The sequence below is a fragment of the Sturnira hondurensis genome, unplaced genomic scaffold (genome assembly GCF_014824575.4).
Source record: "Sturnira hondurensis isolate 20B ecotype Veracruz unplaced genomic scaffold, ASM1482457v3 Scaffold0004136, whole genome shotgun sequence".
Classification (NCBI taxonomy): domain Eukaryota; kingdom Metazoa; phylum Chordata; class Mammalia; order Chiroptera; family Phyllostomidae; genus Sturnira; species Sturnira hondurensis.
In genome coordinates, this window is record NW_028076767.1 from 7057487 (window position 1) to 7345844 (window position 288358).

At 40.8% G+C, this 288358-nt stretch overlaps 1 protein-coding gene and 1 non-coding gene across 2 annotated transcripts; both read left to right on the plus strand.

Annotated features, from left to right (window-relative positions):
• The first annotated feature begins 3943 nt into the window (after positions 1-3943).
• LOC118986017 (U6 spliceosomal RNA) lies at positions 3944-4049 on the plus strand. Its single transcript, XR_005066257.1, has one exon. It is a non-coding gene; the product is annotated as a U6 spliceosomal RNA (small nuclear RNA).
• Positions 4050-41478: 37429 nt separating this feature from the next.
• SATB2 (SATB homeobox 2) lies at positions 41479-217765 on the plus strand. Its single transcript, XM_037043686.1, has 11 exons — positions 41479-41887; positions 43120-43347; positions 64499-64675; positions 112481-112607; positions 113767-113890; positions 124151-124253; positions 143930-144402; positions 162843-163055; positions 167089-167244; positions 182805-183002; positions 215092-217765. The coding sequence occupies exons 2-11, from the start codon at positions 43179-43181 to the stop codon at positions 215551-215553; spliced, it is 2202 nt and encodes a 733-aa protein (XP_036899581.1). The 5' UTR covers positions 41479-41887; positions 43120-43178; the 3' UTR covers positions 215554-217765.
• Positions 217766-288358: the final 70593 nt, after the last annotated feature.

Here is a 288358-nt window from a genome sequence, read left to right on the forward strand (position 1 = left end):
CCAGAACTTGTGACTAAGAGAATGATAGATATGTTAGACAGTGAAATCTAACCTGGATAAAAAAAAGTACATGAAATGCAGAAATTGATTTTTAAAAATAATGAGATTAAGACACCCACCAGAATGGCTAAATTAGCAATTCCCAAATGTCGGTGAAGACATGGAACAAGTGAACTCTCAAATGCTACTGATGGAACTAAGAATTGGCTAACAGTATCTACTAAATCTCATCATATATAAATCCGATGATCCAGCTGTTCCACTCCTTGGTATTCAAATGCATCTGTCCAAAAAGACTTCAGCAGGAGTGTTCATATCAGCCTTATCCATTATAATAAAACACCGAGAGCAATCTAAGGTCCATCAATATTAGAATAAATATATTGTGATGTTCACACATGAAAATATTATATTGTCTCTTTAAAAGTGAGTTAATCTCCTAAGCATACTACAGTAGGAAAGAAGCAGACGCAAAAGAGGGCATGCTGCATAATTTCATTTGTAGGAAGGCCGACACAGATAAAGCTAATCAGAGGAAAATGAAAACAGTCGTTGCCATTGATTAAAGGCCAGTGATGGGCTGGTAGAGACTCTAAGGGCTTCTAGGAGTGAAACTGTTCTTTCTTTAAAGAATTTTTATTTGTCGGTGTTAGAGAGAGGGGGGAGGAGAGAAAGAGGATATTTGCCATTCGACTTATTCTTCTGTGTAGAAATATGTATAACCTTAAAAAGTTTATAGTGGTAGTGTCTACATATGCTTTTTATGTGCCTTTATGTGCCCTGACCAAGGATCAAACCTGCAACCGTGGCATATTGGGAGGACACTCTAACCAGCTGAGCACCTACCTGGCCAGGCCCGGAAAATGTTCTGTTTCTCCATCTGGGACGTGATTACACAAGTGTAATAAAAGTGTGTTCATTGTGTGTGTTCACTGTGTGAAAAGGAATCAGGCTTTACATTGATGATTTTTTATTGTGAAATATGTTTTACTTAAGTTTTTTAAAAGGTAGAAAATCAACAGAGATTAATTATTGTTTTAGAATAAATTCTAGCTTAAGTACAATTTCCAGTGCCACAGACAGACACCTCCACTGTCCAAAGCTGACTTTCTCATACACTTCTCAGCTCAAGGGCTGGTAGTCCAGGCATGACCTCTTTTATATTTCACTTATGTTACTTTTATTCTCTTTATTCTCCATCTTTCTCCCTCCCAGGTACTCATCCTCGTGTATTTACTATATATTCTTTTAATTCACTGTCGATTCTTCTGTGTAGAAATATGTATAACCTTAAAAAGTTTATAGTGGTAGTGTCTACATATGCTTTTAACATGTAGACAAATACATATTGTGTGTATATATATCCATGTATATAAACAGCACTGTGCTAATTGTACTCATTTTGCTTCTTATATATTAGCCTTAAATACTGTGATTGAGAGGTATATTCATGCTATATGAAAATACAGCTAATTTACTATCATTGCTGTCTGGTGTTCTGCTGTGTGCATGCTCTTCACTCATTCTTCAGGCTAATGATGAATGTGTGGGTCGTCTCCTGCTCCTTGCTACTGCACACTGTACAGGTCTCCTTACAGATCTGTGTGAGAGTTAGTTAAAAACATTTCACAGGCTTTTCATCTTTAGCCTAAGTTTTTTTTCCAGGAAAATTTAATTACATTCCCCTCAGGTTTTATAATTAAAATTTTTTTCTCACAGTTTGATAAGCAAAAAATTCTCAGTACAATCTTTTTTATTTTATTACATTTACTAGGGTGACATTAGTTAATAACATAGTTTTCCGGTGTACATTTTGGTGATACATGAATTGTATATTGTATTATGTGCCCACCATCACCATATGTTTGGCCCTCTTTAGCCTTTACTGCCCTCCACCACCCTGGCCTCTGGTCACCACCGCACTATTGTCTGTGTCTGAGTTTCAGTTTTATCTTCTACATATGGGTGAAATCATATTGGTCTAAGATTTTTCTGACTGAGTTATTTCATTTAGGCTAATATTCTCAAGGTTCATCCATGTTGGTGTGAATGGTAGTATTTCATTTTTTATGGCTGAGTAGTATTCCAATGTGTATATGTATCGTATCTTCTCCATCCAATCATCTGTTGAGGGACATTTTAGTTGTTTCCATGTCTTGGCCACCAGTAATAATGCTGCAATGAACATAGTGCTGCACATATCTTTGCAAATAAATGTTTCCAAATTTTTCAGGTAGATACCCAGAAGAGCAATTGCTGGGTCACATGGCCACTCTATTCTTAATTTTCTGAGAAACTTCCATATGTTTTTCCATAGTGGTTACATCAGTTTATATTCCCATCAGCAGTGAATGAGGGTTTCTTTTTTCTCCAGAACCTTTTCAACATTTATTATTACTTGTCTTATTGATAATAGCCATACAAACAGCTATGAGGTGGTATCTCATTATAGTGTTGATTTGCATATCCCTAATAGCTAATGGAGTTGAGCATCTTTTTATATATCTGTTGACCATTGTGTGTCTTCTTGGGAGAAATGTCTGTTGAGATCCTCTGCCCATTCTTTAATTGGATCGCTTATTTGTTTGGTGTTGAGTTGTATGAGTTTTTTTGATATTTTGGATATTAACAGTAAAATTGTCACTTTTAACAGATGACATGATTCTTTATGTAGAAAGCCATAAAGACCCCACCAAAAAACTATTTGAAACAATAAACAGATCAACATAGTTAAACTATCCATATTATTCAAAGCAATATACTGATATATATAATGCAATTCCCATCAAAATCCCAATGACATTTAAGAAAAAAATCATCAAATTTGTATGGAACCACAAAAGACCCTGAATAGCCAAAACAACCATGAGAAAAAAAGAGAATGAAGCTAGAGGTATCACACGGCCTGTCTTCAAATTATACTACAGAGCTATGATAATCAAAACAGCATGGTACTGGCAGAAAAACAGACAGACAGACCAATGGAACAGAACTGAGAGGCCAAAAATAAAACCACATGTATATGGGCAAGTAATTTTAACAAAGGAGCCAAAAACACACAATGAAGAAAAGAAAGTCTCTTCGATAAATGGTGCTGAGAGAATCAGAGAGCCACAAGCAAAAGAATAAAACTAAACTATAGTTTGTCTCCATGTACAAAAATTAATTCAAAATGGATCAAAGACTTAAATAAAATATCTGAAACAAATTACATACAAGAAAACATTGGTACTAAACTTAGGGACCCTAATCTTAGAGAAGATTTTATGAATTTGCCCCCAAAGACAAGGGAAGTAAAGGCAAAAATAAATGAATAGGACTATTTCAAACTAAAAAGCTCTACACAGCAAAAGAAACTGTCAACAAAACAAAAAGTGAACCAACCAAATAGGAGAAAATATTTGCAAACAACAGCTCCAATGAGGAGTTAATATCAATATAGTCTAAATTTACATTTTAAAATAATTAGTAAGTTTCAACTTTTTAATATGTTGCTTGTTCATTTGTATTCTTTTTAGTCAACCTCTTATTCATGCCTCTAATTCATTTTTATGGTACTTTTAATTTATTTTTTCCTCTTAACAAATTCATATATTAGCAAAATTTACCTGTGGTCATATATTGCCGATCTTTTTCTCATTTTCTCACTAGTTTTTTAAACTGGCTTATATGGTGCTGCTGGTGGAGATAGGGGTAGTTTATTTGTCTGTTGTTTGGTTTAGGCCTTATGTCTGTCTTTCTATGATTTTCGTCTTGAGGCAATGCGCAAGAAGAGGTCAAAGATCTTCTAAGTATATGAACATGAAGAGGTAGAAGTATGGGAGAGGGAAAGTGGGGTCAAGAGGAACATTGATTCTAACCAGGCACACCAAGGGAGAAAGGAACCAACCAAGTGATGTTTGGTGTCGGAGCCTGTGGGGAACACTTAAAATAAACTAAAATAGTTCTCACTTATGCAGCATATACACTAAAACTGGAATGATGCCGAAGAGATTAGCATGGCCATGTGCAAGGGTGACATGCAAATTCATGAAACATTCCATATTTTTGGAAATAAAAAAGTACTTGAACCACAGTAACAATTCAAAAAATGGCAACACTTGTTATGACAAGAAAGAAAAGATAAACCAAAATATATCCAGGACCACTGGGCTGATATCTTCTAAAACGTGTCACATGGTAAAGAAAGCAATGGTTGTTCTCTGGTCAGCATAATTGGTGAGAAAAATAGTCACCTTTTTTTAGATACTTTATTTATTTATTTATTTATTTATTTATTTATGATGCTTTTACTTTTTATTTTTTTTTAAAAGATTTTATTCATTTATCTCTAGAGGGGAAGGGAAGGAGAGAGGAAGAGAAACATCAGTGTGTGGTTGCCTTTCATGTGTCCCCCGCTGGGAACTGGCCTGCAACCCAGGCATGTGCCTTGATTGGGAATCGAACCACGATCTTTTGGTTCACAGGCCCGCACTCCATCCACTGAGCTACACCAGCCAGGGCTAGATACTTTATTTAGAAATTTAAATCCAAAATAGATATCCAAAACCATAGAGTAAGATAAAAAGTATAGGTAAAGAAATTGTGGAAAAGGGAAAATTAGAGTTGGATGAATAAGATGAAAAACCAGGGATAACATTATTATACAAAGTGATATCTAAAAGTTCAGTACAAGTTGTGAAACATTGAGCTACCTAGTAACAAAATCAAAAAGAGTAAAACCCTTTTATGAAAGTTGTTCATGGAAATTACAATCATTCCAGATACTGACTTCTGAGAGGAATTTCTCCACTGAGTAACCCATAAGAGAATATAAAGAGAACAGTACCCCATAACATAGTTGGTAAGTCCCTCAAAAATATGTAAATGGTGAATAATGTATGCCCTCCATGTAGGCCGCCCAGGAAAGTACATGATATTTTGATACCCACTGATTCTCATACAGAGAGACTGAATGTATCTCCCCTTTTGATTAGCAAATGCTATTAGATAAGGGAAGACAGATGTTATGAATGTTCATATGTGGTTCAAAATCCATGAGGCCATTTTTGGTTGTTCTGAGTTCCTGTAGCCAAACATTTGATGTTGTAGGGAAGGCTTGGATACAAATCTTGTAGCAAAAGAGGACTTTCGCACTAAACTCTGCAGTTCCTCGCTGTCTTTTTATTCCTACCCGACACAAACCATCCTTTTTATAACTCTGCAGGGTACTTAATGAACAACATTTTATTGTGATGAGGATTTGAACTACACAGTTGATTTGCTACCCACCCAACTACTTTTCCTTCTATAAAGACTGGTTTTGTGTGTGTTTTCAAATAGGTCGATTGAGCAATAAGGGTGATGAGGAGGGTAGCTTAGAGGCATAGACTTAACAGGAACAAAAGGGAGGAGGCAGCCCGTTTTTATGTCTCTTATTTTCATCCGGGTGTTCTCACAGACACAGAAGTGGAGCACAGACACACTTCATGGAACACAGTCAGCCTGGGCAAAGACCGTCCTGTATTTGGAATTCGCTTTGGAAGCAGAACAGAGGTGTGTTTTTCATTATGCCACATTGGGTTTTTGCATTGGAGAGTATAATTACCAAACCCAGCCCTCAAACCACTGCAAAAACATCACATGCTTCTTACACACATTTTTTTCCTTCAAACTAGCACTCAAGTGCCCACTGAGGGCCCTGCCCACAGTAGGGTTAGTTTAAAATTCTTTTCAAACACAGTTGTAACATGGCTCTCATCCACCAAACAAGTATTATCAGCAGTTAAATCACAGGATTATTCTTACATTACAGATAAGTAGGTACATTTAATCTATGATAGTTATTACATTAAGACCCTGGGTCAGGCTCTCCCCGTATATAAACTGCTCTCCAGGAGCCAGGCTGTCAGTAACTCAGAGATACAGGCCAGTATCTCTTTCAAGCTTATATTGAACCCATGCTATGCACTTGAAGCTTAGAAGGTTGTTTGGAGTTTAACTTCTATTTAATTTCAAGTTTAGAATCAGTGCTCAGGAGAAATGAAAGAAAGAGGCAGACGGTTTCTGCTCCTTCTGTGGCTGAGAGCTCATCTGGGGTCAGTGAAAATTCTAAACCTGGGCTCTCTTATACTCCCCTTCCTCCCACTGTGTGTTGCAAACCCATAATTCTCCCCGTTCATCTGTGCAGGCTGGGGATGGCAGTTCCTGGGGTTTCCTGAGCAGAAGCACTTGCTGCTTGAGTTGATTCTAGCAACCTGGAAGATTTAATGCAGCGGTTTGAAGAACCTCAGGCAAGAGGACTAGTAGTGGAGGGGAGTCATTTATCACTGGGTTAGTGGGCAGTATGTACCCCTAATAATAATGCAAGATGATTTTTAGGTGACACATTAACAAATATTTACCATTTTCATAGGTAAGTGCTTACAAAAATAATGACTTTCACTTAAATAACATGTGCACTGACCTTGTAACATAGATATGAACTCATTTAATCCTCATAACTCAAGGAAGAGAGTAGGTACTATTATTGTCCCCTGTTACAAATGAGGAAACTAAGGCACAGAGAGATCAGTCCCTGGCTGTTTAGGAGGTTACAGAGAAAACCTGGACCTGAACCTATATAGTAGGCCCCATGTACAGGTGGGAGATATGTTCCAATACCCCCCTGGATGCCCGAAACCAATAATACCAAACCCTATATATGCCATGTTTTTCTATACATACCTGCCTATGGTAAGAATTAATTTATAAATTAGGTACATAAGGAATTAACAATAACAGTAATAAAACAGAACAATGATAACAATATGCTGTAATAACAGTTATGTGAACATGGCTCCCCCTCAATCTCCAAATATTGTATTGCACTGCACTCACCCTTCCTGTGACGATGCCAGGTGACAGAATGGCTGTGGGAGGAGACGAAGTGAGGCGAGTGACGAAGGCGTTGTGACACAGTGACACTACTGGCCTTCTGATGGTGCTGAAGTAACAAGCACTTCATGGCTTTTCTTTGGCATGTCCCAGTGTCACCACTCTTAAGCTCTGGGGCCCTTAGTAAATACAAGGAGGGTGATTTGGACAGAAGCACTGTGATACCACAACGGTTGACCTGATAACCTAGACGGCTGCTCCGGCACTAATGTGGGGAGCATCACAGCGTGGATACGCTGGGCAAAGGGATGATTCACATCCCGGTCAGATGGAGCAGGAGAAGGCAGGATCTCATCGTGCTCCTCAGAACAGCATGCCATTCAAAACTTATGAATTGTTTATTTCTGGATTTTTTTCATGTACTATTTTTAGACAGAAACAAAACCTCAAATAAGGGGGGACCACAATGTGGTCTAGTTCTAGCGTCCATGCAATGGCCCTCTCTCAAAATGATGTTCACTGAGAGCATCAAACCCTGGTGTTCTAGAACATCCATTATGAGTAGTGAATTACCTTCTCGCCTGTGCGCTTAATGTAATTCTAACTATGTACCTCCTTGGGCACATAGCCTGCATCCTAGTGACTTCAGAAAAGTTGTTGCTCAAAATTTTTTTTGCTTAATTCTTACATATAACCCCTATTCAAGAGGGCCATTTGGTTATACTCTATAATGTCTACTGGAGAAATATGTAACTATATTGTCATGGACTGTACATCTGTGCCCCTCCCCCTTCATGTGTTGAAGCCTAATCCCTAGTGGGATGGTATTTGGAGATGGGGCTTTGGGAGATAATTAGTTTGGTTGAGGTCATAGGGGTGAAGCCCTCATGGTGGTGTCAGTGCTTTTGCAGGGGAAGGAAGAGCCCAGAGCTCTTGCTCTCACCCTCTGTCATGTGAGGACACAGGGAGAACACAGCCTTCTCTGAACCAGAGCCTGGCCCTCCCCAGACCCCTCCTCTGCTGGTGCTGTGATCTTGGACTCTTTAGCCTTCTTAGCTGTGAGAAATAAACGTTTGTCGTTTAAGTCACCCAGTCTAACCATGGCACCCCAAACTGGTGATGACGATGATCTATTATTGTATAAAAGATTGCTACAAAACTTAGTAGCTAAAAAATCAACATTTATTGTCTTATAATGTGTGCTGGTCAGGAATTTGGGAGGAGCTTAGATGGGCAGATTTAGCTCAGGATTTCATAAGCTTGCAGTTCAGATGTGGACGGAAGCTGCAGTCTTCTGACGTCTTCACTGGGGCTCTTCGTGCAAGATGACTTGCCCACGTGACCCTCGAGAGGAGGCCTCACGTCTGCTCTGTGGAGTTACTTGGTTGCTCTCTCTCGTTATGTCAGCTACGTTTTTCCAGGGTTTGTGCTCTAAGAGAGAAAACAAAGAGGAAGTTACCATATTCAGTTTGTTAAGAGTGATTTGGTAACTCCAACCTACATGCAAAGAAATTAGCCTACCTTTGGGTGGTGTGGAAAAGGAGGTGTGTCAACAATGTGTGGACATTTTTAAAAACCCACACTAGCACATCCAAATCTATGGTTTCAGGGGTATTATTTTCCAGGTAATATTGAAGCAGGTATTAATGTTAGATCTGAATTATATATTTTTTTAGATTTTATTTATTTATCTTTAGAGGGGAAGGGAAGGAGAGAGGGAGAGAAATATCAATGTATGGTTGCCTCTCGTGTGTCCCTTCCTGGGAACTGACCTGCAACCCAGGCATGTGGCCCTGACTGGGAATTGAACCACAGTTGTTTAGTTCTCAGGCCCACATTCAATCCACTGAGATGCACCAGCCAGGGCCTGAATTGTTTTTTAAATGGTACATAAATAATAACACAGGCAATGTGCTCAAATAGTGATAATTGTGAGGATGGTATATTCATCTCCATCACTTGGTGCACTCTCTTTGTTGTGTTAATTTAACCTTTCTAAAAGGTATGCACTGGTTTTTCAGTGTCTTTAATTTTCATTTCCCTAGTAACTAATGATGATGAGCATCTTTTCATGTGCTTATTTGTCATGAGAAAATGTCTCTGCAAATATTGCCCATTTACTTACTGGGTTATTTACTTTGTATGGTTGAGCATTAGGAATTCTTTATATATGCTGGGCACAGATTTTCTTTCAGATAATGTGATTTGCACATAACTATATTTCAGTTTGGGAGTTGTCCTTTCCTTCTCTTGTGTAGAGTATGAAGTAAGGACCTACGTGTGTGTTTTACATGTGGATATTCAATTGTCTCTGCACAATGTAAAGACTTTCCTTTAACCATTCCGTTGTTGTGGCACTTTGTTTGGTAGATTGGTGAGCTGGAGGAGCTGGGAGCTGGCTGAGTTTCTCTCTCCCTCTCCCTCCTCACCCCTTTCACATGCGTAGCACAGGCTTCTTCACGGCATGTTGATCTCCAGGTGGCTGAACTTCTTACATAGCATTCCCAAAGGCTGTGGTGGAAGCTCCAGGTGTTCTTATAATCTAATCTCAGAAGTCCTGGAACACCAGTTTATCCGTACTATCGACCAAGGAAGTCACTAGGGCCGATTCAGATTCAGGGGGAGGGAACTAGACTCTGCTTGCCGGTGGGAGGAAGACTGAAAAAATCCGTAACCATCTTTTATCTGACTAAAGCCCCTTTTATCAAAATAATTTGAATTTTTTAAGTTTAAATTTCATACTTACTATATTTACTTTTTATTAGGAATTTATCACCCCTTTTTATTTTTTAAAAAAGATTTTATTTATTTTTAGACAGCAGGAAAGGGAGGGAGGGAGAAAGAGGGGGAGAAAATGGTTGCCTCTTGGGGGCCCCTCTCCAGGGATCTGGCCTGCCACCCAGCTATGTGCCCTGACTGGGAATCAAACCGGTGATGCTTTGGTTCACAGTACCTTCTCTTTTTAAATTGTGCTAGTATATTCATTTTAAAATGTGCTACTTGTCATTTATTTAGGTAGTATCCCAATTATCAAGTTCCATAGATTTCGAGTGGTTTGTACCAACTATATCTTCTTTGCAAACTTTGTTGTTTTGAGTCCAGGATTAAGAGAACTCACCGTCTTCAGGAGTGTATATCGCATATATTCTGCTGATTACAGCAAAACCACCTGTGAATGCCTGTGCGTCACTAAGGGTGTTCACTGAGGGTTTCAGAACTCTGCTGAGCCCCAGCAGTTCTTAAGATGGCCCAGTGTCTTATTTTACCCTTTGATCCCAGTGAAGAAGTACATTGTTATATCAACAACACTTCCTTTTCAAATAGGAGCTGCCACAAATAAAACTGATCTCGTGTGATGAAAATGGAGGTTGACTTCAAGATGAAATCGGGGAAGTGTTTCTTCAGATTATGGTTGTTTCTATTTTAGTAATTTGGCACATTGTTACATATGAGGCATGACGGAGAATCCCTTGTAAGGTGAGCTGAAGACGTGAAAGGCATTTCAGCTGGCACAGTGCCCAGAGGAATGTGTGTGCCCGCATGTGGATATGGGGGTGGGGAGGCCGATCTGTCACTCAGAGATTCTGCTGAATTCTTTCCATTCTGACTTGCATCCTCACCACCCTTTCCTTAGGTCCTTTTCAAAACACAAGAACGCTGTAAAGAAACCAAATACCATTTATAACTGAAGCTAAAATATTGACTTTTCTTGTGGCCACATTTTCTGTGGAAATAAACACACACACACACACACACACACACACAGCTTAACACTCAGAATGTGAGCATCACCCCTGAAGGGTGAGTCCTAGAACCAAATTTTTGACTTAAAACTCCGTATCAAGATAAGAGCATTCATAAAAACCCTATGTAAGACTGACTAAATTAGCAATGCTATTGAGATGAAAGTCATGAGATCTTACAGTGGCAGACCAGATATTTTAAAAGATTTTATGTATTTTTTTTAGAGAGAGAGGAAGGGAAGGATAAAAAGAGGGAGAAAGAAACATCTTTGTGTGGTTGCCTTTTGTGTGCCCCACCCCCACCTGGGGACCTGGCCCGAAACCCAGGCATGTGCCCTAACCAGAAATTGAGCCATTGACCCTCTGGTTCACAGACTGGCACTCAGTCCACTGAGCCACACCCACCAGGCCACAGACCAGATTTAGACAGAAACTTCTTGACAGCCTGCTGCCTATTAAGCACCATATGAGAAAGGTGTATGAAAAAAATAAGATAATTTATTTCCTATCACTCAATTGATTGGACCAAAAACCTAAACTCCCTTTGGCTTCACTTTTTTCCAAGATCTCAGCAACTGCTGCAGAATCTTCCATCCGGAGTGTATCCGGTCCAGACCCTCTTTACAGCCTCCTGTCCAGGTCATCACCATCTCACCCATGGGCCGTAGCAGGAGTCTTCTCATTGTTCTCCCTTCTTCTACCCTACCCTCTCCCCACACTTCATATTCTCCACATAATAGCCAAGGTGAACATTTTAGAAATTAAATCAAATCACTCTATCAACATTCAAAATAAAATCTAAACTCCTTACCGTGGCTTCAAGACGCCTGCCTTTCTCTCCCTCCTCCTCTCTAAGCTTTGCTCTTTGCCAACGTCAGCCCCACCGACCCACTCACTCTACTGTGAACACACCTAGGTTGTGTCCAGCTCAGGTCCCTCGCACCAGCTGCTTCTTCTGCTTAGAATCCTCCTCCCTTTGCCTCAACACCTGCCCCCACACGTTCCCTTGATTCGGGTCTCTGCTCAAATGTCACGTCTTCTCAGAGACTCTCCTTGACCTAAAACGTTATAGCTAAAATAGCAGAGACTTCCATTCCTCACTACATCTTTTTACCCTAATATTTTTGTCTTTCTAGCCCTTTGTAGTACCCAACATATGTTCAGTATTTATCTTTGTTTTTGTTTTCCTTCCCCTCTGAAATGAAACTCCTAGAGCTTTGTCCACTTTAACTGCTATAATTCCAATGACCAGAACAGGGCCTGCCACATAGAAAATAATAAATATTTGTCGAATGAATGAATGGGTGAACAAATGAATGAGTGAAAATCTATCCTGGAAGAACTCTGATTCGTACTGGTAGGCAAGCTGGGAAACAGCACTGGCCATACAACGTGGCTGTGCTGTGAGAGATGCATGTACACGGTGTTCCAGGAGCCCAGAGGATGAAGTCACTCGCTCTGCTTACGGAGGGAAGGGGCGGAGTGTTTTCAATTGGTTCTTGAAGAATGAGTAAGAGTTCGCCAGAAGACAGAGAAGCCCACAGAAGACATTTCAAGCAGAAGGAATAGTGGATGCGAAGGCCCGGCTCTGAAATCATAGGGTCGGGTAGAGGCTAGTCGTTTCATAGAGCCCGGAAAGCAGGAAATACAGGCCTGCTGCAGAGGAAGGAGAGAGGACCGTGGCGGAGAGGACTGCATCTGCTGGGAGCCAAAGATGACTTTCCACGGAACTTGGAAGAACCATTGGCTGTGAAGAAGGTAAAATCATCTCTACGTTGACTGTAGCTGTGGGGTGGATAGCTTGAGGCAGGATGGCTTTGCTATTCTGCTGGCGAGGAGAACAACATTATTGCGGGAAGAATGGAGCAAAGAGGGCGGCTGGGAGGTGCATTTTGTGAGAGAATTGAGAGCGCTCGGTGACCTAGATGTGAGGGACAATAGAAAGGGGGAAACAGAATTTGAAACTTGAGTGACTTGATGACATTTATCTTGCTAAGGAATACAGAAGAAAACCCAAGTTCAAGGAGTAAGGAAGAGGAGTAACTGTTGTGTGTGTCTGCCCACTGTCCTTCCTCTTCGAGCCCAAGTAGCCATTTCCAACCTTCTGGCCGGCAGTTGATGGGGAAGCCCACTTGCCCCTGTTACACAGCAAACAGCACAGGTCTGGGCTCACACCCACTCCTTCCTTCCACCCTCTGAGCCTGGGCTATTAGGCCACACGTGTGTGCCTGCCTCCCTCTTCCCTGGAGACACAAACCTCTCCCGGGTGGCTCTTTATCTCAAAAATAGATTCCTAAAAACTCTGCCACACCAGACATGCTTAGACATGCTAAGTCCAAGGAAAACAAGACTTAAGCTCAAGCCTGGATGCACCCAAACTACATGAATAATATTATCGGATTTCCGTCATTATTTGTGTATAATTTTTTAATTGTATAACTAATACATGAATATTTTTCCATGATAAAAAATGCAAACAATACAGAAGTTAATGATGAGTTGAGAGGTTCTTTTCATGCCCCTCCTTGAAAAATGAAAAAGGTTCACTCTCCCTCTTAAGACTAAGATGTTATCTCTTTTCAGTACTTATTCTACATGCACACACACACACAGATACACTGATAGAAAAAGCATATGGTTTTATGTGTTATCTTTGGGCTCAGATTATTTTGAAATCTTTTTCACTTAAAAATCTGTCTTCAAAGGTTTTTACATCAGTATATACAGATCTATTTCTTTCTTCTCAAATAACTGAGTAGTATTCCATGGCATAGATGTATATTTGCCTCTTAATCATTTCCCTTCTGATGGGTACCTGAGTTACTTCCAAGTTTTCAAGGTTACTAACAGTGCTACAGTGAATATCTTTCCATACTTTCTTTTGGGTATGTTCGAAAATGTTTCTCTATGATGGATTCCTGCAGGGAGAATTGGTGGAGAACTAGGCACTCCATTTCAGTGTTGCTACAAGCTGCCACTTTTTCTGTTCTATGTTATTAGATGCTTTCAGCTGTTGGTACTGAAACAAGAGCATTTCCTGAAACTACAACATCAGTTATACTTGACCACCCACACTAAGGCTGACGCCAACCAGGGTCCAGCCTGGCAGCCATTCCGGTCAGTGTGCTGTGTCCCAGAAGACTGGGAACACTTGGCCAGAGACACAATTCCTTGGGCTGATTAGCTTTTTCGGGGCCTGCCAAAACGCTTGGACATCAGGGGGAAAAAATGTTTCCTTCAATATCTACAAAGAAAACTGGGCCATTGAAGTTAACACTGATTTATTAAATAATTATAAAACGTAGCACATGTTGACTTCATGGATATTAGATTAGTATTTATAAGTATTTTGTTATTGGACATCTCAAAATTCTGAATTCTTTCCCCGATCTGCTGTACTCCTAGGTTGAGGGAGCAGCGTCAGCCTCTTGCCTTGTCTTCACCACATTCAGGGAAGAGGTTCACTCAGAAAATAATTTCAGGGCCTCCTTCCTTCATTCCCTGGTTTGTTCCTCTTCAGGAAGGAGGCCGGCTTAACTGGGACAGCAGTTGGGGGAGAAAGCACCTTTCCCCAAGAGGGGTCAGTATTCAGGAAGAAACGGCAGCTGTCAGATGGCAAACACTTTTCTTCAGTTCCCTGGGGGAAGAGAGCAAGGGCAGGTAGGCCCGCAGGGAGCCCTCTGTGGGTGTGAGTGAGGGGCAGGCAGTGTCTCTGCGTCACAGACTCTGTTATGGGAGCCTCCTCTGACCTCAGCTTTTATTGTGGCTATCAAGCTCTTTTTCAATTTGTTCATTCTCCTCTAGTGCTTATTCCTAATATGGCAATGACATAGCACCCCACTATTTATCAGAGTAGAAGTGTCATAGTTCAGCAGCACTGCGGGTTAAACAGCCCTTGCCAGTCAGCCAGGGTCCTAATCAAAATCAGTATTTCTACAGGAAAATGCATGCGGGTTTCCAGCAGTGGAATGTCAGTGGAATTACGCTTTTGGAGTGTAATGTGTTCCCGACTGAGCCCTGTTCCCAGGGACTGTAGATGAGCTGACCAGACGTTTCTGTTTTTCAAAGTTCCCTGAGAAATGGCCGAGGCCGGGGGGGGGGGGGGGGGGTCTGGANGGGGGGGGGGGGTTCGTTCCACGTTCCTCTGTAATGAGCTCTGAAGCACTGTGTGGGATAGTTTATGAATTGACCTGGCTATTTTATATTATTGTTTAAGCTGATGACTTTGTGGTTTCCAAAATGATCCATGGAGCTTGGCAGCTTGTGAGGACTGAAAGCTCTCGAGGTTCATTTCTAACAATATAAGCATCTCCTTTGGCCACTTGGCTACAAAACCCAGTGGGTTGTCCTGCATGGAGATTGTTGGGTCTTTTTTCCTACTGTCTCTTCCTTACAGCCTAGCCTGGAGCTCTGCCTGTGGCCTTTAAAGATGAAGTAAGCAGACTAAGCTCTGTTAAAATTCTAGTGATTGCCCACCCTTCCTCCATGGAAATTATCAGATCATTAAAATTCTCTGTAGTGTTCTGACTGATTTTGCTCAGTGGGTTGGGCATTGTTCTGCAAAACCAAAATATCCCGGTTTGGATCCCACAGCCAGGTCCCCAGTTGGGAGAGTGCAAGAGGCAACTGATCGAAGTTTCTCTTGCACATTGATGTTTCTCTCCCTCTCTTTCTCCCTCCTTTCCCTTCTCTCTAAAAATAAATAAATAAATAATCATTAAAAATAAAATGAAAATGAAAATCTCTGTAGCTCTATTGAGGATCTGGTGACCTCAGCTGGCACCTGGTGAGACATCAAGGCTGAACTGTGGCCTTCACCAGGGAGTCCCTTCCTCCCAGCCCCCAGGTGGACATGGGGGTCCAGCAGTGGATTTCCCATGCCTCCCAAATGTTTACTTATCTGAAATAAAGCTGCGCAGGAAAATGAAAACATCAAATGTGTTTCGCTTAGTGTTGAAATTGTATAAACTCACCCAGTTGAGACATTGGCCAGACGGCGATGAGGAAGAGATGCTTCTATTTTCAGAGTTTTCACTGTCTGGCAGGATTGTTGGTAGGCACTGAACACATGCCTGTTGAATTAAATTGAGAGCTGAGAAACACTGAAGGTGATTGTGTTCACAAACTCACGGTCCTTAACTCGCCAGGACACTCGGTCTTGGCCACAGCCCTGAATAGGCCCATTCCTACTCAGAAGGAGGTAGGTAGCCACCCACACCTTTTGTTCTGAGGAGCCCTGCAAGGGTGGCCTTGCTCCCAGCACATCTGCCACTCTCTCCGCACAACTTGACCCAAAATTTTCACCTTAATAACACTTTGGGGGGAGGCAAGCCACTGTTCCCGTTCAAATACGTAGGTGAATGGGGAGAGAGAGAGGAACCTGCGTGGTTCAGGTGTGCATGTATAGGTGTGTGTAAGAGTGATTTGGAGTGATTATTAAGGGAAAGGGAGAGTAGACAGGCTGATGACTCTAATTCCCTCTTAACATCATTAAACCACAGACCTTCTCTGTCAGGATATCTCACTAGTCCTTTGGAAGCTCTGGACACTTGGCTTTGAGGATAGAAAATGAAATGGCACTGGACTGCATGCGTCGTTGCTACACTGGCCGGTCCGGTAGCCACCAGCCACATGTGGCTCTTGAGCCCTTGGGGTTTGTCTCGTCCAAATTGAGATATGATGTAAACAGAAAATACACACCAGTTTTCAAAGACTTCATATGAAAAAATATGTATAATATCTCCTTAGTAATTTTTATATTAATTACATGTTGAAATGAAAATATGTTGACATATTGAGCTAAGTAAAATCTATTATTAAGTTAATATTACCTATTGCTTTTAATTTTTAAAAGGTGTCTACTACAAAACTTTAAATTACCTATATGTAATATACCCCTCTAGTGGCTAGGCCAGACCCCACCCTAAAGGGGGCTGAATTCCAGGACCTCGGCAGGGGCGCCCAAAGAATGAGACTGCAAAGGCAGAAATGTCTGTAGGAGGAAAGGGTGGCCTCAGAGCAGGAATAGTAACAAAAGCCGGCCCTCTGTGTCCAGTGGTCAGCCTGGCTAAGCACACGGGGACCCCATCCTCCCTTCCCATTTTGGGCATGTTGAGTCAGTTGGTTGATTTCCCCCCTGTTGACTCCTGTGGCAGGAAAATGAAATAGGTTTGAGATGGGGACCCCTCTCGGTCTAACTAGATTTGGCCTGGGATTAGCCTCTGGGTCATCCTTGTACCTTCTGGTCCCAGGTTCTACATGTAGCATCTACATTGCAGGTTACTGAGATGTTTGTAGGAGCTCAATACCCTACTCAGGCTTGGAAGGCTAATCATTCTATGGGTTTTGTTGGTTTAAAATTTTCAGGTAATGCATTTTATTTGTGAGAACTTGCTTTATTGGTTTCCTAAAGTGACTTTGTGGGTCGGTGCATAGTCACTGATACCAGACGAGGAAGAACTAGATTTTGTGTAGTAGTCCACAGTTTTCAATGTCCTTTTCAGCAAATTATCACGTTTTATTGTCACAACATCTTGTGAGGCAGGCAAGGCATGTATAGATTTTTAGCCATATGTCATAGCTAAGAAACAACAACAACAAAAATTTGCCTTGACCAACATTTGAGAGCTGTTAAGTGACGGAATTAGGGATGAATTATGGACGATCTGATTGGAAACCTTGGCATCTGGTCTTCAGTGGCTTCTGCTGGTGTATAGAGGGTCACAGAGGTGGGCCAGAGGGTGAGTGGTCCACAGCTTCCTGAATTCAAGGAATCCTGTGCCTTTCAAAATAAGGAGAGTAATTCACCAGGCCCTGATGTCAAGATTTGGAAAACTGCCATTTGGGGATCCAGGGATGAAGCCTAATTGGAGCACTGCCTTCCACTCTGCTGGAATGCCTTTGAAGTTGGTGCCTGTTTAATTCCCTCAGGTGACCTCCCCGGGAGTTCTGGGAAAGACCCAGCCAGTTCCTCCTTGAGAGAGGCTCTGAGCTGCAGGCAGAGCCCAGCAGAGGGTGCTGATAGCTCACTACTTCGGGGTGGGACGGAGCACAGCTGTCAGCTCCCACAAAGCAGGACTGCCAGAGGAGGAAGCAACCTAAGGAAACGACGGTTTTATGAGCTTTCCTATCAGTAGAGTGACAATGATGATGACGTCAACAATGCTGACTACATAAGTAGGAGCTAGGGTTCACCCAGTGGGCATGGCATGATTTGGAAATGTTAGAGGGTCTGAAACAAGTCCCCGTGTCCACCAGGGGTTTGAGTTAAGGCAGTGAGTAGTGAGGTGGCAGCCAATCACAAGGAAAAAATGGGAAGCAGGGAAGTTAGGGAATCAGAGGGCTGGAGAAACAGTAGCAATAATCTCTGGGTCAATGGCGCAGATTATTTTGTTAGGTTTGACTGCACTTCTGTGGTTTATTTACAGATCACCATGATCACTGACTGACGTGGTGCACATTAAAAAAAAAATAAGCTCAACTACTTGTCTAGATCCCAGCAAATCATTGAGGAGCCAAACTTAGAACTATAGTCATTGAACAGAATAATGGAATTCAAGGGGGCCCATGCAATGGTCCTATCCAATGCTTTCATTTCACAGTTAAGGAAAAGGAAGCCCAGAGATGGAAAATTCCTTGTGAAATGTCACATAGCTAGTAAAGGCCTAGGCCAAGACCTAGAGCTAGTGAGGCATCAACATCACAGTCACAAATACAGGCTATGGAATTGGATCTGGCTTCAAATCTGAGCTCTGACAATTAATATGTTTTGTGACTCTGGGCAACTTATCTAACTTTTCTGGTCTTAGTTTTCTCATCTGTACAAGAAGAGTTTTAAAAAGTATCTGCCTCAAGGGTGTTAAGCGGGAAGATAAGTATGAAGCATTTACATAATACCTGCTCACTGTAAGCATTCAACAAATGGTAACTGATATTATTAGAATTCAGCTACTCTGACGTCCTGGACAGGTCATTCTTTATATTACGCAGCCTCCTGCAGTCCTTCCTCCTCAGCCCCTCCGCGTGTGCAGTTCCCAGGGTATTAGTTCTGCTGTGACATCTTCATGGCAGATTGTGTGAATAATACAAGGAAGTTATTTGCCTTCACAGTTTCCCTACATGTAAAATAGGATGAAGCTAGTTGGACTACAGAACAGCTGATGTAAGAAAAGGACACGTAAGTAGAGTGGCTTCTGCAGGAGAGTAGCTCGTTGCTCTTTCATGTAACAGTGTAGAAGTGACCGTTAAGACAATGGTCTGCCGTCCTTAACATTCGAATCTCTTTTCTAGGTTCAAACTGTCTTTTCTAGTTCTTGTATATTTCTCATGCGGACAAATGAGGCCAGGCATTGCATACCTAATCCTTTTTAATTGCGTACCTAATGAAAACCAGAAGTAGCACCCACAGTTTCTCTCATTTAATTGGCCAACATTTGGTCACATGTTCACACCTAGCTGCAAGGAGAAATGCAGGCTCTGGCTGGGCAGTCATGTGCCGGGGAAAAGAAGGGGAACAATGTTAGATGAAAACCTAAAATTTGTCACAAGCTCCTTACTCTTATAACTGTAGGTGTTGCTGTTAATATAAGTGCTGGTACTTCTGAAGATCTGTCCACCCTACATTTCACAGAAAAGAAAAAATGATTTAATTGCCTGGGAAAGTACCTTCTCTTAAAACAGTCTGGTTCTTGACTTGTGACTCAAAAGTAATCTGGAGGCACAGAGGTTCTTGGTGGTTTCGCAAAGAGTGATAAAGGATCACAAATGCAAAACAGAGCTGGAAAATGAGTGGGAAATGCATGAGCAACTGAGAAAAGTTGTTTGCTGATGGGAAGGAGAGATCACACAGGGAAGTGCTGAGGTGCATTATGACACATGGAAGCTGCTTTGACCTTTGGGGAGTTACATTCCCATCCCTGCAGGAGATGCTCCGCCCCCTCAGCACAGGGTCGACCCCAACCCCCCCCCCACACACACACACACCGGCTCAGTGTAAAGAAGGCTCCACAAGGTCAATCTAAGGGTCTGGATCCATGAAAAATACTTCAAAAAGCTGGGAAACAGTTTCTTTCTCGTGCAGATAGTAATCCTAGAACTTGAGTATCCTCTTAGCCTACTTTGGGGCTGCCTAACTGGGGTGAGGCCAGTGTGTGAGTTGCTAGGTGATCTGGACTCTGGAAGAGAATGATCGGAATGGGCAAATCCGGGCAAGCATTCCAGCGGCCGAGCCCTGGGGCTGCAACTCTGATAGGCTGGGGGCTCTCTGAGCCATTCCAGTTATCAGAAGAACGCCTGCTGTGGGTCTGCTCTAGAAGGTCGCAGATCAACCTTTCCTCCTCATTCCCAGGCTACTGCTCTAGGCGTGGCCCCGGATTCTGTGATAGGCTGATCCTGCTCCCTTCTAACCTGTCCCCTCAACACCCACCTTTTGTCCTCAAAGCCACCCTGCCGATTGTGGCCGATTGTGGCCGTGATAATCTTCCAAAATCCCCTTCAGTAGGAGCTGTCTTTACCTCAGAGTTTGATAAGTGGAGTTATTAGAGTGGTTTTCTTTTCCTTTTTCTTCCTTTCTTATTGTTTTATTTTGTTGTTGTTGTTGGGGCTGGGGTTTTTATTACAGGGACTTTTAAATTCCTCTACAATAAGCATGTATGGCTTTTGTAATAGTAAAAAGACTTATCTTTAAATGCATCAAAAGTTGGGAAGAGGACAGTTGGGACCTACTGTGGCTCTCATTTCTTCTCCATCAAGTCTGTATCCTTTGGAGCAATATTTGGGGCTTCCATAAATAATTCTAGTCTAGCTACCAAACATGCTGTCCCTGAATTCTTCAATCTAAGCTGTCCTGCTTTCCTCATGGACCCAGAGCCTGCTCCTGTGGGACCCCGTCCTCCAGCCTGAGCCGTCTTTCCAGGTCTAGTTCAACTTTCACCTTCTTGGACTATTTTATTTCTCAAATGTATACGTCACTTCTGTACCATTTAATATCTGCCTGTGCTACACCCCTTGGAAAATTGATGATGTTGTTTTAGTTGTTGCCAAGTATTTTTCCTGAAGAAACTCTTATCTCCTAAGTGAATTCCAAGTTCTTGGTGGATGAGGACGATCTCTTAAAAATTCCTCACTGTTTCTTATACCATCTGGCACAGTTCTAAACTTGTAACAGGTAATCCATTAATCATTATATTTTTAGAACTTTATTCACATCTTAGCTGAATGATTTAACATGTGTCAGATCACTGTTCACCTTTCCTACAAAATATTTGAAGAAGGGTTGTATAGGGTCAGGAATCATTAATACAAAGGAATTAAAAGATAATGGGGGTGGGGTGGGATTGGGGTTTCAGTAACAAGCTGGCCATGTGGCCTTGGAAAACAGGCCAATCTTTGCCCTGACTTGCTAGCCGGTCACTTTCTGTGTGATTCTGTTGGCTATTCTGACCAGTGCCCTGGTGAGACCACCTCATGGCCCTCCCAGACTGTGTGCTTCCTTATCTACACCAGGTTCCCTCCCCCACCCATGTGTTCATCCATCTCAATTCCATCAGCGTCAGAGGTAACTCTTTTTCCAAGAAGCAGGCCCCAAATGTCATCAGCGAGATAGTGATCACCCATCTTCTAAGCCTGGATTTCTAAATAGGCTAGTCCTCTGCAATTACCACTCCAAAACAAGAACTTGTATCATTGTACACTGGGCTATGAAATCTGTATGTTTGCCTGTGTGTTTTTTCGTCACCCCAGTGGTCAAGCAGGGTGTAGTCCTATTAAAGCTGATCTTAGATTGTAGGTTCCTAGAGAGGGCACTTGACATATTTTTAATGTGCTTGGGGCAGTTCTTGGTCTGAAAACATGCTTCCGAATGATTGCTAAATTGTGCCCTTAAACAAGGTCACATGCAAAAAAACTCATCTCTTACTCCACACTGTTAGACTGATGACAGAACCAGATAGAAAGTCTGAGTAGCTCTGGTCTGCTAGTTAAACCCAGCTCCTAATTAGCAGTTGCAATTATTTAACCTCTCTAAACTCACCTTTGCAAGTGAAATATGCATGATAATACCACCTATCTCACAGAATTGTTTTAAGGATTAAATGTGATAATGCATGCAAAGGGCATTGTAACATTCATATCTATTATCTGGTAGTTTTCATTATTCTTGAGATAGAAGGTAGCTGAGCAATAGAATGTATAAACCAATAGCTTCTCAGTATATTTGTTGAATTGAAATGGTTCTGTGACCTGTGTTTTGAGGTCCAGTAAGTCAGCAGAAGCCTGAGCTTTTAGCCAACCCAGTTTGGTGGCTACTATCCAGGTCCGTCCCTTTTTTCTTCTCCTTCTCCCTTCCTCAGGACTGAAAATACCTACAGGAGCAATACAAACAAATGGCTGTTTTGCAGGAGAGGAGGCAAAGAGTGAGAGTTGATACCTCAGGCTGCATAGTTCTGCTTTAGTTTATACTAAACCACCCCACCCCAAAGAACCAGAAAATTTTCATCTTGGAACAAGGGTTCTCCCAGCTGGTTAGTGGTGTCTTCCCTGTCTTCCCTTAAGCTGCAGTAGAGATTTGATTGGTACAAAGAAATCAGCTTGTGTTTGGTTTGTGGGAGTGAACATGCTCTAGAAGGTCATTGAAATTCTGTTGTAGGAACATTTTGAAACTGATGTAAATATCTAAGCAGAGCATACAAAAGACAAAATGTTGAATCAAAGAGAGAACCAGACAGCCTCTGGGGGTTTCCCTTCTGGCATTCTCTTCCTGGGCTTCACAATTCTGCATTTTAATACTTACATTCCCAGTCAAGGGCAATGGTAGGCCAGGTGTATGATGAGCCTGCCAAGTCACCTGAAAGCTTACTTGGCTTAGTGTGTGAACTTTAAGAAATCCTTAGGAAAAGACACAAAACCGCAGGAGAGAGGAAGTGGGTCTTTGGTGGTAACTCCTCCAATCTGCTCTGCTTTTGCTAAATATTCCTGTGAGTCTTCAAGTAGAGTCCCGGTTTTGCAAACTGGTCTTCCAGGTAAGTGGGGAGAATGGCTTGTGATGGCTGCTCCTGAATGCTCTGCTTTTTCACTGCCCTCTTCTGGGGCTGCTGACGCTCTCAGTGTAGCTAAAAGAACACAGTCCAGAGAAAGATCCAGCTGCGATGAGAACAACATAGGAATTTATAAACTGGATGGAGAATATTGCCCAAACCAGCAAGGCATAGTCATTTTCTTTCATAAAATCCAATGATTGTAATAGAGAGAAAAGTAGCAATATTTTATATATTTTTTCAACACCAAACAAAACAATATTGGTTCCTGGGCAAGTTTAATGTGGAAGGGTAAGAAAGCTATTTCTGGGAATGAGCCTATGGTTTTCTCAATATTTGTTAGCAAGAACCAAAGACAAGAGGATAGTCTTTGAGTCTCTTTTCATGTACACTGAGCCAGTATGCTGTTCTGGGCCTGCATGAGAAAAAGATCTACTAGCCTGAGAGCACAGCCTTCTGTGGGCGAGTCTGAAAGGACCTCCTGGCAGAAGGATCGATAACCTCTGTCCATCTCGCCCAGCTAAGGAGCCTCTGGTGCAGGGGAGAAAGAGTGCAACAGATTCAGGAAAAGGGTCTGAAGAGTTGCTTAATGCAATTCAAAAGAAATTCCATTTGTGATGATGGGATATAAGATTCTTGGCATTATTTTGTCTAAAAAATGAATCTAAGGGAACAATATGATTCAACCTTTAACTGCTTATTCACATTCAGTGATTTGCATACTGAGTTGAAAGAACCCATTCCTCTTTTTAATTTTTTTAAATTAATTTATTGTTGTTCGATTAAAGTTGTCTGCATTTTCTTCTCACCCCAGCCAATCCCACCTCCCTCCCTTGCTTCCACCCTCCCCCTTGGTATTGTCCATGTGTCCTTTATAGTAGTTCCTGAAAACCCTTCTCCCCACTGTCCCCTCCGCTTCCCTCTGGCTGTTGTTAGATTGTTCTTAATTTCTATGTCTCTGGTCATATTTTGTTTGCTTTTTTCTTTTGTTGATTCTGTTCCAGGTAAAGGTGGGATCATATGGTATTTGTCCCTCACCACCTGGCTTATTTTCACTCAGCACAATGCTCTCCAGTTCTATACATGTTGTTGCAAAGGGTAGGAGATCCTTCTTTCTCTCTGCTGCGTAGAATTCCATTGTGTAAATGTACCACAGTCTATTTATTTTAATTTTTTAATTTATTATTTTTTTAAATATATTTTATTGATTATGCCATTACAGTTGTCCCATCTCCCCCCTTCATTCCTCTCCACCCTTCACACCCCCTCCCTCACCATTCCTCCCCCTTTAGTTTATGTTCATATGTTACAAGTTCTTTAGATTCTATATTTCCCATACTATTCTTGCCCTCCCCCCTGTCTATTTTCTACCTACTGTCTAGTACCATAGTTTATTGATCCATTCATTTACTGATGAGCACTTAGGTTGCTTCCAGCACTTGGCTTTTGTAAATTGTGCTGCTATGAACATTGGGGTGCATAGGTTCAAGAAAGAACCCATTTTCAAAGTTTTTATTATGTTCCAGGAACTGTTTTGAGCAATTCATACACAATATTGAATCCTCACAATTTTAATGAGTAGTTGTGGACATTATGCCCATTTGACAAACTTAAAACGTGAGGCCCAGACAGGTCGGTTAGCCTCCCTAGGTGGCAAAGGCAGGATGTAATTACCCCGTAGGATTAAAATGCTGAAGCACAAAGCTTTATTTCCTCCTCGATATTTACAGAAATTTAAAGAATTTCTAATAGTCATTAAAGAAGATGGATACTATAAAATTTAAATACATTTAATCTTTTAAAAAAAGAGTTTCTTTCCTGTACCAGCTCCAAACACACACTGGCATGATCTCCTTAAAAATGATCACAGGCCTCCTTTCCCCTTTCCTCTCCCTCATACTTCCCCGTGTAATTCCTTCTCCACCAGTAGCATTCCCTAGGGTGAGGGGAGAGGCGCTCGCAATTTTCAGATCCTTATTCATGGGCATCCCCATCCAGTTCCTCTGGGAGAAGAGAATGCCTAGACTCCAGCCCCAAGAGGGGGCCCATGACTGGGGTGAAATGAAACACATATTCTGGAAGCACATCCCTCGCCTGGCACATGGGAGAGAGAAGCTCTCTTCGCCATATCTTTCTGCCCACTCCTGCAGACACAAGGCCGAGAAAAGGTGGCTCGCCTCAGGGAGTAGGAATTTCCTAGATCATGGTGCTAACCCAGAAGATTGAGCTAAATGAATAGAAATCTCTGGAAGGTACAAAATGTTCAACCCTTTCTGGAACAGCGGGCGGGAACAATGGGAAACATAGCTAATATGCAGTTGTGCTGAGAATGCATTATAGTAAATCTCCCCTGTTATTCAATGCAGCTAACCTATATGGAGTGCCTGCCGAGGGAGAGGCAGCCTGAGGTTTGTTTTTATTCATGTATTTTCAGCTTTGCTGTAGATATATTGTGTGTGGTCATTTCTAGGCAGATATTACATTGTAGAGTTTCACCAGGCGGTTTAAATTGGCATTTTTAACAGGACTCGGATTAAAAGTTTTACAAAAAAGAAGAAGAAGAAGAAGGTTCAGTGAGCTTGGCTTTGAAATCATCTCCTACAAAACCAAGGACAATCAGCAGCCTTGTTTTCTTTATTGCCATGACTCTGCTGTGAACCATCACAGGTTCAGGCCACAAGACACTTAGACCTCCCAGGTGGGCAGTCGCTCCAGCGTGAGGACCACAGAGACTCCTTGTGAGATCCTCAGCAGGTGCCAGCCCTCAGTAACACTACCCAGCTTTTAGGGCTGTAGAGCAGGACTTGTGGGTTTTGCATGTGAACGCAAACGTGTCTATTCTGTTTCCTTCCCTCTGAACTCCCTCTTTTCCTCCAGCTCCCATGGTATGCAGGCTTGCTGAAAACTGAGTGTTTTTTGACTCCTGAAAGGTTACAGTTAGAAAGGCAAATAAAATGACAGGGTAGGGGGAAGGCAGGTTGATTAGTTGAGTGGCCTCAATGTCATTCCATTATGACTTTCTGTAAGTGATGCTTCTGAATCGTCAATTTTATCAGCCAAGTATAATTTTTGCAAGTGTATGATAGAATAAGTATTGCATATCTCAGCTGACCTATGCTTTCTCTTCTTCTCCCCAATTCCTAAAGGACTTGAAGAAGGGAAATCAATAAATCAATTGATACCTTGTCCAATACCCATTTCAGGGACAGCACAGCTCCATTTGCTAGAGATTGGACGTTAGTTACGGAAACAGACTGAGACATTTCCATTTGATGATGAATCTCTTTGCCTTTGTGAGCCAGACGTGAAGAGGAACAGTGCAGTGTCCTTGTCCACAGTGTTGGTGTTCACCTAATCAAAAAACAAGAAGGGCATAAAAATAGAGAGAATGATAAAATACCATTTGTATCTCAGGGATTATTACAAAATCAGTGGGGAGGATTTTCTTACCCCTTAATCTTTCATTCAAAAAATGTCCCTTACTGTGGCTAAATCAACTTGTTAAAAATCAGAGTTTTATTGTTTTCAAATCTAATTTTTTAAATGTTTATATTCTTGCACCTTGGTCCTTAAAAATAAGCCCACATTTAACACTTAAAAGTCTATAAACATACATTTACATACATTAAGTTAGGCCTTATTTTTGGAGAAAAACCATACAACATGGGAGAATGCCTTCATAATACCACAACCCCGTGTATGTTCTGTTTGTTTTGTGCATTCGTTCATTTATATATTTGTACGTATCCAATGTTGGACTCTTTTTGCTTAGTTTTCCCTCCAAATCCTTCCTTGCCGCACTGTAATTTCATTTCCAAAATTTAGCCACCCTCAAGGCAACCGTAATACTCTTTTCACACAGACCTTGAAGATTTTATTACATTATTACTAAAGGAGTATGCCTTATAGAGAACTCTAAAATATGTGGGAACATAGTAAGAATGGCAAGGATAATGACAACAGTAAAATGTATTTCTAATGCCCTGTGCTCCAAATTGCACTGGCCTGGGGGCCAGAGGGAGAGAGTACCAGCCCCAGCTCAGGTTCAGGGGCTTCCTCAGCTGGAGTGGGGTTCTCCACCTCTGTTCAGGTGGGGCTCCTCACCAGTGCATTACCACTGCTCCACTAGCTGGTCTTCCAGTTTCCTTCCAAGAGTGAAATTCATGGCTTTTGTTATTCTCCCTGAAGAGACTTTGATGACTTGGCTTTAGGGGAGCTCTGATGAGTTGTGGGTTCCTGAAAGGGGTTTTGTGTGACAACCAGAAGGCTTTGATCTGTTGGCCTTGACCAGGCATCTCTGGTCTGGCAGTGCAAGTGCGTAGCCGCACCGGGCACAGTGGGGTGGTCTGTGAGTTTCCCTTAACCCGGGGTTAAGGTTGTTCTCTAAATATTGGTCATATCTTAAAATGAAAGTCTCTGAATCCTTACTTAAGCACATGGAGTCAGGAAGGAAGAAGATCTCTTGGTCACGTCACTGCAGCAAGACCAGGAGGTCTTCCGTGAGCTCCTGTTTTGTGCTGGGACCACCTAAAGCTCCTGGAAATACGTGACTGGTTAACACAGAAAGAAGAGGTTAGAGCACCTACATTTTTTAAAGGCTCAAAATTTGTGGAATAGTAATTTATCTATGTATATATCACTATATATGTACACATTGCTACATACCCACCTATATTTTGTTCTGTTCCCCGCCCCCTCCTGTTGGATGTGAGCAAAGGAGGTCATCTCCTCACCTTACTCATTTCTTTATACTTCAACCTAAAGAATATACTTCTGTCTTGCCTATCGTCTTTGCTCTGAAGCCACCGGGAGTTAGGAGCGGATTTGGCTCTATGTACCCTTCTCCGCTGGCAGGGAACACCTGGAGGGCAGGTGAGAAGGCCGCCCGCGCTACAGGTTCCAGGTTGACGACGACAGGAGGGCCGACCTAAGGCCTAGACCCGGGCTGGCCTGACGCCGGTGGCTGCTCCCCCTACCGGGAGAGCGGAGCAGCGCCAGCGGCTGGGTCCCGGGTGGCACAGCCGCCTCTCCGCTGCCGGTTCTTTTGTGGCTGCGCCGGTGGGGTCCGTGAGCTGCGGCTGCCTAGGTTGGCCAGCGCAGGGCGGAAGCTCAAGGCCCCGGTAACAAGCATTTTCCTGCATAAACAATTAGCTGGGAATAAACATCTGAACCCGTGGCTGGATAAACTGACTGTCCGCGGGGCGCCTCTAACAGGAGCAGGGAAGGGGGGGTGCTTTGGGGGGTAAGAGGGTGGAGGAAAAGATGAGAGGCTCGGAAAGCAGAGGTTGGGTGGGTTGCGTGCAGGGAGGTGCCCCAACACGCACTCCCTGAGTTCCGAGGCGCTTAAGTTACCAACAAAGTCAGGGCCGATCCCTGGAGAGGTAACCGGGCAGCCCCACCACAACGCTGCCTGTTTCCTGGCCTGGGATCCACTCACGCTGCAGGTAGTTAGGACCGCCCGTTGCAGGCCAGATGCCCTCGGAGACCCGGACGCGGAGAGCGAGCGCCTCTGTGGCGCGCAGCCGCTTCGCGTCCGTCACTCCTGATACAACTGGTAGCTAACTGGGGCCTTCCAGTGCCTCCAGTCCAGGTGAACAGAGGAGTCCCAGTGACGGCTCTCGTCTTCAGGACTTATCTCCTGGGACTCGGGTCGAGTAGCGCCCCACAGGCAAGGCCGGCTGGGGTGAAAGACTCGGGGGAATTCATTTCAAAGTGGGAGGATGCTTCCACGTGCTTGGGGACGCCAGTTTGGACACCCTGTGTAGGAGCTCCGGCGAGGGTGCATTTCTAGTGCACTGGTTTGGGCGATGCACACTCCACTGGGCCGGAACGGCCGTCAATTTTGCCAAAGTGGGAGGTGCCCTTGGTACCCGCGGTCGAAGTTGTTGGGTAGGGAACAGATTATTGAAGAGCGATCACCTGAGAAGCTAAATTCGCAGTTTTTCACCCAATCTTTGGGACGCTTGATGTAGGACACGCCGCTGGAATACAGCAGTCATACATCTATCTAAGATACGGATATTAAAAAGTGATAGGAAATAAAGAGGTGAAGGTTTGATCCTCTCCAGGGCACCTTGCCCTTGCCTCCTTCTCTGCAGGCCAAGGGCCGTCCTAGAGGGGTAAGCGCAGGGGGTTTCTTCAGACTTTGCGGGTCCCTCTGAGGTCGTGACCCACCCACTCTTAGCCCAACCCAGGCAGAAATTCTCCAGCCAAACTCAGCCTGTGTCCCCCATACGCCACCTTGGGATCAAAGGCCAAGAAGAGTCCTAATCTAAGGGCCTGGGAGGGTGTCCGAAGCCCGACTCAAAACACAGACCAAACTCCAAGAAGTACAGGGAAGAGAAGCCGGTGCTCCGGGCTTTGCCGGCTGCTTGCTGGGAAGTCTTGGGCAGGGGTTGTGGCTTGTGAGTGCAGTCCTGTCGGCTGCCTTTTCTGGTGGGGCTCTGGTGGGTGAAGGGCGCCGCGGGTGACTGTAACGGCCTTCTGGAGCCCACCGCGCTTTCTTGCCCACACGGCCTGATCCCGGGCAAGGCGCGCCGATGTCCTCTCAGCAGCAAACCCTGCGTTCGCAGCCTGGGTGACCTGGACTGGGGGCATTAGGAGGGAGCTGAGAGTCAGGAGGAAGGAATCTGTTTCTCCCTTTCTCTTTTCAGAATAAGCCAGTTATTTGGCGGCTGGACTGAGACACAGACTTTCTAAACTCCCCCGTTCTGTCCCCCCGCAATTTTTCTTGGAGGTGTTGCAATACCGCCTCCCCCACATTTCTCTAACCTGAACCCTCCCACTGTCCCGGAAAATGGAAGTGAAAATATGTGTGAAAAGCAGCTCAGCCCAGTGTCTGTATAGCAGAGCTGCAAGCCAAGTGCGCAGGGAGGAGGCTTCGCTGGGGGCTTCACTACAGGTTTGGTGTTGCTAAAGTTGCTGATACACCCGTTACAAAGGGGCTCGGCTTGTTGGCGACCGAGATGACTTGTGAGGCGCGTGGTGGAGTTCCGGGGAGGAGGCGTCCCAGTTGCCTGCACCTCGTAGTGCCGGGTTCTGGCCTCCCAGTGCCTGGGTCCGAGGTCCCTGGGCTCAGCCGGGGGCCAGGATCAGTCTCCTAATGCTGCAGAAAAATCAGAGAAGTAAATCTCCGTCCTTTACCCTCCCTGCCTTCACCACTACTTTTTGTGGACGGGCTGTGTAATACGCAGCTCGAAGCTGCGATCCGGGGCTGGCGTTGCCCTCCTGGACTTGGGAACCGTCTTGGGGGCGGAGGAGGGTCAAACGGACATCCGCTTCTTTTGAAAGGACGCGGTTTACTTCCCTAAGACGGTGCGAAAGGCTTGGAGCAGAGGGCTCTCTGGGATGGCTCTTCGAGCAGGTAATTCTGCGGTGGAGTCCAGAGCTGGTGACTGACACTCAGTGATGGCAACCAGGCCGAGCCGCGAGCGCCCTTTCCGGTTACCAAAATTATTAACCTCCGGGCTTGCTTCTAGCGGGATCCACACTCCTGCAGGTTGCCCCTCGCAGGGATTAGGGGGTGGTCCTTTCAGAGGAGGACCCTAGGGTTGCCTCCTGGGCCCTTCCTTACTTCCTCGGGGCCTTTCTTCGGAGCAGGGCTGGGGGAGGAAGGGGCAGCATGCAGAACCGGTCCCTTTTTGTCGCCAAGCTCGCCCAGTTGGGTTCACTAGGCCGGTCCCCCGGGTCACCTCCCCCAACAACCACTTGTCTGAAACTTACCAGATTTCAACCTTTAGGCAGGAAAAAAAGTGTTTCATATACAAACCGATCAGGGTATTTGCAGATAATTGCGAATGTCAAATACTCGGGCGTGATGACAAAGTGCAGAGATTGCCAGGGCCCGAGCTCCGCCTGAGAGGCGGGGGCTGCTGGCGGGGCTCCTGGGCCACCTCAAGCCTGCTCAGAGGAGGGGAGGGCAGTCGGCTACAGCTGCACACAGCCCATTCAACGCAGAAGGCCCCTCCGCTGTGGAGCTGATTCATGGATTCATTCACTGCGTCCGCATTCAAGCCCCGCGCGGGAAGATGGTGGGAAGGTAAATGCAGCACCAGGCCGGCTCCCCCAACACCCACACGCAGGCACAGACATCCCAGGCAATCTGTGAACGCGAGGAGGGTGACCGGGCCTCAGCTAGAAGCCATGACTCAATGCACTGCCAGGCGGTATTTCCAGAGCTAACACCGCACTGTCACCGGCTGCTGCCTGACGCATATGGGAGGGGCGAGTCACAGGCCTGGGGGCCGACGGCTGCGCCCTGCTAGTGCTGGGATCTATCCTCCACCGAAATATAAAAACACATTTTTTAAAACAAAGCAAAAAAAAAAAAGCTTGTTGGAAACTCGATTGGCCAACCCAATCCACCTACCCCTCTTGCAGGAAGTCCTTTTTTAGGGGGCAGGGGTGCCCAGGAACCGAAGCATGCCAGAGAGGCAACCGCTTCAAGGCCTCGGCAACAGCAAAGGTGGCTGTCCACTCCCAGGAGCTTTCAGGAAAACTCCTCTGAGACACCCCCTCCCCAAACTGCAGGCATGCTCAGAATGTTTCAAAAGCCTCAGTTTCTTTAAAATATATATAAATTTAAAAAATAAGGTTACTTTTGCTGAATTCCAAATCTACTGAAAACCAAGGAGACCACTGTAGATAGTATGATGAAGTTAGTATCAGGTCTGCAGCTTCCCAGAGGTCAGAACCATGGAGGGGGAGGGGGAGGATGGAAGCCTGGATGCTGGCCCCCCGGTGTTGGAGGTGGAGAGCGGAGGGAAATAGTAGAGGTGCACATACCGCATAGCAACTATTGTGACAACGTGGCCCAGGTCTCTGAGTCCTGGATCCCAAGACAACATCTGGGGAGGGAAGAGTGTGAGAGACCTTGACACTGTCTCCCCTTTTCTTTTTGAGGGCTAAAGACATGAAGGGGCTGCTTCCCAAGGAGGGGAGGAGAGTAGGTAGGGAGGGGAGGTAAAAGTGGACAAGTGCCTTGAGGGGGTACAGCTAGGCTGCAGACAGAGGGAAGTCCAGGAGAGCATTTGGAATGCCTGTCGATATTCCTGCCCCCCACTCTCAGTGCCCCTGCCCCTTCGTTGAGTGGCTGATGTCAGCATATTCCTGGAAGCCCTTAAAGTGTTACACTCCAATTGTCTGAGTTTTCCAATGATGACAAATTAGGAAAACACTCCGGCTGCAGTCCAACACCTAAGTCTGAGTTGGGGGGAGGGCACGTTACTGGAAGCATAACTGGGGAGAAGGAAAGACTTGCCTCTCCTACTTTCTCTGCCTTGAAAATTACCGGGTTTGGGTGAGGGTGGGCAAGGAAGTGTGGCCTGGAACTTTGGAGTGTTTCGGAAGCTGAGAAGTAGGATCTTAATGCCAGGCTCCTTAGCTAAGGGCAACCAGGAACGCTCTGGGTGTTCAGCCTTTCACACCCTTACCTGGAAGGCCTGAGTCTTGCCAGAAGAGTGCCTGGGGTCACCAAGGGACAGGCAGGGTGAAAAGCTCTGCAGGGCACTTGCCAATCAGGTTCAGGCTGGTGCAGAAGGACCACAACGTCTGTCCCCAGCCTGACTGGCCAACGGGGGCCCCACAAGTGTAAGATGTGATTCTATTTGACTTTCCAAATCAAAATGCATTCATTGGGAGCCCAAAGAGTTCAAGGCACAAAACTGTCTTAATTAAATGTGCTATAAACAGATAAATCTCGTCTCCTCTTGCACACGGAGCTCCAGGAGATCGCAAAAGGGCTTGCAGAAGCCAGGCTTGGGGGGCTGCTGCCTTTTTTCTTGTTTAAGTATTGTGAATGAGGCAAAGAAAGAAAAAGAATACAAGTGAAGTTTTCACAACCTCAGAAAACAGCTTCTCTGAAACCAAAACTTGAAACAGCAGGGAGTGCTTTAAAGCTGGGGGACAACCTGAGTTCACAGGGGAGCTCCCTCAGGGACCCACAGCCGGGGCGGGACCTTCAGGGTAGGTCAGAGAGGGAAAGGGTGGCCTTGGGTTGTCTGGGGAGGCCGAGGTGCATGTCGCAGCGACTCCGCGTAGTCCTCATGCCGGCACTTTCCTCCCCACCCTTTTGATTTCTCCCTGCCACTGTATTCAAATTGCTGGCGTTTGGAAAAAGTCTGAGAGCACCCGTTCTCAACATGGCCAGTTTAGGGGACAAGGGGTTGCCACCATGAGTGCCCCAGCACGTGGTCACTGCAGTAGGGCTCTGGGAGCTCGGTGACAGCAAGAATGAGGAGGGAGGATGGGAGGAGGAGGCCAGAGGGGAGCAGGTGGGAAGGAAGGTAGGTTGTAACCCTCTGAGAGAGCAGGAAAAGGGCAGGATACACTTACAGCCCAGGGGTCCTCCCCTTTGCAGGCAAACACCGACACTCTGTGGATCTGGTGAAGGGAGAGGAGGGTAATGAGCCGGCGGGTGCCTCGGAGAGCTGGGGAAGTGGCGGCGCTGAGAAAGCCGGGCGGGGGGGTGGGGTGGGTGCGGGGTGCGTAGAACGCGGTTCTCCGCCGGGACCGTGCAAAGGGTTGGGTCTACCTCCGAGTAACTCTGGGCCTGCGGAAGTCACCTGGCAAAAGGCAACCCTCGGCTGACTTTGGGACTCTCAGTCTAAACCTCGTCAATTTTCTAACTAAAAGTGCAAACAAGACGTTCTCCATATATATCCACACTGAAATGATGAGGGTACAGGTTTGGGTGTGATCCTTCCGTACGGGAATTTCCGTACTGCCCTCCTTCCCACCCCTTTGGTTTGCAAAATTAAATTCTCACCACTTTTCATTGCCTAGCTTCTGACCCCCAACAATAATCTGATTTTGAAATATTCTTCGTTTCGTTAGGCCGATAATGGCAAATACTAATTATGCTGTAATTTGGTATTTTAGAATATTTTAGCATGATGCTTTTCTTAAAAAACCCTTTAAAAGATCTGTTTTCTTTCATACAACAGATATGAAAAAATGTATCTCTCTATGACTGGAGAGAAAACATGCTTAGATTCCTTTCAGATTTCTAAGATTTTGTGTAGGCTCCAGCTCTGCGGACACTAACGAATGAGCTATTTGCAGTCATTATTCATGAAAGGTCTTTTATATTTTTAAATTGAGGCATAGTTCTTAGATGGAAAATTTTTCAACGAAAAACATGCTTTCAAAGGGATTAGAAAATAAAAGCAAAATTTTAGAATGCATTACAGTGTAGAGGTCTCTACTGAAAACAACAGATATCGCTACAGTCCAGGAGTGGAAGTCAAAATATAGTGAAAGTTAATGAAAATGAAAACTATTAGAAAGGCACTGCAAATGTCTTTGTCACATTCTGAAAAGAAAAATCTTCTGACGCCCCCCACCCTTTAGATTATACTTGTATAGTGATGCTTGAATGGTTGTCAACGTTTTTCTCCTCCGATAGAACGACAGTTCACCTTCCAAAACTCACTACGGAGCAACAACAACGATTGTTCTGCAGCCGAAGGACTTTTGAAACAAACTTCTTTCACACACTCACACTTGCACGCCACACACAAACGCACACAGAATAGCTGGTTTTTAAAAACGTTGCTTCTGAATGAGAGAGAGAGGAGGGAGGGAGGGAGGGAGAGAGAGAGAGAGAGAAGATGGAGCAAGAGAGAGGCTGGGAAACTCGAGCTTAGGTAACCAACAAACCCAATTACTCCGCTTTATTGATACTAAAAGAAAAAGTTGCCCTCGTAAAATTTCTTTGAGCTTATTAGTTATCTAAATCAGCCCCAGGGCTGGACGAGCGACGCCGAAGGCACCCTCTGTCGGCTCCTGGAAGTGAGCAGACGGCGTCCGCTCGGTCCTGGGCACCCGGGGCAGAGGCAGGAGCAGCGAGCGAAGGTGAGCCACTTGGCAGGGGTGCCGGGCCTGGCCCTCTTGGAAAAAGCTCTGCGTGACCTATGGGTACTAGAATTTAGAAACGAACAGGTCACCACCAATGACAAAGGTGTGGGTGAGCAGGCCCGGCGGGCGCGGAGCGCCAGCACTCGGCGGGCGGGCCACGCGGCTCGCTCCCAGGGGTGCCGCAAACCTGGGGCCCTGGGGATTGCGGCTACGGGCCGGCCGGAGGGGGGCCGCTCCGACGTCCAGGGCTCGCTCCTGTTCTCTGTGGGGCCGGGAGCTGTGTAATTGGTTGGACCTCAGGTGAATTTACACCTTTCTGGGTCGTCCCTTTCAATAGGTGCCAGTCCCACACGCGCGCGTGCCCTTGTGAACAGTTAAATTTATTTAGGATAAGCCCCCACCCTACCCTACTCCTGTCCTCTAAGCCCGACGTGGGGGCTCTCGGGCCCTGACGGAGCGCGGGACAGCGAGAGGTGATGCCTGCCCAGCTGAGCGCGGCCGCAGGGCCCTGAGGGCAGGCAGCACGGGGTGGGGCAGAACTGGGCCCCGGGACACTGCTGTCACAGCCACCCGGGCCTTCGCCCGAGGGGCAAGCCCTGACGGACTAAGAGGGTGTGGTGGGGCTTCTTGAGACAGAGGGAACTCCGACACTCTCCTGGAGAGGGAGTCGCCAGCCTGGGAAGCCCTGCAGGTCCCCCGCCTCTCCGGACGGGTCTGGACGGCCGAGCACACCGGCAGCCTGCTCGTCCTCCGCCCCAGTAAGTGCCTCCGGTTCCGCGGCAGGCTTTCCCACTCCCTCGGGCGCGGTTCGAGACCCGCGCCGGCCGAGAGCCGCAGGGAGGCTGAGGCACGGGCCACCTGGGGCCCGGCTTTCTGGGCTGCCAGCCCCGTCTAGGGTGGGGCGGCTCAGGTTTAGTCCAGGCTGGCCTGTCCGGGGTTCGGGGTGCGGCCGGGGCGCCGCGGCCCGGGGTTTCCAGGTGTGCTTTTCACTGCAAGGCGTTGGGGCAAACTTAGGGTGCCGACGTTGTGCCGGTCCCCAGCATTTTGTGTTGGATGGTCGGGTTGTGGCCCGAGCCAGGGACTTGCTCGCCCCCGCCGAATCTTTGCCCCGAGGTCTGGGGGCTACGGAAGGACGGGCTCCGGGACGCCGCGGGCCGAGCGGCAGCCGCCGGCTGGGGCGGCAGCCCACGCGGTGGCGCTGTCGGGAGAGCTCGCTCTGCTCCGGCCTGGGACCCCGGCCGTGACCCGGGCTCCGGGGTGACCGGGCCGTGACCGCAGGGGGCTCTTCACTACCCCCTTGGGCCCGGGGATTGGAGACGGGACCGACTCCCGTCCACCTTGCTCGGTGCTTCCCGACTCCTGCTCCAACCCGGTCGCCCCGCGTTGGGGGGCGGGGAGGCAGCAGCCGCTCCTTGGGCGTTTTGTTTTCTTCCCCCTTCGCCTTGTTACTCCGGCCGTTTAAAGTCGATTTCTATTTTTAAAAAACTACATAGGCAGGGCAGTCATTCTCTCGCTGCACTGTTGCTGGAGGGGATCCGACTATTAAGCTCTTGACTCTCGAAAAGACGGAAGGGACTCGGAGTCCCGGGGGCGCTGTTCTGTGTCGCGGGAGCTGCACCGGGAGCCCTCAGGCACTGCGCCTCCCCGGGCCTCCGCGCCCGCGGCCCCAGCGCACCCACACCTCGGACCCAGGGGCTCCCCTAGCCCCGAAACCTGTCCCTCTCGGAGCTCTCTCTCGTCGCCTTCACCTGGGACTCCGAGGCTCACCGGGCCTTCGCACGTCCCTCCCACCCTCTGTGCCTGCATTATCTGTTCCACTGACCCCCTGGGTCCTCTGGCCTCCGAGGTGCTGGGCTCGCCGTCCAGTTGTTCACTGCCCCTCCCCAATCAGTCCTCTTTCTAGGACTTATCTCTGTCCAGCCCGAGTGGCTCATTCATTCCCTCGAGGGGAGCGGGACCTCCGCCGCCCCTACCTTAGGCTGCCCAACAGCTTCCTCCCCGCTCCGCCCCCGCCCAGGCCCCCTGAGCCGCTGGAGAAGCCAGGAGTAATTTATCTTGGCCTGGCGCAGGGTGGGATTTGTCCAGCTCTGATGCCAACGAGGAAAGCGTTCGGATAACGAAGTAAGTGTCCCCCGCCCCCCTGTGCCCCTGGTCAGCCCCAGACACGCAGGAGCAATCTGGGAAAGGGCTCCAGCCCACCCTGGTCGGACTGGCCTTCTAAGCTCGTTCTCCTCAGGTCAGTTTGGCCCCGAGCCTAGCCTCGTCCGCTTGGCGCATCCAATTGCCAATCCAGGCCCCACGCAGTTAAGTGGTCCGCGAAAATGTGGGTCGCCCAACTCTCTCCGGACAGTTCGTGGCGGAAATTGGCGTCAGAGCTGGTGTGGGGTTCACGTGAAAGAAATGGATTCCCTGCTGCCCTCCTCTTGCCCCCCAGCAGAGCACGCCCAGAGCGGGTGGGGGGGGGGCGAGGGGGAGAGTGTGGCAGAGGCAGGCTGGGCACATAAGAACCGTCGAGGTGTTTCGATGTTGGTGGTTCCCCCAGTGTCCTCGCTGCCTGTGTGCGGGAGTGGAAGGGAAACGCGGCACAACTTCCCAGTGTTCTCTAGAGGCTGCTCACGGCCAGGAGGGACTCCTTCCCCGCTGACCAGACTGGAAATCTGGGCAGCCTCCAGAGGCCCAGGCGGCCGGGCCCAGAGCAGGAGTTCCAGGGGCTCGGCTGGGCCTAGGCACCCCGCGCGGGCCTTGGGGGAGGCAGGCTGGCCCGAATCATGGGCTACCCTGCAAAAACCTCGCCGTCCGGAGCCAGAATACGAGAAATGTTGTCATTAAAAGTGCAGGCCGTAGAAGAAAGGAGAAGGCCTGAAAAGAGCAAGTGAGAAAGGGGGAGAACGTGGAAATAGGAAACACCATGCACATAAGCCCAGCGTATAAAGATCCGTTGATTTTTAAAATAACAAATCTCAGTGCGATTATGAAAGACAGGCGACCTTTGACTGAAATACATATGAAAAAATTTGGGGATGGGGGAAGGGGGACAAGTTTGAGTAGATTCCCGACAAAAGCGTCAGTGAGAAGCAAGCTGAGAGAGAAAAGTGTCCCCCAGTGTGATGCTGACGCTTGCGGTGCTGCGGCAAACTACCAGAGAACGCACGAAAATGCATTCTGGGTCAGATTATTTTCCAAAAAGGAGCTAACACCAGTTCTTTTCTTGAGTATGATTCTGTTTTTAAAATGTTTGGAAATAAAATACATGAGGAATATGAAACGAAACCAAACAAAACTTTTGAATCATCATAATTTATTTACTTTTAAAAAGTAGAAAATCCCAGTGAAAGGTAAAAATTTTCTTACTGTCAAAATTAAACATGCTGGAAGTAATTGTCTACTTCGGTTGGAAATAAGGCCAATACAAAAATTGTGCAGTAAAAGCTTATGGAATTGGAAACATAAAAGCCTTTATTATGGACAAAACAAGGGGGGAAAAAACCCACATCGGGCAAATACCACAAAACTTAGGATTCTCCTTTTTAAAGTCGAAAGAAATTTGTAAAATGTGTTACTAAGTATAAATCTACATTCAAAACACATTTCTGGTAATAATTCATAAAATTCAAAATTTCCCTCTATGTTAAATGTAACTTTAAATACTTTGAGCTCTTTTGCCCAAACCGATAGGTTTGTTTAGCATTAGAAACGGACAAAAGGAAATTCCAATAAAGAAAATCAATGGCTTTAAAAGGGTGCGGAATCTGAAAACAAACTAGCCTCAAGGCACATTTAATTGTGCTTAATTGTACACTTTATTTAAATGGCCCTTCTTAGGGGTTTAGTAATTTAGAATCGATAGTTTCCTTCAAAACATTCTAAAACATTTACACTTTATAAAATATTAACCGATTCACAGCAGGGCCGTGTTGGCGACCAGCGTAAAGCCGAAGTCCAGCGATCGTGCTGCGGACACGCGTCCGCGAGGCGGGCGACGCCGCGATCCTTCGCCAACGTGAACGGTCTTCCAACCCGGGTGTTTATAAAATAGCTCATTAACGACTTAAGAATGAAGCGCTCCAACCATTCCTATCATCAGATATAATAATAGTGACGAATCAGACATGCAAGCTACTGGCTAAACCATTTGCATATTTTTCCCCCAGAAGTACTGAAGACCCAGGATCACCAATTCTTCTAAGATCCTGGCCATTGATCCGGAGGGAGGAGGATTCTGCAGTTCAATAGCAAGGTAAGGAAATAAGTAGCCTTATTATCGCTGTCGAGCCGTTATTACTAGGAAAGGCGCCTTTCCTCGTTCCGAAAACGGGCCCCAACGCTGACAGTGGCGGTCGGTTTCTACAACACCCCCTTCCCATTCCGACGGGATAGTGCATATAAAGAAGAAAGTTTGTCGATCAAACTTACAGTTTGTTTCTTTGCAGCCCAAACAGACAAACAAACAAAAAAAGAAAACCCTTTCAGCTACCAGCACAAGTTGATTACTCGAACCACCTTTTTCCTCGGACTTGAACTGTGCACTTTCTCTGACCGGGTCGTTTGGGGAGGTGGTGGGTGCGGTGCAATGGGGTTCGAGGAATGAAAATTCGGGAGAAGGAAACGCTGCCTGAAACTCCCGGGCACCCCGAAGAAGGTTTACTGTCCCGCCGTCTTCCTTTCCCGGCTGGGCTCTGATCGCCTCCGGACCATCCTCGGGCTCCTTCGGAACTCGGTGGGCGGCGTCTGGGTGTGGGGCTCTCCGGGTCCGCGCGTGGAGGCTCAGGACCCGGGCAGGTTTCGCTTCTAGGACCCATTCTGCTCCAGAGCCACCCCCCTCCTCCTCCGCCCGGCCGCCCAGGTTCCTATATTTTAGGTGATGGCCGCGCGCACGCCGCCCACCAGGTGGGTGCGGCGAGTGGACCTCGGCCTGGCCAGGGGCACACGCTGGGCTGACGCGACTTCCCGCGGCGGGTGCACCCGCTCGGAATTTCCAGAGTTGCCTCCCGAGAAGAGCGTTTCCCCCAACCGAATTTAGTTTGGCCCTCTGGCGCCGCCGTACAGTCAGTGCCTCTTAAGGGGGACCGGCGGCTCAGGCAGCGAGGTAGTGGGGTGTCTTTGGGGTCCCAGGGGTAAGGAAGGCGAGCCAAGGTGAGCGAGAGGGACAGGAGGTGCGGCCAGCTGAGGGGGCATCACCGTCCTCTCAGGGCAGGCGGGGACGCGTCCACATTTTCCTGCCTCAGACAGGGACCTGGAATGTCAGCGGGCGCACCAGGCGTTTCGCTGGGGCCGCGGCTCTAGTCCACGTGCTTTTCTTTAAGGAGGTCGTGCGCCCAAGCGAGACTTAAGGGACAAAAGCGCGGCCGGAGCCTGGCCTGCTTGGCTAAAGCCCGTGCCACCTTAAATGAGCACCGCGGCCGGAGTCAGGCTGCGTCCGACCGCCGCCGCGGGAGTCGGCAAAAGTTTGTAGCTCAGTTACGCCTTCGCGGGACCTGCCGGAGACGCCCCGCGCGGCCTCCCCCCGGGACGGAGAGGCTGGGTCCTCGCCGCACAGCTCTGCTCGCTCTCGAAGCCCAGGGCCCGAGTCGCTTGGGCTCCCAGGAGTCCCAGCCCCGCTGCCGGAGGACAGGCAGTCTCACCGCCCTCGCCGCCACCTCGGCACGGCCTCCGGGCGACTCGGGCTGCAAGGCTCGAAATGTCGCCGGCGCTGCGAGCGCTCCAGGGACTCCATCCAGGGATGCTCACTGCCTCGCGCCCCCCACACAGCTCGCTCTCCTGCACTACCCACAGCCCGGCTGGCAGTGCCGGGGCTCCTGCCGTGAGGGGCACTCGGGCTATTGTTCTGGACCCGCGACCGTGCCGGCTCTGAGGGAGAAGCGGCCTTCCCCGTGCGAGCGGCGGTGCGGCGGGCCCGGACGGCCGGCTCCGCGCGGAGAGGGAGCTCCCAGGCACCGGGAAAAGTTGCTCGGAGGGGCGGAGGCGGGGGGTGGTGGGCGGAGGCGGGGGGTGGGGGCGGCGGTAGCCCTCCTATCTCCAGAGTCGAAAGTGCTCGGCGCAGTTAGCAGAACCCGGAGCCGAGGCAGTCGAGGCCGCCCCCTGCTCGAGGGTCTGAGCCTCCTCGGGGAGACCAGGCCCCCAGCGCCCGCCTCGCCGCCGCCGCCGCCTCCGCGCCGGGACGCGCGCGCCTAGGGGCCGGGCTAGGCGGCCGCACCCTGGACCCGCCGCGGGGAGGAGGAGCAGACCCCGGGCCCCGGCGCGCGCTCGAACCCGGGAGCACCCACCGCTCGCCAGGCACTCGGCGCTCTGTCCTCGGTCCTCCACAGCCCCGCGCGCGCGGTCCGCCACACCGCCTTCCCATCGCCGACTCTGCTCTTCCTCCGCCTCCTCCCTCTTCCCTGCCTCCCACTCGCCTCTTGCCTGTCCCTCTGCTTCCTCCGCAGCCCCGCTGCTGTTGGGTCGCCGGGCTCACAGGGATTGATTGATTGATGTTTAATTTCCTGCCAGGCGGGGCCCCCCTCCCCCGGCAACCTCCCCAGCCCTCTTCCCCGCCCCCCGCGCTCCACCACTGCGGTGGACCAGTCTGGCTTGGGTTTAGATCTTTCCCCCCCAACCGCCATCCCGAAATAATCCAGAGACTTCCCCTGCCCCCACCCCAAATTATTATTTTGAAGGCGCTAGATCTGGGGACGGAAAGGGGGAGGGGGAGAAATCGGAAACCGAGGACAACCCAAAAGGACTCACTTTGCCTGATGACTCAACGCAACTAATAATCATCTCCCTCTCAGTGTGTCTCTCTCTGCGGCTTGTCAGTGAGTCTGGCTCCGGCTGCTGGCGGCGGCGGCCTAGAGGGGAGAGGCTGGAGGTGACAGCTTGGGCGGCCGCCGCGTTTTCTCCCGCGCGCGGTCCGGGGTCCCTGCGCCTTCTCGGCTGTCGGTGGCACCGGCTCCGCGGCTCCGGCCGCGCCTCCTGGCGAGGTAGCCGCGTAGCGAAGCGGCAGCCCCAGCCCGCCTCCGCTGCCTCCCGGTCCTCAGCCCTTTCTCTCCAGAACGGGTCTCCTTCCCGAAGGTGTGAAGGGCTTTTTCTGCCTCCTCTCTTCTCTCCTCCTCCGCCGTCCCCTCCCCCGCTCGCTCGGGTGCCCCTTTGGAGGAGCCCTCCTTTCCCTCTCTCCCTCCTCCCCCTCCTCCCACCCCCACCCCCCCAGTCATCATCATCATAACAACCATCTCCGCACTAGAAGACACCCTGACCCAGGACCGAAAACGTTAGGACCTGGGGAAGAGGAAAGGGAAAGGAGTAAAGAGAAAGGACGACTAGGAGAGCACTGCAAGGCGAAGCACCAGAAACTTTCCACCCTGGATTCGCTACTTTTGCTCCATGGACAGAGCCCCAGCCAGCCAAGTTACAGACAGACCGTGAGCAGTAAGTACGCGGGGCGAGGGCTCCGGCGCTGCGCTCGGGAGTCCGGGGAAGCCCCGGTCCGGCCGGTTCCCTCCCTGCGGCTCTCGCCCGCCGAGACGGCGCAGCCCCGGCGGTGCGGGCAGAATCTCTGCCCGCAGCCCCCCGGCCGCGTCTCCGCGCCTCAGGAGTCTCTCCTCTCACCTCCCCTCTGCCACCCCCACCCTGCCCTCCCGAGCCGCGGCGCAGCGGCTTCTCCCCTCGGAGGGGGTCCCCAGTGCAGTGGGTCGCGCCGAGCTCCCGCTTCCCTGGGTGTCCGCGGCGGTGCGGGCGCCGTTCCATCAGGTGTCTGTCCCTCCGCCGCCGCCCCCTGAAATCCAGGGGTGCGGGCATCTGCGGGCTCCACGAGGAGAGCGCTGCCAGCCAGGCGACCCGGAGGAAAAGTTTTTGGAGAGATTTAAAAAATTGGGGTTGATGAAGGCTACTTCTGCAAATAATAATTTAAATGCTTTTAAAAACTTGAATGTCTTATACTGAAGAGCTTTAAAAAATAACTTAACATCGAATGAAGATGAAGTTCCAAAAATCATAACAGTTGTAGTCCCTGCCCTTGTGATGAAGGTTATTCTAGAGGTTATTCTGATGAATACCTCCAAATGTTTCTGGATGCTTATTACTCTGGAATTAGGGTCGATTTTATGCAAAGGATGTTTGTGCCCCAAGACGGGCTCGGTAAAGGTAAAACGCGGGGATACTAGGGGTCCTTCTGCCAGGCCTTTGGTTCCTGCCCGGCCGTGAACTGCTCATTCATCATGTGGCTTATCTGGTTTCACACGGACTCCCGTACAGCCCCCACTCCCTCCTTGAGTCGATGAGGTGTCTTTCTATGAAGTTCACTCCTTCCACCACCCCGGCCCCCAGGCGGTGAAGCTGTCGCACCCGGGAACGGTCCATGCCAGCCCTGTTTCAGTGCCCACTGCCGGGCGCGCGCGGGCCCCGACGTTGTCACGAGGGCTCATTCCCGGGGAACAGCCCCTGGGTCCAGTCCCAGCTCTCCGGGGCCCCGGGCGTCCTGCGGGCTGCCCAGTACAGGGCTGGGACCCATCGCCCGGCCCGGGCCCTCTGGCAGCGTGGGAGGAAGTTTGTGTGGCTGTGGGGCGTCGCTCTGCCACTGGCCTGAACGTCTATCACGTGTGTGAGCGGTTTTCCCTCTTTTTTTCTTCCCTCCCCTTTCCCTCCCCCCGCCCCCTCCCTAGGTCCCTGCGCGTTTTATTGCGACCTGCCGGTGGGAACTTTGTCTCCGAGTCGGAGCAGCATGGAGCGGCGGAGCGAGAGCCCGTGTCTGCGGGACAGCCCCGACCGGCGCAGCGGCAGCCCCGACGTCAAGGGGCCTCCCCCGGTGAAGGTGGCCCGGCTGGAGCAGAACGGCAGCCCCATGGGAGCCCGCGGGAGGCCCAACGGCGCCGTGGCCAAGGCCGTGGGAGGTAACAGCTCCGAGCACGGAGGCGCGCGCAGTCCGCGGCCCGGTGATAATGGCCTGGGTGTCAGGGTTCAGGTTGATTAGGCTCGGTCGCGGTGTAGGATTACAGGAAGTGAGTTCCGGGTTGCCAAATAATGCCCCCGTCGCCTCTCTTCTGCAACTGGTAGCTTCATCTGAAGTTAAAACAAGAAAGTGGTTTACCCAGAGGGTGGCATTTTTTGGGCACTTTGCCACTGTGTGCTGAGGTGTTGGCAGGTTTATGTCACAGCCAGCTAACTGTTTCTAGATTTTCCTAGAGAGCCTTTTACTGATTTAACTCTTTTCCCTTGCCTCAGCGTATCTGTTGTAGGGATGTAGTTCAGGTGCATTCGCTTTTGTGGACTAGTCTTCAGTGCTCCCTCTAGTACAGGAGTAAGAGGGGTGTTACCTCGTAGTTAGGTTAGTGCTTTGAGACAAACGTGTAACAACTGGGAATGTTTCCTGCCACATTTCAAGTGTATCATGAATGTATCAGGCCCTCACGCTTTAATGCTAGTGTTTCCTATAAAATTTAAGGTTATATGCATTTGTAACTTTGTTAGGAATTATAGCACAACAGGTAAAAATAGCATGGTAACCTTATTGGCTACGTGCTGTTTTCCTTTCCAAGAATTCAATATTGTTCAAAGATAATCTTTTGTAGTTTTTACTACTTAAACAACTACTTTTAAAACGCGGTTAGGAAAAGTAATTTTATAAAAATGAAGATATGCAAGAAATGCAAATATTTTTTCAGTCATTTTGAGGTTTATATGCCATTTGCTAGTTGTCATTTTTAAAGAAATAAAATGCATAATGCTATACAGTATGTAGTTTTATTGTTTGGGATAAATCACTAGTTTAACTTTTTTGCTTCTAGAGTTTTGTTTTTGTCCTAAATTTTTTCAGCAGTAGCCTATTTAATGTAATTCTTTACATTAACCTGCCTGTAATGATACAAAACCCTGGTAAAATTTAATTGATAAGCTCCTATCCGAATGTTCTAAATTGTCATAGTATGTATTTTGAAGTAAATACTTAGCATGTTCCTCCCTATTAAAGAGTTACATGCAGTCATTTTATAAGTAACACATTTTTATTTTTGCTTATTTTGCTATTACTGTCTTCGTGGTAGACATTCAGGATGATTTGCTTTAGCTCCTTCTAGTAATCATCTCCCTTGAGAAGCACTAGCTGTCACAATTTTTAAAGCTTTAGAAAATTATTTGGCTATAGATTATGAAAATCTTTTATTTTAGGGGATTGAAGACATATTTTAATGAAGCAAAAGAAAACTTGATAGTTCCGTGACCCACTTTTTAAAAGTAGTATTTGTTAAGGTGCTGTCTTGAGACCGGAGCGATAACTTTAGACTTTTTGTACCCTCTTCTAATCCATGCACGTAAGATAAAAGAATAGACAGTGAATGTGGTGGAAGTAAATGTGAGATGACATGTGTGATAATGTTTGATTAAAAAACTTTTAGAAATCCTTGGGGAGGTATGTTCTCAGTGTGGCCTTAAGGCATAAAGAAAAAAACTTAGACTTGAAATTTTGATTCCTTTTTTAAGACCCAATAAAATTCACTAAATTGAGAGAAATTTCGAAATGTTTTAGAATGTAATTAAAAACTGTGCTTCCCAAAACAAGTTTTATTTATTTATATTATATGGAACTGTGGAAAAAAAAACTACCTAATTTTGTGCACCAGGGCTATCTGTAGTATAAGAGTAGCTGCTTTTCATATTTTCTAAGACCATAATTCACATTTGACCACTTATTTTAAATTTGATAGAAACTAAAATTATTAAGTCTGTGTGATGAATAACAGATTTGTTTCAAAAAACCACTTTTGTCACTCTTTCTGAGATTTAACTTCATTTATTAATAGCAAAGTTCTTACTACCTGCTTTCCAAACTGAAAATACAGGTGACATTATTTTGTCTTGACAGTTACCATTCATAATATTTAATAATAAAGTGGTTAAAATAGTTTATATGTAGTGGATTTTTAAAGATTTTTTCAAAATATTTTATCCTATATAGCATAATAGGTTGGAAATATTGTAACTTGGAAAGCTTTAAAATGTAATGTGAAATTTAGAACATAAAATTTTGATAATACAAAGTTTTCTTGTTGAATGTTAATGATTACATTGGGGACTTAAGTTTAGGTACAGTAGTTTGTAAATGTACATTGAAAAGTTAATAAGTTCATCTTCTTACAACTTTTAATCACACAATTTTGAGAAAAGCAAATCTTTTAAAAATGCACATTCTAAATTGAAATGTGTTTAAAGTATATTTCTAGTTAGCAGTTCCTCATACTTGAAAAACTTTTTTGGGGAGAATGAATAGGTTATATTTCTATCACACCACTTTCTTTTGTTTTAAGTTTATGAAGAATTTAATAAGCAGAGACAACTAGAAAAATTGTGTAGTGCTGCATCTTCTGCGACCATTTTCAGATACACTACAGTCTTGTCGATGTTGATAATGACTATAATAATATGTTTTAAAAACTAGAGCTAAAAACTTGGGAGGATGTATTTGTTAATCTTTAGTGATTTCTGGGGGAGGTCCCCCTAAAAATAGCAGAAATCATTAAGTGAATTGGTTGCTAAATGGCAATTTATCTTACTGCTTATGGTAAACAGTGAGTGGAATAAATGTTTGTGAATGCATTGGTTGCAACAGTAATTTTTTTCTGTTATTGTACTTTTTTAGGGAGAGTTTGCATTATTGCAAACTCTGGATTTAGCTAGTTGAGGCGGTGTATACACTATCACAGTCTTCAGGGCTCTGTTTTAATAGGGGACTTAAAAGTCAGTGCATTGTTTACAATGGGGTTAGCTTTAGAAGACTGGAAGGAAGAGGTCACCTTTGCTTTGTCTTTCCAACACATTTTAGGATGTTTTTGCTCTTATCTAAGCAGTGTTTTAAAGCATGTATGTAATAAAATATAAGTGCTCAGATGTGTATGATAGTCAGCTTTTATAGAAGGTCCTCAGTCAAAAAAAAAGAGGCTAATATCTCTTTAAAAAACATATGAAGGCTGGGAGAGAGTTTAGAGCAAGCAAGAGCACCGTGGTGTTGACAGCTTTATATCCCTGCTGGGTAACATTCACTTACTAGAATTGGCGTCCCCTGTCAGCTAGTAATTCACTCCATAAGGATTTTGAAAAAGGATGATTAATGGTGGGGAAATTTATATTTGTGAAATTGGTGATTAAAACTTACAGATCTATTTGAAGATTTGGAAAGAGAAAAGATTATTCAGGATGACGAAAATAAGAATCAGATGATCCTTTTTACCACCATTAGCATGAGTGTCTGAAATGTTCTGCTGTATGTAATGCTTCAGCCACACAACCTGTAGCATAAAATCAAAGAGATGCCAATCAAGTTTTCAGAGGAAGCAAGGCGTTCTGCTTCCCTCCTGGCCTGCGGAAAGTCAGTGGCCAGTTGTGCTTTAACAGCAGTGAATTATTGTGCTCCATTCATTGTTAACAAAAGCAGTTTCATTTTTTAATGTTTGGTTTAACGAAGAACTTTCAGACAGCTTTATTTAAACCGAATGATCAGTGCTTGAGTCTCTCAAATGGCATATTTGCTGATAGGAGGCATTACACGCAGAAATCTTTGGGATATTTTTCATTTTCTTGTGAATTCTGAGGATTTTATTGGTGTTAAGTGTTCTAGAGTTTAGGGGAAAATGTTTAAATGCTTATAGATATTTGTTTCATAGGGGGAGGAATTAAAATTAGTTGTAAGAATTAGTTTTTCAAATAATACATTTTGTGACAGAATCATCCGTTGAGGTCGTCTTATGACTAGTTGACTGGAAGTGGACCCATTCTTGTTGCTCTCAGGCAACCCTTCCAAGGATATAACTGGCTTGTTGCAAGGGGGAAATTTTATTATTCAACACACACTGATGCGTTCACACAGGAAAACAAATGTGTTGGTGATTGTCGGGCAGGGCTTCATGTAGAGCTGAGTGTCGTCTACAGCAGCCATGAGTCTCACTGTCTACATGTGGAGTGCTTCCTTTTCTATTCAGGGTAAAAGACACACAGTTCAGGTTGGGTGTAAAGTCAGCATGTTAGCAGCTGTACAGAGACATTTTCCTTTTTGAAAGGAGTGCAGGTCCATATGAGTATAGGTATGGGCGTGTTGAAATGTATTAATAAATACTCAGAAATTTAGAAACATATTATCAACGTGGGAAAAATGGAGAAAACATTAAATTCATTTTATCCAAGAATAAACACCATTATGCTCATAGGGAAGACTCATATAATTACCCCAAAAGAGAAAAGATTGTATTTCCCTCTTCTACCCCACTTTTTTTAAAAAAAGAGTTTAAGATCTTTTAAATAGAATGAACTTAGGCTTTGGGGTCATCCAACAACCTAGCATGTCCTCTGTAGTTTTGCTGAGGTAGAAAAATATCCCTTCTCTAAAGTGTTTTTAGTCCTTGGCCTGTTATTAAAATAAAGATACACTTGGTCAAAAAATATATGCAATGCAACATACACATTAAATAGAACATAGGGTATCCACCCCTCAAAGTCCTGAGCATAATTTGATGTTTCAAGTAATTTTGGAAGCCTTATGTTCCATCAGCAGAAACCCACTGACCATTCTATGTTCAAGATCATCTGCAGAGAAATGTGTGTATGTGTGTGCGTGTGGGAACTACACAGATGTCTCTCAAGGCGTTCTGTTTCTTAACCCCTGTAGAGAACAAGCCGTATCTTCCTTTCGGGGGATTGTGACTAGCAGAATCCTTCTCTGGGGTCTTAGGTGTCCTGTGTTAAGTCTTCTTTCCTTTTTTGAATGTATCTGTAAGGAGAGAAACAGACTTACCATTATTTATTAGATAACTAAGACTACGAATGAGTTATTTTAAGAATGTAGAAATTTTGTTCCAGGGAAGACACAGTAATTATGTGGTATAACTGGCAAGGTATATTTGGTAAGCAGATCATTTAAAACTTTCTTTTTTTTTAAAAGAATTTAGTGTAGAAAGAGTTTATATGCATGTATCAAAAAACAACCATTAAGTTAATAGGGCTAGATGAATCCCAAATTGTATTATTTTCTTTTGTCTTTTTAGAGATTTTAGGTTTCTGTTGAGATGATAATGACCCATTACCTCATCATTAAAGAAGTTTCTTAAAGTTATTGTGACTAATAACCTCATATTCAGTGCATAAAATATGTACATAGTTTGTTATATTTCAGGAAGCCAAACTTTATTCTATACAGCATGTAAATAACTAAAAAGTCCTTTATATTCTTTTATGTAATAAGTAGTCTGTTTTTAACCTGTATAACTAATGTGTGACAGCATAGTAGTTTTTTACTATCTCTCTTACATGAAGGCTGAGATACAATGGCATTTTTGGAACATATTTAAAGATGAAGCATTTGACAAAAGTTGTATGTGTAACAGTTTGTCAGTGAAAAGTGACAAGTGGGAAATGACAAATGAAATGTTGGCATCATCACTCTTTATTTTGATAAAAATGTCTCAATTTGCAGTGATATAATACTGTTTCATATTATTTCATGAGTTGTGCGAGATGCATAAGGGAAATTTAGGTTTTTGTGAACGGAAAATTAGCAGCCCAAACTCTCTTTTCAGAAGCTTTGGCAGCAAGTTCCCTCTCCCCCAACTCCCAAGAATAAGAACAGCAGTGAAATGCTGGATCCAACCCATACATTTTAACTCATTATTTTTTGAGGAAGAAAGGAAGGAAGGAAGGAAGGAAGAAAGGGAGGGAGGGAAGGAGGGAGGGAAGGAGGAAGGAAGGAAGGAAGGAAGGAAGGAAGGAAGGAAGGAAGGAAGGAAGGAAAGGAGGAAGGGAGGGAGGGGCAGGGGAGGAGAAGGGAAGTGTGAGGGAAGGAGGAGAGAAAACTGACCACGGTTTCAAGTAGCAGATCTTTGTGCTCAGCTGGAGAAATAGAAAGTTTGTCTTTTAGTTTTCATTCTTTTCTTTATAGGAATTTTAAAGTGAGTGGTGTCCCTCTGCTGACTTCGATTACAAGGAGCCTTTCTCGCTATTGGTCACCAATGCTCTCTGGCATTAATTTAGGGGCCAGTGAGGAGAGCTGTGCGTTCCTTTCACCTTAAAGTGCAACAGAGATTTGAAAATGTCTATGTGTTAAAAATGGGTTTTTATATACAAAGGATTCATCATCCTACTACTTAGGGGTAATACGATAGATATTTCAAAGTCCAAGTAGACGGCCCTGGGTGGACCTGAGGTATAAGTTAAAACAAAAGCTAGTTGAGGACTTACAGATTTCCAAAAAAAAGTGCAGATGTGGCCTGTGTAGTGTGTTATTTTCCATTTCCAAAGTTACGCTGCTTCTTTTATTGTCAGTGACCAACCAAACATTTATTTTCTTCTTTTTCATGAAGCGAGCCCTGCAAGATGTTCATGCCGCACAGCGCTTATGTGGAAGATGTTCCACAGGGGAGTTTCAGAATCAGAAACTCTGTATAATTTCTTTTTGTTTTCAATTAACAGAATTGTTTTGCTTCTTAGTAGCGAGGGACTTAAAATTTGTGATAAAATCAGTATAATTAAGTGGCAGTGAAAAGCTGCATCAGAAATTATCTTCTACAACTTGTGTCTTTTGCTTCTCATTTGTAGTTTTACTTATTCCAGAGTTTGAAAAATCTAGGGACAAATGACTTTAAATGGAGTAAATGTGCCTTAGATATATTATTATGGCAATTGGGTTTATAGTATATATTTTTTTCCATTTTAAGTGATGTGGAGAACATAATACATACTAGCTTGACAAATGCTTAAAATGAAGACAAAAGCATTCATGGAAATTTCAAGAATTTGAACCTTGAAATAAAGTTATCTACAAATTATGCCAGTCTTATATTGTAGTAAGAATAATCTTTATTTGTGGTTATGACACCTTAGGATAATGAGACTCTGGGGGAAGTACTATATTTCAATTAGAGTTGCTACTGGTATTATTACTATTTGCTCATGTGTAAGGTAAATTTGTTTCTGCTCTTAGCTTGTGACATTACCATTGGAATGGAGCTCTGTCTTACTATGGTGGGCTCTTAGGCTGCCGCACAACGTAATGACAAAGATCAAACAGTTAAGGGAATACACTGCCAGCTACTATGTATGAAAAGGGATACATTTCACACCTGACTGTTTGGTGTCCACTGTGTCTGCTCACTGATGGCTACACAGTTACTGAAATGTGCACAGCAACTTAGTGATGTTCTTTGTTTTGTTGAAGATTTGCACAGATGTGAAAAAAATTAATAGAGACTGTAGTCAGAGCAAATGTTTCCCAAAGCACTAAGGTCTGACAGAGGTGATTTATACTTTTTATAGAAACAATTTTGAATTTCATCACATTAAATGCAGATATCTTTTTCTTTCTTTTAAAAAATGTCTTTGACTTGTTTTATATTTGGCTGGAAAGTAAGTGTATCAGTTTTTTTTAATAACTGAATAAGATTGGTTTTCGAATTTCCTTATTATCCTCTATATTAAAATTGTATATGCTTATTGCATTGATGTTCCAATTATTTATTCATGTAAGGAAAGGCAAAAATTGATAGCTTAATAGGAAAATGCATTCATATCAAAACTCTTCAAATAGCAGTGTTTTTAAAACACTTTTTTTGTTGGTTAACAGAACAAGAACTTTTCTTTGTCATAATCCAAAGATGCTAAGAGAGCGGCATGATAAATGTCTCTTTAAGTGTCACTGTAAAAGAAAATGACTTGCCTTCTGAGGCAGTGGAGAGTTTATGTTGTTTTGGACCCATTTCCCAAGCAGGGATCGAAAACAGATTACAATAACAATTATATAGTCAGAAGATGCAATATCCATTTCTGTTTTAATTGAGTGAAAGAATAATAAAAACATCATTAAGAAAGATGAGGTGGACCTGTCACACAGTGTAAAATTTTTAGTCTTGAAGAAGATGCAGAAAAGCTAAAGTGCTTTTCACTTACTTTGTTTTGTTTATTAGCTAAAGTCTGTTTTGGGGAAGGACCATTGGTTCTTGCTGCTCCCTGGGAAATTCAGAGAGCAGCCCTTGGGAGGTAGTTGCTTGAGAGACATTAAAAATACTCATTGATTTTGTCTTCATATACAGTTTAAGAAGATTACAATTTTCTTGTATTCTACCTGAGGCGTGACTACTTCCTTTTGTTTTTTTTTGTTTTTTTTTAAAGCCTGTGTAAATGGAAGTCAGAAGTAATGAATGTTCCTCTTGTTGTAGAGCCCCGCCAAGTCAAGGGTTAGGTGTGGTCCCTGGGCTTGCTGTTTTTCCTTCTCTGGATGTCACAAGGAGGCTAGGGGAGAGAGAGAGTTGAAGGTGAATAATGAGCACCCTTATTTCTTCTCGGCACACACAGGGTTGTAGGGGACCCCTCATTTTTGCATGCACATATCACCTGACATTCACTCAGGTGATGAAGACTGTCTCCTGAGATGCATAGGCTCTGGCCTCCATCCGCCATCGCTGGAACCATTAAATCGGTAATCCTTCACGTTGCTGAGGCTCCAGCCCGCATTCCCCAGAGTGGTGCTTTTAGCAACTTGGAGGCAGCCAGCCGGCAGCAGCCCAAATCAGTGGCTAGTGTTCTTTCACTCGAGGCTATATTTCTTACTCTATTCACAGAAGCTGTGAGCTCCTGGAAACTTGGGTGATGACAGTGGAGTTAGCCCAGACAGTGGAGTTCACCTCTGTTCATTGTGGGGTTACTAAAACGGCAAATAATGCTGGCTCTCGGAGCAGCAGGAGTCCAAGGTTTGAGTCTGTTGGCAGAGTTACTGGAGAATAGTTCTATCATCTGTAGCTAAGAGTTGTCTTGGGGTCGATATTCAGAAACCTTTCTGAGGGTGGCAGAATGAAAGGAATGAGGTGGGCAGCAAACTCTTCACAGCGGAGGCCTCACAGTCCCAAACCATCCCAAGCATAATCTGCTTCAGGGTGGAATTTATATCAAACAGCTCAAAAGACTTAAAAAAATTAGTTTGGAGAGTCCAGTTAATAGCGCTTTCATTAAAATACTTTTGTTAGCAAAGGGTTTTCAGTTTTAACATTTATATAACCTAACAGTGTTGACGAATGCCACGAGCTTTAAAGGTCTTTTAGTGGTTCTGTTTTCTCTGGACTTTATAATTTAAACCTAAACATTAATTCTGGGTGGAACTTGGCATAATGTCTTCTTGCCTTGGAGGAAATTTTTGTTGTACAATAAAAAAGCATTTTTTAAAATACAGTCACCTTCTCCATGTCTCCCCTCCTTCACGTAAATAGCAGTTAAATAGTCCAGGTTTTAAAAGGGCTTATTTAATTTTAAAAAAAGGAGTGACTATTTTAGCTGAAATTAACAATTTTCCATTAGTTCACATTGCAACCTAGTGCTTTTGATATTAACAGGAGTGATCCGTGAGGCTGATAATGCAATGAAATTATTTTTCCTCTCTCTCTGACTGTCATATACTAAAGTCATGTGGTAAATTTTTAATAAAATTATATTTGATGACTCTTGAAACTTATAAATCAGTTACTTGTCTTTTATATTAGAAGCTGAGAAGTATAATTTTTTTTACATTATCTGAAATTATAACATTGACTAGAAGGGAAAAAGTTGCAATCTTACCTATAAGTAATAAAGTGACAGTGTTTCCCAGTATTATTTTAGAAAACATGCTTAAACTAGTATTCTTAAAATTATCTTTTCTATATATGAGTAGTATGCTTCAAGTTAAATTTTTATAGGAATCTGATTATAAGGTTATTGTGAAATTAAGAAAAAAGTGAAGAAACCAGGCAATGGTAAATTGTCATCGTTTGATAACCAGTAATCAAAGGGTGTTGAGGTATATGATGTAAAGTTAACTGCCAGTGAAGGTATATGATGGAAAACTGTCTGTGTAGGATGGGGCGAAGCTGGGGCGCTCCCAAAACTTTGCTTAGTTTTCAGCTTCCCAGGCTCTGTCCAGACAAGACTTTGTCCTGTAGATCGGGCAGATGTGGCTTTAGAAGACCAAACACCCTTTATTGTTACTGAGGGTGTATAAGAGGAGCAAATTGTTCTCCGAAAGGGAAGTTATTACATATTTAAGACCCAAGTAAATGCATTTTACAAGGGTAAATAAGGTGATCCTAATTTTTTTTCCCTTTTCAAATGAATCTCCAGGTAACATTCAGGGAAACTAACTCTATTTACAGGCCGATTCATATAGTAAGTTTGAGCCTCAAGCACATTTTTACAGCTAACTTATAAATTTCCCCAAACTGGAGCTTGCCACTGAAAGCCTGCCAGTGCTGTCACAAATGGTCATTAGTTCCCAAGAGAGTTTAAGGAGAAAAGAGCTGTAAGAAAATGCTGTGACTTTAGTAAGAACCATTTTGTTGTACGTGTGTTTCTCTGCCACCATGGCAAAACTGTCTGGGGACCCACCTGCACGTTCAGGATTGGTACCGTACATTCTCCTGTGGAAATGCATAGAATTCCAATTAGCACAGGGTCAAAGTACAAATGTCCCCCTTTTCACACTGTTCCAAGGGGTTAGTGGAAAACAAGCTGCAAAGTAATTCCCTTGGCCCCCCAATAAAAAGATTTATAGCAAAATAATTCTCAGCTTCATAATGGGACTGTTGTAGGTTTGTGTTTGATATTTATAAGACTGAAATACAGTCCATGTACCCAAGCTAAGCATTTATTGAAAACAAGTTAACTGCCAAGAGCTTATATTATGTCAAACATAATTATATGGAAGATTGATGTATAGCTTGAAAGCAGGTTTGAGGGAGACAGTTCTTTCTAACCAAGGAAAGCTTCTGAGATACAGCTCCTTTCTTGCTTTACTGCGACTCAATGAAGTTGACTTGCTTACAGCCAGCCTCTCGTGTATGTAATAAACATAGGCTTGCTCTCTGAAAACATACCTGTTTGTCAGTCCTACTTCTGTTTCCAAAATAAAGAAATGAACTTACGTGTGTGGAAGCTGTGAGGTATCCTTTCTTTTATCATCTTTATCTAGATCTGGGCTGAGATGGTGCTGAGATAAAACAGCCTCTTTCACCCCAGGCAGACTGGTAGTCCTCCCTGGCCACACCACACCTCAAGTTCACACCCGAACCTATGTCATACTCCAAAAGGAACCCCTTTCTCCTTCAATGCGGAGTTCGAAAAAGAGTCTTTGAGCTGTCTTTCTGTCATTTTGTGTTGAGCTGGTGTGAATAGACCTATTTTGAAACCGTTGCCTTTGATGGGAGGAGGAGAAATGACACTGTTATGCTTTATTTTGTGACTTAGAGATTAGTATAAAATTAAAGAATTTATGAATCCAGGGACTCTGAGGGGAGTGAAATCTTTTTGAAATTGAGATGTTTTATATCTGGGATTACCCCCAATTTAAAATGGTATGGTAATTTTCCAGTTTTTTTCCTTCACTTTAGGGATGATAGAAACTTACTATTATTATTATTTAGTCTTATTACTTTTTTTCCAGGAGACAAGGGTTTTGGTGACACTTCTTAAAGTCAGTTTAAAGTGGAATAGCACTCCGCCTTTGACTGGGTGGTATCCTTTGGATAATGTTAAGGATGAATAGAAGATTTTCACTGAATTTATATGCAGTGGCTGAAGTGGTCTCTTAGGTTTTTTTAATACTAAATTTAGTATTTTCTTGTAGAAATTATGTAAATTACAAAGTGGATGTCTAAAAATAAAAAAATACACTAGTTTTCTCTGTTCTGTTTTTCATCTTTAAGTAACTGCTATAAATTACACAAATACACATATACTTAAAATATCTTGTCTGAAGAGTAGCCCATTGGTGGGGGCCTGAGTCCCCAGTCTGTGGGCTGGGTTTTATTAACTTCGTCTCAGTCACAATAATAATGTCCTATGTATTGCAGTCCAGAGATCACAGTGTGCCCCCTCAGGGGACTGCAGGACACACACTATGATTTGGACTTCCTTGCTCTCTCCTTCTGTCCTTTTCTCTTTCTCCTCCCACCGTTAGCCCTTTCAAGACCTTGGTTGCTGTTACATCTCAGTGGAGGCATTTGTTGGGTCCATGAAGGAGAGCGGCTTTCAGGGGTAGGGAAGGGGGACTGATGGCTGCTGACCAAGCCTGGCTTTGTGAAATCTGCATTCATCTCACAGGGACGGTTTTTACATATCTCCTGAATGTTTATAAATGTTTCGCTGTTTGAACCTTAAATATAGACAGTAAGGTTTCCTTTTGTACGGGAAAATGCCTTTTGTTTTCCACTATAAAAACTTTACCTTTTCAGGGTTTTATTTGATAAAAAAATCTTTCCACTCTAGTATGATTTCCTTTGGGACTTTGCACCAGTGTTTGATCTCAATTTTTAATAATTTTGGTGAGTTAAACTCCCCAAAGAAAACATGCTTGCACTATGAAATATTCCCAATAGAAATCTGGGTAGTCTTGTCTTATTGGGAGCCGAGTGCTTGATTCCTTTATTAATTCCTTGCTAGAGAACCTCGGTACAATCAACCTTTCTTTAACACTGCACCCAAAAAATTAATCAAGGGCTTTCAAAATGTAGTTGTTAAAGTAGATAAAATAACATTTAGGTGGAACTCAAAACCTGAGATGATGAAGCAGACGTTTGTATAAAGACAATTTTATTGACTCCTTTTTGGCTTATGGGACTCGGAGTTGTAAATTGCTTTTCCAGAGAGCATAATGAGAAGGAGGGGAGTGGCAAATGCATCTTCACTTAAATATTGTTTTACAAAATTATCCTCTGAGAAACCTCCAGAATAAAAAATTATGTAACGGAGGACAGAAATTCTGACATTAATGAATTATAGTGTAGGTCATTTAACATGCCATTGAGTCTCAACACTTATCAGTATAGTCATTTGTTAACCCCCTGTGTAAAGAACTTCAGGAATTTAGTATTGAACTGTTTTTGTAATACACAAACTTGCATGTTCCACTTTTTTCCTAAATAATTTTTTAAAAGATGTGGGAGCAGTAGACATTTTGTCTCTCTTTGGTTATGCATTTAGGGAAGATGTTGAAGTCCTTCAAGGTCGGACTTGGCCAAGACTGCAGATAAGACCCTTCTTCCCCCGGCCACCCCCCTTTCCAGGGTGTGTATAGGCACAGGGCATAGGGTTGTGAGCCACTGGAGTTGTGCACCAATCAACTGCTGTACCCTCCTGGGGGTGAGGTGACAGTTTCTGTCAACAGTGGTTGTGCACAGCCCTGTGGTCTGATGTGTTTCCCCCGGGGAACGTGAAGCCAGCTCCTGAATCCACCGATGCAGATCATTTCTTGGAAAGATTTTCTTATCTTCTGAAGCTGAATGTAATGCAGAAGGGCCAAAGTGATGTGGACGAGCTCAGCCACTGGGGAGTCATGGGAAAAAAACAGATCTGACGCTACCTATTAATGGTGGTTATTAATGTCTAACTGGAATTAGCATTTTGGTAAACTGAGCCAGCATTTATTTTGGGCCTGCTAAAGTCAGGCTCTGAGGCGGAAAGGCTAGTGCGGGACTGAAGGCGGCTTATCTAGTCCAGCCTGTGTTGGAGGAGGAAAGGTGGCCCTCTCATCCACTAACTGGGCATTTCTGATGTCAGGGAATTTAGCTCCTCGGGTTCAGCTTGCTGTGGCTGGGTTCCCAGGGGTAGCTCAGGCACACACTGTGCCTCCCGTGTGCCTGGGAAATCCTGCTTTGCAAATTGCCAGGCCAGCTTGATCCTGCCACCACGTTTCTGTAACTGAAGAGTATCCAGGGACCTGGAGTCGCTCCTTCAGCCTTCAGAGCTGACTTCAGGTTGAATTGGGATCTCTCAGTTTGGGGACAGGCCTGGAATCACAGTCCAGGAGTACCAGATCTCTCCTCCTAGATGCTTCTATTTCAGTTGGAGCCTTTGGGATTGTAAGTGAGAAGAGGACCAGAGTTCACCAGCCCTATCTTGGGTCTCTTTTTCTTCTTATCTTCCCAAGTTTAGATCTACCTCAGGGTTCTGCAAAGTAGATTCTGGTTTTACTAGAGGGAACTATGAGAGTAGAATATTGCTCAATAAGCTTACCTGCTTCACACCTCACCTCCCCACAGGGATAGAGGCATCAAGGAGCTTTATTATTGAAACTTTAGTTGGAGGTCTAATCTTGAGATACAAGCAAATGGGTCATGGTCATGGCTGAACACGAAATTGAATTTCTGCACATGTGTCTCCGTTTATTCCTTAGAGTGACTATTAAGCAAATTTTGCTTTCTCCATAATTTAGTATTGACTGTATTTCTCCTCCTCTGCATGACCCAGGTCTTCAGCTGCCTCACCTGTATCTGGGCTCCTCTTCCCTCCTCAGTAAGAGTTAAAAACAAAACCCCAACAAAAAACAAATGTATTAATCCTTCAGAGAACCTGTAGGTCAGAAACAAAGGATACAGAGGAACTTGGGAAAGTGCAGCAGTTTAGGGGAGCCCAGAGGAGCTCTGGCCTACCTGTGGGTGTTCCCTCCCCCCTCCAGTTTTTGCTCTCCTAGTTCCAAGACTGGTTATGAAGTGTCTTTATTTCATTACCTGAAATTCTTTCCATTAGAAGTTAATGTGGAATACAATGTGTTTCTTTTCCAATGAAAATGTATCTAAGGAGATTAAGGCACTATTACAGGGCTGGACGTCAAGGTTTATCACTTTTTTTATCTCTTTGGAATTTTTGAGTTCAGCACCTGCGGGGATGAATGGGTGGGGGAGTGGAGGGGTGGAATGTGGACCCTCTGGCTGCCCTAGCTACCCAGGTTGCGTGTTTGGAAGAGGACAGCAAGGGCGGAGAAGAGGAGAGAGTAGGATGGATGCATATGATCTGTTTTGAAATTTTGCCTGTGGCTTCAGGGAGGAGGTGAGGGACACTGACCATATTTTTTCTTTCTGTTTTTGGTTGCAATTCTTGGTGCTCTGCCGCTTTTATTGTTGCTGGGTTGGAAGAAGTGCCTAGAGGCAAGTTATTTCTCTTGTCTGTGTGAATGTGATTGAGTGTGTGTATAAGGGGTGGGGAGAGAGAGAGAGAATGAATATGAGGTTATATAGCAACTAAGCGGTTCTTTTGTTTTGTTTTGTTTTGTTTTTTTAGTAAATTTGCAGTAAGAAATGGTAGTTGCTAGCCCTCCCTCCTTTCTCTCCCAGTCCTCTGAAAGACCCTGCACCATACACTCAGTTTGCTTGGTAGCATTTGTTTCTGTTTCAGGTAGCTGTGATTTATTGATTGTGGGTGGTTGCTGAGTGTGGTGTCTCACTCCAGGTTCAGTTTTATACAAAGAACAGAGATGAGAAGCTCTGCCTGCTCTGAAGCTTTTGTGATCTTCAGTTAGTCCCAGGACCTTCTTAGGTGACAAATCCACTGGCAACCACGGGGGAAGGGAGAGGGCCTTGTGCTTGCCTTCCTTCTTCAAACAGGTGGTTCCTGGCATGAGTCCTTTGAAAGACAGGAGAAGGGCTGGTCTCCTCCCATCTCACACTGGCTCCTGTCATTCAGGGGGCAGGTCCAAGAGGGAGGGTGGACCCAGGATTCAGAAGGGCTGGGCGGGAGGCTGGAAACCATGCTCACCCACATGAGATTTGAGCCTGTCTTTGTGAGGAAATGAAGATTAAGGCCTGTGTTTGCTTCCTTCTAACAGCACAGTGCCTCACATGTGGCGGGCCCTAAAAAGGTGAATTTACTTATAAGTAATGCAGGTCACTGACTGGACGTAGCAAGTGGTGAAGGGTCCTTTCCTAAAGGCCAGGCCTTCTGATTTCTTTGGGTGTGAGTTTGGGAGTATTATTTTTGACCCCCAAGAAAGCAGAATGCTTGAGTTGGCTAACCTGAAGTCTCTTCTTTTGCCTTGGTTTTTTTTGGGGGGGGGTATGTTATTTATTTTCTCATAGTTTTAGTTTCCTCTTTTATTAAAGGGGAAGTTGAATAACGCTCTTACAAGGTAAATGTGGGGGATAATAAAGGTACGATGATATGTTAGAGTGCTTGATGGCAAGGTGCCATGCCATTGACAAGTCCTTTTGTGTCCAAACTTTTGTGGAAGGCATGGAATCCTGTCACTGAGACACCCTGCTGCTGGCCATTCTTTTATCATTGGGGATAGACACCCATAGCCGTAAAGAATACTTGTTCCTTAGGTGCCTTTCATGACACTGTGGTGGTATTTCCAGAAAGCTGTAATTGTTCTTTAAAATGAAGGAAGGGGGAAAAAGCCCTTCCCCTATTAAAGAAGTCAGATTAATATGGTTAGGAATAGCCTACAATCTGCTTGATGATGTAGAGAAGGTATCATGCTAGATTTCGGAGTTTCCCCAACAGTATACCTGTCCTCAAGATCCGGAACACAGAGGGGACACAACTGTCCCAGTGATCAGTTTCTGACGAATTTATCCTGTGTCAGAAACACCATTGTGCATGTTGGTGTTTGGCAGACTGCTTAGAGCAGCCCTGTCTGATAGAGAATGTGAGTCTCGTGTACAATGTAAAGTATTCTAGTAGCTGCACTTGAAAACAGTTGTAGAAACAAGTGAAAATAATGTAATGTTTTCTTTAACTCAGTGTGTTCTGAATATTATTTCTACATCAGTTAGTTTTAAGAAACATTCATGGTGTATTTATTTCTTTTTTGGTATTAAATCATTGAAACTGAGTGTGTATTTTACACTTACGGAATATCTCAATTCAGAACTAGCCATATTTCCAGTGTTCAGTTGCCACATGCAGTTAGTGGCTGGATGGGCAGTAGTTAGTTGTATTGGATGGGCAGTTTTAAAGCATGGTGCTTCCAATAACACTTTCACTGTTACTCTATGGGGCATGTTGAATATTTTAGGCAATTATTGTTTGTATCTTATATAATCAAGCCACTCTGATTATTAGTAATATTTTCATTATGAAGAAATGCCTTTTACTAAGTAGCATGAGCATTGATTATGGGACCTGGAAAAAAATTATTGGTCTCTTTTTTCTTCTATAAAATGGTATTCATACTGATTCTGGAAAAAGGAAAACAAAGAGGTTCCATCGTTCAAAGGCTCTCTGTCAGACAGCTTACCTGTGTTACACTGTTGATCCTCACCACACACAGCTCTGTGATGTCGATATTATTACCTGCATTTTGCCTAGGAGGAATGTGAGCCTCAGGGAGGTCAGATAAGGTGTCTAAGGTCCTTCCCTCTGGACAGGAGTGGCAGTGCCAGGATCTGATTCAGGAGGTGCCGACTCCTGAGCAGAACTAGTTGCCCGCACTTTACCTATCACCTACCCTGCTGTCTCCGTCCTTGGCTGTGGTGGTGAAGACCAGGCTAACGCTTTGTAATTACGTGCACTGCAGAAATAATTTCATAATGAAAAGGATGACTTGAGCAGAATGACTGATGACAGCTGGGTAAGCGTGTCATGCTTCTCCTGCCTCTGTGACAGCAGAGCTCACCACATATCCTGCTGTCAGAACAACCTGTAGTTTTTGCACATGGCGCTGCCCATCCGCCAGATCAAACTACCTGCTCACCGCCTGCCCCTGTAAAAGGCTTAGTGAGGCTTACGATGCAAAGTTCAAAGTTCCCTACTTGGTCATTCGGAAATGGGTCTGTGCTTCAATCAAAGAAAAATAATGCCATAAGCTCTGGATATAGGGCTAGAGCAAGAGCAAGAGTTTCTTTTTTCTTTTTTCTTTTTTTCCTAAATTTTGTTGTAAATACCTTTTAGGTTTACATTGCTTCCCTTTATTTGAACTTACCTTTTAATTTTTCCCATTCTTAATTTATTTCTTGCAGTCCTTTCCAAACACTCTCCCTGTATTTTTACCCATTGTCACTTTTTTCTTTTTTCTTTTTTTTCTCTCTGTGTCTGAAGAGAGTCAGAGGACCAAATGGATAAATATCTTTTTTTGGCATATATTTCTACTCATCCTTTTATTGTTTTCTTCCCAAGGATTTACTCCTTGCAGAGGCTTTCAGAACCTGTACATTAATTTTCCTTTTCTCCACACTTGGCCTCAGTTGTACTGGTTTTCATTTATTTTTGTCATTATCACTAGTTATTGAATCTATTTTTCTTGTCTTCCCTTTCTTTTGTAAAAGTAGCATTTCATTGTAGAAATTCATAATCGTTTAGATCAGTGAAATTCTAGTAAGAAGTTTTATTTTTATAGGGATTAAATAGAACCTGTTTATGATCTTCTTTGATGTACATACAGGCTTTTAGAACAGACCTATTATAGTCTTCTGGTTAATATTGTTTTATTTTATAAATTACCTCAAAGTCCTTGTGTTTTTCTTTCTGAAAACATAGGTAATGCATATGAGGGATGAGTGTTTGCTTTTTGGCTGTAAGGAGTTACGGTTGTCATGTCAGATAACAATTGCTTCCTTCAATCACTGAACTGAAATGTTTAGGAAAGATTTCCATCATTGATACTTTCAAAGTATAAGGTCCTACATGGAGTAGACCCTTGTGCTTTAATGTTTTATTTCATATCAGATTCATTGAACTGTGAATATTATTTTAAAGAATTAATAGGGCCTTACGTTTTTTCAGTTGACCATACACTTGAGGAGGATTTATGGTTCCTAAGTAATGGAGGTGTGATAGTGCATGGAGCAACTGGACTCATTTGAGGGTCTTATCTGTAACTCCCAGATGTGCGACACTCAGGTGTTGACATTAGGAACTGCACGTGGATTCTCGGCATCGAAACTTATGTACACACAGATATTAGCGGTAAAGTAGCTTATGGTACCACTGACTACATGGCCCTGTGTGTGCATATATTTAAATCATTAAAAATAGATATCCACCTGCTTCCTCAGACAAAGACTGTATACCAGCATGGAAGAGTTGAAAGGTCTAAATGGGGGCTGTTCCCTGCTGGTAAGGACTCCCAGGAATGGGTCCTATAAATTGTCATTGTGCTTGCTCAGGAAGATTTTACACCGGCTGTGGCTGCAGAGTGCAGGGGCCACAGCAGACTTGGTGTACTTGTATCCCTGGTGCCACCGGGATACCTGACACACAGTAGGTGCTCAGGGAATAAAAATGGGATAAATGGATGACCCCAGAGATACTTTGGAGGACATAGGATTTTTATTATTCATTACATGTCTTACTTACATTGGGGAATAAACTGAACATAAATAAGCATTTGATCTGCTTCTCAGTATTGGTCACAATTAAAAATTGTTTTTGTAAGGCACCATGTGGCCAGGATTAATTCTATTCTTTGTCTAAAACAGTCTGCTCCATCCTTATTTCCTATTTTCCATAAATCTATACCATAGACAGTATATTTGCTATAAACAATCATGCTGCTTTGTTGTTCTTAGGAATGAACACTGAGTCAATGGCTGTCCCCGGAATGATATGGTGTGACTTGTTAGACTGTTGTGCAGGCTTAATAATAATTACCATGGTCTTTAATGATAACAATTCTTAATGAGTATTATTATTGCTAATAATGATTATATTTAATAATTATACCCAATATTTATCATCTTTAATAATAATAATTAGCACATGGGAACCAGTCGTACCATTGTATTATCTTCAGAACAAAAATCTTAATCTGTGACCTGGGAGTTGGCAGGGTGTCTGCTCCCACCCCCTTCTCTCCAGACCAGAGTAAGTCAGGAGGCTTCTAGGGTCCGGGTAGCAGGGAGGGGCTTCTAGAAAAACTCCTATGCATTCTCTAAGTCATTTTACACAGAGGTGTCATATTCATTGTGAAGCGCCTTCACAGTGACCAATGAACCCTCCATCTCCCCCATGCCTCTGCTTGCCCGTCCATCCATCATAAGTTTTGATTTTTCTTGCACAAAGAGAAGACCCTCAGGAGATTGTTGTTCCACAACCCACTAATTTGTGTGGCATGCATAGGACAGAGTCCATGTTTGTTATATGTATGTTGGTAAAACTTTGATCTTCTTATGCTTTGGTTATGCTTAGATTTAAATGTCTGTATGACTTTTTTTAAAAAATAAAAAAACAGTTTATAAAAATCTTTGGCAAATTAAACATTTTTTAGCTTTTCACACTTTGATACAAAGCAGAGAAATATTTCAGTGACAACAGATTTCAACAGATTTTCAACTAGACTAATTTGCTTTATTCTTTAGGGTAGTTTACTTCTTTTCTCTGGAAACACAAGAAGAGATAATCCCTTTCTAGTCAGACATTAATGAGTGTTAATGTATAAACTAATAATTTTTAAAAAGACAAAGCTTTGTATTTTGATGTATATTTTGACGTAAGTTAAACATCAGTTAGGACTTTCATGAACAGGGTATTTCCAGGCTAATTGATAACCTATTTATCAGGATTTAGAAAAATAACAGGTACAGGAGAAACTTCTTTTAAATGCCTATTGACTTTTTTTGTACAGATTTGCATAATAGCATAGGCCCTGAAGTCAAATGGGCCACCCTAGTAGGTAATTTATAACATTTCCAGACAAAAGCAGATCTGATCTGAAAATGTGAGTTCTGATTAAGAGTTAGTGATAAAACCATAGACATGAATGAAGGGTGTGAGTGTCTAGAAGATCACTTTGACCTCACCTGTGTGCCACCTCTGAACTCGAGGTCTCTCAGTCAGGACACCTTTGATGGGTACACTGTACTTTTTAATGACTAGAATCTGAGGGCTCTTGTCATGGCCCGGGGCAGTTCTGTTGCAGTCTGGTAGTAATAATGGAGGGAGTTGGATGATGTAAAGAACAGTGTACTTGCTGTCCAAGTTGACACGAATATGTTTAAGGGGATCTAAATAGAAGTGGAGAAACTTTAAGGCTCATTTTTGGTCCCTCATGCCATTGATTGTGATTCTGTGGAAGAGCATAACTTCAAAGGAAGTGTATGTATGTGTGGGGACAGAAAATGAAGAGAGTAGATTTGGGCTTTTTGATAAAAAAAAATGGAGGAAAAGAACCCCACAGCTTTCCCATTAGGCCCATCTGACTAAGAGGCTTGTTTAATCTAAACCGCTGTCGATCACATATCAGTGACTTTTATAACTGTCTCTTCCCTTCCCATCATGGTGACTGAGATTTGCTTTGTAATGTTTGTGTTTTGCTCTTGAATCTTGTCCCTCCAGGTTTGATGATACCCGTCTTTTGTGTGGTGGAGCAGTTGGATGGCTCTCTGGAATATGACAACAGAGAAGAACATGCTGAGTTTGTCCTGGTTCGAAAAGACGTGCTTTTTAGCCAGCTGGTGGAGACGGCGCTCCTGGCCCTGGGGTACTCCCACAGCTCCGCGGCTCAGGCACAAGGTATTAATGCCTCTCTCCTCTCCTCCTCATGCCTTTTGTCTGTCATGATTTGGGGACGAATGTGTTCCCCGAAATAATTCCCCACACAGGGGTTGGAGGAAAATGGTCAAATTTAGCATCTTTTCCAAACAGTGAATCGCAGGCCGAATGTTTTTTGCAGAGTCATGCTTTCAGGTTGCTGTAGGAAGTATTTGACCAGCATCTCTAGAGTGACCAAAGTCACCTTTTATTTCATAGTGGTCACCACAGGGCTTTTTGTTTGTTTGTTTGTTTTGCATGGATAACTATTATTTTCTCCTAAGTTTCCATATTGGTATTTTTTGACCCCGTGCTGAGATGTTTGACTCCTAACTTATCAAACTTTAATACGGATTTATGAGCATTCAGTTTTTAAAATGTATTTACATCAGCATTTGCACTTTACAATCAGCTTTTCATTAAATAGAAAAAAAAATGGATGCATCTTACCATACTTTTGTGTCTTTGAAAACTGCTCTGTAGCCTATTCATTTTTAACAAATCTCACTTTCTTTGTGATTAATTCCTCTTACCTATTTAATAAAATATTAAAATTGCATCATTATTTCAGCGTTTACTGTACAGCACGGGGAAGCCCATTGTGAGCTTGTTGTCCCTGCATTCTGAAGCATAGCCCATTGTTCTTTCTGCCAAAGAATTGACGAAGCAAATAACAACAAAAATGCCCCCAAACCTTGAGAGATGGAACATTTTTTGACCCAATGGAATGATTATTCTTGTTTTTCAGCTGAATCGATTGAGTTGTATAGTTTATAATAATAGTGTATGAGTAGACTATTTTGTTTTGTTTTATATATTCATTTCCTATGTCTGTTCCTATAAATTACCACCTTAACATTTGTGTATGTACCAAGGACCTTTGCTACTTTTTAAACGAGTTCTTTATGTAAGTCCTAAGAACTATTAGTCAGAGAGTCTATTTATTTAGATAAGGATACTCTGAGAGATCAGGTTATTTATGCAAAGTTACAAATATGGTGACCAAAGACATAGGATTTAAACCAGGATTTGATTCTGGTTCTGTAAGCAGATCATTACTTTTTTAAAAAATGCTGTAATTAAGTATTTAAATTATATCTTAGTTCTACAAAGATAGCAACCCATCAGAAAATGGGGGGTCCAGAATATTTTCCCAGCCCAGGTAGCGCCCCAAAGATTACTGTGAGTACAAGTGTATTCTGGAGCGCTTGGCCTATCTGGTGCCGCAGTACAGCTGAATTGTGGAGTCTGCTGCTTTGAAAGCAGTGTAATAAAGGATGATTCATTTTCTTTCTCTGAGGACTTTCCTTCTTGTGAGAGGGATTTAAGATCTGATCTTGAGCAAATTGCATACTGGCACCATTGCTTTTCTTTCATGCTATCTGCCTAAATGAAATAAAAGAACACCCCCTTTCCCCCATAAACTTTTCATGCCATTTTAGGGATATTTTTCTCTGAATGTAAAGGTCATTGTATCCCACTGCTTGCATCCTGGTGTGCCAGCTTCCTGTTTGACAGGGCTATCCATCTCAGTTAGCACGGCTGCTCAACGCGCCGTGAGCTCACATGTGGAGCACAGAGCACTAAGTGGCCAAGATTTGATTCTTGGCACAGGCTCAGGGAAGGGGCGCTCAGGAAATTTGCACTAGGGAGCCACACTGTTCCATTCAGTGATATGAACCGAGAGTTCTGCACACCCAGGTGAGATGCACTAGCAAGAAATATTATCTACAGTGGAGGATTAAACAGCGGAAAAGTCAAAAGCAAGTATTTGCTTTCCCAAAGTTTTTGAAAACCATGGTTAAAAAATACTATTACACTTTTAAGCAAGTTGAATCAACATTCTGAAGGAAGTCTAGATCACAGATCTAGTTTATTTTGTAGGTAAGCAAAAGTTTTATCACTAGGTTCTATACTGTCATCTCACAGAGGGAAATAAAAGTCACAGTTTGTTTATTTTGTTTTGAAGTAGGCTACCAATCTCTGATTTGGGTAAATAGAGAAACTTAAAACTGTTTACTTTAAAATGAAAATATTAGATCTTTCTTGTCATTTAGATCATCAGATGTGTACAGTTTGCTGCAGGTTTGTTACAGAACAAACAGGATGCATGATAAGACAGGTGGTGGTCTGTGTGCTGGACAAACAGCCGAGTAGAGAACAGCTAGAAAAGGCAGTAGAACATTCATATGGGCAGGGCCTGAGGCTTCATGTCTCTCATTTTCTGTTTTGTTTTGCGCTGGTTTTGTTCATTGGGGTTTAGGGAACTTTCCGAAGGTAAGGGAGGCCGTGGCGAATCCATTTGCAGTATAGATACTGAATCTACCTGAGCCTCTTGTTCCTGTGCTGGAAAAGTTGGGCAAAGCCAAGCTGCAAGGATAGCGGATTGTTTGAGCCTATTAAAAATTGAGGCTCTTGAAACATGATTTTTCATTTTGACCAGAAAAGAGTTTCAAATAATTGAACTGGAATAGTATTCAGATTGTGTTTAAAAAAGATGTTCACAGTGTCATTATTTTGGAGTGATACATACACTCCTTGGACTTCCTGGACCCATGTTCTTGTGAGTGTGGGAGAGTCAGTTTCTTTTCTGAGAGGGCATTCTCTCCAGGTGAGCTGAAGAGGTTAATAAAGGACATTTGCTTCTAAAGGGTGATAGAAGTTCCACTACCGTGGAATTCATGGATTTCCAACTCCTACCCCTACCCTTTTTTAATAGTAACCTTCTTTATTTCAAACCAGATATTGGGACCCAAGAGAGATAAAAGCACGAGATACTATAATAAAAATCCTGGGCACTATGCTTCTAACTTACCCAAGCCCTGCATTTCCCAGCATACATACCATTAACTCTGTGATTCTCAAGGATGTAAGATGCAAGAGTCATCTGACCTGCTGTTTGGCATATGCAAAAAGCTGAAAGACGGAAGGCTCATTGCTTTTTCCAGAATAGGTAGGCTAAGGTCTAATGAACAGCAATTACATTTTACATTATACAGTAGACTATGAGTCCATGTTGCTGAATCAAAAGTCTTCTAGTCTCTTAAAAGAGGCATGCAGAAACTCCCTTCCCAACTTAAAGTCATCATTTCCTTTATTCTTACTCTTTTTTCAATTTTTCAGTTCTGCTCAGTAAGGATTTTTGTAACAGCCATGGATCTCTCTACATTGTTCAGAGAGTTTTTTATCCTACCAAGTTAAGTAGCTATTAGTACTTTCCAGTGTGGATGGAAGATGCATTTACTATAATGTTATGTGAATCAAGCAGAGTGCCCTATACAGTCTTAGTTATATAAAATTTCACATGTGTGCATAGAAAAAAGACAGGAAATAGGTCAACAGGGTGTGGGGAGATTAAGTGGGATTTTCTCCTCTTTCTAATCAGTAAACAACATATAAGTATGAAATTCTACTTCTGTGAATTCTCTTTAAAAGCAGGAAGTTATCTTTACCTTATTCCCCAAGTTTGGTGATCAGTTTACTTTGTTCCTAATTAATTTGTAAATGTGAAAATTTACACATGGTACAGAGGCATTTCTGTTGCTTTTTCAGTTTAAGATTTTAAAAAAAGAGTCAAGAGGTCATTAATAAGCTCCATTGATATAAAATCAAGGGATTTCTTAGATTCTTATTAATAGTACTAGGTAACATTAAGCAATTACTGTCTGTCAGGCACTATTCTAAAGATTTACGATTACTAAGTCACTTAATTCTCACAACAGCTCTTTGAAGTAAATGGTGTGTCTCCCATTCCACAGATGAGGAAACTGAGGCAAATACAGAGGGGAAGTAGCTTTCCCAGTGGTGTAGGGCTAGTGGGTAGAAGAGCTGAGTCCAGTGATGCACTTCCAGAGCCAGAGTCCTTGGCCAACCTGACCATGGAGAGCTTACAGCTGGGGAATAGTAGGTTCTTATTTAATGCTTGTGCTTCTCATTTAGAGAGAAGCCCTGAAAGGCAGCAATTTTTGTATATGTGCTGCTGAAGTAAGCACAAGTTAGGACTTTTTGGGTGGGGTGCTTTTGAAATCAATAATTATATTTATTTGGTAATGATAAATTATACATAAAGATACTTTTTCAAGGTTAAGTGAGACAGACCTCATTAAAAACAAATAAGTAAACAAGCAAACAAAACAAACTTAATAATTATTATCTGTTGAAGATCAAGTAATTCAAATATACAATTATACAATTCTTGCTTACAAGGCCAGAATGACTACTGATATGAAAATAAAGGATATTGCTTAGTAATTCTGATCTTCAATGTAATTAATTCAACACTATTAAGTGCCTACCATGTGCCAGTCACTATTCTAGGTTCTGTGGATAAAAAACTGAAAAAAAAAATCTTGCATTCATGAAGCTTACATTTGGTAGTTCAGTTACCTGTCAAAAGTTTAGTGTATAGATTATTAGTTGATTTTTGTCCCTTTATGCTCAAAATATCTAATACTTAGGTTCAAAGAAGAGAAATACACATAAAATTTGTTTATAATTTTGGTGCTAATTTATAATTAAATGTTCATTTTATTCCTGAAAAAATACTTTGGAATTCCTTGCTCTCTTGTTAGTTTTTAAAAGTAGATGGCAAGATAGGAATGATGGATTAAAAATTCTAGAAAACTCTTGCCCTGGTTGGTGTGGCCCAGTGGATTGAGTGTCAGTGTGCAAACAACCAAAAGGTCCCTGTTGGATTCGCAGTCAGGGCACACGCCTGGGTTGCAGGCCAGGCCCCCAGTTGGGGGCCTGCGAGAGAGGCAAGCACACATGCATGTTTCTCTCCTTCTTTTTCTCCCTTCCTTCCTCTAACTCTAAAAATGATAAAGTCTTTAAAAGTTCTAGAAAATTTTTGCTTTTTTCCTCATTAAATGAAAGCTGTTTACTCGCCACTTCTGTCCTTTGTTGTCTCCATTTTAAAAAGTCCTTTTGTTGGCTTGGGTTTTTATTGGTGAAACTCTTCAGCTCTTAGAAAACCATTTCTTTAAATCATCCCTTCATAATGGTGATTTTGAAAAAATTAATTCAGCAGTATGAAGTGCCCACCGTGTACCAGCCACTCGTGTAGGTTCAGGTGATGATGAACCGAAGGACAAAATCTTGCTGTCATGGAACTTAGATGGCACTTACAGGCATTCAGTACATGTGGGAAGAATGAATAAATGAACTTAGTATTATTTATTACCCTGAAGAAATAGTGTATGCCTTCCTAGAGAGTACCAGTTTACTTTCTTTAATAATTAGGTTTGGACTTGTGAACAGGAGCTACTTTGTTTCCTTATAACAGTGGTACATAGCACAGTGTGCAGCTTACAAGAATTCACTAAATGTTTGTTGATTGAATGAAAAGTTTGGTAGACCTTACTTTGTTGATTGGGAGGTCGGCCACATTCATGAATTAACTGTTTTTATCAGAACAGACATGTAATTTGACTCCTTATTGATCAGCTATTATCATTTCCAGATCATTCCATGTCATCATTCCATACTCGATGTTTTGGCTGTGCTTACAGTGGCAGAACACTCCAATAAGAACTTTTAGAATCATAAAAGGTAGTTATTTGGAAGGTACTCAGAGGACTGCTGGGACCTGAATTCTTTTGGTCAGAACTTAGAGATATTTTGTCAGTGTTTATCTTGACCTTATCTGTTTGAATGCATTTTATAGAGGGAGAATAATTTCTAGTTCATGGAATCAAGGATAAGAATAAGTAGAATAAGATTTAAAACCAAAGTAGTGAGGATATTTATATAAAAAGGAATGGCTTAATTTTTTATAATTTATTTTTAATTATTTTACATATGATAAAAGTATTATAAACTTTCCAATGGACTAGCTTTTTATTGGAAAGTTCTTCCATTTTATTGGAAGAACTTTACATAGAAACTACTTTAAAATTTTTTTTTATTAATTTATTTTTAGAGAGAGGGGAAGGGAGGAAGAGAGGGAGAGAAACGTCAATGTGTGATTGCCTCTCACATGCCCCCAACTGGGGACCTGGCCCGCAACCCAGGCATGTGCCCTGACTGGGAATCGAACCAGGGACACTTTGGTCCTCAGGCCAACACTCAACCCACTGAGCCACACCAGCCAGGGCAGAAACTGCTTTTAAAATAAGTTTTATCACTAAAAATGAGTGTACTTTCATTTTAAATTGTTTAGCACTTGAAATGCTCTGTTCTTAAATTAAATCTGTAAAATGTTTTATTATGGAAACAAGCAACATATACAAAGTAGAGAGACTAGTGTATTACATGCTCAGGAACACATCACTTAAAATGAACAATTCATGGTCAATCTTATTTCATCGTTGCCTCCACCCATTTCTCACCTCTCCCCCACTGGATTATTTTAAAGCTCATTCTAGACCTCATATTTTATCTACAAATATTTTACTAAGTCTCTCTTAAAGATAAGCTTATTTTAAAAACATAACCACAATACTAATATGGTTTTTTAAAGGTAATTCCTTAAAATCATGAAATATCTAGTCAAGACTCAAATTTTCCTATTGTTTTATAATTTTTTTAGCATTTTCTTATTCAAATCAGGAGCCATACAGATTTATGTATTGTACTTGGTTGATGCACTAAGTCTTTGAATCTATGTGTTTCCCATGTTCTTAAATTTAAAAAAATTCTTAAACATATGTTTGCTGCAAATTAATGTATAACTATTTTTTGTTTTGCTAAACTTAATGTCAATTCTAACTCTATAAGTACTGCAAATACTATGGTTTCAAATAAGCAATTAGTAAGCTCAATCATAACCTTGGAAACAAATTTAAAAAAATCACACTTTTTCTTCAGGGAGGACGGTTAAAAGACATATGTTGTCTGGAGCTGAGTTTTTCATGCTTTGAAAGTTGACATTCTCCTTATTGAAAGTGTTTAAAATGACCCCTTGCCTTGTCTTGCTTCTTTGGTTTCTTTCCTTGGCTCTTTCTTTTTTTTTTCCCCCTACTTTTCCTTCTTTAATTAAACGCTCATGTTTGGGATGCTCTTGGCAGTTTTTTCTTTATAAGGGCAATGTTGAAAAAAGGCGCATATTTAGAAATTTTAGGCCTTGGAGCTAACTTTTAACAAACAAGCTGCTATTACAAAAAATTCCGTGGCTCTCAAAAAAGAGCTAAAAAAGCTACCCAAAATTGCTGTTAACTGTATTTCAACCCTCATTAGAGCCGGACGGGCCAAAGCGTGAAAGGCTGGCTGGGCCAACACAAATCTCTAACAAGCTCCCTATACTTTTCCCTCCTTGGCTTCATAAAATTAAATTGTCATATGCGTGTGTGAACGCATATATTTGTGCATTTGCACACAGGAAAACCTGAAACACTGCTTCTGCCAAACTAAAAATAATGCTCATCTTACTTCCTTGTCCATTATATGCTTATGGAAATACCTAATACAAATGTTTACAGTTCTGTATTTCTTATATTTGTTTATATTGTCATAAATGTGTGTTATTCTGAACCCATACGTAAATATGTAATCATGGCTCGCATGAAAGTCAGCTGGTGGAGTTTTTGTCTCTAGCTTTGTAGAGCGTGAAGACCCTATTTGATGTGGTTTGCCGGATGTCTAGGAGTTGAGTAGGAAGCATTTGATAAAAACCTCTGAGGGCAGTGAAAAAAATATGATTTCACTTTACCTGGCCTTGTGATTTCTATCTGCCCATTAAAAAATCACATAATTAGAAATAATTCGATAAAAAATTTTAGCTCATCATTTCTTCCATGATGAGAGAAGTATTTAGTCATGTTCTCAGTTAGCTGTTCTGTTTGGGGCAATTGGCCATGGTGGTAATTAGCTTTGGTGTTTTTTTTTTTTTAAACTGCTTAAAATCCTTCTCAGAATTTAGGTATTCATGCCAATGACTTGCAGGAGGCTGGTCATTTATGTTCTGTGTTTTGTCATTCATGTAAAATGATTTGGGTTAAATAGATTGCTCACAGTGATATACAACTTTTATTTAATATTTAAAGTATGTCCCATTAAAAATATATAGCTTTGAGGAGTTATGAGGAGGTAACCTACAATCTAAATTTGGTGATACTCTGATAAAATTTATACTGCGATTAATTTTTTATCCCATTCTCTAGAGTATAGCTGCCTCTCATTACTGTATGGACTTGAAATGCAAGGCAGAGTCATATGCTGCAGACCCAGGCTTTTGTGTTTAAGAAGATGGAGCACAGATTCCATTCAGAGAACTCATTTGGTGAAAGCACATTCGTTAACACACTTATAAATGCGACAATAGAGAGTGCTGTTACCTTTCTGGTAGATTCTTTTTTTTTTTAAGATTTTAAAAATTTATCTTTTGGAGAGAGGGGAAGGGAGGGAGAAAGAGAAGGAGAGAAACATTGATATGTGAAAGATAATGGATCTGTGGCCTCTTTCAGGTCCCCAGCTGGGACCTGGCTGGCAACCCAGGCGTGTGCCCCGACAGGGAATCGAACCGGTGGTCTTTCGGTGTACAGGCTGGCACTTAATCCACTGAGCCACACCAGCCAGGACTCTGGTAGATTCTTTGTATTTAAAGCACTCCACTGATGCAGCTCTCAGTCTCGCTGCTATGTCATCATATTCCAACTCCTAAATAAAGTCTATTTTGACATTTGTAATAGACAGTAAAAAAAATTCTTGGCCATAGGACATTTTGCTATTAAACTACTTTTAAAAACCTCCTTGCTTACTTAAAAAAATATGGATAAGAGCTCTGTCATCTAGATCTTATAACTTGAGTTACTTCTTTGCAAAATTGTGAAATTTCAGAATTTTTGTTCTTTCGCTTTTTGTTTTACTGTACATTTTACATTTGTACTTTGTCTAACTATTCTCAGATACAATATTATTGTAACTTAAAATCCCAATGGGATGTCAGTGCCATAGTATTTCATTCATCTGCATCATCTCAGTAAGTGGGGAGTTTATCACTTATTTAGGTAACTTGGCACATGAGTGGTACCCTGAAATGTCAGGAATCTCTTTTGTCTTGTGACACAGGACAAGCTCAGTGCTGACTATGGGAGGCAGCTGTGAAAGCATTCAGCTGGCCATTTGGTCACCCGTGGGCACTTTGTTTTCTGAGGTGACAGATAGATTACGTGCGATTGTGATGAGCATCTGAACCAGTGCTTTTGAAATGCATTGTGTATGTGTGCGCGGGTGTATGTTTGATGGAAGCTTTGAGAACTATAGCCATAGTCAAGGCTGACGAGGGCATACCATTTGCTTGCTCAAAAGCAGTAGATGGCTACATTATTTGTGCACCAATGAGAAAAAAAACACAAAGGTTTTCCTCTGTCTGTTCCTTTTAGATTTGAAGAAATAAATATCTATCACCCAGGACAGAACAGCAATCTGCCTACTGTTTTACAAGCTAGTTACTCAGGTCGGAAAAGATTGCTGCAGGCTATATGCAAATACACAGTGCTCAAGGTTCATCATAGCTCCCAGCTCCTGCTAGGCAGAGAAATACATCAGACATATTCTTTCTGTCAATTTTGTAAATCAAAGAGTGAGAAGCTGGAAAGCTGATAAGCCCAGTCAGGCCCCTGCCCTCAATGATTTGGCTCTATAAGGCCTAGTAATCTCAGAGATAAAAGTTGGGCCCTCCGTCCTGGGAGGAGTTCAGAGGGCAGTCCGTTCTAGATCAAAAACTGACCAGTTTTACCAACTTCAAATGGCGTTTTTTTCTTTTTTGTGTTTTTTTAAATTATGCTTCAGAGCCACAGTAATAAAGAACAATTCTAAATGTCATGTGTTGTTATTATGAACACACTGGTTCTTTGGGATGCTGGGGAGGATTCCTTAAAAGGGGCCCCGCTGGAGGTACTCTGCAGTGGGAGGTACGTCAACATTTTTCGGGAACAAAGCACTTTATTTAGCCTTTTGAGCAACAGTGGAAGAGTTGTGGTTGAGTTTTATTGTTCCCATTTTATGGGGAGAAAATCGACACAGAAAATTTTGAAGTTGCTTCTTAATTTTCTGATTTTCTCACACAAAATCACTTTACTTACTGAACAAGTATTTATTGAGTGCCTAGTATGTGTCAGACATTGTTGTTCTTGATGTTGTGGAAACAGCGAGCAATCAAAGGTATGATGCCACTGCCCTCAGGATATTTACATTCCAGCAGGGGACATAGAAAATAAGCCGTAAATATATAATAAAATGTTAGGTAGGATCTGACATTATATTATGCATATGTTGGGCCTGTTCTCCCCATCTTGTCTAAATTTGGGAGTTTAGGCTTTGATATAGTAGCTGCTTAGCAAGACCCAAATTGAAGGTTTTGAACGGGTTTCAAGGATGAAAAATACATGATGTAGGCACTTAAAAGAGTAAGCCTGAGTTTTCTGAAAAATTTACCTATGCAGTTTAACTCATATTTGGAATGGGGCAAATGCAAGATTGTCAGAATTAGCTTATATTAAGCCATGGTTTAGATTTTGTAAAAGACACTGAAAAATTTTTATGTAACAGACATGCTATGAATATATTTAACAAAATTAATATTATTAATAATATTAAGCGTTAATATTTATTAGTGCTTTTTTATTGTATAGAAGGTACTGTTCTAGGTCTTAACATTCAATCCTCATATTATTGTCCACCTCTTACCAATGACTAGATCAAGACTCAGAGAGGTAAATAGCATTTTGATACCAAAAAACTGGCTCCAGAGAATGTGTGTTTACCCAACATCCCATTTAGTGGCATTATATTTGTAAGTCTTTCAATTTAGGCCTTTCAGACTGGTAGTAAGTATATTTTTTAGGCATAAACCAAAGATTGACATTTTGGAATTGTTAACATATATATATATATATATATATATATATATATATATATATATATTTAAATTGAGTGGGAAGCTTGTTTTGAGTTTAAATAACAAAATTGAACTTGCTGTTTGGGGATGGTTTTTTATGAGTATGAGAATTTATTTTGTTGGATCCCATTTTCAATATCTGAGCTCCTTATAAACTTATAAATTAAAAAAATCTTTTTCTAATAAAAGACTAATGCTTGTCAGTAATAGAAAACTAAACAATACAGAAAAAGTGGAAAGACCACAAAACCCTCCCATGGACCAACCACCTAGGTATAACTGCAAGTAACATCATAAAGTGTTCTTCCTTAGAATTCCAGGTGTTCTTTTACACTGTCGAGGTCCTATGTGTGCAGTATTTTGGTTTTCCGCATAACATTATAGTGTACGATTTACACATTATTTAACATCACTTATAATCCTAACTAATAGGGGAGCTTTGGGTTTTCAGATCAAATGTGAAGCATTAGTTTTGTACCTTGAAAGCTGTAGAGTGAGAGCAGTGCATCGGGGAGGTAAGGACACAGGCTGCCCTTGCGTGTGCTGCAGAGTGACTTACTCCAGCATTTGTGTGAAAATGTATTTCTTGCATTTGATTCACTGCAGGTGAAGGGCCAGTTATTTATTTATCTATTTTAGATTTGGCGTTGACTTTCTTTTTTCTCTGCCTTATGGTTAAGAGTTAAGTTTTTTAATGTGGGAGAAGAGTAAGAAGACATTGTGTCATTCAGGAAATTTTAGTTAATTGATTTCATATTTTGTTTTTATAATAGTTTTGTTCTTACCCACATTTTGGTCTTTCTCCTTTTTGGGAAACACACACGCAGCATTGTGTGGGTTAGTTTCTGAGTGCTTACTAGTTTCACAATGACAGTCCCATGTTAGAGATGTCCCCGGAATTAATGACTGATGACAGTTTGTCTGTGTTTTAGCCTCTGGTTTTTGCCGTGTGCAATGTGATGGAGATTTTATGAAAGACTCTTGGGGGAAAACTGTTAGGGAAGGTTTTCCTGTTTTTAAATTGACTGAGGACAGCCCAACATTGGGCAGGGAATTTGCCAAACAAATCGTGAAAGCGCCCTGCTGGAAGGAGTAATGGATTGCAGTCCCTTCCGCGGGTGTGCTCCTGACCTAGGCTCCTCCGGGCATGGAAAGAGGAGCGTCTGTCTCTCTGTCTCACTGCTGCATTTTAGAGTTCTCAGATGGTCCACGGCTCAGCGGGTGTGAGGGGGACCTAGTTAGAACCCAGATGTATCTGGGTGCTACCCCGCACCCTTTCCAGCAGTGTCCTTCGCACCATTCCTGGAGTTGCCCTCTGTGATTCCTGGAGTCACCCTTTGTGATTCCTGGAGTCACCCTTTGTGATTCCTGGAGTGGTTCAGCTCGCCCCGAGGCCTGTCCTCTGAGGCAGGGATCATCCTTTTCCTATGTGATTATATTGGTGGTCCTTAGATTGAGAGAAGTATTTGCTTTCAGTAAATATTTAGGTGGGTTTTATAACAGCCATAGCAAGGTTTGGTCAGGATTTATATACAACTCAGGTTATCTAATAAATATACTCACGTAACCAAAAATATTAATTTATTATGAAAGAGGGGTTTAAACACTGGTTTAAAACCAGTGTTTTATAAAGTATACGTATCAGAGATATCTCACATCACACATTAAGTTACAGTTTGCTATGATGATTGTTTTTTGTTTGTAGCTCCCAGTGCATGTTCCTGTAAAATGCACCCATTTGCAGTTTAAACTGAAGCAATCAGTATCAATAGTTGCCTTTCTGTCTTACTAAGGGGAAATGGCCTATTGTGACTAATGACATTATGAATTTGTTAGTCTCTATGCAGATATTAATTTAACCAGGTAAATTATAAAGAATAGACTCAACTCTGTTGTAAATTAGGGGGATTAAGAACACTTGCACACAGTCTAGGGTACATGCTTGGGTTGCAGGCAGGTTCCTTGCAGGCCAACTCCCAGCAGGGGACGCATGAAAGGCAACCATACATTGATGTTTCTCTCCCTCTCCTTCCCCTCTAAAGATAAATAAATAAATAAATGAATAAAATCTTTAAAAAAAAACCAAAAACACTTGTACAAATGGCATACTGCCCCAGGGGACTGTGGTGTTGCTTAGCCCTTAATAAGGGATCTTGGTTGCATTGCCTTGAAGTTTACTAAAATTACCGATTTATCAACATATCAAGGACCCATCAATAGGAAATTTCCCCCTTATCTCCCATGGGAATGCCTCAGTATTGGTCAGTGAGATAAAGTCTTGTTATGTTCATGAATTTTTAGTCCTAAAAAAAAGTGGTGTATTTATCCTTGCCAATTATAATGCTGGTGACCACAAAGCTTTCTCTGTGCCAGGCACTGTTCTAACTGTGTTGCATATGTTAGCTGATTTGTTGCTCACAAACTGCGTGTGGCATAGGTACAATTATCTTCATTTTACAGCTGAGGAAACTGAGGCACAGAGAGGTTAAATGAGTTACCCTAGGACACACAGCAAGTAAGTGATGAAGCCAGGATTCAAATGTTCAAACCCAGTTATTCTGCTTTTCGAAGCAGTGGCTTACCTTTACTCTCTATGGCATGATTAGGCATTATTGTGAGAGTGGGTTATTATTAAGAATATAAATAAAAGCCTCTACAAGACCTTACCTAATGTAACAAGACCAGCTCATTAAAATGCCATATTTTTCCAGGTGGAGGTGGGCAAAGAGGAAGAAAATGGGGACATCTGTAACAGTATCAATAATAAAATAAAGTTTAAAAAACCCTACAATGCTACATATTTACCCCTCTTTTCCTTTTATTTATTTATTTTCTTCTCGTAGTAGATTGCGGGAAGAGAACTTCAAAGCCATTAAGAGTGCATTCTACTTAATCTGAAATATTTTGATGCTTCTGGAAAAGTGAGATGATTTAATTTCATATATAATTGCATGAGGAAATATAAATTATGTTTTCTAAAATACCTATGACACTAAACCACAAAACGAACAGATAAAATTGATTTGTTCTCTGACAAATCAAGATATATGGCCCTGTTTTCATTACAAGCGCGTTCACGGGGATGGAGCCGAGCGTGCCACAACTCGATGTGAACCACTCCCAGGCGGCTCCGCTTCCACATGGCCATCTGAGGTGATTTACAGCTCGTACTAAATTTTTTTTTAAACACACTGTCACGCAAGACCCAGGTTGAACTTCTAAAGTTGTGGAATACAGATATATCTTTCCAATAGAACTTTTTTAACATGCACTTACTCTTCAGAAATAAGTTGTTTTATACTGTGGGGAGCATGGAGCATTTTTCAGAGCACTGGGTAAGGGGTAGTGTTTAGAAAATTCTCTCTTAAGTGCATTTAATAGTTTCCTGGAAGGTATGTGTTGACTTCTTCTGGAGGGTAATTTATTCATGGTAAGACTGAGCAAGAATTTTTTTTTCTTCCCACTGGACTAAAAACAGTGCGTTGGAGGTCTCTGTGGTGGTGGAAGGCTAAAACTCAAAATTTGGATGTTATGACTTTAAGCACTTCTCAAAGGACCTGTGTCCCCAAGCTGCCACAGTCATTTGCTTGTCCTGCATTTTAAAAAGGCTTTGAAAGGTGGAACCAAAATAGCTCTGTTTGGAGTGCTAGGGATTCTGGGAAATGTAAGAGCGTTGTCTTCTGTGTGAGAGAAGATTGATAATGGGTGAATTGCCAGTGGTGTAGGTTTTGCTGTACACTGATAGATTTTTCGCTCAAGTTTGCCGTAATCACTTACCTGGTTCCCTTTGTGATCCATGACAGCTGGTTTGTGATGGGTGGGTAGGAACAGGAGTAAAGACCAGTTTTTTTCGTTTTTATTTTTGGGGGTCACATTGAAAAACAGAACTTTCTAAGGCAGAGATCTTGGTTTGTCTTGCCTCAGATTTTAGCCTGATAAATCCAGACACACAGGAGGGGTTATTCTATATGATGGCTACTTGTATTTGATGCTTTATGTAATGTCTTCTCCTATGGTACATTTTCTATTATCTATATCAAAAAGTTGGTTGAAAATGGTTATCTAATTTAAATGGTAGAATTTATTAAAAAACTAAATCAAACAACAAATAGTATTGTATAACATTGTGAGAATGTAGAAGTAAAGCAGGCTAAGATTTGAAAGTAAGAGTCATTGATAAAGTTTCACAGTTGTACATTAGTTGTTTTTTTTTTAGTTAATTAACTATAATAGCATAATAAAATAAGTGGTTAAGAGCATGTTGCTTTGCTAGTTTCTTTTCCCTAAGGCACTGTTGGGAAATGCTCGCGGTGAACAATTGAGTATCGAGGCATAACTCACCTGTCAGATCAGCTGAGAGCTGTCTAACACAGTATAAGGGGCTGGAGGCTCCAACTCTGTGTCTTCTAGAATCTTCTTTCCATTGAGGACAGGGCAGTAGATAATGGTTAGGTGTAGTGGACTTAGGAGTCTGGCTGCTGGACTTTTCATCTTGGTGCTATTACTTCCCAGCCCTGTGATGTTCTGCCTCCATTTTCTCATTATATCATAGGGGTAACAATAATCCCTCCTTCCCAGGACTGTTAGAAATACTCAATGAAACAAGCCATGTGAAGTGTATTGAAAGGTAAGGGCTGAGTACAGGGTAGTTACTATTATAATTACTATTGTTATTATGTTACCATGCTGAGGCCAAATTTATGTTAATTACTTTTGTTTTCTGTAGCTTTCAATTAAAAAGCTCTTCATTCTGAAATACTGGATGAGAATTACCAGTATTGTTTCCTTAATCTCTTTAATATATTATGGTATAAGAAGAATAGATCCTTTGAATTTCATGCATTTTTAACAACAAAATCCTATTCCATGGCAAACAAAATTTTCTTTTTGTGGACACAACATAGCCTGTTCCCAATGAAATTTTCCTCCAAAATTATCTAGTTGAAATTGTGTATTCAATTTCACAATTTTTTTCATAAAAAATTCAATGCCTTTATTAATGACAAGTGAAAATTTAAATATTCACCAATGGCTTTGTAATCAAAAGAAAAGCTACTTTTTTAGTCAACAGACAGATATTTTGCATCTGTTCAGTCCTCTCCTACAGAGTTCTAAATGTCATGTTACCTTAGTACAAACACAACTTGACTACAGTGAAGGCATGTTATTGGGCACAACTCTTTTCACAGTTGTGTGGAAGCACAGGCCAATTTCCCTCCCATTCCCCCTTTCATTCCCCCCTGTGAGAAAGTTGCTTAAAGCCTTTCTTTTCTTCTGACTTGATTCCACTTGTGGAACTGCCTCAAAGCTCATCGGGGACTGTGTGGGGTGGAAGGAATGTAAATGTTTTCCCTTGGGGGACACATAGTCGGCCGGTGTTTGTATCCTGGAAGATTTGAATATAACGAGTCACCTTTGAATCATGACTCTTTCTTCTAATTCTTCTTCCTGGAGCATCTTGTAGGAGATACAGCTTCATGGCTGAATCTTGTTACTTTGGTGCACTTTGACCTGGGCTAAATGATCATGGCCTAAAAAAAAAAGAAAGAAAATAGTGAGATTTGCGGACCAAAGAACTTTATAGATAAGGACATTAGATCATGTTATGTTACCTTCAGTTACATTATTGCAGAATGCAGTTAGCTTATCAATAGGGTAATGAGAAATGAAATTGTGGTGAACTCCAAAGTAGCAGTTTTAATTTATTCTGTTTTATTGACTTCTTTTCCCTCACCTTGCAGCCTTTTCCAGTCTCACCATTTCTCTCCCTTCTCTTAGTATTTAAAATATTTCTGTCTCCCCACTCCTGGCTTTTTTTTTCTGAGCAATATTCTGTTCTTAAAAAAAGAAAATTAAGCATGAATTACCTGTGGGAAAACATAGCATTTGAAGACCTCATTCCTGCCAGCTGGTACCTGTGTGGTCCCACTGTGTTTTTGTGTGTGTATTTTAATATTAGAATTACCAACGGAAAGCTAATAATACTCTAAGAAAAGTATAATTACGAAGGTAAATCTGTATCAAAAATTGCATGGTGTACCTCAAAGTCAAATGTAATTATTAGTGGATAGTCTCCTGTTTGATAATTATCCATTCATAGATTTATACATAAAGTAGTGTTTTTAAAATTGTGTATTTTAAAAATTTATTTATTTCCCCACAAAGTTGTAATCCACTATATCATAGGGAAAGTAACCCAGTTTGGTATCACAGAATGACTACACCTATATGGAAATAACTGAAATGCACTAAAATAGAAATATAATGTTTCTTCAGCCAAATATTGTAATGTGACTCCTGCCAAGTGTTGGTGCCCACTCCCTTCCGGATCTAGTCGTCCTATTTTTAACTTTCCCAAGTACTCACCCTTGCCTAGGCCTGCGCACACAACAGCTACCTCTTTGCACTGTGGCTCTTTGTGTAGCAGTGGGGGCAATGGTGATGGGACAGGCTGGCAGGTCGGCCTGGTAGGGCTGGGAGCAGGAAGTGGTGCTGGGCCTGGTGGCAGCCCCCAGAGGCCTTAGAGGGTCAGATGGCGCATCACGTCCAGAAGCACTGGGGCGGCTCAGTGCAGGGTCACCCCAGAGCACAGTGCCAGTGCCGCAGGCTTAGCCTCTGAGGACGGGGGTTTGCATGGCACTGCTGACCTATGTGGGGAGGCATCAGACAGGGGATGGGCCACTGGGCGCCCAGCAAACACGTTGCATCGGTGGGGGGATGAGAGATTAATTCATTGAATCAAATTTCTTGTGAATGAAGTATTCAGCTTCCCATCAAATTAAATAACTAATTTGTTAACTTTTACTTATTTTTTTAACCAGCACACATCATTAGTAGTAAATGCTTGTTAAAGCAATATTAATGGTAATATACTAATAAGTTACAGTAACTAATAAGTTAAAACAATACCGGGTAGCACTTTCAAGGATTCCTATGGCTAATGATTGCAGCTTTTCTCAGGGATTTATAATAATATTGACGATTAGGCTTCATTTCTATTAATTACATATGTAACAGTTACTTGGCTGTAGCTTATTTTAAACGATTATTTGTTTGGGACCTTGGCCATGGGCTATTGACAAAGTTAGAACTGTTCTGTCACTGAAATAGCATTTTCCTTCAGGACTGGGAGTCACAGGGCCTGTACTTGTCCTAAACCTATTCTGTGAAGGACAGCATGCGTGTTTCTCATTTCAAGCCCCGTATTTTAATATGCAAATTTTATGGCTCTCATGCTTATTTGAGTTATTTTGTTTTTTAGATTGTATTCAAATTATACAACCTCTCATCCTGTATATCCCCCCCACCCCTCATCATTCCAAATTTCTGCAATCTGAACCGAATGTGAATGCTTCCTCAGTTTTACTGTGGGGTAGCCCTCTGCTGAATCAGGAGGCTGCCCCTCTGCCCTAGTCACTGCTTCCCTGCCGCAGCAGCCTGCTCCCTTAGCCCTTCTTGCCCATGAGCCAGGGATCGTTCCTGGAGGGACGGGTGTGTGCTGACCCATCACAGCAAGGCCCTGCTCCTGCGGGAGTCCTGCTGTTTTACTTGTGATCCACTGGGAGAGGAGTGACCAGCCACAGGCTTTCCTTAAGCAGAAGCCACATGGTGTTCCAATGGAAAGGATTTTTGTAGACTCTGGCTTGTGACAGGCAGGAGAGGCTGGCACAGGAGTCTTGAGTGAGCGCTTTGACACACTGAGTAACAGCCCATTATCACTTGTGCTGGTGTCAAAACAATACAGCAGTTACAACTGCAGCTCAGCTTACTCCTGCTGTCACACATGCTCCCTCGTAAGTCATTAGAGTATTGGCATGGACTCTTTCTGGGATCAGCAGAGATGCATCAGGAGAGGGGGCAGTGTTTATTAATCATCTGCTGTGTGTCAGGCACTGTGCCATGGGTGGGGGCGAGGCTTCCACACGGAACAGCAAGGTCCTGCTGCCGCCTCTTGCCTAGGAGGAGAGTGGCTGTTGTGAAGAGCACGTAGGGGAGGGGCAGACAGAATTGCTTTGAAATTTTAAAAGAGGAAGAAATCTCGTCAGGTTGTAGGAAGCCAGTTAGACCAATGAGGGAGGTGATGTACACGAGTGGCCTCAGTAAGACTGCTGTAGGACTCTGGTGGGCTGAGATAAGGTGAGAGGGATGCAGGGTATGGTCAGGAGGCATCAAGTTGAGGAATCCATTGTAAAGAGCTGAATGTCAGGCTAAAGAGTTAGTATTTTATTTAGTGGCCTCCTATTTGAGACCTCCACTGAAAGGTTTTGAGTCTGGGGCATGATATTTTGAGAAAATGTCAGTGCATAGTCAGTCGTTAGTTTAGGGATTAATCAGTTAAGATTGCAAGGGACTACTTATAGCAGAAACTCAACCACAGCGGTTTAACCGAACAGCAGTTTTATTTGTCTCATGTAGGTGATGGCTCTGAGCTAATGCAGTATCTGCTGATGCCTCCAGGGATGTGAGCTCTGGCTGTCTTCCTGACTCTCTTATGGTTGCAAAGTGGCTGCTGTACCTCTGGCCCTCTAGTTCAGATTCCGGGCAGGAAGGGGGTGGAGAAAGAGGGCAAGAGGCCAAATACCTTTTCTCATAAACTCGGTCTTTATTATTCTGGAAGGGACATCTTCCCCCAAGACTTTGTTATTTATCTCAGTATCAGGTCTGAGGAGCCTGGGAAATCAAGTTTTTTATTTGACACAGTGCTGCTCAGGAAAAAAAAATGGGTTTCTTTAGGAAGAAAGAGGGCAGAGTGAATATTGGGTAGTTAAGTAGCAGTGTTGGCCACAGCTTGTTTGTGAATCTATCATGGGAAATCAGGACAGAGAGAACAGAGGGGCAGAAAGCTAACCTCGCCAGCAAGGACTTATGATTAGATTCAGAGAGAACAACTGAAGAGTTCAGTTTCAGTTTTAGGTTTGTTTAATGAAAGAACAGGGGAGAATGAGCTAGAAAAACTAGGCTTTAAATTTGTCATCATTGTTAACCATGCATGCATTTGAAGAAGTCACTTCTGTGAACCTCAGTTTTCTTATCTACAAAATTGAGGACCTCAAAACACATGAGCCAACATCTGTGATGCTAAGAAATGGTTGCCTGTGTGCTTTTGAATACTGTTTTCAGGTTAAACACTAAGTCATAAAAAATAAACAGATTATGAGAAGATATGAATTTTATTTAAAATATTTTCTAATTTGAGAAACTAAAGAGCTAGTGAAAGTATTTCATGTATTAATTTTTAAATGTTTTATAAAACAACACTAATATTCCTTGGCACTGGTGTTTTCCGTTTTCATCCTCACTTGCATTTGGTTACTGTACAGGACGTAGGAGATAACAGATTCACTCTGGGGCTCCTGCTCCAACACGGTTATTTATAATGTGACAGTTTGTTACAGTCTTTTCCTGATAAATAGCTCAGTTACGTTCTCCGTGTATTTTACAGTCCCATCCCCAGCAGCTTGTACCATACAAAGTGAAGATATAGTTTCTATTTTTCATCTATAACTTGTCTCCATGATGGGAGATGTTGCCCCCTTTGCCCTATCTCCAATTTTTTTCCTCAAACTACCATCATAAGGCACATTTAACTAGTTCACCTGTGGTTACAGTGTTTTAAGTGTGGAAGGATATACAAAGAAATACAAACTTTGGCTTCTCCCCTGGGAGGACCTCTTACCTAGCTGGGAAGAGAAGATGAAAACAGAGCATACCGAGAATAGCACAAAGGACAGAACAGCAGTGTTGAACCAGGCTCTCCTTCCTGGGTGCCGCCCATGTGAGTGGGGGCGTGCGCCTATGGGAGGGGGCCTTTTGCCTGTCCAAGGCTGTCTTATCTCCATGCTCACTCAAGTGCTGATTCACCTTTCTGGGGACCTTGCTTCATCATTTGCCCCCAGAGTTCTTGTATCTTCTATTTTTCCTTTTCCATGGGCTCTTTCTTTTAGGTCTACAGAAATGCTTTGCCAAGACTGCCCCAAATTAAAACAGAAATTTGCACAATTTACTCCATGGTCCAGGCCACCACCGTGGTTTATTTTTTCTTGTTTAAATGTATTCAAAGTTTGCATCACTCAGTCCTTACAATCTAGCTCCCATCTGTCTCAAATCGTTTTTTCTGTCTGAGATCAACAGTGTCACCAGTGTTTTTGTAGTGACGATGTCAGGGCCTCCACGACAGGGCTCAAGTCTTCCTTTGCAACCCCTCTACACGGCACTGCTTGCATGCTCTGCACTCCTTCCAAGGGGAGGTTTTCATTGTTCCTCAGATGCACTATAATCTTTCATGGGTTTCTGTCCTTACACATTTTCTGAAGTGCTTGCCCCCTCTCTGGTTTTCAAACAGTAAACACGCAGTTACACAGTTGGAGTTATTCTTGGAGAACCACTCTGTCCACCCAGCCCACTGCCGATTCACCAAGCAGTCTTGGTTTGTTGTTGTTGCAGTTCTTTTCCCCTTTCTGTGCTCCTATGGTATTAATCTTTGTAACGACACTTAACACAATACACCATAGTCTGTCTGTTTACTTATCTTTCCCCTGGTCTGTGAGTTATTCCAGTCTAAGGACCTTGTCCTGTTGTGCCCACTGCTTGCCATATTGTCTGTGTAACCACTCTCGGGTTGGAAGAAGGGTGGCAAAAACAACTGTCATGGTGAAAGCCCTGGCTTCGGGGTCACAGTGCAGGAGCTCCTATACTGACTCTACCACTTCGTTGCTTTGTGACATTGAATAGGGGCGTCTGCCTCCCTGAACCTCAGTTTATTTGTCTGCCCATAAAATCGTACCTGCCCCCATGATGTGGCAAGGGTAACGTGGCTTCCAGGTTACCTTCTTCCATAGTGCCTAGAACATGACAGGTGTTCACATTCAAAACTGTTCTGTTTACACATATAGTAAGATGATAGAACACTATTCATTCTTCTTTTACTTCTTGTTTGAATATAAAAGTAAGGAAAATTAAAGGGGGTTGTGTCATGCATAAATACCTGGGTAATAAATTCTACTCAGTAGGGATGGAGTGAAGTTTTCAGTGAGACCGAGGTGACAAGACTGAGGTGGGGAGAGAAAAGCTTTTTTTGTGAACAGCGATGTGGAAGGAAGTCTTTTCCAAGATGACCAGGAAGCTCCATTAGAGGATGGAAAGTTAATGCATGTGGCAGAGTAGAGCAAGTAATGCAGTGTGATTTGAATTTGGCATACAGTAATATGGCCCAAGTGAGATCTTTGTCCTAAGAAGAAAGAAACTTCCCAAGATCAATAAATTCCATTTTTTAGCAATTGCTATTTGGGCTTCTTTAATTAGAAAAAAAGTCTCCAGGCACCTAAGATCACTAATAGAGCTTTAGAAGTAAGAGGCAAAAGGACTTTTATGGCTTTAAAAAAAAGTTTTTATTTTTGTATTTGCAAAGGTGAATGTAAATGTTTTACCAGACCATAAGTATATGTTTTGATCTACTTTAACACTTATTAACTGCTTAGTTATAGTAGGAAAATTCATCACAAGTTTTAACACTTGCTTTTATGATAGCCTTATGATGTCATTCCTGTGTAGTATGTTGCATTAAAAAAAAAGAGTGACCACCCTGAGCAGTTGGTTTAAATAATGGAGCATTCATTCTTCTTGAACTACAGCCTAAAATATTCCCTAGTTAAAGTTACAGCAACCTGTGCTGGATGGTCAGGTTTTTAGAGTTGTAATCTGTCTGCTTTCAAGATTGGAGACTGGTAGAGATGGTAATTACCTGCATTCTTTGTCCAATATGGGGGGAAGAAGCTAAATTTGTAGCTTGGTAAATACTGAGTCTTGGTAAGTGAGGCATTAATATGGTCTTACTCTGATTGTCAGGTTATCTGCACTGAGCAATGGATGATCAGTAATCGCAGTTTAAGTCAAATGCCATTGAGATGAGACTACTTCTCTCAAGGAACAATGACTCGTTTTACAATGAGGCCACAAAATTCAGCACAGTTGATCCCAGCTGCCTCAGATATCATTAAACTAATCTCAGAGCCTAGGATTACATTTGGCTGACCAAGAGTCCTTTCGGGTCAGAGTTCAAGGAGTCGTGGTTTATTTTGAAACCTGCTCTTGATATATATATATATTACACAAAAGTTTTATTCTATAGTGTTTTAAAAATCACTCAAATAGCCTTAACTGCAAAAATAACACACACGGAGAAAGGCAGTTTGATCATCTCTGTAGTAGTCTGTTTGCACAGGTTATTAATGACTCTGGCCTGTGGAGTGTGTACAACCCGCCCCCCCCCCCAAAAAAAAAAGAGGCAGTAAAAGGAGAGGTGGCAATGATGGGGAGAGAGGGAGCATGCTGACAAACTTCCTCCTGCCCTAATTCTTTGCACACTTGTAATTAAATCCAGACTTAGCAGTTGTATCATTACATTGTGAAGATGAGCTAGAGACTCTTTTGAAGTTGAATTTCTTAACATTACCCCCTGCGGTAGAAAGGGCATTCTCACTGTGACCAATCTTTAAAGACAAAACAATGCTAAACAGCATGCATATTTTAAGCAAAATTCCTCCTTAAAAGCTTGACATTTGTTGCAGGTGATGTTATGACACCATGGTATAGAAAAATCTAGTCTTGGTTTTTAAAGCAAGGTTTTGAAAATGTAAAGTAGGCACAGTTGTAGGGCACAGATTAATTTAGCCACGATAAATGTGTTAATTCACCATCTTGTCCATGGAAAAAGCTATTCCTCAGGGAAACGGTGTCACCCGTGCAAAGTCTCAGAGCCAGATACTGCTCTGTGAAATGCTGAAAGTTTGCAAATGATCTAAATTCAGCTTTCAAACTCTTATTTTAATTAATGCCTTTTGTATATCAATAAACTAATGTAAATTCACTCCCCTCTAGTACAGTGTAGATCACAATTAAATAACAGCTGAGCAGTGTATGGGCCTGGCTGTTAAAAAATAAAAACTGGAATGGACTCTTGGAATTATAGTTGAGTCATAAAACATAGAGATCATCTCTTTCTGTTCTCCACCATGTTCACGACTTCTTCGGTGTTATGTAGACTGCACTTGGCTTCTTCCAGGGATGGGGAACTCACTTCCTTGTGTGGCTATAGATGTCTGTCACCAATTGGCCTGGCTTTGTCATTCCTGAGGGTTGTAAAGGAATGAGTCTCAAACAAAGTGTACTTGGTAGGGCAGTCAGGTATTTGGAAAATAAGGGCCATGTGCACTTGGAGACTTTTTTGTAGACTGACCAACCACAGAAGTCTGTTCATCTAATTATTTTCATGTGATTTTCACTCTCTATAAATGCATTAATTATTTTTATCAGACATTCACAATACTGGCTTGTATTATGTCATATTATTATAATCAAGTTTTTTCTTTGTTTTTCCCATATGAATTTAGAGATGGTAATGTATATGTATATACATATTTATATATTTATATATTTATATCACTATCACATATTACTTGTACCCATTTTTAATGCCTTGGAATGTGAATTCCTGGGCCAGGAGATTTACACTCATTTATAGCAGCCTGGTATTCTTTTATTGCTTTATTTTCTGTGTTATCTTTGAGGGCTTTCTTCACCATTGTTGTAGCATTTTCAGTTTGAAGCTGCTTTTCTTTAGTAGATGAAATGGAGATAGGTGAGCACTTGGGTAGCTGTGCTGTTCAACTTATTGTCTTTTTAACATGCTGTCATCTCTCTTAAACAGTTGTCCTTTTTCTAGATCATCATTTGGTCCCCGACTTCACGTAAAAGCTTTGTTAAAATTAGCAGAGTTCAGTGTCTCATGGCTGTCTGAGCTGTTAACCACTTTGTAAAATAAGATTCTTAGAGATTCCTGCAATTTCTGTGCCCTACTTTCCACAATTTTTATGAAAGTTTACAAATTTATGCTCATGGGAGAACTTGGTAAGCGGCCACGCAGAAGACTTTCAGTATAGTGTTCAGCTCCTGGCTTCATTTCCCACTAGGCCGTCTGACCACAGGAGAATTAATGTCTCCATGCTTCATCTACAAATTTGGTTAAGAGCTCTCCTTCCTTTAGAACTGTTTTAAATATTAAGTGAGATACTATTTCAATGTCTGAAATGTGGCATTGTGCTCAGTGAATGTTAATCTTATTATTACTATCTCTCATGAAGACGCTGCTCACATCCTTTCACATTTTTGTGACCATACAACTGTTTTCACAGCCTCACAACTCTTTTAAATCATCTCCTCCAAAACAACTTTACTCATAGAATCACACCCATATTTTCTTTCATCTTTTTGATGTCTAGTTTTCTAAAGTATAGAGTACCTATCTCTTCTAAAAATGCCATTGCTTAACTATTGTAAGCTTCAGGAAAAGCAGGCTTTTGTACCTTTAAGACTCATACGGCTTCAGATATCTCAACTCTATTCTTCCAATTCAGCCTAGCATAGTTCACCTTTATAAAGGTGTTCATTATGTCTTCCATGGTGAGCAGCATAAGCCAGATGACTTAGGTGACTGACTACAGCTTGCAAGATGCTAAGCTCTCAGGGGGCTCTGTGGAAACCTCTGTTCTTTAGGAGGGTAGATTGTCTGCTGAGGGTGTTGACATTCCCCCAGGTTTTCTCACCAAGAACTGCACATTGTGAAAACTAAACATATTATTAGCATATAGAGCTTGGGATTTAATGGGCTTAGGAAAAAATAAGTGAGAATTGTGGAAACATGATCATGAAAACAAAGGATTTCACTGTGTTTACATTTTAACTCCGCACCTCATCATTAGGTGTGTTAATTGTACAGACTCTGCCTGTTTTTTATATGCCGCACACAGAAGATAAGTGATAGTACTAACCATGGACTGAGCAGTGTTCATCCAGTGAATCATGCCTAAGTTTTTGGAATTCCTAAGTAAGAATGGATTTGAGAGAGTTTGGCCCTGAGAGCTTTTTTTTTCTTCCTTTTTTTCCTTTTTAAGAATAGCTAGAAATAAGCATGTGGAGTTTGATTCTTTACCATGAATAATTGTACTAAAATATTTCTAGGACATGTTCTAAGTTTGCAGTTGTATGTGTGAACATTCAGAGAAGACTTTTGAGGAAATTCCTTTTCTTCTCCCTGAAAAACATGATAATGGTAGAAGGAATAACCCCCCAAATGTGGCTCCCCCCATAATTTGTATTTCCCCTCTGGCCTTTCTACAGTTCCCACAGGGGGACGCATCCTGTTCTAGGAAGCCCCCTCCCCAGAGTCCTGCTTGGTTGTGGGGTGCTTACGAAGTGCAGATTCCTGGGCTCATCCAACCTAGTACCTCGGGTCCTTTGCCAGCAGCTTCCATAATCCGCATTTTCATACGTTCTTTGTGGGTGAGGGTCTCCTGGCCCCAAGTTTTGAGAACCACTGCTCCAGTCCAATTGTCATTGGCTTCTGTTACGCCAGATGAAACCAGCATTAGGCAGCGTTTCTTCTGAAGTGCTTTGTTGTTGAAGAACAGGCTGCTGGCGGGCCAGAACAGATTGTCACCATGTAAATGGGGAGTCAAGGGACATAATTTTATGGGCTGACACCTATCTCTCAGCCAAAGACATTTCAGGTTACTTGTGTGCCTGCACTGGTAAAGGAATATAGTCTCATTTGAACTGGGACAACCCTAGTTCTGGGTACATTCTGTGGTATTATATTTGCCAACTCACATTCAGCCCATGCATTTATAATTACTCAACTGTTTCCATGCATTGAGTCATTGCAGAAAAGCCGCTTCTTTGTAGAACCTCATTAAGATTTCAGCTGCTAACAGATTTTATTTTACAGTTCCAGCTTTCATGATATTAAGATATGGAGATTTGGGCTTCTGGGAGGGGTTATTTACAAGTTTCAAGCCCTGAGCTCTGGGAGCATCCATTTATTTTAAAAGCATAACCAAAAAGGAAAAAAAAACAAGTGATTAGGTCAGTATTCTAATTGATGAAGTATAATAATAATTTGGAGGCAAAAATGAGGAATGCCAAATGACTTTTCTTTTAAAAATTGTTTAGAATTTGCATGATTTTATTTAAGATGCTATTTAATTTAAAGTGGTGTTTTTTTCCTTTTTAAGTATTATTTATTTAGAAAGCCTAAACTGACTCATACAGCAGTGAAGCAATATTCACAGTGTTCATATTTTTAAAATGAATATACCTTCTTTAATGCTAAGTATACATGGTAAATGAATAATCTCTGGCTTAAACGACATATTTTTCTTTTGTGGTTACACCCAGAATTATACTGAACCATTTTATATCCTCTATTGCTCTTTCCTATGGTAGTTTGAAACTTTCTTTTAAATAATGTGCACTATTTTAATTAAGGTAAGTAATCATTAACTGAGAGTTATTGGTTATGTCAATTAGGGCTGCCACTTATATTTTGTCTTCTATCTGTTAACATAATAATCATTCCTCAGGCAGCCCATGAAGGGAGGAAGTGAGCTAAACCGGAGCAAGCAGGTCCATCACAGGAACCAGGAATGCTTGCATTTGAGATGGCTGTTTTCTTCGTTTGGAAGTTCTTACCCCTTTTTGTGATGGTGCTGCCATTGCTTCCATAGAGTGGCATTAGCTACTTACCCAGTTTGGCAGTTCTCTTTGGTATTTTGGGAGTCAAAGTCCCATGTCCAGCTCAGCTTCTCACACAGGGTTCACAGGGGGTTCTTTCCCTCGCTTTGCCTGCCCTGACGTCTGCAGGGGGATCATTTACTATTTGCTGATTTGTCCTGGGTGCCCTTACCTGCTCTTTCTGCAGCCAGGTGATACGGAACCCTTGGTGACAGAGCTTTTCTTCTGATTCCTGGTGTCTCCCTGTGGTTTGGTACCCTGCCATCCCAGGGGAACTAAGTAGGCTGAATAAAATGGTGAAGAATAGGAGATTTCTGCTAACTGATCAGATTGCTTTAATTGGTGTTCCTATCCAGCCACTTTGAATAGCAAGGCTTTCTTAGTTCACTTCCTTTCAGGCAACATTGTAACTGTTTTTGTTTCTCTCTAAAGGTTTCCAAATTGAAGGGTTTCTCATCTGAAAAATAGTCAAGAATTTACAAAAGAATAGAGACTTCTGAATGCAAATAGCTTCCTTTTTGTGTGTAGGTTACTTTGCTTAATAATTTGCAATGAAAGCACAGGAATTTTACAGTAATAAATGTGCCCATGGCAGAAAATTTGAAAATACAAAGCAATGTGAAGGATAAAGTAAAGTTCCCCTTTGGCAACACCTGTGATCCAAGGTATTTCTTATCTTAAAAATTTTGCTGGTGAAGTCTTTCCCACACCCCTCATAATCTCCTTTTCCTTCCTTCCTCATAGGCAATGAACTATATCTCTATATAACATTTTTAAAACTTAATATAACAAATATTTTAAGGCATTAATTTTTAATGACTTCCTAATGGTTGATAGTATGAGTAAACTATAATTTATTTAACGATCTTATTTGTTTTAGACATTGATGTTGTTTAGAGTTCCTTTTACAGGTAACTCTAATAAATATCTTTATATTTGGATGTCATGCCATGTTCATGGTTAATTGGGGTTATGGCCAATAATTTCAGAAATTCTGAATGATATATATTTCCAATTGACTAATTCAAGATTAATTTTTACTGATGTCTGATATTACATTGTCAAAATTCAGATTTTAAATTTGACTTATAGTTTTCTTTTTACTACAATTAACCTGGGATTAGAATATACCTGTTTCATTAGAATTTGGGCTGGTAAAGACCTTTATCGTCCTGATTAAGGGCCAAACTGAGGAATTTATAAAGCATGCCTGAGATTACAGGACTGCTATACCTGAGTATTCTAAAATATAGCAGTCATTTAAAGCCCATAGCACTGATAACCTTTAAATGTTTGTTTGTTTGTTTGTTTATTTATTTTTAGAGTGAGGGGAAGAAAGGGAGAAATAGAGGGAGAGAAAGGTTGATTAGTTGCCACTAGTATGTGCCCTGTCCAGGGACCAAACCCAACCTAGGCCTGTGCCCTGACTGGGAATAGAACCAGTGGCCTTTCCCTTTGCTGGACAACGCCCACCCCACTGGGCCATACTGGTCAGGGCTCTTTAAATGTTTTAATATAAAATATGCGGCCCTGGCTGGTGTAGCTCAGTGGATTGAGCACAGGCCTGCGAACCAGACGATCGCAGTTCGATTCCCAGTCAGGGCACATGCCTGGGTTGCAGGCTGGTTCCCTGCAGACCAACTCCCAGCAGGGGACACAGGAAAGGCAACCATACATTGATGTTTCTCTCCCTTTCTCCTTCCCCTCTAAAGATAAATAAATAAAAAATAAAAAAAATAATATAAAATATGCCATGCTTACACAAAAATACAAACAATGTATATAAACAGAAACAAAAATAAGGTCCTTGTATTTATCACTCTGCTTAGAAAACAGAACATTCCCAGCACCTTTGAAACTTCTTTACGTTTTCCTCATGTTTCTTTTTTTGAGGGGAGAGTCCAAGAGCTCAGCGATGCCGCATGGAGGAAGGTTTGGAAGTGTCTCATATTTTCCATTTCTACTGCTTCCTCCTTGTCCAGGCTGCTGTCCCTTCTTACCTGACTCATGGCAGTAGTCTCCTCACCAGCTTCTCTGCTTTTCACTTCTGATCCACTTTAACTGAGACCCCTGTAGCTCAAGTGGTGGCTTAAATACAGAAATTGAATAATGCCATTCCCCTGCCTAAAACCCTTCCCTAGTTTTCTGCTTAATTCAGAGTAAAATCCAAGTACTCGCAGTGACCTGCAAACTCTAATCTGTCTAGGCCTCCATCCTAATCACTTAGTCCCCCCATTTCTGCTTTTAGCCACCCTGGCCTTTTCATATTTCTCAGTCTTGGCCAAACCTTTCCTGCTTCGTGACCAGCATTCTTTCCCTCAGTTTTGCTCATCAAGGCATCCCCTGGGCCATTTTCCTTGACTATCTGATTATTTTTTTCTTCTAGCATCCTATCATTTTCATGCCTAGCATTTGTTAAATTTTTATTTAGGTCTTTCCTTGTGGGTTAGACCTGGCAGGCTCTAAGTTTCAGGGTTATAGGCACCATGCTTATCTGGTTCATCACCCAGTACTTCTGGTACGTGGGAAAACACTCCAGGATATAAAAACAAATGAATGAGTGAAAAATGCATTTGGAAGAGAATATTAGTATTATACAGCTTTTTATATTCAAAAGCGATATATGGTATTCTGGGTCCAACAAAATACAGGTGATATAGTTCGTTGAATCAGGCCTCATCTCCCCCTTTCATCTACATATCTGTTATTTTTTATTTTATCTGACCAGTTTATTAAATGTGACCAATTTAGGTTAAATAGACCATCAGAGACCATTATTTATTTTATCTCAAGTGCTTATCTCAGGTATTTAAAATAGAAAGGTTTAGGCAACAAAACACTGCGGAAGGGCTCTGGGTAGAGTGGAAAGAATGTGGTCTTTGGAGTCATAAAGTCCTGAGTTTAAAGACCAGCTGCTGTGCTCCTTAGCTGCGTAATCTCAGGAAGCTACCTCACCTCTTTGTCCCCTGGCGCTCTTATCGGCTCAGTGTGATAAAATTTATCTCATTGGTTTGCTGTGAAGATCAAAGGAGATAATATATATTAAATCTTAACACTATGCTTGCCACAAACTGGGCACTTAAATTATATTATTATCATCATTATTAGAAACTACCTGCCTATAGTAAGTTGCGTAAGCTTTTTTCTGCTACTGTTTCTTAATCTGTAAAATGAGGATAATTTTTATTTATAGGAATAATTTGAGGATTACATTACATAATGTAATTTATATATATTAAAAATGATTACATAGCTTTATAATACACAATCGATTTGCACATAATTATTATACATGACATAATAATGTATAAGTGTATTGATACAGGACATCTACAGCAACTCTACCTGGCTCATAGTCGACCTTCAATCAATAAATAAAGGGTGGTTAATAAAAATAACAGCATGAAAGAGTTGGGATCAAGCTACTTGGTGGCAATTTGGAGTCTTCAAATTCCATTGCTCCATTCAGTCCTTGTTAATTGAGTGCCTGTTTTATGCCAGGTGCTCGGCTCAGTGCTGGAGCTCCGAGGATGGCTAAGATGAACGTCTACTGAGTAGCCTACGTTTTAATGAGAAATGGGGGTCTCACATGAACTGTGCAGTTATTTACTCATGAATAAATGCAGTTGCAGCGAGATTCATTTGGTTGAAGGAAGTAGAAAAGGTGCTATTTTCTCCGGCGGTATCATTCGAGTTGGACCTCAAAGGCTAAGCTGGGGTTCTCCAGAGGGTAAGAGGTACTGTGATGTGGAGGGAAAACATGAACCTTGAAGTCAGGCAAACCTGGTGTTCAGTCCCTGTCATTTAATATCTTTGTGGCTGTAGGCGAGTTATCTAGCCTAATCTAAAACGGAGACACTCATATCTATGTCGTAGGGTTTTCATGAAAATTAAAACAATGAGAGAGTAACCAGCTCACAGAATGAACTTACAAATACAGTATTTTGCAATCACCTGCAATTTTGTCCTCTTCTTTGTATATAGGAAATTACAAAATAACTAACATCCATTCCCAAGAATCCATAGTTCTATAACTTTACCTGGTCAAACATACTTTTTTTTTAGTTGGTTAAATCTTATCTATATCTTTGTCTTTAAAAGTTCAAAGATTCATCTGCACTTCAAATGCAGTTTGTTGGAACACATACTCAGCTCTTTAGGAGTTTCTCTCTTAGCCACCGTGGAGAAAATGATGTTCTGCTTTTTTCAAGTACTAAACAAAAAATTGGTTTTTTGAAATGCTTTGTCATTGTGTTTATTACTCTTTATAACATTGACAACAATAGCAGCTTAATTTGGTTAGCAATTTAGAATTGCCAGAGAACTGGAATTCATAGTACCTCATTTAATGCTCTCAGCAAGCTTTGAGATGGAGTTTCTTAAGGGCTGGGCTCCTGGGGAGGCCCTAGGAGCTGGGTGGCTTGCTCTCCTGATTCTAATCCAGTACTTTCCACTGTGTAGCATAGGTGCCTTTCTGTTTCACCCTCTTCACATACTGTTGTTCCTTCCAAAGTTGCCAGCATTCATCTTTAAAAAAAATTTTTTTTAGTGTAGGCTACAATAGTCTTCGTTTAGTTTCTATGTGGTCCATATTATGCAACAGTCTCTTATGACCTAGGTTCTGTATCTGTGGGAAAGCTTGTGCCTGCCTTTTTTGATATTGATAGATTTGGTATTTCTGAGTCATTTTGTAATGCTCTGTAGTAGCTTGTCATTGCCCTGTGAAGCAACTTTAAGATGCTCTTAAATTCTCTCTCAAAACCACGAGGCATTCCCTATTTCTTGACCATGGTTTCACCATCTTGCTGAGGTAGGGAATGGACTTAAGATATAGCTTGTTTGAGCTAAAGCCATTTTATTTGTAACATCCTTGTGCTCTCTAGCACCCTGCTAAGTGTCTTCTGTTTTTCTAAAGCAACAGAAACCAATTTTTTTTCATCATGGCTCTCTTGAGACTGTGTCTACATTAACTCCATTAAAAATATCTGATATACTTACCTCACTGTGTTTATTCTTCTTTTCCACATTTTGTGTATCTTACTCTACTCACCATTTATTTTTGCTGAGTTATTTCTCAGATTCACCCAGGCTTGAATTGAATGATTTAGATTATGAATTCCTAGGAGAGAAAGAGCACTGTAACTTTAAATCCTTCCATGAGCTGCAGAAATCAGTGTTGAGATTATAAGGGTGACACTTGATCTAACGTTTTTCTCTATTAGACAGATCATGGGTTTACAAGTAATTATTAGTCTTGGAATCTGCTAGTTGCAGCCTGTTTTCCAAATTCCGTATATATTTTCATTTATCATATCTTCACAAAATAGAAACACACTAAGTTCATATTAAACTGATTTGAAACCATACCATAAAGGATTGTGAAGATCTACTAAAAGATATAAAGGGTTTTATCATTTGTGATCGCTGCCTACTTTTCCTAGCACCTTTTATTCTGTTACCTTTGTTTCAGTAAACAGTCATTCAGGAAGATGGTTAGGACAAAAAGAATGAAAATAAAGGCATGAAGGAAATTGTATGCACTACCATCTCCTGTCTCTCCCTCTGAGATTTTCTGTATGCTCTGCTTCAGAAACCAGTTTAAAAATAAAAAAGATGAGGGCGGCTGCAATCTGCTCCATTTTATGCAGATTAGGTGTGGCCCTCAGGCACCTGCCAAATTGCTAGTATGGCCTTCCTTTGGGCCTGATTAGTGTGAACCCAGATCTTCTTTTCCATTAAAACAGGAATGTATTTGCTGGGAATAAGTTAACAACAGAGGTGATATTTTCACTAATAACCATAGGTCAGGTCACACTTGGGCAGTTTCTCGGTGTGGATGAGACAGACTGGCCCAGGCATTTATGATTTCCTCTGCCCTCACTTCGCTTCTCCCTGAGGATTTTGGGGTTTCCAGAGATTAGTGGGACTGTGACTTCCCTTTGTGTTCTGGTGACTTTGAAAGGTCATTTTCCTCTGCATTCCACATGCAAATGTTATTGTCATTTTTGTAAAACACATCTGTAGGCCTTACATTTGCAAAAGCAAATACCTTAAATTGTCCAGAATGAATGTTTGAATAAGGATACCCACTCTGGGCAATTTTATTGCAACAGTTATTTTGAATGCCCTGGGGTAAAGCATTAATTATCCTCCAAAAAGGTAATAGAGACAGCAAATACGGAAATCTCAAGCATCTCTTATGACTTTATTACAGTAGGTTTTAAGGAAATATTTTGATACTAATAATTGCATTTCTTGAGCAAAGAATAAAAAGTTTGTATGAACCCAGCAGGAACTGGATGTTCAGGAATTGAGTCCCTATCTCCAGGTTTGAGTGCATAGAGTTACAATCTAAACCCAGCCCATATTGAAAATTGCTGGATATTTAAAATGAGCAATAGCTCATGTGAAGTCACTTAAATTATTAACCTAAAATTAACCCAAGTTATTTCTTGCCTACAGAGGAGCAAGAAATGTATTAAACAGTTGACATAGTCTACGTCACCATGAATAGACCAGAGAGAGAAGTTCCATAATTACTCGTTTACGTGGGTTTACTTCACACGGAGTGGCTTATGATGAATACAAGATTTGTGTTTTAGGGCCTCGATTATTATGTGTACCACCCAACCTAATATTTTGTGCCGTTAAATAATCAGGTAGGTGGCAGGGGCAAGAGAAAAAAAGCTCTTGCTTGTTATTTATTTTACTTGGCAAAATACAAACGAAATGCTAAAACTACATCTCACACAGATGTGATTGGGGAGGAAATTTGCAATCATTTTTGGACTCATGATTCTTAAGACATAATCATGGTTCAGTGTTTATTATTCAGGTGTGATTTTTTGGCTTCTATTAAGTGTCAGTCATTAGGCTAGCACACTAAGATGAATGGGATCGTTCCTGACCAATTACAACTGGTTTTGAGATGTTTTAAGTGTTGTAAGAACTGCAAATTGATACGTAAATATCCATGGATATTTTACCTTAAATAAGTTTAACTTACTGTGAATCACACTAAAAAGTATTACATCAGAACTTAAAAACTGGTAACTTGTTCTTTGTTTCTGGTGTGAATTAATTTTATTGTGATATTAGATAATTTGGTTAACCACTTTCTTCTCGTGTAGCAACCTAGCAGTAGCGTGGGAAGTGTGAAAAAAAACCCGGTGTCTTGATGGATCGTTACAAAGTGAATATGTCATACCCCACTGAGCTACTCTAAATGTTTATAAGAGGAAAATTGGGGCCTGTTAAGGTGCATGCAGCTCAGCATTCTATAAAAGATCCGACCTGAAGAAAATCTGTCTTCTTGCAGTGAATATGTTCTGTGCTCCTCTCATGTATTATAGAATACATATAACAAAGAAAATAACAAAAAGTGAGATAAAGTGATCTTTTGAAAAAAAATTGACTTAGACCAAATACATTTTTAAGGAAGAAGAGATTTGTCTCTTCTTCCTTTTATGGGTGGGAATTTAATGGTGGCTTGGTATTAGAATCAAAACGAAATACCACTCAAGTTATTTCAATAATAGTTGAATTTTTTAAAAAAGCACCTGATACCATAGCCCTTGGGATTCCTTTTCAGTCATTTTTCTAGTGGAACACAATAGAAATTTATAGTATTGGTGCTTATCTAATTCCTGTCTTCTCACCTTCCTTACCAGTTTTTATTTTTGGAGCCCTGAATAAAAGTAAGTCTTGTTTACATTTCCAGGGTCTCACATGTTGGTGATTTCTGGGGAATTTCTTAGTACTTACAAGTAGATACTTTTGAGATTTCGGTACCTTGATCTTAATTTTCAGGACCATACTTCCTGAACGAATTAGATTTATTTACTTATTCAGGTGATGCTAAGGCCATTATTTGGCTATATACAAAAATATCTTTAAGGAGAGGAAATTACTTATTTGTGAGGGCATATAAACAATGTATTTCTTCTGCTTGATGTGATAGTGATGCAAAATTGACCTGAGGGTATTTTACTTCTTTTAAGAATTGTGTTATTGTGTTTTATTAACATGGAAGAATCCCCAGGCAAGTCACTCTTAGCTAATAGCTTTGATGTGAAGAATAATGAACATAATTGCATTTATTCAGGTAGTTGTCCACGTAGTCATTTGTGGGCAGCCGCTCTACCTGTCTTAGTAAGGGGTGCAGTCGGCAGAATGATACTCAGTTAATAAAATCCCAATTGAGCTGTGTTTCCTTTTGTGGTCCATAATGAAAGCCATTGTTGTTTTGCTCACCAACTGTCAGACCTTCAATTATCCTGAATTTAGAAGTTGTTTACTATACTTTGAAAGTTTAAAAATGAGCTCTCCTTGAGAAGCAAAACCTGGGTTCTTGCCCTTTTTTTGTAGAAAAGTAGAATTTTAATGAAAGAAAAATCAATCTACCAATTCAGTATTGAGTTTATTTTCAGTTTTGAAGGCTTCAGTGTTTTTATAATGACAGTAATCAAAACCTCCATTACTAGGCCCCAAAGTATTTGGGCAGTGTTTTGATTTAGAATGTCAGAGCTGCAAGGGGGAGATGATCGGTGCATGTCTGGGAGTGCTGGGGATTCCATGAGAAGGTTTGGTGTGAGGGTTTGGTCTCTTCAGGCCTTTCTTAGAGCTTTCAACAGTTGTCTAGAACAGGGGCGTCAAACTCATTTTCACGGGGGGCACATCAGCCTCGTGGTTGCCTTCAAAGGGCCGAATGTGATTTTAGGAGTGTATAAATGTAACTACTCCTTAACTAGGGGCAAGGAGCTCAGTGCTGCCATTGGGTAGAAACAAGGTGTCAGTCTGGATAAAACAAGGTGGAGGGCCACATTCGGCCCATGGGCCTTGTGTTTGCCACCTGTGCTCTAGACTATCTCTTGTGCTGGTCTTCCTGAATGTCCGGGTACCAAGAGTATGGGAGCTCAGTTTTCTTGTTGGGGGTAAACAGGATGCTGGGGACCGAGTTTAGGTAGGGAGCACCAAGTGAACCTGCAAAGTGAGGTAGTGCTGCTCATGGGCTGTGACAGAGTGGTCCTCTGTCTCCCTTCCTCTCCCTCCCTCCCTCCTTTTATCTTTGTTTACTTTGTCCCTCTCTTTCCTCCATCTCTTTTACTCCCTTCCTCCCTCCATCCCTCCCTCCTGCCTCCTTCCACTTCTGTGCCTATGCTATCTGCCAGGCCCAGTGCTATTGTGGAACTTTCAGTCTAGTGAGGACAGACACTGTAAGTGTTCACCAATGCAGAGGGTCTCTGATGCAGAGAACAAGTGATGAAACGCAGTTCAGAACAAGTGATGAAACGCAGTTCTTGACACTGCCTCTCCGATTTCAGCCACTGCTAAAGATGATGAAGTGGAGGCTTGGAGAGATGAAGATGATTGCCCCAGTTACCGAGGCAGAAAAACGTTTTGACTACATCAGACAATTTGCCATGTTAGCCAGTGACATTTTAGAAGATTCAAATTTTGCTTCAGTAAAAGAAACTTTCCCTTAAAAAACATTCTAAAAATGTTATGCTTACCTTTTTTAGGTTAACTTACAATTCATGGATGCCAGCATGTGTTTATACAGCACTATAATTTTCAGTGCAGTTTAGTTTATGTATTTTATTATAATTACCATTATGTGAATCAGACGGGAGGTTTTTTTTGGTGGTGCTGGTTTTATTCTGTTTTTGCTTTTATATTTCTTTACTTAAAATTTGTATTTTTCAATTACAGTTGACATTCAGTATTATTTTGTCTAGTTTCAGGTGTGCATCCTTGTGGTTGGACAGTCAGCTACTTTACAAGTGGTCCCCCTGATATATTAAGTCCTCACCTGGTATCACATTTAGTTATTACATTATCGGCTATATTTCCTATGCTGTATTTTATGTCCCTGTAATTGTTTTGCGACTACCGATTTTTTGTTCTTAATCCGTTTGCCATTTTCACCCTGTCCTCCAGTACCCCCTCCCCTCCGGCAACTGTTTTCTGGATATGCGAGCCTGTTTCTATTTTGTTTGTTTGCTTTGCTCTTCAGATTCCACATGTATGTGAGATCATATGGTATTTGTCTTTTTCTGTCTGATTTATTTCACTTAGCATAATGCTTTCTAGGTTCGTCCATACTCTTGTTAAGATTTCACTCTTTTTTATGGCTGAGTAATATTCTGTTGCACTTATGTCCCAACTCTTTTTTATCTACTCGTCTACAGACGGGCACTTGGGCTGCTCCATATCTTAGCCATTGCACATAAGGCTGCGATGGCCGTTGCTTTTGCTTTTAAACCTCCATTTTGTAGAAGAGAAAATGAGGGTCCAGAGAGGTTAAGTGAGTGGCCCAGAGGCCCATAGCTGTGGCATCCGAGACAAGCCCTAGAAATCCTCCCCAGTTTGCTGCTGCTGCAAAGTGGCTTTCTTGTGCTGTGATCGACACACACCCACTGTGCTGTAGACGTTCTCGTGCTCGCGGCCTGGAGCAAGGTTTACAAACTGGGTAAACTGACAGGACTCCTGTCCTCTGGCCGGTTATAGTCTAAACAAGGTGGAGAGTTTCTGAAGTTTGTGCGTATACAGGAAGCCGTTTTTCTGGCCTTTACCTATTCAACTTGTGTCAGGTCCTGCAAACTTAAAAAGAAATACAACTCAGTGACAGTGGAATTCCACCCCATTTTCCTTCTCACATGCTCTAATTTCCTCATTTCTTTTTACTTATCCCACTTGACAGTAAGGAGGATATCAGCTGGTAAGTTGGGAAAAAAGCAATCTGGGAATCTCTTAGTCTTCTGCCCTTCTTTTGAGGAAACTGAGTGGACTGATCTTCAGGTCCTCATTTGTGTGGGGCAGCCTGGAGGGCCTTCTCGTACCTGCCTCATCCTCATCATGTCCTAGCATCTTTCCTTTGAGCTTATGTTTCAGAAGCTGGGGTGGCAGGGCGGGGGCAGAGCATGGCTACAGATGAATAGGGAGGAGCTTTGAACTCATTTGCCTCATGTGACCCCTCCCAATGGCACAGTCCTTACTAAACTGGAAATTCCTGGGGCTGGGGAGAAAAAGGATCCATTTATGACCATCAGACGAGATCCTCTAGATCATCTGTAACTACTCAGACACCAAGGACAACTAGATATCTTTTCAGGGATAATTGCGAAGTCTGTATCACAGTTGAGTTGCCCACTGACTTTATGGCATTTTCTTGAATAGCTGACTATTTTAGGGGCTCAAATGGACCATTGTCATTATTTATCAGCAATTATGTAGTGACTACAGATCTACCTTAGATTCAATTCAAGAAGCATTTCCCTAATGACAAGACTGTTCCTATATATGGAGTCCTTGGCATTTTAATTATAACCATTAAAATGCTAGTGCCATATTTAAAAGTTTGGTTTGCTGACTTTAAACATAACATTTCCAAAAAATGGAAATCAAAAATCTGTCAGAATTTTTTTTGAATGTAAAGTATCTTAAACTTGCAAGCCATGCACATCATTAGATTTAATAGGAGAGTAGATATGAAGATGTACTCAAAGTAAAAATTATTAAAGTGTTCTTAAAGGAACTAAAAAACTCAAATGAAATACACAAAACAAAAACTCTCTAAACTGAAAGCAGTTACCATTTTGTAATAGTTACAGCCATATTTGCTTCCATGTCTTGTAGTTTCCTAACAAATTACTGTGAAATCAGGTTAGTAGAAACACGAATAAAAATGTACAACATAAATGAGCATACTTTTTTTGCCCTCATATTTTATGGCAACGTTTTCTTTGATAATCAACATGCCATTATAATATTGCCCTTAAGATCACATATTGTGTAACCTTAAATTATAGGAAACAGAATATGCCTGGAGGACAATTCTGGGATATGTAATTGGGAGCATGCAGTTGATAGAGTTTCCGAGGGTGTTGAGCCCAGTGATGAAGCACCTGGAGAGCTAGGTCCCCAGGAAAGCTTGTTGCAACATTCCAGCTCCCATCTGAAAAAAATACATGTAATTAATTAGGATGGGAACTATGCAGCAACTATATTTTTAGATCTTCAGTGGATACTACTTAGCCCAGAGGATGCAGAAACACTGCTAAATATAAGTTATGAATAGCATCTGCTACAATGCAGTGGAGTCTGTTTAAAAGAGTGTACTTTCCCCCTGTGTTTTTGATTATTGAAGATATTTTAGGGGGACCAACTCTAGAGGGAAATCTCTTACGCAAATGTATTTCTGAATAGAAAGGAGGAAAAAACAAGGAGTTTGTGTTACCTGCCAAAATTAATCCTTTAATTCCAAACTCTTTTAGATAATGATTCAACTATGAAAACTAAGAACAATAGTAAAATATATACCATATGAAGTGGTTTTTAACCTGTGACAGGAGCTTAGAACTGATCCTAAATAATATCTTGTTAACACTTTTCTTTCTCATTTGTTTTATTCCCCTGTGTAATGATTTTAAATGGTACTCTGATGAAATAAATAACTAAATGCCACCATATTTTTTTCATATCCTGACCAATATTTTGACTGTTTTTCAGAAGAATTGGAATTTTGAAAATTAAATAAAGGTTTCTAAAATACCAACTTAAGAAAGTTTTATTTAATTTGTGGAATAATTTTGTTCTTTCTTTTCTCTCTTTTTTTCAATAAGGTCTTTATTAATTTAGTCTAGTTACTTGGTGCTTATATTAAATAATCTAATAAAAGTTGGATTATAACATAACATTTCCCAAATGTGAAGTAGCATCTATTACATGCGACAAAATCTTTGTGCTGCAAAATGTAAAAAACCACGTCTAGAATTTCAAGGCACCAAATTGTACTGTATATATTTTTTAAGTAGAACATTTCTGTAAGGGTGTAGTCAGCTCAAGAAAAGATTGACAGATAGCTGTATGTCACAATAGTTTATTCAGAAAGTGCTCTAACTTCATATTTCATATTTTAACACTAATAATTTTCTGACGATAATTTCCCCTGAGAGATACAGATGTGATTGAAAACTAAAAGGCAGTTTTCTTCAAGAGCAACAATCGACCTTTCTTGTGTCTTGCTGACACCCAGATGGATGCAGATAGAGGGGCCGGGATGGGATGTCGTAATACAGCTTCACATTGTGTGTGCTGATTTTTAGATAACGGGTATGACAGTATAGCCCCAATAGTTATTCTGAATTAGTGAATTATTTATTTTTGTATGGTGTTTTCTTTTGTATTTCCATAAAGACAAGATTAAGTGTATTGTAGGTTTCCAGACAAGTATGTTGTGAGGTTTCATTAATTTGTGTAAGTGATAATGGCATTTGAATAATGTAAAATGCCGGAAGAGTGCTGCTTAATTTCCCATTTACTTTCACCCCGTGTAAGACATTTGGAATATAGACAGTCCCCAAAATCAAAGCAGAAGGAGAAGAGTTACAGTCAGTTATGTTGGGGTGCTCTTAAGGTATGCATTAAAAAGGAGATATCTACACTTCAGAATCTCTTCTGTTTTGCCCTTTTCTTTCTTTTCTTATTGAAAAGTCTTTCCCTCCACAGGTTTAACAATAGTAAGTACAATTTATGCCTTTATGCTGCTACAGTTTGATGGTATATCTTAGTCGGCCATAGGTTAGAGACAGGCTGAGTTATTATATACTGCTGGGTAGTGATTTCCCATGAACTGATTTATGGATAAATAATTCTATGTTATTATTATATAGGACAGACATTTTAAAATTTCTTTAACAAAGCATAGCTGAACAACGAAACATTATATGCCCGAGCACAGGGACACGGCCACTCTGAGGGGAGTAAACAGATGCAATCGCTGTCAGGGGTCCTTCTTTGTTTACAAGGGGCCTCATCGGCAGTTGGTGTCCTGTGGAAATAATACTACGGACCAGAAGCCCCAAGGCTTAGTTACTCTGAGGCTGTTTTTTATTTTTTATTGATACTTTTTTGCTGAGATCTTTTCCAGGAAGTTATGAGATATATAAACCCTAGACTTTGGATATTAAAGCTAATGTCTCACTCCCCTCTCTGCCCAGGTGGAGTTTTCACTGTGCTCTGAAAATTATTGTTAAAATGTACCTGGGATAAAAGAAAATTATTCACTGAATTGCATTAAAAGAATACTGCTGATATCGTGGTGGGTTCCTATATCTGTCTCACAGATTGGTTGGCGGGTTTTATTCTATACTATACCCATCTATCTATATGCCACTGCAAATTGTGGGGATTATTTTTGCGAACTTTACAAGATATCTGTTGCAGGTCTTCATGAAGTGAATGTCTCTCATATTTGAAGTACAGGGGATAGAAGCTGTCATTTGGTTTATTTCAAGAGTGGTTCAGCCACATATTTAGCTATAACAAGCTTCTCAACTGGGTCGTGAGCTCCGTAATTACAGGGGTGGTATGCATTGGGTTACCTGTGAATCTTTGTGAGTTATACTAAAGACACAAAGAAAAATTTGTTGAATGAATAAAAATGATTACTGCTTAATACGAACCCTTCTCATGTTCTATTGATTATGTTGTGTGATGACCACATTTTATTTTTTTTCAGAAGTGATCAACTTTCTAAAAAAGTTAAATCAAATATTGATGGACTATAATGTGTATTATTACCACTCTTATTTTTACAGAGGTAGAGGTAAATAATACTATTGATATGAACTATACCTCTACTGAGAAAAGTATTTGATTTCTCTGAGATAAGTTACAAACTGATAAAACTAGCAAAACCATATGAACACAAAATCTACTGATACTTCTTTTTTTGAAATGTCAACACTTTAACAGAATACTGCACTGAGAGAGTAAAAACTGGTTTCCATTATTGCATCTTTTTAATTTTAGACAAAGATTGCTTTCATTCCCAACCTAATTTTATGTCACTAATGGGAAATTTACCTACAATTGCATTTTGTTATGTGGTCTAACGGCATTACACCAAGAGTGGATTGGTTCTCTGTACTTTAGTGAACAGATTTGTCTGGATACGAACAATTTTATTTGTATTGTGCTCAATTCAATCATGTGAACATTTGTATGAATTTCAACCCCCAAATAAAGGCCCATAATTTGTGACTCAAAGACCTTGAAACTGCATCTGTAATAGTCTTCAATGCCAGGCATTTTCTAAATGTTTGCAGATGACAAATTCCTTGGAAGTAGGAAAGATCATATTGGAAACAATGTTTATTTCTGAAATGGCACTGTTGTGGGAGACAGTTTTTACCAGAGAACTTCCAAGTATAGGTGGCTTTTCTGGGCCTGTCACCTTTTTGCTCATTGGTCTCCTTTGTCCCTTTGCAAAACATTCAATGGCAGCACTGATATGTGACTGTGGACAAGCCATGGCCCAGCCTTCCAAGGGTCCATTGTGTGTTTGGGCATCAGCGTGTGAATGGGCTGAACAGAAAAGTGATCATTGGTCCCGCAGTCAGAAAACTTGTCAGATGAAGCCCAGGGTCTAGTCCTCACTCTACCCTGCTAGTGTCCTTGAGAAACGACCCTTCTCTGATCTTCAGCTCGCTTCCAGGTAGAATGCTGACCCGTTGCTGTTCTCATGGCAAAGAATTAATGGCTTAAAAAAACACTTTGCAAAATGTAAAGTAACATAAAGAATATTGTTATAAAGTAAGTCCCTTATAAGACACACAAACCAACCAAAAATATATTGTGCAGCTGTGTAGAGAATAGATTGTCTTTGGCTGGGTTGATCAAGGTTAGAATTATTCTTGAGGCAGAATTAGAAGAATGCATATGATTTCTAGAAGTGAATATTGGGGAATTGATACTCCAGACAGAATGAAGATGTGATATTTATTCAGAGGAGAAATGGGAATTGATATCAACTGAGCATTTACTATGTACCTGGCTGGGCTTGGGCAGGGGTGTGTGTGTGCTTCTATGTGAGTGCAGTACTATCTAATTTAATCATACTTCACTTTTCCCATTTTCCAGAATAAGGTTACAAAACCTACTGATAGAGCGTGAGCACTGGGAGTAATATGTGTATTTATAGTTAGGCCATTGCTACTGCGAGTTTCCCAGTGGGCACAGAGCCAGCTATTCTTTCTTCTCTGTCCTTCATTGCACTGGAGTGTCCAGTGGGGTTGGTGTCCCTCTTTAGAGGGAGCAAGGAAGAGGCTTTTATGGTTGTAATTAGACACACCTATCTATGTAACTGTGGCTCTTTTTTCTTCCCTCAAAAATGCTTCCCTCTTAATCCACCTATGTTCCAGTTTAGGCTCATTTCCTTACACTGCATCTACATTCAAAAGCTTTCAAGGGTCTATTTCCATCTGACATTTACTGAGCACTCATTGTGTGCCAACCCCTGTGCTTAAATTCTAATTCTCTTTTAAAGCCTCATGATAACCCTAAAGGGTAGACATTGCTATTATTCCCACTTTACAGATGTGGGAAACTGAGACTCATTGAAACTAAACAACCTGTTCAGAGTCTCACAGCTGAAAGGAGACAAGATGGGACCTAAACTCACCTCTGACTCCAGGCTGTGCTCTGACCTCTGACCTATACTGTGTGCTACTGAGTCAGGCATTCAAGGCCTTCCAGACATGGAAGCACTCTTTTCCAGTCTGTTCCTCTAACGTGTCTCACACATGAACCAGCATGGTTGAGAAGAGCAAGAGTATGGTAATGGAAGGGAATCTGGGCTCTGACCCTTCAAGGAGACCCCACCCTTCTGAACGTCCATTTCCTCATGGAAAAAGTGTTGAAACTAGATATCAAGGGGAGGTCTGATGGAGAAATTGGAGGTGCATGTTCAGTACACTTGGTGGTGCAAAACATGAGAGACTCGGGAAAGAGATTGTGGTAGTGTTATCATTAAAGTAGGGGAGCTCTAAATCACTGGTAAAAGGAAAGGAGGTCTCACAGAGTACAGATGGAAGAAATGGAAAGGGTTGGGGGACTGGAAGGAGAGGTATAATTGATGTACAGCGGCCCTCTGTGATTTATAACAATGAGGGCCTTTTATAGGCATATAACTGAATTAAAGATGGAAAGATACCTGGCTGGTGTAGCTCAGTGGATTGAGCGTGGGCCTGCAAACCACACAATCAAGGTTTGATTCCCAGTCAGGGCACATACCTGGGTTGCAGGCCAGTTCCCAGCAGGGGACTCACAAGAGGCAACCATACATTGATATTTCTCTCCTTCTCTCCTTCCCTTCCTCTCTAAAGATAAATAAATAAAATCTTTAAAAAAGATTGAAAGATAATTAAATCTAAAAAATCCTTCATTCAATATGTTTTGAAATAAATGGACTATATATTTCTTTTAGGAAGTATTAAAAACATCTAAATAATTACTGTAAAGTGTTGTTGAAGTTACATCCAGGTTCTGTACTAAAAAAGGTTTTACAGTTAATTTGCACTTTATTCCCATGTGGTCAGTATTCTTATTGCTCCATTTTACAGATGAGAGGGGTTGAGGGATGGAGAAATTAAGTGACTTGCTAAGTCTACATAGCTAGTAGGTGGGAGAGCCAGGATGTGAATAGAGGCAGTGTGACTTGGAAGCTTGTGTTCTTACTCACTGTATGTGGTACACTGCTTTCCAGTTGGATTTCCTCAGTTAACTCTTGCTTCCTAGCCCACGTCATATTTTTGTCTATTTTGTATCGGAGAAGGAGGACTGTATCTTAGGAATGAATTTTCAGAGGGTTAATGCATTACTTCAAGACCCTTTTGGGAGGAATTTCTTATTACAGAGAGTTATTTCTAGTCTCTGCTTTGGCTGGAGGAGAGCAGCCTTCTAGACATAGCGGTCCTTGCACCTGTAGGCCCTGGCACATAGTTGAGCAAAGAACATGACTTCGACGACTGTGCAGATTAATCAATAGGATGCAAAAAAGAAAAAGCAGGTGCCATTTCCCATTGCCTGAAAATAGCATCCGTCAACAGCTCTCTTCCAAGAGGTAGAAACCAACTTGTAGCAGCTGCTTTTGGTAGAGGTATTAAGTGTTGTGAAGACACCTGTGTGTGTCTAATTCCAGCCCAAACAAGTCTCCTTCTGGCTCATCAATGTGGGGAGAGATTTACCTAAATGGAAGTTACTATTTCTAGTAGAGTGATTTGTCTATCATTTCCTGTAGAGAGATTCTCCCCCTTTACCTTTTTTGAGGGTACAGTTCATATGCAATAAAATGTACGCATATGGTTTGGTTTTATGAAATTTGACAATTTTTATACCATTGCAGCTACCAACCCAAACAAGAAAATTCCCTTATGTCCGTATCTAGTCAGTCATCCCCACCGTCGGTCCAGAGGCAACACCTTTCTGAGTTCTAGCTCCATGGACTAATCTTGCCTGTATGTGCATTTTATATAAGTGAAATCATACAGCGGTGTTCTGTTGTTTCTGGCTGCACTCTGGTATATCCTCACAGTGGAGCCCTACTCGGCAGTAAAAAGGAGTGAATAATGGCACACGTGACGGCAGAGGTGGGTCTGCTCTAGGCTTGTGCATTGAAGTTTGCAGGATTTATTTGCTTCACACTATCTTTGTATTCGTAGTAACCAGAATGACCTGTGAAATCGGCTTCTTCGACTTGCCCTTAGTAGTGTACGATTGTCACTTTCATTTTTATTTTCTTCTAATCTCTGATAATGAAATATCATGTCTTTAGAGCGTGATACTCAATTTATACTCAGTTGATGGGCTATTATGATAATGATTTTTAAAGGAATTTAAAATTGTGGAATGATTTTTTAACAAGGATGTATGTTAGACATGTTACATGGTATCTTTTTAGTAGTTTCAAGTATCAGAAGAAGTAAAGGAAGCAATAAGCAGACACCCCCCGCCCCCACCCGTGGGTGGCTGTCCAGTGGGCCGGGCTGTTCATTTCATGACGACTACATGCTGTGTGCTGCGCACTTTTCATTGTCATGAGAGTGAATGTTAGGAAAACTATCCCCACAAGAAAACAGCTTTTCTTGGCAAGTGAAATATGACTTTGGGAGCCAGAACTGGAGACATACGGTACTATGAATGAGAGCTGTGTTACTTTATTGGATCCGAGTCCAGGCACTATTTATACTGCAGCATATTCAGCACCAGATTGTTAAATCTTAATACTGAAACAGTGCATCATTTTAATATTTTTGTTCTGTTTATTCCCTGTTTTCAAGCATTATGTCAGGCATTGCGCATTCATTTATTTCATCTTGGACAGGACATGGCCTGACCAGAGAGTTCATTTCCTATTATTGAAATTTTACCCCAAAGCTATAAAGTATCATTTTGTGAAGCTTTTAAAAGTTCACTTGGATATATAGGTGTCTTTTCTTTTTGATGATAAAAAATATTTTTTGAAAGAACAATGCAGTTGTACTTACCTTTATTTTTATCAAAATCAAAATAAAAATGCTGTTCTTATTTTCTTCTGTCACTAACACATGCTCTGTGTGTGTGTGTGTGTGTGTGTGACAATTTCTGACATCCTGGTGGGGACCATTTGATTTTTTTATAGCCTACAAATAAAACTTTTGTTACTCTGTTGTTTGTGAAGAACATTTCTCTTTACTTTTTCTTCATTTGAGTTATGTATGCCCAGATCAGATGGCTCCACCTTAAGCTTAGATCAGCATTTCCACAACGTGTTGCAGAAGCTGTCTCATGAGTCTCCCTGTGACAACGGTATTCCTGAAATCACTGCTCACTGTAGCCTACGTTTGACCAGGATTTTTATTCTTTCTCCATTGTGATGTGTTTACCATATGCCACAGGAACCCCACAGGGAGGGTACCATTGTCTCTCTAAAAAGAGCTTAGGAATTTAAAAAAAGGAAGTTGAAGGCATCTTTGTTATTTCTGATCTGTGGTCAATCCTGGTGCCATCGGAAAACAGCCCCTCTGTCTGGTGAAAAGCGGACCCGGGAGTGAACTCTGGACTGCTTTCTCCACTCCCAAGGCTGTTCACACTGGGGACCACACCACCAGCGGGATGCGACCGTGTGTGTGTGCTGAGCCCACACACAGGAATTGTCTGGTACAATTCAAAACCCAATCTTATATTTACTTAAGGCTTGCTTTTTTTTTTGTCTATGAAATCAGCAATCTGGTATATTTAGCATCAGTCTTAAGTTAGAGTGTGAAGCAAGACTTTGGGGGAAGGAAGTATCCTTATGCTTTTCTAAGTAATTTAAGAAACAGCAAAACATAAAATAACTGATTGTCTGTGATTGAACCCCATCCCTTTCTTCTCATCTTCCTGTATAGTTGACTCACTCAATTGTCAGCCAGAAAGAAATAGGTTATTGCACTAGGTTGTAAAATTTCTCTGAGTGGGCCTTGAATGTTGACTATTGAATGACCTTCTTAACATTGAACAAACAATGGGAAGGTTTAATAAATAGCAGATATGTGTTTATTATGTTTTTCTTCCCTGTGCAGGAATAATCAAGCTGGGGAGGTGGAACCCTCTTCCCCTCAGTTATGTGACAGATGCACCCGATGCGACAGTGGCCGACATGCTGCAAGATGTCTATCACGTTGTGACGTTGAAAATCCAATTACAGAGGTGGGTGTCTCTGAACATCTGCCCTTCCTTACTCTCAGAGCGGCTCCGTCGATCATAAAGTCACTGCAGAGATCAGCGCGTCTTGTCTTTGTTAATTTCTAGACACTGGGTGAAATGAAAAGAAGGAGAGAGCCGGGGGAAGGAGGGGCACTTCACCAGGCATCTTTATAGTCCACATTCCAACTGTTTTATGTTTTGTTTTCAGAAGCAGTGAAGTGGTAACCGAGGGGAAGCTTGATAAATCATTAAAAATCTGCAGCCAAAGGGGAACTTTTCACAGCCCCTACTTTAACGGGCCCCCTGGTTAAATGCTTAGCACATAGTATTTGAAGAATAAACACCTCTGCTGTTTCAGGTTTCTGTTGTGAGGGATAAGTGTTCTGCCCATGTAGCAGATTTACTAAGGAGGTGCTGGCACAGGACATCTTGTCCTCTCTCTCTGATGGCCTGCAGAGTTTCTGGGCATTGTTTCTGCCCCTTTTCTCCTCCAGATATGGCATCCAGAACAAATTATGCCTCTTAAAGAATCTAGAGGTTCTCTGCAGAGGCTTGTATTATAAAATGCCTGCAGGTCACATGATACAAATATTGTCCTTTAGTGTAAAGGTTTTGAATTGGCCTCTTTTGGAGAATTTGTATTTTAATAGGAACACAAAATTTTCACACTTGTCTAGGAATGCTTTGGTGTCTTCTCTTAAACGTTATTTTCTGGTTAGGAAAGTAACATCTCAGAGTTTTTCTGTGAGAGTGAAGTTTGGGCCTTTAAACTTTAAATCTGGTGGAACATTTCTTTACATTAACCTCAGGAATGTCCAAGAATAAATTTGTATTCTGGAAGTTTAGAATCACACTCCGTGCCATTTCTCTCAGCAGATCAGAGAAGCGTTATTTTAAAAAATTAGCATTGCTTCATATCCAAAGTGACTGTTTTTCTCAGACTAGTGTGATAACCCACTTACAGTGACTGGTGAGCTTGATCAAGGTCTTAGGGGAGCAGTTTTTTGCGCCCCTTCCCTCCTGTGGGACGCACATCAGCTCCTGTTCTTCAGCAGTTCTTCTAATGCTGACCTAGGACCCAGGAGGGACCGCTGCACCCATACCCTTCTGCAGTCAGGGCCTTAATGAAGGTTTGCATGTTCATTCTTGTTCTGGTTTCCAGTTGTTCGAAGTTGGAAGACTTGCCTGCGGAGCAGTGGAACCACGCCACAGTCCGCAATGCCTTAAAGGAGCTGCTCAAAGAGATGAACCAGAGCACATTAGCCAAAGAATGCCCTCTCTCCCAGGTCAGTATCTCTGGGAGGGGTTCTGGGAAACGCAGAAAGCCACTGGTGAACTATGTAGTAGGAGGGGCATGCCTACTTAGAGAGCTGTATTTTATTGATAGAGTCACACTACATTTTAGGTGGAAAAAATATGGAAATTATGGTGCTTTTTATTGTAACACAGGAAAGTATCAGTTACTGAAAGCTTTGATGTAATGGGAGTGTATTAAAACATTTTACAGTCTTAAACCTTTTACTTACATTATAGGAGGTGGGTATCAATGTCTCCATTTTATAGATCAAGAAATCTAGGGAGAAGCACTTTACCTGCCTAAGCTTACTCAGCTGGTTAACTGACAGGCATAGACCTCAAACCAGGCCTCATAAACCCAAGTTCAGGCTCCAGATCATTGCATTACTTGGTCAGTGGAATGAGTCAGCCATGCCAAACCCATTTTTATTTATTTATATGTATTTATTGAGCCTTCTCCGGGTCTAGCAGAGACAGAGAGATGATCTTCGCATCATATACCTTTGTAGAGTTTTCATAGTGAGTTCACCAGGCGAAAATGCATTGGGAGAAAAAGCAATACTCCATTTTTAGTGAACTGATCCCAGACAGGTTATGTGCTTGGTCTTGTGCTCACAGCTTTCACCAGGCCATTTCAATAGGCATAGGTGCTAGGGCTTGTTGCTAGAATTTTGATTCATTCCAATGTGATTGCTCATGAAGTTATAACAAATAAATAGTCTCAATCATTTTGGTCATATCCAGGAACTGGATAAAGAACAATTTAAGAAAAAAGCTTCAATTATTTGTCCTGAATTTCACAATTAGTCACGATTAATTGTCTCTTGGATTTACATGGAAGTCAAAATGGGAAGTGGGCAAGCTCCTGACTTACCATCACCAGTTCAAAATTTTTTCCAAGGCTTTGAAGGCTTGTGGAAATTGGGTCCAAAGTGATCTATCATGATGATCAGATTTGATTTGAACTATAAAATGTGACTAGAGAGAGGGCGTGAGAGGAAAGAACCCAGTCAGATGCTGGGAGCCCTGCACTCTGAGGTCAGTAATTCTATGTCAGAGGGGTGGTCCTGGCCAAGACCTCCGCTCTCAGAGCCTCATTAAACTCATCTGTAGTCTGGACATGGTTGTGTCTACATATTTTACATAATTTACAGGTTTGTCTTGAGGTTCAAATGAGATCATCTTTACATCTACCGTATAAAACTTTCCCCATTTTCTGTCCTCGTTGCTTGTCCACCTAGTTGTCCAACCTAAAAGTTTCTTCTCTGTCAATCTCGTGTTTGACCCTATGGATTCCACTGTCTCCACATGCAAAAGTTTCCTCCTTTATGCCATTGCCTTATTTAGATTTCATCACCTCTCATCTGAAATATTTTAAGTTGTCGTACGTCATGACTTTTCTCCTGCCACCTGCTTCGCTAGCACTAGTAGATGCCATTTCCTCACTTGTAATCCTCTGGTCACTCCACCTGCCAGTCTGTAGGAAGTTCAAGAACCATCACGATGACGCTGTCCAGCCTGATTTCCCACTGGAGTCATCTTCCTCCCTGCACCCACTCTGTGCTCCACACACGTGGAATTAATTACTTGGAACATTTTCCGTTTTTTCAGACCTCACCAAAATATTCTGGAGGTGGGAAAAACTTAACCTAAACTTGTAATACCCTCAGTATTATAAGTTTAACAGAGCAGCTTCTTGTGTTATTTTAAAAATTTATGCAAAGTTTATATTCTGCTCAATATACCTGTGTTCTTGATATTTAAAAAAAAAACTACTGTAAATACCACTTTTCCTGTCAAATTATTAACCTCCTTCTGAGCTTGTGAAACTGGCCCTTTAGGGAGATATACTGTGTCAGTGTCTGGCTTTGGTAGGCCTGGCACACAATGCTGATGACCCTGGAGTCCTTCAGGTGGGCACTTGCTGGCCTTTGCATGTGTTTTCTCCAGCATGCATGGCTCTCTTCTACTTGATGAAATTGTCTTTCAAATTCCAGCTGGAAAGTCACTGCTGGTGAAGTGCGCTGACCTCCTGGTTGAAGTAGCTGCTTCTTCTACTCTTACTAGCCTTGTGTACACACCTCTGTCACAGCACTTATCACAGCCTGTTGTCAGTGTTATTTGCCTGTTCCCATCACTCGACGGGTTGCCCACAATAGCAGAAGCCAACTCTTGTTTATCTTTATGTTCTCAACATTCAACCAAGGTATATCTTGCTTTGATGCAGGACTTCTCAACCTTGGCCTTATTAACCTCCTGGGCTGGATAAGCCTTTGTGCTGGCGGGTGGGGGGGGGCTGTTCTGTGTATTGTAGATGTCCAGCAGCATCCCTAGCTTCCACCCAGTAGTGTGACTCCAGTAGCATGCCACCACCCCCCTCCCTCCTGTTGTGACAACAAAAATGTCTCTAGACATTGCCAGATGGCCTATGAGGGGAGAAAAATCAGTCTCAGTTGAGAACCACAAGTCTAATGTGTTCAAAATGTTAAATACAAAAATGCTATAGAAAGTATTGTGAAATGTGAAATTTTATTAATTTTAGTGTTCTTGGAAGCTCTAAAATGTTTTGAACTGGATACAGTGATTATAATAATTTGGAGGTGATGCCCAGCTCATTTTTAGTCAAACATGGGCTCAGTTCTGTTGTTTGGGTTTGGGGGAAATTTGATTTGGGCTTACTCATATGCTGTGTGATTATAGAACATCTGTCTTGTTGGGGTAGTCTTCAGCCAACATGGGCATATAATGTGGACCCCATTATTAATCCTGGTTATTACCCCCAAACATCCAGATTATTCTTCTAAATTGCATAGCTCAATTGCATTTCAGTGTGGAGATAAGCTTGCTTATTTCATTGATGGGTGTAATAGAAGAGGTACATACAATTTTGAAGTTTAACCTACATAGTGTGAAAAAGAATGCATTTTTGTTCTAAGAAGATGAAACAGTAATTCAACAGTGCATCCCACCAGCATTGCATGAGTCCCAGTTAAGAGTCACGCACTTCACAGTGGGCTGAAGATATAGTGGTAAAGACGGGAGAGTAAGTGTTCGACACAGGAAGCAGAGAGTGAAGCACCCAATACTACTTGCCTCAGAGGAGGAAGGTAGGTTATTGGGCTATTTAAAATAGACTCAACTCATGAGTACAGTTACCTGTTTTGAAATAATTCTTCCTTACTGCCTCCAGACCAAGCCATGTTAGATATTTACTCACTCAAATTTGGCAGTTGCATAAATGAATGATTCAGTGGCTCGTATTTACTTTCTTGAGCATCCTGGTGGTCTGCAATTCAAAAGAGCACCGCAGATAGCGAAAGAGGAAAAGCCCATAGAAGAGCAACGATTATAGCCTGAGGTGTGTGTGTTTAAAGGAAGGGAAGCCGTGATTTAGCTATTCTCTGTCTGGCCATAGGCTTGGAAAATATAGGTTGTGCTTTTGTGTCCATGCATTTGTTTTTTATTTCATTTTTCAAATGTGTTTGAGCACTGACATCCTCTTCCTTTTCCTCTGATGGTCCCCTGAGTCACCACTTCCAGCTGCTTTTCTTCAGCCACAAGGTCAGCACCATGTAACCTTATTTATCATTGCTTAGGCACAGGTCTCCCTTATTAAATGGTCTTACCTCACTGTTCCAATTTGAAAACGTTATGAACACATCTTTCTGTGGCTTATTTATTCTTCACTGAGGAAGAGTTCAGTGCTATAACCCTAGTCGTCAGGGTGTTGATCCGTTAAAATAAGTAGAGCTAACAGTACCTGTCTTGTCGACCTCATAGGTTATTATGATGATCAAATGGAATGACTAAAAAGACCATCTTGTTAACTGAAAATTGCGAAGAACAAATAATTTGCAAATGAATGCACCTTCCAATGTCCTTCTGCTCTCCCGCAGCGGGCTCTCTGTGACTCTAGATATGCTGTAAATAAATTTTTGTGGTAAAATATACATAGCACGAAGTTTATCTTTTAAACCATTTTTAAGTTTACAATTCACTGTCATTCATTACATTCACAGTGTGTGAATCGGTTTCCACACTTTTCATCATCACGAACAGAAAGTATGTAACCATTAACTTATAATTCCCCACCCCGCTCTCCTCCACAGCCACATGTAACCTCTATTCTGTTTTCTGTCTCCGAGAATTTACTTACTCTGGTACCTCATAAAAGTAAAATAATAGCATATTTGCCCTTTTGTATTGGCTTATTTTACTTAGCATGCAGGTATGTTTTCAAAGCTCTGTCCCATGCACTGAGTTGAGGTTTTACTGTCAAATATTGTATATTGTTGTGTGTAATGTGCATCCATGGTTTTGGCCCAAACATTCAGGAAAAAATTTTTTGTTTTATTTTTTATTCAATTATTTATTTATGTATATACTTTTTTGTTTTATAAAGGAATTTTAGCACTTATTTTTAACATGCATATTATTATTGCTTTCTATAGTTATACTTTTAACTCATAAGCATACATAAAAGAATTAAACACATTTATTCAGGTATGGAATTAATACTACTCATGTATAATGTACATCCTTATTTTTCCCTTAAAAGTTTGGGTAAAAAAGTACGCATTATACATGGCAAAATATGGTATTTGAGGAACAAAATGACTGAGTTATTGAACTGTGAAAAAGTTACTAGATTTCTGGTATGATAGTGAAATAATAGCTATAGTCTTTTTTTTTTTAAAGAAATAGGCTGTAAGGTAATTATTTCTGTCATTCCAAGCAGGCCTTGTTCATTTGGGGATCATTAAAGGTCTGACTTAAATGCACTACATGCCAAAATGATTGGGCAGTGAAATCAGGCAGCCAGTTGGGTTGGTAGAAGAAAACAAATTGTTTGTGTCTCCTCTACAGACAAGTGGATGACAACTGCTGGACCAGTCTTGTGTTAACCAGTTGCCAATTGTCTGTTTAATTTAATCTTAAATTTGCGTATGAAGTGAGGATGTGCCCTGTCTCTTACTAACCCGTTGCCAACTGTTCCTTCAAGTTATTTTCGTTCAAGGTTGTTTCAGTTCGAGGCCCAACCATATGAACTCCTGTCAAAGGGGCTCCGAGTGACAGCTTGAAAAGAATCCCTCACTGGGTGATGGCAACGGCCACATGAAACAATCACATGGAGGGGACAGAGCCGGCATTTGCTGACCCCGCAGCTCGTGTTAGCACTTTTCCACGAGCCATGGCTCTGAATCCTCACGGCCCTCGAAGGCCTCACAGAGGAGGTTTCACCATTAGATACGCAGGCCACAGCCGTTCAGCAGCTGTTTAGGGGGAGGCTCTCGGATGGAGTCCTTTCATACTGCAAAGCCCAGAAAAGGGTTTCTTTCAACCAGAATGGGAAAAGTTTTTGATTCTGATTGTATAGCTCAGAAATGGGGACAGAAAGGAACAGTGGAAGGTTGCCAAATGACATTAAATGGATTTTTCATGACAAAGTAATTCTCCCTGTCAGTTTTTATTTCTTTACCATACTTAATTGAAGTATGGTTATAATCTCATGTTGTGTGTTATTTAGCATATCACAGAACGGAGCAAAGATGCTGGAAATGAGCAAACAAATGTGTGTATTATTCATTGCCTGTGTTGTGCTTTACCCTTCATGTTAACGTGGGAAAAGAGGCCAGGAGGCGCCAGTGCTCCCTCCTCTGACACTCTTCTCACTCAGGACTTTTCACTGACAGAATATCTAACCACTCACTTTGGTTTTATAAGGTTCTTTTTCTTATAGCAGCTGCAGGTATGTACCTGTAGGGTAGCTACTCTCAGTATGAAATTCCTGTTCACAAATCTCACTGAGGCAATGGGAAGGCAGTAAAAATACCTGATTATTTTACCTTTCTTTTGGGGGAAGAAAAGCGGCTACTCAGCCCTCTCTGAGTAAACCATACAAATCATCCCTCCCAACTCACGTTTATTGTTTTGCTTTTCCTATTAAGTTTTAAATCACCTTTAGACATCTTAGTTTGCTCTGCTCTGATTCTAAGCTTGCTTAACTCATAGGAGGGGCCCGAACACCATTGCTTTATTTTTTGTCACCTTGTTTAGGAATTGGTGGCAGCCTCCACTGTTGAGCTTGTGCTAGCAGGTAGGGGTGATGGTGAAGATGTTCCTCCTTCTGTTAGTTTCCCTTCTGAAGACACCACGACATCACGGGGCCAAATTTGTGCCTCCTTGTAGTGCTTTCCGTTGTCTGACTTTGGACTGGATACTTCGTTCTGAGCTTTGGGGCCTCGGTTCGAAAATGGGAGCCATACTCACTAGTCACAGGTGACATCTAGTCTCCGGACTAGTAAAACACATGTGAGTTTAAAATTTGTCTGAGGGACCTAAAAGAAATTTCAGTTTTAGATAAAGCAATCTATGTAGCTCTAATAAGGACTAATACAATATTATAATATCCTCTTACAGTTTGGCTTAGAGAAAATCCAAATGAGCTAGTTAACTTTGGAGTAACTAATTTTGGTATATCTTGATGTCTCCAATACCTTGTTTAAAAAAAACAACAACTTGCAGATACAAGTGGCAAATGATGTGGCAGAGAGGCCATAGATGAGGAAACTTGGATTTTACGCCTCCATCTACAGTCTTCATATTTAAAATCTTATGACTAATGACAAAGAAGTCTGAAACTTCTGAAACACGCCTGTCGTGGGAAGACATGTTAAGCCTTCCCATTTATTTTAGTACATAATATTTTTTTCATAAAGTAACCGTGTCTGTATCCCTGTCCACGGGGTATCTATGGCTGTGACTGGGTGTTGTGAGGAGGCTGCCTTCATCCCTGCCCTGCGAGTGTGTTCCCCGTTCTTGCTCATCGCCTGTCCCCGCGCAGATCAGAATGAGCTTAGTAAGGGCAGTGCTGCTTTACTAGAGTCCTCGGCAAACGTGGTCCCCTTGTTTAAGCATTACAAATGACAGTACACGTATCTTTGGGGTTGTTCGTATCAACATTGCTTTATATGGACATGGAAGTTCAGGATTTGGTTGCATTCTGGATTGAAAAAGATCCTATTCATTTATCAGAAAGGTGTGGGGACCCTAAAAGTCCATTCGTGTGGTTGCTCTAGAATGATTGGAAAACATAAAAGAACAACATGAACTACAAAATTATACACATATTTTAAAAAATGGTAAATGGAAATTAGATCTTTCTTGGCAGGGTAGTAGGTGGGAGAGGTTTTCATCATTATTCATCCCATTTTGTAGCAACAGTATCTAATCAGATCTCACATGCTGTTGGTGGTAAGCTACAGCCCAATTTTCCGTGATACTAAAGTATCAAAAATGGGGTGGGAGAGTGGGTGCAGTGGTAAGTACAGCCTCTCTGCACCCTGGGCCTCTGGAGAACATTATTCCCTATAGAGGAGAGGTCAGCAGGTGCCGGGGCCGTGTTAGCCCTTGTCAGTTTTATTTATAATGAATTAAGTTTTGATTTTTAAAAAATAAATCGGCATTTACATTAAGATGACCTTGCAGCATGTGTCCGGAATGTTCTAGAGAGGCCTGGTAATTCAGACGCAGGCTATGAGAATGTAATAGCCTAATTTAGAATTAGGGAAAGTTCATGTTTGAAACTAAAATAATGAGACATAACCTAGCCTTTCATCTGAAATATTCCCAAGATGTATCTCTTCTGTTTTCAAAGCTCCCTCATGTTGAATTATAAAATCTGTATCGCTAAAACTGTTTTGAGTGTCAACTGTGTGTAAAGACCTGCAGAGAATTAATAGGAATAAAATTTGCCACAAATTCGAAGAGATCTTTTAGTGACTATTCAAATTATCTGGGAAGCTCTCTTTATTTGTTTTTCATAGTTCCTTGGCTCAGTTCATAGCTTAACCCTGTTTATTTGTGTTCTGTGATCAGTAAAGATAGAAAGTAATTTATAATTATCTGGGGGAAAGACTAAATCTGACTGCATCTCTGTGTAGCTGACTCCTTTTTAAATGAGTATGAACGTGACTCTAGTATAGGATCTGGTGACAGAGCCCGTAGAAGCTCAGATATTCCTTCCCTTGCTACCTAGATTGACAGTGGCCTTGTGCAGTGTAAATGAAGGTGCGCCTGGAACAATAACCAAGTAGTAAGACCAGGGAGTGAGGGAAATGTGGATTATCTGGGGCCAGAATAATATGGTTCCTGGCCTGGTCTTAAGGGCCAGGGAGACTTGAGGTACAGCTGCAGGCAGCGCTTGAGACACTTTGCATTTTAGACTTTCTGGTCTGCAGTTGGAAACAGAACAGACACATCTGAAAGGCATTATTTGGATGACGAATGCAGGAGCTTCTGATCTTACCTTTTGCAGTTGATGTTAAATCACTTTGCAGTAGAAGGTTTAGCTCTGACTCCTCCCTCGGCTGCATAGCCTGTGCCTTTCCAGAGGATAACATTCATACAATCAACATAGAAGAAAGTGCATTTGCCATTATTCACATACCCCAGCATGGCTGTTGCATCTATTACTAGGCTGCTTTCATGTTAAATTTTTCATTATTATGACATTTCAGTTTGGCATTTTAAAATTTCTTCTCTGCCCCTTTTCATCTGTTATGTTTCAGTGACTCAGATATCCCACATCAGAATTGTGTTAGACATGAGGGAGGAAAAAATGGAAACAACTCTACTCACTGTCCCCAAGGGTGTCACAGATTAGGACAGAGAGGACAGCTCTGCCAGAGAGGGCACTAGTCTGGCTAGTCAGGAGACTTCTTTACTCCTTTGTCAATAGTACATGAAGCAGAACCCTGCCTCTGGAAGAGCAGGATCCTGCTGATCCTCCAGTGCGGCAGGCTAGGCTCCCAAAGTTCTGTGAGACAGTCGGGTGGTACGTGCTCTGTGCGTTCCTAGGGCTGTGCTCAGATCCTTAGATTAAAAGGATTCTCCTGATTATCTCCCCTCAGAGAACAGAATTGTCATTTAGAGATCACTAACTGGTGGGGGGATAGCCATCTGCTATGTACAAAGGGCCGAAGAGGTCTCTGTGAATTGAATTAGGAGCCTCCTCCCCCACCAGGACTGCGTACTGATTGAGAAAGAGGGAGACTGTGGGCTTACAGAGGGAATTGTTTCAAATGGGTGGCTGTGCAGGACTGTTTGCTGGCATTTGAACTTCCTGGTAAATAATTTGCAATTACCTTGGTTTATTGTTATCCTTTTAATCTCAACTATTTTGTAGAAATGCCATTAGAAGTGCTAAGATTTTGCTCGATTGCTCCGTATCTAGGTAGGGTACGTTTTCTTATTTTTTTTTTTAAGAAAGGTGAATTTCAAGGCAGGATGTAAAACCCAATGTAGGTCGTTTGGATCTCTTGAATTGTTTATGTCCATTTGTTTTCAGACAGAATTTGCAACAATAAAATTTATTTACACAACACACACGTGGACTACCATAGTCATTCAGGTTTAAGTTAACATCTGCCACAAATGTCGGTCCAAACACACCATATTGACTGCAAACATATCTCGGTAGAAAATTTAATTCAAGGTGTGTGATTATAATTTTAATTTTCCATTTGTAAATCAGGTGATGCTCCCCTCTTTCCTTTTCCCCAGAATCACAAACAAGTCAGCTAAGGGGTATAGCTGAGGGGGAAGAGGAGGATGAAGGGCAAGAAGGAATCAAGTAACTTGAAGCACTCAAAGTTTCAGCTTTGATTCATTTTTGGTTGAAACACAGTATAAGTGTTATGTTTGGTTCCTCCTGCTCTAAAATAGCACTGTTAATTTTTTCATTTGGTGAATTTTCACACAAGTGCTAATCACACGTTTCTATAAATTATATTAATTTAACTGATTTCCCTAAATGTTGTTCTGCAGTGTGTAGCACGGATGTTCTCTGATTCTTGGCTCTCTAAGCTTGTTGCAGTTGGAAACAGAGCAGACACATCTGAGAGGCATTATTTGGGTGACGGAGGCTGGAGCTCGCAGTCTCACCTTTCGCTCAGGCTCCTAAATCACCACTGTCTTTCCCCCTTTGTCTACAGTGTGGGTCCTGCCTCCTCCATCTTTGACGTTGTCCCTGGGTTGGCGTTTTGGAGAGAGCACAGTCATCACACAAGTATACATTAAAGGGAGAGTAAATGTAGACAATCCTATTTAATGTTCAATCATTTGGTTTACAGGAGGGTGAGTCCTTCAATTTAAAAGGCAAAGGAGATTGCTGTGGGCTATCATGTGTTCTTTCTTGTCCCTAAAAAGGAGTACTCATATTTATGAAAAATAACTTTTTTTGTTTACAGAGTATGATTTCATCCATTGTAAATAGCACATATTATGCCAACGTGTCAGCAACCAAGTGCCAGGAGTTTGGGCGATGGTATAAGAAGTACAAGAAGATTAAAGGTAAACTTTTTATATTTAAAACCTGTTTTTGATTTCTTAGGCCAATGAATTGCTGATGCTCTGGAATTTATATTAACATTAGGTATAATTTTTAAATAAAGTTTTATATAATTTTTATAAAGATGAGACTCTTAATATTTCCATCGAGATCCAAACTGGCTTCCTTAAAACTAGGATTGTATTAGAACTAAAAGTAAAATTCTTAGTGTAATATATGAAGTTTATGTTTTCACAGGACATCTTTGTGAAGGTCAAGATCTTTCAAAATATTTTGAAATGGTTTATTTCCAATAGGCATGTTTATTTAAAAATCTAATCAATAAATTATTTCTACTAATATATTAATGGAAGTTTAAAAGCAGTCATTCTAGGTTAGATCAACACTTAAGTGTAAATTACGCATCAGAAGCACTGCTGTGGTACCAGGAACCCTTTGGTCGGGAAGGAGTTCTGACGTTGTGTTTATTTGGAGACATCCTAGAGCAGCAGTTGAAGCCAAGGGCCTCTGCCCTCAGGCAGACTTGTGTTCAGCCTTGGTCTTTTATTTGCTAGCTGTGTGAGCAGCGGGAACAAGTTATTCACTTCACCAAGACTCAGTCTCCTCATCTGAAAAGTGAAAAAATAAAAGCAGCGAAGTCGCTGGCTACTGTGAAGACTAAATCAATTACTATCAGCACAAAGCAATCTCTTAACTAAGGGCTATCGTACTATAACCCTAATGAATAGTTAGTAGTTGTGCTAGTAGTAATGCTTTATACAGGGCCCAGCGCCAATAACACCCCCTTTTTGTTACAGAATCTTTTATTACAAAATCATAAGCGTGTAACATAACAATATTACACTCAAGCACACCATGTAACATTTTAGGTGAAACATTCAAATTAAACCTATAAATGATTATACCCACATTATTACCCTACCAACCACACTCAAGCAGGCATTACTTCTGCCTGACCCTATATATGAAATTATGTCTGGTCCTGAATATACAATTCCCTTATATAATAAATGTCATGCTATTTAGACCATCCATCCCTTTAAATGTATTTGTGATGTATTGCTTTTGCAAATATGTCAATGTTGGAAAAATCATGTTGCTCTCACCCCAGTTCAGATGTTGTTTTATTCAAACGTGACCGGCACCCGAGGTGATTTGGGGAATTTGGGGCAACATAATAGGTTGATGTTTGAGGGTCTTCCAGTCCAAATTTTGCACGATTTTGTCATCATCCATCACGTTTTATTATAGGTTCTCATAGCCTTGCTGTCAATTCACTGCCCCCATCTGGGGCTAAATGACATTTATGGTGGGTAGGTAAAAGTAAAGGATGGATTTATTTGTTTTACTACCTGCAGGTTTCCTCTCGGGAGACAGAGTGTGGAAGTAATGCTTGTTGGTTGTTGAGGATTTAGGAGCTTGTTTACAAGGTTACCTTTTGAGGAAATGAGCTTCACATGCAGTGTTGGCACACTTCTGATTACAAAGGAGTGAGAGCATTTTATGCTAAATACACAATTTATAAGGAGAGTCGTGATGTTGAACTACCCAGGAGAAATTAAATTTACTAAAAGTTGAGTTAAGATCTATTTCTTTATAACATATTCTAAAATTCTTAGGACCCTTTAGATTCTGGTCTGAGCACTTAAGACTGTTATTAGTATTAACTCTTATACAGGATACAGTTTATAGTGCCTTCACATTATAAGACATGATTATGTAGTTCAGAAGGATTTCTTTTCTCTAAGTGTTATCTCCAAGTTTTCCTTTTAAAATAAGATTGTTAACGTGCTTGAACATACCCTCTTTGGCTAAAAATCAAAGAATCATGCAGCTTCAAGGTCATTTGTTAAATCCCATTCACTTGCTGTTTAAGAGAAAGGAAGAGAGTGTCCTCTTTTAATAGTCTGGAGTATAATTCCAGATTTAGAAAGACTGGAAACCCTTCACTCTAGTGTTTTCTGAATTGCCACTACAGAATGTGTGTGTGTGTGCATGTTCACACACATATTAACACTTACAATTTCCACTTTTCTCCTTTCTTTCTTAGAAATCCAATTCTTCAAGTTGTTTTTTTCCCTCAGGATAGTAAATGCACAGTTAAATCTTCAAGTGCCGTGAAAGCCGACTAAGACCTTGATTTCATCAGGAGGTCAAGGATCCACACACCTGAAGAGGCTGCCAGACACTGTGTACACATGCTATTCAAAGAGACGAAGCTAGTCATTCTTGTTGAAAAGTGTGTGTGTGCGTGTGTGTGTGTCAGTGGGAAGAGAAAAGGGAAGGTTAAGGTATGTGTGAAGTAAACACAAGCTGCCGTAAAACAGTTCAAGTGGTGTTGATTCATCAGCCAAGGGAGTGGGAGGAAAAACAAAGAATTCATGGCAGGTATAATGGTGCACAGAAAATAAACACCCAGAGAAGAGTGTTTTATTAACTTTCGACCCCTAGAGAAAAGGAAGTGTTGGACCTACACAGGCACGTTTCATTTGATAGAAGCTTTATGCTATGACTAGATGTTGCTGCGGGAGTTTCTATCTAGTAGAATCCATTTCTCACGAGAAAGAAATGATTCTGTTTGTAAGATTTGTTTGTGTCCATACGTTTTCAGACTGGGAAAAAAAGGGGGAAATTAGTAGTAGCAAAACCAGAATTCAACCTTAGGGCTTTTTCCTGAGAGCTCAGGAGCCAGAGGTCCATGTCCCTCCTCCGGGTTTTCCTCCCTCAATCCCTCCCACCTCCCTTTCAGCCCGAAGTTACCTGTTTACATGTACTATGGCTGACAGTCAGTGGAGAAGAAAATCTCTAACTAACTTACTGATGTTCCAAACTAAATGCAGGCTACATTGTTAAATATGTTTCCTATTATCTGCTAATGTCTGTTTTAATAAAACAGTGGGAACTAAATAGTTGCTTCTTAATCAAAACCATGATTCCCTAAACATAAGCTGTGTGATTCTGTTACAAATTGCTGCATATAGATCTTCTAGGTCAAAATTTTTTCTCTTCTCATAGAAATAAATAAACAGTAAAATAATTATATACTTTGAAAGATCAAAGTAAATATGACTAAAACCTGGCAAAAATAAAAGTCTACTGGAAGGATTAAAAAAAAAGATCATATTGCAAATTCTATAGTTAATGCTTAAATAAATATGAGAAAAATGAACGATCAATAATTTGATATCATTAAAAACAGATGTAAAAACTGTATACAAGTGGAATTGTCTAAATTTTGAAGTAAACATTTTAATGTGCATTTTTTGAATTTGTTGTTCTTAAAGCTAAACTATTTACACTTTTCTTTAAAAAGTCCTAGGTTGGTTTGGCTTAGCATGTTAACTTTATTTTCCCCAGATCACAGAAAAGCACATTCTGTTTATCTTTTTTCTTTAATTTCAAAGACAATCACAGTTCACACAGACATATTTGAGTTAACATTAGTGTTAATTCAGGGTAGACAGGGAGACAGAATTTGTGTGCTCTGTTTTGGAGGTCCAGAACCAGGAACCTGCATCCCATGAGTTTTTGATATTGAAGCAAATGAAGTGAGTGGATGAAGTAGTGGGTTGCTTCAGACAGCATGGTTTTTTTTATCACTGTTCATCCGATATTATAATTTCTTCTGGCCTACATTTTGTGATGTAGAGCTCATAAACTCCAAAGTATAAGAAAAAAATGTACATTTTGTGTGAAAGCAAAAAAAAAAAACCTCCAACCCAACAATATTAATAGCTGTTTAATGTATAGCAGTTTTAGTCTTGGATACAAAATAATCCACAAGGGCCTGAAAATGTTTGTGCCATTACAACACTCTTTTGAAGAATTTTTGGGATTATGTAGGATTTACCTTGTCCATTTTTCTTTCATGAGTTCTGTACATTTTGATATAGCAGTTATTTTTTTAACATAATTCTTCTTTTGCATGAATTATTTTTAGACAACAGCTTTCCACACCATTTTTATGAAGGTAAGGAGAGTTATGCACGCCATACTAACAGGAATTATACTCTTATGGCAACCTACTTTTGCACGGGATTTTGTAAGAATATGATAGTGCTTTAACAAAAAGGGCTCATATGTTTTAAATATTTCTTAATTAAAAATTAATAAATTAAAAGAAAATAATTTTATATCTAAAGTGTTTCTCATCTGGCAAAATGAACTTCTGTCTTGGTCAGGTCAATCACAAGTATTTAATATGTCCCAAGAATTAAGGGGTTGTTGAAGGTTCACATAAATACTAGTGGATATTATGAAATTATTTGTGTCATAAAATAATACCACTAGAAAGAATGGGCCTAACTAAACCTCATAGTTTTGACCCCAAAGCAAAATTATTCCCATCACTTTCTTTTTCTCAATCATTGCTCAAGAACCCCCTGATTGCTAGTTGTCTTAATTTTATTTGTTTATTTGAGCTTATTTTGCACAATATTAAAAAGCTGGGAGAAATGAGGATTTTTAAAATCAGTGTTACTTCCCCAAGCCTGGTTTATTCTAGTAATCAGTATTTTATCTGACCCTGTCTGATCTAGTCTTGCAAGATCAAACGTCCAGGCCAGCAAGCAGACAGTAAACAAAGCCCGTGAAGGGTTTCAGTAAACACAAAGATTAGATGTTGAATGAAAATTAAACTCCTTGAACTAGTCCTCTGTACTAAAGTGGTTAAGTGGGTTGTGATTAAAAGAAATAAGTAATTATGATCATTATAGCTGAAATGATATAATGTTACCACATTTAAAGCACCTCTTGTACCCCAAAATGATTGTGTCATTTACGAAGTGGTGCCTCGGAGTTGAATAGAGAAATCAGTGTCCTCTGACCTGGTTCCATGAGGCAGCCCTTGCTTTGCCGTGGTGCTATCGGTGGTCAGGACAATGCCTTTAATCAACTGCCGCTACTTCTGCCTCTGCTGTTGTGTAGCTCTGATGAGGTAAAAGTAACTTACTTTTGTCTACCTGATTCTTCTGAGTTACGAAAGCAATTTGCTCTCAGCTTTGGATCTAAGTCAAGGTGTTTGGCAAGGAAGTTTGTCTGTCCCCTCTTCATATTGTACCTTGCTTAAAGGAATGCCATCATCAAATCCTTGAACTTTATACAAATATTGGATTCCTGGAAATACAAAGATCATTTTCACAACCAACTGCTTTTTATCTTCCTGGTTTTCCAGTATTGGGAAGAACCTTGTACATATTCACTGTGACAGTCTCTGATGAATACTGGTGCTCGTTCATCCATCGCCTCACCCTACCTGGCCTTCCGATTAGAAGCTAACAAGTAGCGCCAGCAAGTGGAAGAACGGTGCTTGGAGAACTCCTTGAACCCTAAGCTCAGACGTGGGCTAATTCCTTACTTGGATGTTTTTAAAAATTTGACTCTATTGTTTTAAACATTTTATTTATTTATTTTTAGAGAGAGTGGAAGGGAGTGAGAAAGAGGGAGAGAGAAAGAGAGGGAGAGAACCATCAGTGTGTGAGAGATACAGCCCTCCGTTGCCTCTTGTATGCCGCCTAACCAGGGGACTGAGCACGAGACCCAGGCATGTGCCCTGACCGGGGATTGAACAGGCAGCCTTTCACTTTGCAGGATGACACCCAACCCACTGAGCCACAGTGGTTACAGCCCTATTTGTATCTTAAGAAGCCAATTCCAGCTGTACCGGTAGCTGCTTCTCTAGTGTGAAAATGTTCATTCATAAGTGTTTAAAGAAGTAAAAACAGTTGTTTGTCAACAATGTAGTTTGTAGATTAAAAGAAACAAACTTGCTATCTGCTCATTTATACATGTCAAATACATGTATACATATGTTAAATACACGTATATGTATAAATACATGTTGTTTAAAAGGGATAGAAAAGGGAAAAGGATCTGCTTTTCTAACTCCCTTTTCTTCCCCATCTGTCCATCCATCCATCCATCCATCCATCTATCCATCCATCTATCTATCTACCCATTTATCTATCCATCCATCTGATATACTTCCTATTTGAAAGAAGTATAAGACACAGGTCCTGGTTTCAAAAAGTCTATAGTCTATGTAAAATAACTTATAATATAACACACATTTTGCCATTTAAACATAAATTTGAGCATCTGCTTTATATACCTGGCAGTAAATTTTCCTTGCAAGAAAATTAGTCACAATTAAATAACTAATTTTAATTAAATGTTTAGTGAGTGCCTCTACTACAGGCTGCATTCAGTGTTAGAAGCAGTGAGATGCATTCAGTAACACATAAGATGTGGTTCTTAACTCTACTTGTGTTGCCCTCAGCCTAGCAGGGGATGCAGCCCTGTAAGTATGTCTGGCAAGTAGATGGTATTGCTATAAGCTGGTGGAATGGTAGCACAGAGAAAGGTTCACAAATTTTACTTGTTCAGTGTCAAGTTTGTAGGCAAGGCAGCAATCTGAGGAGAAATAACACATGGGGAGGCAGGTGGGCGGGAGAAGGGGCAGTATGTACACACTGGAGGAAGTAGGAGAAATAAAATTCACTGCAGTAACATGTAGAAGTAAAGACACTGAGGGAGATGAGACGTGGCTTTCGGTGGAAGTAGTGAGAAAGAGTGAAGTGACCAGTCAATATGTATGTGGGAAAGAGAAAGAGAAATCAGAGTAGAATCCAGGCGCTTTGAGCTTAAGTGACTCTTGGTTTTGACAGAAATAGGACAATGTATATTTAGAGTAAGTTGCTGATAACTTCAGTGATAATTGGTGAACTACGTGGAGATATTCCTCAGGCTGTTCAGAATGTGGAGCCAGCTGGCCAAAAGATGGGACTAGAGAATAGATTTTGGAGCCAGTTATTTGGATATGATAGTTAAAATGATACCAAAGGAGCCTTTCAAAAGGGGAGAGTGAGACCAGGAGGGAATTAGAAGCTTCGAGAGGAAAAGGAGCATGATTTAAGAAGACATGATTAGGAAGGAAGTGGAGCTTCTGGAAATGGAAGCCAAGAGAAAATGGGTTACCAGTGGAGAAATGGTGGTGGTGGTGCCAGGAAGCGGACAAGGAGAAGAGGTAATTGGGAGTTCTTAGTATTGGCAAAAAAGAGACTATAATGACTTGGAGGGAGCTATTTGCCAGGAGTGCGAGAACAAAAGTAACGTACGCATCCAAGAAGGGAAGGAGGCAAAGAAATGATAGCAGATATTGGCTTAGGAAATGATATAAAGCAGCTAGCTGCAGCACTAGGGTTAAGTAGAACACGCACTTTCCCCCTCCCCCTTTGTACCCCAATACTCAGGAGAGGGAGGATGGATTCAGTGGGAGCTAGGACCTCTGATGATGAGGAGGGATGATTAGTTAGAGTTCATGATCTAGGAGGGGATGGGGTCTGAGGCACAAATGATACTTTGCCTTTGAAAGTAAAAGAACCTGGAGGAAAGGAGATGGATAAGGAGCCAGATTTTGAAGATGGAGTGAGGGGTAAAGAAAGAGGTAGCTTGTGCCATATGGTGGGGTTTGGTGCGTAGGCGATATGATGACCTGGCAGGGAAAGAGAGAATGGCTGGGATTGGGCCTTGGTAGAGGAGAACACCTGAAGCAGTGCTGGATCAATGGCGTTTGGGAAACAATGAGAGAGAAGTAGGGTGGTGAACTGATGTGACATAGTTACGGATTTATAGTGGTGCAAGTCTCCTTTATTCTTAGCATTTAATCCCAGTGTGCTTTAGATTTCTCATGGTTTCATACTTCCATTTGTCCTGCCCAGAAACAAGATTAAAAACTCAAAAACAAAGATAGATCTGGAGGTGACTGACACAGAATGTACAGAATTGTGAAATGAGAGGTTTTTGTCCGTAGACTAGGAAATGTCTAGCTTATTTAAAATCCAGTATGATTGTGGTGATGTCCTCTAGTTTGGGGTGAATCAAATGGTTAAAATCAAAGAATTCTCTTAGTTTCCTGATTAATTATTTAATTTGCTTAATTAAGTAAAAATTTATATTTATTTTTTCAGATGATTTATTAAGTTAAAAGCTGAAAAGCACTGACATTTGCAAGGTGCTTGAAGCTCTTAAATACAAGTGCTGTGCAAGATGCCAGCACTAACATGACAATTGCCTATGATAGACAGTTTAGCTAGCCGTTTGCCCGACTGAGGGTAGGCCTTCATTTAATTTTTGCAAGAAGGTGAGATTATCTGAGCTGGGAGTCTTAAACTCCCCAGGGAATAGACCTGACTCATACGGAATACCAGGCAGGCTGTGCGTTCTAACAATGGGCCTTTCAGGCTGTCAGCTTTCTAAGTTCCATGCTCCATAGTAGTTTTGATTCCGGAGTAAGCCTCTAACAGACCCACTGTTCCATGGAGGAACATCTGGTGACTCATTTGTTGTGTGAGTTCCTCAGCGCTGTGTGAGTATAGGACCTTGAACATTGTAGGTACTTAGTGAATAATAATAGAATTAAATGATATAGGTGAACTTATTTGCACATATATGAACTTAGAACAGTTTTATTTTTGCACATATTATATTGTGACTAATCTTATTTACTATCTGATTTCTCAATTGGGAGAAAAAAGAAAATACTAGGTTGTTTAAATCATTTTACAAATGTCCTTAGCAAATTAGTAATTGTTTAGAATCATTCTCTTTTTCTACTAATTAGTTATTGAGCTAAAGATTTAGCAATAGTCAGTTCCACTGAAAGACATAGTAACACCTTTATTGAGTAAAAATTAGGGACCATTTGTGTCTAAGAAAAATATCCCTTTGAGGTTTTTCCCTCTAGTTTATTATTTTCCTTAAGAAATGATCTGAGAAATTTAAGTTCTATAAAATTACAGAAAAAAAGAATGAATCATGAGTTGATTGTTTCCTTGATTAGTTTTTCTTCAATAGGTTGAACCAAAGAATTGATACACACAGAGAATGCCAAATGTCAAAAAGTAGAACACTCTTGAACAATAATGCTGAGTTTCTAAAGTGTTTTCTCTATCATGTGTGAATTCACCTTTGAAATGATAGTTTCAGATTGAAATAAAGAATAAAATAAAGATGATATTAGATATAAGTAGCTTTAACTTATACAGAAAGTTATGGGAATACTTGAAATGATCAGTGATTATTCAAACTATGATAAAGCATTGTATGAAACCAAAAGGGACAATAGCGTTCTGATGCAGCACCAGTAATGGTGGACAATGCTCACTTTTTCCATGGAACATAATGGGGTTCTATGAGCTTTTATTGCCCCCAAACAGAGGTGTCCAGATTCAAGTCGCTTTATGGTAGACATATATGTTTTTGTGGATCTTAATATGGTGGAAAAAGGAAGTTGATAATAAGGGGAACATACACCTAAGACCAGTCATTCAGTATTATCACAGTGCTGGCTGGTGCCTTTCACTTACGGGGCTGGAAGCATTTTCCTTCCAAACCTTGTTTTATTAGGAGTTAACAAGTTGGCTCTGAATATCTTGCTTGAGGCAGAGACTTTGCAATCAAGTTCTCAACCTAGAGACAGATTCTCTTTAACAAATGTAGAGGAAAAAATCTTTAGGTTTTGTAGTCCTAAAAGACTTAACTTTTTTCTTTTTGCTTTTGCCCTTCAGCCCTTTCAGAAGCCTAATATTTTCTTTAATTATATTTAGTGAACTCTTCTGGCAATAGTTTTTCCCCCCAATGGTGTAGGATTTATATGTGTTATATGTGGGATATTAGCTTTAGCTCTTAAAATCACATCTGTCTTTGTGTTAACAGAAAATGGTTTTTATATAACAAATTGACTATACCCACACTTATGGAAGAGGGGAGAGTAAATCAGGAGCATTTTCTGTGTTTGGGCATATTCACTATTGGCAGGTGGGATGCTACTCCGGGTTTTCAGGGGAATTAGTGTTTTATTTACATTTAAAGAGAATCTAACTCTTAAGTACTTCAGGTGAATAGTAGGGTTGTTTAACATTAATGTTGTAGTCCAGTTCAGAGAGAGGAGTCAACAAAATGTCAGGTAGAACCACATGAAATCATCATTTTTTCAGGTCAAAATTGTTGCGCATCACCAATTTCATGCACTTCGATCATATGTGAATTTATTGTGATTGCCTAAGATTCTCAGGTTATTACCATTTTATGTGAGTGTAAATGCACACTTTATTTCTTGTTGGTTACCTAGTTCAAAGAAGCACTTCATATTTACAGAGTTTATAAAGAATACTTGCTGAAGTTCCACGTTGTGTGTGATTCATGTCTTTCATTGGTAAGGTGGGAATCCATGTTGATGACACTCATTCTGGGACACAGCTTTTTTGGCCACAAGAAAAACAGAAGAAAGGGAAATTCCTGAAAAGACATGTGATCAATGTGAATTTGTACTGACTGGAATGAATTGGTAATATACGACGAGATAGGAATCAAAAGGAGCTATGTTTCATTATCAGATAGAAAAGCAATTTAAACCAGAGGTAGATGCTACATCTACATATTCTAAACAGTTAAATTGTTTGAAACAAATCTAGGTGAGTTTTTTTCTTAAAGCTAATATTTTTCTTTTTTTTTTTAAAGATTTTATTTATTTATTTATCTTTAGAGGGGAAGGAGAGAGGGAGAGAAACATCAATGTATGGTTGCCTTTTGTGTGTCCCCTGCTGGGAGTTGGCCTGCAGGGAACCTACCTGCAACCCAGGCATGTGCCCTGACAGGGAATCGAACCGTGATCCTCTAGTTTGCGGGCCCGCGCTCAATCCACTGAGCTACACCAGCCAGGGCCAAAGCTAATATTTTTCAATACTGTATCTCTCAGGGCTGACATCATTCCTTGCACATAATAGTTGGTTAATAAATATTTATCATCTAAATTAAAACAATAAATAAATATGCATGACCTTATTTTATTGATTAGCTAATTTAATTTTTGAGGAATCAGCGATTTCATCACTTTTTTGACCAGCTTTTTCAGTCTGTCACCTCAGGAAGGTCTACAAGGTGTTAGTGGAGGCATGAGGCTGAGTAGAATGCAGGATTTATCTTTGGGAAGCTGATTAGTCCTGACTCAAACTCTAAAATTAATAATAGGTTTAGGTTAAGAGAATGCAAGACATAGGTTTGCATTCTCTTTCTTCCTTTAACAGGTTTGTAACATTACTTTTTCTGAACTTCTTCTGCAATAAAGTGGGCATTATAATATCTGTCGTACAATTGTTGCTAGCATTAACTGACAATAATGTACAAAGGATTTAGCTCCGTGCCTCAGCTACTATATATGTGATAGGGCCTGATGGTCCCTGCCAACATGCTTTAAAAGAGGTGCATTAGCATGATGTGAAAATTTGAGCACTTATAATAAAAACATTTTTCTCTAAAGGAAACCATTAAAAAGTACTTGTGAAACATTTAGGCACTAAGAACTTCACTTAGAGGTATGCAGAGAAAGAAAAATAGAAAGTAGTTTTCACAGTCCATGTGGTTTGTTTATTATGCTTATGAGGCTAGAGTCAGCCCTGATCTTTTTAAATATTTCTAAATATTTATCTACGTTTGGATAGCTATTTGACCTTAAACAACTTATCTAACTTCACTGGTATTAGACATAATCACTGTTTAAAATCGAACACCATGGTTTTGGGGTTATGGGTGGGGAAGTAGAGAACTTGGGCTGAAGGTTTGGAAATCCAAGGCAATGGTATGTTCATATGTCTTTTCTCTGTGCTCAAAGGTTTGAGTACCCATTTGAAAGTATCAATTTCATTGGCATTTTTTTCTACCAAGAATACCAAAGGCAAGCCTATGTGTTACCTTTGTAGAATCACTTGCAGAGAACTTTCTGAGGCTGAAAGAGTCACAGAGGAATTCACCATCCTTTAAAAAAAGTTTTAGCTGATATTCTTCCATCCAAGGTTTTAGGAGATGTTTGGGGGGAGTACTAGAGTTTTCTAGCACTCATTCATGCTTATCTGTTTGCATTTAGTTTTTTAATGGTTTAAGGAAAATCCATAGGCCAAAAAGTCTACAAATTTCTCAATGCAAAACCTTTTACCCAGTTCATTATTTTTCAGTCATTATAACCATGGGCAAACCCCAGGGGTTATTTCACAAAAGCAACTGTGTTAAAGTTTGCGTTGAAACACTAGGTTCTTAGTTCTGGAAAAATTATCAGTCTTTTACACAGTATTGATAGACGATAAACTTGGAACATCAATCTTCCAGCTACCGCGGTTGCCACTATAAATACTAATGTTCTTGTTGCTGAGTGGAGTTTCACTAACAGAGATGTCTTAGGAGAGTCATAACTTTTAGCCAGAGTCAAACAGCAGAAATAATTATTCTGAGAAAGACAATTGTTTTGAAAATCCTAGCAGCAGTACATTTTAAGATGCTATTAAGTATCGTAAGTAACCTGGAAGATTGATTTAAAACCAATTTATAGGTAATTCTCCTCATTTTACAGGTAATCTCAAAATCACCCAGCTAGTTACAACTCAGGCCTTAAAAATCCCAGTGTTCTTCTTTCCACCTATCCTATGCCACCCAGCTCTGATTGGCAGGCACCTGTTCCAATCAGATGCTTCTCCTTTTGCTGCTCACAAATACTCAGCTGTACGTACCCTTTGGGGCACTGAGTCACTGGAGAATATACTTTGAGTATGGAAATTTTACTGTGTTTACTTTAATAACATCTTTACAGACATGATATAAATAATGACATTTAACTGAGAGAAGCACGAAAGTGAAAAGGAAAAAATAGTGTTGTTTGTTTGTTTGTTTTGTTTTTGCTTTTTTAAGTTGGGACATTTTGGTCCCTTCTTATTCTCTGGAAAATAAAAACAAGCCAGTAAGTATTTGCATTTTATTTTTTATTTATTTTAAGAGGTTTTATTTATTTATTTTTAGAGAGAGGGAGAGAAACATCAATGTGTGGTCGCCTCTCCTGTGGCCCCCCCACACTGTGGGACCTGGCCCTGAAACCCAGGCATGTGCCCTGACTGGAAATTGAACCAGCGACCCTTTGGTTCACAGACCAGCACTCATGCCACTGAGCCACACTAGCCAGGGTAGCATTTGCTTTTTAAAAATACTGTAGGAAACTTTCTTTTCTTCTTTGGTTGATGTAAATGTAGTATGTATACATACTATGTATACAATGTATACAAGTGTACCTCAGAGATACTGCAGGTTTGGTTCCACACCACTACAATAAAGCAAGTATCACAAACAAGAAGTCACCTAAATTTTTTTGGTTATCTAATGTATATAAAAGTTATGTTTACACTATACTGTAGTTTATTAAGTATGCAATAATATTATATCTCAAAAAGCAATATATGTATCTTTAAAAAATAACTTTATTTCTAAAAATTGCTACCCATCATCTGAGCCTTCAGCAAGTTGTGATCTTTTTGCTGGTGGAGGATCTTGCCTTAATATTGATGACTACTGATTGATCCCAGATCAATGCAATAATAGAACAATGAAAATAGAATATAATGATGAAAATATAGTGGGTCATTGAAAATATGATAGTAATGAAAAAGCTTGAAATGTTGTGAGAATGACCAAAATGTGATACGAAGTGAGACATGCTGTGGGAAAGCGGCACTGAGAGACTTGCTTATCACGGGGTTGCCACAAACCTTTAGTTTGTAAAGAATGCAGTATGGTGAAGTGCAATAAAATGAGGTATGCCTGTACATTTAAAGCATATTTTATTTCTTGAATTTTCCCTATTTTGTATTCATAGTAATTTTGGAAACTTAAAGCTGTTATTTGTATAGCATTCCTGTAAATTTAATTGCAAGGACTATGAGATTATGTCATTTTATTTTCCATCTCTTCTTCGGCCTCCTAATTTATAGGTCAGAATATAAACTATTAAGCCTCATTTGGAGAAATGGAATAGCAACATATTCCTGCATGTGCCAAGAAGCATGTAATTCTATACTGATAATGAATTCTTTTAAATTGTAGGGATTTGTTTTTAAGCTTGATATGATGTAATATGGCATAGTTACTTGAAGCAAAAGAAAAGATTGCAATTCTTTGGATGACCTTTAGGAAATAGCGGGCATTGGCCAGAATGTCCTGATCAGGAAATTTTGAAAGGAGAAGCCTTCTCTGTTAATCATAATTATACAGATATTTTCCTGATATTTACAAAAGCACTTTAACAAAGATCTTTCACTTAGATACCGATTATATAAACTTTACTCTTAGAACTTTAAGATAATAATAAGCATCCAGTCTAATCTCAAAAGACAGGAAGTAAAAGCGAAGGTAATACAGACATTGATGCTCAAACTTTAATTGTTGGAATCTCAGCGCACAGAAGAGATTCTGATTCAGGGCCCATGAATTCATATTTCTAACAGGCTTCCAGGTGACTTGGAAATTAATGGTTAAGGGACAATATTTTGAGTATCTCTGAAATAGCAGAGACCTGAAATGTACAGTTTATATTCATTCATCTCTACCTACACATGCACCAGGATGAATCTAATAGTAATGGTAAACAGTGCATAGTGCCCAGTATTGTTCTAAGTGTCACCAAATGTTAACTCATTTAATCTGCACAATAACCCTTCAGGGAAGGCACAATTATTAACTCACAAAAAGTGTATGAGGAAATTAAGTAACCTGCCCAAGGTTACACATCCACCAAGTGTTAGAACTGAGATTTAAATCCTAGCAGTCTAGTTTAGGAGTCTCTGCTTAGAATCATTATATCATACATCTTTCCCAACAGATGAAAAGATATTTACCCAAAATTTTAATTAAAAAATTTACGGAAAAAGTGTCAGATAGGCGTATAAGACAAGATTTGTGTGTGTGTGTGTGTGTGTGTGTGTGTGTGTATCAGGGATTTGCAATAATTTAAAAAGTACTTGGCTTCCTGGATGTACCATAAAATTAAAATAAAATGAGATTTTTGAATCAAATATCTTCTAATTATAATGCAGATAAATCTCTTTGGAAGAGTGCAACCTTCTGGGGTGGGAACAAGCTACCATAGCCAGCAACCATGGGCATTGAATCGCTAATGGTCAGGGGATGCTTTTGGCTGGAACATCAACTGTGAAGTTGGGAAGGCTGTGGGATTCTAATACAGGGCTATAGAGGCCTCTTCTACTCTGGAGTTGAATGGAATCCCAGAAGCTCAAAGGGTAGTGAGATTCTGGTTTCTCATTCCCTGCGGTTTTCACTGACTTGCAGAAGGCTCAAAGGAATCAGTAAGATCCTCCTGGAACTTACTGATCCAGTGAGTGTCTCAGAAACCAGAGCAGATTCCAGATCTGTATTGTGTGCCCAAAGGTGAGAAAGCTACAGAAAGCCTCTCAGCTACTGGGAGTGTGTCAGCCCCACTTGTTTCTTTAGTTCTTCAGTCCACGTCCTGTGTGGGGACTTGCACGTGGAGGTGGGGGCAGCATTCCTTCCCGGGCACTTTCCACTCTACGGGTCACCTTCAGGACGTCAACAGTAGTAGTAGAATCAAATTCACGGGGACTTCAGTTGTATCTCTAATATAAAGCCCTGGAAGCGGTGTGTTTCTAATGTCTGTTTAGTTAGAAAGCATTTTGGCTTCATTGAGAATATTTTCTGTTGTGAATGTGAACATTGTTTCCATCATCAGAAGCAGCACTGCCTTTTATTCTTCACTTTCAATATTTCTGATCCATGGCTGGATATTGCAGAGATAAGATGGTGCTTCAGAGCCAAGGTGTTGTCTTTGGACTTGATTTAGTTTAAGACAAGCTTAACATGATGTTTTTCTCTCAGAGTGAGAAAAGCAAAACACAAAATCAGGCACTTCTGTTACATCTGCATTTTATTCCTTGTGTTTACTTCGAAATAATTTAAAAAGAAAAAGGGAAGAAGGCAGAGAAAGAGGGAGGGAAAAAAAGAACGAAGGAAGGGAGGGAGATTAGAAAGAAAGAAAAAGAAATAGAAATAATGAATACCCAAATTCAGTTTGTGATGTTCCTCTGACTCTTTTTTAAGCATTTGTATTTCACCTGCTATGACTTAAGAGGCTAAATATTATTCTGATATTTTTGTGGGAGTTGCAGCAGAAAAAATTGAAAAAAATTTAAAAATTTGGTAAAATCTGTGCAAATCATTACTGAAATCATGCATTGCTTTGGTCAGTGGAAATGCACCCTGTTGATGAGCATTTGATTTTTAGCCACTGGTGATGGTGGGATCATGATTCTTCCTCCCCTTTGTTCTTTACTGTAAAGAACTTGGCTTTTATTGGTAGAGTGTCAGGAAAGACATTGACAAAGATTCATTGCTTAACCAAACTTTAGAGAAACTCCTGAACCTTCTCCTAGGCCCATCTGTATACTTCCTTGTAAATTCCAGTTTCATTAAGCACCCTGCCAAGTCAGTTTAACCAGAACCCCCTATAACCTTGATACCTGATCATCTTTGATATCTCATCTTCCATTGTCCCCCAGGTGATGTCAGATTCCTCTGGCCTATCTTCAGCAAAGAATCCTGTTAGGTTGGTTTAGCCAGGATCCCTCTTACATTTGATACGTCCTCTTAAGTAATTTTCCATGCATTGACCCCCAACCCTACTCCTTCGCTGTAAATTCCCATTTGCCCATGCTGTTTTTGGAGTTGGGCCCAAACTCCCTTCACACCGCAGTCCTATTGTAGTGCCCCCTCTTGCAGTGGTCTGTTGCAGTGGTCCTGGTATAAGGACTGGCTTACCATCTTTGACACATGTTGCTGATTTTTTTCCTTTAGCAACATAGGGGGTGTCTTCAGTCTAATAGGCAAAAATTTAAGACTGCCTGTCGATGGGCAGCATCTGGTTTTCAGAAATGTTTTCATTGGCTTTTATTGTGTTTTGAAAATGGAATTAGTTGCCAACACTTAAAAATTAGGAGCTAACGTGTAAAAATCCAACTTTTATTTTCCTAAAAAAATCTGAAGAAATGACAATACGAGGAAGACAAAAGCTGGCTGATGCAAGTTAGGGGCTGCTCCCTTTGGACTGAACAGTCTTTCCCTTGCTCTGCTCAGTGCCCCGCAGCAGGCTTCTTTGGTTGTTCTCTACCTGAGTGTGTAGGCATTTGTGCCTGCAGTTCCTTCGCTGCATTTTACTAAGTGGTTAGTACTTCATGGTGTTACCACATGTTTCTAAAGATATTTCTACAGTCATTGTTCTTAACTCTATGAACTTAGAAGGATCTGGGAACTCGTAAGAAAAGGAAGAATTATTATGTACAATATAATCTTAAAGGAATATGGATTGACATTATTCTGCTTTGTATTACACGAGTTCATACAGGCTTCATGGAACTCTGATATTTGTGCTTAATTGTGTGCATGGCTATGACTAGATCTGTGAATGGAGTGTTTTTTTATTGATGGTATCATTTAGCTATATCTCAGGAAAGTAACTTACTCAAATGTAATTAAGTCATTGAAAAAGGAAAATGTCAAAATTTTGGAAAATTAATTTTTAGTCAAAGAATGCATGCTATGAGAGAATGGTCTGTGCATTTTAGGTAGAAAAAGAAACAAATAAAAGTTTTGCTAAAGTACCTGAAACATAATTTAATATTTGAATTTGTCTTTACTTTGCCTGAATTAAAAAGCAGATAAAAAAGTAAAAGTGAATAAAATGTCTATCTGGGGCCAAATGTTTCTGCTTATAGAGTATGACTTGACTCTAGAAGCCGTCTGCAGTCTCTGCCTCTTTTCTCAGTAAGGAAATTATACTAGTAAATTTAGTTTTATGAAAACTGTGTCAGCCTGCCTTATTTGAAGGCTCTTAACTATTTGCTTGGTTTGATTTTTAAGATTGTATACCTAAAAGTTTAATTAATACAATGACTGAAAAATATTTGCCTTTAGAGGATAAAATTCAAATGATTTGTTCACCTTGAACCTCATGAAGGAAAGGTGAATACAAACTAAATGAATTACACTGAAGGATTAAGTTAAAAACTGAACACTTAAAGAAGTTTGATGTAAACTTTTGACTTATGGGGTTGATGGGAAAGTGAGGGTAACATTCAGGTTTTTTAAAGCAGAAAAAAATACTGTGTATATCTGAATATAATGTGAACCCAAGATTATCTATTTTCTGAGGTTTTGAATATATAAAAGATATAAAGGATATCTATACTTTAGATATGTAGATAAAGTGGTCAAATGTTTACTTACATTTGTACGTATTAATTTACCTCTTCATATGCATTTTAAAATCATATACTATATAAAATATTAATTTAGAAATACTGCTTTTCCCCACCCTTACAGTTCATTAACTAATTACTCAAAAGTCTACACATGTGATCTGTGACTAGTTTCTTCAGCCAAAGTAAAGACAAACTCATCGCTGTTTGACTCATCTCACTCAGTTTTCTACCAAACATTACTGCCTAAATTATATGGAGACTCAGCACTTTTTGGATTCAGATATGGTTCTGTCACTGTAAACCATATGCCGAGCTACAGGCACCATTCATTTTGTGTACAAAAATTAATAATGTACCATTAATAATGATACAAAAATAGAGGGACATTTAAAAAACTTTTTCTATAGGTGAATACTTTTGATCTCCAGCGTTTAACTACCCAAAAGAGTCTTTTTAAAAAGGTTATCTTACTTGAACAACAATTAAAATAAAATAAAAAAAGAAGCAGTTTGTTCAAAACCAAAAAAAATGGTTAATAGGCTTTGCATAATCATATCCAGCGTTTGGAATTTTAGGAAATAATTATTGAATCTGTTTGGAATTTTTGTTTAAAAAACAGATTTTGTAGATTACATCTACAAGCATTCAAAACTAGTAATGATGGAGGTTTCTTAGCTTATTGTATTTTCTCCAAATAAACCTTTGTTTTACATAACAAAGTAATGCAGAGATATAGATAAGGATTTGACTATGAGGTGACTCACTCTTTGTTGAGAAACATCCTTGGGGGAAGAAAAAAATCTGCCTCGTGTTTGAACACGTGTGATACTGTCTTTTTCTTCTCCCTTTCAAGGTTATCCCTTAAATTTTTACTAAAGTGCAAGAGAATGTAAAATGTAGATAACCTGGAAAGGGGAAGCATCATACTGAGTGGCAGGTCAAGGTGATGGTATTAATTTTGTGAGCTTTACTATCCTACTGTATGTTATAATCATTAAAATATTAACTTATTAAGGAAATATTCCTATGGCAAAGGTAGCAAGTGAGTAGATAAAAAAGATACACTATGTGTTAGGCATTATCTGTTACTGTTTCTGTGTTGTATAATGGTAGTTATGTGGATTTTCATTAGGAGGTTGTAGTTAATTCAGCAGGAGATATTGTCCTCATCATTTCCTGATGACCATGAACTTTACCATTAATCACAAACTAAAGAAGGTGATAATAGCTGTTGCATTTATAACAAAAGATGATAGAGATGATAGAGCTTGGAAATATAAGAGAATATAGAATTTGTTATGGTTAGTGGTTTGTGTCTTGGCTATTCACTAAAATGCCTGCTTTTAAGAATGTAAGAAAATTCAAATGACAAATATTATTACTTCCATATCACCTATAAAAATCTATTATTCTAATATTTTGCAAGAAAGCATAACTTATTTTTACTTTGGGGCTTCCAGTTTTGTCTAAAAAAGTCTATGTCATTAATTTGCCAAAAATGTGATAAAACAGCACATAGATTAGCAATGAATTATACCATGAACATAATGATAATTATCACTTTTATCTCTTAACAGTGGAAAGAGTGGAACGAGAAAACCTTTCAGACTATTGTGTTCTGGGCCAGCGTCCAATGCATTTGCCAAATATGAATCAGCTGGCATCCTTGGGGAAAACCAACGAACAGTCTCCTCATAGCCAAATCCACCACAGTACACCAATTCGAAACCAAGTGCCCGCATTACAGCCCATCATGAGCCCTGGTCTTCTTTCTCCTCAGCTTAGTCCACAGCTTGTCAGGCAACAAATAGCCATGGCCCATCTGATAAACCAACAGATTGCTGTTAGCCGGCTCCTGGCCCACCAGCATCCTCAAGCCATCAACCAGCAGTTCTTGAACCATCCACCCATTCCCAGAGCAGTTAAGCCAGAGCCAACCAACTCTTCTGTGGAAGTCTCTCCAGATATCTACCAGCAAGTCAGAGATGAGCTGAAGAGGGCCAGTGTGTCCCAAGCTGTCTTTGCAAGAGTGGCATTCAACCGCACACAGGTACCATTAGCATTGAATATGAACATTAACTGGTGGTTAACGCCATCCATGCTGTTGCAAACTGTGAAAGTTTCTTCTTCTTCTTTTTTCACTGTTGCATAGTATTCCATTGTGTAAATGTGGGCTTGGGGTCAGAAGAGGGAGAAAAAGTAGGGACAATTGTAATAGCAAAAACAATAAAAAAGAAATAAAAAAAGAATAATGTTAGGGATGGAATTGTGACACATTTTTGTTTTATCTCTTAAAAAGTTTTTATGGATCTCAGAGCATATATAATTAGATTAGTTAATAATGCTTAGTTTATAAACTATTACTGCCATTGATCCATGCATAGCTATAACTAATTAATCAATTTCAGCAACCTAATGAACATGTCTGAACTCACCAACTGAGGACCCAAAATGTTACCAGTGTCTTGGGTTTATGTGCTCCTCTCCTCCCTCATGTTTGTCACCTGCTTGTTTCTCAGATGTAACCCTGACCTTGAACTTTGTGGTAGTCATTATCTTGTTTTTTAAAAAGTAGTTTTAAAACTATTCATGCATGCCCAATCTATTATTACTTAGTTTTTGAACTTCATAAAGACTGATCATTATGTGATATAATTTCTGTAATATATAAACACTTCAAAATATACAAGTTAGATTTAAGATATTAATAAAGTTATAATAGTTTATTCATATTTTGAATGTTTTAGGGGAATTATATGCCAATACAATACTAAATGTTAGGAAGATAAACTATTTATTTATGTATGTCTTATTTTATTGAGAAGTCACTTATACGTAAGAGATTCTTTTCTGTCACTGGTTCTTAGACTTAAGTGCACATCAGCATTACCTGGAAGGCTGTGAAAACACAGTTCGCTGGGCCTCATCCTAGTTTCTGATTCAACAGGTCTGGGGGTTGGACCCAGAAATTTGCATTTGTAATAAAGTCCCAGGTGATACTGGAACAACTGGTCTGGGGGTCATACTTTGAGAACCACTGATCTAGCACTTATTTGAGTAACAAAAAAGTAAAAGTGCTAATTTCAAGGAGTTAAGGACCTTACAGTGAAACAAAAAATGAACCCAAGTAACTGAAATAAAATGTGAAGTGTGGCGAACAGTATAGGAGAATGTCAGCAGTTGTAGTAGGTGTTCATGAGAAGCTGGGGGTAAGGAATACTACAGTAGAATGAATATGGTAAGTCTTTAAGAGGACAGTGGTTTTAAGTGGAGCCACCTACTAAGTGCAAGGCAGGAATCTAAGCTCTGTGCAAGTGAAAATAAAAAAGATCGTGGGCCAACACACGTGTAAACAACTGAATTGAGTGTTACGTTGCTGGGGAGTTAGACCTTGAAGGATAAATAAAATTTAACAGACAAAGGATGTAGAAAGAAGGATATTTTAGATTAAAAGAATTCATGGAAAAAGTGTTGAGTTTAAAATATGGGAATAGTGGGTAGTTGATAGCAAAGCTAGGTAACTAGAACTTTGATCTGGAGGGAACAGATCAAAAAAGGTCTTTGGGCCATGCTAAGAACTTTGAACTTCAGTAGGCACTGGAAAGCATTGAAAATTTAATACAGGAATATGCTATGGTCCAATAACCAGAATTGGATTTTAGGAAGATTTCTCTTCCCCTCATGATAGCAAGAGGGTAGGACTATCATTTGCAAGGCTGCCATAAGTGTCCCACTGAAATGAGTAGAAGTTTTGAACCAGGCTGACAGCAATGGTGCAGTCAAGAAGCATTGTGAAAGGCCAGGTGGCTGAAAAGTGCAACCACTTGGATAGGTGACGAGGGAAGGAGGTAACGTAATGCCAAGGTGTGAGCCTGGTGATTGAGAATAATGCTTTAGTGGGAGAGTCAAGGAGGATATTGATAGAGATGGTGGGGGCAAAGTTAAAGTGATTATTTTGGATTGGGCTATTTTGAATTTCAGGTGCAGGCAGATTTCTTAAAGTGCAAATGTGTAGCAGTCATTGAAAATAGGAGTTTGGTGCTAAGAAGAGTGAGTGGTCAGGGACAGAGAAAGAGATTTGAAATTTATTTACAGAGCCTGGGATTTAAAGAGTCGGGGAAATGAGGGGACAAAACTGTCACCACTATGCCCACTAGGCAGAGACTGGAGAAGTGCAGGGAGAGATGGGGCCAGGTGGAGATGGAAGGATGGGGACCTGCTGGAGAGATAGATAGAAGACATGAGTAGCGTTTCCAGGAGGCTGGTTTAGCTGTGGAAACCTAAGGAGTCTGGAGGGAGAAGCTTGAACCCATGCCGTGAAATTTGGTGATTGGTTGGTAGAGATCTTTGCAAACTTGAGAGTATAATTTCATTAGAGTGGTGAAGGCAGGAGCCAGAATTCACGACTTAAGGAGTGATTAACTGTCGAGGATACAGAAGCAGGGGCAAATTAGTGTTTCCCAAATGTGGTGCTGAAAGGGAGGCCACGGGTGGGTTGAAAGTTTGAGTGGGATAGGAGTCAGTTTGAGATAGAAGGGTTTGAGCCGGGCCTCAGCTGAAGCCGACGGCATGCACAAGTGACAGAACTGACCACGGCGGTTTGGTACCGGGCTTCAGCAGTGCGGGGACTCCGGGAGTGGCAGCAGTAGGGTTGTTTGAGGTTTAGGGCTGACAGATTGAGTGTGGCAGGAGGCCCAGAGAGGTGAAACTTCTTGCTCTCTTGACTCTTAGCAGATTTATACTTTCTATTATTGACAGAGTCTGTTTACATCATTTGAAACTGAGTTTGGAGGCTCACAGAGGTCTGCACGGTTCCAGACATCACTCCATCACTTCTCTCTTGTGAGTCGGTACTCAGGCAGCGTTTGGGTGTCCACAGTTACGTGGCCTGGGGTTAGGAAACACTCTGGTCCTTTTGAGCAAGTCTGTTGCATACGGTGACAAAATACAAGTGGAAGGATGCGCCTTTTAGTCTGTGTTTGCCATTCTGTGTGTGTTTTCTTTCATTTATCATTCATGTGTGTGAACGGGCATTTCATGGCTAGCCAACATTTTATTGCCTGGGTCCACATGCAGCTCCTTTGGCTAAGGACAAAATTGAAAGCATGGTTACATTACTTTGGACTGAAATCAAACACAGTATACCTTTTTTCCAAATAGCATGAAGTGTAAGAGTAGACACACAATGAGCCTAGACAAAAGACAGAGCATGCTGGTGTGAGGGAATGCTCTGCCAAGGCCCAAGACTCAGAAGGTCTGTCTTCTCCTGCACATTTCCTTTTTGTCTATTTTTATGGATTAATGATTTTTCTTTGGCATTGCCATCTTTCAAGTGCCAAGTTATAAAAGGTCTAATTGAAACATGGAACACATTTTACTTTTTCCTCCTGCCATTAAATTTGTAAGATGGCTACACCCAGAAAGAAACATTCACTTTCAATCAACATGAGTTGGAGCTCATGGGCCAGCCTTGAGGATATCAAATGGAAACTGTATAGGAATGTATGAGTGTTTCCTTTTAAAATTCTGCTTTTAATTTGGGAAAGCTTTTCATCCCTCTGCGATCATAACCTGTTGTGTATAAAGCCCAACCTAATCAAGGTAGATGGTATTGACAGAATGACATAGTTTGAACTTAAGCTGGAGGTCAGCAGGCAGATTGTTTTCGCTGTATATACCGTAGTCACTAACAGTGAGGGTGGGCAGCTGGGTTTCACCAGCAGCCCTGTTAACTGGAAAATACAGTGTGCCATGCCCTCTGAAACCAGCCATGGGTTTTCCAAGTGTCAGGCCTTTTTGAGTGGAATTGGACATTTGTGGGTGATATAATAATTTGCCAACTATAATAAGCAAATAAAATTAACTTTTATAGATAATAACATAGATGAATTGTTAATCTTTGGACAGAAGAGAATCTCAACATTTTTTTCTGTCAAAGTACGCAGAATAAGAACTGTTATTTTAAATGGACACCTAAAGCCAGTACCAGTCTCGCACTCAGCGGCTTTACTGACATGTAGCATGTCCTCAGCCCACTGAACGTTTTCCGGAGGTAGTTCATGATGTCCATACTCATTTACTATCAAATGCAATGAAAAGCAATTTTTTTGCCCTACAGTTTGTGTTCCTGGATTCATTCCTAACAAAGAACAAATCTAGCAGCTTGTGTATTTGTATGTAGAACAAAATCACATGCACAGCATTCATAAATGATGCTAGAATTATTAAAAAAACTACACAAACATATTAATATAGTTTTTCACGTTTGACTCCTAGATGAAGAACTCAAATTCATAACAAAGAGCACTTGAAAATGTTAGTTGTCCAAAGAGAAATTATTAATTACTTTGTATATCAGATCCATTGCCACGCTGTATGTTATTTGATGATATAAAATAACATAATTAAGCAATGAAGCTATATTTCTGAGAGGTAGCTCTCAATACATTTATATAGCACCCAAAATATTTTTCATAACGGTCCAAGGCAGACAACCTTTTACCACTCTTATTTTATTATTTATTATTTTTTACATTTCTCTACTGGCATATTAGTACAAATATATCCTGTCCAAACAAGACCATAAAATTACATCACATGTTCTGGGCAAGGGAAACAGCACACATGAGGCCACGCGATGCCAGGGTAGCGAATCTGCTGCTCAGGCATGAGACTATGTCCTGGATGCAGGGTGTAGCAGAATGTCACATCTGCCTGCATCATCAGGAGGGTAGAAGCCTATATTTGTCATTATGACCTTATATATAGGATGTATTGTTAAAGCAAAAAATATCACTTTCTTCTTTACAGTCCTTTGAAAGGTTAATCCTACTTTTCATGTCTCTGAAGACTGTTAGGACAAGTGGGGACCACTGAGGATGGTAAGGTAACAGTGATGAGATGCTTTCTGACCTGGTCATTACTATTCAGGCAGTCCTCTGATGCATGTCGAAGCATTCTGTTACCTGTGGTCACAAAGTGACGTGGAATGGTCAGTGCTCCAGAGGAGGCTGAGACAGCGTGATGGCTTCTGTTTGATGCTCTGCTACTCCGACCCGTCACCCCACCCCCTGCTTTTACTTCTAAAACCTGACGTTAGCTAGTTGGCTCTTTGTTTAAAGGATTCTCCTCAGGCTACTGGATTTTACTTTGCTCACGTTGGCAAAGAGCTGGAAATGCTAAGCTGATGTCTCCTAGGTGATTGGGGACGAAAGCCCAGCTCCCTTGCCTCCTGAAGCAGGGACAGCTCTGAAGTGCAGCTTCCACTCCAGACCTCTCTGCAGGGTCAGGCTAAGGCTGGCACCTTCCTGGGTTTCTTTTCTTCTCTGTCCTGCTTCTCCTTGTCCCTCACCAGTTTCCCTCTGAAACATTTCCATAATAAGACACCGGCACAGGAATCTTGGTCTCCGGATGTGCTTTTTACCCCAGGTTGTGGATCAGTGTTGTTGCTAGCCTAGCTGACATCTGGTTGTGCCATGGTAGTAGGAGTTCTCCCAACAGAACCTACCTTCAGTTCAGTGCCTCCTACCTTCAGAAATGTAAAGCACGATGTTATTGAAACAGCATAGCCGCTTTTACTGTACTGCTTTCCTTTGAAAAATGTTTTTAAATTGAGTCCCCTGAATTTAGTGGGCTGATATTGATGTCAGATTTACTTATATTGGGGTGGGGGGTGAGAAACAGAGAGACAGAGAGAGAGACAGAAAGAGAAACAGACATTAGTTTTGTGTTCCTATGAGATCTTCCAAACTGGACTGAAACGGAAACTGCCCTGACTGAGTCTCCACGTCCAGCTGTGCTCCTCGGCCCTGCCCCAGCTCCCGTGTCCTGTCAGGGATGCAAATGGTATTTGCAGGACTAGCAATTCTGAGAAGTAATAGGACCAGCGCTCTGTCAGGTGTTATTTATTTTTTCACATTTATTTTCCCTTGTTTATATTCTGAATTTATTTTAGTGTTGGCATACTTTCACTTACTGGACTAATGGTTGCTCAGCTCTTTACTGTGTTTACATATTTTTGTTTTGACAGTTTGATTATGAATCCTAATTTTACATGTTCTTTTGTCCCTCATCACTTTACGAATTTAAAACATTAACCAGAAGCTTAAGATGGTATTTTTTAAAACTTAATATTTCTAAGGAATGGTTGTGGTATGTCCACTGACCCATAGGTAAGCGTGATTGATAAGCATGGTTTCATAAAATAGGTACAGTGAATCTCCCTTCATAGATAAACTGTTCTCTAATTTATTTAAAAATCAGTGACCTACATATTCGCACGTCCAGAAATCCCCCCATTTACCAACTTTGTTTCTCCTCCGAGACTTTCCATCTGAGCAAATCTGTTAAATGAAGTAGAGGAAGCTTTGATCCACACTGGGCTAAATCCATTGGAACTGCCACATGTGAATGGGAGCATTAGAATGCGTGGAAAGGGCAATTAGCTGTGGTCCTCATCCCTGTCTGCACCACTGCCCCCTTACCTTGACAGTGGAGTTCAGGACACTTCCATCTACAAAGAATCGACAACAAGAAGTTTGTCTCATTTGAAAACAATACTTTTGCCGTATCTTAGAAAGTTCAGGCTCATTTTGTGTCTCATGTAAGTCTCCTGAGCCAGTTCTTAGAAACATGTTTTCAGTAGAAGCCTGGATGTGTTTTGTAGAATGTGCTATTCTTCCCTAACAGTAGGCCTCTTATTTGGCATCTTAGTCCTTCTTCAGGTCCATGAAAAGGTCACAGACTTACTCAGTTCTCAACCTTTTGTCAAAGGCCTGGCTTGAGAAAGCTGTTTACCCTGGACTTATCTGATGGAGAAGAGGATTGAAAAAATTATTTGGGAACTCATTTGGTTGACCCGTCCTTATTTGACTACTTTTTATTTTTTATGAGACTTTGCCAAAAATCTGCTGTTTACTCATCAAGGCCACATCATTTGAAGAAACTTAAGGCCAGGGTTATAAATACAATTTATGAAGTCACTCAGCAACTGGAGAATGTTTCAACAGATTGGAAAATTAGATTGAATGATGTATCAGGAAAGTTGGCAGTAAGGTCAATGGCTAGAAATATAAATGTCTTTGTGTGAAATGACAAGTATTCTACTTTTATGCCTTATTGGCACCATGTTTAGAGTATATGCACATTCATATTATTAAGGTTAAAAATGTCTAAGGACTTGCTAAACATTATATTTTGAAGTGGCACAGTTAGGAAAAGATGTGTAGCAACAAAATGAAAATTTTAGCAATCAAAATATTTGGAAGTCTGGGCTTCAGCGAATTACCAGTTAGTTTTTTATGGGAGAAACTTCTCTCTCTCTCTCTCAAGTGTTGTGTTTGGTTTATACATACCATTAGCCAAAGATAAGCATGATTTAATTACAATACAGTTTATAGTTATAGAAAATTTGACCTCCAAAGATGTGTTCAGAATTCTTTCTCAGCCAACCTCTGGTCTCAATCATCATTATTTCTTAGTATCCAGTGGAGATATGGCCCTCAGCAAGCCATACGAGAATAAAACACAATGTAAATGCAGGGGTCTTGACTCCATGGTCCAGTGAGCTGGTTATAGAATGACAAGGAAACCTGTGAGAGAAAGGAAGTCCAGCCTCTGAAAGATGGGCTGTAAATATGAAATGCTGGAGATCAGGCATGAACATGTTATTGGCTTTGGAAGCAAATAATATACCCTCTTTTGCTTTCAACATTAAATTAATAAAGTAGGAAAAGATGGCCCTGCTTGCTTCATAAAATAGGCAGTCTTTCATTTCAGAATCACTGGCTTGACTTCATAGATTTAAAGATTATAATAATATTAATATCTTCCAGAATAGGAGCGTCTCAACGTTATTAGGTAGCTTAAGGATGGCTTTCTAGATAGCTGTCTCACTTTAGTCCCTCCTGTGCATGTAAAATCTCCCATTAATTGGCACTTTTTAGGCAATTTCAACCAGAAAGCTTGGGGGAGATGCTGGCTTTGTGTGCACTCTGGGTAAAGAAAAAGTTGAGTTAAAGCTGTCAAACATATGTGACTCTCTCCTCAGTCCTCAACCACTTGAAATAGAAACCTTTCTATACAGGAAAATTTGAAGACTTTTCCCCACCCTTCACAAAATTTGTACCGTAGAAGGAGAGGAAACAAACATGAGCTATGAACTTAGTTCTAGAAGATGCAGGTTTCACCATTTTAACCAAGAATGACTGCCTTTGGTGATGGTTTTATAAACTTCTGTCACTGTTCTCCAACAAGGAGCAATAAACTCATTCCACTCAGAGAGGGCGTCTCTGTCCTCAGTGAGGACTCTCTTTAGCCTCTAGTGCTGTGTCTCAGTGGAGACCTGCACTTTTACTGTGAAGGCCTACTGTTTTATCATGTAACTAGTCTCCCCCAACTCAGGGTGGTGTTTATAATTAAAGTAGAATTTTTTTAGAAGAAATACCAAGAAATGTTAGCTTCAGATCCCACTATTTATATACTTTTCACCCTTGCTTATTTAAAGTAATAAAAAAAATACACGAGTGTTCTTTTCATGGCCATTGATTGAAATGGTGACCATTTGGCCTGGAGTTAAGTGCATGTTTGTTCAAATAAAGTAAATTAAATTTAAAGGCCAGAAATGCTGTGAGAAAAATATAACTGTATCAATTTGAAGTCAATTGGAAATTACATGGTTGTTTAAATTTTATCTACAAGTTCTGTGCCTAAATTTATCACTGTAGACTACAGCATTTACTTTCAAACTTCTCTTGACTGCAAGTCTCCATAAGAAATACTTTTTATCTCGCGAACTGGTGCACACAGTCACTCGTGCACATATATGTGTATGGCATGTCTGTCCTGAACTCTACCTCATTTTTACCTAAATCTTAAAGATTTTATTTATTTATTTTTAGAGAGTGGGAAAGGGAGGGAGAAAGAGAGGGAGAGAAACATCAATGTGTGGTCATGTCTCACATGGGCCCTACTGGGAACCTGGCCCCCAGCCCAGGCATGTGCCCGACTGGGAATGGAACGTCAGCCCTTTGGTTTGCAGGCTGGCGCTCAACCCACTGAGCCACACCAGCCAGGGCCCTGTACCTTTATTTGTGTATTTCTAAAGCAAAGCCTTCATGAGAGAAAAAAGCTCATGAAACAGTATCTGTGCCATGTATGAAGCAGTTTGGTAATTTCTAATCTATCTAATTGCATTTCATTACAAAAAAGTTAGTTATGCGCTAATTTTATTATCCACTAATAATTATGATCTATGTTTAAACAGTGATGCAAATTAAGGCTTATTTTACATGATTCAAAGTTACTTAGGGAGGAAAAGTTGTTTTACTTTTCTCCCTAAGTATGACATGGGTAAGCCTAAGTATAAAATAAATATCTTAGTTCAGTGCTATCCTGAATATGTTCATTTCACTTTATATACTTTATTAAATTTTTCTTTACATTCTTCTTTATCCCAAATAATTTTAATTATCCTTCTTCCTAAGATTTATTCTTTATATTTTCTTTCTTCTTTATTCAGGAATACATGTAGCAAAATATAAGTGGAGGGCCTTGGATATAAGAAATGTACTTTGATGTTCGTTCTGTATTTGTCCATTATTTAACAAATATTAAGCACTCAGAAACTGTGCTAGGCACTATAATGATAGCTAATGTTTGTTGGACATTTAACATTTATTGGGTACAGTTTTAGGTTTTCTAGGGAACTCTATAAGAGAAGCACATTATTGATTTTACATGTGAGGAAACTGCCATAGAAAGATTCCTAAATCCTGTCCAATTGAAGCCCAGCTTTGAACCCAGCAATTCTGAGCTCAGAACTCACACTCATAACCACTTTATTCTCAATCATTTCTGCTGTCAGAGAGCAGAAGATGAAACACACAGTCCCTCTTTCAAGGAGTTAAATGCAAGGAGTAAACAGACTTTCAAAGCAATAATCCCACTGTGGTATAGTAAGTACCCTGGTCTGTCACATAACTGGTAAGAACAGATGCTTTTGACCCTGGGGGTGATTGAAGTTAATGCAGAAATATTTTATAAGTATTTCAGGACAGAGTCAACTTGTATGTTAATAGATTGCTTTAATTCTTATGTCTGAATTCATTTGATACATTTGAAGTATAAATATTCAATAAATGTATGTTTTGGGTTTGTTTTTATTTTTGGAAAGTACTGTTTTTGTCAATGATTTGACAAAATAGTCAAAACTAGTAAACTGGGGGGCAGTCTTCCAAGACTTGTTTTGGAGAATACTCGTGGAATAACCAAGGGCCCAGAACTTCGTGAGTACAGTGGTCATGCTACCAGGAAACTTGAGGTGTTAGTAGAAACCGTAGATGTGCCCAGAGCCAAGAACACAGCTGATAAAATATTTCCAGGGGGCAACTGTTCAGTTCTGTATTTGTTTCTGTTTTTTGGTGCTAATGTGCTTAGAAAATTTTGACTTCGGTTGTGCATAGCCCCTAAGTACCTAAGACTTTCTAAAGACAACAAAAGAAGGAATAAGGTGGAACAGGAGATGGAACTGCTTATCTAATTGCATCTGTTATTGTGGAGATTAGGTAGATAAAGATTAGTAGTGTTGCCAAGTGTCTGTTTTAGGCCATTTCTCCGTTGCATGTGTTCAAGTGTGGATTGAAATTTTAAAAGTGTGGGCTGTTTTGGTGTTACCCACTCAGTTTGCATTGCATGCTTTCTGTGTTCTGGGGTATCAGGTGGCACAAGCGAAGTCTTATTGTATACCCTGGAAAGATAGCTGTCTGTGAGCGAAATGTTTCATTTAATAAATTGCAGATTTGGGGTACGTGAAATATTTGTTCTAACGCAGAGTTTGCATTGCTCAAAATTTTAGTTTCCATTACCTTATTGGTTTTGGTATGTTGAAAGGATCTTGAGTATATGAGAGTCAGTCTATCAGGGCCTGCTTCTGATTGGTCAGCAAAGACAGGACTCCCAGTTCTCAAAAAAAACAGAAACGGTGTCTTCTTATGCCCAATATTCCTGTACATTCCCCAACTAATCACTAAATACAAAATGTGTAAGATTCTGCTCCCAAGGAGTTTACTGTTGGATGGGAAGAAGAGGTTTAATGGTAGCACAATGTATAAGATGAAAGTGTCGTAAATGTAAGATAAAACTGGTGCCATTTCTTTCAAAGGAGGGAAGAAGTATTGTAAACTGTAGTATGTATACATGTACACACAATACATAGGCTTTTAGGGCGTTATTGACTGCATCTCTGCAGCAACATTTATCTGCAAACGTTATTCTTGTATATGCATTTATATTTGCAGATTACATTAATTCCCTGTAGATGCTCAATTCTGTCCACCCCCATCTTACAAAAATGCAACATGCATAGGCTGTCTTTCCTAATAAAGAAATATTATAATAAAAGAGAGGTTTTATTAAACTAATGCAATAACAACATTTTCTGTGAGGATTTAACACATCATTTTTAATAATAAAAATCAAATTGTCATTGTTGTGCCCTGTATACCTTTTATTCAAATGAGACTAAATACTCTGGCTTCATGGCTACGCAGTGCTCTGCGGGGAGGTGGACAAGGGGGAGTGAGTCTTTTGAGCATGGCAGAAATGAATTTCAGCAGTCAAGTTTGTAGTGGGGTTGTAGATTATGAATATGGGGCCCAGGGAAACTTGTTTATATTTGTGAGCAGAGGTGAAAATGCCCCTTAGGAGCATCTAGGAGGAAATGAGATTGGAGGTTAGGAGAGAACTGATTCTGTTAGGTCAGCTTTCAGAATGTAGGATGTCTATACTTTCTATAGCCATGCAGCTCATTTCTCAGCTTCAATGAACTGCGTGTTAACAACTGAGATTTAAGAGCTCACTGTGTATGATTAGGCCAGGAATTTGGTGTTACCTGGTTTTGTTAGGAGGAGACCATTTTTTGGCTCTCATGTCAGCTGGAACCAGAAATGTAGAATTGTGTGAAAATTAAGGCTAACTAATAAGTAGGCAAAAGGGGTGGTGAAATGTGATGAGTGCCTTTGGAGGGACCTTTTTTTTTTTACTTCAAAGGAAGTGTGTGCTAGGTCCTGCTCCGAGGCAGCACGCACTTTCGGCCCATGTGAGTGCCAGGGCCCTTTCCACCTTTGACCCTCTGTAATTTTAATCTGTGAATTGGGGGTCTCTGTGCCTTTTAACCTTGTTGATTGGTTATGACATCATTTGTTAAAAGCAATCTATAATTATAAACTAAAATAGTGTATTTTCAGACTAATCACTACTTAGTAATTATTTCACCTCAAACATTCTTAAAGAGATATAACTTTGATTTCTGGAGAGGGCCGTCATTACATAGCTTATACATTTTGTTCATACACCCAACAATTAATAATTAAAATATGTTAGAGGCAATAAGGCTTATTTTCTCTGAAGTACCCAGTCTAAATGTTTCTAAAGAAATGCCAAGCATCCGGCTTTACTGTTAACATAGCAGTCGCACATGCTATCTTTGGGATTTATATGCCCTTCTAACATCTCCCTTTATTTAGATTGGAACCCAACACTTTCAAACTAGCTGCTTTATATGATAAATGAGTATTTGGGGGGCTTGAGTTACTTTAACGGTATATGTTATAATAAATATGTGAACACCACAAGTTACCCTTTATACCTCTGACTTCACTACCACAAACAGCAATGTAGTTTACAGAAATGAAAACAGTCTCTGGCTAGTTTGAGGGGTTTTTTTTTCTCTAAAGAAAAGCACTGGGGTTTGGCTGGGCCAGTTTCCTCAGTACACACCTGGTGTATATCACTTTAAAAAATAAATTATGCCTCATTAAATTACAATTAAATGGAATCATGATCATTTGTTTTTCTGGAAGGAAGATGTTTTGCATATTGAAAGCCTAATTTGTTGCAGGTGACAAAAAGGCTGAACAGATTATCTAATATCACTTCATTTTGGGGGTAATGTTTGCTAGTTAGTTTGTGTATACTCCAGTAGTTCAGAATTATATTCATGTGAACTGTATTATTTTCACTTCAAAATGTCTCCTACCCCTATATCAGTTTTTGTACTTTTTTTAAAAAAGCTTTTAGTGAAGCAGAAAGTTCTCTTGGTATTCTGGATTAATCACGTTCATTCTTTTTCTTCAAGTGTTTTAATACTGTCCAGTCCCCCACTTACCCGCCCCCTGGTCTTACCATTATCGCTATATCCATGCACTAAGTGTATTTCAAATCCCAGCCAAGTTCAGTTCTACTTCTTCCGAGACATTTTCTCTGAGTCCTGTAGTTGGCAATGCTCTCACCAGCCCTGGAACTGAGATGGCAGTGGTCCTGTCTGGACTGTATGACACATGTCATCTTGAACGTTGTGCTTCTATAAACCATCACATAGTAAACTGCTTGGCAGCAGAATCTGCATCTTAATTAATCTTTTCATTCCTTTCTGAGCTATGTCTCAAGTCATAAATAAGAAATGAATTAATTGACTGATTGTCATTCTTTGGTAATAGGTATATTGAATTTGAGGGCTCTAATCAGTGGGAGACACAGTCCAATCCTAGAGAATTACTGAAAGGTGTGAGAGCTGGGAAGAATGGGTGTCTGCTAAACTGGAGGCGCAGTGACCTTAACTGCTGCTTCTGTTGCCCTGGAGTGTCCCGGGGAGTTCTGAGGGGTTCCAGCTCAGTGTTTCTAAAACCTGGCCCAGGTTTGGATTCTCTTATTGCTGTCTTTAAGGACTAGGGGCGCATCAAAGGTAGTTTCTTACCTGTCCCAGACAACGCCTTAAGGGTTAGTGAAGAAACTTAGAGGTAAATTTTTATGTCTTTTTAAAAATTGATTTTGAGAAACAGAGGAAGGGGAAGACAGACAGACAGACAGACACACATACACACACATTGATTTATTGTTCCACTCATTTACGAGTATATATTTGTTGATTCATTGGTTGATTCTTGAGTGTGCCCTGACCTGGAATAGAACCTGCAACCTTGGCATATCAGGAAGACACTTCAACCAACTGAATTACCTGGCTAGGGTGGAAGTAAATTTTATAGAGCCATTCATGGTAATGTCTCCCAAACATTTCTGCATGTTAGCAAGTATGTTGCACACTAACAGTTTGGGCCAAACTATGTGAATTGTTGAAGAAATATGAAAATCATAATCATTTAAATAAGAAAGCTCATCAACAGAAATTGCAAATTCAGAAACTGTAAGGTCATTTAATTTGTTACACATAAATATTATTTTAAATAGTAGAAATAATAAGTACATCATTTTTTATTTCAAATGTTAGCCTATTTTGTCTGTGAAGATTACCTATAATAGCAACCAAGCTAGATGGCATTATATTAGCTCTTGTTTTGCATTTTGAATTATTTTGCTTTTGTTGAATTTTCTGCCAACTTCATACAGTATTTGCTGGTGCAGGAAATAATATGAAACTCACAAAATCCTCCATTAAAAGTCTGTGGAGATCTCCATTATCAACAGGGGTGTAGGAAGGGGAGCGGGGGAAAGGTACAGAGAATAAGTAGCATAAATTGTAGGTAGAAATTAGATGGGGGAGGTTAAGACTAGTATGGGAAAAGTAGAAACATGTATGACCGATGGTCATGAACTAAAGAGGTGGGGGAATGTGGGTGGGAGAGGGTGCGTGGGGTGGAAGGGAATAAAAAGGGGAAGTGGGACAACTGTAATAGCATAATCAATAAAATGTATTAATACTTACAAATAAAGTAGCTTACTATATACCAAAAAAAAAAAAAAACCCCAAACAAAAAACCAAGTCTACAGAGAAAACCAAGCTGAGGGTTTTTTTCCCCTCCCAATTCCCTTCGTTTTTCAGCAACTTGTAACCTAAGAGCTATTTGTGCATAATGTCTTTCTACCCTGTGCAGGTGTTCGTTCTACTCCTTTTCAGTCAACATGTTTCCTGGTCTTGCATAACCTCAGCCTCACACCAAGGAGGGAATTGTTTTAATCTCTCCCTTGAGAAGGCTCTGTTGCCTACGATGAGGAAAATACTTAATGACCACTTTACTCAATACTCGCAACATGTTTTAATATGATTACTGATATGAAAGTTTAATAAGCAATATCCTGGTTAATTTATTAATTTCCCTCAATTTTCACATTTTCAATATTCATGACCCTTCTATTCATAGAAGTACATCTTTTTGTTGTTGTTGTCAGAGCCCAGGTGTCATACCACATTTTCTATATCTCAGGCTGCATACTGGGCATATCCAAGTGACATCTCCTGCCTGGCTGGTTGATAATTAAAATGCCAGACAGTATAGTGGCAAGGGCTTTAAAAATGTGTATGTGTAATAAATTATTAATTTATGTTCTATTCAAGACAATTTCACTACGACAAACATTTACTTACCTTGATAATCAAATGGGGCAGTTTGTGGAGTATGTAAGTTATGCCATAGATTTTCTTCTCATTTTTCTCCCCTGTGATGATTTTCAACTAACTAAATAAACTCCCTTAGCATTTATGAGCCTGCAGAATTTGGACTGTATTTTTCAAAATCCCAGTTTAACTAGTTAAAAACTGATAAATAACCAAAATGAAAAAGGATCAACAAAACAACTAAAACTCTTTCTATGCCCACCCATTAGCCGCTTGTTATTGAAAATGTCTGAGGTAAAAAGAATCTGCTTTGGGACCATGGCTACACAGATGAGACTTAAGTAAATAATTTAGAACAGTGTTCTCATTCTCTGGGGCAATACGTGGAGGTGGCACAGGCCACCTTGTTGGTTGGAGACTTTATCTTCTATTAGGCAAATGAAACAGAGGCCACACTATATTCCACCAACCCTTTAAAATACAAATATTGTGTCTCATTCAGAAATGTTACTGATGAGCAACGACTTACAAGAATGCTTGGTCTTGAATTGTTTTTAAGAAATGGATTCACTTCCCTACGATGTGGTCCAACATGTAAAAAATGCAGAGGAAGTCCACAATTTTGATGTGGGAAAAAAGAAAGTAAACCAAGCAAAACTAAGAAGCAAAAATACTTTATGCTTCAGACTGATTTAGTTAAAAGATTTTATTTATTCATTTTTAGAGAGAGGAAGGGAGGGAGAGAAACATCAATGTGTGGTTGCCTCTCACACACACCCTACTGGGGACCAGGCCCACAACCCAGGCTTGTCCCCAGATTGGAAATTGAACTAGCAACCCTTTGGTTTGCAGGCCCGTGCTCAGTCCACTGAGCCACACCAGCCAGGGCCAATGATTTTTTTTTAATTGATGAAGAATGAACAAACAGTTTTGAACCTAGTCTTTTAGAATGCTATTTTTTTGTTATTTCACAATTTTGTGTGCAAATTCTCAGCCATACTGTACTCTACACATGTAAAAATAATTTCATAGAAGTTTACAAACTTCGCTTTTGAGATATTTTAAGTATAATCGTAACTACCATAAAGAATGTGTCTGTATCTATGCAGACCCTAAAGCTGCTCCATGTTTGGTAATCTGAAATATGTTAAAATGCTAAAATTACTTATGAGAGCAGAAGAGGGGGAGGGGAAGACCAACTTATCCTTTGTGTTCAGAGTTCATCATTAATGAATGATCAGAAACTATCAATCTTAGTGTCTTATTGGTTTTGGAGATTAGTATTGATTTTAAATTCACTTTCTTCTTGGAGATTTTTATCTCAGAAACATTTATTATTAATATTTCAGGTTTCTTAGCACAAGTGGGAGTAGAATTACTTAAGGCAGAACTGACTTAATTTTAGAAAGACAATCAGTGCTTAGATTATATAACATTTTCTGGAAGACATTGGTCACCTGTTGCTTCTGAAAGCATAACAAGACATCTGGATTTTTCTCAGAGTCATTTTACCAATAGGGAATTTCTACATAGATACCCTGCCATGCTCTTTCCTTGAGTGTGCATGCACACAGACTTGCACTGGTTCACATTTCTCTAGCTTCATCGTATGGCCTGTTTTATTCTCATTCATAAAGACATCTCTAATCATAGTAACATGACACCCAAGTTGCAGAACTATGTGATGGCATATTGCTTTGAAGGTTCCTTATAGTAAAATTGCCTTCCTGATATTTTGAACAGTGATTACCTTCTTAGAGTGCTGGTAACTGTGGGATGCATGTTTCTGTAAGTGACATTTGGTTCACTATTTTAAAATGTATGACTCTATTTTCAAAGATTGCCTAAGTTATCCTGAAGATTTCTGGTATATGGTATATATACCATATACCAGAGATGGTATATTCCTCTTGCATCAGATGCCTTTTATAGTTAAGCCATCTATTACAAATCTGATAGTGTTTCCTTTGAATGAATTGTCCCCCTTGGTGGAAATGTCCTTGGCATCTATCTACTTTTCATGATTTGGGGGTTGCCCTATCTGTTTTAAAATACAGAGGTTAACATTTCAGCTTTTCAAATCAGGGATGATCCTAGGCCCTGATCCCATAATATCCTGAAAAATGGATATTAGCCCGGAGTGTAAAGAGATGCCTCTGTGTGATAACCTAGCAAGTGTGCAGAGTGGAAATGGGTCTGCCTTTGCCTGAAGTACTGCTACCTACAGTGTTCCAACTTCCGTCTCTGGCCCTGTTCGTAGGGCCATACTAGTTTTCTCTACTCTTGTCAACCTTTTCCTTTGTGTGTGTGTGTGAGTGAATTTTGTCATCAGAGCACATAAAAACACTAATTTCCTCTGTAAAGGTTTCTATTTGGTTAAGCCACACACTAAGAAAGTTTCTGAGCCTACATGGCATTCTCCAGTGTGTGCTCTGGCCCCTCACCGGGTATGACTACATTTCCATTCCTTTCATGGGATTAGAGCTTCCCCCTTGAGGGCGGCTCATAAAAATGTTTGGGTGCCCTCTGGTCCATTAGCAGGGATACCACTACTATGTGGATTTCGAAGCTATCAGAGGGTTAACACAGGTTATGGCCATTTACTTTTTGTCTTTTTAAAATTTTTTTAACAAACATCTCTATTGAAAACAGTGGCCGGCCACATAGAAATTCAGCCAAACTTTTTTTTTTTAAGTCGATGTAAATCTCCCATGCTGTTTAAATGTCGGAACTAAATTTACCACACTTGGCAGATTTTTAAAGCCGAGCAGGACTGCCAAGTGTTCCCAATTTCAAGCAGAGAGAGTTCTAACAGTTCCTGAAATACTTGTAGGAGGCACCTGGTGGTAATTGCAGCTTCACAATGCTTCCCCAGCGCCTACCTTGCTTAGCTGGCATCTCTGTACACCAATGATTATTACAGCGATGATAAAGTGTCAGAACAGAATGGTCCAAAATGAGGCAGAGCCCCTGGAAGGCAAGCATATTCCCACCAAACCGTCCTGCTGGAGCATCCTCAGGAATTAGACCTAGGTTCTTGACCTCACAGCCAGCTGGTTACAGCAAACAAATAAAAGGGGAGAGGGTGGAAGACAGAAGCACACACCTGCAGATATGACTCGGCCTATTTTTAATTTAATCAGGGATTGTTGTCCGAGATTCTCCGTAAGGAAGAAGACCCTCGGACAGCCTCTCAGTCTCTTTTGGTAAACCTGAGGGCCATGCAGAATTTTCTCAATCTTCCGGAAGTGGAGCGGGATCGCATATACCAGGACGAGAGAGAGCGGAGCATGAACCCCAATGTGAGCATGGTTTCGTCAGCCTCTAGCAGTCCCAGCTCCTCCCGAACCCCTCAGGTGAGATATTTGCTCCATTGACTTTTCACTCTTTGCCTTGGAAACATCTTGCCTTCACTGATACTGTGTTTTTCCTTGAACACTAAAAGAACAAATTCAAGGATTTCTTAATCTACCAAACATGTTGATAGGAGGATATAAAACTGTATAAAATTGGTTGTCTTTTACTGTATCACATGTCAATTTTGTCCCTTTAGGAACAGAAAGTGCCCTTCTTCCACACATTGCAGGAGAGCAGGAGTGGGTGGAGGGGTTGCAGTAGGCCAACGATGTCTACATACAGCTGCTCAGTTATCAGAGGAGTTAGGAGACTTGTGTTGAAGCTGCATTTGCATAGCAGGCACACTGCTCTTCTTGAAATTGCACATTTATTTGGATGAGGGTAAGGTAGTTGGTGTCAGGGGACTGATGAGTAGTCCAAGCTCTGCTTTATGCACTCAGAGAAAGACGAAATGGGGGCAGAATCTGTGTGTCGTGGAAGCATGCACGTGCCACATCTGGGTCAGAATGACTGGATCATTCAGTGATCCCCGGGTAGACAATGTTAGTGCGAGGCTAAGTCTTCATTACTTTGTTTCCTAGGGCAGTCTCTCCCAGGACACTATGACTCAGCTTTCCATCCCTCCTTTCTCCATGGTTTAAACACATTCTGCTCTCAGTGCCTCCTGCAAATGCACACGTCTAGTTATGCTGTGTGCCTCAAAGATCCTTACTGAAGGGTCAAAGGCCCAAGTCAGTCAAGAGTCATTTTCAGTTCAGATCTGAGGCCAGTCACTTCTAGTCCACTGCCTGTTTCCCTTAAACTTTTACAACTCACTAGCTTTATGAGACTGCCGTCACATTTTACAGTTGCTAGGAAGATTGCACATTCCCTGAGTGATGATTCTCAAAACATTTCACAGATACACATTTGTTCAAACCAGAGAAATGGGTATTTTGAAACCAAAGGATGTTTTGCTTAGATACTATAGGTTTGTGTGTGTGTGTATTTTTTAATGAGTTTGTTTTCTGGTAAGTTCAAAGGAACTGATGAAATATACAAGCTAAATTTTATTCTAGTAGAAATATTTGAGCTTTTTCAAATTCATTCATTTTTTCACACATCTTAACTTTTTATGATTTTGCACTCTGCAAAATTGAAGACTTTGCAGACTTTTAATTGAAGATCATTTTCTATCATGCACTGCCAAACTGTGATACTTAGACTTTAGTCTTTAGTGAATTATGAGTTTTAATTACTGTTAAACTAGAAATAAGTCTCCTGACTGCTTACTTTGGACGAGTGTAACCAAGCGTTTTATAGGATTCTTTTTGGGACGTACATATTAAACTGTTGAGTTGGGTGAGTTGTTAATTTGCACTAATATTTACTTCTGTTAAATTTACCAATATTTTTGTCACTTTTGAAGGCTGTTAAGCCATTATAGGAGAGTCTAGCCATGGCTGTTTAACCAGACAACTTTTCCCATAAAGTCACTTCCACTTGTCAGAAGATCACACAGGTCTGTGTGCTTTGATTTTTTGCTCCTTCATAATATTTTTCTAGCAAGATATCATAGACATCTTGCAAAGACCTGATAGCTTTGAGAGACAGACCAACCTACAAAGACACACAGGGTCAGTATTTTACTTTTGTCAATAGCACAAAATCCCATTTAGAAAATTCCTAGGTAAAAGTACCATTTTGAGACAAGTATAACAGGGAATTTAATTATTTAATTTAATAATTTTGAACTTTATTAAGACAAATCTTTAACATTTAACTCAAAATAGTTAAAATAGTTTTGAGAATACAGCCATGGCACTGGCATTTTACATTCTCTGGAACATTCTTATTTTTCTGTTGATTAAACATTGGGAAAGGGGACGCTATTAAAGTCTTTTGAAACATTTCATCATTACCTACTTACTCAAAGCTCTTTACAGACATTTCTCAATAGTAAAGATCCATGTTGAGTACAGCTTTCACATGAGAACAAATGTTAGAGCGGTGCCCCCCGATTCAGCTGGTTAGTTGGAGTCAGCAATCTGGGGCACAGAGACAGCCTTACATAGGTGCATGGAGATTATTTTCCATACCCTGTCAGTACTTTATTATTAGTTTAAAACAAATTGAAAACATTTCAAATATAAAATTAAATCTCCCGATTCTCTTCTCATAATCCTTCAATTGGCCAGTGTTCCTTGATGCACTTAATAATAACAAAACAATACGAGGATGAGACTGATCATTTGTTGAACACTTTTTTGTATATCAGATATTGTGAATCTTTTGCACGAATCAGATCTTTACCAGTTTTCACTGTCATCCCCATTTTACAGATGAGCAAACTGAGGCTTAAATGGATTGAATACCTTGTATGAGGTCAGATGGCTGAGTGGCAGAGCTAGGATTTGAACTCCAGTTATTCTCATTCTAAAACCTGGGCTCGTAACAGTGTATTTTAGTGCTTTGTGGGCTCTCATTTTAGCTCCCAGGTTCTGGAGAAGATTTGATCAGTCAGATAAGATAGGCTAGTAAGAAACCTGAGGTGAAAAAGGCAGAAATAATACACTAAAACATGCACTTAACAGGAAAAGTACTGTGGTTAAGCTAGAAATTTTGAGAAGAAAAGGGAGTTTCTTGAAAAACATAACAAAACAAAACAATTGGATTGTTATGGGGAGAACACTCCAAGGTAGAGGGCAGGCAGATACCTGTAAAAATAGCACCTGTAATAACTGGAGATTTTGGAGGCTGATCAGCACAGAAGCCCTGAAGTAAAACACTTTCTGGAGTGCCTGGCACATTGAGAGTGTGGCCTCAATTATTTTTGTTTTCTTATAATGATTAGAAAGTAGAATGAGACAGGGAGGTCATAGGAGAATGACAAAAATCACTGAGTATGCTTAGGAATGAAAGCCTTTGTGGAAACGGAAGACAGTAACTTTGGCCTCAACACAGCATCAAGAATGACCCCATCGCATCCCGACTCCATGCCCCGTCTCCCCCCAAACCTGCATGTGCTCAGTCCATAGGGGGACAGCTCAGGGCACCCACAGAGGGACAGTGGTGATTTGGGGGCTACTCTCTTGGTTTGGAATTAAGGGTGAGTGAGGACATAAAAAATCCAATTTAGACCAAATCAGCTGGGAAACCAAGGACTGGGGGAGATTCCCACTGCCAGGTTCCTGAGAAGGCCCCCAGCCTCTTCTCCTCACACACCAGAGCGAGTGCTCTGACCGTCTTTTGGATCAAGTAGCTCCAAACGCTGTGGGGTTATCCAACCCCAAGAAATACAGATATCTTCTGTCTTGTCCTTCATTTGTCTCTGAAGCTGATGGGAAATCATTCAATTAAAACAAGCACAGCAGAATACATAAAACCATAATATGAGTTTAAGAAAATGAAAATGCCACATCAAAGGCATTCTGAAGCCTAGTTTTATGAAATGAAATTTTGTTTCATTTCCACTGATTTCCTAGGTGAAATTAGGTGACTGTCTGGGTAGAATAATGATGATAATGATGGGAAACTATACATACTCGAATGACATATGTAAAGCTTTAATAAAGGAGGAGAGAGACTCAGGGGAGTGCATTAAATTGAGTAATAATTTATTATTTAGAGACCTCTACCCATTCACTCTTTTTTTTTTTTTCTGGAAGAATTGGCTCTTCCTCCAAGGTGTGCCATTTCCAGAAAGAAAAAGGTAACTCTGTGTGTGTGTGTGTGCACGTGCACGCACACATTCTGCCTGCTTGTCCTGCCGTGAGGTGATGGCTTTTTGTTATGCACTGGACATCTACCTGTGAACTGTCTAGGATTCGGTGAGGGGAGGAACAGAGTTTGCAGGATTCTGCGTGTCCTATAGGAATGCACTGCAATTATTTCCAATCACAATTAACCTGATTAGAATAATGGACAGGAAGTGTCCCTCTGTAGCTAATGCAGTTTGGCATCAGCTGACTGAAATCCTTTGATAATTTCTGCACAGATGGCTGGGCTGAATGTAGCACTTTTTAAATTATTATTTTCATGGTCTCTTGGTAGGCCAAAACCTCGACACCGACAACAGACCTCCCCATTAAGGTGGACGGCGCCAACGTCAACATCACAGCTGCCATTTATGACGAGATCCAACAGGAGATGAAAAGGGCCAAGGTGTCTCAAGCCCTGTTTGCCAAAGTGGCTGCAAATAAAAGTCAGGTGAGTGGTTTTTAAAAGAGCAAAAGTGAGAGCTGGAATTAGACTGTTCTCCCCCTCCCACCAATAAAAATACATCTGTTCCTATAATAATAATAACAATAACAATCCCTAGGGAACCTGTCATGTTCCGAGTTTGGCTCTACAGTCTGCTTTTATTCCCACTGGAGTTTAAAAAATAGAGACTAAGTCAAAATCCAGATTTTTTTGTCTTTTAAAGATTTTTTTTAAAAAAAATCAGCCTTGAATAATTTCTAAGTCTAAATACTACTGTGTATTCTTTCTTTCTTTCTTTCTTTCTTTCTTTCTTTCTTTCTTTCTTTCTTTCTTTCTTTCTTTCCTTCTTTCTTTTGCGTGTTTTTGGTGTTTTCTTTTTTTCATTTGTTTTTTGTTTTACATTGGAGCAAAACTTGATATGTACAAAACAGCATCTTTCTGAGACCACATTTTAGACAGGTCTCATCGCCTCTCCTCTGCCCACCAGGGGAATGGCTGACTTTGTTATAATAACTGCTTCCCCCCAGCCTCAGAGACATCTTGTGATGTCAGGTGTTTCTTTTATGTATAGAGTACAGTTGTTTTTCCAGGAGAAAACACACGCAGGGGAGTCCAGGGCAAGTGCTAAAATCTTTAACAGGAAAACATAGAGGCTTACCCGGCACAGTGTTTCAGAGTGCTGGGATTGTGGGTATGGAATGCTCCGGGGAAAAGGGTAGACAGATGCTTAGGTTTCTTTCTTTCTTTCTTTCTTTTTTTTTAATTTATGAAAGCAGCAACAGTTGATGGGATCTACTATCTGTTTCAGTTTTTTTAAAGGGACAACTACCACTCTATAGCATAGAATGGATTAGGTTGAGATGCCTACTTATGTATCCCTAAGATGAATGATTACCTAATGCATACTGGAGGAAAAAAAAGTTTGTTGAAGCATAATGTTGAGAGTCCTTTGATTCTGAGCTTGATTTCCTCTGTGACCTTTCGTGGCAAACGTTTTCATCCCTGCATGAGTCGGTGGCAAAATGGCCCATCGTCTCCCCAACAGATCTTCTGTCATATGCTATAAAGAAGGAACATTTCTGAGTACTGTGTTTCTATTAAGCAAGAGATTTTCAATAAAAATCAAGTTTTAAAATGATATACAGTTAAATGTTATATTTAGACTAATTATATGGTTTGGGGATTAGCCTTTTTTACCTGTAGCTTGGCAGTAACCTGGCTTAAGTTATTTTTCAGATGTTGATAAAGGGAAAGGAGTAGAATATCAAGGGACTTTAAAGAGGATGGAAATATTTGTTTCCCTTTTTAATTTTAATGTAGTAATCTTCCCAGATTATTCTTATTATCTCTCATCAATGAAATCATTGAAATGCAGTTTGCAAAGATTTGATGTCCAATCATAGTATGAAATACATGAAAAGAAAATACCATGGAGCCTTCCTAAACTGTTAAATGCATAAAATCCCATGTACCACATGGCAAAATATAATGAGAGTTGGAGCTGTTAAACGAATAAAGCTGTTAAATGCATAATGCCACTTGGCAAAACTACTGTGCATTTAATGGTTTTCCACTGTGTAATAAAGGACATATGTGGTAAATGTGCAGTGAGTATAAAAACTACACAATTGATTTTGCAAACCTGCCCCTTAGTTGTGACTTGACATAAATATCAAAGTTTTACTCAGCCCATTTTTTAAAATACAAGAAGCTTTCATGAAAAACTGAAGACCACAGTCTGAGAACTTGATTCAAAATGCCTGTAATCTTCTTATTGACTGGGCACCAGGGCTTCTGGAAATAGTGATGCCTGTAGCCTCCAAAAATAATTTGGGTGGCTCATTGAAAGCTGTGTTTGCCAGTTGGCCCAAATTTAGCTCTCCAAAATTTTGATGCCTCCTAAAGAACTCAGTAGTCCTGATTTTGTAGAATCTGAAGGAGAATGTAGTTGTGGGAATTAATGTGCTGAAGAATTAATGTAGTTCTGAGAATTAATGAGATTGAGCCTAAATAGGGATATGGTGTTTCGAAGTTTTTCTTTTTCCCTTTGGGACAGTGGTCTCATTCTCATTTATGAATGAGGAACGTTATTGTAAATAGCTGATTAGATTGGCAATCCAGGTGCCAAGATTTTTTAAGTGGTAATTTAACATAAGACATTCACTCCTTTTTCTAAGTACCAGCTTTAGATAAAAATCGTGTTTAACGAAGCCAGTTGCATGATTTGGTATTTTGCACATGTACTTGGTAGATATTCATAAGATATAGATGTACAGGACTGACAGTGGGACCCTGGCCAAAGTACTTAATCTCTCCAGGCTGCAATGGGAAGTGGCCACAGCCTTTTCTTTGGATTGTAGGAGTAAGAGAACAAAGGGTTTCCCCTCCTCACTTCCAATTCCTTCTCTCCCTTTATCACGTTTCTTTGGAGGAGATGGAGGTTCTTAGAGTGACTGAACAGGCAGATGGATAGTAAGGGCTCTCCATTCTCCCTTGGAGGTAAAATCAGGAGAAGATTTAATTAGGAACTCTTGTGAAATGGACTAGGCTTGGAACCTGGAAGGCCCAGTTCAAATATACATCATGATCCCTCCCCTTCCATTTAAAATATCTTTTAAAATAGAAATAAACCCTCCATTAAACCTCATTCACTCCTTGGTGTCAACTGCTGTCATCAGCTATTAAGAGTAATACTTAATACTGTGTGAGGGGCAGGCTTTGAATAGAAAGTAGGAAAAAGAAAGGACATTTTTAGAGCGATTATGGGTGGTGGGCCAAGACAGTGCTTGAGGGCTGTAAGTGTCTAGCGACACAATGGGAGGCGGGGTTCAGAAAAGGAGTTGAAAGAGTGACAGACTGAAGCAGTTTTGCCCATGGTCCTATTGGTGGAAGCACATTACTGGAAAGTGTGTGTTTCCTTAGTGGATGGGTTACGTCGGGATGCACTTGTAGGGCTGTAGACCACCTCTTCCTCCAGATCAGCTCCAGTTCCTGTGTCCAGTGGTTCCTCCGAACCCATTAGCTCTTTCTGTCTGACTCTTGCCTCTTTCTTCACATGAGAAAAGTCAGAGAGGGAACAGCAGAAGATATAAATAAGAGGGAAGGGTATGCATACCTTTCACCTTTTAGTTCATTTTCAATTTAGGATTTATTTTATGTTTGTGTGTATGTGTGAGTGTGAATTCTAGGATTATCTCCCTTTTCTTTCTGCAGAGTATTCAGATCGTTGATTTTAATGCTGTAGGAGGCGCTATGGTCAGTGATTGTTCTCCATGAAATGGGAGTGAGGGTTCTTAGTAGGAGCCATAATGTAGAGGCACATGGAACATTTTCTGCTTAAGTTCTTTGTGACCCTTACATGCAAAGGGCCACCAGGGAATGAACACTCCAGAGTGCAGTCCCAGTGGCCTCCTTGTCCCTTGGAACTCCTCATCCCTTGATAGCTTCTTGTAATCTTCCCATTGCTCTTACATTCTGTAGGGTTGCTTTCCCTCCGATTGCAGCTTTTCACCTGTGATCTGGGAAGTGGAAATCCAGAGAGAGGAAACATAGCGACCAGTGAGCTCTCCCATGCAGTCCTCCAGGGCTGACCCTGTGCTTTGTGCCATTTCGTCTTCAGCGCCATTTCTTACCCTTGACATCAGCTGCCCCTTCCCCCGAACATTAACTCACTGTTTATCTCATATCCTGCCCGTTTCTCTTGTGTTGCAGCCTACAGTAGTTCTGTTCATAGAATGCTGAGGATGACCTAAAGTTGGTTTTCTTTTGAAAATCATTCTTTATTATTTATATACCTAAAGCCTCGACTCCATGTATGTGACTGTCTTTTTTTTTTTTTTTTGCTGGGTTTGGGTAGATAAGTGGGAAAGGGCTTATTTTATTTTAATCCCCATTTTCCTTTGTCCCCATTAAAACAATAAACAAAAACTCCACAATGGTACTGGGTTTGCTTTTATTTGGGACCAGGGGTGGTGGCTTGCTTTCTGTGTTTAGAAGGTAGAGAAAAGCAGAGACACTGAAAAAAGGAAATACCAAGCTGGTTGTGAACTTCACTCAGATGGGGTAATCAAAAGGCCAACCCCAGGGCCTTCTGGGATGAAAGGAAGGGAGTGGTCTGGTTGTAAATAGGGCCCCATAGGGATGTCAGAAGAGATGATACACGGATGCCCTCACTTCTACCAGTATTTAAAGACCTCTGCCAATCCTGGAGTCCCTCTCCCTGCCACAGACACCTTCCCAGGCCCACAAGCTACAGGAGCTACTACTAGAATTAGGGATAGAAAGGTCCTTATTCTTGGTACTTACAGAAACAACAGAGGAAGGCACTATTGTGTTCCCACTGCAGCTGGGGAAGACTTTCTGGCCTCCAATATGGAATCTAAAATCATTTTCCCCATAGAAGCTGTATTCTCCATAGAGACTGGGTTTCAGTATGTTGTGTTTCATGTACATTAGTATCAAACAAGTTCTTTGTACTGATCTTTATTTCTTATCACTATGTTTCTACCAAAAAAATAATTTCATGTTCTCACCTACTCACTTAACAAATTATATTTTTAAGTAGAAAGCTATTTATGCTTTAGATGTAACTTACAGGCTCATATTTTATGGTCTTACTACATTTTTTTAAACCCTCACCTGAGGATAAGCTTATTGATTTTAGAGAGAAGGGAAGAAACATTGAAGTGAGAGAGAAATATTGATTGCTTGCCTCTTGTATGCACCCTGACTGGGACTGAGCCCTCAGCCTAGGCATGTGCCTTGACTGGGAATCAAACACATGGCCTTTTGTTTTGTAGGACAATGCCCAACCAACTGAGCCACACCAGCCAGGCCAGTGGACACACTTCTTTATTATAAAATCTCTCCTCATAAATGGTCTAATTTGCTCAACAGACTAAATGATTTATTAAAATATATACTTCTCTTTGGCACGTCCTTCTGAAAGAAAGCAAAAATAAAGAAAAAACAGAAAACTTTACATAAAGAAAAATAATGGATGTATTATTGGATTTGTTTTCTTCCTTTTATTGCTCTTTGCTATTAGAGTTTATATCACATTCAACACATATGCTAACATAACTCTTTTCATTCAGTCATGGGTTATCATATTAATCTTTGCTTTTGTATCTCCTTTTAAAAATGTCCTCAGCATAATTTAGTTGTACATACTTTAAAAAAAAGAAATAACCCCTATTATATGATTAAGTAATAACTTTCTATCTATAGAAAATGCAGAAATATGTAAATACCAAAGCATGATTCACCCTTAACTCCACATCCCAGAGATAGTTACTATTAACATTTTAGAGTCTTTCCTTCTAACAAACTGTGTGCGCATGGGTGTTTGTATCCTAAGATTATACTGTACAACACACAATTATAAGACAAGTTAAAACTACAGTGCTCTTTTTTAAGGCCAACGTTTTATACAGGAGAGTAAACTTATAAAGTACAAAACATTGTCTTTGTCACATTATTTAGTTTCTTACCTTTTAGATGGCTTTATTGGGGCCAGGATAGCTTGGGCTATTGGAAGTAAAGCTTTGCCACATCTCTCTAGTATAAAAATCACAGGAAGTGCTGGCCGTATGATGCCCCATGTACACTAAGTTGGTGGTCTCAGTCTTAACTCCTAATGATTTTTGCCATCCTGCATTCATTGTGGAAGGCAGACGAAAAGAGGCGTGCACGCGCCTTGCCTGAGCAGCTGCCCCTTGTTGCCGGGCAGGTTTCTTTGGAACACAATAATTTTGACAATCTATCAAGGAGGATTTTCTACTCTTGTCAACTGGGGCATGCATATGACAATTTCAGGGCCCTCCACCAATTCAAATAAAAACTTAATATATGTACATTATAATTACCATTTAAAAAATTGTAATGCCATGTAGTGATGAAGTTAGGTTTCTCAACATTGCCAAATGCCAAACTAAGTAGGCAGTCAACAGTACGATGTTTAACTGTCAAATTGAGCCCTTCATTCTCTCCCTTTTTCTCTTAGCATCATCGTAAAGGATTCGATTCTAGTGAGATTTTATCAGCAGAAATTCCTTTCAGATCTCAGTTTTTATATCAGCCTTATAGTGAACAACCAGGTTCTTTGTACTGTGCCCCCAGTTAGTTAATATTTCATGCCTTAAAACTAGCCTTTATGGAAACCCTTAATTAGATATCAACAGAGACTAATCACAGGGTTCACGGACAAATCTGAAAATGTCAGATGCCTTTACCGATGGGTAAAGTTTATGTACTGGTTTTAAGCACATCTTTACTGCAGAAACCTGCTTTATTTTGCCTGTTTATGACATAGCACCTTTAGAAATTTCCATGCGACTTTGAAGCAAATCAAGCTACCATATTAAAGCCACCTCTCCAAACACTCCCAGCCCTCTTTCAAAGAGGATGTCAAGTTAAAGCAGGGTTCTTACAGTTGGAGAATGTTGGTGCCTGTGAATAATTCCTACCACTTTGCTGTAGGGACTGTTTATCATCTTCCTTTGACAGGGCCAACACTAGGACGAGGCAAATGAGACCCTGGGATGTAAAATATAAGGAGGCACGCATTCTTCAACCACACTTCTTAAATTTTGCACACTAGTCACTTGCTTTCCTCACCCTAGAACCAGCCCTGATCTTTCAAAGTATCATAATTTCCTGTGTTTATGCCCCCCCGGCATTTACAAGTTTTTGAGGCAGTTTGCACAATATATAGTATGTCATAGATATGCTAAAATTTGGACGTGAAGTCAAGGATTGAAAATAGTTTTGTTTTGCTGCTCCACATTTTAGTCTAGTACATTTTGTTGTTAATACCTTTCTAGTACTTAAGTGGGGAAGTATAAGATTCTACATCCATTTATCTTCTTGACAGATATGGACAGCTTTTTCAGATCCATGTTCCCACAAGTGCATGTATGGTTGTGTGTACATTATTTATAAAAGTTATTCCAAATTTCCATACTGCTAGGTAGCTATGTGTGTCTGATGTATGTATGGTAAGGAGGGCCACAAGATTTTACAAAATTGCCTCTTGATTTGAGCCTTCTGTAACAGAGGTTAAGGAGTTGATCTGAAATAAAATTTCCATTACTCTCAATTACAGACGTAATCTTTACAACCACATCCATAGGAATGGAGGGGCGTGCCCAGGGACAGCTGAAGATCGGTTCCCATGAAAATATAGTTTGGAACTTAGTGTACAATTTTGAAAAATAAAAAAAGAAGCAGATCATTTTAGCCTAACACATTCAAGGTGTAAGATAATTAACCTTGAACTGTAACTAAATGCTCAGCACAAGTCTGTTTTTGAGGTTTAGATGACCTCCTGGTCAGGGATTCGTCGAAGCCCCTTGACAGGTCTGCCTTGCCGTTAGCCTTTTACCCATTTCAGTTTTCTTGATTAGGTTATCCTGAATCATTAGGGAGTTTATTTATTTTAATAGACACTTATTGGATTCATGAAAAGAGAATTCAGTGACTAAGAAACAAGAGCTGAATATTATCTGGCTCATTTCACACTTCAGAAGAGTCTCAACCAGCTGAAGAGAAATCCTTTCGTAGTTACAAAAGTTTGTTTGGGGACTTCATGTGCTTCCATTTAGAAAGCGAACTGTCTGTGGTTAATAATATGAATTTTCTTTTGAGACACTCAGAAAACATTTCCTTTTGGTTACATATGCTGACATTTTCTGTATTGAAAATGTGGGTGAGTAAATGTCCTTTTAGATTTCTGTTGCAGGAAGGCTTGAGTCATTCCCCTGAAAAATTGTTCATTTGCCGACATATTCATTCATTGGGTTCCTAGAGGGGCAAACACTGTGGGGGCTGTTGTTTATTTTCTGTAGGTTGGGTTCACGATCAGCTCTGCCTTTGACACATCAAGGGGAACGGTAGTGACTGTGACAAGGCCCTGCCTCTGAGGCCAGTTCAGCCTTACTCAGCAGAACCGTCCTTTGTCTTTGTGGTTGGAGATTGAGCCTGTGTTTGTTGCTGAGCAAATCCTGGTTTGTATTTATTATGAAATATTAGAAAAATTGGGGAATTTTTCACCAATATAGAACTTATTTTTTAAGGACTTAATTATTTTTTAAGCAAAAATCATGAGGAAGCTGAAATCATTTACTAGTGTTTTGGGGATAGGAAAACAAGTACCAGTAACAGTACACAGTGACATTTCAGTACCACGGACAGGAACCTAACTCTTCCAGCTTGTTTCCCCTCCCCAATCATTTAACCTTAAGTTTTAGAGCTAGCATTCAAACTTATATCCGATGGACTTCAAACTCAAACAGTGCCAGTATTAAAAGGCCTTACCAGCCCTCACTGGTGTGGCTCGGTGGATTGAGCACTGGCTTACGAACTGAAAGGTCACCAGTTTGATCGCTGGTCAGGGCATAGGCCTGGGTTGTGGGCCAGGTTCCCAGTTGGGGGTGTGTGAGAGGCAGCTGGTGGGTGTTTCTCTCACACATTGATGTTTCTCTCCCTCTCTTTCCCCCTGTCTTCCCCTGTTTCTGAAAATAAACCAAGAAAAATCTTTTAAAAAAAGACCTTACTGGCCATTTGAACATTTTCAGCATTTTGGTGTGTAGCTTGGAGAATATGTAGTCACTCATTTATTGATTACTTGACATTTTTAAACTTGTAAATTTTTAAATTAGTGAAATTGATATTGCCTTCCTCATTTATTTTAATCCAGGAAAGCTTTCAAATGCTTTATTTGGACAACAACAGAGAGATATGTGTTTATTTGGATAAACACAGAGAGAAACAATGACAAAAAGATGAGAACAGATTAAAAAATGATTGATATGGTATGGTACTTAGTGTATTTGTCCTTATTTTTTCAAATGAAAATTCCAAGAGGATGAAGCTGATAAAGTATGCACTTTATTACTACCAGGTCATTGTGAGTCCATGATGTTCTTGACTTTATCATAGTGTTTTCTCTAATGATTTCTTGTTATGGAGGGAGGGATGAAGGAGGGAAGGGAGGAAGGGAGGGAGGCAAGAAGGAGAAAAAGAAAGAAAAGTGAACTTCATCATATTTAAAAGTCTTCTGTTACTTCCAGGGCCCATTGGATTAAAATGAATTTATTTTTTGCGTGGTATTCTTTATAGTCTGATCCCAGCTTCCATTTCTCGATAGTCATTTAGCCCCGCAAAGTTGCTCCTGATCCCCAATGTGCTCACTGTGCAAGCCTCTGCATTGCTGATGGTGTTATCTTTGCTTGGAATGTGCTTCTGATCACGTCCTCTCCCCACCTGGTGAAGTCTTTCTTTATCTTTCAAGGATCACCTTGTATGTCATATTCTTTTTGGTGACATTTTTTCTGAGCTTCAATGTCATAATTACTCACTTCCTTGCTGATGATTTTAGTTAACTTTTTACATAAAAAATAGTAATGAAATTAAATGGTACACATAACATATCAACACATGGCATGGTACACAGTAGGTGGATGTTCAATACAAGATTATAAACTGAGTTGATGTTCTGAGAGAATTTTGTCACTGATTGCACTTATGTAGTGGTGTAAGTTGGATCACCCCATTTTCTCTATGGCATTGATGCATTACAGGCGGGAAAACAAATCTCAGAGCAGTGACAGGGTTGCTTCTGAAAAATAGTCCCCCTTTCCAACTATAACTCTTCAAATTTGAGACTGTACAGCATTCTTCTGTGCTAGTTTCTGTGCATGCTAATGATTTCAGTTCAATCTGATGAGCATTTATTGAGCAATTTTTATGTGCAAGAAACTACACTCTTCTCTGAAAGTGATAATGTGAAAAAGAAACCACCCCTTTCCCTCCACCCTCATCAGGAAGCTGACTGCTCTGATGGGAACACAGACATGCCCACTCATAACAATAATAACAACCAAATTGTGTGATGCAGGAGAGAGCAGTTTTTTATAGATTGGGATGAGACTGTGTTGGCTGAGCCTTGAGGTACAGCTTCTCATGGGCAGCAGAGGGTTAAATGTGAGACATTTCAGACAGCAGAGTGACATGAGGAATACTAGCTGTGCTCAGATGTTGTAACTCAGCCCCAGTTTTATCAGACTGAGAAAGCTAGACTGACTCTATAAATAAATTCAGCCATCCTTTGGTTAAAACACAAGCAGTCTGAAAGAGAAATCACATATGAGGTATATATCCCCTGGACCATGTATGGAGATAGGAATGTACCAAGGGTATTCAGGGACTGAAAATAATTCACTGTACCAGGAGCCCAAGATCAATAGGGGAACTGATGGGAGACGAGACCATAAAAGAGGAACAGCAGCAAATTGTGGTTCTTATTTTTTTTTGTTAATGCTTTTGAGTTGTGAACTAGAGATATCTCATTTAAATAAATCATTAATGACTACCTCTTTGTTAAAAGATAAACTACAGGGTTATTATTCATCTCCCAAAAAGAAATAATGACATAGTTCTTCAAGTAGTAAGCATTCCTAATACATTTACAATATGATTTGCTTTGTAAATTTAGATTGACACACAACTTTTCAGGAACATGTGGATTTGTAAATAAACTGTATTTTGATGGATGTACATGTTGCCTCACCTGCATAGTTGAAAAGGATGGTCAGGCTTGTTTTTTCTATCAAGGGAAATATATTTGTTTGAGAGGCTGACAAGATGGCTAAAACGAGATGTTAATAGATGTCATTTGCTTATGCACTGAGCGCTTGGGAACTCTAACCACTGATTGCGAGGACGCAGCATTGAAATGTATATTCCTTCCCTGGGTTTAGATTCTGAAGGTAAAAGGGTTTTAATAGTAAAGTTCTTGGCATCATTGCACTTACACTGTGTGTAAACCTTACAGCAAAAAAGTACTGTAGTGGAATAATCAAAACCAAGAGATTAACATTGTTTTAATACTATAAACTGAAACTTTTATTCTAATTTTAGTAGTTTCCCACTAATGTTCATTTTCTGTGCCAGGTCCTCACCCAGGAACCACATTGCAGTTTGTTGTTAGTTTTCCTCTTAGTTTTCTGTAGTCTGTGACCATTCCTTGGTCGTCCCTCTTTTTTTAATGCCCTTGCCATTTTTGCAGAGCACTGATTTATTCTGTTGAACATCTCTCAGTTTGGGTTTGTCATGATTCCACTGAAGTCCTTCAAAGTGCATCAAGTCATAGGGTTCATAGTGTTGCTGTGCCATCACTGATGGTGTTGACCTCGATCACTTGGTCAAGGTGATTTCTTATTTGTATTTTAACAGTTAATCATTATCTACTATTCCTGAAAAAATGACAGGGTAACTGATCATGGAATATGGAGACCATCTTTTACAGTTAAGTTCTCAGAAGCTCCAGGTGGGTGACCTCTTGCCCAAAAGTCATCCAGTTATTTAGTGCCGGAGCTGGAGCTTAGCAGTGTGGTCTCAGGGGTCCAGCTGGAATGCTCTTGAAGCTTCTCATGGGGGCTGGGGGTTGCATAAGAGACATTTCGGCCAGCAGAGTAACACGGCAGGTAGGAGGTGTGCTCAGATGCTGGCAGTTCATCTAGCCTTAGTTTTACTGTACTAGAAGAACTGACTACATGAACATTTAGCCAACTTTTGGTCAAAACTTATATCCAGATTAAAAGAGAAATCATATCTAGGTGTGTGCCCTCAGTTCACGGTGCCTGCTCACAGAGCTGGCCCGGGCTGGCAATCAGAGGAACTTCTGTATCAGCATTTCTGAAGTGAAAATAATTCTCCTGGAATGCTCCACGTAACACATAGGGAACAACAACAAAAAACCTACTTGAGATTTTTAACAGAAAAAGGAGATTTGTTTATTAATAATTCATGAGTTCCCATTGAACATGCATGACAGAAACAGTGCTATTCAATAGAGAATACTGTCATCTGTCACTGTTTTATTTGACATTTACACTTTTTTTTTTTGCCTGATACTGCAAAACTTTCTTGGATGGCATGCAAAAATTATATAAATGAAAAAAAATCCCAGTGCGGGGACTCTTTATCTCTTCTGTGATGGGTTCACTCACAGTTGCATACGTGTGTGTTCGTGAAGGAGTATGGCACTTTCTCACACATTCATTAGCCACCAAACAAGTGAATAAGAGACCCAATGGAGAAAATAGAGATGAGCATCGTAAATGGACTGGTGGGAGGATCCTTATGATTAAAAAGATGGAGTGTGAGATGGGAAATGAGGTGGAAGAACAGATTTGCAGAAGGTGAGCATAAAATAGGGAGAGTGAGCGAGTGGGACTGAGGAGAAGGCAAATCATGGCCGCCCTAGAGAAAACTGACAGAAACACATCGCCATTTCAAATGCAAAATAAATACTTGTGAGTGGCATTGCAGGAGCTCCCCTGGTAGGGAATCTGGGCATTTAGTAGAAGAGCGAGTTACAGTTAGAGCACCTTGCAGTTTTGTGCTGGTGTAAGGCTCTGGACAGCCTTTCTGCTCTGTAGGTTAGTTATTATTTATAAAAATCACAGAACCAGCTGATACATTCATAAGCTAATTATTGAAGCAGCTGGGTACACATGGTGCAATATGTCCAAGGCTGTGAAGTATCACAGATTTCTTGGGGCCTGCTGTGGTGGGGGTGCACTGGTGAAGGCTCCATCCCTTAATCTGATCAGCCAAGCAAACACTTTGTGGGGAAACTAGATTAATAACCCTCTAAATACCATGAATGTGCTTCATCTTCAAAACCGGGTTCCCTTAAACACGCTATTAGCTCAGCTCCATCAGGGATTTGAGGAAGTTCTCTGGTGCCCTAAGAACAGGGTCTTGTTGGCTACCTCCCTGTGCCAGAAATTAATTTGGTTTGCTTATGTCTGCACACATGATCACACTTGTGTCTAATCCTCTCCCTAATAGCTTCAAGGTCAGGACCTTGCATGTCAGTGGGCAAATTGAGCACTACACTTCTTAAAGACCGATGGCAGACAGCACACCGTCCATAACGAGGCCTGTGGTTTGTTCTAAGTGATTGTAATGAGTGTAGATTATAACAGCACATATAAATCAAATGCGGCAATGAACGTTGTGAGAGACGTTTTGAGTATTATAAGTGAAGATGCCACTCAGCTGTCACCTGTCTCCCTTTCAAGCTGTGACTTCCCACAATGCAATTCACCCCTTAAGCAGAACAGCAGGTGCTGTCCTCCTGAAGGTATGGGTATCTCAGAACTTCATCTTTTAACAGATGTAGGTTTTGTTTTTATTTTCTGTTAAATGATTGGTCTGCATGCCCTAGCTTCCCCTGGGGGATGTTAAACATACCTGTTTGAAAAAAATGAAAGAGTTCAGTGGGAGACTTATTCAGATCTGTGAAAAGACAGAGAAATAGGAGCTTATTTTTTCCACAGATGGTTTATTTTCCATTTCAAGAATCCTTTTCCTCTGTACAAAGAAACTCTTGAGGAAACACTTTGGGACTAGGAGAGTTTTTAAAATGCAATTTATTTTCTGATAGAGATAAAAAATTAGTCTTCAGTTTTCATCTATGTTGCACCTTGAAAATCAGCCATTACCTGTCTCTCCACTGAGTTAAAAAAACTATGAAAATATGCAGAAAACCATTTCCAAGCAAATGATTAGATATCTTGTTTTCATTCTTCCTAACCCTCTAACTCTCCCCAGCTCCCAGTTTATTGTAAGAAAAGATCAGGTCTGCGCAAATGTGGCCTCTCACTTGTAAAAACAAGGCAGTGTTGTGTTACAGATTAGTTTATAAATCCCCAGCGGCTTCACAGTTCAGTGCCTACAGCTGCTGCAGATGGGCCTGGGTTTTTGTCTCTTCGTGGTGCTGCGGCCAGCAGTTGAAGGGGAAAATGGAATGATCAGGTTATTAACATGGAGGCCGCGAGGAAGAGGCTGCACAATGAGAACAGCTGGTGTTGCTGTCTTGGCTGATGCAGCGGAGATAATCAAATCTTGCCTTTTTTGGGGTAAAGGCAGAAGACACAGTGGAGTGTCAGACAAACAACGGCTTATGATATTATATGGGGTTTTTAGAATGCGTGTCAGGAGCTTTCATTGGCTTACAAGTTACGATATAGAAATTTGTTGAGGTTTGGGATTTATTTTTCACAAAGTCATTTGTGTTTGCTTATGCACCTTTTAAGAAAATTCCTTACTCTTTTGCAGGAGGCGTGATGTGGGACAGTTCTTGCTTTTAAAATTAGCGAAGTAGCTTAGAAATGATGGGTTAGAAAGCTACTGGGTAAAATATTTTGACATGAGTCAGTGAGCGATGTTGACAGCATCCTCTGTATTATTTTCATATAATCTATCATTATTTGCATTACATTTTCTTTCTCATGCAGTTGCAAGCAAGAGAACATCCGGGTGCCAGAGTTGGGAGGCATTCGTTTGCAGGTGTGACCCGACCAACTGCCTACCTTCCTGCAGGTGTGGCTGTGGCGGGAAAGTGATGGTGGACAAGGCCTAGAGCCTAAAGCATTCAGAGATGGAGAAAAATAGATGACTTGTTTTTTATTCTAGCTAGGGTAGCTGTTTCTGTTTTGTGGCATGATTGATAATTGTAAGACCGTTTTCTTCCCAGAGAATTTGGTGCTATTCACACTTGGACGTTTTTCCTTCTTTAAAATTTGTGATCTCATAATACATATTTGTTCATCTTCACTCTTTTCTTAGGGTGGAATACTATACAATTGAGTAATTTTTAAAAAATTGTAGTAGTCCATCCTGGCTGGTGTAGCTCAGTGGATTGAGCACGGAGCTCAGTGGATTGGATCGTGGGAACCACATGATCGCGGTTCGATTCCCAGTCAGGGCATATGCCTGGGTTGCAGGCCAGTTCCCAGCAGGGGTTGCACAAGAGGCAACCATACATTGATATTTCTTTCCCTCTCTCCTTTCCTTCCCCTCTAAAGATAAATAAATAAAATCTTTAAAAAATTGTAGCAGTCCAACACAAATTACTTTTTTCTGAGGATTAGATAGCTATATTCTTGCTCCAGTATCTCTCCAGAGGAAGTGTAAATTACCTAAGAATGTATGTGATAGGAAGGGNTCCTGGCTGGTGTAGCTCAGTGGATTGAGCACGGAGCTCAGTGGATTGGATCGTGCGAACCACACGATCGCGGTTCGATTCCCAGTCAGGGCATATGCCTGGGTTGCAGGCTAGTTCCCAGCAGGGGTTGCACGAGAGGCAACCATACATTGATATTTCTTTCCCTCTCTACTTTCCTTCCCCTCTAAAGATAAATAAATAAAATCTTTAAAAAATTGTAGCAGTCCAACACAAATTACTTTTTTCTGAGGATTAGATAGCTATATTCTTGCTCCAGTATCTCTCCAGAGGAAGTGTAAATTACCTAAGAATGTATGTGATAGGAAGGGTGATAAGGTAACAGGAGTGAAGATTCTCAGGCATTGGTGTAAACCGATGTGGTTATTGGTTGGTTTTTGAGTGATCAGGCTGTTTCAGTATCTCCCCAGGTTGGTGGGAACAATTTTGACAAAAAACATAATAAAGTGGGATAGCACTTCACTGCAGTCACGCCATCCTCTGCTGCTCTGCACTCGCAGGGTGAACTCAAGTGACCTTCTCTCTCTAGGGGTGGCTGTGTGAACTGCTCCGCTGGAAGGAGAACCCCAGCCCAGAAAACCGCACGCTCTGGGAGAACCTCTGTACCATCCGTCGCTTCCTGAACCTTCCCCAGCATGAGAGGGATGTGATCTACGAGGAGGAGTCCAGGCATCACCACAGCGAGCGCATGCAGCACGTGGTCCAGCTCCCGCCTGAGCCGGTGCAGGTCAGTGATCCCTTTTTCCGGTCTGAGCAAGGCTGCTCGTGCTGGCAGCTGTGGGGCATCACATGGGTACACACATGAGCTCCCATAGGAAGGGGTCTCGTGCTATGTCCGTGAGAACAAGGGTGCGTTTCTCTCCGTGGGAACAGTGTGTCTAACTGTGTGCGTGTGCATGTGCACATGTATGCTCACACAGAGAAAAACAACTGAAGTCAAATCCAAAGGCAGATCCTTCTGGTGGGATTATGAAGCAAGTGCATTCATTCAAAATTAAATCTCCCAATCATAAAACTAATTCATAGTTCTCATCAGTTCATTTTCTAACGAAACACTCTGAAGTAGACAATGAATGATTCAAAATTCCTCAAAGAATGTTTGATTGGGCTGCAGAAAAAAATATCCACATGGCAGGGGTGTCCAAGCCTCCTGCAGCCCAGGATGGCTATGAAAACAGCCCAAAGCAAAATCATAAATTTACCCCAACACTTTTTTTCTCATCAGTTTTCGTTGGTGTTTATATATTTAATATGTGGCCCAAGACAACTCTTCTTTTTCCAGTATGCACCAGAGACGCCAAAAGGTTGGACATCCCTGACTGAGAATACCATTGAACTCAAATAAATCATTGAGAGAAATTATTGATATATTCTTAGAATTTTAAAATGAGTTTTTGCCATCTTTGGTTTCATTTGGGTCACATGTGTTGTGGCTTTGTTTTATCGAGAGAAATATTTTTTTACAAGTAATTGAGTTTACTTAAAAATCAGTAGTTTCAGAAGAAATATTACTGGTAACTAGGGTTTCCAAGGTTACAGCCCTTGGAGTTTTGGCCACAGGTTGTTTTGGTAGGTGATGACATTTGTCCCACTGCCCAATACTGCCAATCCCAGCTGCCACTGAAGAGGACCCTTCAGAGCCTCTGTCTGAACCTCCTTTTGTTTGGCCAGAAGAGAAAGGTTGAGGCAGGAGTGCATGTAGGGGTGTGTGTGTGTGTGTGTGTGTGTGTGTGTGTGTGTGTGTAAAGAGTGGAGGAGAAGATTGGGAGAATGGAAGAATGGCAGGGTGTACTTTCTTGATCAAGATGGTGTAGAGGAGGTGGTTAAGGATGGCGTGAGATGCTCTACTCTGAAGTTCCCTGTCTCCTTTCTCCTTGGCCCACTGTTACATGCTGGGGGGAGACATCAGAAGTGAATTGGTCCCTTACATCACGTTTCATCCAAACATTGACATCTCAGGCAATGCTTTCATGTTCTCATTGGTCAGTTTCCTTAGTTATAGAGTAAATTGTCCAAATGATTAAACTCATGAATTCGTAGAACTAGAAGCACTTGGAGGCCGTGTCTTACACTGTGCACAGTAAACTCAGAGTGGGTGGGTGATGAGGGTGGGCTGACACGTGGTGAAGCCCACCATCCTGGCTCTGCACTGATGCTTGGGTGAGTGATGCCTCAGAGGTGAGCCCCAGGATTTACCCTTCAGGACTCACCGTGCCCCTCCTTGTCCCTCCCTGGCCGGGCCTCTGTCATACACCACACCACCTCCCAATCAGGTCAGTACACGGAGAGCAGTGGTTTTACAGTTTGAGATTTAGTAGAAATTGAAGTTAAGGAGGGACACAGTATAAGTTCACTAACTTATAATTTAGGACAATAAGTTGGCATGAAAAATTTAAGGAAAGCTCCCACTTATTATCCATGTATTTAATGAAATAAAATATTTTAATAACAAATTAATGAAAAGGATAGCCTCAGACAACAGATCTTATAAACTGTATACATTCAATCATATTTAAAAATTTTTCCATCACTTTCGATTTTCTTATTTTGATATAAACTGCTCAAAACTTTTATGCTCAGCCAACACAAAGCCAAAAACTAGCTTCAGGGAGCCATTGGCTTCTGTGGATTTTTCATTGACGGGTCATCTTAGTTCAATCCAGGACAAGTAGAAAAGGAGTGAAAAGCTATTTTATTCTACACATTTTTAAATAACACCCCATTTTAAATCTCATTTTTATTTTAAAGTTGGAAATTTAGAGAAGTTTGTAACAAAATACTAAGACCTATTCTCCATTGTAATTCAGAACTTCCCTTTATTTGGATGAGGTTGGCTTCTATACATTTCTGTCTCCAGTTTTGGTCCAGAAATTCTCATTTCTATGAGGCCCCCATGTTTAGGGAACTAAGGAAATTCAACATAATGTTTTGTCTTTTAATTCACCAGTCTGAGGAAAGTAAATCTTAGAACCAGACAGACAATTGATTTATGAGTTTTATTACCTTTTATATCAGTACGTCAAAACTAGAATATGCTAACAATATTTAATGGCAATAATAATGACATTAATGACAATGATAAATTAAAGAGTCTATAATTTTTGTTTTCATTTTTAAGCAGTTTGCATATATTCATATTAATTTCTGATATCACTAAGAAAATTCTTTTATTTTGTAAGAGGTTACTCCTGTCACTCAGATCTTAGCTAAAGAGTTTCCAAATAGGGCAAATTTCCCTACATTGACTTTGCCGTGGCTTGACCTGGAGCCCGTACCTCTGTGCAGCTGTTCAGACACATCACTTTCTCTTCTACCTTGTGCCTGTGTCCAAGGGATAGCCTCTCTGAAGGCTGCGTTTTGTCTGTCAGCAAGATACAAAGTTTTAGATTAATTACTTATTAGTCATGATATGAAAAATAAAGAAAAGTGACTGGAACTCTGGAGACTGGAGAATGCAACTGATACAGCCTCTGTGCTTTGGGAAGCGGTGTATTGGAAAAGGCCCCATACTGCTAAAATTGCTCTGTGATTGTCCAAAAGTTAGGCCATTGGACTCAGGATTGAACTTCACTTGTAGCCTTATACCAAATGAAATTTTAAGGATATATGATTGCTTACGTGTTTTAGGAATTTTAAAGTTCATGTGTAGTGTCACATTTGTTTGCCAATGTTACATTTTGTCTAATTAGGCTGGGAATGCACCATTATTAAATTGTTAACTATGGGGGAAATCAGCGATAATGAAGAGCTTCTGGTATGTGTAGCATATGAAAACACACACACCGTGGTCCTCTAAGGGTGCCATTTCAATTTCTTTAAAATTAGGGCGCACTGTTCCCCAGTTTTTCTTCTGTGGTAAGGGTACGAAGCAAGGGTACGACCTTTGTGCACAGTTAGCCGCCATGTTTGTGTGTTGGATTAGAGCCTGCACAGAGCTGGGCAGAAGGAGGGGCTTCCGGTCCCTTCCTGCCCAGTCTATGCTTTGGGTGACATTGAGAGGCTTCCGAGGGTCAGAGCCTCTCTCCCTTCACAGAAAGAAGAGAGGAAGTTTTCCTTGCTGTTTGTTTGCAAATGGCTTACAAATTGATAGGCTTACATTAAGGCCCTCAGAGGGTTTTAAAATTTTAAATTCACATTTAAAAAATGAGGAGATTTCACTTAAAAATCCAGGTTTCACATAACAATTCAAAAAACCAGAAGCTCTGACACACTGGGCCGCTTGGCTGGAGCTGATGCCTTCTGTGCAGGGCACACACTCAATGTGCTGCTGACCAGTCCTCATCTCCCACCCTCTGTGTCCACGCACACATACATCCCTTCATTGAGGCCTCGCTCCCGTCACCTTGTCGTGTCACTCCGCCCCTGTAAGGTCACCTTGCCCCTGCAACTCTGGCTCTACACTGAAGCCACCACACCAAAGCTGCATGTGCCTTTGCCCATGGTTCCAATTTCTCCATGGTAACCACTGTGCTTTATTGATTTTTAAAACCCCAACACCTAGCAGAAGCCTTTGCACGCTTACCAAGAAATGGAGGTGATGGGATTTCCCTTCAGAGGTGAGGCCAGGTTATGGTTGGCCTTGGGGTTACTAAGAGGCACTGTCAGCCCCAGAGACAGGGGGTCCGGAAAAAGTAAGGTGGCTCTCCCCCAGGAATTCCTAGCTCTGCAGGTGACCTGTAGCTTTGATGCCGCATGGAATCATCTGGTTTCTCCAGTGGTTTTGGGGTTCTCTTAGTCTCTCCCCATTTAAGACCCTGCTATGTAGACAGCGACTTTCCAGGCTCTGAACACACTTTGTAAAGTGGACCCCTCCATACCCGGGGTCCTCAACATGGGCACTACTGCCCCGAGGAGAGAAAATGGGCTCTTGAGGAGCATCAGACACTTTAGTTTACAATGGTTTGTGGCCTTCCAAAGGGAGATGTGCAGTCTGTCTTGGCTCTTAAAGTTTCATGAGGCAGAGAAAATGAGTAGGGGGGGATATTCCCTAAAGAGCTCCTTCGGGGGGTAATCCGAAAAGGGGGAGTTGTGAAATACAGGTATGTGTACTATTTCTAGCCCGTGTAAATGCGGCACAGGGAAGACCAACACAGGTCAGATGATGTGGTGGGGCAAACTGAAAGAGTCCATGAAAATGATGAGGCAAATTCTATTTTTTACGCCAAAAGTTGGAGACAAAATTATTTCTTGTGGTTGTAGTGATTTTCTCCCTAGTGGTTATTGTGACCTGAGGCCCTATACCGAATGGATGTCCTCAACTTAGAATCAAAAACTAGTTAGGTCAGAGCACTCATTATTAACAGTTGCACTTTACAGTTGGAAAAACTGCAGCAGAGACGTCGAGCCTCGCCTGGAGCCAGGGCGCCCGCTGAGTGAAAGCGCAGGCATGTCTTGGCATCCAGTCTTCCTTCCCTCTGACCGCAATTCTCCTTAACGTACAGGGAGGACAGGACGTTGCTCATGCTGTGACTAGGTCACTGAGTGGGGTCGACTGGGGACCATTTGCCAAATCGTTCATGTCTGTGTCGTTTGTGCTTTATTGCTTTATTATATTTCCACCACAGTGCTTCCATGGCTTATTTTGGAAGTCCAGGAATTCTGAGCTTGCTGCTCTGTGGTTTCCTGACAAGTACTTGTTTTAAAATTCCATGCCGTACACTGAGGAAGAATGTGAGACCTGGTAGGCTGGTAGGGGACAGCCGACACCAGCAGTGTGGTGTGCTTCTGCTCAGCAGAGGCTCTGTGTTTCCTGACCCACCCATTCCCTGCCGTGGGTATCAGCTAGCCTTGACTTTGACTCCATGGGATATGTGACAGTGTCTGGAGATATTTGGGGTTATTATAACTTGGAGATGCTACTGGTGTCCACCAGGCGGACACCTGGAATGTTGCCAAATGTTCCCCAATACACAGGACAATGGCCCCCAGGCCCCAAACTGAGGCTTCCCTGTCCAATAATGTCAGTAGTGCTGGGGTTGAGACACCTCAGTCTAGACATACCATTCATTGACAACAGTGTGAGATAAAAAGTTGTAATGATCACTGAGGATGATTTTAAGTTTTTCCTGTACAAATACCAGTAATGATGATGATGATGGTGATGGTGATGATGAAGAACAGTTCTTAACCTGATAGCAGCTAAAGTTTTTAGAAATGAGGCTTCCAAAATATGAGACTTTTACATGTCTTCCTTTCTTCAAACCTTGTGAAAAAACCAAGAGTGAGCGTGGTTTTTATCTACTTTTACATGTGAAACTGAAGCTTAGAAAAGTTAAGTAAAACCTGCCCAGAGCGAGACCTTAAATCCACATTTGTCTTCCTTCAGTCTCTGACTCTTACCTGTGTGCTGGAAAGAACTGCTAATATGCTTTTCTGAATTCTTGCTGTTAGCTGTCTGTATTATGTAAACCTGTTTATGCACACAATTCAATTTTGAATCATTCTCCTGACAAGATCTAGTTTTGTAAGCTTTCCTCTTTACAGGATACTTAATGCAGTGAAACCTGTATACCCTGGGTGGGATGACAAAGAAGTGACGTGAGTGAATTTTTTATTTTTTACCGAGTGTTTTCGAAATAGCTTTAGAATATGACTCTCATTGCTAGTGTTCGAGGGCGCTTTAAATCTATCTTTAAGCCCTGAGGATTCATTCATGCCTTTCTACTCCAGCTGTAGCTGTATCTTGATTTGTGAATTTGCTTCCAAAAGGACTTCTAAGAAATACGTAAGCTAATTAATTCGTCGGTTAAGGATCTTTACAAATTCTCTAACCAGGTTACTAAAAATTTTCCCACCTTGGATTCATTCCAAGCTCCTGTGTGAAGCCTTCTGTCCAAATGGGTCTTCAGAGTTTCGAAACCCTACTCTAGTCCTGAGGAGAAATGCAAATGCACACTTGTCATCTTTAATGAACTGTTGTCTAAGTAGGTCCTCACCTGGGAAGTCCCTGGCCCTTAAGGAATAGTTTTTTTTCCTAATACTATTATGTTATCCTGTGTGCATATATTCTTCATTACTGTGCTACTAGTTAGCCTTTCAACATGTCCAAACTTTCTACTTTGTCATTTGGGAATATAGAGAAGATTGGGAGCTCATTTGCAGCTGATTTTTTTCTCCGAGAAAATGGACACTTCCATGTTGGGTTGAGCTTCTTCCAGAGTGAAGCAAACTTGTTGCTCTCAGTAGTGATGTCAGGAAGTCGAAGGGCCTTGTTAGAATTGGTAGACAGTAGATGAGACATTAGCCAAGACTTTGTTTTTTCCAGAGATTTAGGCAAGTTGCTTGCCTACTTTTCAAATTTAAGATTCCCTAAAGTTTTTCTTTTACCAGACATTCTGACAAAGGATGTTCAGCTTAAGAAATTTTGGCTCAATCACTAGAGATACAGTCAAAGAAACTGAGGGCAGCAGAATTTCATGAAAATCCAGGACTGGGAAGATGGTTAGGGTTCAGTAAAGCAGTGGTAGTTCATGGGTTCACCCTGCCTTTGCTATGGTAGATGTAATGTACCTCCAACCCCTGTCAGCTTCTTTCTGCTCTTCAGCTTCTTTTCTTACCGTCATTCAGTTTCCTATTTACTCCACATCTTTGTCTATCTCATAATTTCTGCTTATAATCCTAGCTTCTCAGAATTACAATTCTGCCTCCTCAAAACCTTGTCCCATCTATGACCTTTGCTGTACCTCACAGCTTATCTCTGGGTCTTTATCAAGTCCATATTTACTACTTTAAATTCTTACAAAAGGGCAGTTTACTGGTCCACCTTAACCCCATGAAGGGAAATTTTCTTGACATTAAATTTTCAACCAGTGAAGTGAATGCTTAGTTTGGAAAGCACTGCCTTTTGGAGGCAGAGTTCTGTTGGCAGAATGTTAGCATAATCTCATCAAGAATGAGAAGCAGAAAGCTAAGTGGCTATAGGCTACCCCTTGGTAGCTTGCGAACAGGCTGCCCTTGGGCTGGGAAATTAGGGCCATGTACTTGAACATGGCTTCTAGGACCCTGTGCTTATCAGGGTACATGGTTGTGGGTATGATTAAGAAGTCTAATATAAAATTCTCATGTTAAAGGATATTAATATGATTTTTAATGTAAACTGTGGTAGACATGTAAGCAGAAGAAAACAAATGCCTAGGGTGATTTTAAGTTCCATGTGCATCTAAAGTATTATGCCTTTTTATTTCATTGCACTAAAAATTTTTATCATGTGCTTTCATATGTTCGGCACTGTGCTATAGATCCTGAAGGAAAGTAAACTTCGAATTTTATAGTAATGTTCTGGATCTGCTTATTTATTTCTTTAAGGTGGGGTCAGCATTTTACTAGGCTTATCATTTTAGTAATTGGAAATAGCACTCTGCTTCTCATTCTTTGTGGGGTTGTTCTGGTTGTTCAGTTTTGCCAAGCTGAGCTCTCCCTCGGGGTGACTGAGACTTCATAACACACCACCTTCCAAATTAAACACTCAGGGTTAGTTATTGGTTGGAGAAGAAATGTCCAACACTGGATTCCTCTTCTCCCAGTCTTTTACTGCCCTGTGGGAAAATAGAAAACCGTAGTTTCTTGAGTAGCTTGCTCTTCCATAATTGCTGTTTCTTTAAATAATAGTCTGATTTTGATATTTTGCACTTCTGAGAGGTAGCACAATCCCGTTAGCTCGCACTGTGGGTTACTGATATACTCCTTGGTTTTTAGAGCCTAAAACAGAAAGAAAGGCATTTTACCCAGCGCCGCTCTACAGGATTAATGTCACTGACTGCAGCCCAGTACTCCTCAGCAATACACATTTCTTCACTGCCCAGTGCTCAGAAGTCACTAACATCACTAATAGAAATTATCTTTTTTATGGCTATTTTTAAAAGTTTTGATATAGCAGGATACTTTTCACACACATTTTTGTGTTCTTTTGGTTTTAATGATATCAAATGAAACGACATATAATATAAAACCTTTAGCACTATGGCCTCTCCTTGGTGTTCTGTTAGGGGAATGAGATAAAACACACATACACAATAGTTTTGGACATAAAGCTTAGTTTCCTTCCTTCCTTCCTTCCTTCCTTCCTTCCTTCCTTCCTTCCTTCCTTCCTCCTTTACCTCCCTCTTGCCCTTTTTTTCTTCCTTTTAAATAATCTGAAACATATTTTTTAACCTGGAAAGACAGGGTAATGGTTAATAAATTTTGTGAGAGGACAAACTTGATTAAATATGAACAACATGGAGCAAATTGGAAGAGAAAGTGGCAAAATAAGTGGAGAAACAAAGATAGTGAGTTAGATTGTATCCTTTCTTCTCCCCCACTCGCAAAAGCAACAACAACAAACTTAAACTAAAATTAAGGCAATTGGGGGCCCTATCACATGTCATCTGTGAGAAAGAAAATACATTTCTTTAAATACTTCTGTAGATGTCTAGCAAAGTCTGGCTTTTGGTAAAGATGATTAATATTGATAGAAAAACTGTTTTCAGGCCCCTCAAGTTAATCATGTCAAGTTACAGACATGATTGAGTCGACTGGCCATTTTTGTTCTCACATTTTTACTTAACTTAGTTAACAAATATTTGTTGGGTTCCTTCTGTGTGCCACAAATTATCCTGAGCACCGTGTGCATAACAGTGCATAAAACGGGTAGAATTTCACATGTTTTGAGCAGTTTTTCCCTTTACTCAGAATTACAGTTTTAAACAAGCTTCCATTTTCCCTCTTGCTACCTTGCCTTAATCTAGAATCCAAACTATGAGTTAGTGGAATCCATAGGTTCTGTTTCTTTGATTCTGACCTTCAGTGACATCTCTGTAAAGGCTTCAGTTTTTCTAGCTATTTCCAGAATATACTGGGTAGTATGTTAAGAACATGTAGAGACTCTCAGAAATGATGTTACCTGTACTAACAAAGAGTATGGCTGTTTGAGGCCAACAGACCTCAGAGGCTATGCTACAGAGTCCCAAGAGATTTACCTAGCTCTACAAACACGGTCGTAGGTAGATTCACGATTGAGTGGCACTCTAAAAGGTGGTTTCGATGGCAAACTGGGAAGTATGTCTCTTCCACCCTTAATTTCTCTCTGATCACACAGACAGGTACTGCTTTTAAAATCCTGGTCATGTTGTTTCTCTCCACACAGGGTGATTTCTCCCAGTAGTTTCCTTTTTACTTGACACTGTGGTTACGGGCTAATTTATTGTTAGTACTTGACCAAACCCTTGAACCGAACCATTGGCTCATTGGGCATCTGTTGGTAAATCTGTGTGTTCCTTGGAGGGTCAGGTGTGTGAACGAGTCCCTCTTACAAATGAGCTTCGGTGCCAGAAAAACACAAGCCTGCTTTATGTTTTCTTCTTAAATTTTCTATCAGAGTGCTTTTCCTTCGTAGGTAATTGTTGATTTGAAAGGTATTCATTGTCTTTGCAGGAGAAACAGAGGTGCGCCTATGCAGAGAAGGGTTCCCCCCAGGGATGAAATTCTTCTCATCATTTGGTTCTTTGGTCAGAGCAGGGGTGCTGATTTCACGTCATTTGACTCAGGCCCAGTCACTCAAGCAAGTTCGCAAATCTGGGAGAAGGTTGCAGCTGAAACCGGGCATGAGGCTAGCTTTGGATGCTCAGTCCTAGATGCCTCTCTGAGGTTTCCGGGGCTGCGCACTGGGAACTGATGGAATGACAACACTGACTCACAAATACACACTAATACAGCCGTTTGTATAAGATTGTGGACTGCCCGACTTGAAAATACTGTAATAGAAAGTAAAATATTTAAATGGAAATTAGATTTCTTTAATGCCCCCTACCCTCCTGCCCGGATCCTTCTTCCTTTCTAAACAGAAGTGAGTTAAATTGTCACAGAGCTTATCCAAGTAGATGGAAATAGTAGCTCGTCTAGAAGCACAAGGAGGAGCTTGGATAGTGATGAGAGAGGGCTGGGCCTTCGGAAGACCTGGGTTTGAATTCTAGGGCCACCCATGCAGTTGGAGCTCTCTGGCCTGGCAGAGGGCACTTCAGTTTTCTGGAGATAGAGACAGTATTCCCGAGTCCGTAGGGTTGAGGCTTACGTGAGAAGGTGATTGGGACGGTGGTGGGGGTGGGGAGGGGCAGGGCTGGGAATATAAGACAGAAAACTGTATTTGAACAAGAATTAAATTTTAAAAAGTTTTTTTAAAAAGGCGATTGCATAGAAGGCACTTGAGAAATGATAGAAGTGTCTGAGCATTGTTAGTATTAATATTAAATATAAAATAAATGATTCTTCACAAAAGAGCTTGGAGCTGAGTGAAGGATGGTATCAGCACATAACTTTATAACTAGGGAGATGTGAGAGGGTGCCTTACCCCTACTGGGGTGCATGTTGTACTTTTGTTAAGAGTCAGATTTGAAAAATTCAGAGCTGTCTAGTTTCATCTAATCTTTCTACATGTCCAGACTCTTTTAGAAGTCATTATAAGTTATTCAAAAGTGAGAACTTTTCTTCTTGGTTCCGAATAAAATCTCTGTTAGGCATAATAAAATACATTGGATATGACAAAAGTGGGTTGGTATTTTTTTTTAAATGGTTGTAGCTTTAAAAAGCTAAAAGACCAGCCAGCTTCTGGATAGTCTCTGGGACTTGTGCTGTCCTTCTCACAGCACTTAGAGTGCACAGAGCCATCCGGATGTCCTGCAGTGACTGCTTGAATTTCTTTGGTCCAGCATTAAACCAGTGTTCACCACACCAGCAGCTCCGCACTGGCCTCTGCCGGACTTGAAAAGGGGAAAGTTTCTCTGGCTTAGTGTTGCTCAGAGGCTACCAGGGAAATGAATACAGACTGTTTTTGCAGGGTAGGCTCAGTAGTGTAGGTTGGACAAAGATGCAGAACGATGGATCCTTCATACTGAAAATAACAGTGGGTGGTTATCATGTAAGTGATCCCATTCCTGGCATCACCACCTGGAATTCTACTTTTTTTCTCTTACAATTGCAAGTGAATGGGAGTGGAAGTATGTGTGAATAATGTCACTGAAGAAGGAATTACAGAATCAGCCCATGCCTACTAAAAAACAAAAAAGTAAAACATTTGCATATTTTGCTCTTGATGGTAACAAATTATTTGAAGCACACTTCGCAACAAATAATGTATGTCGTGACTCCATGATTGGGAGACACAGGGTTAAGAGCCTGATGATAAATATAACCACTTGATTTTAATTCTGAAAAAATGTGATGTCTTACATAATGGTAGAAAGAAATGTAAATGCTTCTTTTGACTGCAGAACCCTCCATTATAATTTTTGAAGCACCTTTAGATGACTGGCATTTTCTTAAATCTGAGTGCAGCGTGACATTAAAGTAAAAAGTTCTCAAATACTTTAAATTTTTCTTTATGTGTTTGTTACTTCCCTAAGACTTCCTGTTCACTAACTAGATCATCTTGTAAAGAACAAAAATTACTTTCTATCTCTACTTTCAATGAACCTTTAACCAAATGGGAAAAGAGATGAAATGGTAAAGAAAAGGGCCCTCAAAGTGACAAATTGTCGTCACAGGACTAGGCCCGTGACCTTAGATAAGAGCTTTTATTCCTTAGAGTTTTCTTCCGCTGCTTTGTAAACGGGTGTAACGTGGTGTAAGTGATATCAGAAACTCTTTACATGAAACACTCATTCTGTGAGTTGGTTTATCTTGAGTATTTTAATGAAAATGTAAAAAAACAAAAAAATAAACCAAAACAAAACACATTGCTCCTGGAAGGTTTAATGCATTTGGAAGAAGAAATTAGCAACAAAGTAACAGATTATGAACACCTTACACGGGCTCAGAGAGATTCAGTTGATTGTCTTATGATTGATAGTTAGGACAATAGCAAAAGAAAGCCAGCCACAGAGTTTTAAACTATGGTAGCGAAACCTGCCTACTGTGGCTTCTCAGCTGTTTCTGTTTAGTGTGGAAATCTAATGTAGTTGAAAACTACTGCTGATTTTTATTAAGTTGAAGTCTGGAACTTCCCCTTGTAATGATAGAAAAGCACACTTTCAATTAAAGAAAAACTGCCAAAGTTCTGAAATTCATTTATTTTATTATTACTTGGTTTAACCCTAGAAATGGGAGATCAAGCAAACTAGATAGATTTGACAGTTCTAAGGTCACAAGTTCAATTTCTTCACAAGTTGTTTCTACATCGAACTCACTGCAAATCATATAACCCTTCACCTTTCGATATGAAATCTCTGTGGCATTATGTATCACATCAGGGGCATCCCCCTCACGGGGGGCTGGGGAGGTGACAGGTGAACCAGGCCAAGCAAAGGTTTTCTGGGGAGCAAGTCCGGAAGGCAGAGGGGGACGGGTGTCGCTTTCCACAGCAGATTCCGCAGGTGCTGGAGCAAGTCTGCACCGGCTCCCAGGAACCCACTGCTGTATTTTCAGGAATTTGAAAGGCGTTATTACACTGTCAGTAGAATACAGCTGGCCCGTGTTGGGATCGTTCACAGTACGAAAATTGGCAAATGATCCAATTAGGGCTTTTTTCTCCAAGAGCCAGTTGCTGAACATTTACCAGAACACAGAATAGACTCCGACTAACTTTTTGAAGCTCTGAGGACACACGCATTTTCATAAACAAAGCATGCTAAAAACCACTGCGTGGGAGAAAGGTTAGGTGTTTCCAGAACGGAATAGCTGAATGGTATTACAGCTCGCTTGATCACATGGGTATCAGAAAGTGGTTTATTTAGGCAGTAGTTGTTTCTCCTCTTTCCCCTTCATGCTTTCCTTTACTTTAAAGTTATTTCTTCATGTCCAAAGAAGTCTGTCTGTCTTTGTGTTTCTTCCTGTATATAATACATGAGGTGAACTTGAGTGTCTGGTGAGATTAATTTTGCAGAATCGGAACCATGTACATAATGAGTCCATAGTCTGTGGTTTCTTACTGCCAAACACCCAACAGATGTGATAACTCTAGAAAATGGGAAAAAAGTTATTTTATTAGTTCTTTCCAAAATATGATAAACTGAACCCAGACAGTATACTTCAAAATAAGGAGTCAGTTACTTTTTAAAAATTCCTCAAAACCTAGGAAGCTAAAATCTGTGATGCAAACTCTTGAAGATATATGGATATGCAGAGGACTCCCTATTTCTCTTATGATCTAAGTGAACAGGATATGCTCAAGTGAGCATATACTGTAGGCAGGCAATATCTACATGCCACTACTTTCTAAGTTTCGTTTTTCTCATTTCAGTTTTATGACCATTCATGTCAACAATGTACTCAAAAGTGTGGTAACAGAAGAATGAATAGAAAGGAATTATGGTGGACAAATGTCAAATATTTTCATGTAGGTGTAATTTAGGGGTATACTTTTGAGAGAAATTCTTATTTGAGTTTATGCTTCATGTGAAACAAAAGCCTTCCAAAGAGATATGGCTAAAATATTAAACAGTATGTGCAGTAATATAGTTGCTTCCTTAGTAATGAAAGGAGAGAGCAAACTGACAGATTCTTTGGTTGTAAAACATAATCTAGATCAGATGCATCAGGATGTTCTATCAATTGGCAATTCTTTGATATATGTTCATATTAGAACTACTGATGTAGCAGGGAGAAGTTTTCTTATGATGTTATTTGCAGGAAATCAACCACTTTATTTTGAGCTCCTAGGACAGAAATGGTAGAGATGGCATGCTGTGCTCCCATGACCTTTACGTATTTGCATAGGTGAAGCAGAGTGGTAGAGGGCACTATGTAAACATGTAATGTCACTGTGTTCTGTGTTGCCGTTACTCACATACAGAACGTGCATGTAATCAGTTCCTACTTTTTTATGTCATCCTCATCTGCATTTGCAGCATTTCAAAGACTAGTCTGAAGCATCTTGGCACAGATGGGGGAAAACAGAGCTGCTTGTAAGTCCCAGAACTACAAAGACATAGATTAAACATATGATATTAATAAATAGCTTGGACGGGGGGAGGAGGATTAAAAATTAGATTATTTATTTGAAAAGTTGAAAGTCTCCATTTGTGATCATTGCTCTGTTCTGGAAAGGAACTAGGTGCTGGGCTTTATGTTTTGCATTTTTCCTCCATCCTCACATTTCCCTCCTCCCTCTTCCTCATGTTTTAAATTAAAATCTAAAGACAGACCGAAGAAGTGTACATATAAAACTGCAAGAAGGATGTGATAAATCATGGCACTGGTTTGTGATCTCCCAGACGTGGTGTCAGGGATGTAAGACCAAAGGCAGAGCCTCAGCTTCCAATGCATTTACTTGAAACCCTTCACCCTTGTAGCGTATCAGGGATAATAGCATATCATGGATAATTACATTTTTACAAACAGTAGAGAAAATCATTTTGACACACACATAGTATTTTCCAGCCAGACCAGCTTTTCAATCTTTTACAGTTTTCATGCATTAAGACTCATATTTTCTTTGTTTATTTTTAAAATATTGTCATTAATAATAGGTTTGCTTTGTGGGCACCCTCTGAATCGAAGATACCAAGGAAGACCTCTTTTTTTCCTGTTTGGCCCACGTCAAATGTTTGATGCCTCTTTCTTTGTGCTACTTGTGTTTTTCATTAAGAAAGTTATGGCAACTAAACTTCCATGGAGAGTTTTAGAAGCCTTGGTCGTTTTTCAGCTGATTGCTATGTGTAATCGAATAAATTATGTTTAGTGGCAAATCACTGAAAAAAAAAAAAAAACAGGAGAAAAAGTCGTAGAAGAAATGCTGTCATCCATGGCTTTGCCTCTGCGATGCAGTGAAGTGAATTCTGACTGGTTGAACCTAGGAAAGGTCATTCCCATCAGCCACTCAGCTACTCCAACATTCTAGAGCGCAAAAAATCGGGCAACAATATTCTCTTAACCCTTTCCGATCCGATGGGGAATTTCATCTTGAAAATGAAATTCATTCCCCCGAGGCCTTTGAAACTATGATAACACATAATAAATAAAATCATATCTAATAACTCAGTGGTTTCTTTTAGCACCATCATCATCTTTTAGATGGACTGTGGCTGCAGAAACATAAATACTTGCAGGCTTTGAAAGCCCCGTTTCTATTTGCTAAATAAACTTGGCTCACTTTAAATTCCTCTGTGTACAGTCATTAATACAATCCACTCTGACAGCATTTAATTAAAGTGCTTTTCTCTATTAAATTCATTAAAAGTCCCCCCTCAGCCCTTACCACAGTGTAGAACTGCTTTCCAGATGCTGAGTGGCAGGGACCTATGAGCCTCCCTTTAAATAACTTCTCATTTCTCTTTGTAAAGTGTATGTTATGTTCAATTTAGAAACTGTTAAATATGGCTTAGAAAGAAAGTCGGATTCCAGGACACGTTCCCCATCCCTTCAGCAATTTCTTAAAAAACAAATGTTAGTTTAACTCATCTGAATAAGCATCTATTATCTGCGTATTTTTCTTATATTTTGTCAGCACTCCTAGGCATTTAATCTGGAAGGTAATAAAGATAGGATTTCCATATTGGAGAATTTGCGTTAGTTAAGCAGGTACTTGGCTTGAAAGACTTTGCCTGCGGATTCGGAGAGCGTGAGCGTAACAGTCCAGTATTAATAGATTATTGACAGTTTAATGTCTTGGCACCTACTTAGCCCATGAAATATAATAACCAGGAAGCTGTCTGATATAAAAGCAGTCAATAGCATTTTTAATCAAAACCTTTCAGTTAATTGCTGGTTGACCTCAGAGATTTCCTTTAGGCAATGTCATCCTTAGTTTAGACCAGAAAGACCATATTGATTTGTAGAGTTTATTTGGAGATGATTATTTAATACCCATTGCTCCACTATATGTGGCAAATTTTGCCTTTTCTGTGTCTACCAAATGAATTGTCTTTTTGGCAGTGCTTTTGCAAATATTCCCTTTACCAGCTCTACTTTGAAAATATCTCATTAAATCTGTTCTCTTCTCAGAAATAGAAAGTTGGGAATCTTGAGGGAACACATGATCAAGTGTTTTAATATGGTAATTGAGTTTTGATAGAATTCTTTGCTCAGTCTGGAATTACAATTCCAGCAGAGACCCTGACAAGGCTAAAAACTATACTCTCAGTGAGGGTAACTATATAAGACCTTAAGAGCATGGCACCAAAGAACAAAAATGTTCTTTAACAGATACTCTTTAATACCAAAATGCCTTTTGGTCTCTCTCAGTGTCAGTGAGATAGCTTATATTTAGCACCTAGATTTTCTATACTTCCATGATTTATTTAGTTTTAGTTAAACACTTCTAAAAACAAATTTTGGTAAAATCTAACTCTGCTGCCAAGGCAGGCAGGAAGCAGCAAAGGCAGGTTCTGGCCCTCACTTTAAACCAACCGTTCGCCCTACTCACTCCGGGTTGTGTGGCTGACTCAAAGTGGGGGCAAGAAGTAACTTAGTTGCTTTACTTTCTTCACACACAGGTCAGTGTCTTTCATTCTACTCTGAGGTAATCATTCTGGCATTTCTTTTGTGTTTGGGGAAATCCCTGCAGTGCTGTCCGTAGCATCCCGTAGACGGGCAACATTCTTCGGCAGTTCAGTTGAGAAGCGTCCCTCTGATACAGATGATCCACGTTCAAGTAAATGCATCTAGTTCTTATACATCCTTTTTTTTAAGGGTTGCTTTCTTTATCTTCTGCGGATTCTCTCATTGTTATTTATTGTTTTGCTGTTTTGCCTCCAGCAGCTTTTCTCTCGATAGAAACTGTCTGCTGTAGGCCTTTTGAGTTCTGTTGATGGTGAAAACATTTCTGCAGATTGGGGAAGGGGAGAGGGAAGCAAACTGATGAATATGTCAGTTTTTATCGCTGTGAACAGTAACACACTAAACGTGTGTCTGAATGTCAGTGATTTTCAATTAAATAATTTGGGGGGAACTGAAGAACTGCATGAGTTATTATGTGCTACTATTAGCCTATTCAAAGTATATGTGTGAATCTAATAAGTTACTACAAAGTATTGTAATTCAGCTCTTTTTGGTAATAAGTGTATTTTTTTAATGAGCATCTATGTGAACTTGTTACTGTTTTCCTCTCCTTAGGGCTATTAGACATGTTCTAAATTTTTAGAAGACTTTTGGTTTGCATAATAGGGCTATTACCAGTACAGAACTATGGTGGACATTTTAGGATCAATTTTAAGTTTCAAAATTTCACTCAAAACACAGTGCTTGACCCTATGCTAAGTGCTGAGTGTGTGGAGATGAATGTATCACAGAACCTACCCCTAAGGAGCTCACTGATCTGTGTAGAGAGAGGGGGCTATAATACAGCATGTAAGTAAGGACAGAGGGAGAAAAGCCCAAAAGAGCGGCACGTGTACCTGAAATCTAGCGGGCAGCAGGACCTAGAAGAAGGCTTCCAGGAAGTAGTACTGCTCAGGGTCACTGACGCAGTTCCTCCGTAGAGGGGTTTTCCAAGTAAAAGGAGCAGCAGAGGCAGAGGCACAGAGGTAGAGGAGCATGGGGGTGCAGGCTACAGCTTTAGAGTCAGCACAGCCTGGAAGGCAGGGGTTGCAGAGCGAGGGCTGGGCAGGAGCATAGCTGCGCTCAGGCCCCGGAGCCTGCTTGGAAGCCAGAAGGCCTTGAGCCATCTTAAGGCCACTGATGACCACTGGAAAGATGCTGTGTTGGTTGTGGCAGGAGGGGAGGAAGTCATGGTAATTCAGGCAAGAAATTATAAGGGTCTGAATAACAGCAATGGGAGTGTTTGTGGAAAGGGGGAAAGGAACCCAAGAACTGCTTGAAAGGAATAACCAGCAGCACAGGGGATTGGCCAGATTCGAAGGTTCAAATGAGGGGAAGGAGCAGCGAAGTCTCAGATCCTGATGGGGGCAAGTTGGGTGAGGCAGCCTTGGAGCAGCAATCAGAGCATTAATGATTAACTCCTCGTAATGTCATTTGTAAGTGTGTTTGTTTTGCACTGAATTTCCAGCGATTAAATTAAATCCACCATAAGCAAATTTACATTTGAAAGTATAATGACTTGACAGGCCTAGTTTCTGAGGACACCCTGCACAGGAGAAGCAAATACAAGGTGGGGAAGTAATAGGCTTACAGTGGTGAGTCCAGGAAACACAGAGTTTTTTCTTGCATTATTATTTATTAATTATTGTATGATTTTCCATGTGAACAACTGTAAATCTACTTCTGCCTCACCCTGTAGGCATAGAAAAGCCAAGGTGACATGGCACAGAGACAAAATTGGACTTGCTTCGTGAATCTGAATAGATAAGGATGCTTCGTGGCCGGCCCAGTGGGACCATAATGGTTCACCTGCAGCTTGGGGACTCGAATCTTTTGTGCAGGTCAGGGTAGAGGGTGGGGAGGGAATTGCCAATCCAGCTATATTGCCCCATGGGATTAGGAACTGGGAATTTCTCTTCCCAGTGACCATCCTGGGAGAAGGACATTCATTTTCTTAAAGAAACCGCAGTCTAAGTACAAGTGCCTGGCCCTGTCTACTTTCCACTCACCTGGAGTGCTTGCCACAAAGTCGAGGAGCAAAGGTTTCCCCATACTTGGTTTCATTTAGTGAGATTATTAAGGTAGAGGGTGTAAACCAGTATCTGCAGAATGAATGAAAAGTGGCTTAGAATTTAAAAGAATACTCTAGAATTAACCTCTGGGAAGTTTTACCTCATATCATTTAATTTTTCCATATTCTTTTTCTCTTGAGAGAAAACAGTACCAAGGAAGCTGGTTTCTAATGAAATTAAGTAAACTGCAAAGTGAAAACTGAGTTTGATACTCTCATTGCCCACCTTTTCGGGGCTCAGCCACAGGAGTCTTTGCTGCTGCTCCCTGGAGAGCAGTGGCCTCTCCCTCACAGTCGGAGGAGAAAGCCCCTCTTCGGTCCTTTGACTTTGTTTACCCAGTTTGGGCTCTAGGTTATAATTCACCATGATATGTCAGTGGCGAGGTAGTGCTGGGTATTTTGTCTTTTACCAGAGTGGTTGATTATAATGCGCTGCCTAAGATTAGCTTTCTATAAAGGGAATATTTGTCCTTTCATGTGCTTGATTCACACAGTGCAGTTTTCTCAAGTCCTGTTATTAAGTGGTTACATCCAGAAAGCAAAAAAGATGCTGAGGTAGTGTTTTATTGGTGAACATCTAATATTTTCGCTAACCATAACTGTCAGATTGTTCTGACTTCTGAGTGCCCCAACTGTAAAAACAATACAGAGAGTGTGGCCTGTCGTGGGATTTTGACTAGCCCCACTAACCCATCAAACGCATGGGTTACTTTCTCTCCTTTCTCCACCCCAAGAAAAGAGTTTCATCCAAATACCCTTTCCTCCGAACTAATTTAAATGCTCTTCTTTAAGAAGCTGGAACACGACATCACTACAGCGTCACTAGTGCCTTTGCAATTATGGGGATTTTTAATATTAAACTGAGTCCCGGCTGAGTTTTGTCAGGAAGTCCCTGTCTATTTTTGTGCTAGCAAATTGTGATGAGATCCAGTCTATGCTTTTTAAAAGTGAGACTAACATTTGAGAGAGGAACTTCTCCATAATATGTTCTAATTTTTCTAACTTCTTCGTCTTCACTTATAACCTTAACTCAAAACGTTGAATAGTATCTTCTGTCATTTTGAGTGTTCTTTTTACATTTTAGTTAGAAGATATTTATTCACACTAAATGAATTTGTGTTCAATATTTAAATTTAAATTGAAAATATTTTTTGAACTTTTCTCCAGTTACCAGTTACACAGCAGTGAGGGCATGTTTGTTACACCTTAGACTCCGGGGTTTGTGATCTGGGGGCCAGAGCTCAAGTTCACGTATTAATTTCTTCCTTTGCAGAATAAATGCAACAGTGCCCATCTGCATTTTGAAATTAGTTTGTTGTTGTTTTTTAAAACAAGTAAGTCTGAAACATAGTAAAGTGCTTTGATAATATTCTAATTATATAATCTAAATAATTATAGAGATTTGACCACTGAGTCACATTATATAATATGTGAATAAATCAGGAAGAGTAATTCTTTATTTCAGTGATGCTTATGTAATTTATTGAGATCCTGTGACTTTAAGTATACATAGTTCTTTTCCCCATATTATCCTTGTTTCTGGGTCATTCTTTACCAAATACGTATTTTCAAGTTATAATTTTTGTCACTGGATTTATAAATACTAAGGGATTTGGAAGTGGTTTGAAGTCTGACTCTACTGCTGTATCTTAGGAATCATTATTTAAATCTTCATTGACACAGTTCTGGGCTGGCTGCGTGATATCTGTTCTTACAAAAATGTAGCTCTTCTCTGCCTCCATTTAATAACATGGCTTCACTTAACAGGAATCAAAACTTGCTCTGGTTAAACTTATTGGGTGAAGTTTACTTATTTGAAGTAGTCTCTCTATTCTGTTCTTTTGATCTTACCTTGAATCTGTTTTTAAATATCAAATTTTAGAGCTCACTGCATCATGTTATCACATGTATTGTTTTCATTTGGGTCACAATTTTACTGCACTTGAGAATTATTTAGCCAACTGGATTAACTCTTTAAGAATTCTAATGGATCATTCTTAGCCTGAACCCTTCCCGATCCCACATTTTTTCTCCTGACCTTCTACTGTTGATGTGGCATTATGAATTTTCAGGTTGGTTCTTTTAATACATTATGAATTCCTGGTATTCAAGTCATCCTAACCTTTTACCCTCTTCGTTAAGCTACTCTGGTTATCTTTAACTTGAACTACACCTTCTTTTTTTCATTCATGCTGGTGCAAAAGCCACTCTTTTCTTGATTATACCAATGGAACAAGTCATGCGTTTGTTTAAAAATCAGAATTCCAGAGGTAACTGTCAGCCCTTGTCATGTCCATGTTATTCTTTACTCATTGAAACAAACAGGTAAAGTCATTCAAGACACTTTGGTGTTACCTGTACCTGAAATCTGATTTTGAAAAGCTAGGGCTTTTCTGTGATTTTTTTTGGCTGAGCTTTCTGTTTTGAGAAAACGTTTTGAAGGATGGTGGAGGTGTACAGAAAAAGGAAGTATATGAATGCTTGTGGGTGTCAGGTAAATGGAATTGGGTGGGTGAGATGAGAGATGTTTTTCTCTTATGCAGCAGGACATGTGGCCATGGCCTGGACCATCTTCAAGAGTCTGCTCTTTCCAAGTTGTCTCAGTGATGCTGACGAAGGGAATGGGATAATTGCCATTAGATTCAGTGTTTGCCCATGCTTTACCTCTCTCACATAACAGGGGAGATGACTGCTTTTTAAGACACATGGTGTCTCTCTGACTGCGATATGGCTGCTCATCTTGACTCTGTTTAGTTGACTGTCTTTCAGCTCATCTCCTTCTATTGCAAAAGCAGCTTACCCAACTACCTCTTTAGTGTTTGCAGATTCCAGCCACTCCCAATATTCAGAGTAATGACTGCAGCCCCAACCCAAACCATACCCAAGTTGTTGGCATAAGTTGTTCTCAGTTTGTTACCAAAGAGGAAATGATATAAGCCAAAGGCTGTTTTAAGAACTATGCATCCTCCAACACCCAAGTTTACTCTAATAGATTATTGTGTCACAGTGTTTTTATGCTTTTATCTTTGTCCAAAATGTTTATTTTGAGAACCAATTATTAAACCACATTAAAAACATACACGATGTTCCAATACCATCTTGGTCACAGTATTGGAGGAGACTCAGACTAAGGCTGGATGAAATTGGACACACATTTCCGTGTCAGACTTCCTACCATTTTGCTTGTTTGTATTGATTTCTCTTGACATGGTCTTCTTTTATTGAGCACTGCTCTTTTTCTTTCTTATTCTCACTCTCCTTTTTTAATTTTTTTAAAAAATCCCCTTCCTATAGCTGTATGTGCTAAGAGCAATTGTAAAAGGAGACCAACTTATATTAAACCTGCCTGGAGTCAAAATGTAATCTAACACCTGTAGTCTGCAATTTGTCATCACTTTATGGATACTTTTTTTTAATAACAGATTTCCTGAGTTTTGACCTTAGGATATTTATAATCCAAAAAAAAAAGCAACAAACTAAGCCATAGTTTTTTAATAAGTCTTATAATGTTAAGATGTGAAATTACAACCCTAAGAGCCAACTCAAGTATGATCACTTGGAATTAGAAATAGTGCTGAGCTGCGTTTCCTGGAGAATGTTTTGCCCCTGACAGTGTCTTCAAGTGATGAAGTCAAGAGGCCAGCCATGGTGCACGTGCAATTTCTCCTACGCTCACTCTCCGAAGCCTTCCTCGGTGGCTTGGCTCAGAAACGGGTGTTTTAAACCATGGGGTCTGTTTTGTGTTTTATAGTAAATGCTTGATTTTCATTACGAAAAAGATAGAGAGTGAGATTCATGGGTTTCAGAGTTTTCAGATACTTTGATGTTAGGGTCCTCTTTCCCTTTTACTATTATGGGTTCTAATAATGTATTAAGACTATCAATGACAAATTGGTTCTGAGAAAAATTTTAAATGTTTATTAATTTAAAAGTGATTATAAAAGTATATGTGCATGTGTGTAAATAATATTTTTTGAAAAATAACTATTTCTAAAAGAAATGAGAAAAGTACCTTTGTGATATATATGTGTGTATGTGTATATATATATCTCAAATACTTTAAATATCTGACTTAACTGATTCTCATAATTGCATCTGCATTCAGTCTGATAAAATTTGTGGTTTTGGTTGGAGTAAATGAAGAAATCAAGCCTCAGACATGCAATTAGAAAAGGAAGGAATATAGTAATAGCTTTTGCAAGTAATATTCTTCTTTGATAGTATAGTAAAACTCTATATGTGGCTTCCTAAAGTATAGTTGCAAATTAGAATCTAAAATTATGTTGATGAACTTTCCACGCTTTTTTACTTTATAGCTTGCACTTTGAATGGAGCTTTTACTTATTCATGATGTTGTAATATCATACATTGGTCATTTGGAAAATATTGGTATACTGAATTATGAGATCTAAATTTTGACACATTTCATTATATGACATATTTAAAAATTGTTAAATCACCAGCAATTTCATCAGGCAAGTTTTAAGATTTGGGGAGCTGTTAAGCTTATAATAGCAGCTACAGATTTTTCCAAATTTGAATTTTTGCCTGAAAAGTCCAATTTTATCATTGGCAACAAATATTCTCAGATATTTTCCTTGAAGTGATAGGCTTACTTAATTTTTAAGAAAATGTCTGCCAAACATGCACATCTGAATAACTGTAGTTTGTTAGTTTTCCCTTCAAATACAAGCGATGTTCCATGTCAAAGGTGGTTAGCTCAGCTCACATCTCAAACTTAAGTGCTCTTTCGCATGACAGCTGTCTCACATCTTGCTTCATGTACCTGTAGCCATGCTTTAGGTGTGGACTTCCCATTTCCTCACACAGAATATGGAGAAAGGCATACTCAAAGACCGAAACTTAATGTAATTCATAACATATTACTACTTCATCAAGGACCTTCTTGGATAAAAGTGGCATTTTTGCTCTGTGGCCGTGAAGAGTACACCTGGGGTGCAGTTTGGCGCCACTGCCTTGATGATGCTGACGGGCCAGCAGCGTTCTCTGCGCTGCGGTTGCACCTTCGGGACACAGTTCAGCGTGATCAAAAAGGCAAGGAACGCCTTAGTCCTGATGTGACCACAGTTTTGATGTCATGAACCTCTTCATGGGGGATGAGGACCTCCCCTGGGGTCTACGGACCACATTTTGAGAACCACTGATAATGGAAGTCTTCCTTAGGGCATTCCACGCTGTACATATAGAAGGTGTCACCTTCAATAGGACTGTGACCGTGAGGTATCATTTCATGTGACAGATGCTTAAGAGGCAACCCTCACGGGCTAGGTGCCATGTTAAGGATCAAAGATACATGCAGCGCCCGAGCGAAGGAAATAAGAGGACTTATTGGAAGACATTTCTTTGTAGATCTGCAGGTCTTTGGTGTGAAAGGGACAGATCCCAGAGTTGTGGTGACTCATAGTTGATAGAAAAACACATGAGGCGATGTACTGCCGATCCTTAAATCCTCCTCTCATTTTTTAACGACAGTAGCTGCTTATGAAAACCTTATTTATGACCAGAACTCTGCTAAGAACCTACCATGTACTATCTCACTTAATCCTATTACTACATGGAAGATGTCATGGATTAACAAACACTGGTTCAGAGAAGTAACTTGCTCAGACTCACAAGGCTAGCAGACAATGTGTGTTTGGGGTTAAGGACTGGATTCAGACCAGAACTTTGTGACCCCAAAACTCTTGCTCACAACTTCTATACAGTGTCATCTTATGGGTTGTGCAATGCCCTGGAATTTTTATTTTTAACATAGGAAATGGTAAAAAGTATGTATTTGCTCTCGTATACCTAATACTGTACATTTCTGTAATGAGTAAAGGTCCTTTACTTTTAAAACATAGTTTTACCATAAAGGAATACTTACAAAAACAGTAAGTTGTGTATAACAAGAGTAATAACTGGTCTGAAATAGAGATAATTTGGGATTGATTTAATGCAGCAGATCAGCGACAAACTGAGCACTCACTGTGTGCCAGGCGTATAGTGTGCCCACATGTAGCTCACAGTGCAATAGTTGAGATACATGTATAGTATTTATATTCATTATTAATCATTAATGCTGTTTTCCCCTTTGAAATTTTGAGTCAACATTAATAGTCTTAAATGATGATTTAGAAGAAAGGGGAGTATTAGGGTATAGAGCGAGGTCATCGAAACTGAAAATGTATCTCAGTTTGATATAATATTTTATATGCATAGTATATTTTTAAATGGCAGAATTCATTCACTCACTTATTTAACAAAGTTTAACTGAGTTATACACAGGACCATTCAACCAGTTGTTCTTATTGTCTGTTAAACACATTACTCTCAGGATGTTTAGTGGCAAAATTCTTTCCTCTTTTGCGTCAACTATTTTACATTCTCTGGTCATAGATGAGTAAGATTTGACAAGTCCAAGTAATTCTGACACTAACTCAGAATGAATGCAGACATGAAAGTCATGTTGTTTGCGGTCCTCATCTCTGGTCAGTGCGTGTCACCACCAAGGACCTGACGCTCTGGGTGAGGCTCCTTCCTCTGGATGAGGCTTGTCACAGAGAGTTGGAAGCAGCCACCTGGGCGACTTTTGTTTTAACCTGTTACCGCGACACTGGATCAACCACCCCCTACAGTCACCTCCTGAATAATTTCTCATTTTCTCTCTATAAAAAGACCACAAAGTCTTGGCTTATTATAAGTAATCCATTTCACCCTATAATGATACAGTGAATTATATACTTTCCTCAACTTAATCATTCAAGATCTGACTTCCTTTCCTGCAGGCAAAAACCAGTGTATTTTACACATGGCTCCCAGCTGGTTTTCATTGAGGCCTTCAGAATGCATTTGAACGCTGAGGGTTTTAAGAAGAGCTGCTTTATCTTCCTAAGTCAGTTTTGTCATGGTACCATTTTGTCCTCATGTGTTCAGAACGCTCCGTTTTGAAGGCAGAGAGATGTGTCCACATTACGACTGTACTTTGTCACTGGGCAGGGAGGGTTTGGGTTTTCTTCTGTAGTTGATGTCTCTTTCGAATGTATTCCCAACTTCTTTCCTTTCTCACGTCTTCATGCCCATTTATGTACATGTGTGTCATATTTCTGGGCACGTGTGCCCAGAGGGATTTCAGCAAATAAAAGGAACTTATATATTTCTATTAGTTTATGTCCTACCCATAACCTGTTCACCAACACTTAATTGTTGAATATATGACTCCTTATTAGAAAGCTTTGTAAATTAATAGGTTCAATTATTATAGACTTTCCACAAATATTTAATAAATGAATACTTTTTTCACCCCTTAATCCAAAGCTGATTGTTTTAAACACACTTTCCTTTAGACGTGCTAGGCACATCTGATGAAGAGAGCACCCACCAGCTAAATGCACACTGACCGTTCTCTTGAGGATGAAAGTGCCAGTGCGTCCTTCTGGCTATCTTTATGATCATGTTGCTCTCTGCGAAATTCCATTGAAAGTCCAGTAATACACTGTAAGCTGCGATTGTCCTACTTAATATCTGGATTTAGGAATATTTCTCTTCTCTCTAGTAATAGTGTCAGTTTCAAGTCCCTTATTTTTGGCTGGATCAGATTATGATTTCAGTTCACAGTGAGGACACTCCATCACCCTGCCAGGGCCCTCCCTGCTTTGGCCAAGGCCACCGCGCAGCTGTCATTTCTCTCTAGTGCGGGGCTGCCCACTACTGCTTTCTGTTGGAAATGTGTTCTGTCTGTGCTGTCCAGTATGACATTGCACTGTGTGGTTATCAGGCACTTGAAATTGGGCTCCTGTGATAGAGGAACTGAGCTTTCCCTTTTTTCATTTCAATGAATTAAACTCTAAATGTAAATAGACACATGTGGCTAGGAGCTGCTGTATTGGATGGCAAAGCTCTAATGTGCTGCCTTCTTGGATGGTCTTCAAATACACCAAGTATACAGGGTCTGGCACAAATAATACCCCTTTTTTTATTATAAGATCTTTTATTACAAAATTATCGGCATGTCATTCTGTAATAACAGTATCACACTCAAGCACACTATGACATTGTAGGTGAAATGTTCAAAATAAAACTGTAATATCCATGTTATTACCCAACCAACCACACCCAAGCAGGCGTTACTTCTGCTGGACCCCCTTTTCCTGTCTCCCAGCCCTTGTGCTTGCTGTTTTCTTTGTCCTCACACTCTTCTTCCCGCTCAGTCCTCACTTCCTTTAGGCCCCTGCTCACATGTTTCCTCCCTAGGGAGGCTTCCTTGAGTCCCCATGTTTCAAATAACTTCCGCTCCCCCGATTCTTCTCCTTCTGCATTTTTCTATTTTTGCTTGTAGTAGTTATTACTACCTGATATTTTATTTATGGTTCATCACCTCTGCTCTAGAGACTTTATTCGATTTTCCTATGTAATCTTTTGCTCATAGAAGGCAGGACACATGAGGTTTAAGGGCATAAAATTTGAAAGCAGAGAGACATGTTGTGGAATCCCAGTTCTGCCCCTAACAAGCTATGTGGCCCCAAATGATCAGAACTGTCCAAATTCCAGTTTTTTTTCATCATAAAATGGGGTAAACATACCTTCCTCCAGGATTACTGAAAATAAACTAAGTTAAAATATATATCATTCAGGTGAGTTTTGGGCTCATAATAAGCTTTACTATGAATGCTACCACTTACCATTACCATTATTATTGTTGTTGTTAAAGCTACTTAGAAATGTCAGTGGTATGAGCCCCAATTGTGGTATTGAAAAATCAATAATACAAGCTATGGAGAAGAGATTTTTAAATAAACCTTTTTCAAATCTCTCTTTGTAGAAATGATCAGAGATGAATTGTGCTCTAGGTTAAGTTCAGTTGTGACAAAGAAAAATCCAAACCAAAATAGAGCTAGGATGAATGTTCAGGCTTCAGTTTACAAAGGTCAAGAGTGAAGGGATGGATGGCTGTCTTTACAGAATGCCATGTGCTGTTGTTTGGGGAAATCACATGAAATATGATGGGCCTCAGGAAGGGAAAAAGGTCAGCACTGGGCCCATTTCGCAAAGTAACTTGCTCAGACTCACAAGGCTAGCAAACAATGTGTGTTTGGGGTTAAGGACTGGATTCAGAACCAGAACTTTGTGACCCCAAAACTCCTGCTCACAACTTCTATACAGTGTCATCTTATGGGTTGTGGGGTGAGGCTGGAGATTCCGCAGACTTGGGCAGTTTTACCTAAACATCTGGGAAGGTGCTTCACTAAACTTAAAAATCTCAGAAATCAATGACCTGGGTGTGTGAAGAACTTCTTAGGAAAAGGTGTATCTCTTTAAATTGGCAGGGCATATACTCTGTCGTGTTGAAACAATTGAAAAATTTTGTAATTAAATTCAATTGGCCAGCAGTACATGCCCGAATGATCAAAGGAGCTGAGAAGCCGGATGCTCATTGGTCCCTCTGAACACTTGCTTAGGACAGAGACCAGAGTGGGTTTATTCTGGTTGTCAAGGAATTCTGAACACCTCTAAAACATTCAGATAGAAAACCTAACGTTCAGTTAAGTGGGAGTTCAGAAACCTGTATTATGAAGAAGAGGCTAAAAGAATTGACATTGTGTAGTCAACATGGGAGAGAGTGAAGAAAAGTTCCTGCCATTGAAAGGGGAAGATTTTGGGAGAGGGTTCAGTTTGATCCCCCTGTCTCAGAAAGACCATCTCGTAAGCATTAGACTAGTTCTGCTGTGTTCCGAGTCCTTAAACCACTGGAAGGAAGCACTGCGTGACGTGAAGAAGAATGCCTAGATTGTCGTGACAATGAGCTACTGCATGTGGCTAGCCAGGAAGTTTATGCAATTCTTTCTACTAAAAATTATCCAGAGAGAGTAAACAACTCTAACTGGATGATTAGAATGTTTGTGGGGGAAAAAATGGTCATTTCGGCCAGATAACTTGGGGAATCTTCACATCTCAGGCCTCAGGCATATTGCAGTTGAAAGGGGTCATAGCCAAAGAACAGTGTCAATGTCACCAAAAAGCCTCAGGCAGGCCCTTTCCGAGAGTGGTAAGACAGTTTCACCTGAGAGCGGCTCATTTGTCCTCCTCTGTTCTCACTGCTCTGTCCTTATCTGTTCAAAGATGCTAGAAATATCACTTAACCATGTTCACGGAAATAATGCCAAGCTGCCTAATCACTATAGAATATTGTCTGGCCAGAAACAAGGTACTTCACTCTCTAATTTCTCTTGTTACTTCTCTGAGAAGCATCTTTTTCTTCTGTGACAGGATCTTACTGTTCCTTGGAAACCTGCTTTCTCAGGCTGACAGCTCCCTGTGTTTTTACTGTCCGATTTAGAGGGTTTTCCCGGGGTGCTCCATGTTTTCAGGTGGTTCTGGCTCCATCTAGCACCTTCCTGAGGCACCGGGAGGATTCTCGATGTTAACCCCACGTGAAGTGCTTGGAGCTGCTGGGCACAGGGCGAGCGTTCCATGAGTGGCCGCTCTTACTGCTGCTGCTGTCCTGTCTCAGGTGTGGCTCCCTGTGAGCACATGTACTACTGCTAGGTCCTCATGCGAAGCAGGGGAGGTGACACAGGCCCATTGGTTGGACTTAAGGAGAGGAAGAGACTCTCATGCAGAGAGATTATAGTAAGGTCCAAGTGGAGTTTTGGAAAATCTCTTTAACCACAGTGCACAGTGGAAAACCCCCAAAGAACCAATCTAATTATTTAATTAAATGGAACTGTTATGCTGACTTTTACTAAAGAAGACAAGCATAATTTAGAAAATGGGGCATTTTAATTCTCTTTTGTTTTCCAATTAATGCAGTTGCTCTAATAGGGGGGACTCGTGCTTGAGTATATGCTCTTCCAGGATGTGTATTTCATGCTGAATTTCAGCCTTTCTCATGAGAAACCCAGATCCTCACCTGTTGACATGGGGGTTCATTTATTACAATGCTCAGGCTGCCCAGACTTGGCCTCAGAGCCAGTGTCTTCCTGCCATGAGAGTCACCACGAGCCGGACAGGCGCACGGGCACCTCTGCTCCTCCCCACGGCTGTAATTGTTGTGTGGGAGTCATGGAGCTCTTGCTTTTTTTTGCTGATGCCAGCTCAGCACAGCAGACCACGCAAGTTTACTATTAGTTGGAAGTGATAAAGAAAATGCCAAGAACATTCATTTTAATTGGTGAACATCACACAGACCTTTAGTGCCCCTGTTTTATGGTCCTCGGCTTCAGATTTCTTTTCGCTCCTGTAGGCTGTCAGCCATTATGAGATATTCTGATTTGCATTTGATTCTCCTTTCTATTATTATTTTGATTGTTCCTTGATTAGCCATTATTATTTGAAAAGTCTTACCCTCTTGTTTATCATTCTCTTAGGTAACAGTGTCATCTGCTCTAATGTTTATTAAATTCTCTGTAAAAGACTGGTATCTTCAGATTACTGAGAAAGTATTTTTTCACCAGATGGTCCCTAGACTAGGATAGATGACAGAGAATTTTTTCCCTGAAATGCTTGCTTTGATACTGATGTGTTATAGCTGAGGGAAGGATGGGTCATATGGGTGGCATGTGGGGCAGTGGTGATGGTGGGACCAGTGATGCTTCAGTGTGACATGTCATGGTGTGACGTGACATGTTTCCTTCTGCACTGATGGAACTGAGAACCCCTGAACTCTGGAAAATATTTAATTTACTACTCTAACATGGAAAATGTGGTGTAAAATGGGAGAGAATGGTAAGAGGGAAAATGTGTGTTTTTTAAAAAGTAAATTCACTGTTCTTAACAGTCTGGGGATGACCCAGAGAGCATGCAGCGTTTGAGTAGAAGAAATGTGGGTTTTGCCTTTGGAGTAGACATAAAGGGGCCCGTCACGTTCGCCTTTTAGTTACACAGCACTGCTGCTGCTGTTGTGAGGGCTAAGCTGCGCCTGAGCCACCTGTGCAGGACCCACGCTCCCTGTCCCCTGTGCACTCAGCCCCCGACTCCCTCCTCACACAGCCTCTGGTGAGCATGGGCCAGGTGCTCTGACAACCTCCTCTGTGTTGCTTGCTTTTTTCTGTCAGATTGCAGAGGTTCTTGAATAAATATTCCAATGGGAAATTCTTTCACACAGAGAGATGTTGTTAGGAAGCAATTATGAAGATCAAGAATAAGCGTGCCCACTACAGCTACTTTCTTTATATAAGTGGGGGATAGGCAGAGACAGAAGAGAAATTTAAACTAATTACAACTAGAAAACTTTAATATTAAAGGTGAAAATACAGAAATTAGGAAGTGTATGCAAAACAGAGGATTAATAGTTTATAGTGATGTTGAGAAAGTCCATCCAAATGAGTATAAAAGTCATTTAAAATTTTTAATGTAAGAAAAAGTTTTACCTTTAAATTAATTTGGATGTTTTTATTTACAAATATTTTTAAGGATGAAAAGTGAGGTTAAAATAAAATAAAGTTCCTAATTTTATGAAGGATTGATATTTTGGCTCAAATATCAACTCTTCCTCTGAGAGAAATCATAAAGCCACCCTCAGCCAGAAGTGGACAAACTGTGGCCCATGGGCCAAGTTCAGTTTGCCACCTGTTTTTATAAATAAAATTTTATTAGAATATAGCCATGTTTATTTGTATATATATTACTTATGGCTCCTTTCATGCGATAAAGATAGAGTTGAGCCATTCAGCAGAGACTCCACGGCCCTGCAAAGCTTAAAATATTTACTATCTGGCCCTGAACTGAAAAAGTCTGTCAACCCCTGATTTAAGGTAAGCAGTGTTCTTTATGTACATTATGTCATTTAGTCCTTACAACAGCCCTAGGAAGTCAGTGTCTTATCCATTTTTTATAGATGATGAAATTGAGGCTTAAAGATATTTAGTGTCTTGCACAAGGACACCCAGCTAAGTGGAAGAGTCTGGACTTGAACTTATGACTTGTAATCGTAGAGCCCGCACTGTTTTTCCGGGTCCAGTTTCTTTCTCATTAGCTCTCAGAGAGGTAGCAGGCATATCTTTCTCTTAATAGCATGGAAGATTATGGAGCCAGATTGCTTGAATTCAGATGACCTTGGCCAACGTGACTAACTTCTTTATGCCTCAGAGTATTAGCAAACATTACTGTTATTAACCGCCTGTTCCGTAGATGTGATTCTAAATCTCCAGGAGGGCTTTTAAGTTTTCCGAAGACCTGCATTTACAAACGAGTGTGGCCTTACTCCAGTGCTGGACAAACAACACATATTTCAGAGGATGGTGACTTTGGAAAGGTAAGATCATGAGACACGTGTTAATTTCTATTTTATTTTAATTATCAGGTCCTGCACAGACAGCAGTCTCAGCCAGCCAAGGAGAGTTCCCCTCCCAGAGAAGAAGCACCCCCGCCACCTCCTCCGACTGAAGACAGTTGTGCCAAAAAGCCTCGGTCTCGCACAAAGATCTCCTTGGAAGCCCTGGGGATCCTCCAGAGTTTTATTCATGATGTGGGCCTGTACCCCGATCAGGAAGCTATTCACACTCTTTCTGCCCAGCTGGATCTCCCCAAACACACCATCATCAAGTTCTTCCAGAACCAGCGGTACCACGTGAAACACCACGGGAAGCTCAAGGAGCACCTGGGCTCCGCGGTGGACGTGGCTGAGTATAAGGACGAGGAGTTGCTGACGGAGTCCGAGGAGAATGACAGCGAGGAAGGCTCGGAGGAGATGTACAAAGTGGAGGCGGAGGAGGAAAGTGCCGAAAAAAACAAGGCCCCGCCGGCTGAAATCGACCAGAGATAATGTGAACTCCTACCAGGCAAAGCAATACATCGGTCCAAGGATTTTTCTGTTTTCATTTCTTTAAAAAAATTTTTTTGCTTTATTTTATTTTTGTTGTTTTTTTGTATGTTTTGTTTTTCTTACCTTTTTTTGACATTTCTTTGTTGTACAGGGTACACCTGTAGACTGGATAAGTTCAGTGTTTCCGAATCAGAGATCGCCTTGGCAAAGATACTGAAGTGTTACACTTTTGCAGTTGATGGGATCGTAGTGATTATAATCACAGGAGACTCTGCCTTCATTAATCTTGCACTTACAGAAGAGACACCAGGCAAGTTCCAGGATGAAAAGACCTACGAAATAAATGAAGGAAGCTACAAGTGTGTGTATATGTATATGTATATATCTATATATTTACATATATATATTAAAATTGCATGGGACAGAGAACTTTACAACCTGAAAGAATAGACTGTGAAATGAGTTCTTAAAGAAGAGACTTGTTTATGTATTAAAAAAAAAAACCACTTCACAGTGAGTTGCTTTGGCTTTTTGATAAACTTCGGCCTGCTCTCAGGGTGGGGTGACTATTTTTGAATTCCTATTTATTTTCTGTGTTTGTCCCTGATTTTTTTTTAATTCTGTGGCTTCCTATCTGGCAGCTTGATGGGTAATTTTTGAGGTATGTATTTAACAAAATAAATCAACACTGCCAAAAAAAAAGAGAAAGAAATAAGAAGAAAGTGAAAAAATCAGGGCACCTTAAATGATACAAGTCAAATCACTCTTAAAGACACAGTGCACACTTAAAATGACTCGGTATGTTCCGTTATTCAGCTTGTTATTACTTTAGTGAACAGATGTCTTTCTATGGAATTCCAAAGGAGTAAAACTGAAATTCAGTACACAGACAACTTGTACATTAGTGCAGTCTTGATAAGATGACATTTTGTCGTTGGACATATGGAATTCATAGTATGAGCCACATTTTGTTGTGAAATTTATGTACCTGCTCGTGGCTTCAAATCTTAAAATTAATAAGCCTGCTCATTTAAAAGTTGTTTGTTGCTGTTTTCTTTTTTTTAATAGAAAATAGTTTAATGTAATGTTAAGTTAGAAAAGAAGTTGCTGCCCAGTTAAAGGGGCTCCCTCTGAAATAAATCTCCATCCTTTCTTCTCCCAAAAGACACTTCTCATTTCTGCCTCACTTTGGGCTTCCTCTTCTTCGTACACATTCCATCCACCTGACCACATGCTTTCGGTCCCTGCTCTCACTGGCCTCAGCCCTTCCCTGGGGTGGCAGCCCTAACGAGAACCTGTTTTTGAATCATTGTGCAGCTCCAGGCAATAGAGTAAGTGAAGCAGTTGCAGCGGAATCACCTACTCGCCTCCAGCGGAAACATTTTCCCAGTTACCTACACAGCAATTACCTTATATAAAAAGCAGAACTAATGCTGACTGGCTGTTTAGTGGAATGAGCATTAAAGCTGCATTCTACTCTAGTTCTCCCAACCTCTTTTAGCTTCCTATCAGACACGCCAATAGCATTATTTTTCACTTCTACTTAGAGTAATTGCAAGAGGAGACCTCACCTTCAGGACTGGCCTGGTGAACCTAATCCATGCTCAGCGTGGCCATCAAACAGTCCCGCACGGTTGGATTATGTTTTTTGAGTTGTGCTCTCATGCAACCTTGTCAGAGACCTCATGCAATATCACTTTGAAAGTTATTTTCTGTTTACTACACAAACATTGTAATATAACTGTTAATACTATTTATATATTTGAAAGGTATAAAAGGTAGGAGTTAAAAAACAAAAACCTCTATGTGTAAGATATTAACTCAGAACTTACAATATACAGGGAGAAGACATGTTGCAATACAAGCTAATTCTAGCTGCTCAGTAACCTCTGGAGTTTTTAAAGGGACATTTTCCTGTACTTTTTCAAATCATGATGTTTTAAAAATTATCTTGACATGAGCATCATATACCTTTGCAAAAAGATAGTTGTTTGCAGTTAAGCCCTGGGCCTAGCCTTCCTACTTCTGTAGTATGCTGCAGCTTTAATCAGAAAGTCCGTGGTTGCTGCTTCCCGATCTCCGAGTTACTCTTTCCAAATTGTCTTCTTACACTGTAGCTGAAGGTCATTCTGTACACGTAATGGAAACCGATTTTGCCAAGCTCTTACGAGGTGGTTCATCTATCGATGGCATCCGCATTTGGTATCTTTTACACTTCAACCAAAAATTTATTAGGTATTTTTCAATGCTAAGTCTTGCCTTTTATTTTTTAATTTCACTGCCAAGTTTGCAGTGGTTCTAAGTGAATCTGTGGGCATTTTAGCCTGTGGTCTTGCCAGATCTTTGCGAATTACAATGCATATATGTCTATTTATTCAATATCTGTCATATAATATCTATTTGGAAGAAGAAACTTTCTCTTGTAGTGCCTCTTGACAAAGCACAATTTCCCGCCTTTTTTTTGTGAAATGAAAAACAAATTGTGTTTTATTGCGGTATCAACAATGTGAATAAGGATTAACATATTGTAAATGTTCTTTTTTCCATGTAAATCAACTATCTTTGTTATCACTAAGTGATAATTAATTTTTAACTTATGTGCATTGTTAGGCTGTTAGAATTTTTTGGTTGTTAAAATAAAACGCATTCAATAAATATGACCTTGTTTGTCAAGTATTTCACTGGGCATTGGCTTCTTTCCCATTTCACGGGCACATAGAGTGAGACCTGGTGAGCTTAAGGAAAGTCCGTTCCCCTATTTTAGGGCTAAGACAGCGGTACTCTCAATTAGAGATGCGTGAGTCCTGCACGATACACAGCTTTCGTTGTACACGGGAATGTGTGTTCATCCCTCTGTGTTTATGAACGCACACATGCTCGTGTCCTGGAGCCTGCGCCCGGGAGAGTCATCTGTCCAAATGTTCTGTCGTATACAAGCAGAGCTCAAATGTATAAAGATATATTTATGGGCTCTCTTCTTTATTTTTCTAGTGGATATTTTCTGTTTATAATTAAAAAACCACAAATGACTGCATGTCAGAAAACTTTGGGAGCACATATGTCCATGGTTAATGGCCGTCGTAAAAGGCTTTTATGTTTGGAGCTGGGGTACCGCAATGTGTGCGTAGAGGAATGCCAGAAGGATTAATGTATCTGAGAAATGTGTGAAAATGATTTTTTAGAAAGTGCTTACAATGGAAGAAATTGCTCAAAAAACTAAAGTTAATAAGGAAGAAGCAAGTGCTTAGCTTCAGAACTGGCAAAAGAAAAGTCAATTAAAAAATGATTTTGTTTTCTTTGATATTATAAATTGTCTTGCCTGTGTTTTTCGTTTTTCTTTGTGTGTTTGTATTTGGTGGATGTACAGATGGGATTTTCTCCCCTTTCTTCCCTGGTTTCACTTGCCTTTTTTCCCATGGACCGTGTAGATATGTTTTAATGACAGTTTGCAGGAACAGTGTTTGCAGAAAGGCAGACAGTCCCAAAGTACAGAGCCCTGAAGGTATTTAAAGAAAAATTAGAGGCTCAAACAGGGTGGAGCACATTACTTGCACAAATGTAAATCTGTGTTGGAGATAAAGACACAGAAGGGAGGCGTGCGTGAGATAATCGGCCTTTCAGCACAAATAGCTTCCACACGCGTGAGGTTGTATTTTTAGGGGTCAAACTTCACCAGCGATGACAAACTCAGAAGTGGGAGACTCTGCTCACAGGTGGGTTAGCTTCTGCCTACGAGGTGGTTGGTCTCTGTGCTAACAACTTATATCTCCTCGAAAGCAAAGGGGAAGATTTCTGGACTCTACGCTGTCATGTTCTGGCACCTCAGAGGCATTACCGTGTGGTTTCAGTTTTTACCTTTGTTATTTTCCTTAGAGGAGATATTTTCCTTTACAATGTTACTTCCCTTTCTAGAGAGTTTGAAATCAAGATTTAAAAGTCCCTGCACTTTTTCTAAAGGGCAATCATGGCCTAATCAGACAATAAACATTTATTAAACATGTACACTGAGCCAGATAATTTGCTAGGAACTGAGGTGACAAGGAAAAATATATGGCTGATGCTCTTCCCCCAAGAAGCATGTGATGTGTTGGGAAGGTATAACATAAATCCAGGAAAAGTGAAATAGCCATACAATAGTTGTCTCCAGAGATTTATCTGTCTAGTGAGTGGGGAAGACACATGCTATAAATTTAGAGAAGGAAATGGTGATTATTTGTGAGCCAGAATGGTCTTGAAAGGTGGATCACTTAGGAATGGCTGCATGTAATAGAAAAAATACTGATTATGAGGCCCAGACAAGGTAAGAGTTTACCCGTTTCTCACATAAAAGGAAGTGCTGAAGTACGCTGCCTTCATGACCTTGTCAATGACTCACACTCCCTCTAGCTCCCGCCTCCGATTTTCCCCGTGTTCCTGTGTTCCCTCTCCCTCCACCCAAAGTGAGTGCTAGAGCTCTTGCCATCACACCCACCTTCCAGGCTCCAGAATAGAGAGAAGAGCACAGAATGGCGTACTTTCTTTTATGGAGACTTCTTCAAGCCCTGCGTCTGAGTGCAAGGGAGACTGGTAACTGTTTCTAGCTTTCCTATTAATTCCAGATGGAAGTGGGTATTTGTCGGCAGATAACAGCTTTTGCCAGAGAAGGTCTCAAGAAGGATGTTGAAAATATTAGATAAGAAAAGGATTAGTGAAAAGGCAGCTGTGCCCTACTGCTCCTCCTCCTAACTTGCACCTCTTCCTCCTCTGCACCATGAGTTCTTTTTCTAGCTGTTGAAGAATTAGTTTAAGGATCACATCTTCCAGGAAGCCCTCCCTGATCTGCTCTGCCTGTGTGGTTACAAATCCTTCCATGCTCACATAGTCCCCAGTGTATGCTACTGTCACAAGACAGTCACAGGACTCGTGGCATATTGTGGTTGCTCAGTGGGAAGATGTGAGATCTTTCTTTGCATTTGTCCACGCAGAAGTCAGGGGTGGACGGTTGGGGCTAATATGGGCTCCGTGGAGAGAGGTATGACAGTGTTTCCTCTGGATGAGCATACGGTCCAGGACTAGCATGTTGAGTCAGAGACAGAAATGAAGAATGAAAGGCACGATAAGTGGCAGGTGATTTGAAGCCCTGCTAATTAAAAATAGGAAATAGTAGAGCCAGGATCTAAAGTCAGGTCTGCATGGATTCGAAGTTTGCATTTCCACCACCTTTCTTTTTATGTCCTAGAATGTTCTGGAAAGGCCGTATGAACTAAACTGAACACAGATTTATTGGCCAGCGTATTTTAGATGAGAAGACCTTTGCACTGTTCTTAACTCAATTTTTTCATAATCTTGTCCGAGTATGACATCTCTGATGAAGTTTTGTTCTGTCAGAAAAAGTGTTTTAAAAATCATACGCTCTGCTAGTAAAATTATCGCAGAAGAATCTAGAAGTAGCTTCTTCAGTGACATTTTAAAAGGTTTAAAGTGTTACCTTCACATATGGAGAAATAATTACAAAAATATTCCATTAGCACCGCAATAAATAGTGCAGAGCAATGATTAATTAAAGGTAGAACTATAATTTATTCAGTATCCTTTAACAAGCATAACCCCGTTTTGACACAAACCAGCACAGACTAAGGGAGCGCCTGGGGGGTGGGGGGTGCGGACTCAGTAGCCGCTTTAAGCTGCACCGTCCTGGGGGCCTTCTTCCACCTTGGGGAAAACATGAGGAGAAAACTCTCAACAGCCCCCGTCTGCCTCAGTTTGACTGCGAGGGGGCAGGGAGCTGACCTAGTATCTATTTCTTACCACGTTTGCCATTTAAGTTATTTTTCAGATCCCTAGCTTCCTCATCCACAAAAGGGCTAATAATGCATATAGCTCAGAATTGTTATGGTTAAAAGATAACTAGGTAGAAGCACCTAGAACAATCCTTCCTGTCTTCCTTCCAAGAGAAAAATAAATGCAAGATAATAAAATGTTATGAATAACCTCATATAATTCAGATGAGTTTTAAAGTAGGATTAAGTCTGATGTTTTATTTTATTTTTTCAACTGCTCTTTTATATTTTTTATTTTTTACAGAGAGACAGATTTATTTTTCTATTTTAAATATATTTTACTGATTATGCTATTACAGTTGTCCCATGCCCCCCTTTGTTCCCCTCTGTCCTGCACCCCATCTCCCACCCACCTTCTCCCTCTTTAGTCCATGTCCATGGGTGGTACATGTAAGTTCTTTGGCTTCTACATTTTGTATACTATTCTTAACCTCCCCCTGTCTATTTTGTACTTACCATTTATACTTTTTATTTCTTGTACCTTTTCCCCCATTCTCCCCCCTCTACCTCCCTGCTGATAACCCTCCATGTGATCTCCATTTCTGTGATTCTGTTCCTGCTCTAGTTGTTTGCTTAGTTTGTTTTTGTTTTTGTTTTTTAGGTTCAGTTGTGGATAGTTGTGAGTTTGTTGTCATTTTACTGTTCATATTTTTGATCATCTTCTTTTTCTTAGATAAGTCTCTTTAACATTTCATATAACAATGGTTTGGTGACAATGAACCCCTTTAACTTGACCTTATCTGGGAAGCACTTGTACTCAAAGTCATGAAAGGCAAGGACCTACATCCAAGATTACTCTATCCAGCAAAGCTATCATTTAGAATGAGAGGGAAGATAAAGTCTGATGTTTTAAAAAGTTGCTTTAGACTTCTGAAAAGTTTTTTTAGCATTTGTAACTAAAAAACTGCTGTGTTGGATTTCCTGCTTCTGTCCCTACTTTCTCCTCTCTTTCCTGCATTCTCTTTTATTACCATCTCCTTCCTACCCTCTCCTGCTACTTCCTCTCAAGAGCTATAATATGGTTTTCTTTCTTAACTAGAAAGAAAGTGAATGAGATGTTTTAGTAGCCTTATGAAGTCTTCAAAATTACATGTTTAAACACAAACCATTATATGGTACCACACTCTCTTGTTTTTCTCCCATTTCATTCCTGCTCATTTTCAGTACGTTTTGCTGATTCCTTCTTTCCTCTCTAAACCTGAGTACTCAGGGTCCCTTCCTTGGTTCTCCTTTTCCTGGATCTACACCCCTCCCTTACCCACTATCTCAATACTAAATGTATCCATATGCTGTCAACACTCCAGTTTCTGCCTGCGGCCTAGACCTTTTCCAGATCTCCAAATTGGTAAGTTCTAGTGCCTGTTAACACCTCCACTCGGATGGTGCACTTATCATGTCCCCAAACGATCTCCTCATCTTCTTCCCCAAGTCTGTTCAACCCAGGTATGGCACCTCAAGCCTTCCAGTAGCCTGGACCCAAAAGCTTATGTTTATCTTCTATTATTTTTCTGTCAGCAAAGCCCTTTTGGCTCTACCTTAGAAATACATTCATAAGCTTACAACCTCTCACCTTTTAAACTGCTATCATCTTGGTCAGAGCCACTACTATCTCTTCTCACCCGATCTGACCCTCTCTCGCTTCCCCTCTCACTCTTCCCCTGCGCCCTGGGCTCCGGCCACATCAGCCTCCTTGCTGTCCACAGTGGAAGCCAGCAAATATTGCTTCTAATTGCATGAGTTGTCTACTTTTTTTTTAAAGTGATATAGTTGACCGTTGTTTCGGTCACTTGTTTTAAAATTGAAATTGTTAGTGTGACATTGGTTAATAAGATTATATAAGAAAAGACGAAACACTGCCATTTGCAACAACGTGGATGGATCTTGAGAATATCAGGCTAAGCGAAACAGGTCAGACCAAAAAGTTAAGAGCAGTATAATTTCACTCATATGTGGGATCTAAAACTTACAGCAACGAATGAACAAAAAAAAAAGCAAACAGAAGAACTCATAGACACAAACGACAGTATGGTGGTTACCAGAGGGAATGGGAGTAGGGGATTAGTAAAGGGTAAAGGGAGTCAAATGTATGGTGACAGAAGGTGATTTGACTTTGGGTGTTGGGCGCACAATGCGATATATAGATCATGTAGGGAAAACAGGCCCACTCGTGCCTGAGGGCCCCTGTTCTTCTGTGTCTTTCCTGGGTCAAGAATGTTCTTCCCCCAGAGAGCCACGTGGATCACTCCTCAGTTCCCTATAGGCTGCTCCAATGTCACCTCCTCAATGAGAGCTCCTCAGAATACGGTATTTAAAATTGCAAGTACACCCCACCCTGCCTTCTGAATCCTTCTATTTTGCCCTACTTTATGTTTTCTTATCTCATAATCTATAGTTTACTTATTATTTATATTTTTGTTTATTCACCAGTGTCCTCAACCCAATGAAAACACCAGGAGGACACAAAGTCTATTTTTAACCAATAAATATTGAAGTGGGGTACATTTCATAGCAGCTTTTATCTAGTTGGATTTTTCCATTTTCCCAACTTCAGCCAGGATTAACTTACTTCACAGAGAAGAATTTCACCAGAATATTTCTTTAATGCATAACCGAGGTACCTGAGACCTCAGAACCTCCAAGGCTGACATTTGTGAACCCACATTTAGCTAATTCATAATCTGTGATTCAGTGCTGATTTGGAAGATACTATCACTGAACCATGAATGTGGTTGTATAGTACATGCTCTTACTCAAAACAGAAATCCCTCTTCAGGTTGGAAGCTCCCTCCCTGATTAGGAGCTTACAATTTTCAGACTCAGTCCATTCCACCTTTGGCATCCCCGCTGCCCTTGAGCTCTTAACTGACGCCATCGAAGACGGTATTGGTTCTTCTAATAACCACCTCTCACATTTGCGCTCACATCAGATTTTAAGCACTCAATCCCCTAAATTCTTAGGTTTCTTTTATTAATAATGTGGTGTGGCTACCAAGAGAGTTTATGTCATTACAGACTGCATGAATAGACATACACAGCTTGGAGCAAGGGAAGTCATCATTCTATCGTCTTCAGTCTAATCCAGCCATGTGACAGTATCATTGTCACTTCTGGATGATTTTCTGTAAGAAAGATTCATAAATTAAGATATAATAGGTCTGTCCAGGAAAAGTCCAGCCATTGTTAACATAACGAGAACAGTTTGTATGGCATCAGTGTAACCTGGCAGCCAAGGAGAGTGCACTGGAATGCACACTGGTGAACAGTGATGACTTCACTGTACTAGTCAGTGGGGGCAGTAGATGCTGTGGAGTGAGCATGTGTACTGTGTGGCAATCACATTCAAAATGACTGAGTGAGTAGAGCAATGGAACTGCATGAAATTTTGCATTAAGTTTGAACATTCCTCTGTGGAAACTATTCGGATGATTCAGAAGGCTTTCAGGGACAATACAAGGAGTGCAGTGCAAATGAAAATGTTACACACATGCTTCAAAGATGGTTGAGAATCCGTTGAAAGTGATGCACATTCTGGAAGGCCTGCAACAAGCAGAACACCTCAGAATGTTGAATGTGTGTGGATTATAATCAGCAAAGATTAGTGACTGACAGTGTGATAACTAGAAGCTGATCTGGGGATGCCAAAAAGTACTGTGTCTGATATTTCGATGCAGAATCTTGGCATGAAACGTGTTGTGGCAAAATTTGTTCCATGGCTTCTGCTACCAGAGCAGAAGGAGCATCATGTTGCACCTAATGACTTGATTCAAACCCCTACCAATGAGCCAGATTTCTTCAAGAAGGTCATAACGGGAGATAAATTGTGGGTCTATGGCTATGATCTGGAAACAAAGGCCCAGTTGTCCCAATGGAAGTTGCCTGGTTCTCTAGGCTCGAAGAGCATGTGGCAAAGTTGCAGCAAGATCAAGACCACGTCAATTGTGTTTTTTGATTGGGAAGGTGTTGTCCATCACAAGTATGCCCCACCAGGCCAAATGATTAATAATGAGTAGTACCTCAATGTTCTTTGTTGGTTAAGAAAAGCACTTCAATGAAGATAGCCATAACTACAGGCAACTGGTGATTGGCAACTTCTTCACCACAGTGGTTCCACTCATGCCTCATGTCTGGTGCAGAATATGTTGACAAGACATCAAATCACCCAGGTGACTCAGCCCCTCTACAGCCAAGATTGGGCACCCTGAAACTTCTGGCTTTTCCTAAAACTAAAATTACCTTTGAAAGGGAAGAGATTTCAGACCGTCAACGAGATTCAGGAAAACACAATGGGGCAGCTGATAGCGATTCCAGCAAAGGACTTTGTGGGTGTTTTGAACAGGGAAGAGACGCTGGGAGACCTGTGTGAGGTCCCAAGGTGCCTACTTTGAAGGGGACTGAGGTATCACTGTCCTATGTACAGTGTTTCTTGTGTCTTCTCAAAAAATATCTTTATTTTTCATATTGCATGGCTGGGTATTTACTGGACAGACCACATCGTATTCAGAAGACAGAGGGCGACCAGGATGGTGAAGGGCTTGCAAGCTTATTTTCTATAAATTCATTATATTTAATTATTTTCAAATTCACTCACCAACAAGCCGAATATATGAATGTCTCTCGTATTGAAGTCACTGTGAGGAAAATAAAGTCAGGATCTTCAGTTAACAGCAACAGAATTCGAGCCAGTTAAGCAGAAAAAAAGAATTTACTAGACGACCTTAGAGTCCTCAGAGAATTTCTGGGAGAGTCAGAAAATCAGCTTTAGACTTTAGGGTCAATGTCCACGTCCACTCTAGTGTGGACCACACTGCTGCCCCATGGGTCACAGGCGTCAGAACTTGGTCCCTGGGTCCTGGGCGTAAATGCCACCTGTAGAACCTGTACTGCTGCTGCCTCTAAAGGCTGAATGGTGCTGCTACCACCCTTCGCAGGACGGGATCTACATGGCACATTTTCCCCTCATTCCACTCCCTTCCAAATAAAAGTCTCATGCAGGTGCAGCTGATTGAAGGAGACTAACTTATATAGCAGCAAGGCAAAAAAGTGAATTTCTGTCTTCTATCTTGATATATAGATTCATAGGCAGGAAATTCCCCAAGCATAGGAGACAGCCAGAAGTAGTCAGGGCCCAAAAGCCAACAGCAATGGGGTTACTGGGCTGTGAGCTCTTTGCAGAGAGATACTGCATCTCGCTCAGACGACATGGTGTCTGGTGTGGATTCAGACAGTTGTGGTACGAATCCTGACCACTCTGCTTCTTAGCTGTCTGTGACTGCACCGTCGTCTAACCTGGGTCTCTCAGCTTCCACATCTGTAAAAAGAGAAGTATAATAATGCCCACCTCAGAGCTGATGAAAGCATCCAAAGCACACTGCCTGCTTTGACAGTTTTCCTGTTTTCCCCTTGTTACGTGTGTAAGTAAGCCTGTTACCAAGGATGGCTTATAATTATCTTTGTAAGATAATAAAGTGTCCAATTATCTTTTTTAAAATATATTTTATTGATTATGCTGTTACAGTTATCCCATTTTCCCCTTTCATTCCCCTCCACCCTGCACACCTTCTCCCACCCACATTCCCCCGCTTTAGTTCATGTCCATGTGTCGTAAATTCTTTAGCTTCTACATGTCCCACACTACTCTTACCCTTCCCCTGTCTATTTTCTACCTACCATCTATGCTACTTATTTTCTGTACCTTTTCTCCCTCTCTCCTCCTCCCACTCCCCTGTTGTTAACCCTCCATGTGATCTTCATTTCTGTGGTACTGTTCCTATTCTAGTTGTTTGCTTAGTTTGCTTTTGTTTTAGGTGTGGCTAATAACTGTGACTTTGCTATCCTTTTACTGTTCATATCTTTTATCTTCTTTTTCTTAGATAAGTCCCTTTAACACTTCATAAGATAAGGGCGTGGTAATGATGAACTCCTTTAACTTGACCTTATCTGAGAAGCACTTTATCTGCCCTTCCATTCTAAATGAAAGGTTTGCCGGATAGAGCAATCTTGGATGTAGGTTCTTGCCTTTCATGACTTGGAATGCTTCTTTCCAGCCCCTTCTTGCCTGCAAGGTTTCTTTTGAGAAATCATTTGACAGCCTTATGGGCATTCCTTTGTAGGTGACTATCTCCTTATCTCTTTCTGCTTCTAGGATTCTCTCCTTCATTTTAATCTTGGCTAAAGTAATTATTATATGCCTTGGTGTGTTCCTCCTTCCGTCCAACTTCTTTGGGACTCTCTGAGCTTCCTGGACTTCCTAGAAGTCTATTTCCTTTGCCAGATTGGGGAAGCTCTCCTTCATTATCTGTTCAAATAAGTTTTCCACTTGTTTCTCTTCCTCTTCCCCTCCTGGTACCCCTATAATTTGTTGGTTGTTGGAACATTTAAAAACTCCTACCCTGGGCAGGGCTGGGAATATAAGACAGAAAACTGTACTTAAACAAGAATTAAAATAAATAAATAAATAAATAAATAAATAAATAAATAAATAAAAACTCCTACCCTTTGGCAAACATCAGTTTGTTCCTTGTATCTATGGGTCAGTTTCTGTTTTTTGTTTTGTTTTGTTTGTTTTAAGGATTCCACCTATAAATGTAATCATACCGTATTTGTCTTTCTCTGACTTATTTTTTTTAGGATAATACCCTCTAGGTGCACCATGTTGTTGCAAATGGCAAAGTATCCAATTTTTCGAAATGTTTGAGGAAGGCATGGTGCTTGCCTTCCAGAACAGCATGCTAGTGGGTAGGTAACATGTAATCCTCGAAAGCTAGAACCTGATGTGGGAAAACTCAGACCCACTGTCAATGGGAAGGGAAGGCCAGTGGCAGCCCAGGTGCCTCTGCCTATTTTGATTAGCAGAAATGAGGCATGACCTCAAATTCTACTTGGTCCTGAACTCTTACTCCTGTAAGTGTGCCTCTGAGTGAACTTGATCCGGGGTAAAATCTCCATCCCTCATTCTTCATTCTTCTGCATTTGGAAGGACACCACCACAGTTTCCCGATGGCAGGAAACTCATCAGATGGCCCGGCTCACATTCACAGCTCGTTCTTTGGTGGGGAAACACCAGGTGGGATGCCGGACTCCAGAAGGAAGGTCCACACACCACAGAGTCGTCTCTATGCCAAAGACAGGCCACAGATGACACCACGCTGGGAGCCTCCGGACTCAACAGGAGAACGACGGGGGTTTCAACCAATGACGTGTACAAATTCTTGCACATACTTGAAGTTGCCTCCTGCAGGTGGTCTCTTGAGGCCCAGTTCTGGCGGCAGTGGGGAGGACTGTGGCACTGGGCACTGTGGGGAGACTGCGCTGTCTTCAACACCAGCGCAGAACAGGCGCCAAGCCCTCTCCAGCACATACAGCATTCAACCACCTGCTACTTTCAGCGAGTCTCTTTTGGGAACATAGTCCACGGTTGTCAGCCAGACATTAGGACTTCATGGACCAACCATGCCAGCCCTCAGACTTTGGGGTGAGTAGAATTGTTAAGTTCATATTGACAAGTGAAGACATTCAACACACCACACAAAATATACAACAAGCACCAGCATCATTACGTTGGAGAAGGAACCTTGAACCCCTCCCAAAGCTAGAAGGGCATACTCTTAGGATGAAGCATGGTGAGGGAAGTGAATCAATTTGCAGTGAAATCTATGTTTCTTGCTCTTTTTTTCTTCTTTCTCTGGGGAGCAGTGACGAATCTGTCATAACCCAGAAGGTAATTGCAGATGACATTGGAGATTCGCTGCTCTGAGGAATACGCTGGGTATTTTCTACCCGAAATATTCTAAGTTCTGTTTTGTGATTGAATCAAGCAAAGAAGATCCCCACTTAAGCCGAAATTAGCCGAGTTTTCTCAGAATTGACTCAGCTGTGCTTTGCTGGTATGAAGGTTTGTTATAAGAAAACGCTGCCCCAGGGTCCCTGGCATGGCGTCCCCGTTAACGAGTGATGCCGCTGCTTCCTGTAACATCTCTCAGTGGCTCCCAAGTGGAATCCTACGAGAGAGATTCTTTTAGAGTTGAAAGTAAAAAAGGTTATTGCCTCTACAGTGGGATGGGTGTATTTTCTTTTTCTGATATTGAGAACAACTGAACTTTTAAACAAGATGTTATTGATCTTTAGAGAGAGTGGAAAGGAGGGAGAAAGAAGAAGAGAAACACCAGTGTGAGAGAGAATCATTAGTTGATTGCCCCTCATATGCACCTCCACTGGGGACTGACCAGGGACAGACCAGGGCCCAAACCTGCAACCCAGGCATGTGCCCTGACTGGGAATGGACATGGTGACCTTTCACTTTGCAGGAAGATGCCCAAGCAACTGAGCCATACTGGTCAGGGCATTTTGAAAGTTTGAGGTGCCCTTTTTGCCCTGGCTACTAGGAAGCTTGGAGCCAACTCTAATATACATTCCTAGCTACTGAATTAACCCTGTACTTGGAACTGGAAAAGCGGTGACACCTGAAATTACATGAAAGCTGAGCGTGTAGAATACAGGCTTTTAGTAGTGAGTCATTAAAAAATTACACCTAATTTCTTCACACAGGCACATTCATCTTGCTGAAGAGACCAAAGAACCCTCCCAAGTTCATATTCAGGGCCGCCTCAAATACGGTTGTGCAGGTTGTTCACAGCACAGGTGTACTGTGTCCAGGTAAAGAAGAAAGTAGAGGCTCACTAAATCATGAGCTACAGCGTGGGCTCTGCTTCTGTCCAGAAAAAGAGGCCCTGTTTTCCTAATTAACACCAAAGTGCCGAATAGGCCAGCAAGCCTCTGTCTGCATTCACGTGAGGTTCGTACGCGTGTACGTATCCCATTGCAGCCTTTTCCCTTCTGACATCAGGCTGCGGCGCCGAAACCTCCTGATTTGTGCGTGGGGAGCTCTCCTGGGCTGCTCGGGCTTCCCCGGGTGAGAGCTGAGCTGCGCCTCTGCTCCAGGCAGGACGTGGGCAAACAACAGAGCTGGGCCTGAGTCAGATCGCCACCTTTCTTTCCCTCCTCTAGGCTTTAGCAGAGAGGCCAAGACAAGAAACAAGAGAGCTATCAAAAGCTCTGAAAAACTGTTAGTCAGAACTTTTGACTGATTGGTGCCTCCAGTCTCCCCCAACATGCCAGATGTACAGCTTTTTGCTGAATGTAGTTACATATGTGTCCTTTGCATAAAGCCTCTCTGGCTAAACCTCAATCCCTAACCATTATATATTCTGAATAAAAGTGAAACATCTCAGCATTTGCAAAAATTCAAGATTTATCAACATATTGAGCTTTTACTAAGTCATGAATTCTTGATTTGTATTCACAGTGCTTTTACATATTCATAGCCCTCTTTAGCCAAAGATCTTCAATATTCATTTACTATGGAGTGGTAAGTACATATTATTCAACTCCATTTACCAGTGGGTAAACTGATGCCCAACTAGGGGCCTGATCAGAGACGCCAAATAAAGAGCCGGGTGCTCTCAGCCCCTCAGAGAAAGCGCGCTCCAGCTGTCTCCCTGCAGAGACGGAGGCCCTGCCTGCTTGGCATTCTCACCTCTCCAGCATCGGTGGTGGGGGGCAGGGTTTTTCCTCCTGGGTTTGTTGGGGCATCTTGGGTAGTGTTTTCTCTATACACGGGACAAAGGAAGAGCCCAGGGAAATGAAAAACAGTCTTTTTCCAAATTGCTTGAAATCCATGATGCCAAAGGTTAATTGACCAGATTAGCTCCTCCTAAATTTGGAGAACAGGTAAAGAGAATCATTCATTTACTCCAAGAACTAATTAATGGTATTGATTGGGCTGGAAGGATCCTGTCTCTTTCACTTTTATTAGAAAGACAGAGGTCAATTTTCTTAATACCTTCCATACAATCTGTTCCTTTCGTTTCTAAATAATTTAGCAAGGATTCTAACCATGTATTTCCCAGGTGCTGATTGAAGGCAAGTTTCAAACATAAGAGAAATATTTCTGGCCAGACTTAGAGAATTATAAGACAAGAAATCAGAATGATCCCATGAGAGCGCCCAGCCTCTGTCACATATCACAAAGGAAGGTCTAGACTTTTATGACTGTTTTTCAGACTAAACAAATAATGTATTAAACACATTTCTGTATGGAGTTTGTATTTTGCAACAAAAGTGTTCCAAAAGAAAGCTTGGGTGATATTGAAAGAAAGACTATCTTGAAAGGTTAATTATTGGGAAAAGTGGCCATCCAGTTCCTTAAAGTGTTAACTTGAAACTGGTGGTCAAGAGTTTCAGTCTCTATTTATACCTTACCCCAAGACAAAGTCAATGTAATTATTCAGCATTTCAACTGCACAAATGTCCAGTTTTATCAAAATGTGTTGCTCTTCAGAGATTGAGAGGACGATGCATAACAGTTTGCTGGTTTTTATGCACAAGAAGAACATGATGTAAACAGAGCTCATAACAATTTAGGACAGAAATCTCCAGTAGAATCTTCTGCAGTGAGTGATGGAAATATTCTACACCTGTGTTATCCAGCATGGTAGCCCCTCACCCATGTGTAGAGATGCCAGATTTAACAACACTGAAATAAAATAAAAATTTAAAAAGCAGGATGCTTAGGTTATTTTAAATTGTACAGAAACAACAAATGCCCACTGTGACATTTGGCTCAGTAAATGTAATCTAGTGTTATTGAAAATTATTATCAATTCATTTTATTTGTGTGCACCTGAAAAGGAGTCTATGGATAAAAAGTGCAAAAGGCAGCAAAACAGAGCTCTTTGAGGTGGCCATGGAAAACTGTGGAACTAAGTCGTGTGACTTGGAATAGAAGGGGGTCTCATTTTTTTTCTGGACTCTGTTGGCTTTCACTATTTAGTAGCCAAAACCATGGCCAGAGACCAAGATGCATCTTGAAATGTTTCTTTTCCTCAGTATTCAACTACAATTTGCATTTCTGGGATACCTCAATTTTTCCAACAGATATATCACCTGAAAACGCCCCTTAAGTCAGTTTTACCTGAATCGGATGACTTGGGATTCACTCTCTGTCTAGAGGAATGGCGACAGGAGAGCATACGAATGTATGTGTGCAGACACACACACCCTGACAAGTCATCCATCCCATTTAAAACATTTTTGACATGCGTATTTCATTTTTTTGAAGTATGGTGTTTCCATGACCTGTCCCCTGGTCAGGGGCCAGATGGCACAGGCCAAGTGTTTAACTGTACGGAGTAATGAAGGGCCTGTCTATAGCGGCATGGTCAGCATTGAAGGAGCCGAGAGGGGATGTTGGGCACCTGAGGCATTAGCCACCGTGGAAGCTGTTCCCACGTGCAGGTCTGACGGGGACTCTGTGACAGGATCTGTGGACTCAGAAAGATGAAGCCCCTCAGAACCCCAGCAGGGCTGGGGCATAAAACCCTTGTCCCATCTCAACCCATTTCAATACCCTGTCAATTCCTCCCGTTGTCCCAAACCAACCAGAAGCCAGAGGGCACGGGGACCTGGACGATATTAGAGGGGAGCCTCCCAGCACAGAGTAGGGAGCAGAGGGTGAGAGGTGGGACTGAGGGGCACAGGGAGGATGACCCACACGGGGAGTGTGCCTATGTCATCTTAAAAAAACCCTCAAGTCACATGTTCATGCACATTGTGGAAATAAATAAAGTAACTCTGTATTCTTCTTGTGTCTGAGTTTTCCATCACCGAGTTAGTTTGGAAAATTATATGCAAAATGTATTCAGTCTTAGAATGTTTAGTCAGTTTTGTACATATAAGGAGAGTTGAATGTCGGAGTCAAATTATTCTGTGGAACAGAGACAAGAATTTTGCCCTAAAGTTGTATTGTGTGTGATAGGAGTATTAGCCATACTAAAAGCAATTATTTTCACATGTTGTAATATATCAAGATAACAGTTCTCAGTCTTGTTCTCAGGCTCATGTGCACACACTCTCTCTACTCACAAGAACCAGATGGTTAAAACGAAGATAATTCTCACAGTGGTCGGTGCTATCTCATGAGGTTTGTTGGGGGGTAAGGGGATACCTAATGTGTTTATGGAAGTATGTGTCACTCAGTGCCGCCATCTTTCTCATTATACAGTACGGCAGTGTTTTTAAAAATTAATGAAGAAGTCTTTCCTTTGTCAGGAGCTACTAGATATATTCAATTTTTTTTAAAGGAAGGGGCCTTTAAAAAACGTAAGCCATCAAAAAGAGATTTGCCCTGGTAAAATAGGACGTTTCTTTTGTGTCTACTCCACATACTCTGGTTTTCTTTTGAAAATCATAACTCCAAATAGTCCTAAAAATGCCCCCCCTTACTGGATTGTTCTGATTCATCCATTTAGAGTGCAATGATTTAAGGCAAAGATGCCAGGATATGAGAGTGGCGGTAATTTGTTTAACCTCTCAATGTATTTGTTTATTCATCTTATGAATTATGAAAGGGTCATAATCATAGTATCAGTTTTATTGAATTATGGGGAATTAATAAGTTATAGCACATGATATATGAGTATATTCAATAAATGTTAGTAATTATTGCTATGGAAAATTATCATTCATTTTTTAAAATCTGTGTTTGGATAGACAGGTATCTCTACATTAAAGTGCAAAGGGCAACAGAATAGAGGTTTTGGAAGTGGCAAAGGAAAACTGGAAGTCGGAGCCCTGGGGCTCGACTGGGATGTATTTTGAGAGGTCACCTATTCTGGCCACTAAGACCAGAAAAATTAACCAGGCCACCTTTTGTCCCCCAGCTAAAGCCCAGGACACTCCCAGCTGCAGCGCTCATCCCCATCTGTCACTGTCCTTGCCTTTCAAGAGCCTGCTGGGGCTCGCTCCCACCCGCTTGCCCATTGTTAAGTTTTTTAGGAATATTTTGAGCTGGTTGCTAAACACAGCCATTATTAAAATTTAAATTATATATGCTTATGATTAAATGATGTCAAAATAAACATTATATAAATACTCAAAACTGATCGCTACAAAATCATTTTCTAACACTTTACTATTATTTATGCTCTTGAGGTTGTTCACATCTGTCTGTGGTTGAAATGTTGTTTGGTGGTGCGCTCTTGCGCACCCCTCCCACACCACAGTGGCTGGTGGTGCGTCCATAGCCTGAAACTGGCCACGGGGACAGTATTTACACCATGTAAACTGATAGATTCTACAAACCACCCTCCTTTTCTTTCTTTCTCTACCTTTTTTCTCTTTTTCTTTCTTCTCCTTCTTCTTCTTTTTCTTTTTTTTTCAGGGGGGGGGTAAGCTGGGTGTCATGTATTTACCAGTGCCTCACTGGTTAAATAGTGGCCCTTTTTGTTTGTAAAAACTGGGCTAGTAGGTTTTAAATAGAACCAAACTTTTTAGGAAGATATGCTGGGCAGATGATTCCAGGGCAGTAAAATGCTCAGGATGAGAAATTGATTTTAGCTGTTAATGAATTCTAATGAGGAGCAACACTAGAATACTGAGCTCCTGATGTAAATAGATTCCTCAAAAAGGGCTGTTTAGATCAATGGGTGAGATACTGGTGGGTAACCAGGGCTTGCTTGCTTCCTTCCTTTTTTTTTTTTTTTGCCGGAACTTTCCCAGAAGACAGTTTGCGCCAGAGAGAGGTGAGGTTTGGAGTGACTACAAATGGAGTTTCTCAGCACCAAGCACACCCCTGTCGTTCTCATAAAGATAATTCACAGAAAGCACGTGCTATCTCCCGAGAGAGACAAGAAGATGCATGTTTGCGGAAGCCAGCGGATACTAGGACCCAGAGCAGCAGACCTCTAGGGGCCCTGGTCGTTTCCCACCCTTACCAATTGCCTGCCTTGGAAGAGATCGCCTTCCCTTCTTTGTGGAGAGGAGATCGGGCATTACCTAGCCAGGAGCATTGAGACCCTTAATTGAATACTATGTCAAATTAGTTGCCTTGTTCATCTTTATTTGCATTCTATCATTCCCAGGAGAGCCAGCAGTGTCCTCAGATCTCTGGTAATTCCCCTTGGTAGGGCAGGGTCTCTGAGAACCATCCACAGACTTTCTTAAGTTAGCGTGTGTGTGTTAACATACCTGTGTGTCTGTTCATGTACCATTTTTGTTAATCCACACTCTCCTTTCCAATGTATTTCTTCAAATGTTTTGTCTGTGAACTGAGTGAGGTCAAGGTGGGAACTTGAAACATTAATTAGAGTCGTGGGACAGACCATGGCACATATGTTCCTGATGGGCAGGTATAGAAAGCCTAGTGACCCAGTACAACTGGCTGGTTCCAGGGCCATTCACCCAGGGGCTGCACAGAGTCAAGGAGATCTGGCCACAGTATCGGGATGCCAGTTATGAGATGGGTGGAGAGGCAGTGGGACCTCTGGTCAGGACAAGGCGGGGGCTGGGGAAGGTGGGGCTGGACCAGAGGGGTTGAGTACACCAGCCTATGCCCTGCATCTGGGAGGCTGACTTTTCAGCTTAGAATCCTCAGCGAAGTATGAAAATTCTCCATACCTCAGTTTCCACAACTGAATAATGGGAATACTACTTTGCTTACATTACAGGTTTGTAGTGAGAATTAATTGAGTAATGCATATAAAGTACTTTTGAAAATGATTAGCTGCTATTATAATAATTATTATTTGCTATTTTATAGGTACCATGCTGGGTATTTTCATGACATCCAGTTTTCCCAACATTATTTATGAATGAAAAAAACTGTGCTCAGTTTCAATATGTAAAAAATTTGGAAGTCACCAGACTAATCTTCATGACAAGAAAAAAGCTGAGCAAACTAAAAACCAATCACTTTTCTTAGACTGCCCAGAAAATTGAGGTCACGGCATAAACTGCCGCCTCTCCCCTCTCCAGAAAAATGAATTGCAGAGAGAGGAGAACACAGAAAATCACACTTCAGATGAGCTTCCTGGAAACGGAAGCCAGTGGTGACTGGTAGGAACATGGCAGCGGTAACGGATGAATTGCTGGAGATGACATGTGGACTAACGTAAGATTTTAAAACTGCTGGAGGCCCAGACTTCGAGGACAGGGAACACATTTTTGTGGATTTTACATCTAAGCACTCCACCAGGTTCTCATAGTGAAAATGGGAGAATTCCCTTGTGCCTCCACCAGAGGGAAGGGAGAAACCATTTTGAAATATGCCCAGAGAATTCTCCGTAGGAAAGGCCTTCCTCTCCAGGGAAAGCACTTTATTCCCCTTCCTGACTAGAGGAAAGGGCAATTCCAGCTCCCTATGCTCTCCCTGTCTTACATCAGTAGAGAAAAAAAATAAGGCTGAGAAATGCTTCTGAATGTCGTAGCTCAGACACTCAGGCCCTGATGAAACCTGGGACTTAATCATTGGAGTATAGAATGCTTCCCCTAATACCCTCCCCTCACATCAACAGGATGCCGGTGTAGTAACCGTAGCTGACCAATGAGGGGGCTGCAAGACACAGCCTCTATTTGGAAAGAGTTCCTTAGGGAACCTGAGGTGTAACTGAGAAGAAAAAACAACAACAAAAAATGAGAGGAAACTAAAGCGTCTGGCACTCACTGACACAGCAAACAGTACCAGCCAGCTCCTAGCTAAGCTAAGCTAAGGACTCACACCAAATCCTTGATTGCCTCAGCTCCTATGACCAGATACATAATATTCTGCTTTCAACAAAAATGTATAAGATATGCCAAAGACAAGGGAGAAAAACATAGCCTGAAAAGACAAAACAGTCATCAGAACCAGACCTAGATATGACACAGGTTTGGGAGTTATCAGGGAGGCAATTTAAAATAATTAAGGTCATTATGTTAGCATTCTAGCGGACAAGTAGACAACATTTAAATAATGTTGACAGAGATGTGGAAACTCTAACCAAAAGAAATGCTACAAATAAAAAAATGCTGTAATAGTATGAAAACTGTCTTTGATGGGTTCATCAGTACACATTATAGGCCCTAAAATACAAAAATCAGGGAGTTTGAAGATAGGACGACAGAAACTTTGCAAAGTAAAATGCAAAGAAAATATAAAAAGACTGGAATAGAATAACAACTATGAGACAACTACAGGTGGTGTTACATACCAGGAGAAAAGAGAGAGGAAGAAGAAGAAATATTTGAAGTAATAACAGCTGAGAGTTTTCCAAAATTGCTGACAGACTCGGAACCACAGATCCAGGAAATTGGAGAACACCGGGCAAGACAAATACCACAATTTGTACATCTAGTCGTATCATTCTCAAACTACCAAAAACCAAAGGCAAAAAAGAAAATCTCGAAAGGAGGAAGAGAATAAAAACACACCTTATCTACAGAGGAATAGGAATGAGAATTACATCAGACTTGGCAGGTAAGCAAAAAAGAGAATAGAGTGAAATATTTAAAGTGTTTAAAGAAAAATGCCCCACCAAAGTAGAATGCTGCATTTAATGGAATTATTCTTTAAACATGAAGGAGAAATAGTGACACTCTCAGAAAAAATCTGAGGAATTTTGTTACTGTTAGACCTACTTTGCAAGAAATGCTCAAATAAGGTCTTCAGAGAGGTGAAAATGATATATCAGAAACTTGGATCTACAAAAAGACAGGGAGATTATCAGAGAAAAAATAAATGAGAGTAAAAGAAAAACTTTATTATTCTGACTAGATATCTGTTTGTTTGAAGCAATAACAACAACAATGCATTGGGTGATTATAGCTCGTAGAGAAGTGCACTGAATGGCAGTGATGTTACAAGGGTGAAAGGAAGGAAGCAGCATACTCCTGGGAAGATGCACAGCATTCGTAAATGAAGATCAGTTGTAAATGTACATTGCATGTTCTAGGGTGACAACACGTTTTAAAAAGAAATATTATTGTTGTGCTAAGAGGGAAGTTGTAAAGTGCTCCAATAAAAACAGAGAGGACAAAAAAGAGGGTAAGATAAAAAAGAAACAAAGATAACAAGTAGAAAATAGTTCATTCAAGTGTATTAGTAATCCCATAAACTCATTTAATTCATTTATTTGTGCATAGGCTAAAGAAATGATTTTAAAACCACTATAGAAAAGATTAATCAAACTAAGAGCAATTTTTTGAAAAGATAAACAAAATAGAGAAATCTTTAGCTAGATTACCAAGTATTAGAACCAATAAATGAATTCAGAAAAATTGCAGGATGGAAAAATCAGCATAGAAAAACATAATTTCAACCTAGGTGCCCGTCAGTCAATAAATGGATCATAAAACTATGGTACATATACACAGTGGAATTCTATGCAGCAGAGAGAAAGAAGGAGCTCCTACCTTTTGCAACAGCATGGATGGAACTGGAAAGCATTATGCTGAGTGAAATAAGCCAGGTGTTGAAGGACAAATACCATATGATCTCACCTTTAACAGGAAGCTAAACAACAAAACAAACAAGCAAGCAAAATATAACCAAAGACACTGAAATAGAGAACCGGGAGACAGTGACCAAAGGGGAGAGGGGAGGGAATTTCAGGGGAAATAGGGGAGGGATTTAGAGAAACAAATATAAAGGATACATGGACAAGAACTAAGAAGGGTGGAAATGGGAGGGAGGGGGGAGCACGGGGGTGTGGGATGGGATGGGAGTAATAGACAGAAAACTGTACTTGAAAAATAATTAAATAAATTAAAATAAAGAAAAATAAAGAAAATAAAAAAAGAAGGAAAAAAAGGAAAAACATAATTTCATTTATACACACTGACAACAGGTTATCGGAAAATAAATTTAATTAAATAATCCCATTTACAAAAGCATAAAAAAATAAAGTGTGAATCAATTTAACAAAGGAAGACTTGTACACTGAAAACTATAAACAGTGATGAAACAAATTAAAGCAGACACAAATAAATAGAAAGTCACCTCATGTTTATGGCCTGGAACGTCTAATGTTGTTAGAATGTTCAAACTACCCAAAGTGATCTATAGATTCAATGCAATCCTGATCAAAATTCTCATGGTACTTTTTACAAAGATTTAGAAAAATTCTAAAATTCATATGGAGAAACAAAGGACCCAGAATAGCCAAGCAATTTTAAACAAGAAAAGAAGTTGGAGGCATCATCACACTTTTTATTTTAAAGTCATCATCACTTCTTTATTTTAAAGTATGTTGCAAAATTACAGTAATCAAAATAGTATGGTATTATCATAAAACCAGACATATAGACCAATGGAACCCAGTATAGAGCCTAGTGATAAACACACATAAACTGTCAGCTGATATTTGTTAAGGGTTCCAGGAATATACAACAGGGAGAGAATTATCTTCAATAAACAATGTTGGGAAAACAGCATAGCTACATGTTAAATAATGAAATTGGATCCTTATAGTAAATGGTGTGCAAAACCAACTTAAAATGGATCAAAAACTGAAACATAAGACCTGCCACCATAACACCTCCAGAAAAAAACAGTGTGGAATTTCCTCAAAAAGTTATAAATAAAACTTCCATATGATCCAGCAATTCCACTTCTGGATGTATAACCAAAGGAATTAAAATCACTGTTTCAAAGAAGTATCTGTACTTGTATGATCATTGCAACATTATTCACAGTAGCTAAGACATGGAAGAAACCTAAATGTTCATCAGTAACTTAATGAAGAATATATATATATGTGTGTGTGTGTGTGTGTGTGTGTGTATACACACACGCATACACATAAGGGAGAATTATAAGTAAAAATGAAAGAAATCCTGACACTCACAGCAACATGAATAAACCTGGAGGAGATTATGCTAAGTAAGCCAGACACAGAAGGACAAGTGCTATAAATACTTACGCGATGCATCAAAATTAGTTAAATTCACATAAGCAGAGGATGGAGTGATTGTTACAGGGGATGGTGTAGGGGAAACAAAAGTTATTAATCAAAGGGTGCAAAATTTTAGTTGTACAAGATGAATAAGTCCTAGGGATCAGTACAGCGTAGTGCCTGTAGCTGAAAATATTATGTTGTATACCTAAAATTTTGCTGAGAGTGTTGTTTTTATGTTAAGCAGTCTTATTATGAATAGTAATCCTAATAATGATAGTGATTATGAAAGAGGGAGAAAACATTTGGAGGAAATGGTTAGGTTTTTGGCACACGTGCTGATGGTTTTACAGTTGTGTTAGGTTAAAGATAAGTATACAGAAGGCAGTACATATTTAAGTACGATACATTAAATATGCACAGTTTTGCACATGTGAAGAAGTCAAAGGAGATCTAAATAAATGGAGATATACTCAATGTTCATGGGTAGGAAGACTCAATATTATCAAGATGTCCATTCTTTTCAACTTAATCTATAAATTCAATGCAATCCTAGTCAGAATTCTAGAAAGCTACTTTGTAGATATCTACTGATTCCAATTCTATGGGAGGCCAAAGACGTAGACTAGCCAACAGAGTATTAAAGGAGAACAGAGCCGGAGGACCAGAACTACCTGAATGCACTACTTACTATGAACTTCTGTAATCAAGACAATGTGGTAATAGTAAAAGAATAAACAAATAGATCGAAGGAACAGAACAGAGAGCCCAGAAATAGACTCCCAGAAATATAGTCTACTGATCTTTGACAAAGGGGCAAAGTCAAGTCCATGGGGAAAGGAGAGTGTTTTCAAAAGGTGATTCTGGAACATTGGAAATTGACATGCAAAAAATGAATTTAGACAAAGATCTCACACTTTTTACAAAAAGAATGACTCAAAATGGGTGATAAACTTAAATGTAAATATAAAGCTATAAACTTTCAGAAGATGACATAGGAGCAAATTTAGGTGCCCCTGGGTTTGGAGATGAGTTTTCGCATAGAACAGTAAAAATACAATCCATGAGGGAATAAAAACAGGCTGAGGTTTATTAAAGTTCACACCTCCTGCTCTGTGAAAGACACCACCCAGAAAATGGATAGCCAAACCACAGAGGAGGAGAACATATTTGCAAAACACATACCAATAATGACTTGTAATCAAAATGTAAAAATAATTCATGAAACTCAACAATAGAAAAACAAATAACCCAAATAGAAAATAAGCAAAATAGTTGAAGAGACACCCATCAAAGAAGATATAAGGGGAACAAATAAGCATATGAAAATATTTTGAATGTCATATGTCATTAGAGAAATTCAAAAGAAAACAACAATGAGATACCACCACGCATCTATTAGAGCACTTAAAATCCGAAACACCGACTGAATGTTGGCAAGGGTCGGTAGCAACAGGAACTTTCATTCATTGCTGACGGAGTGCAAAACAGCACAGGCACTTTGGAGGACAGTTTGGCAGTTTCTCACAAAGATAAACATAATCTTACCATATGCCTGCTCCTAGGTATTTACCCAAAGGAGTTGAAAACTCATGTCCACACAGAAACCTACACATGAATGTTTATAGCAGCTTATTTATAAATTGCCCAAACTTGGAAGCAACAAAGGTGTCCTTTAATAGGGGAATGGATAAACAAACTGTGGTACATCCATACAATGGAATCTTATTCAGTGATAAAAAGAAGTGAGCTATTAAATCATGAAAACACATGTAGAAACTTTCAATGAATATTGCTACATGAGAAAAACCAGTTTGAAAAGGCTATATTCTGTACGATTCCAGCTATGTGACATTCTGAAAAAGGCAAACCTATAAAGACAGCAAAGAGAGCAGTGGTTGCCTAGTGTTCACAGGTAGGGAGGAAGGAAAGAATAAGTGAAGTCATTTTTAGCACAAATTATTCTGTAAAATACTGTAATCGTGGTTACATAATGTTATGCATTAGTCAAAGCCTACAAAACTGTACAGTACAAAGAGTGAACCATAGTGGGATTTGTGAACCTCAGTTCGTAATGATATATCAATATTGGCTCCTTAATTGTAACAAACGCATCACATCAATGCAAGATGTTAATGACAGGGGAAACTGATTTGGGGGGAAGGGTATGTAGGAACATGGTGCTATCTACTCATTTTTCTGTAAGTCTAAAACTGCTCTAAAAACAAAATCTATTAAACTTTAAAAAATGTGTTCATTTTATAGGTGAGAAATCTGATACTAGGGATGCAGAGAAATTAAATAGCTTGATGCAAGACATTCTGGGAACAATTGCAGCGGAAGTAGCTTATCCAGGTGAACTCAGGCTGAGTCTCAAAACAGGAACTAGTTTTTCTAATCTAGGTGCAAATTCAGAAGCTCTTCGACTAAACAGGTGTATTCCACTGTTGCATGAATTTGGGGCCCCAGGAACCATGATTTAACAAACCCTCCAGGTGATTCTCACATCACTAATGCTTGACAGAGTCAGAGCTGGAGCTGGGCTTGGCTTAAGAGGGAACAAGATGGCTGGGGACGCCCAGCCTCCTCTGAGAATCCTGTCCAGAAGCTCTGAGAGGGCCTGAACTTGCCTCGGCCGTGGAGGTCGTCTGCAGCAGGTATTCAGAGAACTGAATGTGTCCTTTACTGTGTGCAGAAACTCGTCTGTGGAGTTTGGGAGAAATACACTTGTTTAAACTCATCCCTTTGTAGTGAGAGTAAGAAGGAAATAGATTGTACTGTTTTTAATCTTCATGATGTAGTATTTGAAGTAGGAACCGTTCATTCATTTAACCAATATTTATTGAGGGTTACTACGCGCCAGGCATTATCTAGGCTCAGGGAAACGGTGTACACAGTTTCCCTGACTGACAAGTAATGAACAGACTTTTAAAAAATGAGGTATTTATAGGTTCTTTACCTCAAATAAAGCTTGTATTTGCTTCTCTTCTGAAGTGTGTGATGTGAGGAGTCTCACAGGAGACTGCATCCCCGGCTACTCCCTGTAAATGTACCACATTGTTCTGCAGATCTGGGGTGAGCAGATGCCCAGAATCTCCTTCCATGCAGAGAAGAATTATGTGCTTGAGTTGTTGCTGAATTCACTCTCCGTGTGAAGAAGAATGTACATCTCATGTTGTTTTGAATATTGAATGACCAAAAGGAAGGAAAAATAAACTGTATGAAAATAACCACATGATATTAGTGCTAAGGATTTAAATTCACCAAAACCAGGAAATTCCAAACGAAGGCCAAATACTCAGGACCACACTGCCTTTTCAGCTGCCTGATGTGAGCACTACCGACCAGGATTCTTTCTTCACCTGGTGTTTTCTTGGCTCGTCATTTGGACCCTCAGCATCTGAGTCGCCGCTCAGGGAGAAGTGAGCCCCTGTCTCTCGGGTTGTCCTCTCTGTTTTCTTTGCTGGGATTGGCATTTAGAAGAATTTTTACTAAGCAACTTCAAACAGAAGGGTTTGTTTCAACTTGGTCTGAAAGTTAATCTTCATTAAAATGGTGGCATTGAAAAGCAAAGAGCAGAATTGATTTCCTAGCATTTAAAAAACATCCTCACTCTAAATAAAAATCAAAGGAAGCCAAGGAGTCAACTCTGAAACAAAGGAGGCTGGGAGGGAAACTGTGGAGGGAATGCCAATGACCCGCTGTGCCTTGCACTGTGTTCCTGCAGTCGCCAAACAATGGCCAGTGGCAAGTCTGTGTTCTACAAAAGGGAAATCAAGAGATATGCATCCCTATTAGTATAATTTCTCCCACTGACTTGCTAAATGTACTCAAACTAGCTTTCTCTAGTCTTCGAATCAGTAGCTCTGAAACTTGACTGCATTTAGAATCGTATGGGGACCTGAAGAAATCCCAATGCTCAAGGCTACCCTCCAGAACAGTTATATCAGTATTTCCAAGGGTGCAATTTGGGCACAAGCGCTTGTAAAGCTCCCCAGGTGATGCCAATGGGCAGCTAAGTTTGAGAACTAGTGTGCTGAGCAATGATAATGCACCTTCTCCTAGCCCACCATCTGCCAATAGCAATATCATTGCTCTTTGTCAGAGAAGGAGGAGTAATTGATCCAGCTTTTCTTACCTTTCCACCTGAAAGGCCAAAGGAAGTTAAAGAAGGCTTGAGGGAGCTTTAACATTGACAATCTCAATTAAAATAAAACAAACTTTAATATACAACTTAGCACATGTTGAACAGAAAGTGCCAATTGGGTCTTTCTTTTTGGCAGGCATGTACGTCAGTCATACTAAATGAAAGAAATCAAGAGTCTGTGGTGATGAGGAATTAAAACACAACCCTGTAACCTTATTGAGCAAGCCAAGAATGGCAGTGTTCGAATGTGCATTGGTTGCAGGTATGATTTGTTCCCAGGCTCGCAGTGGCAGGCAGCATGGGGCCTCGGAAGGGCCGACTACTGATGGGGAGCTCTGGGCTGGACGCTAAGAAGTTCAGGTGAAGGTCCAGGGACAAAATAATTGCTGAGTTTTTCTAATGGAGGTGTGCATGAAAGTAAATGAGAGAACATCTGTATAAATAGCACTTTCCTGGTATTCAGCGGTGGACTACTGGGGGATGTGTTACTGTTAATGATGATAAAAGGAGAAGGAAGTGGTGGAGTGTGAGCACCTCAAATTTGTGTGGAGCTTGGTATGAGCCCTTGATAGTATTTGTGTGGGACTTGATATCCTGGCAGCAGATACTGTTTTTACCACATCAGCTGTTGGTAAGCCGGGCAGAGTCATTCAGGGCCCTTTCCAGGGAGGCATGGTTGGTAGGGGAATAGCTGAGTCCCACTGCCCCAGAGTTTGTTGTGCCCATGGAATTAGCTGGTGAGCACTTACGTGGTTATACCGAGGGCCGCTTTGGAATAAATGTGCTGTTGACTAATAAACGTGATTTCTCATACCCCCATCTAAGAGATGAGTACCAGCGGCTCTCTCAAAGTGACATTTCTATTTTGTCCTTGGAAAGGATGATAGATGAGGAGAATTGAGTGGTTTTCTGGTCTTTTTTGGATTAAAAAAACTCACAGATTCTCCGGACACAAGATTATTTAATCCGAATTACAGGCATAACAGATGGTAACTCATCTCTTCATTGTATCTCTGGACAAAAATGTTTCCAGGAAGAAAAAGTAATTTAAATGGAGTTGGAGGCAAGACTTCAGACTCTCTGTCCAAGTCACTGGATCACTCTTGTACCTGTCCCCCAGGTCAACGATGTGGCCAGAAAATCAGGGCAGTGAAATAGTGAAGAGTTAGACTGTCCCCTCTTGGAAATCTAGTGCTGCCTCTTACTGGCTGTGAGGCCACCAGCAGATTCTGACATCCTTTCAGTGTCAGTTTCTCCATCTGTGAAGTGAAGAACTTATGCCCAGTTCTGTGCATAGAGTGCCCAGTATTGGGTCTGGCACATTGGTTGGGTAGGTGCTCAACCAGTGGCAGGTGTTCCTGTTGTGTTGCTGAACTGTTTGTTCCTATTTAAAGCATCTCCCATCAAATTGTACTTCCAATAGACGCAATATTTCTACGTGATAGAGCTAAATAAGCCCAGATTTGGCGTGATGTCTTGAGTCACCAGAGACCTAGAAATGTAAGATATTTGTTGTGCAACTCTACATTTGTTGTAAATTCTATTTTGAAGCCCCTTATCATACAGGGAAGTGGTGGTTTGATTAATATCTATAGCTGGCCTGAAGTCAAAACCAACTCTCTGGGTGCTCTTAAGTACATGTAAATTATCAAATGATGGTGAAAATAGGCTCTGACTGGCTCACTAAGAGCTTAAAAATGAAGTGCTTCGAGTCAATAGAGAGAGTATGAACACCACTAAAGGACCATTGACATTTTTGCTGGATTTATATGTGCAAGCTGACCAGCCACCCACAGAACTCAAGGTTGGCTGGTTGAGAGCGAGAGCTGTCAGTCTAGGTAGGAAGCATCCGAGCATCTTGTCCCTGCACTCAGCCTTCTCTAAGTCACACCGGAAGGGGCGTGTCTAGCAAAGGAGGGGTTGTGCTGCGTTTAGGAGTGTAGGGCTTGGGGGTCCACAGAGCGGCGCTCCAGCTCCGCCCTGCTGGGCAGGCATCATTTTATCTGGAGCAAGTTACTTACATTTTCTTCTTTTGCTTCTTCATTTGCAAAAGTAATAGCACCTACTTCAAAAGACCATTATGAGGCTCAAATCAAATACAGTGCACGCAAGATTTGGCACAGTGGGTGGCAAATGATATATATTGGCTACTATTATCATTATTATAATCATTATTATTAGATCCAGGAACCCTTTCAGGGAAGGGGAGGTTTAGGGAAAAGAAAATGTAAAAATTACTAAAAAAAAAAAAACCCCAAACCCAAGCTGAACGTGTATTCAAATACTGTCCAGCTCATTGCCTTAATGTATCAATTTGACATGGGTTGCTATGTGGATATGAGTCTTTGTACACTTGGACCACACTCTCCATGTGCCCTTTTTCAGAACCAAGAACTACGGTCACCTTAGAAAGTTGTGAGGTTTCATCATCACAGAAGGATGGTAACTTAGAGCCCAGTCACTAAAACGAACATCTAATGGAAGATGATTGCCTCCTTTCCTTGCTTTCCTTTCGGAAATTTATTTTGCAACGTAGAAAAATGCATTTGTGAGATGTCCGTTTCTCCTCGTGTACACAGCACAGCTAAGGAAACCATGTTAAATTAACGCTGCAGACAAGTTCCAGTCTAGTTGCTGAGGCCAGGTTGGCAGCCGGAAATCTTACTGCCTCCTGGTGTGTCTAAGGGGAGGGGTCCTAGGATGAGTAACGAAGCAGGCGCAAGAGGCCACGCTAGCTGCCAGGAAGGCCTCCCGGTTCCAGGTGTGTTAGCTTCCCAGGGCTGCCTACCAAAGCACCACAACCTGGGTGTCTTAGAAGAACACAAGTTTGTTGGCTCACAGTTCTGGAGGCTGGAAGTCTCAAATCAAGGTGTGCAAGGGCCACGCTCCCCCTCAAACTGACGGAGGAATCTTTCCTTGCTTCTACGTAACTTCCAGTGGTCTGCCAGCAGTCTTTGGCTTTCCTGAGCTTATGAGTCCATCACTGCCATCCTCCATCGTCCTGTGGCATCCTCCTTGTGTCTCTCCATATTGTCTCCCTCTATGTGTATCGTCCCTGTGTCCAAATTTCCAGCTTTTATAAGGACACCAGTCACCCTGGGTCAGGACTCCCTCCTACCATTAGCTTCATTTTAACCTGAGTCCCTGTATAAAGACCCGACTTCCAAATACGATTACATCCTGAGGTGTTGGGGCTTAGCTTCAACATATCTTTTTTAAATGAGTTTTTGTGGGAGGGGGAAACCAAATCTCCCCAAAACACCAAGGGCCCTCAGATGAGATGGGACAAGTCTCCGAGACCGCATCGAGTTGATCGGGGGAGGACAGCAGGCATCGGTCAAATGCTTCTCCAGCTACAGGGCCGTACATTTCAGTTTCTTAAGCCTGGTTATTATATTGTGAATAGCCCACTGCATTGCATCTTGGGGGTTAAAACATAAATTTGGAAAGGATAGGCATTCAGAATTCACTTAAATTGTGTAGTTCTGGCATTTCCACCCCATCAGGGGCCCCAGCAGAAGAGAGTAGCCAAAGCCAGAGTCCCGAGTTCTGTGTCTCCATGACCTAAATGATTTGAGCCTCTTGGTCACGGATGGATTCCAAGGAAGCAGCTCTCTTCCCTTAACGTTTGCTTTGCAGTGAAGAAACATTCAGAACGTAAAAATATGTGACAGACTCTGTGGTTAAGATACATTTCAGGAACAAGGAAGAATAGTTACAATAATGGCAAGTTCTTGCGTGTGCCAGCCATTGGGCTGAGTGATTTCCTTCTGGAGTCTTACACTGATAATTGTGTAATTTAATGGGATTTAATTATATTTCATGGTGAAAAATGTGTAACTCGTAACTTTATTGACTGTGTAACTTTGAGAATAAATATAGAAGGATCTCCTTTTTAGAAAATTCTTGGCTACTTCAAAACTTAGCATTCCGATTTTTCTCCTTTCTGCTGCTTTGCTTGATGGCTTTGGGTGCTGTATTGTTTTCTCAGTTTCTCTACTTCTTGCCCCTTCTTGCCCTTCTAGTCCAGAAACAGGACTCAAGAGGAAGTCCGTTTCCACCTTCCTGACACCTGATGTGCCTTGACTGATGGCCAGTGGGCTGTATTCAAACATGGAAAACATTATTTGTACCCTTTATGGAAGCATACACATGTTTAAACACTGTGTGGAAATGTCCTCGTATGTCCTGTTTTTACATTTACTCTGAAGGTTCCCGGAACTTGAGGTATTTTTACAGCCAGGCACACCGGCAGGCAATGACTGTGTGGCCACCCTTTGGATCACTTATTGCATCTAATGAAATTAGCTTTTCAGCTCACCCCTGGGCAACCTTTGAATACAAGACAATGGTCTCAGTTGTTTGTTTCCTGGGGAAATGTTAATGATTAACTTGAAAAAAGGAAGAATTTCTTTTAGCCCACTGCCTAATTTTTCATAATTCCATACAATTGCTGTGTACCCTATCTTTGTTTAATATCTCCCATGCAAGACATTAACTTCTACAACACTGGTGCGCACATTTTTTTGGCTAAGGAGAAAGCACTCCCATACCTAAAATCTTGAGTTCTTTCCAGTTGGGGTGATTTTTTTTTTTTATTAAGCCTTGTCCTCAGCCAGAAATATTGAATTCAGGCTTTGCTTTAATGGTTGTTAGATAAAGCATCAATCTGATTTATTTGGAGGCTAACTACCTTTGCCTGAATCCACATAGCAACTAACGTTTTCCACATGTGCTTAGCCAGTCTTCCTTGGTGCACGCCAGCACGACGTGGAAGAATGAAGAAACGTGAATCGCTATGGGCGGGCTAAGGGTTTGCCGCAGCTGACGAGTGTGCTCAGGCAGGCTCCGGAGAGCAGCTCCGTGCGGAACTCGGCAGACCCCTCTGGGAGAGGAAGCGTTTGACCTTTAGTCATGGCTGTCTGCAGAATATTCAGTTGGGGGTAGGCTCTTCTTTTGGACTAGAGAGAGTGCTCTCAGGACTAACCTAGGAGTCCTCCAGAGCAGGCTGGGCTGAAAGGAGAAGCCAGTTTGCTTGCCTGGTGGCTTGAAGTCTGAGTGTCTGGATCAAGCACAAGGCTAGAGGCGTAGCACTAAGCCTTGCATCTGTACTGCCTCTTTTAATTTGCTTAACAGTACTAAGAGATAGCTACTGTTCTCTCAGAGAGGTTAAGTGCTTGTCCTTGATCGCAGAGATATCGAATAATAGAGCAGAGAATTGAACCCTGGCAATTTGACTCCAGGTAGCCCTTTGTTTGGGGGTTAGCTCTTTATAAGGCCCCAGGGAGGCTGTCTGATAGAATGCAAAGAGCATGGGATTTACGTGCAGACATCCCTGAGTCTGCATCTCAATTCCACACTTAGTAAGTGGGTGTCTGTGAGTCCATTATTTAGCCTTTGTAGGTTTCAGTTTCATCCTCTATAAAATGGGGTTGCTGTGAGGATTAATGGGATTATTCCACATTAACGTCCAGCCTGACGACCATTCAGTGTTCAAGAGGGCCAGCTCATATCCCTTCAGCCGGTGTCTCCCAGTGCGGGCCCTTCATTGCTGTGATGGAGATGACACCCCAGTCACACGGCTTAGCGGCCCTTGCTTCCATGGACGCTTCTCAGACTTGGAGCTTTGGCCAAAGTTCCAGGGTTTTTATTTCTACTCGAGCAGAGGTAAATCCATCCAGACGTCCTCCTTTCAAGTGCCGAGGGCTGCATCTGTTTCAGACCAAAAATAATACCTTGTGATTAGACATGTTTCAGGAACATGATTTGTGTGTTTTATTGAAGCGGAGGTTACAATTATTAGGGACACCAGGAATTTCAGACATTTAAACCCAGTCTTGACTTCTCCCAAGCCAACCACATCCCTGTGCAATTATTAGTTTATCTGAATACCTTCCATCCAAACCCTGAACCAGAGCCGCCTCTGTGGGAGGTGGCCCTCTGAGGACAGCCTCTGCTCTTCGCTGGCAGTGGCAGGCAGACAAACCCGCAACTCAGCTGGGGATCGCAACGAACGAAGGTAACTTGGTTCTATTCGCTAGTAATTGGCTGCCTGGTTTGGGTCACTTCCTAGTCACTACCAATTTGGCTAGGTTATCCCAACTCCCTCTTTGAAGCTGACCTTAAGGATTTAAAAGAATTAAAAACAGGGTTTTCCTTCTCTTAGAGTCCACTCCTTCTGTCGTAGGATCACCGTATAGTGTCCATCTCAGCCAGTCTCTCACAACCCAACATCTGTGCAAGACAAGGAAACACAAACAAGTAAAAAAAAAAAAAAAAAACAAACAGCCTATCCTTCAAAGCCTCAAGATCTTACCTCCAGCCGTGGGCTAAACATTTTGGTTGTCATTTTTGCTTGTTTCATGTTAACAATCCTTTTTAATAGAAAGAAACCATATGCCATTTAAATTTGAGGTAAGTAATCTGAAAGGGTAGGCATATCGTGTTACTAGAGAAAATAAGTTAGGTGTCCTTTGAGAAGGGCACACGCACCGGTTGATCCTCACAGTTACTCACGGCAATGGTGAAGGGCTTAGGGTCCACTGGGCTTGGTGACTGATGGGCTGGGATGTGGAAAGTGGCTTCTGAGCGGATGTGCTCAGGTTTCTGGATTGGAGGACATTGGTGCCCTTGCTGAGATGGAGGACAGGCGAGGAGGACCTGCTGTGAAAGGAGGGTCAGGAGTTGGGGACTGCTGTGTTTGAGGGTCCGTGGGACACACCACGTGGAGCCAGTGGTGTGAGAAGCAGTTGGATGGAAGAAGCTCAGTCTCGCATGAGAGCCTGGGGGTTGATATCATCTGAGTGTGAGTGTAGGTGGATGAAAGAGGAACGGATGATGAGATTGGCTGGATGAGAGTGAGGAAAAAAAAACCTGGTTGTCAGTGACTGTTGTTTTTAGGAGAAAGGATGCAAATTAAAAACCTCTCTGTTATCAGATGCTGGTCAATGCAGTCTTTATTATTGCAGTGTTTTTTAAACTGTAAATTTTCAGCCAAAATGTACCAAAGTGAAAAAAAGCCCACAATACTTATTACTCTCATCACTAAACTTCACTCAACCTTTTCTATCACAACCCCTGCCAAAAAAAAAAATCTAGAGGCCATGCCATAAGACATCTGGTGCTTCACTCCAGATGTCTTTCATTCATTCCTTCCTTTTCACATTTACTTGTTCAATTTTCCCACTGGGGATTTACTGAGTACTTCCTGTGGTCAAGCACTGTTCGGGCCCTGGTGTGACAGTGATATATAGGACAGCCTAGGTTCCTGATGTCACACAGTCTACAGGACAGTGAAGAGAGATCTTCTGAAAACTTGGGAACAAATCAGGAAGACAATTTCAGCACATCCATTGAAACATGTAGTCATAGCCCTATACGACTTCATGAGTCTAATTTAAAAGAGGAAAAATGCTGGTAGGATTTTGACGTACATGCAAGTAGTAATGGCTTTCTGGGGCCTTTCCATTGTTTAAGTTTTCTGGAATCTGTTCTTCTCCCAGGTACTCACGTACCCTTTGTTTTTCTGTTGTGGTTTCTGAACCACAGAAACCACAGACCCCTGTGGGGTCTGACCCCTCCCCACCCACGACCCATCCTCCCTGCATCTCGTCCCCTGTTAACTGCCCGCCTCCGGATCTGCAGAGCCAAGGAAACAACTTGGGAGACTGCTGAGATGCTCCCTCCGTGGGCTGGGAGGCGGGCTCCTGGGCATGGCGCTGGAATCCACTTGGGTGTGAAAACACTCCTGCTCCCCAGGAATGCCCTCCTTTGGCATTGGAAGTGGGAGTGGGAGCCCAGAACGTAGAACGGACTTGACTTGCTTACCCAAGTGTATTTAAGCAATCTCTCCCTTAGTGACACCCCAAATGAAGCCCTTTTGAAAACAAACCTCTTCGAATCACAAAATCAGGTGATCGTGCTTTGAAGCAGTTGGGCCAGTCAAAACTGCACTTGATGAATGAATAATTTGAGAGCTTCTTTCTAAAAGTGACGGGTTTTTAAATGGCCACCATATGGGGGCAGGCAGGTGGCTGGCAAAGGTTTCTGTCCTGCTTTTGCTAGACAGGCTGCCCTCCAGTGTGCTGTCAATGAAGGGCACTGATACAAAGTGATTCCTGGAGCCCCTTGCCAGGCTGTGTCTTGACAGAGGACACTCCTGCCTGGGCAGGCGGCAGGTGCTGGGCCCTGAGCTTGCCCGCAGTTACACTGTCAGCCTCTTTCAGCTCTAATGCTTCATGACAACTGCCTACCTGGACTAGGGTAATGGCAGAAAACCTCTGCAAAATTGATGGGGGATTTCACGGCACAGAGTGGCTTCTCATGTTCTGTGAGGCAGAACACTCTGGTTCTCTTTGCCAGTGGGAGACAGAAGGTTAGGGTCAGGACCTGGGCAATGGTGTAGATTTGAAAATCCAAATTTGCGGGCGACTCGACCTCCTCCCTGGCTCTGCGTGTCACATGCATTTGTTTTCCCTCCAGTGCGTGAGCCCCGGCTGCTCTTAGAAATGCTACCAGAAGATTATCTTTGACCTGGATTCCACATGACATTGAGTAATACAGAAGGCTGACAATTAATAATATAATGAGCCAACGCTTCCACACTGCATCAAGGAGGATAAAATCCGGCATTGTCCTTCGTTGTCTGGATCACGCCGAATGCCGTGCATGAATTATACAGCTGATTGGAGCTTATTCAGCGGGCCGTAGTCAACCGTTTCTGCAGCGCCCCTTGGCACGCCTCTTTTGCATGGACGGAAAACACATCGCAGCCCAAGCTTCTGTTGGCATTTGACTCATCAAAAGCATTATTAAAGCTGAGCGAAATACACGTAGTTGTTTTGTCTCCTGGCCTTTAGGGAGGGCAAAGATGCAGCTGACCTGAGAGATCATGAAGAGCTAAGGTGTAACCAGAGAAGTAAAACATGGAACCCCAGGGGTTAGCAAATCAAGTGAAATAATGCTTACAAAGTGCCTGTCAGGATGCTTCGATAAATGTTAGCTTTTATCATTTATTATTATAAATGTTTTCATCAGCATAGCTTTGGGAATGTCCGGCATTGTTCGAATGCTGATATTTTCTCTTGCTCTCACCCTTGTGACTGCAGAAGCCGGGGGGGTGGGGGGGGGACAGCGGGAGGGGCTCTCATGTGTGCATTACATTTCTGTTAGGACCTAACTGAGCAACGTGTGAGCGCGTGGGTCATGCTTACAAATGAGCCTGCTTAATTTTATAGTTCTCTCTGAAAAATCAGAAAGTGCTCCTAATTGGTTGTTCTCACTTTCAGCGTATCAACTTTTTTAATGTGTGGAATATTCTTCTTCTGTGTCTTGAGGGAATACAGAGCTCTAAAACGCATGGAAGTTTAGGCTATTTCTAACATTATTCGATAGAAATACTACATTATCCTACCATAAAACAGAAAATGGACTCTAATGAAAACATATGCCTTGAGTAAATATTTTCCTCATTTTTAAAGTTTTTCGATTACAGTTGCCATACCATATTATGTTATTTGGGGTATACGACATAGTTAGTGATTAGACATTTATCAAAAAAAACACTTTAAAGTAAATGTTTCTGCTTCCTTCCTCATCTTTCCTCCCACTGTCTCTGCTGCAGTCCTGGTTGCGTCCATCAGAGAATCATTCTTAAGTCAGCAGCAGCAAACCCATTTTGACGGCAAAGATATTTTGAAAAGGTTAAAAAAAATTCAGTGACATGCATATCAAAATTTTTCCTATAGTGTTCACAACTTTCAGCACCCATCTTGTAGTTATTTTATAAAACAAATACTTTTGTAGCATTTATTATGTGCCAGGTACTATTCTAAGCACTTTCCCAATACTGGGTCATTGAACCTTCACAAAACCATGTGAGGTAAGCACTGTTATGAACCCCATTGTACAGATGATGAAACTGAGGCAGTGAGCATGAGAGGGAGCCCTGAGCCTGTGTTATTAATAACCACACTGCCTTCATATCAGTGTTTCAGAAACAGACACGCTATGTTCCAAAGATTACATCAAGCTTTTAGGCTAATTTTTCCCAGATGAACTTAGGTATCTTACAAGCTATCTTATTAAACTTCAGAGAAGTTTTGATTTTGTAGTTTTCTGTTAAAAATTAGAAATCACTCCTAATTAGTTATATTGACTTGGAACATTTCAACTTCCTTGAGTGTAAGAATTTTTTCTTTAATATAGAAGGTTTTGTCATATTCTTCTCTGATTCTCATTGTTTTGGGTAATTTTAAAATAAAAAGTGGGAGAGGGCCCCCTGAACACATGCCCATGACCACCATCTCTCTCTGGGGACCCTGTGGGACATATTCAGGTTGTAAGAAACTCCACCTCCCCAGGCTTAGAATCCGGAGGGAGGCACTGGAAGTACAGAGCACCAGGGTTTCTGATCCATCAGAGGTGGGAGTCTTGCTAGTGGAGCCTGGAGGGGAGAGAGCAGGCTCCGCGTCCGTGGCTGCTGGGCCAGGCTCCGCTTTTGGTGCAGAGGCCCTAGTTGGCTGATGACACTTCATGACCCGTCTTCCAGAGAAGAAACTCCAACCTTCTCTGCCGTAGCCGGCCCGTCGAGCACTGCCCCAGACTCCGGAAGCCTGCGCTGCTCCAGACTATAGACCTGCTCTGTGACATGAGCAGACGGAAGTGAGCAAAGGTGCCTGGGTTGCTTGAAGAAGACAGGCCAAGCTGCCATGTGTGGAGGAAACTTTAAAGAGATTTACGGAGGAAGATTTAAAGTAGATTTAAAGAAAGAAGTGAAAGGGAACTTAAACAAAAAGAGAATTGAGTTTGCTTTAACAACATGTTAGGAAAGATGAGAACAGTAAAACCATAATTTTCAAGTTAAAACAATTCACTTGTGGAAGGGAAAGAAGAATCTGTACTACCACAAACAAAATGAGTGATCTGTAAGATTAAACAGAGAAACAATTTCAAACTCATAACGAAGAAATGAAGTGAAGGAATGAAAATCACGACTGAAAAGATGGGCTAAGAAATAAGAAGGCAAGGCCAGGAGCTCGAACAAGCCAATGATAACCATCGCTGCAGGAGAAAGGAAGAAATGGAAGGAACAGTGTGTGCACGTGCGGAACCACACCTGCGCACAACCACACCTGCGCGCATGTGTGAGAAAAACCCCCGAGCTGAAGGAACACTGGCATTTTCAGATCAAAAGGTCTCATCAAATCTCAAGAAGTATTAAAGTGAAAGATGCTCTCAAGTAAGCAGACAATTCTCCCCTGACTCCTCTGCATCCTTACCTATTTCACAGTAGACAGGTACACTAAAGAAGGAAGATTTTTTTCCTGCTTTGCCCCAACTGCCCCCCAAATCCAGTTCGTTTCAGTGCAAAGCACTTTTACATCAGGTAGGATTACAAATAAGAATAAAACAGGTTCAATCCTTGCTTCAGAGCTTAGGCTCCAGCGGGGTATGCCAATAAGTATGAAAACATTGTGTTACAGTCAGCATAGTAAGAGAAGCCCAGGGAGCTGTGGGCATCCCGTTGAGGGCCACCTAACTCGGACAGGAGGAAGAGTGGCCTACACTGAGACCTGGAGGAGGAGTGTGAGCTAGCCAGAGAAATTTTTCCAGAAGTGGTAAGGGAGGGCATATTGGAAGAACTGGAAGACATTGTGCTGGCAAGATTTAGGGAAAGGAATTGGGGGTGAGGAGGCAGAGAGAGAAAAATTAGAATTACACAGGGTCCGATGAATTATCAAGTGCGTCCTAAGTTTTTGGCACCATTCTGGGTGTCTTAATCCTCGTGATGGCCCAAATGGTATATGCACATCCCCATTTTCCGGATGAGGAGATTGAGGCACGAAGAGGTTAACTAACGTGCCCAAGGTCACCGGCTAGTTACGTGGTGGAGCCAGGCAGTCTGCCTCCAGAGCCCACACTCTGAGCATGTTGACAGAAGAAGGGTTTCCTTCTTCAGTACTGGTTGACCTTAGGAACCATATCCAGCGGTTTCAGACGAGAGAGGATCGTCTGACTGAGCCCCCCTCTCGCAGCCCCGCTGCAGTAGCTGACACACATGCCGCCTGTCGCATCTGAGGACTTATCTGAGCACGCTTAAACCACGGGGAAACGGTCCCGGCTGTCTTTGGGATAATTAGAAACAAATGGAAAATAGTTCCCCTATATTATCAACAGCATATCAGAAAAACTTGTGTCTTAAAATGTGCATTCAATTTCTAATATTAAAAAAACATAGTTAAAGCCATATGTTGGATATTATCACGCATCTTTGTGAAATTAGTAGGGACCCATTTGAATAACCATTTTGTTTAGATCAAACTTACTGGAGGTTTTTTTTTCTTCAAGTCTTTCCTCCCCTTTTCCTGCCATCCCTCTGCAAATCTAAATATGAAAGAAAACTTCCGAGTGTAAATGTGTGGGTGTGTGCATATGTGTGTGTCTGTGTGGGTGTCTGCTACGGGTGTGAATTGTCAAAAGGCAGAGTCTCAGATACAGACAATTGTTATTTGGATATAAGTCTGAAGGGAGGGACAGTCCACAGTTGTTCCAGAAGAACCTAGGTTGCCAGTGGTGGGTACATGGTGGACCCCAAAGTCTTCCCTCCCTCCCTCCCTCCCCCCCCCCATCTATCTAGAACTTCAGTGGCAGGGAATGCTGATCTACTCTGTCTAATCTTAGAGTTATTCCCCTCAGTGCCTAATGAGCATATCGTGTGGCTCTAGGAGAAAGCCTTTAAAACCTCTGCCCAATCAAGACTTGGGAAACTTTAATCATTGTTGTTTTGCTAATTTTCCCACTTAAGGTCATCATACGTAAGTAAACATTGGATAGACTGGATTTTCTGAAATGAGCAGTTTCTTCAAGGTTGTGCTTTCAATATTACCTTCTATTTCTAGAAATGAGAATCATGAAAGGAGTGACACTGGTATGTTTGAGGATACAAAATGTTAAACAACCATTTATACCAACCAGGGAACCACCTATGTGTTGTACAGACATGAATTTGCCGTTGAGTCCTCATGAATGTTTGGAAGAAAATCCATCAATATCATCAGCAGGAATGTTAGAATGTAAGAGTCTTGTAGCTTCCTGCAAATTTAGAAAATATCATATTATGTAACAAATTAGTTGGATTTCCACTGAAGACACAAGAAAAGAAGGCGATGGCTTAAAAAAATAGAAGGGGTATAAACGCGTATGTTTGATCACTGAAACTGAAAGGGCCTTGTACAGCATGGGGTTTAGCCAAGGTAAGAAAAACACAAATCAGGAATAAACATGGAATCAGTTGATTTAGTCTGCCTTAAGTAAAATTGAACAACAACAGAATCTCTTGATTGTAGGAGCTGAATCAGCAAATAGAAGAAAAATCTCCCAAAGAATCCACCCTATATTTACAACCCACTTGAGGTTTTTCACTCTGACAGACTAGTCACTAAGTATAGACGGTCCTCCCACTGTTGGTTTGTTCAGCTTTAAATTTGTCTCTTTCTCTGGTCTGGGTCCCAGGATATATTCCAGGTTCAGACTGTGTCACTTTGTGCATTTGAATTGATGCTGCATCTATAACAAAGAGGCTAAGATTTTCCATGAGAAGTTTTCCCATGCAAAAACCTCACTGACAACTCACCTCATTGCCTAATAGGGGCAAAAATAAGAGGCCATTTGCTTTGGTAAATATGCGTGGTACCTACTTTGTGTAAGACGCTCAGACAGATCAAGATAAGCAAACCATACTTCTTACGATCACGGCTGTGTACATTTTGGGGAGAAGATAAGATGAGTGAGTATTCCAGTTTGAGACAAGCAGGGCTAGGAGAGAAACAGGGTTAGAGAGGTAAAGAACAATGCATTATTTGTGTTCAAAAAAGGGAGAAAGAGCCCTTTGAGATGAGGGAATCAGGAAGATGGTGGTTTCCTTGGACCCTGAGGAACGGAAGGGATTTGGAGAGGCGGGGCGGGAGACGGGCCGTTTCAGAGGGAGGGGAGCATGAGCAAAAAGACATTGGAGAAGGAAGCTATGGGTGGCGCCCAGTGCCAGGCCCTGGGAGGTGGAGGGTGGGGGAGGAATGGGTTGGAGCCGTTGGTTCAGAGCCTTAGATGCCATGCAGAAATAATTTCAGTAAACATTTGAAAGTTGAGGTATAGATTAGTGCTAAAAAAACTACCCACCTTGGCCCACAGAAGACAGCAATGTCAAAGACGGGCAGAGCAGTAACGGCCCACAATGTACAGTAGTCATCCCTTACCTGCAGCGTTGCTTCCCGTGGTTTGAAAATCCTAAGTGGAAAATTCCAGTAAGAAACAATGTACAAGTTTTAAAGCACACATTGTTCTGAGTAGCATGACAAAATCTCATGCCATCTTGCTCTGTCCCTCCCAGGATGTGAATCATCCGTGCGTCCAGCATCTCCATGCTGTGGATGCTCGTGTCTGTCAGTCACTTAGTGCTCATCCCTGCTGTCAGATCGACTCCGTGGTGTCACAGTGCTTATGCTCAAGTCGCCTCCGTTTTACTTAATAAATAATGCCACATTCACATAACTTTTGTTAGAATACATTGTTACAATTGTTTTATTTTAAGGTTATTGTTAATCTCTCGCTATGCCTAATTTATAAATTAGGCTTTATCATAGGATGTACGTGTAAGAAAAAACAGTGTATATATAAAGTTCAGTACTACCAGGGGGTCCCAGCATTTACTGGGGGTCTTGGAATATGTCTCCCACAGGTAATGGGGGACTACTTTAATTTGAAAAGAATGGCAAACCTTGCTTATTCTCTGTAAGTCGGTAAAGGGGTCTGATTCATAATTCCAGCCGCCTTTCTCCTACATTGGCTTCTCTCCTCACATTCTTCATCTCCAAGCTTTCAGAATTTCCCATCATCACTCTTCCTCCTCATTCCCCACCCCCAGTGGATGTGGATTTTATTCTCTCTTCTTTATTCTCTCTAGGCCTACATCTTTCCTTGTAAACTGTTGTAATCTCTCTCCTGAGTCTCTTTCCTCCTTTGGCCCCTCTATCCTGTCAATCTTTGCTTATTTTAGGGTGGAAATGTAATCCAATGCTAGTTCTTTTTTGTTCTCAAGCCCAAGGAACATAAAAGAGGACTGAAATAGTGACGATGGAGAGAAAGAGGTAGATACAGAGACTTTGGTGGAAGAACAATCAATAGGATTTAGCGGCAGATAACGTGAAAAGGAAGAGGCGTCACAGGCAGCGTTAGGATTCTCAGTGAACGGTAAGTATTTGGCAGGTGGACAGGGAACTCTGGGAGAAGGAGTTTGAGGGAAGGTGACCATTTCATTCTCACTGGTTGACATGACCTAAACCAACCACAGGTTTAATATGAAAGATGTTAAAATTTCAAGAAAGGAGAACATTTTTCTAAGTGAAGTGCTCACAAAAAATTTAGCAATAAGTTCACAAAAAGACTGGGCATTTGGGATGCACAAGATTTTAACAGGTAGTGTGATGAGTAATGATAATCTGAAATGCCAGTCTGTGGTATTTTTGCTTTATCCTGCAAGCATTGAGAAGTCACAGAAAGTTTTTCGAGCTATGGAGGAACTTGTAGACAGATTTCTATGTAGATGAATAAAAAAGATGGGAAGGAAGAGAGACCGGAGTTAGGGAAAAATGCAAGGACAGCTTCACAGTAATAAAAGGGTAAGGGACTATGAAATGTAGGTTGATACGAGTGGAAATGGAAAGCAAGAAACAAAATGGGAGCGATATGTGAAAGGAGGGGTATCTCAGTTGAAGTGCGGTTCAGGACTTAGGAAAACCTCGGTCAAGTCCCTGTTCTGACCCTTTCTGTGTTGCGTGATCTTGGGTAAACACAGTTTTTCAGTACCTCCTGAGTCTCATTTTTCTCACCTGTAAAGTGAATGTGAATAGCATCCTATCTCATTGAACTGTTATGAAGATTAAACACACACAAACCAGAGTTCTTTGCGCAATGTCATAAAACTAGTTAAGAACGCTTTTTATCATGCTAAAAGTATAGTCCTTGGCAACAGTAATGATGGTGTAGAGTGGCAGAATCAACAGAACCAGGTCTTAATTGAATATGAGAGAATGAAAAGGAGTCATTGATAATGCACGTTGAACCTCAGTTACCGGAAGTGAGACCATAGACAAGTGAGACTGTAGACACGGGGAAGGCAGGAGGGATGGCTGAGAATGGTGATGAGGCTGGTCTTTCCGAGCTAAATGGGGGAGGGGACCCTGCCTTCTGGAAATGAGGAGGAGATGCCACCCTCTGTCCTTGAGGTCCATGGAGGAAGTGGCAACCAGCCTCTGGACAGCCCTCGGGTCACTCTTTTCTTTCTGTATCATTTACACGTTTGCTGAATGGCCGTGTCAGCCCTTTTCCTGCTGGTAGAACCCAAAGGTCTTTCATTTTGTCCTGGTTCTGCCCCTTTGGTCTGGGCCAGTGCTGTTTCTGCTGAGATGGCACTGGATCGACAAGTCACTGGCTTAATCTCTTTAGCAAACGGCTTTCCACCCACACCTTGGGAGTTGGCACCAGAGCACGCTTTCATTGTTTGCAACGTGGACTGACTGCATATTTTTCCAAAATCAGGTTGTGCCTCTTCAATGTATCTTTCTCCTCTTGAACTTTACTATAAACAGCAGGGTGGAGTGAGGCTGTGCCTTTAAAACTTTGCTTAGAAATCTCTTCAACTAAATATCCAAGTTCATCAATTGTAAGTTCTGCTTTTAAATACATAGAATACAGTTCAGCCAAGTCCTCTATTGCTTTATAAGGACCGCCTTTTGTCCAGTTTCCTCGTCTCCACCTGAGACTTTGCCAAAAGCCCCTTTCATGTTTACACTTCCAGCAACATTCTCTTCAAGGCATTCTACACTTTTTCCGTCATGTACCTCAAAACTCTTCCATCCTCTACTCCCTCCCCAGTTCCAAAGCACTTCTGCACTTTCAGGTGTTTGTTACAGCAGCCCCCTACTTCTGACACCAAAGTCTGTAGCAATTCGTCAGGGCTGCCATAACAAAGTGACTCACACTGGGCGGTGCACACAGTAGAAATGGATCATCTTACCGTTCTGAAGGCTAGAAATCTTAAGTCGAGGTACGGCAGGGTTGGTTCCTTCAGGGCTCTGAAGGAGGGAGCTATTCCAAACCTCTCTCCTCAGCTTACAGATAACCGAGTGCCTTTCTCTGGGTGATAACGCTCTGTGTCCGACTCCCCTTTTTTGTAAGGACAGCGGTCATATTGGATTAGGGTGCACAGTAATGATCTCATTTTAACTTGACTGCCTCTGTAAAAACCCTACCTCCAAATAAGGTCACATGCTTAGCTACTAGGGGTTGAGATTCCAAATTTTCTTCTTTTGAGGGACATAATTCCACCCATAACAGCTGAATTATGAGCATTGAATCAAGGGTGTTCTATAACCAAATTTCTCACGTGGGCATTTTCTAAGTTAGTCTTGTTATTTCAGAGGATTCCAGTTGTGGACGTTTCTCACTTGTTTTGATGAGTGCCTTCAAGTCCAGGAGAAAGCTGGCGAAGAGATAACGTTACGGCTTTTGTTGACGATAGCACCTTAATGGGGGTAGAGGAAGCAATGAAATGGTAAAATGGATTTATTCTCCAGCTTTGCCATGATTGGGTCTCTTGGCTCCCAACAAAATGAACTTCCTTGGATGAACTGCTTTTCCATGTTAGTCTTTTCTGAGGGGGGGGCCAGAGTAGAAACCCCTTTTGTGTGAGCCCTTCATGAGGACCTACAGAATTTCTCTCTTAATAGAATTGAATTACAAGACTGTCAAATGATCTGTTTCAGATTCTGGCATGGACAAAAATCATTTTTAATGGCTATTTTAGGGTTTGCATTGAAGATGACCTTACAGAAATTACAAAATAGGCTTTTTATGGTGGAACGTCAACTGAATGTTGCACGATTTGAAAGATGGTTCGAATTCCAATGTATCTGTACTCTAGTGATGCTATTAGAAATAGTAACTTCTGAAGCATTTCTTCCTTGTGTCATTGTATTATACCCTATGGATTCAAAATACTCAAGATTTCTGTAGTATAGATTTAATTATTTGTTTTTCCTTTGTGTTTGACCCTCTTTCTTGCCCCCTTTTATTTTATTGTGTGCTGTGATATACTTCCTGTTCTCTGAGAAAATGAGGCCCTTGACCAGAAATATTCAAATCTATGCGCATACACACGGAACAGCGCCTGCTTATTATCTATGAAATCTGGATCAGACGCTTCCTGATTGTCTGCAACATTTTGTCAGACTCTCCCTGAGTCCTGTCGTCTGGCACAGATTCTCTCGCTCAAGGAAGGCCTTCCCAAGCCCGTGTCTGGTTTGTCAGCTCCTATCTTCTGACTGACAGAGCCGACTTACTCTGCGTTGATCATCACCCCCTTCACCATGCCAAGGAAACAGATGGAATGAAAGAAATAGGAATCAATAAGATTTAAAAAAATTTAATTTCCTTGCTCTTCCCACAGTATGCCACCTTCATGCTAAAGCTAGAGTTTTCAGAGGAATGAATATAGCTCCTTTAAAGAAAACTAGAGGTTTAGAAGCCTCTTGATTGCTCTGGAGTTTGCTTTGCCACAGCTTGACTGTTTTCTTCTCTTTCTTTATAATTACAATATTTATTCCGAGTATAATTTTTCCTCGCATTCACTTTTGTTTTGACTGCATGTTAATTATGAAGGATGAGAAATATGAAAGAGCCCCAAATCTGTGTGTGACTATATCCACGGTGGCTGTGAAGTATAATAGAAAGAACACAGACTCTGAAGTCAAGTAGTCCATTGTTCCAATTATGGCTCCATTATTTACAGACTCTGTGATCTTTGCAATTTGTTGAACCTCTTTCAGCCTCAATTTTCTCATCTTTAACAATCAGTTCTACTGTGCTGTTGATAGGCTTTGAGGGGAAGCCCACAGGGCACCCCGAAGCCTCATAACTCTCTGTGCACCCACTATTTACCTGCGGACTGCTAGAACACAGAGGCACATGCAGAAAACAGTGAACGGGTAAAATAGGGAGAACCTTTAAAAAGAAAGCTATGAGATTGGATACCTTGCAAATAGAACAGACAATAAACCTTTTGGCACAAAGAGGCTGACAGTAAAGTTTGAGGCACATGTGAAAATATGTTATAGTTTTTAATGGCCTATGGGATTTTGTGCTTGGAACTGGTTTTCAAACATGTTGTTCAAATTATAACCATATACATATAAGCCCAACACTGCCAGTGGGATGCAGGCAAAAATGGATCTAACCACGTACAAAATGCCAGCGCATTGGTGCCGTCGTCATAAAGCTCTCTGCAGAACATAACAGATTTTGTTAGAATATTTGTTTTGGTTATTGATATATTAACTGAAAGGGTAGAGAAGACGAGAATAAGGTTCTGTAAAAGATAGATGAAGCCAGATACTAGTGGGAAGGAAAGATTTTAATCAGTAATATACTATTACAATAGGGAAGAGGGTCCAGCATGAACTAAACCAACTTCAGTTCATACAGAGGTGATAAGAATTCTGAAGAATGAGGAACTAGTGAGGGAGGTGAGTGAGAGCTCAGCAGAGTAGGAGAAGTGAAAAATCACCAAGGATTGGTCGGTGTCAATTCTGTGTCTGTTAGCTGGAAATTATCAAAGTTAGGGTTCTGTCCTCTCACAGAGTCTAAGATACATGGGTTCCTTTCTTTCGAGGAGGATATTTTTACTGATTTTCGAGAGAGAAGGCTTGGAGTGGGGGGAGGAGAGAGAGAGAGAAAGAGAAATGTCAATTGGTTGCCTTCTGTACATTCCTTTAGTGAGGATCACACCAGCAACCTAGGTATGTACCCTGACCAGGAATCAAACCAGGTGTACATTCCAATTAACGGAATGACCCAGACAGGACCATGATGATCACATCTGAAAGGAATGGCTTTCAAGTTCTTGAGAAAGGTGCTCCTTAGTTCTGGGAGATACATACAGTCTCATTGGGGCAGAGGAAGGGTTTGTCATTTTAAGTGGTTTTTAGTAAATGCTCTGATGAAGGGTGGTCAGGGGCTGATTCTCAGGTCTTGACTAGAACAAACAATAAATTCTCTTGGCAGCTTAAGCTTTCTGAAGCAGGTACTTTAGGGGAGTCTACGATGTGGCTTTGAACTGTTAGGAATTGTATTTGTGTTGGTTTAAGTCTTTCAATGAGGGAAGAGGGGTGTGGTCAAAATAATTTGTATTAAGAGTCTGTAGTTTTACTGGCCAAGGTTGAGGTCTAGTCAAGAACAGTGCTCAGAGGAGCCTAAGTTTGGTGAAGGAGAGAATATTCATCGTTTCAAGTCAAGCAAATATGCTGATCTACAAAAGCTGGTGCAAGAAAAAAACAATCATTTGTGTAACCTTGAACAACTCTGACCAGCCGTTCCCAGGCCCTGTGCCAGGGTCTGACAGGCATGTACCTGTCCTCATTAAACTTACAGTCCAGAGAAAAAGACAGATTTTTTAAAAATATGAACCTAATTTATTGGTATTTTTTATTCTTTACCCAAGCATATGTTTATTGATTTTTAGAGAGAAAGGGAAGGAGAGAGGGAGAGAGAGAGAGACATCGAACCATTGCCTCTCATATGCAGCCCAACTGGGGTAATTTATTTTTTACACGTGTGAAAATTTTAAAAGATAGGCCAAAGAAAATCATAATCTTTTTCTTTTTTTTCTTTTCTTCATTTTATTTTTGGTTCATTTCCTTGGTGGAAGTTTTAAAAACTGATAAAATTGAGGAGGCTATTAAGTTAAATAACTCTCACAGTCTACTGATTGAAGTATATATACATTGGTACCGTTATTTCTTGGCAAATATTTTAGCAATATATAAAGAGATACATATGGTAAGAAATACATGTTTTAAATATATATAAATTACTTATCTCTGATTTTTTTGATAACAGCAATTTCTAAAAATAGAAATGGGGACTAAAAGCCATGAATATGTTTTATATACATGTCTGTTATTTCAGTATTATTTAAATGATGAATAATTAGAAAGTGTCCAAATGTCCAATATGGTGGGTTATTAAGCAATCAAAGTATATGCTATTATATATTTTATTACATAGTATATATTTTATATTATTTATTAGGTGTGCCTGAGAAGAAATTTAGCAACATTTTTTAAAAAAGATTTTATTTATTTATCTTTAGAGGGGAAGGGAAGGAGAGAAGGAGAGAAACATCAATGTATGGCTGCCTCTCGTGAGTCCCCTGCTGGGAACTGGCCTGCACCCCGGGCATGTGCCCTGACTGGGAATCGAACCGCGATTGTGTGGTTTGCAGGCCTGCGCTCAATCCACTGAGCTACACCAGCCGGGGCAATTTAGCAACATTTTATTGTCATTTTGTTCTCAGTATATGGGCGTAGTGCTAAAGTGTTTTAACAGTAATCTTTAAATTTTTCCATGTTATTTTTTATAAGAAACCTGGTTTTATCATTAAACATAATTATTGTAAAATTTTGTGAAATTTCTTCAAACATTGTTGCTCAAATGAAACCCACCTTCTGCTCAAAGTGTGGTTTTAAACTGTAAAAGGTAATAAAATTGAAAGGGACTCCTACTATTGTCACTGGAATTATTGTTTATGTGTTCAGTGGGCTGCATGTAAAGTCATAAAAATTTATGTCTGTGCTTGACTTATTCTCATGTTCTGTCTTGGTAGGTATATTTTTGGAAGGAAGTGCTAATACTATTGTAATGACACAACTGCTATATATTCCCCAGAAATACAATATTGCTTAGAATTCAATGTAGAAATACTGGACATGGTAAAATCCAACCTACGTACAGTCAAACTGCATTTGGGTGAAAGTAGACAGCCAGAAAGTCAGTCTCTGACACACTGTGTCAGACCTCCCTCCCTCCCTCCCTCCTTTCTTTCTCTCTCTCTCTCTCTTTCTTTCTCTCTCTCTCTCTCTCTCCATCTCTCTCTTCTCTAGTTGGATATTCCAAGGTTTTCAGAATACTTAGGGATGTATCTGAATATTACCTGCCCTTTGTGATATCTTCAGAATCAGAAATTCTTCCTGCTGAGACAACTAATTAAAGGACACCATCCTCTCTGTAGCTAAGCAGGGTCACTTGCCTCAATCCCTTGTAAAAGTGCTGTGTCTCAAAGTTTCCTTTTCTCTCAAGAGCCTCTCTGCCTCATTCCAACATTCTGCTCTTCGAGTCCTTATTCGTTTGATGCCCTTCGGTCTTCACGTTGCATCCTGTGGGTATACCATGAATAGCTATTCTTTGAACCTTTCCTCAGCTGCTGATGGCTCAGCTGTGCACAAGTCAGGGTTGTGCAAGACATTAAAGGGTGCACAGCATCTTTCAAACAGTTCATGGACCTTGGCACAGGTAACAATGAGCATGTGAGAAGGGAGTACGGAGTTGGGCACCCCAGGAATCTTCCCTGGGTGGCAGGTGTCAAGAGGCCTGTAGAGGTAGACGAGGATTTTTATTATCTCACTAGGCTTTATGTTGGGTGGTTGAGCTTCCATAGAAATACTCACAATGCTCTTACTGCTTGAATCAAGGTTAAACAGACAAACGCATAGTAATGTCCCTGGCCCCTTAGTTAAAGCTCTCTTAGTTCCTTTCTAACAACTTGCCATGGAGAACAATATGATTTTCCCGGGTTTATAATATCAATGGCTATTGAATTCATGTAGGTATTTCAATTGAGACAGTGTGTCTGCTAAATATTTATAATATATGCTAAGAAGGATTTACATATTGCTTCTGATCTAAGTATATATATATTTGGTAATATAGAATAACATAAATCTACTTATATATAATATACTAAAATATAATCTATATATTTGGTAAAAATTTAAAATATAATTCTCATTAAAATAAAATAATAGAAGAGAACCAATAAAAAGCCCCAAAGACTTTACATGTATACAGGAAAAAAGAAAAGGTTTCAAAAAATCATCAGACTTTGCAAGATGTAGATACTAATTTGTCAATACATGATATAAATAAAGGATCTCACACGAACAATTATAAAGAAGAATTTGAAGACTTTTTTATTAGAGAACAAATCCATTTAAAGAGCAAAATACAATAATTAGTAGGCTTCACTGAGCCTGTCCTATTAAAAGAATACAGAACAACTGTAAATCCATTTTATTTTCAGTTTTCTCATGTTTTTTTAACTAAGAGACTTTATTTTTTTAAAGAAGTTTTAGGTTCACAGCAAAAGCAAGAGAAAAGCACAGTTTCCACACTGCTCTTACCACACCCAACCACAGCTTCCCCCACTGTCAATATCCCAACCAATGGCCCATTTGATAAACAATCAAGGAACCAACATTGTCCATATTTTAAAGTTCCTTTTTTCGTGTCATATATTCTATGAATTTCGACAAATGTGTAATGACTTTTATAATATCACACAGAAAAATGTTGCTGCCCTAAAAATTCCCTGTGCCACCGATTCACCTCTCCCTCCTTCTACCAGGGATGTTCAGCCCACAGCCCACAGGCTCCATGTACCCCAGGATGGCTATGAATGCGGCCCAACACAAAATCATAAATTTACTTAAAACAGTATGAGATTTGGAGGGGTTACATGTTGCAATGTATTTACTGTGTGGCCCAAGACAGCACTCTTTTTTTGCAGTGAGGTCCAGAGATGCAAAAATGTTGGACACCCCCATGAATCTAAACATCTTCCATTGAGTGTTCCGTTTCAATTGTTTTACTTTTTATTGCTAAAAGTTCTGTTTGGTTTTACTTCGAATCTTGGTAGTTTGTTGCTCATTATTTATTTTTTCATCTCTTTAAACAAATTATAATACTTTAAAAATTGTTATCCTATTACAGTTTTCTCATCTTTCTCCTCTTTTCCTCCTCCACCAGCCCACGCCCCACTCCCACAGTCCATCCCCACAACATTGCCCATGGGTCATGCATACGTGTTCTTTTACTAGTCCCTCCTTCTTCTTTCCACCATTAAAGATTTATTTAACATACTTTTTTTTTTTTGCCACTAATGTATACTAGTCACCATGTGAAGTACAGGGCCTTGCAAAGTTGATTCACAGATACAATCTGTTTTAAGAATGCATAGAAGGAAAACAAAGTGAGGACAAGAGAAGACAGCCATCTATATCTTTGGATTTTCTGACCAGCCAGTTGTATAAGGTGCTTGAGGTCATGTGATCGTCATTTCATGGTGGGGTTTTGTTGTAGAGGCTGAATAAAGGAATGAATTAATGAGTCAGGATGCAGAGGACCAAAATATTTTAAATGCATCATCATCTCTGGTTGAGATAGCCACAGGGAGAACATAATGCATCAGAATTCTCTATGAGGTGATCTTAAGACGTAGACAGAAAAGGAGAAAAATGAATAAAAATCTAAGTAAAACAAGTGGAAGATGAAAAAATTAGAGTGACAAGAAGAAGAAAAGTAAAAGTTACATGACTGGAGATAACAGGGGAGTTTAAGGTTATAGTACGACTTCAAAGAGCGCTGAGTTTCGGGGCCTGATTGTTTCAAGACTAAAGAAGTCGTAGTTTCAGTATGGTTTCCTGTCTGCTAGATTTCTCAGATATTTCAAAACATCTCACTGTAAGTAACCATAACACATTAGCCATAGAATGCATTGTTCCACGGTTGTTGTGGTATTTGGCTTTCAATCACCTTTAAGTGTAGAGGACATTTAAAATTAAATAATCCATGAAGTCATCTAGAAAATAAGAAAACATGTGATTACCATGCATTTATTAGTGAGCCACAGATTCCATGCTGTTTCAAGCCAGTGTGACGACATGAAAAGAAGCCTTTTGTAATAATTCAGCTGTAATAACATGCCTCATTTAGAATGTATTAGAAATATACTTCTCTTACTGCTGATTTAAAAAGACTGTATCAGAAAATTATCACTTCATTTGAGTTTGTTAGGAAATTGAGTATAAATTATGCCAGTTGCAATTACATTTCTTTAATTTATTATACTATGCTCTGCAGGAGTAGTGAGAGAGGACGTGGTATAAAATGTATGTATTACAAGGGTAGCTTGAGTGATACAGTGGAATGCCTATTCACAAGCTCAGGAAGACCCTGGGATCAGAGTCAAATTCTAATGATTTTTGTTGTGCAGTTATGGGACCTTGTGTTGTAACACATGGTGTAATCTTCCTGTTGTGCATTTTGTGTTTGAAATTATTTGTGAAAGAATTGTTCAGTTTTGCAGCTCTCTTTATCTAGGTTTTGCACAGAGAATCTATACTGTATGAATTTTTTTACTTTGTTTGCCTGGTGCAGCTGTTTGCTAGAGAAACATAGGGAGGGGTTTTGAAAACAGTTGATTTTTAAAAGAGACTGGGGGTTAGGAATGCTTTGGAGATGTTCATTAGTCTTCCTATTTAAATTTAAAGCAGCTCTGAACAGCCAGTTCATTGTTAGGTGTTGTGATTATGAATGGGGCACCTCTGTGTGAAACTATCAAGTTCTTCTTACAAGACCTTCCAAGCAGAAAATAACCTTTCATTTCCTGGCCTTTGCCTCCCAGAATGAGGGGAGAAGAGTTGTGAATAAGCCCAGCTTTATGCAAACCCAAGAATATATGGTGTAATTGGGTCTCTGGATTGGGCAGGTTTAACTAGAGAAGAGTGGTCTTCTGGCCAAATCATCAGCAGACTGCTCTTCTAGAACTTTAAATGATCTAGTCATATCCTTTTGTTATAATCTTCCCACTGTGTTAATACAGAAAGCATGAAATGGAAACAATAAAATTGATAGACAGATGAGCAGTACTATTGTTGAACTGATACTCTCATCTCAATCTTTTTTTTTTTCTGGAATATACCTGGATCATTTAGCTCTACTGAAGTTATGTCTTGGAGGGATTTTCTCATAATGGTCATTCTTCTGAGTTTTGCTGCTTATATTTAATTATAGTTTATATTCTATCATCTATCAACTTTCTCTGTTTGTTCAAAGTGTAAGAAAAGGCCTGAATAAGTGCAATGAATTCTAGATAGTTTTGTAAATTTGATATATATAGAAAAAGTTACTGAGACTTTTAATACACATAGCTAAAATGGCCAGCTTAGTAATTATTTAAAGAGATTTTAGTTTTTCAGTATTTTTGTGGAGTATAACTTATGCCCAATAAAATATACAGCTATGAATTACAGAGTTTGAAAAGTTTGACAAATGTATACCCATATAACAGCCCAATTGAAATTTAGAACCTTTCCATCATCTCTTTAAGTTTTCTTATGACCCTTTTCCAACATTCTTCAACTTCTCTGCCAACTACCCCAAGTAGTCATTTTGAATTCCATCTGAGGTTTTTGTTTTGCCATTTCTAGATCTTTAGATAAATGGAATTCTACTGTCTGACTTCTTTCTTTTAACATGATTTTAAGATTTATTTATGTTGTTGCATGTATCCATGATTTCTTTTTATTGCTGAGTAGTATTCCATTCCTTGACTATAGCAATTTGTTTAACTATTCATTTGTTCAGAGCATTCTGGGTTATTTCCAGTCTGGGCTATTATTAATAAAGTTGATATCAACATTCTTATCCAATGTTTTGTAGAACTAAGTTTTCATTTTGGGGGAGGCAAATACCTAGAAATGGAATTTCTGGATTATTGGGTTGGACATGTTTAATTTTTAGGAACCTAAAGAGTTTTCCACAGTGGTTTTGCCATTTTGCATTCCAACCCCAAGGATCTATGAGAATGCCAGGTATTTCACATCGTCACTAACACTTGGTAGTGCACCGCTTTTTAAATTTTAATCATTATACTGGGTGGATAGTAGGATCTTACTAGAGTTTTAATTTGTTCTGGTACTAAATAATTTTGAACATTTCTTATGTGCGTGTCGGTCATGTTTATGTTTTGTTTCATTAAGGATCTTTTTCGTTTCATTAAGTATCTTTTTCCTATGAGTTTTATTTGGATGTCCATTTTATCATTGAATTATAGAACTTCTTTAAATAATCTGAATACAATTCTTTAGAGACCTATGTTGTGAATGCTTTTACCTAGTGTGTGGCTGGCTTATTTATCTTACTAGTAGTGTTTTGTGGTAAGTGGTTTTCAGCTTTTGTGAAGTCTAATTTATCAATTTTTAATGATTTATACTTTCTTAGTCTTCTATAAAAATTTATGTCTGCCATAAGTTTTATCTTTTATATTAGGTTAATGATTTATCTCTTATTCTTTTCTTTTCTTATTTATTTATTTATTGTTTAAGTACAGTTTTCTGCATTTTTCTCCCATCTCAGCCCACCCCCAGCCCTCGTCTGTTTTTAATTCTTATGTGTAGTTTGAGGTCAGAGTCAAGATTCATTTTTTTCCCCATCAAATATCTAGTTGTTTCAGCACCACTTGTTGAGAAGACTGCTTTTCTTTTTTTTTTTTTCCTAATGGATTGCTTTGGCACATTTGTGTAAAAATTTTGCCATATAAAGGCAGTTATTCCTGCTTTGTATTCCATTCTGTATTTGCCCACTCTTACCTCAATGCTACACTTACTTGACATTATAGCTTTGTATTCAGTCTGCAAATTAGTATAAGTCCTCCAACTTTGTTTTACCTTTTTAAGATTGTTTTGGTATTCTAGTTGTTCTCATTTTTAACATTAATTTTGATAACCAGCTTGTCAATTTCTAAAAAAATAACCCTGTCAAGATTTTTAAAGTAAAACTATTTTCAGAACAGTTTATGATTCACAGAGAAATTGAGGGTGAATACAGAAATTTTCCATATACCCCATGTTCTCATACACACAAAGATTTCCCCCCAAACTTCCAAAGTTAGACTTTGAGTCAAAGTCTTCCCCAAAGACTCTGACAATAACATCAGAGTTATACAGTTGTATCAGATGAACCTATATTGACACATCATAATTACCCAAAGTCCACAATTCACACCAGAGTTCACTGTTAGTGGTACACATTTTATGGGTTTGAATAAGTGTATAATGACATTTATCAATCATATGGAATATCATACAGAGTATTTTTATGGGTTTAAAGTTTTTATATACTCCATATATTCATTTCTTTCTCCTACCCAATCCCTGGCAACCACTGATCTTTTTACTGTCTCCAAGTTTCATTTTTTCCAGAATGTCAGATAGTTGGAATCATATAGGATTCAGCCTTTTCACACTGACTTCTTTCACTTCAATATGCATTCACGGTTCCTCCACATCTTTTCATGGCTTGAGAGCTCATTTTATTTTTCGCTTGTTGCTAATGTGTAGAAATATAATAAATTTTTCTTTATTGATTTATATCCTGCTAGTGTACTAAATTTTCTTACAAGGTTTGCTAGACTTTAGGGAATTATTTAGGAATTTTTATGTTCATAATTATGTTGCCTACAAATAAAAATAATTTTACTTCCTCCATTACCATGTTCACACATTTTTTCTTTCTCTTGTCTTATCGCATTGTCAAAGACCTCAAGTACATAGTTAAATAGATGTAGTAAAAGTGCCTATCTTACTTCACTTATGATCTTAGAAGGGGGAAAGGATTCAGTCTTTCATCATTAAGTACACTGTTAGCTGTAGGATTTTCACAGATGTCCTTTATCAGATTGAGAAAATTTCCTTCCGTAATTAGTTTTCTGAGAGTTTTAATCAAGAATGAGGGTTAAAATCTACTTTAGTTTTTCTACATTTATTGAGATAATTAATTTTTAATGTTAATGTCAACCTTGCCTTCTTGAACTAAATCCTACTTGATTATTATTAGCATATATAGATTATTAATAAATAGTTTCAATTATATTATATATAAATGTAATATGCATTTATATAACAACATATGTAATACATATGTACATGCACATGTACATTATAGGTAATATGTATATAATATGTGTACTATACATATGTATATTACATATTTACAAGTATAATATATACTTATATTTTACATATATAACTATAATATGCCCATGTATAAGTATCTGAATTGTTAATATTTTTTAAAAATTTGTATTCATTTTCATGAGAGATATTGGTCCATAATTTCTTTTATACTAATGTTATTGTCTGGTTTGGTGTAAGGATTATGATGTTCTTTATAAAATAATTTAAGAACTTGTCCCTCATTCTCTCATTTCTGAAAGCATTTCTATTGTGTTGTTATTCTTTCTTTGTTTTCTTTGTTTAAGGACTTTTAATGATAACTTTGACTTCCTTATTAGATATAGAACTATTCAGAATTTCTAGTTTTCTTGAACCAGTTTTGGTATTTTTATCTTTTAAAGAAATAGTCTACTTCATTTAGATTGTTGAATCTATTGGCATAATCCTATTTATAATATTCAATTAATATCTTTTTAGTATCTTTTATTGATAATATTCCTTCCTCTCTTCCTTCATTCCATTATTTAAGCTGGATGTTTATCTTGTTTAGAGCTTCTTGAGCTATAATCTTATGTTGATACTTTTCATGAATCAAATTTAAAAAAATTGTCATTAATTTCTGACCCCCTCCCCACAACCTTGCTCTCACTTTTCTTTCTCTGGCTCCAATAACATGTATGAGACTTTTTAAAATTTTCTCACTGGCTTTGGTGCAATGTTCAATTTTTTTTTCATTTGTTTTTCTCTTTGGGCCTTATTTTTTTGAGTTTGCTGATGCACTTTTTTATTTTGTTCAATTAGATATTAATCTCAGTCAAAATTATTTTTTTTCAAACATTAAATTTTTTAGTTATAGTATTTCTATTTTCAAGTTACTCCTGAAATTCTTCATTGTTATGACTCCCTCCAAAGCATCACCTTCCTTTACCAACCCATCTTTTTAATCTTTTTAGTATAATCTGATTTAATGAACCTAAAGAAGCTTGTTTTAAAGAAGATTAACAAAATTGATAACTCTTTGACAAGACTGAAAATGAGAAAAATAGGACCCAAATTGCCAATACCAGAAATGAAAGAGGACATCATTACAGACCTTGAAGACATTAAAAGAATAATGAAGGAATTTTATAAGGAACCTATGGCCATAAAATGGATAAACTAGATGCAATGAATAAATTTATGAACAGACAAATTTCCAAAACTTACTCATAGAGAAATAAGTAATGTGAATAATTCTATATTTATTTCAAAAATTGAGTTCATAGTTGAAAACCTTTCAACAAAGAATCCTCCTGTTAAGTGTTAATGGCTTCACTGGTAAATTCTGCCAAACATTTAAAGAAGTAATACCACTCCTACACAAACCTTCCCTTAAATTCAAGAAGTGGGAAAGCTTTCCAACTTATTCCACGAGGCTTGCAAAGTCTCTGACAAAAATGTGTTGCAATTATTATCTTCATTTTTCTGCATGTCACGAGGCATTCCTGACTGCTTTCAAGATTTTCTCTTTATCTTTATTTTGCAGCTGTTTGAATAGGATGTGCCCAGGTGTATGTTGTTGGTTTTCATGGTGCTGGTAGTGGTTTCTGTCAAGCCTAGTGTTCTCTGGGCTTCATAGATTTGTACTTTGAAACTTTCCATCATTTTTGGAAAATTCTTAGCCATATTTATTAAAATATTTCAAATGCCCCATTCTTTCTTGCTAACACTGGGATTCCAATTACACATATGTTAGACCCATTGAGATTGTCCTGTGGGTCTTCTTTACCTCATCTAATATTTCAGATGAGGTCATTTCTATTGGCCCATCTTTAAGTTCACTCATTTTTTCCTAGGATAAACAGTGCTGAATGTACTCAAGAGCTGATTGAAGGCATTCTTTATCTCTTGTCATGATTTTTATTTGCAGCATTTTTTTGCATTTTTCTTCTAGCTTTTACCTTTCTGCTGAATTTTTGTCTCTTTATGCATGTTGACTACATTTTCTTCTAATGTTTTTAACATAATAATTACAGTTATTCTAAATTTTTTGTCAGGTTATTTCAAAAAATGTGTCACAAATGAGTCTTGTTCTGTTGTGTTTTTGTCTCTATATGTGATTTTTTAATGTCATAATTTTTGATTGATTGAAACCGGACATTGTATATAGGGTAATAGAGACTCTGACAAATACTATTTACGAGGGGATATCCCCCCAAAAAACTCAGAATTATATTCTGGACATCAGGCCCCTTGTAATACAGGCTTCTCCGTCTAGGTGAATGTTCTAGGAATCCATCTCTATCAGTGTACTAGCTGGCGTTGTTGTGAGAGGCTATGTTTGGCTTCAGTGAATTTCTTCTGAAGACTCTTTCAATGCATTTGCCCATTTCATGATGGGTGACTTACGAGTGTACCTGCTCACACCATGCTGAATGTTAGCAGTTTTTGACCCAAAACGGGATGACCCCCGTGCCCTACCCTCCCTATTCACCTGCTTTTGCCCCAAGTGGCTTTGTTTCCCTGGGGTGAAAAAAGTCCTCAAAGGGAGACAGTTTGCTGATGTGGAAGAGGTGAAACAAAACACAGCAGAAGTTTCAAAAGGCACCAAAATCAGTGAGTTCAGAAACTATTTTGAGCAGCGGAAAAATGTCTCAATAGGTGTATTGCATCAAATGAAGAGTACTTTGAAGGTGACTGAAGTTTAAACATGTAGGAATAAATATACAATTTTTTATAAGTAAATTCTGTTTTGGGGGGTCCCCCACTTCGATGCCTGAGAAATGGGCATACCTCCTTTTTCATTAAGTCTTTATGGTTGGGATGTGTGGATTGAGTCAGGCTGATCAGGAATTGAGCTGAGTTTGATGCTTGTTTTTGTTGTGGTATCCTCATTTCATTATAGTCCTCAAATTCCTCCAGGGCTTTCTTATAGGAGCTTAAGGGTTTTTCTTTCTTTTTTAAAAAAAATATTTTATTTATTTATATTTAGAGAGAGGGGAAGGGAAGGAGAAAGAAAGGGAGAGAAACATCAATGTGTGGTTGCCTCTCATGTGTCCCCCATTGGGGACCTGGCCTGCAACCCAGGCATGTGCCCTGACTGGGAATCAAACTGGCCACCCTTTGGTTCACAGGCCCATGCTCAATCCACTGAGCTATGCCAGCCAGGGCAGGGTTTTCCTTAATGATCATGTTTTGCTTCAACTTTTGGCTCTCCCTGGAAGCACAAACCTTCTCTCAATGCTTTTGCCCCTCCCTCTTCCAATAACTGCTTTAACTTGATACTTTATAGCTTGGTGTTTCGGGCTGAGATGGAGGGGAATTTCCTGTTGCTGTTTTTCATCCTGAGTCTTAGGCAGGCCCTTCATCCCTGGATCTCGGGAGTGGAGCTTTCCAAATGATCTTGTCCTTTCACGCTGTATCCACACTCTGCCTTGTGCCTGTGGTAGGACTTGGGGCGGGGGGCGGGGGGGAGTTGCCTGCTGCTCCCTCTGTTGTATGAATTTCTAATGCTAGGGCCCAGAATGCGTCTTACTTCCTTGCCCAGGAGTTTAATTTTTCTCCTGTTTCCCTTCTCCTAGCTACAATGAGCCTTTACTTCTGCCCAGAGGGGTCCCAGGGTTTTCCGCTTTTTCTCCAGAACCTTACGGCTTTTATTTCCTAAGGGAGGCAGGGAACAGGAATCAGGGTGGGACTTTTTGCTGTTTCTACAGTGAAGCCTACTTATCTATCGTGGAATTGACCGTCTTTTATGACACACTGAACGTCAGTTTATGTGTCCAGTAAATGATTGTGTTCAACCGAACATGGAATTAACATGTTCTTACTGATAATATTGATTTTCATCAGCTTCTTCAATATCTCGTATCGTTGTTCAATTTTTCATGTGGGGCTGCCATCCTACCCCTTGAATACACAGTCTTCCCCCGCCACAGGATGTCACCATACACTGTCCCTGAGGCCTACAGTGTTTCTTCCACTCCCTCATCCCTCCTACAACTATCCTCCTGTCCTGAATCCTCAGAAATTAGCAGAATTCTTTGTTCCTAGTGGCTGTTTAAAACATGCTTATTGAATGGGTAAATAAATAATTCTCTAGACAAACTGGAGCAGCTTTAAAATTTTGTGTTTAGAAGCGAAAGTGTCCTTATGAAGACAACCCTTACGTGTAACCCCCACGCATAGACAAGAGACAGCAGAGCGCTCTACCTGCGGCTTGGAGGGAGGGCGCTGGCTGGGATGGGGGCACTGTGCAGGAAGCGTGGAGCTCAGTGCTCCTGTCGGATCCTCAGTTAAACTGCAAAGTCCTTCTGCTGGGCCCTAAAGCTGCTTAAAAGAATCAGCAGGCTCCCTGGAATGGGGCTGGACCAGGCAATTATTCTGGGAAAAAAAAAATGGAGAAGGAGGATTACGTGATACATCTGTGGTGACTCAGTCGTCAATGCAGGAAACCTTCTCTGCATTAATCAAAGTGAGGACAGTTACCATTTTCAGGTATATTTATATCCTGGCTTTTTAATCATAAAATATTCATTTAAAAGTCAACAGAGAAGACCCCGTCCCCCCTTGCCAACTCTTGTTTTATCTCTTCTTGGTCAGAAGCACTTAAAGGGGCAAATTCATAAAATGATTATTATGGGTTATTTCCTATTCTGCATGCAAAACAAGGCAAATACCTTGTGAAAGGGTGTTGTTTTGGCCAGTAATATAGATATTGTAGCATTGCATTAAATTCTTTTCACTTAGGCTCTTCACCCTGTGAGGGTTACTGACAGTTAATTTAAAATATGTATTACTTTAGCGGATGGGGGGTACACGAAATCACTAAATCAAATTTGCCACGAGCATCAGCTCAGAAAAATCAAACCTGTGGACAGTCACCAAGGACGGAAGGCCAGCGCACACCCATATATTTTCCCTTCTTAAGTTTGTGCTAAGCGACTCATTCTTCTCGCTGTAAGCATGACTGTGAAGTTTCTATTGGAATCATCTCATTTTTAGTGGCTGCTTCTTTATGCATCAGAGGGACTGGAGTTATAGAGAGAGAAGTGTTAAGAAACCTCTTTTTAAAAGGTACAGGGAAGTCAAAAGCATATTTTACAGCGAAAATAATCAATGGGCCCTTGTGTCCTTTTGTGTATTTTGCCCAGGCCAGCACATCTTACTTCTGACAAGAGTCCTTGGCAGTGCCTTGTCCTGTTGGGAAAGGATGCCAATATTCACATATTGACAAATTCAGAAATATCCTTGTTATCCCTGCTTTCTTCTTATGCCATTGACTCTTTTTTTTTACCTTTATAATACCTGACATTTTATTGCCCAGAATGCCAGGTGTAGGTGGACGAATGTGCTCATAAAAATCAACAAAAAGAAAACAGCTGATTCCCCCTCGACGCTTCTTTGCTGCACTCTGTGCTGGCCCAGGCACAAAAGGCGTCCAAGTGCACCAGACTGGCTCTCGACAAGGGAACCGGCCAAGACGAGAATGTCAGTTTAACTTCACTGGCTATGGATCAGTGTCACTTTGTTGAGAAGGTACTAACACACTTATTTTTTCAGTAAAGCACGAGCTTTATTTTGAGGACTTCCCAAGCTGGAGACACCATGGTAGGTACTCAGGTTATAGAACGGCCTTTGCCTTCAGAGCACCCACAGTTGGCTGCTGGGTGAGAGGAGCAGGCAGGTGACCCATTGCAGGGGATGTGAGATGTATGTACTACGACAGAGATTATGCACGGGACACTCCTGGGGGAGAACTACTTCAGGGTGGGCAGGGCCCAGGCATATATTTTTGTTCATGGACCCGGTCTATGTAAAAGATTTGATTAAAACCTGTATTACAACACAATGGCTCCATATGAGGCTTACTGACTTACTGATGAAGATGTAGGGTAGTGGGGACTGAGGAAGTACTTAGGTATCTGTTTTGTGTCCAATCAGGGAACCTGGGGATTCTTTGTAGTGTCCAGGTACCATTTCTTCATGATCTTTATAGTTCAGTCTGCCAATGTCCAATTTCAGACTAATTTGAGGAGAAGATAGATAGCCATGTTGTTATTACTCACAATGCCATGGCTGTTGGGGACCGTTTGTGCCTGAACAATACAGGTCTTTTGGCCTCTACAGTTCCCTAACACCAATTATTTTAGTGCTGGTTTCAATAGTAATCACGATGCTCTACTGACTCCCCTGAAGTTGTTACTGTGATTTGTTGATGATGGCAACAAATTCGAGTCTCACGTAGAGTTTGCAGGAAAGTGTTAATACTTCATTTTCAGATCACGTTACTTTTGTCTTTAGGATTCACAGTACGAATGTAGAACAGCATGGCTCCCAAGCATGTCTTCTCTTCAGACCACAATCACTGCGTTTCCAGGATACGATCTCTTTCAATGCTGATTGTGCCCCTGACTTCTATTTATCTCCACTGGTGAAATAGAAGGAGCCAGGGGCTTGTGGCTGAGCAAGAAGAGGGAGCCAATTTGTACCGGGAATGTCTGTTCCACATGTTCCTCATCCAGCGCCTTGAAGGGGACCTCAAACACCATCATGTCCACAGACGGATCAGAGCCAAGAAAGAACATCCACAAGAAGGACCTGTTCACATTGCAAAGCAAAGAAAGCCCTCAGACAAGCCACTCTTGGAGGACTGTTCCATACATGGGATAAAGCTTTGGCAGTGGGGCGCCCTCCTTAGGTGCTGGTCATGGAGAGCACATACAATAAGTTGAATCAAGGATTCAACTTACATGTACAAAGGTTGCGGGTTTGATGGCCATTTGGGTGTGTGTGGGAGGCAATGGAAACAGTGCTGTTTCTCTCTCTGTCTCTCTTTCTCTGACATATATTCAGATGAGAATTTAAAAATAATTAAAACAAGCATAATTAAAATAAATCTTCTTGGAAGTTTCTGTTCTTTTGTCCACCGTTTTATTGGACTGTCTGCCTTTTTTCTTACAAGGCCCAGACTTTTGAATTTCAAAAATCTTAGTTTTCTGTGACTTAGGGCATGTTTCACTTTGTAGCTGAATACAATGTATCCAAGGGTAGTAGGCAAGTCAAACAACCCGGCTGTGGTCCAGGCCTCTGGAACAAAAGCTCACTGATGCTCTCAAATAGGACAGAGACAACGACAGTAATACTAACAAATGGCAGAGGCTACTAATTACATGCACCAATGTACCATCTCTGTATAAGACGCTGCTATTTTCTGAGAAAAATGTCCTAACAGAATGCAAAGATGTGGGGGGGAAAGTTGGAGATTAGAAGAGATGGAAACAACCACAGTTATTCCTAGGAAAACGGAGAGTTACATATGGGCATACACAAAAGAGAATATGTGATTATTTAAATCTCAATGTTAATTTGAAAAATGTCACTTATAAAAAAACAGATAAACAGCATTATTTAAGTTTTAAAGTAATGAATGAACCTGTGTTGTCCCCAATTTACTAATTATCTTCTTGCATCATGGCTTAATTTTTCTCTAATGAATGTCTTGCCATTTTCAAATACTGATTAATTACATTAAAAAATTCATAATTTTCTGACTTCGTTGTGTAGATTGATTTAGATACACAGACTCCAGTTACACATTCTGGGTGGGGTACCCCAAAATCTAATAAGGACATTGTTAATGAAACTATTACCCTACCCATGCTAATTCTGGGAAGAGATGCGGGAAAGAATTGCAAACTCTGAATAAAAAAACATATCCCCCATGTTTACATGTTTACCCTTGTATTTTTTATGTTAAAAGCTAATGAAAAATGATTTTAAGAAACTTTTTTATAGCTTCTTCCAGTTCCCGTAACAGTTGATCAGTGTTGCACGTTGCAGAGTGCCTTCACTGCCCAAGGGGTGCGCTGCTGTGCATTTACAGACAGACCTCCTCCTACTTGCATAAAAGCAGTTTTTAATGAAAAAAATTATTGTAAGAGCCTGGATTCCTGTCCTCTAATCTGAGTTGTCAGATCTGCATAGTACCCACTAGACTGCTTACCCTGAAGCCTTTCCCGGGTCCCTAAGTTAGAGGACCAGCACTCTGAAAGGTAGGGATCAGGTAACCCCTACTCTCCACGATTTTCAAAAGGGGCTGAGCAAACTAGGAGCACAGGCTCTGATTCTGTGGCTCAGCACACATTCTGACCTTGGCTTTAACCTCATTAGCACATGGTCCAAATCACTGATTTCCCATTACTGATAGACTAATTGATTGACTGATGATGATTCACCTACTATTGCTCTTTAGTGGCCTCAGATTGGAATTTGTTAGCCCTCCGGAGTGAAAAGTAATTCTTGAAATTAGATGATCTCTTTCTCTGTTTTTGACATTATCACCTACCCTTCCCTGAGAGCGCTGCTCAGAGTCATCTTTGAGGTTCAGCAGACACCGGTTTGAACACTTCCTCTGCAGTCCACTTAGCAGCAGTGTGACATGGGACAAGTCATTCAAATAAACTGGGCCTCAGAGAGGCTCTGCATGGTGGAGGAAATTATAAATCAGTTAATAGGTGTGGATACTTGGTAGAGTGTCATGTGGTAAACACTGAAAAAATGGTGGGTTGCAATATTATTATTATTCTCATAATAATCTTGCAATGAAGTTACAGCCCCTTAAATGTGGAAGGAAGCACAAAGATCATGTGGAAAAAGAACTGGATGCCCAGAGACATAAAGTGACTTTTTCAAGGTTACATAGTTTGTAAATAACAGAACTGGGACTAGAACAAGATTTCCTCATCCCTGGACCAAAACTCTTCCCATCTGGGCATGTGGTTTTCTTGTATGACATGACTGAGGTCTTCCATAGCGACAAGCGACATCCAAAGCTTGTGCTATTAAAAAGGAGACAGCAGACAAGTTAAGTGCTAAAGCAGTTAACTCCTGCTAAGAGATGGGGAGATGGGGCTAGATTAGATAGAAGGTCAAAGAGGTGCCTGCCTTGTGGAGTCCCAAACACAGGGGAGTCCAATAGCAGAGATGGGGTGATTTAAATGGCCCCTTATGGAAGTAATACATTCATTTCATGGATGTAATTTCATTGCCAGTGGCTACCACTTGATCACACCTAATTATCTTTCTGCTGTGTTTCTGCTTTTCTCTCTGTCTCTTTCTCTGTCATTTGCCCTGTCTTTCTCTCTCTCTCTTTCAGCTTTGCTGGAGATAGGCCACTGTACTCATTTCTACATTGGTTTCTCCCCTGGGAATAGCTGAGTTGTGTCTTCTCTCCCCAGCAGAACACAGTTAACCCTTTTCTTCCAGTTTCCAAGACCCCAGCACAACAGTAGACACAGATTTGTGCGTTTAGCCTGGGCTTACATCTGAGAGGCCCTAGCTAGTACTTCAAGTCAAGAAACTGTCCATCATGGATGCTGAATGGCAAAAGGTCAGAGGCAGAATGTAAGAGTCTGATGATCTCCTGATGTAAGGGTGATGAGTAGCACCGATGTTTGACTTGTATTTCTTGGATCACCAACACAAGCATTTTAGACAGCTGATGCTCAGGAAGCTGTACGTGCTGAGTGTGCTAAGACACATGACTTATTTCCATGAGTAAATTTATATTATCAACACACATATTCTCTAGCCTCTGGATCTCCGTTAAAACACAGATTAAAACACATACCCCTATTTCCCCAGTAGATTTCAAATGAGCACAGGAGGTCCTAGGCCTCTTCTATGCTCAAACACTGGTATATTAAGGAAGTCATTAAAGAAACTATTACCCAATCCATGCTAATTCTGAGAAGAGATACAGGAGAGAATTACAAACTCAGTGAATAAAAAACAAAACCCCCATGTTTACAGTTACTCTCATATTTTATGGTAAAAGCTAATGAGAAGAGATAAAAACCCTCGTTTTTAACTTCTTCCAGCTCCTGTAATACTTGATCAGGGTTGCGCGTTGCAGAGCGCCTTCACTGCCGAGGGGGCTGCGCTGCTGTGCATTTACAGACAGACCTCCTCCTACTTGTATAAAAGCAGTTTTTAAAGAAAAATATTCATTTTAGGAACCAGGATGCCTGTCCTCTGATCTGTCTAAATTGTCAGGTCTGCATATGACCTGTTACACTGCTGACCCTGAAGCCTCTAGGGCAGGGGCACCAAACTCATGGTCACCAGGGGCCACGTCAGCCTCACAGTTGCCTTCAAAGGGCCGAATGTAATTTCAACTCCCTAACTGTTAAGGAGTTGTTACATTTATACAGTCCTAAAATTATTTAGGCCCTTTGAAGGCAACCAGGAGGCTGACGTCACCCCCGGAGAACGAGTGTGACACCCCTGCTCTAGAGGATCAAGTTAGAGGACCAGCACTCTGAAGGGTGGGGGCCAGGTAACCCCCTCCTCCATGATTTGGAAATAGGGCTGAATAACATCAACAAAAGCAATTTATTTTATTTATGTATAACTTTAAATGGCGTTTCCTATGTCCCAGGCACTATCTAAACACTTTGTAAAATACAGACTTGTATAATTTGCATCACACATATATGAGAGGGTACTCTTATCATGCCCACTGTACAGATGATGACGTAACAGTGGTGCCCAGAGGATCGACCATATGGCAAAGTCACCGCTCATTAGTGGGAAAAGCAATGTTTGAGGTTAGCAGCCCGGCTCCAGAATCCTTGCTGTGTAAGAGGAGGACCCTGAGACAGGGAGAGGCTAAGCTGACTGGCCCAAGTTGTACACGTCAGGGCTGCAGCCGGGAGTGAGAACCCGTGTTTCACTCTGGCACCAGTGCACTTGACCTCCACCTCAGGCTTTTGTCACCGAGTCTCCCTGTCCTCAGGAGCAACACGCTGCTGTGAGCTGAAAGACAGATTATGTCCCTCCTCCCACCAACATTTATTTGTTGCCCCATTCATCTTAAGAGCTAGGGGTGTTGACCCTGGGAACTAAATTCATCAACAAGATGTGGGCCTGCCTTCTGAGAGTTCCCCGTCTATAAAGAAAACAGAATTAACATTTAGGGGGAGGTATGGCCGATATGTCACAAAAGGGGCAACAATAAGGCAGGGATCGTTCTGCCTGGAAGAAAAAGAGAGGAAACTTCAGAGGTGCTGATGCCTCTGCCTGCCTTTAAGGAGCAATATCTGAATGTTGTTAGTTGGTGTTGCTTTCTGATATCTCCTAAGCCACCTCCTCACGCCCCTGCCCCTTTAACCTGGCCCTCTGCACTTCCGCTTCAGGGAAAGGATGCGGTAACAAAAAGAAGAGGAACAGGAGTGTCCTGGTGTCTAAGGTCCAGAATCTGGGCTCTTAAAAACAGAAAACTCCAAGAATGAGAGGTTTCCAAGGTTACTTCCTTTCCTTAGCCCTAACACTACTCCGCTGCTCTAGACGTACTTGCCAGGAAATTGCACTGTGCCGAGGTGGGGCTGCGGTAGCCTAGTGGAGAGAAAGGGTGAAGGGGCACTGGGGGGTGGGGGAGAAGGAGACATGAGACCCGGCCCGGTGCTCCTTGTCTGAGCCTTGGGAAGGCCAAACAACTTGCAGAATCTATGAGCAGAGGAATCATGTTTTGTTTCTTGGTTCAGCCTCCTGGTGGGTAGAAGGCTGAGGGGGAAAATGTCTGGTGTGTGGCAGGTAGAGCCTAACACGGCTTTCTCAAGATGGTCACTGCCATTAATGGCCTGGAGGTGGTGAAGAATCCCACCAGAAGAGAGGAGTGTGGGATGGGAATAAGAAGACTACTGGAGCAGATATAAATAAGGATTGAGCACAAGGACCACATGGAATGAGGAATGTCAGCAAATGCTGCGTAGACAGATGGCATTGAGCCCTGCCTCTCTCCTTCCCCTGTCGATGCATTGGTGCTATTTTTGACTCTTGGAACTTAGCATGACCTCAGGGAAAGGGGAGATCCCCAAACTTAAATGGCATGTAGTTCCAAAAACCCAGTGGAGTCAGGCTGCGCAGGGTGGGGTGGCAGGCAGTGGGGCGCGGGGTGAGGTTTGAAAGGGATTGAGATGCACAGATAGATAAGAGAAGTAATGTTTCTTGCACAGTTAGATGGGCATGTATACCTGCTACAGACACATTTTCTCTCTCTTTCTTCCCGTGAGATCATCTACTCGTTTGTTGGAGATAGTGTACGAGGGCCCTCTGGATGCCAGGCTGTGGCACAAGACAGATGTCAGGACACGATCTTGGATGTGAGACACTTCTGAGAGTAAGATTTTTAAATGGGCACTACACAGAAAAAAAAACACACAACTTTTTAATGAGCAGAACACCTTGATGTTAAATACTTATATTTTAATGATAAATGATGATAAACATTACCTTGATGTTTAAATGCTCATACTTTAAAGGTAAGCCCCTGGCATTTTTGAGTCTCCTGGAAGAAAACCAGAAGTTTGTAGCACTTGTTAAAACAACACAAACTTTTCCTCCTCCTACCAATTTACTGTTATTTATTAAGCTATTCTTAGTAAGTGTTAACTTGCAAGATTAATAACGCAGTGTATTAATGGGGGAAGGGACAAAAAGGTTAAAAACTGAGTGCTTAAACTGCTGGTGGAAATTTTTTATTGGAATCATTAACTGCATTGCCATTAAAACCGATATGCCTCTAGCTGCCTTTACTTTTACACAGTTCACTTCTGACGAACGAGTTTTTCATTGTGAGGCTCTTTTGGAAAACTGATTTGTGCTCAGTTTAGCTTCTGTAACTCTGATTGGTATTTATTCAGTCTCCTTATGCACCCCGATTTCTGTGTGCATAGAGAAACACCCACCCCTGCTGCCCCGACACCAGTACCCTACAATCCTCTCTGAACCCAGAAGCCACTTCCTGGGTTCCAGCTACGCACACTTTGTGTTTCAGCCTCCAAGCTGAGGATCAGAAAGTTAATGACTTAGGTTCCACAAACACAGACCTCGGGAAGAGGGCTTGTGCACACGTCAGGGAGTGGGGCAGTGGGACCAGGAACGAAGGAGAGTGAGGGAGCCTACCACGTTCTCTGAAGTCCTATAGAGAATAACTTTGGCTCAGTTTCTCAGGGGGAGGTCTAGAAAAACCTCAGGCAACCTTTTCCCAACAATTTTGAGGGAGAATTAAGTCCTAATTCCCTAATTGTATGTAATGAATTAAATTCTCTCCTGTGTCTCTAGGAGGGTATCTGTGGTGTCTCATCCTTGGGTGAACTGAGAAACAACTCACTCACGCTCTGTTTTGTGTTGTGTGGTGTGCGTCGAGGGGAGCCCTGGGTGAGAAAGTCTGCTCGGGCGCTCGGATCAGGGGCAGAGGAGCTCATGTGTTTTGCACTCCATTTCTATGGGTCACTGGTTACGGGCTGCCATCCAAACAAGACACCAATTCCCAGACTGTTGAGGCTGTTTCTACCAGCAGAGTAAGTGGGTTCTCACAGCCCGGGGGGGCAGCACTCATGTGAAGGAACAGGGGTGTGCTGTTGGGGTGAAAGTGTGCTCGGGTCACTGTGTATGGAATGGTAAAGTCTTCCAAGGAACACGAATGGAACACCAGTGGCATCTGCTTCAGTCTGCCACACAGAACTGTGTTTCGCATTGGCTTTGCTGCGTAGATTCTTCAGGATAGGGCTGACCATCATTTCTAGAAAATTAAAGAGACCTTCAGGAGGTAGATTAATGGGATGAGCTACAGCCTCTCCTGTTGTAGATGGATATCCATGACCCACTTTTTGCACCACCACCCATTGGATTACCCTTGTAAATCTGGTGGCCTGCCCAGTGGGCTATGCAGACACACATTCCTGTGGAGGCAGGGACTGATTGCTATGTCTTTGCCATGATTTCCTATTTGTAGTTGAAACTGGGTGAAAGATCACCACACAATGGCTGAGAGCTCTCTCTGAGTTCCAGCCTTCTTCCCATCCAGCAACCCCCTCTTCTCATTTTAGTCAGGGTCGTTGCCGCTGGAATTACAGCAACTCCCTGATTTGTCTGTGTACTGGCACTAGGGGGTTCAAAGTGACCTGAAAGTTGGAGCTTTAGGCGTAGTGGAGCGCTTGTAGTTTCCCCTGGTGGAAATGTTCTCCCTTGGACCCCCAACCAGGAACCCCTCCCTAACGCACCGAACCAGATGCTACAAGGGCAGAAGCACCCATTCCTCCAAAGGGGCACTGGACACAATGGCTGGGGAGGGAGGGGCGGGAGTCCATGGCTACTTCACCACTTAGTTCTTGGGCCCATGTATTCTACTTACTGGGGACAGCTCTGCATAATGGCTATTGGCTCAAGATAGATATGTCAACTTGAAGGATGAAGCCACAGCCCTACAGGATATCACCTCTAATCTGGGCCTTAACTGCATCTTTGAGAAGCCATTCTTAAATTCTGCCAGGTGAGCAGCTTTGAGATAATATGGTATATGATAAGACTAGTGGATCCTGTGATAAAGTGTCCACTCTTCCCCCCCTTTTCTTTGGTTATAAAATCAGTGCTGTGGTCTGAAGCAATGTCATATGGGACCCCAGATGTATAAATCAGACTCTGAGATTTCCCACATATGGTGCTGGCTAAGGTTCTTCTGATAGAAAATGCAAACCCATATCCAGGACATGTGTCTGTCCTGGTCCAAACACATTTTTGTATTATTATTTTTTTCTGTAGTAGAAGTAATTGATTATAATGAATTTGCCTTCAAGAGGCTAGTTGGACTCCTCAAGGAATGTTACCTTATCATGCGCTAGCATGTTTCTCTGCTGTCGGCAGGGTAACATTTAGCAGCAGCTACAGCTAGGTCAGCCTTGGGGACAGGAGCCCATGCTATGGCGTCCACGGCTTTCCCAGTGCTACAGCTATCCTCTTTCTAGTCCATTCTTTCGGTCGTTGTTGAAGCCCTAGAACAGTTCAGGGCAAAGGCTGGCTAATATTTCCAGATGACTCTTCCCGCCTACTTCATTGTGTAGGGCCTACCCTCAGTGGATGTCTCTGGTGAGCATTTATATGTGAAACAAAACCCCACTCACTTGATGTCCGCTTCCACAGGCATACATGCACACTCACATTCCTTTTTCCAGCCTTCTTTTTCTCCATCTTCTGGTCTTGTTCTGGCTGACCTACTTGTCCCTTCCCAGGGACTCACGTGCTGTTTACCTTAGGCTACTCCTTTCTCTTCACAACGTGAGTGACCGTGTGTACTGCTCCAGTGACCTCCCGGTCCTCCTTGAGCCATGTTCTCCCAACTCCTACCAATACGTACTAGGTTCTTCAGTACTTTTGGCAAGTAATTCACTGTTTTTTTAAGCAGGAACTATACTTTCC

Bases quoted from the DNA above. Each gene is read 5' to 3' on its own strand.
- SATB2 (XM_037043686.1), top strand. From the start codon at position 43,179: ATGGAGCGGCGGAGCGAGAGCCCGTGTCTGCGGGACAGCCCCGACCGG. The intron at 43,348-64,498 runs GTAACAGCTCCG...TTGTCCCTCCAG, and splicing joins CGTGGCCAAGGCCGTGGGAG to GTTTGATGATACCCGTCTTT. The intron at 124,254-143,929 runs GTAAACTTTTTA...ATCTCTTAACAG, and splicing joins GAAGTACAAGAAGATTAAAG to TGGAAAGAGTGGAACGAGAA.